The sequence below is a fragment of the Seriola aureovittata genome, chromosome 5, assembly GCF_021018895.1.
Source record: "Seriola aureovittata isolate HTS-2021-v1 ecotype China chromosome 5, ASM2101889v1, whole genome shotgun sequence".
NCBI classification, from domain to species: domain Eukaryota; kingdom Metazoa; phylum Chordata; class Actinopteri; order Carangiformes; family Carangidae; genus Seriola; species Seriola aureovittata.
The window spans coordinates 27768656-28057013 of NC_079368.1; the positions used below are offsets into that span (position 1 = coordinate 27768656).

Genomic DNA, 288358 nt, shown 5'->3' on the forward strand with positions numbered 1-288358 from the left:
TTATAATTCAGTTCCATTGTGGCCAATATACGCTTATATATCCTCTCCACTTCATTGATGCATTCTCCCTTGGAGGGTTTGTAATATGGAGTTAAAAAAAAACACACTTGACACCGTCTACCAAGACTGTACAGCATATTTCACATCATAAGCTCAGTTATATATTTGAGACACTGTAAGGGAAACAGGACATTATATAAGTGACAGCAGATGATAAGTCAGCATTGATTAGCGCCCATGGTGACACCTGTTTCCCATTTACAGTTGAGAATAGTGAGAGCATCCCACTTTTAACCTGCTTATTTATATCCTCTTAAGCCCTCCATCTCTGCAAGTGTGACTTCACATGAAGTGACAGAAAAGTGCTTGTGGGGAGGGAATGATCAGTGAAAAGGCCTCTATAGATCTGATGATGACTAGCAAAGCTGTGCTAGAACTAGGGATGGGTATCATCAAGATTTCAAATGGTACTACTACTTTTATCAATACCACTTATCAATCCGGTACTTGAACGGTACCTTTTGTCATTTTGTAATAGAAAAAAAAAGAAATCAAGAACAGAATTAACAGTGATATTTTTCTCATATGCATGCGATTAACATTCACCCCCCCCCCCCACCCCCACCCCCACCACACAGGGTCTAAGAGAGAAAGAGAGGGAGAGGTCTCTCGTCTGGATTACAAACAGCGAAAATGCATCATTCATAGACGAATGTATTAATCAGAAACCGAGTTGGTGAGATAAAATGTCCGGGAGAACTTTTATGGTGCTTTAATAAACAGGAACTGTATTTTCTAAATTTTTCAAGTACTAAAAGCAGAACCGATAACATTGGAGCTTATTGATACTCCGGTCTTTAAAAATGTATCTCTGGGGTTCAATACCGGGTTTCAGTTCCCATCCCTACCTAGAACTGGAAATTATGCTTGTGTTGTCTTTATATAATCAGACAGCTAAAAAAGGTTTCTCAAAAACACTTACCTTACACAATTAAAATGTCTAATATAAAAAAAAAAAAAGTTTGGCCCAAATTGCAATATGATTTCTAACTGTCACTGAATTCTATGCATAAAAACAGTTAAAGTGGGTTTGCTCTCAGCTTTAGGATATAGGACTGACATTCACAGTATAGATGCTCTGTCTCTCTATATGGCATCATCTCTCCCATAAGCCTATTATTAGGCTCTAGAAGTTAACATCATGGGATATATCCAATATAGTGTTAAAACTGAGAAATGTTCACTCTGCAGTGTTGAAAAGTGGAACTTTTTTTTTTTTTTTTATCAGACTCTGACAGCCCACAGCATTGGAACATTCCTCTGTGGATGCTGTTGAAGTCAGGAGTGCTACATTTCATCCATTTAAACATATTACAAATGGTGCCCAGTGGGAATAACATACACAGAACAGCATCAGTGACTTGCTGTGCCTGTGGGGTTACTAGTACATGAAGGTTTTCTGCATGCTCTCTATCAAACTAAATGTCCATCAGATACTGTCAAGAATCTATCCAGTTCGTGCACACAATGTCAGAGAGAAGTTTGACTACTAACATTCAGCTTCAGTGTACTCAGTGAACTGATCAGCTTCTATTACACCATGTAATGGAAAATTTGGCAAGAGGAAGCTTTTGCAAAAAATATCCCAGTAGCCAGGGTAGGAAATTTAAAACCGCATTCAGAAAAACCGCATTGGGAGCTGTGCTCACTCAGTGGAGCTAAAATATGGTAATATAGGCCATTAACATGTGATATTTGGTGGATGCTTTTATGCTAAGCGGCTTACAGTTCCATGAGTGTGAATCTTTTCTAGCATGAGTGACCCCAGTGAGAGTTGAACCCTAAAACTAGAAATGCTATTCTGTAACCTTTAAGATACTAGATCTCCTTCTTTTAGTGTCCTGTTAAAACTCAGAATTTAAAGAAAAAATCTTTTCGAAATTCTTTTCGTAACTACGGTGCTGAAACAGGTAGTAAAATAAATTAGAAACGGACAAATTTGGTCACTTATTGAGTAAACCTAAATAAAAAATCTGAGCAACTTCACATTGTCACATGTGAGCATTTGCGTGTTCATTTTATGTCTTGGCAACTAAAAATTCTCAATTCTGATTGGCTGCACCTGCAACTGCAAACTGTTTGTTTGCAGTTCTAAATAAAGAGCTTGCAGCTAGAGATTTTTGAATCACCACAAAAAAATATTAAACAAATTTCATTGGGAAGCATGCAAATTTTAGTTCAAGTAGTGTTTAATATGAAACCAACAAACAAACTAATTAACCGTAGGAGAAAGAAAGAGATGACCTTTGAAGTAACTTTGTGAAGCTGCAGCCTGCCGGTGTGAGGGACAGCTGCAGCAGGAAGGAGAAAGGAAACCTGGCCAAAACCATACAGAAAATAATTGTAGGTAAGAGCCTGAGAGGGAGAGGCAGCAAAAGAGAGCTATCACATCTGTTTGTGTCTGTGGCAGAGGGAGGAGGAGAGAAATGTAGCCTGATCATGAGGGAGAGAGCAATACGTAATGTTCTTTCAACTAGAAAAACTATACACACAATAAATTTGTGTAGCAGGATGCAATGCTTTTCTTGTTTGAATATATTCAGGATTTGAGAACAATCAATTTTCCTCATTTGATCACATTTTTCCTCAAGATTTTGAAACTGATCAGAACTGCTAACTGTTCCAAAAGAGCATACTCTGTTGCCTTAAACACTAATAGTGAACAACATTACCCTCCTTTCCTGTATTTCTGCTCTTAATTTTCCTTTAAAAAGGTTTGTTCATTTTAATGTTTTAATGTTAACTTTGGCATTTCCAAAAACAAACTACTTTAAAGTGACAATAGGTAAATATTTAAGTTTGAAACATTCAAAAATGAACCAAGATAATCAACAGAATGTGAAGTAGTAACAGTTTTAATGTTCTGTCAAAGACATCTATGTCTTGTGTTGCAGAGATATCTATCCATGCAACAAGTATAAAGTTTACTTTCATGTTGTTGTTGTTTTGAATTTCATCATACATATACAGTACAACTATCAAAAACGTAAAATGTATTTTAAAATTCAAAATCATTGTGTCATGTGCAGGTTGCAGCACAAGGATCAGCAACAGCAGTGGTCATGCACTGCTCAAGTTTTGCTGCAAATGGAAGCATCTATACACTGCTCTATCTTCAAACAACTTCCACTATGAAACTGATTTGCGTCTTTAGTAAATAGACATGCTGTCTGATAAGCCATTTTATATCAGTACTCCTACACTCAGAAGCATTAAAACCCTCCTGCATTGCTCGCCGTCATCGCTCTATGGCAGTCCTTGGAGCTGTTGTGCAACACTATCCGATTGTTACATTAAAGCAGCTCATTGCACGGACAGATCCTATAGAGATAAAATACACTCTTTATCTGAAATCTCAGTGCATGCTCAGTCAGTATAACTACTATGTAACTGTGACGCACAGCATGGAATATACAGAAAATCCACATTTTATTATACAAGCAAAACAATACTGACACAACCTTGTTTTACCCTCTTTCCTATCATACCACATTATTGCAGTTATTTATTATGCTAACCTCCTGCAGTTAGCATTTTTCCACTGCCCGCCCTATTAAATATGGAAAGCACCATATTATCCTGGCACTGTGACTGCTCAAATTCAGTTCACTGAGAAAGCCAAGAGATCAGCAGGTACTGCAAGGTGTAGCGTGATTTTCAAAATGTCAAAACAGATCCAAGTACCACATATTAACAAATGCTCACTCATTGTGTCATGTGGAAAGAAGGTGTTAAACGTCTAAATGTATGTTGCTGTCCTACATGACCAAAAGCTTCACTTTCTGCCAGTAAAAAGCATTAGAGCCGCCCACTGTGGCTTGTGCAGAAGAACAGATTGCCCTGTTCTGTTCTGCTTAGTATGTGGAATGAACTGAAGCGCAGTGCTGTCTATCCTTATGCGTTTGTCATATTGAATTCAATTTCATTCAGTATTTCATTCGGTAGGTTTCCCCAAAGTATAAAGATACAAATGCCTGTCACAAACATGGGTAAAATTATTGTATTCAATTGTATTTTCATAGAATGTCCATTCTAAACATTATGTTATCGACCAAAAATAATTTCCTAACAGTTGCAGATATCCATCCAAAACCCCTCTAGGTTCCAGAACACTTCACAGAAGCTCTGTCTGCTTTATGCTGCTAAAAGTTGGATGTTATTCTCACCCCACTGTGTGAGCTTAAATCTACCATCTTCTCTCAAACAAACGTGCCAATGAAAGTTGTTCAGAAATTTCATTTTAGCTTAGAGCTGTCTGCTGTGTGTGTAAACAAGACAATCACCACATCAAGTGGTAATCGTGCACATGTTTTTCGACTGGGAGATTTCTCAGTCTTACTTATGCTTTCACCTCGATTATAATAAAAAGGTCCTTCTCCCTCTTTGTAAAAGTTACATGAAAGCAAGGGGCTACTCACTATGATTGGTGCTCAAGAGTCCAACCTGCTGTGTTTCTGTATTAAACAGAATCAGCAGTAAAGCATTTACATTGTGTAAACGATGCTACATATACAGTGTACTGTATGTGTAATGTGCTTCAAAACAAACATACAGATAATTCCTGTAAATGTCAAGCACACTGATCAACATCATGGCTGAAGTTTCATTATATTATATACAGGACACTGGATTCCAAATTCTTGTCATACAGGTGTAAATATAGTTTGATCACGTAGAAAACGGCTATGTCAAAATCAGGCTCCTTGTCTAAAGTTCAGTGACAGTTTAGACAGTATTCTGATTTGTATGTATTTATTCCAGTTGAATAGCCTGCTATTTCACCTTTCTGTCTGTGCACTCACTCTTTGCTACTAAAATGCCACTGCTTTCTCTGGTAAATGTAATCACAGCTGGAAACTGTCCCCTATGATGTTGATCAAAATGAGATTATCCAGTTTTAGAAACTAGCGGTATACATTTTCAACCTTTTCTCTAAACAATAGTAAAAATGTCCTAGTCTCTGTGGTGCTGAAAACCACTTTTTTCTGTATAATAAAGTCACAGTTAGGAACTGTTCTGCTCCGAGTGATGCTTAAATATGAATGTTAACCTCGGTTAAGCAACCCCAAAAAACACAAAAAAAAACCTGAACAAAAAAAAAAAAAAAAAAAAAAAAAAAGAGCGAGCTGATTTCCTGACTCTAAAGGCATCATTGATCTAGAAATATAAAGCCATAAGTAATCAAAGCACAAGGTGAATCATCGTTGAATAAAATACTTGGTCTTTAATATAGAATGGCAAATAGTTATATTAAGGTCTGTGTACCTCTAAAGCTTGTCGTTGCTAAGACATTTTTAAAAAGAACACTGTATACATCATCTTTGTCCAGTAAATCCAAATACAACCTCAGGGAATTCTTTCTATTTTCAACTGGCTTCTAACCCATTACAAGATTTCCACTTACTGCAACATTTAATGTGTTAGTGGAAGGGATTTCAGGAAGAACCCAGCTTGAGATCAGGATGCAAAACCAAATCCTGAAAAATTTTCCAAGTTTGCCTAAGGCACCACCTTGGCTACAGCCAGCACTGACATAGTGTCATCAAAATTCATTCAACAAGCAGAGGATGGAAATCAATTTTGAAAGACTGTTTACCTTAAAATACTAAATTTGGATATGAAGAAGTATATCCAAAGTATTTTCTGTTGTTAAACGTCAATGAGCGGAAAGTTTGCTTTAGAAGTGTGATCCATTCAAAATAATTTGCTTAACACCTGACCTGATCAAAGGTGCCATTAAAGCAAAGATAGTATGATATATATAGGGAATGATGAACACAGGTTGGCAGAGATCAGGACACACAGATTGAAGCACACTTTACAGTCCCTGCTTGGCACTTTTGCGCTCTGTTAATAGCAGGCAGCCCCAGCTTTAGCCCGGCTGTGGCCCACTTTCACTTTCATGTTGCTCAGCCACACACAGTCCTGCACTCCTTCCTTCCATCCTCCATCTCTCACCCTTTCAAAACTCTTATCTTTTACTCTTCTTTCCCCATCTTGCTCCCTCTATCTACCCCCTCTCCTTGCCCACTGACCAGAGGGGCCATTAGTTGATCCCAGGGTGGTTACGAGACAAGGTTGTCAGTAAGAGCTACAGAAGAAAAAAGGGCTATTGTATTGGAAATAGCTAATATGGCTGACATACGGATGCTTCAGAGACACAAGAACATAGACTTTGAACTCTTTTGCACAAATGTGTAACTACAGACTGGAACAAACATCCTTTGCTGTCTTTGGTTTATTACAAATGGCTAGGACTGAACTCGCTGATGTGATAGTGACCCATGCAAAAAGGAAATCATGCCTGTAATGACAATGTGCAGCTACACAAAACGGAACATGATATATGAGATGATAAATGATTCTCCTTTTAATATTACAGATGTCAGGGGAGAGCAAGCTGATATTAAACCGATATCAACAAAGAAATGTGGAGTGCTTTTGTAAAATACATAAAAAATTATACATATAATAAAAAATTTGAATAAATACTAAATGTCAATCTATGCACTAATTTCAAATGTGATATTTGTTTGAGCGGGGCTAAAAATGTAACTATATCGACAGGGGAAAGATCATTAATAATAATCTATATTCATATGTAAAATACATATATGAATTCTAAAACGCCCCATGTTGCAACCTCTTAGACTGAGGCAGAAAACAGAGGATGAAACAAGTAAAAACAGCTCACTGACTCATTGTGCTCTATCAGAGCTGCCAAGGAAAGAGGTAGGAGGGAGGGAATAAATGATCAAAGACCCTGTGTATTCACCTGCATTCAGTGCACAATTTGTTCAAATTTAACTACATGGGGTAGTGGGATGCTGTTGAAATTACGTATTCCCAATCTTTTCATCAAACAAAGAGAATGGACATATACATTGTCTCAGCACAGATGATCTAAAAACAACAAACAACAAACAAAAGAAAAAAAAAATATGACTAATGTTTGTATTTACATGTATTTACAGTTACAGATGTGATTTATTACATACTGAAGTATAAACTTACATAACTGTTTTTACATTCATAGCTAAGTCACAAAATTTACTGGGCTTAAAATGATGGCTGATTACTCTGAAGATGTAGTGGAGAAACAGGAACAGGTGACAGTTTATTACAGCAACTATTCATTTCAAATCCTGGTCTTGTTTGTAAACCTTCAACAGAGAATAATTATTATTTCTTGGAAGTCAGGGGAAAACAAAGCTGATGACTTCCTCAACTGAGTGAGAAAGATGTATCGCATGTTCCCTCTGCATTATCTTTCAAGGATTTATTGTCACCTTTGGAAACTTTCCAAGAACCTGTTCTAACAGAAAACACCTGTAGGAACAGGTGGTTGTCTCACTGATTTACTGTCTCTGTCTTCCTGTTTCAGCCTGTGAGATGTTGAGATTTTTCCCTCTGACATACATTTTTTTTTTTTTATCTATGACTAATTTACTTGAACTATCTAAACTAAATGATTGACCACTGACCCTTTCTATGAAAAGTCAATGTTCATCTTTGATCTGCTCATACTTAATTCCATCACGTCTAGAAATGATCCTTATGTAAACAGGTAAACTTGAAGTTTAATCAACATGCTGGTTGACATCTGATCTTATTGATCCTTATTGTAATCTTGACTTTAACATACCTGCTTGCCAGAAGCGCCAACTGTAAAGATGACATCTTATGTGTGTCTTTTGTTTCAGATCATATAGACTGACTAGAAATTGCCATTTTATCTAAACACTTTATTAGGATTCAGGATCCATTATATTTAGGCATGAAATCACCCGATCCCCCACACCCACCTGCACAAAGCATAATAGAATTAGCTACTGAGTCAGGGAGTATACAGGATATTTGTGCCAATGTCATGGATGCCGGTTGCATTGTCCCAATTTATACATGATCTGCAGTAACCTGTAGTACATTCAGCCAACAGCAGAGGACTCTGTTCCTGCTATGTGTCTGACTTATATCCTTGGTTCTGGTCATAAACACTATTTTAGTGTTGATTTATGCACATGATGGGGGGGGGGGGGGGGGCTTTGTAAAAATCTGTGAAGGACAATCCTTTTAGCTTTCACCTCAACATAACCTGTGATTCATGTGTTTTTCTCTTTACTCTGTAACTTGAAAGACAGCAGGAGGAAACCCATTTACCTGACTACTACCTCATCTGTTAAAACTGGACAAATTACTGCCTGCAAACATTTATGGAAAGAGCATTTAGGGCCAAAGGTAACAAACACTCAATTATCTCATCACAAGAGTAGTAAATAGAGGCCTTGCGATATTATCTAAACCTTTGGCCCATCTGTAAGCACGTCAGATGAATATAGCTGACAAAAGAGGGTGCCAAATGGTGTACCCTAAGGAGGGCAGGAAGTGTTAAGCCGCTTCAAAGCTAATATAAAGCCTACATGACAGTATTGTGCCCTCCATCCTTTCTTTGTTTGGGTTTGTGAGGATTAGAGACATCTAAAGAGATTTTTTCTAAAGGCCAGCAATGCTTCACTTTCAGTTTACAAGACTTGCATACAGAGCATTATAAACACATGAATGGCAAAACGCAGGTACTATAGAAAACCTATATAACGTAAACCAAATGCTTTATACTCATAGCTATAGTATATAACGCAGCATAACAAAAACAACACCTCTGTAGTAGTCATTCCCTATAACTTCATTTATGATGAGCTTTTTGCACTAAATATATGAAACACCTTGATCATAAGTCAAATCAAAAGCATTCATAAAAACAGCATCGAATTGAGTATCAGGTTTTCATCTAACAACATAAACATGAAGATGATAGGGAATTGTAAGCCTATATGTGCAAAACACCATTGTACGTAATTCATTTTTCCTATGTTTGTGCCACAGTGAGCTAGAAAATTGCTAAAAAAAATCCCTGCAATATGTGCCAGTACTTGACAGGAAGGCTGTTATGTTATGGGCTCAATCTATCTTGGCCACAAAAGTGGAGGGAGGAAAGGGAAGGACCGGGCTTTGCCAGTTTACTGTCATGGTCATATTGAAGACATAATATCAGAAAGGTGCACCCTCCTTTTGAAAAAAAAAACCTATTCAATGAAATCATCTGTGAGAACAAACTGCTTTATATACAGAGTAGTTTTATTTGTGTCATTGTTGATATAATTGGGATTAGAAAAAGTTTAGATCCTATACTAGGAATATTATTTTTATTTTTGACTGTATACTACACTGTATCTACACTGCTCAGAGTGCCGGGTCTATTACTACTACTATAGATAATTAATACACAGAAGTTGAAAATTGGAGGAGTGCTACTTTGCGCAACACCAACACAAATGTGTGTATGTTTCTTAACCTCCGTATCAAAGCCAACTGTAGGTTGCATTCCTCAGTGATGTCTTTAATCATTGTAAGTTTTGAAAACTGCTTAACCCATGGTATATTTGCAGTGGTGTCTAAGAATATTTTCCAAATCAAGTAAATTGGAAAATGGTCTCAGACCTTTGGACCCCACTTTCAACCTGTGTTGGTTTGACTTCTACTGTATAGTGTATGAGTCTCACTTCATGTACAGTACAAAGCCAGGACTTGTATAAATTACTACTGTGCTAAGCAGAAACAGACAGAAGTATAAAGGTCTTGAAAGACTTAAAAAGTGGTATTGTCCTTTCTTTCACCAGCTTTATCTAAAGATCTATGCATCCTCCTCTAACCTCCTCCAGCTCTACATGCCAATTTCAAAGCGGGACGGTCGGCGGTCCCATCCCCCAACTGTTGTTGAAAATCAGGTATGATGTGAACAAGGCACAGGTACAGTGCGAGAGACAGTAGTTTTCTAATAGTAGTGGGTATGGACAGCAGTTGGGGAAGGACAGAGCTGAGTGTTGAGCCATCAGGATGTGTTGATATTTATATCCCAGTTACCATGAATATAAGGACCACCAATGCATTGCCAAAGCCCAATTGACAAGTATGTCAGGTTACTGTCTGCATGTTCATTTTGCCAGTGTTAAGTGACTACTTATATAAACTACTATATTTCCATATTAAAACATCAAATCTTTATTTTCTGCTCACTGGTGGCCTCTTCACATCTTAGAGATAAATGAAATAAAGTCTTAACAAGAACCAAGGTGCTGGAGTTGTGAAAAGATTGTGTGAGGAGACTGCCCTGTCTGCTGCATGTATTCAGTACCCAACACACAGATTACAGATGTTCTGAGGAATGAATGAATGAAAGAAAGAACAATAGAGGTAATTCATTTCCTGAAATTTTGTTCAGTCATGGTTACAAGTGTTCTGGTCAATTCCATATGTCCATAGACACTTGACTAAATTGAAAAAAACAAATTACTTCCCCCCTAACTGAACCATGGCTGCTATCGCTACTTGTGAACAAAATATACAGAAATAAAAGATTGAACCTTCAGCATATAGTGAAATGCTACTTACATGGAAATTCACAGTATTTTGAGACATATGTACAGAACACATATGTACATCTAACAACTTGATGACATTTGCACTGTAGTCTATCTCTACTCTCATGTACTGGCAAAAAAAGAACATCTCTATTATTAGTATATGGCAAAAGGATACTTTAGAAGCAACATTATAGAGTGTCGGGATGAATGCTGAATGTAAATTATGATGTAAAATATTATAGAAGAGGCATCCTTAATATAGTCAATCACTTAATCAATCTGTGTTCTATTGCATGTAAAAAAAGAATGAATTGAGCAGCTTTTAAGCAACTGATGTGAACAAATAGTCTTACTTACAGGCAATAGCTAAGTTAGTGCAGTCCTTGCCAACAAAGAATGGGATTTCTACGATCACTCTCTTCTTCAGGCATCCCATTTATGTTGACGAGGTGTTTGCCCAAAATATTTCAAAAGGATTAGTTATATTAGATCCTGATTTCTGTTAAATAGCATACAAAATATGCCCTTATTATCTCAGAGACATTATTTGGAGACGTTACCTAACATACTGTAATTTACTTCTGAGACAAGTGAAAGTGCAATGAAAATAGTACAACGAGTGCTGATAAAAGAGCCTCTTATTGTTCCCTCTCTCTCAATTTTCCTTTTTTTCTATAATCTGTCAAAATCTATGAAAGCAAATTTAGTTTCAGGGAAAAAATATTAACTGCCCTTCAGCCTCTGGCAACATTGTCAAATCTACAAACTACATCCTAAATTGGGTGGCTGTGGCTAAAATTTTCCTTCTCTAGTATTTTTTATGCTTTTATTTCAGGGACATACATATTTAGGAAGCTACTTACTTTGTAAGTGCTGATACATCAGAGGCCGTCTCTCAAAGGAGCTCACTTTAAACCAGCATGCATGCAGGCAAACACACTCAATCATAGTCACAAACGCAATTGTCTGACCAAGCCAGGGGAAGGAACCTACTTCCTATTTAATGTTTCTATGCCTTCTGTCTCCTCATTGGCTTGGCGTGATAAATGAGGCCTCTCTACCTCACAATCACACAGCTGAGTATGGAATGACTGCATGGGCATGTCTATTTGAATGTATGTCTGTGATGTTCTTCCCAGCACTGATGCTCTACAGTATTAAATAGTAGATTGAGAAAAGAATAAGAAAAAGGGATCAACTGAATTACCATTTAATATTAAGCAACTGAGATGAAGGTGAGATGAGGGAAAGAGAGTAAACTTTGCAAATTTTTCCTACTTTATGTTTACCATCTTTTGAGACCCCTGATATCTGTGCATCCTAAAGGTTCATTGTTACTGTGAATCAAAATTGCTTTCCCATGACATAACAGACATGAACAGTGTAGATAATTCATAGCCTTTTCCACTCATAACTGTATTAATTTTCATGGCGTTTCTTGTCATTCGCTTTCTTGTTTTCTTCCTCCTCCCCTCTTTCCTTCATTACCCCCTGTGTCTTTTTGCCCCTGGTCAGAGAGGTGGCTTTGGAATTTGGCCCACCTTATTGATTGCAGAGAGGAAATGCAAGCCAGCCAAAACAAACCACATCACCAGCTACTGGCAGGAGGGAAGAAATTGTGTACCCATAATTTGCTTATGGTTTGCAAATTAAGGGCTGAATTTGCTCCTAGCTGTATTCTGCATCTGTCTCTTCCTCTCCCCCCATCTCATCCTCCCCCTCGACGCCTTTCTTCCTCTGTTTTCGAGAAGAATTGCAAGGAAAGTAGGCTATTAAATCCTTGGATATATGAGGCAGAGAGGGTGTCAAGCTCTCATGTAAATTATCCAAATATTTGCATCTGGGTTTCACTGCAAAAAGGTCCCCACCACTTCTACAACCCAATTCCAATTTCATCTGGCGCATAATTGTCAATTCAACCAGGAGTGTGAATTCTATCAATACCCCCCATCAATCCTCCTCCTCACATAAACGCTAATATTCTCTCTCCCTCGTTTGTTTGCCTGAATGACTTGTTTCAGAGGGAAAGAAGGGGGGTGATCTGTTTTCAAAATTTACTATTCTCATTGCGGTCCCCGATATTGTTCTTCTTACTTACAGATGAGATGAGCTTTGCTCTTCTGAGCTGATGGCTGAGGAGAGGAGTAAAGAGTGGAATACGCTGCTTAAATGTGTGTGTGCATGTGTACATAAAGTAACATTATCAAAAGGGCATGCAGCATATTAATAGCACAGCTATAGCCTATAGTCTGCTCTATTTAAAGTCTATGGAAGCCTGAAATGATGTCCCCTAGTGGCCTTATACTGCAGAGCGGTCACATTGACAATGAAACATACACACCCACACACACACATATGTACACAGTCCCAGTGTTCCTCAGGTGATCGAGCGGCAGCCTAATTGTATGTCTAGCCAGCTGACCCTCAAAGCTATAGAGAGAGTGAGAGGAGGGACAGGAGAAGGAGTGAGTGAGCAGAGAGATAAAATGAAGTCAGCTGTCTAATCTATTGGGCCTCTGTCAAATGGACACACAGGGATACGCAGAAGTCATGGAGAACTCAGTGACACACACCGACGAGATTCCCAACCAGTGATAAGGGCTGTGTCCTCTGTAGAGATTATTAGAGATGACGTGGCTGAAGATAAGATGAAGGAGGCATGTCAATTTCTGGGTTCGACAAAAGTGTTAGAGTATTGACTGAAAAGGGAAATCCTTTCTTAAATCATCGACCTCCACAGGAAGGTCAGAATAAATGCAGCGCATACAGAAACTGAACATAATTCAGAACATTGCTCATGGACATTGTAAATTTTTGTTACAGGTGCTTGAATCTTGATATGCTGATACCATAATATACTGAAGTGTTACATGAACAAGATAAACATTGTAGTTTTAAAGTAAAGGAAGTAACATTATACATAGGGCTGTACAATTAATCAAATTTTATTTTCAATTACAATTTTGGCCTCCAACGATTATAAAAATAACATAATTGAGCGAAAACGATTATTGTGCGGCGTTGTGTTTCACAACAAATTTCAGCCTCCCTACAAAAACCACCCGACGTTATCGGTTCCGCTCTCGGTACTGAAGGAATTAGGGAAATAGATTTTGTATTTGTTGTTGCAACATAAAAGTTCTTTCACATTTACCAACTCGGTTTCTGATGAAGACATTCATTTATGATGCATTTTCACTTTTCCCTACGCAGAAGTTCATCTGCATCTCTCTCTCTCTCTGACCCTGTGTATGAGGGGCGGTGCAGCATTCTCACAAACACTGTGCAACACACACACACACACACACACACACACAACACACACACACACACACACACACACACACACACACACCTTAGTGACAACTAAACATTTTGAGGTGTGGTGTGGTTTTCATGCAAGGACAGAAACATGAGCGACCTCGTGAAAGTCCGTCACATACAGACAGAGAAATGTACAGTTTTCTACCGACTAGCTCGTAGCTCATCCGTCGTTGCGTCAGGTGTGTTTTGTACGCTACAGCCTGGAGGCCACACACAGAGTTAACTACATTATACCAACATGGGTTAATGATGAAACTGACCATTATCTAGGTGATTGTTCTGGATGGGTTCTTAAATTCAGTCTGAAATGGACAGAGCATCATCTCATTTAGAAATTCAGTTTCACCGTGCTGGTGGTGGTGGTGTTATATCGTGTATAATGGGAATAACTACATAGACACAGCCCTTTTTGTTTTAAAATCATTTTTTTCCCCCCAAAGTCAGTCAGAAATGTGATCTCAATATTGATAAAAAATAATCGTGATTATGATTTTTGCCATAATCGAGCAGCCCTACATTTACTAGAGCTGGTCAACTCATCAAAAAACAAAATAACAGAAACCGACATTGACTCTAGCCAATGCATACATTGAATACATTCCTTCAGACAGGCTGCCACTTACCGTAAATGCACCTGAAAGTACAACAACAAACCAAACCTACTTACATATGAACACATCCAGTCAAAGTTTGCAGTACGGTTTAATTTCATGAGTCAAGTGGAACTGCTATGCATAACTCTAGTATAACTTGGATAAATTAAATGACTTCATACTGGAGAAATGCAGCTGGGACTAGGCACAGATGAGAAGCTAGTCACGCCTGTTTTTTTAAATAAAATAAAGAGAAAAGTTGGCACACTTCGGCTCCAGTCAAAGGAAGCTAAATGAAATCACTCAGTTAATATCAAAATAGTGCAGCTTCTTCCTCTGAGTTCAGTGTAGTGTGTGTGTGTCGACTGCGTGGGGGTGAGAGAGACAGTGTGGCAGTGCTCAGGCAGGTGTGCTGGATGTCATGGTGTCAGAGAAGCTGTTAACTGTAAATGTAATGGTGAATGTTCAGTATGACCTTCAGTTTCCCAGAAAATAAATACTGCCAAGCAGAGTTCCTCCAGAAGTCCCCCATGTGCTTCCTGAAGCTGAAGCAGATTCCTTTATACACAGTCTCACAATCATTTGTGAAAATAATATCACTCTATACTGTAAAAAAATCCTGCTGACACAACAAAATAATGTAAGTGTTATTCAAATCTATTTCTAATGATACTTATTTAATGTGAAATATAATCTATATCGAATATAATCTTTTAAGTGTTTTTAAGTAGCTAATATGGTACACAAATATAATATATACCAATAACATAACTTATAAACTTACATAATTTTATAACAATTATAATCCATGATTTTGTGTGTTTAAGTACAAATGATCAATAATAGGTGCACTGTGACCACAGAGAATCTTGTGCACAGGTGTATTTAATAAGATATATTATTTCAATCGTTACAGAGATAAATGTGACAATTGTTGTAATTTCAGCAGATATTGTCCAGCCCTAATGTAACCTACTATATATGTTAACAAGGCTATTTGTCAATGTGCTACTTTTCTGCTTATACTTAGGGCTTATTATATTCTATTGATCTACTCATTCATTTCAAGTCCAGGGATAATACTAATGATGCCACGATCCAGGTACAAATAGAAAATAAACAAACATGTAGCCATTTGTCACTTCACTTTTAGTCAAGTATCAATGTTTGCAGGAGGACCGTGTTTATTATGTACTCTAATGATTTGTTCCTGATTACCACAAAAAAACATTTATTAGCTGTTTGGCGATATCTGAGTAGTTGGTTTATACTGATATGGTCTCTTAAAAAAGTGTAACACCAATACAAAAGGGCAGATAATGAGTCTTATACTCTTGCTTTCTTGTATATAAACAGGATTTTCAACTATGTTTGAGTTACAGGTTGCTGAACAAAGGGAAAGAGAAATTGTTCCAGGTCCCAACATGATATTTTCTTAAATTTTAGTTGTTTAAAGAACTGCGTAATATTTATTGAAACTGCTGTTTTTTCAAATTACTTTGTCATGGGTGAAATAATAATGAACGCGAGTCTTATTCATTAAAACAGGTCCATTGCTATCTGATGTTATGTAAATAGAAGTGACTCCACACACTTGCACTCTTTGTTTGTATTTTTTATCCTAACATAAGTGACAAGTATTTGGGCCACATCAATCGCTTGCCAGGTAAAATCTTATTGTAATGATTAAGATTTAGGATTAAATCCCTGCCTGTTTCAATGCAAACTAAGCAATAAGTCCATCTTATTCCTTTGTTTATGGTGTTTAACATTAAATCAGATAGACTGGCCGTTACTACGTAATGGATTCATTACGACAATAAAATGAGTAGGACAAAACAGGGTATCTATGCATCTCAAAGATGTGAGGAGAGAAACTGACAGGTAGGAACAAATATTATCTTAACTATTGGGGACTTAAGCTTATGTCTAAATTAACTGTTGAATACAGTGCTGAATTGATTTGACTTAAGACACGTGCAGTTATCAATATAAATGTTGCTGTAATTCGATTTAAATTATGGTGTTAATGTTAATCATCTTCATGAAATTAGCCATTTTTGTCAGAGAAGTAAGCAAAAGCTCATCTCCGTTAAAAGCAGAGATGGAGTGGAATAAAGTTTTATAGACAGAAAATAAAGATACAAAAAGCTCCAAATAATTGCTAATAAGATACAGGTACATGAAGCTAAAACTTGTGAGGATATGCACTCAAGTAAGAGCACACCAAAGAGTTAAAATCACGGTCAATAACTAAATGATCTTCATATCCAGTATAATGCCGTTACCAAAATGTGTTTAATCTTTTCACACACCATCATGCTATCACACTTATGAATGTGTGCTCTGTTTACCTTGTCTGACTAATGCACTCTGGTTATGTCCATTTTCTTGTCCAAATTATAAAGCACATAATGGATATAATAAGGATAATGACGGGGGTGGGCACTCAGACCTTCAATGTGAAGCTATGCAAATGTTATCAAAGAAAAAAATAACTTTTCTTCTTACAGAAGAAAAGTTTGAATCATAAGACACACAACGCAACAAACCATGAACATTACCAAGGCAGTTTGTTTACCTGAGATCTATTCTGTACTGGTGACACGGGCTATCTTTTTTCAAGGTGCTCTATTGCCTACTGTTATGGTAAACCAAAAGCATGGGCAGTTTAAAAGTAAGAGGCAGTCAAAACCCTCACAAAGTGGCTGATCCAGTTCTGCAAAGTGTAGTGTAAAGTTAATATGACAATATTTATGGGATGACTATTAGCACTTTTAGGAGATTAATTTTGAGAAAGAAAAACAATTGATGATATGGCTATACATAATGACTAAGCAGCTTTCATAGGCCATCGCACTCAGATACTCAAATACAGTGGCTTCTGAAAATATTCAGACCTCAAATGTAAATAATATTTCCATTTCTGATTTTTAATAAATTCCACTTTGTCCCAATGGTTTATTCAGTCTGTGCTGATGGGGAAAAAAAAAACTATACTGGGACCACTGTACACATTCAGAAAACAGTGTCAGACCAAACCTATGATAACAACAACCCAAAATAATATTTAGAAAGCTTTTAAGACTAAAATTGTAAATAATTAAGGAAACACACAAGACGCTTCAGGTCCTAACTGGTGAATGCACAGAATCCCCTTTGATTTACTGTAATAACAACACAGGCTTTCCTCTGGAGAACAGAAAAGTTGGCTTTTCACATTTCATCCACTGAAGATATTGTTATGATGTTCTATGAGCATTAGACCAAGTGTGGCTATAGATTTTAAACTTTGTTCCTGAACTTAATGGTCAGACCAGAAAGAAAAAGATGAACCAAAAGTTTAATTTGGAGGTCAATGAAAGGCAACAAGTTTAAAAGAACAGGTTAACAAACCTGCAAGGTACAAATACATCAGCAGCAGGGCCTTGCAAGCACACAAAAACACACACGGTGACAGGCACACGCAGTTACACACACATAAATGCACATAGAGAGATACACAAACACTAATTCACTCACTCACACAGACACACATCAGATTAGTGGAGCCACAGGCTCTAAAGCCACAAACAGCAGGAACTTAATTGAAGCAGGCAGGAACCAAAGAATGTCCTGAGCGTGTCAAATGCTTTGCCTCGCTGCTGAGATTGTGACACACACTTCTGAACCAATGGGTCATCATTATCAAATAGATGCATGAGACACATGACTGCTCACAGCTGCAATGCATCAAGGGAGCCATAGAACAGGTAAAACTAAATATTCTCCAGACTCATGATTTAGACCCTGAATAAGAAAGCAGAAGCAGAGGAAAGAGTGAGTGAGTCTGACTAAAGACCAGGTAATTGGGGACAGCCTGTAAAAGAACAGACAGAACCCATGTCCTCAATTGGAAAAAATATATGATTTTGGGTCAGTGGTCAAGGTTAGGCAAGGAAGGTGTGTGTGTGTGTGTGTGTGTGTGTGTGTTTTCATGAAGGCAGGTGGAACTCCAATTTGTACCCAGGAGAGTTTTTCTACATTCTCATCATCACTGTTTGAGTGGATTCTTAGGTAGACATGTCGTCAAAGACAAACCTTTCTAATCACTGACGCCGGTGAAAAAATGGTCGGCAAGTACTCCGACAACTCAGTTTGCCAGGCCTATACAAAATACACATGCAGGGTTTTCAGGTCTTGGCTAATGATGTCACATCTCTTCTGTCCTCACTACTGTTGCGTAATTTCTGTTTAATTACAATAATGGGTAGCAACAATTACTACCTGAAAACCTGGACATCCCTCACTATAAAATGTAATATTTTGAAATACATTTGACCATGGCTATATTCAAATCTTGAAAACCACAAAAAATGTACATACAGATTGTTATAATTATAAGAATTTAGACATAAAAACATTCAGCAAACAGGCCAGTCAACAAGGGGGACATTAGCATTGCGTGCATTTTCAAGTCAAACAATTAGTGTTTCCACTGCAATGTGTGAAAAGCCACCGAGAGTAATGAGTGAAGTTTTCACTGACAGCTGTTTGTTGATGTGCCATACGCCTAAGACATAGCTGGTCCGGAAGAGATTCCACATTGAGAAGTCACCTAACCACAGGGGCAAACATAGGGGTGGTGAAGATGCACCTGCACCTCCAGGTGGCTAAGGTGTAGTATTATTATTGTTATTATTTTACTGTTGTGTTGCACCCTCACTCCTGGTACCTGTCACCCACAACAGGCCAATCCTTGTTACATTTTATTTTATTGTGAGCAACAAGTCCAGCAAGTTTCCAAGTGTTTTCCTATATTCTCTGCAGTAGATTGTGTGTAGGCCTATTGATCTATTATGTGAAAAGGTTTGGATTCAGAGTGCTTCTCCAGTACGGACAAAACAAAATTGAAATACAGCTTTCAACAAAAAGCAGCACTTAAAAAGTGGGGTTTTGTTATGCCTGACGACTCTGTTGTCAGTGTAGATATCTTGATTTCTTCCTAGCTGTGCCGTTTTTATACCGTCATTTGTTGAACTGATATGTCCCTGTTGAAATGTGATTTAGTATACTATGTTGCAAGGGCTTTATGAAAGTATCAATGTAACTGTAATGCTGTGATTTTATTAGGTGTTATATTGTATGCAATGGTTTAGAAAAAAATCCCATCGAAAAATGTGAGAAATATAAGGATCATATTGCCACTGGTGTAGCAGCCCCACACAAAATATCTATCCCTGAATTTTTGAAATCTTAATTTCAATATTGTTGAAATAAAACGGAAATACCATAATAAATACCACAATAACAGTATTTATTGCAGTAGTATTGCATATGGTATTAATAGTTACTAATTCAACAGGCTGCAATGAATTCTCAATTTAAAATGTCCTGCTACAGTATATTAAATAATGTTTCAATTCATAATTGAAGCCCCTCTCTCTGTGGAGCCCATACATCGTCTGTGCCAACAGCCTATTATGACCCACAGTGACACTTTGTTCAGTTGACTGATAATGACAGGTTATACTAGTTAGATGTTACAAGTTGCATGTTAAGGGCTGCTAACCGGTGTTCATAAGCAAAAACACACATTGATATCAGCTACCCATTCAAGGTTGCAAACTTTCACCAGAAATATGTGGTGTACCGTGGTTTCTTTTTAATTACTGGGTCAGGAGAAGAAAATTATGGAGTTGTACTTTTTCCTGTGTGTGTTGTTTACCCAGACCAATAATGTGTGAGTGGGAGAAATCAACTGGGAAGCTGTCTGATAGAGTTATTTATGCAATGTATAATGACCAAGACTTTTTTTTTTTTTTATATATATATATAAATACATGCCATTACTTGCTTTATACTGTAAATAAATAAATAAATAAATAAATAAATGAATAAAAACTCTTTTTTGTTGGCGTTTGTGCTTCCCAAGGATGGTGTTAGCTAGTGAGACAAGGTTGTTTCTGGCATATACTGAACATCTGCACCAGCTGCAGTAATATATAATTGGATACCAGTAGATGAGATCAACAGAAGCAATACAAGCTCAACCTTGTACTTGTGAACCAATGCATGAATGGTTGTCTCTTTGATTATGACAAACACGAGACGCTAAAGCCAGTGAGACCAATAGAGGGTGGGAACAAAGTTGTTGAGCTGGTAACACAGCTTCAATCAAAGACACTAAATAATATCAAATAAATGGTAGGTTTTGGTTTTTACTGGAATCATTCAGACTTAATGAACTGGACTCTTTGATTAATCTCCTACTCAAACATGATACACAAGGAGCTTATCATAAATTAATCAATCCTCAACTGCAACCACAAGCAACAAAACAGTGCAAATATTCCTGCGTAAACTTATTGAACATAAACATTTAATATCTGTGCCCTCTTTGGTCAATGGTGGCCTTCATAAACTCATTATTGCACAAAATAACCAACAATATCCTGTTGATGCCCTGTAACTGATGAGAGTTTGTAGCTAACACAGCATAAACACAATGTCTGCACAACTGGATGTGACAGCAGGATAACATTAATTTTGCTGTGTATTTCTGAATTGACTGCATGCTATTAGACCGCTCTACACAATATTTTGGTTCTCATGGTTGTTGCAGCAAAACTACAACACATCTACAAACACGTCGACTGAAGAGAAACTGTCATGTTAATATATCAAGATTATACTGTTGACATCAGTTTCCTGCAAGCTTCAACTTTTATTAATGCGTCTTTTGATTGGTTAATTGACTCAACCCAACTACTATCAACATCTACATGTACCAGACAATCAAAAAACAAACCCATAAGTTGTCAGACATTTTACTGTGGAGGTCTATTCTCAAGTGCTATTAACCACTGCAAGTAATGACTCAGTAAAGCCATGTAAAAGCCCTGCTTTAAAGGTTTGGAACTAAACCATAGCTACTTCAAGCTGGAAATACTGATATAAATTGCAGTAAAACCACATAGCCAGTTTATTTCAGGATGTGAAGTGATCAGTGAATAATACAAGCATTAAATATACTGAAGTTACAGAGAACAAGATCATTATAAAGAACAGAATAATGTCTACTTTAGTTCACAATTCAGCAACTAAAACACAGAAGCAAATCAGAACATATCGACTGCCACACCATTACCAAGCAGCAGATTTATTAATCATCATAAAGTAATTATGGTTACTTTACATAGAAGTATAGGCACTGAAGTGATTGCAGCAGAAGCAGCAGCAAAGCGACATTAACTCTCATCATTTGGCAACAAGTGAGCCTTCACTAGGGGTAGGGACAATTTTAGGTCGTTAGAAAAGTGGCAGGTAAATGTCCATACCAGAGCTACCTAAAATTACACTGCTGATTGCAGCCAGTGCCAGTGGGGTAAGTGAAGCAAATGGAGGGCGGTGGAGAGTAGTAAAAAAATGTGTGGCAAAATTCACCTTTTTTCAGCTTTTACCATTTTTCCCATAGAACGCTACTAAATGCACAAAAACAGAATGACTGTTTCAGTAAATGCACCGGTCTCTACTCTCTGAAGTTGAAACTCAAAAAGAGCAGAAATTATTCATAAGTAGCAGCTCTTTGGCATGCTGTCACTTGACAATACAGTTTTGTCTGGGTGTTGTTTTGTACCAGAAGCTGCTGATGTTCAGGTTCTGACCACAAAATATTCCAGCGGTTCATAGAAGCAAAACAATGTCTACATTTGAACCACACAGTTTGTGGGGATTGAAGTGACAGTGATTGATCTAGTCTGCTGCTCCGAGACCAGCAGCTAGCTCTATCAGGGGGGTTTTAGAATGAGAGTAAACAAAAAGATCACAAATAAATAATTAAAATCAGTTTAATACCAAATGACAATAAGACTAGCACTAATCACTATATTATATTATATAAATGTATAAATAAATATCCCTGCTCTGTAGATTAGGGATGGGCATTTTCAGTAATTTCAATATTATAGTACTCTCCTTACCTTATGAACGAGTACTCGCAAATTATATAAATATATTTACCGTAAAAAAAAAAAAAGGAAATACGGGGCATCCGTGAAACAGATCTCCTGGACCAAGCCTACTGTTGGGCTGTCAGAAAATATGATATGCAAGTTTAACACCACGTATCTTGCACTGCACATTATTACATCACTTTTCCTGGTCACAGCTGCCATGGTGCACCTAACACCAACTGAGTTGAACTATTGTAGCCAAAAACAAGTGCACAGCTGCGCAAGTAGTGAAATACTACTCAAATAATGACTGAATGACTGAATGAGTACACGTACCCATCCCTACTGTAGATGTCATTTTAAACTGATTTATGAAACATCAGCTAGTTGACAACAGAATATAGAAACTGAAAGGCACTGTACATAACTGAACAGAACCCTTAAGGTCACAAACTACTATAGACGGCATATATCTGAAATATACCGTGACACATCTCAGTATGTATAATAAACCCGGGCAGCACAAACAAAATTCTTGCTGATGTAGTACATGTTTGGCCAATTTTAACATTGAGGTGACAAGGTAAACATGCAGCAGTGCATTTCATCTTTTGTTGCATTGAGTTTTTTTTTTTGAGTTGAAGAGGCAAGGCAGTCAGGGACCCTTTGGTAATGCCCAAGTACCCAAACCTATTACTCACCTTGCCTCATCCAGCTCCACCATGTCATGGGTGAAGCATACCTGAACAGGTCAAAACTATTATGCATACTCAATATCCAATGGTGAGAATTGTTGAGTTGTCACATAGAGACAACGTTATGTTTACTGTATTTTTTCTGTTTTCATCGCAGGGAATCCTGTTACATTGAAATCAAAACCTCATTCTTCATAAGGAGGACAAAGGCCCAACAGTAGCTTATCAATCAAAAGATTAAGGGGAGAAGATAGATAAAGACAGAAGTATGTGTCCTGATTATTTTTAGTCTCTTATGTAACATTTTGGCTTGTAAAATTGAGATGAGTGGGATGCCATACATGGGATTGTGATACTGTATCCAGCCAATAGTCCATCTTCACAAGGCTGCATATTACTCGTCTTAAATTTATCTTCAACAACTTCAGCCATGCATACAATAATCCATTATATAACCTATTATCTTCACCTTAACCTGCAAACATTTCACTTCTCACATTTATAAATTATAACAGCTCAGTGTGTGGTATGTTTCTGCATGATGTTTTGCACTGTAGTGGAAAAGTGTGTGTGTGTGTGTGCTAGTGTGTAGGGGGTACTTTCTTGCATGATCTTGCCTAGAGCACAAACATTACCAGGACCACAACATGGAAGGAGGTACAGGAAGTGCTTTTTTGTGGCTGTGTCTGGTGTGGTTTTATCTTGCTCCAGTTTTTTGCAGTTCAGGCTCTGACAGCCTGTGTAGGGAAGGACCAGACACTTTTCCAAAAAATCCACTGTACATAAGTTCTGTTCAGATAGATACTGTGCCATATCATTCTTTGTATTGTGACACTGTATTGTTGTATTACTGCCAGTTTCAAACTAGTTGTTTTACGTTAATGTCTGATACACAGACTGCTGGATGTCTTAATTTTAACACTTTAAGTATTATTTGCTGTCTCGTTATATATCCCTGTCTGTCTTGGTCTACGGAAACAGATGTGTACAAGATGTATTAGCATTTTTCTTTGCTATTTTGTGGCACAATGAAGAAGTTTTGACTCATACTCGGATTCAGATAAAGACTCATTATCATCATCCAAAATCACAGACATCTGATCTCATGTCTCACCATGTTTCACTTGCTTGATTTCGCTTGTTGTGCAGTCTGGAGATGGAGGCTGGTTGCAAGAATTGGAGGTTGTCACAATGGTTGCATTTTTCAAACTAGGGTAACTGTATAGATACACAGTTCATCTGTAAATAGTGCAGAATCAACCATGATTGAGTGGATGAGTACACTACTCTAATAAGCATCAAATTCAATTAACCCAGATCATGTGTTTCAGCCCCATCACACGAGACATTTCTGTGCTATAGCATCTGCAATGCTAGTTTAGCTGGTCTGTCACTGCATCTCTTACAATCAAATTCTTTTGAGTTAGAGTTTTCAACTTAAGAAAGGTTCCTACTTTATTTTCACACACAGTGAATGATTTGTGTCTCCTGTTTCTCAACACTAGGCAGCACTAAGCAGTTGTATATTTTCAGTATTTTTTTATTTATTTAGTTTTTTTATAAATGTCAACATACTGCAATTCATGAACTCATGGATTTCAATTGACAGGGTGGTTTATATGGACTCTTCTCAAACATAATTGAAAACTTGATATATTGAGTTTGAAAAGACTGTAAGAAAGACATAGTGTGGAGTAAAGGAGCTAGTGGATAAGAGGTACTATGTCACAGTACACAAAGGAGGAGACATTGAAGACAAATAAGCAATATTCAGCCCCGACATCTTTGCCTTAATAAACATAATACATTTGGATTCAAACTGATTATTGATATACTGTCACTATCTGTGTTATGTGTCAATTTGACATTATGACAATTTATTAATTAAAAGGTATAATATGATGATTAAATGTATACATTCATTAATATATATTTTTTTATAATGTAGATCCCGGTGGCAACTGCTCATTGCCTTTGAAACATTAACCTGTTTCTTTGAGAGGAATAGAGACATGATCAGTCTTCAATCAGACACACATGCTTTTTCAGTGGCTGTCATAAAATCTAAAAAACAAAGATTATCTTGGAGTTGCATAGCCAACCCTAATCCCACTATACCATGTGCATTAGTATGTGAGCTTTTCTTTTCTTTCTGTGTGTGTGTGTGTGTGTGTGTGTGTGTGTGTGTGTGTGTGTGTGTGTGTGTGTGTGTGTGTGTGTAAAAAAAATAGGTTTTAGCAGGTGTGGGGGATTTTCTCATTTCAGTGGTCTTCTAAAGCCGGAGGCTGGATACTCTTTTCAGCAGTTTAAAAAAAAAAAAAAAAGAAGTGGGCAGTCCATCATCTTTAAGAATTTCATGGATTTTCCTTAGTTCCCAGAGGATATATATTTAATAGCCCAAAAGAACACATTATGCATAATCATTGTATCAAAATAGGGATGGCTGTGTAATACAATTGATTTGGATTTATTACATTTGATGAAATAAAGACATTGAATCCATATTGTTTCAAATTCAGCAATCTAATTAAAAAATATATGCTTTTAATTTACTAAGCAATACTTTAAACAAAAAACTCATGTATTGTAGAAGTTTTTTTTTGTTTTTTTTTTAAACTCCATATTCTTTTTTGAACAAATGATTGATGCATCCACAATTCTCAGCTCTCTCTGTCAACAAAATCGCCAAAGTTTCAGTAAACAGTGCAACAGTGTCCCCCTGTGACTTTCCAGCAACACTGTGAACTCTCTAATCCATTAATCCATAGTGGATTACTGTGGTGGTAGCACTGATATCATTACCTTAGACTGAAAGCAAGGTATTCTACTCAGGCCCTTCTGCTGATTCTGTGTTTGTCCATAAGCATCTGTCTGTCTGCCTGCAAGAATATCTTTTTCACATCCAACCAAGATAAATGCCTCTCCACTGGATGATCAGATTACAGATCATGAAATAGAAATTCATCGAACATAATTTATAAATAAATAAATAAACATATCTTTGATTCATCTTGAACATGTTTCTCAGACAGTTGCATAGATCTTGCTGGACTGTTAGTACTGATTAAGATTTCTTTTTCTTTGTTATCTGCTCTGTAGCTTCAGGCTCAATCTGACTTTGTTATAATGACACCATCCATACACACACACACACACACACACACACACACACACACACACACACACACACACACACACACACACAAATACAGATTCTGAACTAGCAGAAGCCATATGGCAGGTTACTGGCCTGCATAATTGGCTTAAACAAGAAACAGTGTGTGGAGTGTCTGTGTGCGAGTTAAAGTGTATGGCTGTGTATGTTGGCGGCCTTTCCTCTCAGTCGCAACAACCCTGTCGATAATAATGCAGCAAATGAGCCTGCTGTCACTGCTGTGGCCCCTTGACAAAACTGCTGCAGCCGCAGAGCACCCTGCACACGCACTACACACAAACATACGCATAACATGACAACAAGCACCAGACACACTTCCACAAAGCTGAACTGCAATAGATGTTCATCCAAACAGCACATGCAGCACTGACGGAAATCTACAAAACAGTGGATTTGGCATCAAAGAATAACCTATCCCTAACGATAAGTCATTATGCATTATCATCCTGAAATTATTTTCCCTCAAAGTTATCATGGAATGTAATGTTTGCTTTCTTTACCATTTTCGTTTTTCTTCCTCAAATACTTTCCTCCTATCGTCTCCTAACTAAGTGCATATTTGTCACGATCACCTAAACTACCATCTTCTCTCAGTGCCATCTCTCACTCTCTCTGACGAGCACAAGCCAAATTTAACTAAGTAATTTGTAGCCTGAATAGACTGCACTTTATCAATAGGAAATAAACTGTTTAAAAATCTGAGTGCATAAAATTAGAAATATATTTCAACTTCCATTTTAAGACTGCTGGTCTTAACTATTCACGGAAAAGTGCCACGTCACCTATTTACATCAAATTCAGTCTTTACATGACAGACTTCAGCTCATGTAATGGTATGATTTGATGATTTAATTTGAAACTAGGGATAGAGGAAGTGGAGCAGAACCCAGCCAATGTGAGAGAGAGAGAGAGAAAATAAGAAAGAGAGAAAGGTAACTGGCATTACATTACAAAGATTTTTATTCCCTATTGATATTCACTCCAACCGCCGGCATACTACATGTACGCACCACCACAGTACAAAACCCTTCAGAGTCTGACTGACAGGGCCAGTTTATATCGACCCTCGGTCAATCTCTTTATGGGCCCTTTCTGCGCGCCTGTCATTCTGGGTGTGCATGAGAGCTGCTTTGACTTTACCAACTGGGCAGAAATTGCCTAAGGGCATGTGTCCATGTAGCACTTTTTTACTGAGTGCCTGCGTCTTTTTTCAGTTGCTCCCAAAGAGGAGACAGCATATGCAGCCGCCTGGAGAAAAAGCACTGCAACAAGCATCTTTTTTCAGAGCGCTCTGCCTTTTTTGTGTGGCTGCTCTGAGCGCTGAGTTGAAAATCTCTGAACTTTTCAGAAAGGCGCTGGTGTCATCACTGCAGCTTCTTTTCAGGCAACCAATCAGATGGGGCAGGAGACGTCGCCCTCGTAACCAAGAAAATGGAGGAGAAGCATGGTTTGGCCACATCTGTCTATCGGGAGTGTTATGATATGTCAGATAGAAATCACCACTACAGAGACAGAAAAGCCCAATTGTGGGAGTTCGGCTGGACAGTGAATATTGCCAAGATATTGTTGCCATAGAAACAAAACCCACACGCAACACGTTTTTGATGAATAGTTCTTCATTGGCCTGCCAGCACTTTTTTTTCTACAGTGCCTCAAAGAAAAAAAAAAATCCCGACATGCAATATTTATTTAGTAAATAAAATTCTACGCAATTTGTTTTATGTATTCAGTTATTAATTTACAAATTTTTCAATAAGACTGGATATGACCATTTAGTGGGTACAAACTTACAGTTGCTATCCTTATCCATAAAATCCACATATACATGGCATGAAGTTGCTGGTTTATCCCCCCCCCCCCCCAAGTTCTCTTTAGAGTTCCTGACAGAAGGGTTTTTGATATATCCAGAAATTCACTTCAGAGTCTGTTAATTAAATAACAAAAATTATATGGGCTAGAAGACATGAGTGATGTGTAACTGCCTTGAATAATGATGTCTGTTCTGATGTCATGTACTGAAAGGTGGACCTTTACACTCAATCTGGAGATTTGTTCTGGGCATGGGCGAACATGACTTATGACTTCAATATTTCCAAAATGCCATCTACAGAAGGAAAAGAAGAAAAGACAGAGATGATGTTGACCTGAGTTCCACCGTGGTTATTCTCAAGTCAACTGTCCCATTTCCTTTTCTATCTAAAACATATTTGGTTGTTTACAGAAAGTTCCTGCCAATGGAAATTGTACAATTGTGGCAGTAAAAGTAAGGTCGCTTGGACTATACATTGATGAGTTCATATTATATCAGCCGGAGATGCAAGAGAGAGCTTGGAGGCTGGGGGAGGAGAAGGCGAGAGGAAGAAATGGAAAGAGAATGTAGAGAAATTAAGCTCTTCAGTGTGCCAGTTTCCTCTTACAAGCCAAAAATGGCCCATTATGTTTAATATTTTGAGTCTCAGTGGAGGAGGAAAAAGCAGAGATGCCGAGTGGGCCGAACGGAAGAGTCAACAGTGGCTAACAGTATCGTCAACATAATATCCTACCATCTGCTTCCTGTAAAAGCCCAGGCTAAATTTTTCTTGTGTTGTACACATGGTAGTCCAGTGGCAAAGCGCAGATAGACACTGAGTGGGCAACATGAGAGCTGTAGAGTACGTTCACATAAAACTATGCCAACTGTTATGCCAACTGCCTAGTCCAAACACAAAAAAGCCATTCTAAAAATGTCAGGCGAAATCTGTTATGTGTTCCTCTGTATTTGGGAGGACAGCAGAGCAGCAGAGAGTCAAATGATGCCTCTGTGTTAAGAAGATGACCCATATCAGGAAAATCTCTGGTTTCACACACACACACACACACACACACACACACACACAGCTATAGAGGGAGAGTGGAAGAATACACTGCAGGCTGACAGGGCCAACAAATGTGAATCACCATGAAGAGGATGATGCAAACAAACATACTGAACTGAGTTCTGAGGGTTATAGAGGATTAGTGAGGAGGCCACACTGCTGGTGAGTGCTCTTGAGCAAGGCATAAAGCCTACAGCAGTATAATTTTGTAGATAGCAGTTAAATCGGTTATGCATATTATCTGTGTTATAGCATAATAAGTGTACATGTGGTCATTAATATCCAGCCAATATCAATAAAATATCACTATTGGGAAGCTCAGGAATAGGGCTGAACGATTAATCGCATTTGCGATAATATCGCGATATAATAAAACACAATTTTATAACAGCAAAGGCTGTGATTACACTCTGGTCACAAGACATGCAAGTGAGAGTAGGGCAGTCAGCTAAAAGACGGAGCAATAACTTGGCATGCTGCACTTTGACCTGTTATACGATGGCCTCAGGCTCGACAGAACCGAAGCCATGTATGATAGTTGCACGGTTAAAATGCCGACCACCAGCGTGTCAAGTAGGCCAAATACCACCCGACAAGGATCACTGACCGAAATGTTTGAAAGCATAACTCCAATTGAACGCAATTCAAAACGGCAGGGGAAATTACTCAGGCAATAACAGAGTTCATAGGAAAAGATATGCCTCTCAGCACGGTGACCAAGCCTGGGTTTTACAGCTTTGATAAATACACTGGATAAGCGGTACAGCATGCCCTTCCGCACATATTTTAGCCAGGTTGCCATATTGGAGTTATACAAAAAAATGCAAGCTGAGAGTAGCAGCGGAGCTGAAAACAGCTGAGTTTTTCGCTACTACAACTGACATGTGGTCAAGCCATACAGCGGCGCCCTATAAGAATCTTACGGTGCATTTCATTAATGAAGATTTCGACCTTCAACCCTGAAGAGAATCTTGTCTGCATAACGACGGACAATTTTACAGGCTTACAAGGCTGTAAGTTAAACAAATCAGTCAATATACTACTGTGATTGAAGTAGTTAAAAAAAAATATATATATATAATATATATATATATATATATATATTATATATATATATATATATATATACACATGTCTTCATATCAATTCATGCATCATCTAATTTCAACATGACATACTATAGACCTTGCCTACAGGAAAGAAGAGTTTATGTTCAATCTAATATTGTGTTAGGCATAATATGGAATGATTTATTGCTTGTGTTTGTTGAATAATACAGAAGATAAGGAAAATAATTGCATATTAAATCGCAATATTGGTGTAAAAAAAATTTAAAAAAGATTTAATCGCAAGTAGATTATTAAGGAGCAAAGCACTCACCCAAAATGCAGACACCCAGGTTCAGTTCTCAGCAGTTGTGCCTCCAGCTTGGTCATGTGTTCCAATAAATAGTAGTAGTGTTGTGTAATAGCGTTCAAGGACGGAAGGCCAATAAGTGATCAGGTTCCTCAGACTACGAGTCACCACTGACTCCTATGTGAGAAGGATAGCATGAACTTCCCCACTGCAAGGTGAAAAGAAGCAGCTGGCAACTCTATGTGCATCCTTCTCCAGGCCAATGGGGAGTTAAATGATGTATAATGGGACAGTAAGTGGAATCGGCTATTTAAAGTTAGGGAAAAGGGGTAAAACATCTGCAAACATTCAACACTTATATTTACTGTTATTAGATTTATACTTGATGAGCTGAAAATGTTCTGCTGGTAACAAAATCAATCTAACATGTTGTGAGGAAGGCAAGTCAGAAAAAATGAGAAAAACCCACTATATGTTACAAAACGAGAAACAAGTAACCTGGTAAACCCTGATTGGCAATGACATGGAAACCAGGAAACTATGAATGGTTTCACACTTACATGACCCGATGAAAATATTAATCTAAAACATCCGTTTCCCAGAACCACACGATGGGTGAGAAGTGCTTTTTTTTTTTTTTTAAAATCATCATTTTAATAAACCCAACTATATTGCTCACTAGGAACGGAGAAAAGAGGACACGATATGAAAGCTATTGTCACTGAACAGAAAATGGGCACATACTGACCAAGATAAACTATTTAGTAGGGTTGTGCCGATGGACCATGGTCTCGGTAATGGAAAATCTTCAGAGCGATCACACTAGCTTACGCCTTAAACTATGTCAAGACGATATGTGGCTTGTTTTCCCATTGATGTATCAATTTATTATTATTAAATTACTCGTCATATTAAATTAATGTCACATTTAAATTTGCCCTGGCATAGTGTCAATTTAGCATCCCCCACATATAAGCGATGCTTGCAACATGACGCACGTGCACACACACACTCCGACCAGTCATTGAAACGCTGTTTCTGTTGTGCGGAGGTGGCGTGCTGTGATTAAAAAGAGTGGAGGAGATTGATAGACAGACAGAACACGTCACTTACTTCCATTTCTTAACCTGCTGCTTTTCATGGTTTCAAACAGAACTTTGGGCCAGTCAACAATAGAAAGGGAGAGAACTGAAAGCCATTAACAGCTATTTCTACATGCCTTCCCCGGAGGATTTTAAGTGAATGCTGATTATTAAAAGTAAATAATTAATGCTTTGTTGGTGATGACAATTAAGTTTAGTTTTAACATAGCCATAAAATGTATTTGCCATCCTACTGTCATTATGCAAGGTTTCTGAGAAAAAGCAAGAGAGAGAATGACAAGCAAAATTCGACAGTCTGTTGCTCGCTCTTTAATCGCTTTCTCTCTTGCTTATCTCTCACTAAAGGCCGATAACCAGTCATATCAACTATTGGCAATTTTACACGGTGACGAAAGCATGATCTGACTATGAATAAGATTGTGCAACGCCACTATCTAGTGCACTTTTGGTTAAAGACTCTTCATCTTTTAAAGAGAACTAGTTTTACTGGGCCACAGAAATGTTGAGGCTGGGTGTCAAAGAAATACTGTAAACTAAGACACACACTTTACTTGCCCACCACAGCTACCTATTACATCATCTAGCCAGCAGTGATGTGCCTTTGTTGTTTAATAAAGTTTACTGATTGATACACTGTTTGAGTCCTGCTTTGAGTTATAAAGTAGTATGAGTGCCAAATGCAGGACTACAAAGAAGGCCAGCGACTGATCTTGTTCCTGTTAAGCCGCTGGTGGTAAATTAGAGGCTTGTCAGTAGCACTTCGGCTGGTAACTCAAATACCTACTGTAGTTTAGCAACCCACCCATGTGACTTGGCTTCTCACTAGTTTGATGCTTCTTAGAGGAGATGAGACTATTTGATGCAGGCAGAGATGGGTAGTACATTTGATAACCAATTTAGAGCATAATGTTGACTCGTTACATACATAATCAATGTTTATGGATTTCCTGCCAATAAAAAGGCACAAAAACCTGGCAATTCCAGAAAATATGTAAACGATTGGTGTCATTTATCCCACGGTGTCCAACATCTGCCACCACGTCCCTGATGGACTGGAGAATGCCATTAACCATTCAACATTCTAGAGATAATCTTATTACATGTTGTTGATCTGCACATCTGTTTCAAAACAGACTCACGAAAGCCAAATCCTGTGTGTGACACATCTACTAATAATGTGCAGTGTTCCCCTAATATTATCTCATGTTTGACTTTGTTGGATGAAACCTGTCTGACCTAAATGGATGAGCTCTGGTGGAATATTTTCTCTTCTTCTGGACAGTATGGATGTGAACATTTTATAGTCCACATTTAATACACTAATGGGATGATAATTACCACAATCTACTTTGTCTTTCCAGTCCTTTAGTATGACAGAAATTATCGTATTCCTCCATGAGGACAAAAATTCCCTTTTCTGTAGCACCCAATTAAAGGCTTTAAATGTTGGACCCAAACATTCTTGCACTGATTTATACCACTCAGAAATGAAACCATCTGTGACTAGGGAATTATTTGCTTTTAGTTTCCCTATTCCAGAGTATACTTCCTCTTCTATTACTTCAGCTATCAATTTTTCATTTGGTTCGTTAGAAATATAAGGTAAAATCAATGAGGCTAAAAATGACTCAATGTGAAGATCGTTATTAATTTGTGGTTGGGAGTAAAGTAAAATATTTTATAATAAACTCTTAGATTCTTTCTAGACTCGTCTAAATCTCTCCTGGGTCAGGATTTATTATCTTTTATATACTATGTACTGCTTGTTGTTTGTGTAGTCTGCAAGAAAGAAATTTGAAAAAAGATTTCCCATCAACCTCATAGTAATGCTGTTTTGTAAATAACTTTTGTATATCTTGTGTATTTATTTCATCTATTTATTTGTTTGATTTAGCCTCTTCATATATAGTGTCTACGTGGTCTCTCTGTATCTGCTTTAATTCACCATTCACATTCGGAAGCCTTTGCTTTCGAAGTTTATTATCATGAGACGTGACAGCTATAATTTTGGCCCTCATTACAGCTTTAAGTGCATCCATGCAGTTTTCATTTCTCTTCATGAAAGACTGATAGATTTTCTCAATTCAGTTTGGATGAGCTACTCTGCACAGTTAAAGGTCCCATATTGTATAAAGTGAGATTTCCATGTCTTCTTTGATTACAAAGCAGTCTAGGTTCTACGTTAATACTGTGAAAGTATCAAAGCACTCAGTTCACAGAGGAATGCACACAGCCCGTATTCATAAATTGTGCCTTAAAACGAGCCGCCAGGACTTCCATAACTTTGTGATGTCACAACAAAGAGGTCATCACTCTCAGCCATGCCCCAAGCCCAGCCCACCTGGACCCACCATCCAATCTTGCAGCATTTGGTTTCTCTGAGTGTTTACTGAAAATGTGCTATTTTTTTAGTTGATCATTCAGAAAAGCTCAGAGCCTCCTCTCTTCTGATTGGCTTACCGACCTGTTGTTACTAGAGCTCAAGAGACAAGCCTAAGAGAGGAGACGTAAAACCACATTGAGATGATTTTTGGTACTTAAAATGAAAAATATATCTTCTTATGGATGTCAAAACTTCAAATAAAACATTGGAAAAGTGTAATATATGGGACTTTAAGTGTTGATATGCTCGACTGACTCAGCTGCCTGAAGAGAGAAAAAAAAAAATCACTTGTTCATTGAGCAGCTTAAAAGATGTTCTGTCCCTTCTATACATAACCAACTTTACACTGATGAAATTGCTTCGCATGGTGGGAACAGCTTCTATGTGGCGATTATCTAATTAGAAGAATCAATTAGCTAACAATCCGTAGATAAAACATTTTTTGATTTACAAATTTAAGCTATAAAACGTATTTATGTAATTAAATTTGTAAAGAAATAATTTCCAGTGTAAAACCTCATCTACTTTTGCTAAAGGTCCTGTTGGATTCTCTCCATATCCGTAGATCTGAGCAGTGTAATTTGTGAAGAAAATGTCAAAAGGAATTCTCGCCACAACTACAAAACCACAACCCATTTTTTTTTTCTTGGACACCGAGTTATAACTGAAACGGAAGAGAAACAGTTCTAATGATCACCTTTATATTTAGATAGCTGTCATCTATGAATCATAATCATGCACATCAGTGAGATCCTGGCTCAGTATAGCATACCTTTATCTGTCTTGCAGGGTTGATTGACTGCTTTGAGTCGCACGTGTAAAACAGCCAAGATTACCCATGGTCTGCAATCATCACACAGTCTATCATAGGCATGTTGAGGGGAAATGATCATTCTTGCGTCTTGTTCACACCCCCCTTGAAAAACAGGAAAGCAAACTTAGCCAAGAGCATACATATGGGTGTCTCCTTCTGACTGACAGAAAGAAGACAGCTCACAAACCAAATGCTTAATAAATGAAAATGTTTAGTGAATGAAACTTTGTGGCAAAGCTGAAATGTCCACAGAAGCCAAATAATATAAACTGTAATGTCAACTGATATCTCTTAAAATAGCATAAAATATATTTTCAAGTGATATACTTAATATACATTCAACATATCATACATTAACTTCACATTAAAGAAAAAGTAAGCTCACTGTTTCAGACAATTTTGTTTCTTCAAATTGCATGTGCTATTCTGAGTGCTAGTCTAACTGTATTTAGACTGAACTTTATAATTAAATGTAAGAAACTACACTTTATATTATCAAGTATCTGAGATTGAGAAGAGGAGAAATTTATGACAGAAGGCTTGGAGGTTATTCTCCAACCTTGTTGAACTGATATTAAACCAAATGCAGGTTGGATACTGCAGGCTAAGCTATTCACACTCAGGGAAAACGCAGATTTTTAGAGGTGCTCGTTTTCAAAACGTACACCTCCCAAAGGACATTGCTGCCGGACGCTTTAAACCACCACTGACATTTCTAATTCTATAATTCCATTTTATCCATTTATATTCCTCCTCTCCCTACAATTGTATTTTGCAGCACAGCAACTACTGAATGATCATAGAAATATTCAAGGAATACTACAGGCAACAGTGTGCCTCTATGATCCTCTTGCACTTCCGCGACTACACATTGCTACTTTGCACTTTGATCATGAAGATGACACTACTCTATAGAGTATGTAGGCTACAATTTAATATAGAATTTGTATATAATATAGTTTAAATAATATTACAGATCAAAGACAAAACTGGCAAAAGGGACAAATAAAAAAAGTACAGATCTGTCTGCTACTTCAGCACCATGGACAGCACCATGGATTTATCAATATATAGCATAGTTAGGCTACTGATATTTCAGAGCGTTGGTCGGCGGCCATAGATTCTAACTTGCATAAACCTTTGTCAGATAAAGGCCCAATGAGTCAGGCAGAATGTGCTTACATATTCCATTAAACCACCACTTTGCCCCTGCATTCTCTCTGCTACTACGGGATGGGAGAGCATTTATGTGTGCCAATGTGTGTGTGTTATCTCAGTAACTTCAGGCAAGGGGGAATTTTTTCAACTTTTAACCCAAGCTGCATGCTGCGCTGAGTGCAAGTGTGTCTGCCTTTGGCACAGAGTGTGCAATTAAATAGCCTTTTGGCCATGCAATACAATAATAAGGTTTTATTTGGACTGTTAGGAGCGAAACCAAGACTGATTTGCTCAGAGAGACAAAGAAAGAGAGCAGGAGAGAGGGAGAATGACAAAGAGACGGATATGGAGGAAGGAAGAGCAGATGGGAGACAAAGCTAAATGGATCCAACACATCCACACTGATTTTGACAAATAGCACAGTGACAGAGAGCGATGACTATGATACACAGTCACACACACACACACAGGCAACGGAACTGGAGGCATCAATGATCGGGTGTCACAGTGACAAAAATGGTTTAAATTCAAACTTAAAATTCAGCCAGAATAGTAAAGCAGATTCAAGTAGCAAATAATTAAGAGCACTCTAAGGCATAAACAAACAAACAAACACACACACCTCCTTCACCCTTTCACCCAAGGCTTGCAGACATAAGGGAAGCGTGCCTGTCACAGCACACTAAGCCAACAGCCAGAAGCGACAGTCTGACTGAGTGGTCTGGCAGTGCATCAGAAACTTGTATTGATCTATTTAGAAGTTGTAGTGAGAAAAGTACAAGACTTGACTAGTTAACGTCACATGTTACTGCAAAGCTCATGGGGCTACTGTCCTGTTTTATCACTTGTGACACATGGAGCCAAATTCACAAAAATGTAAAGTTCTTCAGACATTTGTACTTTGTTGACAGCAGTGATCACACTTCAGTCTCCAGCACTGTCCTTTTTCTTTTATCCCACAATAAAATATGCATTGAAATGTAAGCTTAGCACAGGTAGTTGTGCAAATCAGGCTAAATAACATGCAATCCCAACACAAAATGTGCAATAACAGGTTCTAAATAAAAGACATAGGATATGGGTATATGCAAAAAATGAAAAAATGTCATCAAGCAACCACCACCATCTGCACAGACTTCTAACAATCTCACACACACGCAAACTTTTTCACAGCAGACATCTTGTCATAGGATAGATGCCACAAGTGTAATCCATAATAATAATAAATGACAGCTCTTTTCCATTAATCATGTATGCTGTCTCACTGGCTTATACCTTAACGAAAAGGAGCCATCATTGACTATATTAATTACCACCTGCGCTTTTTCCTGCAATGACAAGTCAAAATATTTGCAGTGGAAAAGGTCTGCAAATGACCCAGCAGCTGATACATGAAACAGACATGTGAACACAAAGTGTTCAGATGCCCTCAATTATTTTTTTCACATTTTTCTACTTTAGGCTTAAATTAAAAAAAAAAAAAAATTAAAAGTGAATTTTAAAAATTCCCTCATCAATCTACACTCAGTATCCCATGATGACAAAGCGAAAATAGGATTTTAGAAATTTTTGCAATTTAATTAAAAAGGAAAAACTGAAATATCACATTGACATGAGTATTCAGACACTTTGCTATGACACTTGAAATTCAACTCAGGGGTCTCCCATTTCTCTTGAGCATCTTTGGGATGTTTCTACACCTTCACTGGAGCCCACCTGTGATACATGTAATTGATTGGACATGATTTGGAAAGGCACACACCTGTTAATATAAGGTCTCAGGGCTGACAATGCATAAACCAAACCATGAGGTGGAAGGAACTGCCTGCAAAGCTCAAGACTGTGTTGAGGCACAGATCTACATATAGACAGGTGTGTGCCTTGGACTCCAATCAAGGTGTGGAAAAATTTCAAAGATGATTAAGAGAAATTGGAGGCACCTGAGCTGAATTTGAAGTGTCATAGTAAATGGTCTGAATACTCATGTCGATGTGGTATTTCAGTTGTCGTAAGACTGCAATGAAACAAAATATGAAAATAAGTTGAAAGGGTCTGAGCATTTTCCAAATGCAATGTATATTCATTTTGACGGCCAGCGTTGGCGGGAAAACAGGGATATAAAGAAAGAAGGGATTGTGCTTGTCTTACCCGGTATCTGAAGAGCATAGCTGTGTCCAGATCGAGATCCTTCAGCACAGAAGACTCCACACACATTTAGGCCAAGAGCACAGGTTGAGTTTCGTGGTAAAGGGAGCTAACGTTAAGCTTCCCAACACTATTTTCAGTCACTGCATTTGGTTTTCACGTAGCCTCCTTCCAGTAATGTTGCTGCTACTTCTGCGACAAAAGTTCAGTGACTTCTCTTCAAACATGTTCCCGAACTCCTGAACACAAACAGTTCCGTGAAGTGAGCAATGAAGGCCAGGTGCACATGGGCCTCCAATCCAAACAGCGCAGTTAGGCCACCGCGAATTATCGGGCCGATAATTTACTCCACTTTACAACCCAAAGGACGCTGTTTCACTCATTTGAACCCAAATGTAAAGTGGGAAAGAGCAGCAACGCGGCACATATACATTACATGCTATATATTGAAGAAAATGGCTCACTGGTTCAACGTGGTTCGAGGTTGTGAGGTGGTTTACTTCAATCACTTCTAATGGGAACTATTTCTTCAGTAGAAAGTAGTTCCAATGAAAACTATGCAAATTGTGTCCCGCGGATGTAGATAGTAACAATGGCACTATTTCCGGAAAGAGATTCTAATTTAAAATGCTGCATCACAAACTAAATGCCATTCATTTCTGATATATTTCTTCATTTTTATTACATTTTATTCGTTTATTGTTAATTTGGATTAAGCCACATTTTTAAATGAATTAAAGGACTGAATAAAATAGGCCCAAACCAAACCCTGGCCCATGCACTGAGCAACTATATACAGTGGCTTAGCTTGAAACGCAAGAGAAAAAATTAGTCAAAAGAATATTTTGACTTTTGCTGAAAATAAAAATTGATGGTGCTGGACTCATTAGAGGGCTGTTTTGTTTCCCGTGATTTCACTGTATAAGCTGTGAATCTGTGCGCAGAAGCAATCACCTCTTTGCTGTGCTGAAAGGCATATAGGTTAATAAGGCTACCATATGGTCACAATACCACATCAGAGGATTTAAATAATTAACTAACTTACTGCTGCTGTGCCATGTGCGCCAAATGCACATAGGTATTGACCCTGATCCTGCTGCTGTGTGATGATGACCACAGCTATTTAACAAAGTCAGAGAAAATGAGCCCACATTATACATTAGTTTGATCAGCATGAGACTGATCAAAGCAGATGTTAAAAGCAAGTGTGTGAGTTGGCAACGCTGTGATACTAAAGGAGCTGAGGGTGCAACTTGGATGTTAGGAGGGTGGACTCCAGCTTAATTGACCCCCTGTTTTAAACCTGTTTTGGTCAAACTTGTTTGAAAATTAATATAATCATTTCTTTGTCTACTAAATGTCAGCAAGTACATCATCAATCCACCATCAATCCAAAACTCCAAGATAATGAATTTCTAATGGAATAAATAGCAAAGAAACCGGCCTGACGGTTAACTTTCTGCAGGTCAACATTGATTATTTAACATTTTAGCCATAGACTTTTTGGACTACATGCCAAAAATCAGAAAAGCTCACTTTACAGCCTGTACCTTTACATGTCCTGTCTATTACTTGATTCCTTGGACTTCAAAGCTCTGATGATAAGTAGTGCATTTACTGAGGCGCTCATATCAAATATAGAAAGTTAGTATCAAAACTGCTGTCCTATAATCCCCATTGTGTATGTGGGTGTGTGTGTGTGTGTGTGCGTGTGTGTGTGTGTGTGCATGCACTAGTCAGCCAGTCATAACATCACCAACACTAATTGAGTGAGTCCAGAAATGAGAAGTGTGCACAGGTCCCCCCTAAGGGGTAAACAGTCAACAGCCAACATCTACTGCCCCCCCCCAAACACACACACACACACAAACTCATATTATAACATAATTGATTTTCTAAACACTGCCATACTTGATGGTCACTGCCAAATGAAAACTCACTCAAATAGGTTGGAGGCTAATGTCAAATGAGGTAAAATTACTTCTGTCTGCACCTACTGTGTACAACCTTAAAAGTACACTCAAATTTTGCAACTGTAAAAAGTTTTTCTCAATCTTTTAGAGAGACGGCCCCGAAGATTCTTTATTCAGTGCTTTATTGTACGTTCTCCTTAAGGTCTTTGATTTTATTCATGCTTTTCTTTAGAGATTTGTACAGCCAAATCTACCCACCCTGGGCAATGGAGCCTCGGTCCCATATATTCAGCTCTTCTTTTTTTTCTCTGCTTCAATACGTCCCAGTCATTTAACAGACACACCTTATTTTATGATGAAAAGCCTGATATAAGTAATGGAAAAATAAAAAATCAAATCACAATCTCCACTAAATATTTTTCATCTATTTTATTTGTATTAAATATTAACAATAAGCAGACAGTGGACAGAAGTCTTTTGATAGAACATTTATCATGTGAACAGACAACTGTGAGCGTGACAAAAACCATCTTGGAGAGAAACCGAAGAGAAATACTTTGTGTAAACACACCAAAAGGATTTTTGACCATAAATAAGCCCATCAAACAGTTCTTATCAAACAGATAAAGTTTAAAAACCGTTTAGTAGGACCATAGAAAGTGAAAAACTGACTCTGTGAAGAGAGATTTCTTTGTTTTGGACAGATTATCCCTAATGAATTAATGAGCTAACTGGTCAGAGGCTCACAGTCTCAGTCTACTCAATAGATTTATATACTTACACTTCATCCTGAACTGAAAAAAGCAGCTTTAATAGATTACCATCATCCACTTTTCTGACAGTTAGGTAAAACTTTGCAAAGTCATGTGTTTCAAAGTCATCTCAAGCAGAATTAGTCATAGTGCAAAGGCTGGATTTCAAGGGGGGTGGGGTCAACTGGCCTTTACATGTAACATTCAACATGGGGCCAAACTTTACTGAGTTTGATTTGTTTGTAAGTGTTGTGTAACTATAGCCTGAAATGCTTTGGTAATAGCTCTGACCTCCGACTGCATTTGACATTTATCACTGAAACGGAATTGTTTTTTTGTTGTGTTTTAATCTTGTGTGCCAACAACCAAAGTATGCAAACCCTATTATTCAGTGTCATTTAAGTGAGCACAAACTGTTCATATTCATGAACAGTCAACATCAACAGTTTTATGTACAATTATACAATTCAATTTCTTTATTACAGCAATTCAAAAAGAAAAAAAATATTACAGTAAGCACATTAAAAAGCTAGGACAGCATAATATCTTTGATTTGTTAAAATTATAATAATAATAATAATAATAATATGATTATTGTTATTGTCATTTCCATCATGATTATTTTTTGTGACTAGTATCTTTATTTGTTAGTGCCAAGATGCTTTTAGGAAAGTGTTTCTATGACAATAAATATAAATAAGGCAGAAACAATAAATAACATCCAAACAAATGAAATCTAATAAATGTACAACATGCTGCTATGTAAAATGAAGAACTGAGGTTTGTGAGGTGTATCCACTTCATGATTGTAGACCCTTGTTTCCCAGTGAAATTCAATATCATTTCATTGTTACAAGTGGACAGGGAAAAATGAAAATGTGCCATTTAAGAAGTGGCTTTTTCCTTTTATGATATGTGACATGGCCGGCAGCCTGCCTCTTGAATACAGCTGAAGCAACAACAGCTGTTTCAAACGTGGTCGAAAAAAATGTATCTGAGTGGGCAGCTCACACAGGGCAAAATATTCCCTCATGACATTTCAGATGATACATGCATTGATGAGGGATGCAAATAGCATTTCTTAAGAGCTCAGCCAGTGACAAAGCATTGCTACCTACCACCTGTAAACAAACCTAGCAGGGAATGTTTAGTTCACATTACAGCTGTGGTTCTGAGTCCAGATCCTCAGGAGCCACATTACTGCTGTCCATTCACCGGGTGTAAAATTACTCCCTGATTAGAAAGCTGGAACGAGAATCAGCATCGTTGCAGGTCCCAATGCCCAGGACTGAGTGCGGCTGCAGCAGAGTCTGTGATAGATACACTACATGACAATACAAGCTCTGGGTAAGTAGGCTAAGCGGGGGAGAGAGATGGAGGGAAGGAGAGACCTGGGACATGATAGAGGGGGAGGGAGGATAACAGACTCCAAAAAGAGGAGAACAGAAAGAAATGGATGCTGAGGGAAACAACAGAGGGAAATGTATAGGGAGATATTGAAGGGGAATAAGGGGAGTGGATAAACTGGCAGGGAGAAAATAAGCTGGGGAAAAAAATTTTGGATAGAAAGAGAAGAGATGATGGAAAAAAGGGGGACGAAAAAGTGAATAGCGTGCAAATGAAGCAGACCAGAGGGAGAATCGTAGCTTCCACCAGTGGGAACAGAGCTGTCTTCCTTCAGGCTTTTCTTCACCTCTACCGGGTCCATGCCTCATGAAGTGTGCATTACAAAACACACTCACACAATTTATACAGCTTCCCTAAAGCCAAGTGCCGTTTAGACACAGATAAGGTCAACAACTTCTCCAGAATCTAACATTTTTTGTAGATGCCGGGAGCTCTGAACTTCTGGCCTGTGCTCAGGTTCCCATTTCCCGGTTGACATTATAAGATTTGCCCCAAATCCTATGGTGAAAGAAAAGGTTGTTCAACGGTGTCGTCAGTTCAACAGAGCAAATTAATCAGCCAATCATGTGGCAGCAGTGCAGTGCATAAAATCTTGCAGATATAGGTTAGGATCTTCTAATGGCTACTTCAAGCATGATAATACACCATGTTGGGGTGTCATAGAGCAGGCCGATCGCAGCATGAATGTGCAGCTGACAAATCTCAGTGAGGCTGTTTTGAGAGCAATGGGAGGCCCTGACAAGTATTTGCATGGTGTTCCTATTAAAGTAAAAGGTGAGTGTATATTCAGCAGTAGCAGACTGAACATGTACTGTAGTTATACAGTCCAGTTGTTCACAGAAGTCAAAAAAGGTGGGTTTCTCACTTATTAAATTGTGACACATTTCGTACCCAAAGTGTGAATAATGTTGTATGACTCAGCAGGTCATGGCAGTTCCAGTGTATGTAAATTTCACTCAAAAAATACGTGTCCCACTGTCCAAAACAACATAATTGCTAGTCTTATTATACCAAATGCCATCTCATTAGGTCTGTTTTAAAATGATAACCAACACATCTGAGATTAGGAAGATAAAAAAGGCTAACATAAAAGGACTGGGTATCACTGGAAAAACACTTTGCTGATGCTTTTACAAATGGAATAGACTGTAAAACATTTTTCAGTTTCATTTCTTTTCATTATATATAGTAAACTATTTTCTGTCAATTAATTTTCTATGAACAATCCAAGAAAACCAACTCTTCTCAAATGATTCCCATAGTAAAATGACCATAGAAAATGTGTCAGTGAACTGCAATCCCATTATTTTTTTCCTTTGGATTCCTAAAAATTAATACTGACACTATCATTTAGCAAAGCACCAGTAGGTATCCCTCTTTAATACCCAGCCCTAAAGGAGATTTGAAAGGCTTCATTCCAAAATCTGACACCCATTCTGGAAAAAATACCCAATGCTGGTTGTGGCGAATCTAAAAATTTTGTTCAGTTCAATTGTTCAAATGACAGACATCTCACTTTAGAATGAAACTCTTCCTTTCAGCTTGTGTACTGTACTAATCTAACATTGCAGATACACGTTGATTCTTCTACATAATGTGGGTAATATTGCAACATTGTATTTCTACAATTTCTACAAAAACAGTGGTCCAGTATTAAGCTGAAAGAACATGTAATGCCTTATTTATGAGAGTAGAAGGATAGACAATTAGTTTTCAAAACACTCTTCAAACAGATTCATGTCTTATAGGTCATTGCATGTTTGATTCCCTTCTTAAAACACTGAGGTGACAGTTGATACTGAAACATTATCAAAAGACTTTAAAAGTCACCTCGACCCCACTTTTGTTGCAGTACAAAATGCTCACCTGTATTTTCCTTAAGTTTTAAAAAGCATGCAGTATATGGGTAATGGATGTAGATATTCACCTAGACATGTCTCTTATTCTGGACTTCTGTAAGTGGACATCAAGGAATGAGGAGTTGATCTGATGTAGGGTTTGGCAATGTGAGAGTATATTCTTACAAGCACAAAGTATGGTCACTCCCTTAGTTCCTTAAGCAGCACATGGTTTTAACTGGTAAAAATAATAAAATAAATTGTTAAAAATAAATCTTATAAACAAAAACACAATCAAACACACACCTCATGTCTTTGTCCTGGTTTAAAACCCTGTTATTTGTACAGATTGTGAGGCAGAGATATCACAGATGATGTCTCTGTGTGAGAGTATGTAAGTGTGTGTGAATAGACCTCTGTGAGTGCGTGCGTGCGCGAGTGTGTGTGTGTGTGTGTGTGTGTGTGTGTGTGTGTGCGTGTGTGTGTGTGCATGCATGGATATGAGGTTGTGAGTCTGTGTGCACTTCGTGTGTCTGTGGGCGTAAGCACATCTAAACTGTCAGCATGACACAACGTGGGAGTTCTGATAGACGGGTGAGTGCCTTTTTCATACTCACAGCCAGTGTGTGTGTGTGTGTGTGTGTGTGTGCACTTGCATATGAGTGTATGTTTAAGCGAACAAATCTACGAACAAAATGTCAGAAAATGGTTGGTCTATGTTGTGAAGAGAGACAAGTGTGATTGTAAGCGCATGTAGTTCGTGATTCAGGGAATAGAGACTGTGAAAACACAAGCAACTTGTACTGAAGGAGCAGCAGTTTTTCTATAAAGTCACACATTTTGTCACTTAAGTCAGTGATATGGCTGCTTATGGTTGGGATGGTGTAAATGTTTGTGTGCCCTCAACTGTCTCTCTGCGTCAGAGCTTGCAGTTCGGCAGTATGTAGGGAATGTTGGAGGAAGACATTTTTACGACTGTAGCTATGCAGAGACAGAGGGCCTCTAGGTGGCTGTCCTAAACGACCCGTAAATGTGGTGGATGAGGAGGAAGAAGAGGAGGAGGCTGAGGATGGAGTCGGAGGTGGAGGGGAGGCTTGGTCGGACGATGAGACGCTTGGAGAAGGGCTTCCTCTGCTTGCAAGACTGTGGAGGCTTGAGGAGGCGCTGGCCCCAACTGCACGAGGGATATGGCTAAGAGGATGGTGCTCTCCTCCTCCTCCTCCTCCTCCTCCTCTCCTTACTCCACTTGACAGACTCACTCCACCTCCTCCTCCTAAAGTTATGGACTCAGAAGAGGAGGACACCGCCTCTGGCTGCCTGGAGGACAGAGATGGAATTACGGTGTGATTAGCAGCCGCCAAACCGGAGCCTGGGCATTGATTTGGACTCGGGCCTGGGTGTGACACTTGAAGCTGGGCTGGAGTAGTAGGTGAGGCTTGGGCTGACATTGCAGAAATGACAGAGGACAGATTGGAGGAGCCTGGAGCCAGATTTGGAGCTGGATTACGGGCAGTGGACTGTGCCAAAACCCCCTGGCAGTGGCGCTCCTCCCTGGCAGTGTGTCGCTCAGAAGCAGAGGGCTGGCCATGCAGAGGTGGATAATGATAGGGGAGGTGCTGGTTAGAGGGGTCCCCTCCGAGTGCTGCCCGCACTACCCTTCGCTCCCTTGGAGGCAGGATGCTGCTGCTGCCTAGTCCTGACCACCGGCCTGGATGACTGGTCTGAGAGAGAGAAAGAGAAAAAAGATAAAGACAGATATTAAAAAAAACTGCTGTTTATTCTGCTTTCTGTCATCGTCTGTCTCTGTGTATACCTGCCATTTTTCAAGAATAATTCACTGGATATATCCTAGGGGAATAAATAGGAGAGAGACAGAAAGACGCAGACAAGCAGAGACAAATGGAGAGACAGGCAGCATGAGAAAGAGCGCTGTTGTGTGTTTTAGTATAGATTGTTAATTGGGTGACATTTGGAGAACGATCTCTCTGGGCTCCTGCAGCTTGTTCTAATTGTTTCTAAACCAACCGGAACCCTGCTCACTAAAGAATAGTCAGACAGACAGACAGACAGAAAGACAGACACACACACACACACACACACACACACACAGTCACACACGAGGAGACAAACCAACAAGGTAACATGCATGTATTGTTCAAGGTAAAGGCAAATCCCCACCCACAAAGCAATGGGATCTTATTCTCTCTGTCACTCACACTCTCACACACACACACGCACGCTCGCACGCAAACACACGCACGCAAAGACACACAAACACACACACACACACAAAGACAGAATGGGGAGGATGGCACATAAAGCTAGATGGCAGAAACGAGAGCCACCTGTTCTCTTTCACACTCCACTGCACCCCCTTATGCAACATATCTCATCACAGTCCCCCCTTCATTCTCTCTCCCCCAGCTCCCTTTCACACACACACACACACACACACACACACACACACACACACACACACACCATGACTTCCATGACAGACGACATTACATTAATTTACATTCATTTCCCCATAACCTTAAGCTAAACTCTACCCTTAAAACACTTCTACACCTTAAAATTTAATGATTTAGTTATGGGGACTTGATTTTTCTCCACATAATGAAGACAAGTCCCCATAATGTGACTGTGTAAACAGATATAGGACATGAGTAACACCTGGACCACACACAGAAAGAAACACACAAAACGGTTGCAGTGGGACCAAGTGCATATTGTTCACTAAAGTAATACGATCTCATCCGACACTGAACCTCATGAGAAAATAAGCCAAGTTGACATTTGCCAACACAAAGGCTTTGGGTGTTTGCTGCGAGTTGTTTGCATATGGATGAGCATGTGTCTCTGTAATTGTGCATGCGCACATACTGTATGTCTGCAACACGTGTGTTAATATGCATCTTTGTGTGAGCATGCATGCATTCATTTAGATGCCCATGTGCTATCATGTGTATGAAGGTGATCAAGTTTCTGAGCGCTTGTGCATGCAAATTAATATTAAACGTAATGTAATCACTGTGTTAAGGCTGTTGACAGGAATTCGGTGTGAGAGGTAGAAACTTAATTAGCCAGAACACGGCTAACCAAATAAGTACAGTATAACAGTGGAAATGCTAATTAGATGAAACAGCTTCTTTTCATGAGATAATGCTGTCAACCTGAAATCAAATTAAAGAAGCGAAGGGGGAGCGAAAGTGGGGGATCACAAAGAATCTGGAAGTGAGACAGTGTGTATTACAAATGATGCTTATTGGACAGAGAAACTTTAGCTGTGACATATCATTGGCCTGTCTATATAACAAGTCCAATGTTTGCTATGGGTGTCAATTTACGCTCATCAAATGATGTAACATGGCCTGTGAGATTCGCTTCAGAACACCTTCTTGTGTTTTGTAGTGTACATACAGATGTAATCGGTTTCACGCTGGTGATTTGAATGAATGTTTTCTCGGACAAATTGAAGTATCAGTTTTAATTAAAGTATATATGGGGTCAGCAGATAAAAACTCAAACCCCTTTTCTACCTGGACACTTTCAATAAGTAAGTGGTCTGAACAGATTACACTACAAATTATATCTAAGGTAGTCCTCTTCATGCAGTAAAAAGAAAGTAGTGCTAATTATACACTGTGGATGGAAAACTCTGTGGGTGCAATGACTTGTGAAAGTTTCCAGCCCCTGAACACCACCAGACTTTTAATATCTTACTGTGAGGTGCTATTTCTAGCTTTTTTTGCATTTCAAAGTATGGGAGGATTCTATAAGGATTTAGCTGTGACTGTACTGGGCTCTAATTTAGTCTGAGGCAGTGCGGACTACAGGGTGGGGTAAATATGATAAGTAAACAAGGTCCTGAGAAAAAAAAAGTGAAGAAGCTTGCTCTGAACCTTTCTGTCCTTGATACTGATCTTTATGACGAGCAAATACAAAGATTTTCTTTCTCATCTAATTCAAAGAAAGAGAAAATTTCAGAATTTTTAAATTTTTTTTTTTACTTTAATGGTTTACACAATCATGTGTAAGACAGCTCATTACGAAATGTTGACAACAAAAGACTGTTACACTTGTTAATGAAATCTTAATCTGTCCATACTGCATGTCTCTGATGCTTGTAATCCCCCACCTACAGTACACAGAAACATGGAAACTGTTTCTGATATGCTCATTTGATATGGCTTTTAAAAAAATCCGAATTGCAGCCAAACAGTCTGCACTTTAAAATCGCAGCCGTTGTGTCCTTTCATGTCCAACTGTAAAAAAAAAAAACCAAAAAAAAAAAAACCCAAGCATAACAGCGCTCTGCCAAAACATCAAACAGTGTGTCGTCTATACAGCTTACTTAAAGAGCTCGGGGAGTGTGTCTCTGCTTTCTAATGGGCTCTAATGGGTGGATAAACACTACAAGACTTCTTGCAGAATCCTTGATCTAATTAAGAGGAGTGAGAATTTCCATTCCAGCCAAATTCTCTACATAGGGGCGCTGTGAAAAAACATGAGGGAATTGCCACAGTGCTGAATATCCACTGTGGTCGTGCAGGTTTATGTGGGACGGCTTAATTAGGGCTAAATTGCTAATCTTACGAAAAAATATCGGTAGTGTTTTTCCACCCTCAGATACTTGAGAAAACAACAGAAGGTAAGGCGAGAATGCAAGATACAAATTGGCAGACAAGTTTGAAAGAAATAATTACCAGGCACAGTACAAGAGCTGGTTGTACAGACATATGCTATGTATCAAAGGGACATTTTTTGATCCAAGTTTGGGAGAAAGAAATTAAAAAAAAATTAATTAAATACAGTGCATCAAATACACCTAAAACTGGGGTAAAACTAGGGTGGCATATGTGTTAGTGCACAAGGAAGGCAGAAAAAAAGGTCAATCACAATGAGGAGTAAAGGAAAAGAGCAAAATAGGTGAGGACAGGAATAAATGAATGAGAGAGAAGTGAGAATGTGATCAAAAGAGATAAAGGGGCATAAATTGAGAGCAAGAAGAACAGACAAGCAAGGCACAGAAAAAAAAAGAGAGCAGGACTACAAACTCAGGTGTCCTTTCTCAAGTACATGCTCTGCGGCAAGCAGGTTGCCTCATCGCCAGTGACAGAGCGGCCTGTGTGTGTGCAAACACTCTGGAGAGTCTCTCTTACACACACAGTCCTATAAATACACACACACACACACACACACACACACACACACACACACACACACACAACACACACACACACACACACACACACACGTGGACCTGGGTAAATCAGAGTGATTTAAGGGGGCCCTTTCCTGCAGCCTTAGTTTTTATTGGGCAGTGAAGAACAAAGCAATGTGGTAATGGCCAAGTTTGCATAAAAGAGCTCTTTAAAACACTAAAACATCCCTATACAGCATTTGCCTGTCTTAGTCATTTTCATAATAGAGAGGGATTGGGAGATTTATTTTGTGACTTTTGCTCCCCTCAAACAAACTACAGCTAAGTAATTATAGAAAACAACACAGACTATAGCTAGGTGTAACACCAGCCTAAACAAAGCACTCCAACTGCCATCAGTCGCACACCATGGCTCTGTATTCCTGCACCCACACACCTAATTCTAATGAAGGCCATGGGGCTGAAATGCATTGGACCCAAAAAGTTTCCAACTCTTCACAGTGAGATTAGAGAGGTAAAAGTTTGTAAATGTGAATTCTTTATATTCTGTGACACCCACATACTCTGTGTGTGAACAAAGTAATCCTGTGGTTCTTTGAAAGTGTGAAATGCTGGGGTGTTCAGCGCAGATACAATAACAGTACAGTACACCCACACGGATGGTACTCTAAATCCTATTTAGATGATAACCAAATACATTTTACAGCCTTGATGCTGCGTGAGCCCAAACCATGCTACCTCATCCTGTCTACCTTTATCTCAACAGACAGTCTCATTCATATTTGTTTGCTCATTTATTCTCCGTGTGACAGAAAGTTGTCAAGGTGCAAAAAACCCAGGAAGTGTAAATTTGATCTCGTCTCTTTAACCATAATTAACGACACTGTTGTTATGTGAGAACTGAAAAGACAAACAATCCCTTTTGAGTTCTGAGGCAGTACATCACGAGTGCTACGCACTGGTTTGTATTAGTTTTTGATGAGCCAAAACAGGCTGAGAAACATGGCGTCCACACTCAGAAACAACCCACAAAGCTCTAACTATTATTTCCTGTGCTGTTGCCCAGAAAGCATCATTGAATATTCACAGACAAGGTGAGTACAGCAGAGTCTCCCACATCAACAAAAGGCACTTTGCTGGGTAAATCGACAACAAACAATCAAACAAGGGGTGAAACTGCAGCCTGGGCCTGGTGTCTCAAGGCCGTAGCATACCTTTACTTTGAACTTGCTGGTTTTGATCAATATACAATCCCCTTAGGAAGTCAGTTTCTTGTTCAGCCTGAAGCAGCTTCCTTGCTCTCCCCTTCCTCTCTTCATCCCTCTTTGTTGTAATCTTCAATCTTTAGCTTCCCTCTCCTCCCTGCCTCTGCATTTCCCTATACAACTCTCCCAATTTTTAACTGCTGTCTCACTCCACATCTCACCTGTCTCTCTGATTTTTATGTGAAACTTAACTTATATGGTGCAGAAAAGCACATTAAAATGTGAAAATACAGTAGTAGTAAATCTCCTATAAGTCAGGCTAGTGATTCCACCAAAGTAAGAACTAGAGAGGAGAGGACAAAACAAGTAAACAACCTCAGAGATCAAAACTAATTCTGTGAATTACCAGACTTGGCAGAAATTGTGGGAAAGGGCACAAAAACTGGCCCGAGCCATAAAAGCGCATTGTCCATTACAGTAAATTAGTAGATTGTTGAAATTGAATTATGAAAGCAACGAAGGAACTGCAAAATTGCAAAGAATGAGACGGGGTTCAGTTCTCGAAATGGACACTGTCTTTTAGTTGAGCTATAAGCTATTGTGTACATTCAGTAGGTTTAGTCAGTGTTTTACTGTATTGTTGTTTCTTTCAATGAATGCTAATGCTACCCAGATAACTGCTGTGGGGGTATTTGAGTTTAACAGTTGGCAGGCTGATCTTTGACAGAACGAAGCATGAGCATAGTCACCAAGCCTGCTCCTTTCCTTGACTCTCACCTTCTTTCCTCCCTCGTGACCTTCCTTCTCTCATCTCTCACCTTCTCCACTGTCCTTTATTTTGTCCCTTCTTTTCTCTTTCCTCATTATGTAACTTGGTGCTTAAGAATGCCAGCGGCAAGCAGGGCTGAATAGGCCCTGACAGCCGGAGGATTGATGGTACGCTACTGCAGTCTGGAGACCACACAGAGAGAAAGAGAAAGAGGGGGAGGAAGGGGATTTTTTTTTTCTTTTTTTCAGTGGTGACAGTTGGGGTGGGGTTGAGCCTGAGATGATGAAGAAAGATGGAGTATAAGAGAAGACAAAAGTTGAGCTTATGTCGCTCTTGCTGTCAATCCGGCCCACACTGCAGCAAAATGCCAACCAGCTGGCTGGATGTCACATCCTGGACCTTCCTGCTGGAGGCACACACTGCGAGGCAGGACACTAATGTGATGCACTGCACAGCTAATCGGCTCACAGTGCTACCAATCTTCAATCCTGTCACTGAACTACTGGAAAATTATCTACATTAGGCCGTTGTTATATTGAGCAACAGCAGCCAAACACAAGAACCTGCTGCAACCCACAAGTATTAAACAGGGTTGTGTGTGTCTATAACTCGATAAATATTTAGACTTACAATTTCCCAGACAGGGCGACTCCACTGCATATCAATGTGGCTGAAGGCCTGAATATATTACAGTGTCTGAGACTGAGTCATCTCTTGCCTTTTTCACTACAAAGAAATTGGGAACAGAAAACAAATTTATTTACAGCAATAGCCTTGAGGAAAAATGGCGAACCTTAACATCAAATATGGCACATAAACCATAACGTGCACATGTTCAAACGCACATATGGGAGCTGAGTGTAGACTCTTCTCAAACCGGTGAATATTTGAGGGACACATTAACCATTGTTGCTAACTTGATGCCTCTGTTGACAGCACTTCATATACACAGTGTAGCCCCATCCTCTTCTCAGCACCTGGGGAGAGCAGGACCAGTGTGGCAAATACTGTATAATCATAATGCAAATTAGTCCACAATGTCCTTTGATGACTTCTAGTGACTTTCTAAGCAGCCAGTAACTACTGTTCCTTTTAAAGACAATTGAACATTATTGAGAGAGAGCCTGACATTTTCTCTTCATAAATGAACCAGAGGAATAAGTGTCAGCTGCAGTTTAGATTTGTTTGTTACTACTTTTGTTGATTGCCTGAATTCAGCTGCTGTTGAGTTACTGCGTGTACCTTTTAGACACATGAGTGATTGACAGCTGATGACATATTGCCTAGCAACAGCAAGATTCCTCTCACTGGATCACAGCTGCAGGGGGTGATAGCATCGTGGTTCACTTTGGTTTTCAGGCGTCCAGTGAGCTCGCCTCCTGATTTTGGAGTTGCTGAACTTCTCATCAGTGATTCAAAGTCACTACTTATGATTGTCGATGTTGAGAAGTGTATAGCCCCAGGACTTCAAATTCTTCCTACAGTGAAAAAGGCAGGCTGGCAAGTATTGAAGCCAGTGCCATGCTGTGGCCAGGAGGCCTAATGAGGTTTCTTGAGCAGCTCTGATGGGCATGGATGCTGAGAGCCTGGCATTGCTCATCAACCACCATCCCCAACAGGTCTGTGTGTGCATGCACATACACGTGTGTGTGTGTGTGTGTGTGTGTAATCATGGCGAAACTCACCCACCAGCCTGTGACAATATGCTTAGTGAACACTGCCCAGAACCACAAGCAAAAGCAAGGAAAAACCAGAGTGAGTGAATGAGTAAAGACAACATTAGGTAATGAGATAGGATGAAGGGAGGGAGGTTTGTGGAGCAGAGGGTGAAGTAGAATAAAGGAACAGGAGCAGGAGTAGAAGCATAAGAAAAGGACAAAGATGTGAGAGGAGGAAACAGTGAAAGAAAGTGGGATATAAGACAGAGATAGGACAAAAAACATAACAAAGAGAAAAGAGCGGGTCAAAGAAATAAGAGGAGGGGGTGACACAGGTAATAGTGAGGTAAAACAACAAAGGAAGAGACGGGAGGAGGAGAGGATAGCAAGAGGGTAGATAGTCAGACGAGTGCGAGGAACAACAGTGGACAAAGTGAGAGTAAAAGGTGACAGCACAGACCCAGAGTAACAGCAGATGAAAGAGAGAGATAATAAGAAAGGTAGAGACGGGGATAAAGAGAAACACAGAGAGATGATGAGTGTAAGAGAAGTAGCATCAATATAAGGAAGGAGAGAGAAAGTCACTTTGATGGAAAGCTACATGGTTGAGAGGCTGGGACACCGTTGCTACTGCAGGAACAACTAATGTGCCAAGGCCATCAATTTCAAGGGTTGCATTGGTATCCAAAGAAAGTCTTAATTTTCCACTGAAATCATAATCCTGTTTAAATATCAGCCATGAAGTATATTTTATTCTGTCTACTTATTAAACATTGACTTTGCCATAATCTCCACTCAGCTCAGTAGATGGAAACTGTATGTACAGTACACCGACATCTCTGTAGGTATAACCCTAATGCATGTGGTGACTTTTTTTTTTTTCTTTTACCAATGGCACAACTTCTATTTTTAAAGGATTGCTGGGAATTATATGCTTGTCATGTGCTGTTGCTCATTTTGGCTGAACGGGATTGGCCTGATTTAATGCCCAATTTAAGTCATAAAAACTCAATTTTCCACAACCCAATTACCCATTAGGCTTCAAACAGCCATGTATCCATGTCACCCTGAACATAAAAGCTACTAAATGCAATCCAATATTCACCTTTGCAGTTGAATTAAATCAACAAAACTGGACAAGCATCTCCTTGCTTGGATCTTAATCTATGTCTAGTTACAGTATATCATTTTGCCCTGCCTCTGCTCTTTTTTTGTTTTCTTTTTATTATTCTCATAAAAAGAATGGGCAGTAGAAAAATAGGTCTAAGATTAAAATGATACTTGCTCACATAATCATATGAGAGCTACAGTAGTCCAAATTGAAATGGCACTACTGTGTTTTACAGTGAGAAAATGTTATATTTGGGTTTTCTTCTGTGCTGCCATGCTCATTTTGTCACATCTGATTTTTTATCCAAGCACATGCCGGTCAGGTGAATTGGAAACTCTACGTGGCCTGTAGGTGTGAATGTGTTTCCATGTCAATGTGTGTTAACCCTGTGGTAGAATGGCAACCAGTCCACGTGTAACCTACAGTACATCTACCCCTATGTGTACTAGACAATTATCCAGCCCCTCCCAGGACCCTGTACATGTGTAATGGTTTAGTTAATGAGTAGATTGATGTTTTACCTGCTCTGCCACAAACAACATCTCCATATCCACCTGATTTGAGCTCCGCACCAGCACATAAAGCTAACTACCCTTTCTTGTGCGCTTCAGCTGTAACTGGACTGATTGCTGCACCTGGCAGCTCCCCCAGGTGTCAACATGGTCCCTGCTGGTGCTGTCTAATTATCGCAGAATATGTGATCTATGCTCAGCATTACTCTCTGCCTAATATGTTCCTGTAAGATGTCACCACTGCTCACCATGTGCATATAACTATTCCTCTGGATTACAATGCGTTGCTTCATTTGTGCGAATTTACCGTAGCGTCCCCATACTACATTTCAAAAATGTCCCCAATGTTCACCGAATACCCGCTGTAACACCTTTCTAGTCCTCAAATTCTGTTGACAACATTGCTTTACCAAGGGTTATCCTCACAATGATGAAGCCTGGCCACACCTAGTGTTGGACTCTTGTCAGAGTACATTCCCTTGGCTTGACCTCCCTTGTCTAACTGAGAACTGGCAGTGGACCTGGGATTATTCCACCTTTAATCAGGCTACCACTGTTGGCTTCTCCTTTTTCCATCGGTCTCACCCTCCAGGCTCCAGGGGCAGGAAAGCTGTGCCCAAGGCTTCCACCATATCCCTCACGTTGCCTGCATGCATGCCCATTAATGACTGACACTCAAACACCCAAACATTTTACTGGACTTCTCTGTAACTTTTAAGCTTAGGCTGTACCACATCTGTCCCCATCTGTAGTCATAAACATGTCTTGTTTTGGCTCCCTGTTAAGCAATGATGAAAAAAATCTAAATATATTATTTTACTTAAACTCACTTTGCCCGTCACACAGTGCACTATCCTTGCAGTTCCACATGAGAAGCGTCTCGAGGGCTGCAAGTTTATACTCTCAAAACATCTTCTGGCTCAAATACTTAAATTGCATCCTCTCTGGACTTCTGGAAAAAACTCTATAGGAAATGTCCAACTCTTCCAAAACTCTGCTGCTTGAATTTTCACTTGTGTCATCTCCCAGGGACACTTGACACTTGACAATGCTTCAAAAGTACAGAAACCTTAGGATTCTCCTACTCACATACACCTCACATAAACTGCACCCCTGTAATTTTGTCCTTCAACCCAATCTACTATTTTGCAAGGTTGCAGTTTAGCATAAAAAAAAACATAATTTCTTTCCTCCATCTCTCTAATAACATAAATTATGTATTTCAAGTCTAGGAATTATGATGCTGAGTCTAACAGTGGGCAAACTAAAGTGTTGCTATACTGTTTCAAGGTAATGAAGTTTTTGTGGATTTACATATCACTTATCGGCTTTCTTAAATAAAATATCTTCAGATGGGGATAAATACCCTGATTCTCTCATCCAAACCATACAGAACACCTTTTCCGAGAAATATAACAACAGGCTCATTGGGTGCTGACATTTGTAGAAGGGGGGGGGCGAGAGATGTTCGTGTGATCAAAACAATGCTGATAATGTGTGATTTTTTTTGTCACTCCGTGCTATAGTTAACTTTTTTGGTGTGATAAACAACATTGTGTTGGGCATGGAATGGATGTGGACCAACATAAATAAGTAACACTTTAACAATAAAGTATAGGGGCTTGACAGCTGGAGTTTGGTAGGATAGACTGACAGACTGACAGTAAGGAAAACAATGAAGACTGTCGTTATGACAGTGTGGTAAGGACTGTCAGAGTGATATATCTCTGATACATCTCATGTGGGAGGCCTCAGGAATTGCAGCAGGAGTGGTGCCTCGGTGCCTGTGTGTGAGTGTAAGCATCTTCACACAGATGTGTACATTTACATATGGCTGTGTGTGTGTGTGTGTGTCTGTGTCTGTGTGTGCGTTTCCTGTGTATGTCCGTGTGTGAGAGAGCAGTGGGGCTTGTAACGCAATGGTGAGCACTGATGGAGCATGAACCTGATGGGAGCCGAGACTCTTTTTCACTGTCTGTGTATATCAAAGACTCCCCCACCACATCAGTGCACCGACTGATTACAAATACTCATACACACTCATGCAGTTATGTGCTCACACTGCGGCAAGTACACACACACACACACACAAAGCACACAGAGGTTTGTACCAAGCCTTATTACCAACACATACAGTCTCACTAACACAAACGCACACACACAACGATCCTCCTGTCAGTTGGCGCAGCTGATAAGCTGCTTCCCCGGTTTCTCATCTTGTTCTGTGTGACAGCCCAGGAGAGCTGAAACAATACAGGAAATCTAAAAGGTGGGGGTGGGGGAGAAAAAGAGAGATTGAAAAATGAAGTATGAAGAGGAAAGCAGAGGAGAAGAGAAGTTGAGTCGAAGGAAGAATCAGAAATAAGAAGACTTTTCCATCAGATGTCTGGGAGGCCTGATGATAATGTTGCAGCTGCCACTTTTGTCATCACACTGAAAAAACATCTGACTGCCCAGCTGCAACCTAACTTCACTCAACAAGACGGAGAGAAGAGGAGAAAGATTGAGAGTTCTCCTTTGATACAGGATTATTATCAACAGCTACTCTGGTGGATCAACATGGTGCTATGGGGACATCGCTAAAAATGGGAAAATGTGTTTGATATGCAAGCAGTTATTGGAGTTGCTGAGTAATTCAGTCACTGTGCAGGAAAGCTAAATGTTAAGTTGTGCCAAGTTGCGACCTTGCAGTGGCACAGTGTCTTTCTTCCTTTCTTTCTTTCTGTGACCTCCTGCACAAAACATTGGTTTTCCTCCTGGTTGAAGTTGGCCTGGATTCAGTCAGTGTACCATGATGCACTGCTGTTAAAGAAAATAAGATTAACTGATTTGATTGGCTACGACTGTTGCCAATTCGTAACACACCTACAATTAATTCTTCCTATTTCAACCCATTTCCCAACCACCCCCCCAACCCCCCGCTGCACCTCTGCTGCTTCAGCACCTCGGGTCATGAAATTGCCAAGTACCTGTTTGTCACAGCTAAACAAGCCTGTCCTGTGGGCTCGCATTGTGGGATGGTGCAACAGAATGGGCCTGCACCTTGATTCACAAACACAAACCCCATTTAGGCCTTATTTGGTCAGTTAGCTCCAGACAAGTGAGTATTTGTGGAGGCAATAAATACAGAAGACAGTGTCAACAGTTTTTATAGAGACCATTCCTCACATAGAAAATAGTTTCAATGAAAACTGTTCACAGTGAGGTCTGTGGAAATCCACTTACAGGGACATTCTGGTAAGACATGTTGCTACTGAATGTTTTTAATATCATTTTTTCATTCTGTGTGGGCCAATAATGAAATTGTATTTACCTCCACTATAGCTGAGTGGCAGCAGAAACAGATGTCACGAACCCATTTGCAAAAAATCCCAGAGTATCTGCGTAGATACCACTATAGGAAAGATCACAGCTGTGCAGGGAAAATTATGATGAATTCATGTGTGAAAGCCATTCTGTGTTGTAGTAACAGAAAAGGCTCGAGTTAGAGTACCAGTCAAAAGTTTGGACACACTTCCCCATTCAAGTGAATATGCATTTAATCTTTACTGACTTTAGTTCGATACAGCCTTCTGTGTAGTCACACTCAGAGGTAGTCCTTGGTTTTCAGGAATTCCTACATCATCCTTTTCATGTGAGAAATTGGTACATTTTTCATTTCTTGAATTGAATTCTTTATTAGTTGAACTGTATATTTGACATCGAAGCCTGATATTGATGCATCCCACTGTACTGAGCTCTCCCAACAAAGATACTGACACTTTCACTGTGCTAGCAATTAAGTAAACATGCCCATTAGAAACACCTATCGATGTATGGCACTTAGACAAAGTGCAACTGTCTGAGCATACTGTGTGAAATACAATGACAAATTTAACTACTGATTGACGTGGACACAGTCTAAACACAGGTCTGAAGTCCATTTGTGGATGCTTGTCAAGCTGTTGCCTTTAAGGAACAAAAAGCTTGGGTTTATATTGGACATGAATAAAAAAGCACTAATAGTGCAACCTCATTGTTTGGGCAGTCCATCACATTATCTGTGTGAATACAAATCCCAGAGCAGTTAAAACAACTGACAGGTGATCCAGCTGTGCAGCCGTCATTAGTAACTGTTGTTGGTTGATGCTTGATTAGGAGGGACGTCTCAATTAAAACACAGTTTCTCTTTGCTTGTATTTTCCTCTCTTAAGTGCAAGAAGATCTGGAAAAATTTACACCTTATGAAAGACCACATGGGCTTTATTACTTTGAATTTAACACATCCATATACACACATAGTCCATGAGGTGTTGTTAAAACAGATGCTACAGATTGGCATACTGTGTCAGATTATCAAGAGCAGCCCAATACTGGCACAAAACCAAAAACTGATTCACTAAAGAAAGAAAGACTGCAGCCACTATATCATAGGAATAAATTATTAAATGCAACCATCCTTTTGAGCAAAGATTCATGGTAGAATTTTGTGCCTATAAACACATACTCTACAAGTATGAGCTGAGCAGAATTGTTGGTGCACAGCTCCTGGAAAGAATCCAGAAAGACATAATTTTTTCCAAATGAGACACATTTTCTAAATGAGGTTGGACATGGAAAATTAGTTTGCAAAAGTTATTTTGTTCTAATTATGTTTTAATGAACTATTTTTGTTCTGAATAATTGAATCTTTTCTCATATAAAAGCCACAGAGATCATTAGCCTACATTCTACATTGGTATTGTCATTGTTTCTGCACTGTGTCCCATTTTTAGCCTTGTTATCGGCAGATACATTAAAATGCAGTATTTAAATCACTGCCCATTGCGTAGCAGTTACGGTGGCCCCAGACCAACCGACCTCACTGGAAAGATTATCTCAGAGTGCAGCAGCTGCAAATACAAATCTGAGCAAAACAGGAGCTGAATAATTTTTCAGTGCCTGGAAAACACAAATTGTTCTCTATTCATCCGAATGTGGAAAGAGTAAAACTTGGACTTGTTATCTGCTGTGCCAAAACAAGTTGAGGCACATCTGGTTCAGAAATATAACACAACCTTATATGAGCAGAAATCAGAAGTCAAGCAGTTAGACGAGAGTATTTAACAAATACCTGTGATGCTAAATTTAAAAAAAAAAAAGAAGAAATATCAGCAAATTAGTTGATTGATTAGTTAATCCCTGTGTTATATGTACAATAAATTACAACTCATGTTATTTTACTGGATGCCTCACAGATAAGATGAAGTAGGTAAAAGATGAATCTCAGACAGGAATAAATTTAAACATGTACAAAGAGAGAGGAGGGGGTCGAGGAATGAACGGAAATCTCTGTCCTTCACTTCCCTTTGGAGTCAATCTGTCAACGGCAACTCCTGGTATTCATGATGAATATGCTGCATATGACTGTTTGTGTGTATATGTACGTGTGCACACACAGGTTCATGTGCCTTATCAGTGAGTGTAGGTGCATGCAGCGCAAAGTGTCATGTGTCATGTGTCATATCTCCGACTTCCTGAGGGCCTTGAATGTCTCTCCCCTTACTTATTAAACATGAGGAGAAACAGCAAAGAGAACACAGAATGAGGAAAGAGGCTGACGGACAACACAAAGAGAGGAATAAGAATAAGAATAGTTCTATGTCTGTATAACAGTATTGATGTAAGAGAAATGATGAGATAAGGATGGAAAGACAGAAATACAAAGAAAAGGTTAATTATGTGATTAATTATCCTCATCGTATCCTCAAAAAGCGCTGAGGAAAGAGAACTATAGATACAAAGATACTGATTCACATTCACATACACATACATTACATACACGATCAAGCAAAGCCAGAAAGGTTTATGAAAGTTTGAGCAGCAGTATTTCTGAAGGTTCATTAAATTCCCTTAAAGTTGTGAGGACACAGCCAAAATAACAGATAAATCACAGCTAGCATTTCAACTGAGGTGGACCAACTCTCATTTTATCAAGTTATTCAATACACACTGTGTGTTTAGACATTTTTACTTGGCACAGTCTGAGTTTTGTTATCTTTCATGAAAACAAATTAGGCCCACATTTGATTTCTGATGAGACTGCCCTGGAGTTTAAAAGAAAGCTTTAAAAATTTGGTACGTGAAGGCAAAAATTGCCCCTAGCACAGAAAGACAATTTCTCATACTGACAGCTCCACTCAGAGAGGCACACAAACGCGGAAAACACTCAGTCACACATGCACACTTCTCTAATAAACTATAGGAGTGTCCCTCTGCCTGATTATTTCTGTGAACAGTACCAAATTAACTATGCAACGGAAACTGTTCCAACATGGAGGGTGACCCACGTGTCCGCATGGACAAAGACAAAGGGTAACAGGATGGTCATACACTGGGCAGAAGACTTAAACTGTTAAGATTAGAGGAACAATTAAAAATTTGGGGTATTTTGTGCTTATATGTGTTAAATGAAAAGGTACATGAGAGTCTTCAATGGTTGCCTGGCAACATCATGGTGATGACAAGACTACAAGGTGTTACTTCTCCCAGCCCCAAAAGAATAGTCCGGCACATAACCACCATAAAGCCACGGCATGTGGTTTTTACACTTCACTTTTTGCTCAGATTGCACACACACATTAAAATATGTTAATAAATGAGCTGTTGAGGTGCTGGAAGCAGGTTTTGTTACCTTTGGACAAAGCCAAACTAGCTGTTTCCAGTCTTGTACTAAGCTAAACGGCTGCTGGCGCTAACTTCATATTTAGCATAGGGACATGAAAGTGGTATTGATCTTCACATCTAACTCCAAGCAAGAAAGCCAATATGCGCAATTCCCAAAATATCTAACTATCTGTGTGAATAATTAAACGAGAATGAAATTATGAATCAAGGGTTTTCTGACTTTCTAACTTACTGCAAATCAAATATAACCACCCACACATGGACACACACACACACACACACACACACACACACACACACACACACAACATGAGACATTAGCACTTACTAGCAAGACTTATGACACAAAAACTTATCCACAGATGTATTCACACATGAAAAATAAGATTCTTCATGCAAACTTTTTTCTCTTTAGCATGTGAAATCAACACGAGGAAACAAACACCACAACCAAAGCATATGAGTAAGTGTGTGTGTGTGTGTGTGTGTGTGTGTGTGTGTGTGTGTGTGTGTGTGTATGCGTGTGTGTGTGTTTAAGTGGGCTGAGTTGCCTTGCTCAAAGGGGGAAAACATGAGAAACCCTAACAATTTCAGATTTCATGTTGTCACTGAATATTCATTTGCAATATTTGTCGGTGAAATATTCCATCTTTGTCTGTGTTGTGTGTGTGTGTGTGTGTGTGTGTGTGTGTGTGTGTGTGTGTGTGTGTGTGTGCGCGCGCGCAAGGGCGTGCGAATGCATGTGTGTGCGTGCATGTATGTGTCTTACAATTTTGCCTCCCGGCCATCCGGAATCTGCAGATTCCAAAAGAATAGCTCATCAATATTCATGTGAGTTTATGCTTTCATTAATGTTGCAGCAAATTGTCTCAGATCAAACTCACAGCTTGTATCTGCGTCCACACTAGTGTATCACACAGACAGAGAGAAGGAAAGTGAGTGAGAGTGAGAGAAAGGGAGAGAGGAAGAGTTATCAGAAGGGGATAGAGATGGAGAGAACAAAGAGAGGGCTAGAACTGCTACAGATGGCCCTATGTTTCCAACAGATGAAAAGGAGACTTTGAAAAAAGAAGGGAAAAGATCATACACATCGAGGGAGAACGAGACGAATAAAGGAGGAGGTCAAGAGAAGAAAGGGAAAAGAGAGAACATGATAAAAGAGAGGAAGAGAGGCTAAGTAGGAGGGAGAAGAAGAGAAGAGAAGAGAAGAGAAGAGTTAAGTTCTAAAGGTATCTGTCCTACTTTGGTTTGACTAATGAACCCAAAGTGTCCTGAATCTGTCCTGAATCACGGAGGCCCAGTTAGACCACCCTGCGCTCTGAGTGTGCATGTGTCTGTGTTTCCTCTGGCATGTGTGTAAGCTTGTGCCGCGTCTTGATGCATGTCTGAGGGAGTGTTATACTGGGAGCGTGCTTGATTTAACATGCTCTCCACTGTATATTGAATTTGTGTGTTTTGTGATCTCAATGCCCTGCATGTGTTTAATGAACCAGTGTTCCTTCTAGTCATCTGGCTTCATACCAACATGTGTTAGTGAGACACACACACACACACACGCACACGCACACACACACACACACACACACAACCAAAAAAGCAGGGTCATTCATCTGATGCTTCTCAAGTCAAATCTCACATCAGTGTTTATGTGTCCACAGTTTAAATAAACAATGTGTGTGTGTGTGTTCAGGCCTCCTAATCTCTATCCTCTCGGCACTCCAAGCATGATTAACCATGTTCAAAGGGGACGACTATGAGTTAATGAGAGTCATGTAATTGGCTTTCATGTGCTCAATGGGGATATGTAGCTGAGAGAAAGAATGAACCATTGCATTTCATGTTTGAAACAGGATGCAAAACTTATACCAGTGGATGAAACTAGTAGTATTGGCCTGGTTTTCAAAGTTAATACAGTGACTACAGTCAACATAATAAATTGATGTTATCTTTGACATGGTTTCTCCATATTTTCTTCCAGCTCTGGTCATTATTTATTCAGGAAAAGGGTAAATTCTGTGTATAATTTGTAGAAAATGGGTTTGTAAGTTATGCATTGTCATAAAGTTTGATTGATGACAAATAAATACATGAAAAAAGTATTACTCCACAAGATGTATGCCCTGTGACAAAACAAACGTATATTTGTTGGTTTAATCAGCAAAGTGTTTGGAGAGAAAAGGTTTTTCTCATGTACAGTAACAACAATGAAACAACTTCTTGAAAGCATCCTAACTATAAACTTTGAAAATGAATAAATAAATAAATACAATAAATGTAAGGATTTTATAGTGGGTTTCATTTTGTACTCATCCCAATTTCAACTGCATGCACATATACAGAGAGAGACAGCTCAGCAGACAGAAAAGAAATAATTTAGTATTTGTTCATTTACTATTTAAGTTACTTAATTTTCAATTAATTGAATTCAATCCTCTCTGAGGCTGACCAGCATCTCAACTTTCTATCAAACACAATCTTTAACATATAAGCATCTCCATATTGTACTTTGGGCACCAAAGTGTAACAAAAGGAAGACATTAAATCTCAATTATAGGCTGTATCTTAACTGTAATTAACAGAGCGAGCGGCAATGAAAAAGATTATTTTCTATTTTTTCTTTTTCAATTCAAACGCTGGAGGCAAACCAGCTTTGGCTGGTTTTTGCAATAACAGGCAATTTGTCCTCTTCTGTGTCTGAGTGCTGTATTTTTCATGTGGATTAAATATATGTCTTGCATCTCATGCGTTGCCTCTGTTGGCGTCCCACCAGTTCTTTCCACCAACTCAAGCACACCTGTTTTGATCATCTCCCTCTGCTGCTTTCCACATACACAGACATAACAGCATAGTCTTCCCAATTCAAATGCATGGAGCTTATTTTTACCCCTCTCTCCTTTCCTTTCCTCCTCCATGCTTCTCTTTCCAATGCTAATATGTAACTCCCATGGCTTTTTCTCCAAATCTTGCTTCTTATGAAGCTCAAGCTAATTGCTTTTTTAATAGCTTGGAACATGGTTTATTGTGTGCGAGTGTGTGTCCCCATGTGTATTTGACTGTATGGGCGTGCACATGTGCAGCTATAGAATAGATTACAGTAACTTGTGTAAGAGGCTATTGGAGTTGAATGTTTTCTCAATTTGTTTTTTCAGTCAACATGCTATTTGATGTTGTTCTAAAGCTTCATTGTGATATTTGCTAGATTTATTTAGCTGCTTGCCACAGAGTGAAGAGGGGAAATATAATTTTTGTTTCCCACTTTTAATTTTTTCAAAATTATTGAATGTAACTCTTGGGGATGTCTGTGTGGTAGAGAGGAATGGGGAGGATAATAACATGAATAGTTCTTCAGTTTCTTACAAGTCTTTAGGGCAATATAAAATCTGTTACTAGTCTTAATGGACCTGCCTACAGAAACTGAAACAATAAAAAACTCAGAAACTCAAACCTTAGCACAGACATTTCAGACTAAGCCATGAAGTATTAATGTGGAAAATATAATCATGGAAGAAAAAAGCCAGAAGAGACAGAGGCAACGTGTGGCAAGACAATGAAACATGACATCATGTCACTCTAAAAAAGGATAAAAATTATAAATAAAATAAAGCCAAGTTTCAAAATAAATTTTTAAAATGACAAAAAAAGGATTGTGGTTTCTAGCAGTATGTAGAGCAGTGCAGAGCTCTGATACAGGCCTCTCTTCAAAGGCAAATGGCCTTTCATCTCAGCCTGCAGAAAGCACTTGTACACACACATATGCAGTGCCTATAAAAAGTATTCATCCCCTTTGGACTTTTTCCTCTGTTATTGTTTACAAAATTGTATCACAGACGATGTAATTACCGTAGGCTTTTTTGACACTGATTTAAAAAAAATAAATAAAAAAAAAAGGATAATTCATGTGGCGAAAACAAATCTATACAAATTCATCTAAATGAGAAAAAAATATAAAACACAAGATAACTCATCACATAAGTATTTTCTCTTTTTATTAAAGTACAAAACACCTTTTCCATCACATTTCAAGGCCCCACAGGTTCCTTATGCTGGCTGATTAAACCTCAGTTCATGTTGCTTTTTACAAATACAAATAATATGGGTGTTTTCCACACCTCGTGCAACACAGCTAGAAGATATCAGTTATCTATAGTCTGAACACATTCACACAGTCCTCAAAAGGGCATCAAATAATTAAATAATTGTGTGTGTGTGTGTGTGTGTGTGTGTGTGTGTGTAAATGTGACTTTTGACTGTTTCGAACACGCCTGTGACAGCGCAAAGCTAAAAGATTTTGCCAGCAGATACTCACAGTAACACAGAAATATGCCAATATGATACACAGCCATACACTCTCATTCATAGATGTCGACATGTGAACGATCATTCAAAGCTCCTTGAAGTGGGAATGTCCTGATCGAGCATTTTTGCTCCAATCATGATCCAAGTGATTTAATATCAGTAACTGCTGATAAAAGCCTCCAATTCACAGATGTTTGACAGCTGAACAGCTCAGTGTTAAGAAAAATAAAGCTTAGATCTCAGCGTTCTTTTAATGCTTTGTGGCAGCATTTAGTTTCCTGCAGTGTTTTGTATAGTGGCCCTACTGAGAAAATTTTCAGTTGTTTCACTGTCATTGGTGAAATTTTTGAATTGATCAGCCTCAGTTCCAGGATGAACAAATGCTGCACAAAAATGTGCTTTTAAGCAGCCCATCAGAGGCGTGGTAAAGATTTAAAATGTTAAAATTACTGAGTAACTAGAAGGCCTGGTTCCGCTCAACCTCACAATTGTGGATAAAAGCTCACTGCTGTGTATTTGTTTGTCCAGTTCTGCGGTTCACTTGTTCACAGAGGTGTGATACAGCTGACAGTAATCAGTGACAACATGCTGTTGCTGGCTCTGACACTGTTACTGACACACTCTGAAAGTCTATTCACAGGACATGTCCGTCTCAAAACATTACTTAAACACTCTCAGTGTACTCACTTGCTGAATATGCTGCCTCCATCTGTCACGAGCTAAAATCTCCACAGCACACAGATGAATGGATTCAAGCAACTTCCATTCATGCTCCTTCCTGTTTAAGGTCAGGGCTGAGGCCAGAGAAACCCTGGACAGTGGCTAACACACATTCATTCTTCTGCTGCTGCATGATATGGAGCCTCAAATTCAACAACCAGATCTTTGGACTATGGGAGGAAACCTACATGAGCACAGAGGAAAGTATCAGAGCTAACATTTCAAGTGATATGAACACATCCAATTAACACAGAATCCTTTAGGGAACTGCAGAGTAATGTAATAGTACATCCTGTAGCTTCTACCATTATCCGTATTGTTGTAAGCCTTGCACAAAAATAGTGCCTTCCAGTGCCTGCTAGAGAAAGTCTCTCTGAGGGCCTTCAGGTTAAATGCCTTAGAGAATTTTACAAGCAGTGTATGCTTACACTGAAGGGACTCCAGTTTCCTTTCTGTTGGTGCCCATGGCAACTCTGAGATTTTCTATGTCTGTCCCAATTCTCCTGCTCCTTCTAAATATGTGTCCTAAATTCTCTTCCTTCCTGACAAACTGTGTGTCCTAAATTACCTACACTGCTCTTATTTTATTTCGAACAAATGCACCCTTGTACTATTCTTCTCTGTGGAAGAGTTAGTAAATGTGCCTGACAGGTGTAAACTCCTTGCAGTCTTATGACTTTTTCAGCTTTTTATACACCGTGAATAAAGACCTAAAAAGAATCGGATAGTGTCATGACAATGACATAACCAGCTGTCCACTTTGTCCATCATTATTTATTTTTTAAATGTCTATTATTGTTAGAAGTCTATTTAAATTCAATCCCCTATTTTGTGTTTCCTTGAGTATTTGGTTATTGCTCTGTTTATTTATACAGAAAAGTCTGATGCCTTAGAAGCTAAAGCAGTTTGTACGTGTGAATGTGTCTCTGTGTGTAACTTCGGCTCCCAATAAAACTTTTCCTGACTTCTGTGCTATATACAGGGAGTCAGTTCTAAATAAGGGTCAAAAAAGACTGATTGATGTCTGGAAGAAAGAGACTGTCTCTCACTTGCTCTTGTTGCTCTTCTCTCTCAGTTACTGACTGATAACCACAAAAAACCGTGGGAGTAACTAATCACTAAATTAAGCCTATTTTCTTCTTCTTCTGCTCCTTTCCAGCTTTATCTCTGTTACACGAGTCTTTCCAACTGCTGACTGCAGCCCTTTTCCATTTAGACACGGGGAACCGAGATTTTATCAGCTAAACCTTAAACTTTATTCAGGATGCACACATACATACATACGTATTTTTAACTCAGCATAATAACAAGTTTACCATCCATGCCTGAGCTTTAAAAAGAATAAAATGCATTCATAACTGAAAACGGTGCTTGCTATATCCATCCTTAATTATAGAAGAAATAATTTTCATTCATGATATCAAAGTGGGAATTTCAGGTTTTTTTTTTTTAAACTTAGTTGTTATTAATTAAGGCAGAGAGTGATGATAATAGCGCACAAAATATACCTTTTAAAAGGGCAGTTATCCAGGGGTCATGATTTTTTTTTTTCTAAAGATATCAATGATGATCTGACCTTCTGAATAATTTCTCATCCATTATGGAACAACGAAAAACCCATTACAGCTGTTGAGGCCCATTTAGTAGAGAGCTTAATCGGCTTGCCTGAAAAACCAAGCAGCCAATGCAAACCAAAAAGGATGGCACCGACTCATTGTCGTACAAATCATTTAGAGTCACATGAAACAAACCAAGCATATGGAAACTTGAAGATAGCACTAAGTGGGGAGTCATTAATACTTCCCCATGCCATTACCAAAAAGTGATCTAAGAATGAAGCAGTACTGACAAAGCAAAAGTAGTGATCCAGGGCTGTATTTACAACTATTCCTTGTGGGACAGATTGAGGCATATTAGGCTTAACCTTTAACACAAAATTGTCTTATCCTGTCGATTTTAGATGACAAAGATTTACCTTAAGTTCCTACATGTAATTTTGTGTTCTGTGGGGTCCCATATAAGCACCCTGTTGTCAGCAGATTTGAAATCTTGTTGCTACATCAAAGTTGTGGCATGAAAAGAAAACAGACTCCAAAATTAGTGAGGTTAGCCAGGGTCACACCTAGCAGAACTTAAATGGGCGAACAATGAGAGGATTCGGGCAGAGCAACATGACTCTCAGCGCGCTAACACAGGCTTCTTCATGCTTGGGCAGGCTTGTAATCAAACAACCGTGGAGAGATGAAGAGAAAGGGAATCAATCCATTTGTCCATGATTTATTGATTTCTTCAAACTTTTATTTTGCTACAGCCATAACTAGGTTTAGATCAACATTTTGAAATGTACATGATAAGCCGAGAAAGAAAGGGTCAAGGTGGTGTCCTATTATATCTCACTTATCGTACACAGAGTTGCACCAGTATCACGTCCATACGCCCACCTACTGCCTACTCTTAAACCTGACACGGAGAAAGAGTTCAAAAAGAGCAAGACAGAATTACTAGCAGACCTCATGTTTCATTTTCAGAGAGAGAGGCAAAGCAGCTCCGTGCAGATCAGTTCTTTAACCAGAGCAACGGCCTGTTTCAGGATCAGTTTACAACTGTTCGTTTTACCCCCATTCTAAATTTGAGCAGCGGAAGAAGGGAAAGGAGGATGTTGTCAGTATGCAGTAGCCTACCATATTGTGAGTATGTGTGTGTGTGTGTGTGTGTGTGGCATTTTTGTGTGTAGATGTACGTGAATTATCTGTAGGCACGTTCCACATAGGGACAAAAATATATTTGCATCAACTTAGCTCAACCATATTATCACCAGCTCCTACAGAACATGTGATATTTTATCTGCTCTGGAACCATTTTAAGTCCATGTCAGATCCACTTCTACCACACTATCCATGAAAGGCCTTTACCTCTTTAAATACACACACATATGCCCTTATATGCTCTTATATATAGGCCTGATGGTGCACTCTGCTGCACCTGACATTTACTATGTGATGTATAATCCTGCGTAAAAAATTACATCTCTTACCATCTCTCACTCTTGCACTCTATTTCACAATTCTTTTTATTCCCACATTTCTTCTCCCCTGAGTGTATGTCAGTCTTTCACTCACATGTCAAAGTCTTTCATGTCCTCTGCTTCGAAGACATTTAACTCCATATGAAGTGAGTGTGTGGGTGAGTGGTTCAGTGCGTGGGTGAGTATGTGGCCAAATGAGGTGCTGAGCTGGTACAGATATGGCTTTAGGGTACACACACACCGAAATCGCCATTAAGACATTGTTGTTTGATGGTAGATTCACGTCAGAAATGTTGCAACTTCTTTACTTCTTTTACTTCAAACTAAAAGCAACGTTGTGCAGTAAACTAGACTGAAAGGCAAATAAAACTTACACACTGTTGATCTGGAAGGATGTTTCAAGCAAGTTTAAAGTCTCTTCCATTAGATTTACATACTATCCTGGCATAAACTGAAAACACTGTGTCTTGGGCAGTAAGTCAGTCACACATGTGAATTAGCCAAAAGCGTTATGGTATTACATACATCACACACACAAACAGTATTTTCAGTGAGTGTGTTGGTACGTACCAAAGCAAAAGTAACTGCTCAACAGGCTCTTGAAGACTGACAGATTAAAGGTGTCTAACAACTCACCTACCTGGGTCTTTTATCCACACCTCTCACCTTTCTCTCCACATGACCCTGCTAATAAATGCTTGCCTTTCTATCTTTCACTCTCCTGCTCTCACACTAATTCATCCATCATTCCCTTTAGCCTTACCCTAATTAATACCCTTTGCCTACCTGCTTTGCACTCACTCTCTCATCCATCTCCCATCCATCACCCTTGCTGGCTTGCCCAGGTCATTACCCACTGTGATGATGGTTTTGTTGCTTTAATTAGCCTAATTACTGCTGTCAGTTATAACCTGGTCCTCTGCAGGGACCTTGTGATCGTACTGTGACACTATCTGACCTTGGCCACTGAGTTTGCATGTGTGTGATACCTCTGTGTCCACGACTGACCTCAACCCTGCACTACACTCACACGGTCTCTTTCCCCACTTTAGCTTTACTTTATTTCTTTGTATTTCAGTTTATTTCTATATGTCTCCTCTTTAAACCACCTCCACTCTTTTTAACACTGCTCCTTTTCTTCTTTCTCAGTTCTACTTTGTTCTACGTCACAGTTGTTTCAAATTTTATATGCAGTTTAATTCTTTCTACCTTAAGGACCATAGTGAATGTAAGTTGTGAATGTCTCGCTCAATTCTATTTAATTTCATTCTATAAAGGACTGTCAGGAAAATGTAACACATCCTCTGCCAGGTATAGCGGAGGCCATCAGCTCTTGAGTCACAACAGGTGTTAACAACTTATCACATTTAGTCGAGTACAAATTCGCAAAACAAATGGATGTTGTTAATTCTGGTCATTAAATCGTTCTGTTCTTATTGTTTACGTGTCTGTTTAGGACACCAGCTGACATATGAGCAAATGTGTGAGGCTAGGTGTTAAGGTAAAAACAGGACAAGGTAGTGTGTCAAAGTATCATCACATGTTGGCATTTTCATGACCGATAAGAAAGAGAGGAGAAGAGTTCACGCAAATGAGACAGCACAGGGCAGAACGAGGCTGTTGTTGATACGGTAAAAACTGGGTCTTTGACTTTATGCTGACAACACCTACCTCTTCACCTGGTCTGTTCTGTGACCCAAATTTGCAGCAATTATATAATAAGGCTGAATGAGAATAAATATTTTAATTAAACATTCTCTAATTTGCAGACATAATTAGATTACAGTATCATGCAATTATAGAAAGAATGACAGTAATTCAGTCTTCTAGTCTTTTAGACTGTATGAAAGCCTTATTTTTCAGTCATACTGCCAGGTCACAGTCGCAGGCTAGATATACGTGTTGTATAAGCAGCCTCATTATTTTATCACTTTACATATTTTTTTGGAGACAATTCGTATTTTGCTATCATCACTACTGTCTTTGGCACAGCTATTTGCTATTTAAAAGGTATGAGATGAGTAGTGTGTCTGGCTGAGAGGATAATGACTTCACATCACCCCTTATTTACAGTAATTGCTAAAAATGCACAAAAGCACAGGGTACTGTATCTGTGTGTACAAAAATAATACTCAGATACACCCTCATCATCCTTGTGCACATGACCAACAGCTTTGACGGTTCTTTGCGGATGAGACCCTCTAATATATTTAACACTTAAACAGGGTTTTACAGACATGTTTTTCACATTGTCTGGATTTTAAACCCTGAATTTCAGGCAATTTCAAACTGGTCTTCAATTCTGCTCTATTCTATTCTATTCTGTGTGGTTTAAAGTGGCCATTTGCTGGCAGTTTTTTCACTAATCGTTCGTGCTACATGCAGTAATTATGACTGATGAAATGTTTTACTACTTCATACTGGCTCAGAGTCGTGTGTGTTTGTGAGGGAATTTATTCTGCGGTAATCTTTTATGATGATAAATGTGATGTGTATATGCGATTTGTAGATCTAACTGTATACATGTGAGACCAGGGCCCATTTCTACACTGTATCAATCTTTATGAGGAGCTTCCTGTCTAAATGTCTGGCATCGCTCCCTTTTCTTTTCTTTTCTTTTTTTGCATGTCTATCCTCTTTCATTTGGCCTTTTATTTTCTTTCACTCAGCTTCAAACCCCCTGCAACCACCCACCAACTCTCTGGCCCTCCCTCACTCTTGCTCTTTGCATGTGCGTCTTTAGACCCCCTCCATCCCTATCTCTCCCAGGCATCTTTCTGCTTTAATGAAACAGATGTCCCTTCATTAATAAAGACCTGGTCTACCACAGTAATGAAGGAATGAACAGCGTGCACAAAAGAGAGCGGGAGAGGAAGACTTCACAAAGATAATATTTGACATGTATGTGTGTGTGGTATGCAACGAACCAGAACATATTGCACTACACCACTAACCCACTCCGCCATTTCTCCCCTTAAGCAAACACACCAACATGCAGACACATTGACTAGTGAGATGGAAAAAAATCACTTCATTACCTGAAACTCTATTCTATTCTCTGTTGTATAAAGTGTCTGGCTGTTACTGAATCTTGCCAAAGCATTTAAAAGAACCTGTAAATTAAAGAAATAAATAAACTGGGGAATATTAATCTAAAATGAGAATATTGAGCAATATTGTTCGATGAATGTCAAATGAAATGCCTGAAATGATTTTAACTGCCCGGCTAAACAAGAATATCCAGAATTGTTATAAATAAGCAAATAGTAGAGCGTATACTTGAGGCTGAAGCATGACGTGAATCCCCCATGCATGTGTGCTGTAGCTAAAGGAGGTGCTTGGTTTGTTTCAAGGAGAGTTTAAGTAGTTTCCTGTTGCGCTCTAAGGATAATCTCATGTCTCTTCCCCTTGAGATGCCCACTCGCTGAGGCATACCACCTGTTCTCCCCCTCTCACACACCATCACAGATTCTTCTCAAGTATGGACACCTATACACACTGGCAAATGCAGTGCAATGATGTTTGGTAACACGTGCACACACCGATGACACACGACACACATAAAGCATGACGGCTCACATGCGCACTCTGGCACATACCTGTCAATAACTGCCAATGAAATGATCTGCTTGAAGCTCCGTGCTCCGTCAATCAATAGACCAATCGGTATTTCGAAAAACACTTCAGTAACTGATGTATCATCATTTGGCCAGAGCAATTGAATCAACCCGTGAACAAAGCACAAGGGTCAGGTGGAGGTGGGGAGTCTAAGGGCTTTGAAGGTCACTGTTCTCAGTTTTTTTATCGTTTTTTTATCGCTCCCTGATCTACTCTAGTTGTAATGAAGAGAAGCGAATGCTCCCACTCTCATTTCAAAAAGCGACTTACTGGCTTTGTTGTTGTCTGAAAGCTGACTACCACTGTCTGTGTGTTTGCTGCCTCGCATTGTTCTGTTGGTTTCTTTTTTTGATTTGTCACATTCAGTCAGCAGCACATCTTTTATCTAATCATCACCAATGCAAAAAAAACATGCCATAATTTGAGGACAAATCAGTTTTTTCTTTGTTAACATCCATCCTGCCAAACACGCTGGAGACAAACTGAGTGACATGGCCTTCCTCTCAGTGGTGAAATATTTCCATCAGAGGCAGATTCACACAGCTCCAAACCGATTACGCTAACAATCCTCCATGCTCTCTCTTTATAAGATCATTTGCGCAGCATTGTTCTGTGTCTTGACTGGCCAATTTAAATACAAAATCAGACTCACTCGGACAATTTCCTCCAATAAAGTGTAATGTACAGAGAGGACGCTGTTATCTGTCTGGGCTCATTGTCAAACACTGTCTCGTTCAGCTGATGAAATGGTTGTGGTTTCAAATCCACAAATCTATGACAAACAGATACTTAGCTGAGGCAACCTTTCAGTGAGCTGAAACTTCTACTTTATACACAACTCACACAATGACCTTTAAATTGTACCTCTGTTACTTGTGTGATCGTCATTACAAACATTGTGTCTTCAGCCCGTACAACAGTAAACAGATATAGATGTATAAATATCATAGCTGAGTCACACTGAAAAGGAAAACAAAGAGATCTATGTCCACTCCTCGAGGAGCAAAACATAATTCTTTTCATTAATTCATGTCTTGAGATAAACCTGATGAACATGTTAATGCAGCATAATATGTAAAGTGCAGTTCAGCAAAAGATTTTGATTTCGATCTAGTGACAAATTTAACTTGAAATGAGATATGACACCCAACTCTGCCAACAGGGCAATGTAATCACAACTATGCAAATCAGCTGCCATCACTCAAAATGGCCAACCTGTGGCTTCACTCAGTATGAATTACCTGCAGACAGGTAGTTAGGGCATGCAAATCACTGCCGAGTCGAATGATTTTTATAAATCAAAAGAGAATCATGTACAACAGACAACAAATAACAAATGCTGATTAGAAATGAACAGGAAATGACGAATAATGATTATTATGGTTGTTTTGAGTACATCAAACTTGTCGTAATAGGATTATAAAACACTATGGCTCACATGGCTCTAGGAGAGACAGGCGATAAGGCTGGTGTCTAAGTTAATAAGTCAGTAAATATTTTGAGTCAGAAAAGGACATTTCAATGTATTTGTATAGACCTAGTCATAGAGAAAGTCAGACTAGAAATCAGCGTCTCCCATCCCATCTTTGGGAGAGGAGAGGAGAGGAGAGGAGAGGAGAGGAGAGGAGAGGAGAGGAGAGGAGATGAGATGAGAGGAGAGGAGAGGAGAGGAGAGGAGAGGAGAGGAGAGGAGAGGAGAGGAGAGGAGAGGAGAGGAGAGGAGATGAGAGGAGAGGAGATGAGAGGAGAGGAGGCTTGGCAGGGATGAGAGAGCCACTTGAGAGCACTGAGACCTACATAGACTGAGATTGCTTTGGAAAGCACCCATGAGGTCACATTTACCATAACGAAGGTAAATCAAATGTTCAGCTGTCTTGATTGGAGAGAGAAACAGGCTAAGCAATGAACGGTTAGATAAATGATGGATAGATGGCAGATGGCACATACAAACCTGGGCCAGTTGTGAGCTTATCCCTGCCTAGAGGGCGAATAGACCATTACATAGTCTATGGTCTGCCAGACTAGATCAATCAATTACAAAAAAAAAATAATGGAAGGCTAAAAAAAGCAAGACATTCATGTGGATTTCACACAGTATCTTTGTTTCTTTGATGGCTCCCTTCATAATAGAGCTCATATACAATATTGAATATATAACTGGAATGCAATAAACAAACAAATACCACTGGGAGAAAGCAATTTTCAGACCCAGGTTTGTAGTGTGACCCAACCCAGACACCCATACCTGTTTCATTCCTCCGTCATACCGTGCTGCTTACTGCTTCCAGACAAATGGAGGTGGACATGTATGGATGGAAACAACATAAGAGAAGACACAAAAGAGATGGTGTAGTGAGATGAGTAGGTGGAACATGAGTAATGGAAAACACACATATGAATATAACCACATGGATGAACATAAATGGGGAAGCGCACACAAAGGAGTACGGAGACGTGTTTGAGTGGAAAGGAAACAATACAGGTAAATGTAGTCACAAACGTGCACAAAATTAAACACCACAATCGTCTACATGGACTGAAGCATAAAATCAACTATAATAGAACAGGAGGGAGAGGAATGCGTCTGTAAATTAACTCTTAAAGCAAGAGTGTACCAAAAGGAAAATGAGAAGTCATGACAAAATGCTTTGATGGGTAGACAATCATTTTAGATTTATATGGTGCTAGACAGTAATGACACACCCAGGATATGTACAGTTCAAAAATAAATCCAGCTGTATGCACACTACTGTTCATAAAACAGCACTAACACAGACAAAAGCCAGCCACAAAGAAGCTAAAAGTTTATCAATACAGCTCCATAGAGCGTGGTGAATTTCAGAGGAGTGTTCGAGAGACCAAGTGTGCTTGAACTTGTTTATGATGTGCAGTCAATACCATGAAGAGATTACATGTGACAGTAAGAGAGCCATTAGAGACCTGTGCAATTGCCTGTTTGTGCCTGGGTGCATATGTGCATGTGCGCTATATGCATACAGATATATAGCACCAATAGAAAATGGCCTATTTGAGGGTTTAAACTGGATATACCATGCAGCAACACTTCTTTCGATGGTGGCGAAGTCTATCTCAATTAGTGCAAATGCGTGATCTTATGCTAAAACTCACGGGAGACAAACACATGTGCACTCAGAAGAACATTCCTGCATATAGTATATGCACACAACAAAGACACATAAAAAATGTATCAGTAGGCCTAGTGATTGTAGAAGGAAGAAGGACAAGAAAACTGAAGAGTTTCAGTAATAGTGATCTGAAAAGGCAAGTGCGGAGGGAGAGTTAAGACAGACAGATAGAGAGATAGAGAAAGAGAGAGAGGGAGAGCGAGAGAGAGAGAGGGAGAGAGACAGACATGAAGCCTTGGAGAGGGTGCCAAGACAGTAGGGGGTCTGGAAAAGGGACAGAATGGAAGCAGATGAGAGGAGGATCAAAGACCAGGAGGACAGGATAAGGAGTGAAGATGCCAGTTCAATTTAGGATTTCTGGAAATGGCCTTATACCCTTCCTAAAGGTGACGAGACGTACTCAGTATTTAAAAATTTTCAAGCTACAGTAGACAATGCTGTGTTCAGCAATAATGATATACTTATAGTGGCTGGAGTAGAAATATATAACACATACTGCCAATTATGATGTTCAAAAGAGGTGAAACGTAAAATGAAAAATCTGAATCTGTCAGCTTCAGATGGTTGCCAACGACAAACGATGTTAGTGACAAACACTGTGAATTTTGGCATTTTGGCAGTGTTTGGACATTTAGATATCTGTTGTCGCTGTGAAACTGGGTTGTGCTGGAATCCACTGCAACTCTTGTAAAGCCAATCAGCCTGCAGCCACCATCCTCCAAAAAAGGAGCAAGCTATAATCTCCTCAGAGCGATTTTCAACTTTAAAAGGTCGATACACAAAACACAGGTTTGCTGTGGACAAGAGTACATCCTATGACATTTGAAATTGAGTAGTCTTCATCAGGGATACAACCTTTCTCTTATTTGTCAATCTCTATTCCTCAGGCATTACTTCTTCTGGGAGAGAAGGTAAACTGTGCTTCCTTTCAGTCTTACACACCATTTGCAAATTAAATTATACTTTTTTTTTGGTTTACAATATAAACAGGAGTGATATATTTCAGTGATTTCCTTTTCGATTTTGGCACCTTGCTCTTGCTAAAAATACATATTAATCTGGTCAATAATATAGAATCTTTTATAGAATAAAAACGCCTGGCCCATTATCGCTTTTTCTCATGAAACTGTATTTCTCATAATAAACCTTGAAGGTGCTTGTAGTCAGAAATGTGATCGGGCTTTGACATATACTGATGATCTATAATTCTAACCCTTAGTGTGTGAGGTTTATGATACACAATAGAAAACAAATGCACACCTTGGAAAGAATGCTGACTACTCAGACTATTTCAGAGTTGTATTCTTTGATAGGTTTAGAGCTGTAGAATATCTAGTGAGGATTGGAGCCATTATGTATTCATCATTCAAGGTGAAAGCAAGGAAGGTTGCACCGAAGGAAGCATAGTAAAGACAAAATATGGCATACAATTATCTTGCAACACAGTGATGAACACAGTGTGACTTTAGCATCAAACAGAGAGGAAACACTATAGAGCGAAATATGACTTCCTGTGGCAAAAAAAGTACGGGGAGTAAAAATGCGAAAGGAGCGAAGAAGTGGGGGATGGACTCGAGATAAAATGTTAATCTAGTCTCGACCTTTTACAACATATCTAAAGGGGCTGAGAGCCAGCAGGCGCACACACAGATACACACTCACGCCTGCTCCAGTCAAACTTGGCCCCCTAATTATGTTAACCCGCTACTCAAATAAATTAATATGTGACCACAAACATAGTGCTTGGTACTGAAATCTGGGGTGTTGGGAGGAGCGAGAGGGAGAGAGAAAATGATGGAGAGAAAAAAGGACTGAGGGGAAAAAGAGAAACAGGTGGCGGATTAAAAAAAAAGAGGGACAGAGGGTGAAGGTAGAGTTTGAGAAGGAGAGGAGAAGGAGCCAAGAGGCAGAGAGGACCTCTCTTCATTCATTACTGATAAGTGCAGTTATAGGTCAGCAACATGACACACACACTTGTGCAGGAATGCATGTGTGCTGTGGTGCACACAGTGCGTGTACACTTGGAAGCACAGTTAGCAAGAAATGCACACGCACACATGCACACGCACACACACGCACACACTCTGGGTGCCTCATCCTCCTAAAGTCATTGAACAGAATTTTGCTTTCATCTGCCTTTCGCCTCTCCTTTCCATGTACATTAAACTTCCTCTTTTCTCCTCTGTCATGTTTTCCTCAATTTCCACCGCGCCTCATTTGTACCTTCTCCCCTCTCTTAGTGAATTTCTATCCTTCACCTTGACTCTTTTTTCTGAACGAGTCCCTTCCCTCTGCTCTCTTTACCTTCTTTCCTTTTCATACTTTCCGGTTGATCCTTACATTTTATCTATCAGTGTAACACTGCCCAGTCCTCTAAACTCTTTTATAGGAGCTACAGACGCAAAACTAAAACAGCAGGTGTGTTTGAGGTTGTATCTCCTGAACTTTGGTGCTCAAACTGCTATTAGGCTTAAGATCTGTGGACAGTGAACTCTTTAAAATAGCAGCTCAACATCCCCTATTTTAGTCTGTACAGTCTTTTATAGTATTTTATCTACAATCTCCTTTGAAAGTTTTTATTCATCCTTCATTTCCTTTGTCCTTGACTGCTTCTCCTATAGTTTTTCTTTAGTTCTCTCCTCACATCTTCCCCTTCCCATCCTCCCATCCTGTCCTGTCCCTTTACCCTCTCTGTCACTCTTTCTCCTGGCCTTCTCAAATCCTCTTCTCATCTTTCCGTTTTCCCTCATGTCCTCCCTCCCGGTCTCCTTCTCCCATCCTGTCCTCCTCCCGCCTACTCCGGTCCGGTGTACCCAGTGTCATTGTTCAGATAATTATTTATTAACGTGTTTATGTCGCCAATGTCCCTGTCTGTCTGTCGCTGCCATCTGTACTCAGTTAGGTGCCCGCCTCCCTGCGCCGTTCTGCCCTGCCCGTAGGGGAGAGAGCCATACATGGGGGCGCAGATCAGAAACTCCCACACAAAAACACACGCTCTTTCTTTCTCTGTTCTTATTTCTTTAGACACACGAACCCACACACGCACACACACCTTCTGCTGACAGCCCCCTCTCTCCCCTGTGTTGCCCCTGGGGCTAGGTGGGGTTCGGTGGGATGAGAGGCACGCAGCAGTAGCCACCACAGTCCCTTCTGTCCTGTCCTGCTCTGTTCTGTTTGCTTTGTTCTCTTCTGTCAGCTGTACATATAGAGGAAGGTGCTAGCAGGAGTGTTACCTTGATAAAGTTATTTAGAGGACACAGAAAGAAGGAATAGTTAAGGCACATGAGATGGGGAATCGGAATATTTCATCGAGCTTTGAAGGCTGTATAAGGGAAGTTAAATGCACTGCATTGTTGTTTCTCTTTTACTATTTTGAGTATTTGAAAATAAAAATGTGTTCCTCAATGCAAAACTGATTCATTGAGCACACACAAAGCTGTAAATACCTAGTTAATGTGTGGACTATGTGTTCACATCAGAAGACATGTTGCCTTCAGTTAAACAAATCCAGACTTGGGCTTAAAGCAGTAAGTTATTCAGTGTAATGCGAAAGGATGTTTTTATTGAATACAACGTATTGCACTGCGATGTACAACATGCTAATGCAACCTGAACCTAATCCTGAAGGATTTAAGCACTTGACTGAGTGCCATCCTCACCATGTTGTGATATGACAGAGGGAGGATGAGGAGGGGGGAGGACAAAGCGAGAGGAAAAGAAACACAGAGAGCGATAAAGGAGGAAACAAGGAGAGGGAGGGAGACAGAAAGATAGACAGAGGCAAAGAGAGAGCCTGTGGGACTGCGGGGGGATAGTGATCATGCATCCTGGATCTCAATAAGTAAACAGAACAAATATTCTCCCATCTCTTCTCCTCCTTCTCTGCTCTTCTCACAAGCCATTCCAAAACCCCCTGCCGTCCATTCCCTCATCATGATCTCTATCTGTTGGCTTCTTCACTTCTTGGCAGTCTGTCTCTCTCATCTCCTCTGCTCCCCACGGCAATTTTCTTTCAACCCCTCTTTTTTGCTCCATTTCTCACTGCATTTCTTCAGCTCTCACTCTTCTCTCAGCATAATTTTTTTTCTTTACATTCCTACTTCTATCTAACTAATCTTCTCTCTATTGGTTGTGGTGTCTGTACATATGCATGAGTGTAACTTTCACTCTCTGAGTAGAAGACTAGGATGACGACTGGGAGTGGAAGTGGTCCTGGTGGCCTCTATCAAGGAGCGAAAAAGAGTGCGGGTACTTCCTAGGAGAGAGTGCCTCATTAGTGTGAATGGTACACAGGAGAGCATGTACAGAGTGTGCGTATATGTGTAGCAAGAAGTACTCAGAGTTAGATAAGTGCTCTGGCAGCTAGCCAGCACAGGAGCTAACCTCATGCATGCACACAGACACACAGACACACACACACACACACACACACACACACACACACACACACACACACACACACACACACACACACACACACACACACACACACACACACACACACACACACACACACACACACACACACACACACACACAGAGCTCCCTCCTCTGTGGTTCTTGTGTGGCAGTGTGGTGTGGATGTTGGGGATGATTTGGCTTCCGCCTCCTCTGAAAATAACCACCTGCAGATGGCGGGGGCCAGTTGGATGTATTCAGTTTTACCTTGACAAAATCTGTTTCCAGCTGGAAACCACATCCACAGATGCGCACACCCACACACCTGTACTTCCTCATCCGCCTGTCTGTGGCAGGCAACAAGGGAACCACAATGGGTACCCAAAATAGAGGATCAAAGACGTGACACAGCCACACATGCCAGCACACAGACTGAAACACTCAAAATAGGGAATCATTCTTGCCCTCATTAAACCCCCAGAAGGGACAACTCACACACATGTGCAAAACACAGACACGCACACACGCACACAGAATTCCTCTGGCATTCGACCTCCACCTGAGTAAAGGAATCTTTCATCTCAGCGTGACTGCCAGGCTTGCATATCCATGCACACAGACAGACAGACAGACAGACACACACACACACACACACACACACACACACACACACACACACACACACACACACACACAGACAGATAGACAGACAGACAGACAGACACACACACACACAGACAGACAGACACACACACACACACACACACACACACACACACACACACACTCACACACTCACTCTCTCCCTCTCTCTCTCTCTCTCTCTCTCCACCTGCTACCCCTTCCCAGTATGTTGATGTCAGGGGAGCAACCCCCACCACACACGCATACACAAACACAAATACTGACTTTGCTTGTCAACCAACAAATGCAGATGTATGTTTACAAGGCACTTAATCACAAAGAGTCAATGTATTTACAATTCAAATGAATCCACAAGACTTCAGAACGCTCTGGTCTACCTGGAGTCTCTTCTGTCAGCCCTTTATGGGACACTGCACAACACTTCATCCTAATGTAACTGTTCACAACTTCACCAGAACAATTTGGTGGAGCCTGAATGGAGCTTAGCTTTGGTTAACCAGAGGAAACTACTGAAGAAGATTATGACTGCCTGAGACACATGGCCCCGAACATGCACCTGTACAAACCTAATAACTTTTTGATTGAGCTATAATTTAAAATGCAATATCATAATTGAAGATACACATAAAAAGAGGTGCAATTAGCAGTTGTTATGGAAACTACTGGCTTTGAATGGTTATTTCAGAAGGTTATCTTCCATTGGTTTACAGTACATGCAATCTGTGACTTTTTTGACACAAGCATCTGGTGGACATTATAAGAAATGCATCCGAGGCTTTTCTGGCTTCAGCACTCAGCCACCCTACTCGCCACTTGGTTTCACCTTGCTCAATAAATGAGGTTTAGCTCATTAATGTTGTTTGCCCTGAAACAGGTCCAGAAGTGACTAATAATTCAACAGCACAGCACTACTGTCAGTCCTCGAGGAGTTTAATGAGCAAAAAGAATCGCCAACACACACATACGCAAGCACACACAAACACACACACAAAGACGATGAGGGATTTCTTGCAGCAAATCTGGATGTTTGTGTAAAAATAACTCAACTACACACACCCAGACAGACAAACATACACTCATACTCATGCATAGAAGCGCGTAGGTGCCCTTGCGCAAATGGAGCAAACCCAATGAAGCTCTAATGGCTCTTATTGTCTCTTTATGCTTTAACCTCCAAACAAAGATGTTATTTCCCTAAGAGGCGCATATGCGCACACACTTACACACACACACAGATCTGGGCAAACCACCGAAATAGGTCCTTTGCAACTTTATGGTTAACATTAGTTGTTACCTTATTTAGAGTGGAGTTTGGTGTTTGTTTGTATGTACTGTATGAATGTCTGTGTCTGTAAATGTGGCTGAGTTGAGATTGGAGGGGGGAGGGTAGGGGGTCAAGCCTGTCTTGGTAAGGTCACAGGTCACATGGGTGAATAAAAGGTTTTACAGTACTGTGACAGGTGGGGTTATAGTTCATAGTGCAACGACAGGCAGGGTCAAAGTTCACACATGAACAGAAAAAAGGTGGGCTGGGACACTGCATTCACATGTCGGTGCTCTGAATCCTAAAGCATGCTCGACTTCACAATCCAGCACAAAGCGGGTACGTAGGCAGGGAATAGAAATGAAGAAAAAGGTGCACTTTGTTGCTTTCTCCCCACAGGCGTTTTCACTTTGGGAAATTCCTGTACTCCCCTGCACCATGACATTTTCTGTGTTTCAAATTATAGTGTTTAAAATGCAAACTTTTCATACAGTTTGCAGCCTTATATCATGGACTCTCCTTTGTTTTAATAACTTGACTGTAAAATTACAACACCCTGTTTTCTTTTGTTGCCGTTTTTTTTCTTTCTTTTTCTTTTGTCTTGCCAGGCAGTTGATAAAGTTCCATAAGTGAAAACATTTCATAAAAAAGAGGGGAAAAATAAAGTGCACCTTTGAAACCATGGTGACCACATACTATACTTTATAAATCTCTGATTGGTTGGTCAGTTGTTAGGATCCCACATACCATTCTTCTTTATAAGACTGTACACTATAAATAGCATCTTGTAAATAAAATGGACAATACTAGGGCAAAATATAAATTTTGGTCATTTCAAATGAGCTAAAATGAGAATATGCAGACTGGACTGTACTTCACATTATATCTGAAACCATGTCATCAGTCAAGATCATTGGCTTATAACAGAAATGATTTGCACTATCAAATTGCAATATAAAAGATATTATCTTTATCACTGACTCATGCTTGAACACAGATTTTTTTCCACTCTGACTTAAACCACAGAGAATATTACACTGGGCTTTACATCGACAGACAGAGATGTTCTGTTACACTGACTTAAAACTGGGAAGAGCTAAGATCCTTTCGGGTCACCATCCCTTTGGGTAGGATTCGTTCAAATAGGTACAAAAGGCAGCATTCTTGTCTACATTACAGGACAAGGCAGTGCAGGTGGCATTCCTCACACAGAAGGTCTCCATACTAGGACTTGATTTATGCTTAAAACTGGCTCATCTTAACCCATCCACCATCATTTTACTTCACATGACCAGCAGTGAAACTATCCATTTTAACTCTAATTCAGTCTAACACATTCAGTAGGACTCAATGATATAACTGTAGTTTTTTGTCAACACATTTTACATCAGCAGATTAGTTTTGAGTATATTCCTCTTAAACTAGTCATTAATTAATATTGAACTCAAGCGTGTAAAACCAATATATTACTTTACTAATGGTCTCAGAAACATCAGCCAAATTCTCATTGAGGAAAACAAGTGGTAAAAGGACTGTATGAGCTGATTTGTGAAGTAACACAATTGCAGATCAGAGTTTAATCAACCCGTGGAGCCATGTGGATTAATCAAGCCTCAGTACTAAGACCCCCTGTTCTCCCATCTAGTACGGTACATTAAGGTAGATCACTACATGACACAGTCACGTCTAATCAGGTGGTATCAGAACAGAGACACTCACTCAGTGGTCTCCTTGACGACAAAGTGGCGCTCCCATGCGCCTTGATGCCCTGGAAACATAAGACATGTTGACACAAAGAGCAACCAATAAAAAAAACAAAAAGAGAGAGGGGGACGGAGACAAAGAGGGATTGTTGTTAGAGCAGAAGAAAGAAGCAATATTTTACTCTGGTTTATTTCACAGTAATCAATCAACCTCCAACACTGCCTGCCGCCCTAATATCCTCTAATATGCATTTATTAGTGGCAGACTGTAATTTCTCATTATTGTAAATAACTGAAAACAGGTCTTTGCAAACTGAACAAATACACAGAATGTCAATGATGCATAGCACCAGAAAGTTTAATGCTGGTCCATTGTGTTGTCTGTAGACACTGCCATGCTTTCACAAGTACAGTTTTCATGTCACTCACTCACATGGTTAGCTCATTCATTCATTGTTGCACTATAGTGTATGTCTGCTAGTGTCTATTAAAAGACCTGGCGATGTGCACTGACAACACACTGCCCTCCTTTCTGTAATACTAATGAACTACGTAAGATGCTTTGCGTCAATGACACTGGTTCTGATGAACAGAAGAAAAAATAGGGCTAGTGGGTGACACCACAGCAAAGTACAAGGTTTATAAATACTGGCGATGTGTTCCTCAGGTTCCCACACAGAGTTATTCTTCACGTACCCACACAACGATTAGCTTGCCAAAAACTACAAATGTTACACTGACTCCGCAACAATGTGCTCAGAGGCCATGAGACAAGGACACAACGTTTGGGCAACTGTGCAGACATGAAGGCAAAATGCCCAACTATCAGCATTTCTATTTCATTTTTCTCCACATAGTTACCTGTGTTATCCATCTTAATGTTGTACCAGCTGGCAATGCTCTATTCCTGCCACTAATAATTTACTTTCTAAACTGTGAATCAAACTGCATGAGGAAATAGTAGTAAACACTGCATCATCTTTTAAGATATCAGAGAAAAACACTGTTTGTATATAAATTTGCATTTAAATGATAATTTGTTATCATGCTACTGCAACAGTAATTCATTTTGAGGAATCCAATGTGGTTTCTGCATTTTGCTGACGGCATGTTAATGTACCAGTCATATTACTTGTCCTTCAGCATCAATATAAATGTCTGCTCAGGAGCTGCTAAGTGGGCATTGTTTTATAAATCTTATTAGCCTGGATGGATTGTTATTGTAAACCAATGTTAGTCAATGTTAATCTTGTGTTAACAATACTTTTGACTGCTAAATGGCCCTTAATGGAGTCAGTAATGTGTTACTCTCATAATAACTGATTTTAATAATTGTTTTTACGTCCTTTTATTTTACAGTATTTTAAAATATTATCAAGATAAATTATACATTTTGGAAAATATGGGTATTTGCTTTCTTGCCAACAGTTAGACTCTAACTGCAGCTAGGGCCAGTAGCCGGTTAGCTTAGCTCACCCCAACGTACCAGAGTCTGCTTCCAGCACCTCTGAAGCTCACTAATATTATATACAGGAAGACAACGTACTTTAGTGTTATACAAATGTTTGCTTAATAATTTATGTCAACTCTTATTAGCTATTATTGAAAACTGTGTTTCATTGAAAAGCTTATTATAAAGAGGTAACAGTGGGTCCTGTGAACAGTTTAAGATAATTGATAGTTGAACAGACATTAACATTAACTATTATTCTCATGGTTCTGAGACGGCAGGTGTTGGGAGCTGTAGTCTCTTTCCTTTTATTGTCTAGACTAGCCCAGATGAGGAAAACACTAAGTTTCAGTGAAGGAAAGGCTTTGTATTCACAAAGTAAACGCTCTTCTCCAGGAGTGCATTCAGATAAGATGTTTGTATAACACAGTGGAGCTTGCTAATGATACATGCAGAGAAAAGCTGTACAGACACAGATAAAGGAGGAGAAACATTAAAATGTGGAACAAAAGTGTACAATAATAACCTCAAGTGGAAAAAATAAAAGTAAAAAGATGGGAATTAATAATGATATGAATACAAAAATTAAAGTAAAGAGAATCATAAGGTTTGTCCTGGCAACATGAAAGTAGTGTTCCCCATCATTTATTATTTGTTACTATGATTTTGACATGTGGTTAAACTTTGCAAAGACATAAAAGGATGTCTCGGAGCATAAATGTTCAAGTGCTTTGGTATTTTTGCGTAATGCAGAGGTGGCACCCAAGGCCAAGGTTTGCCCTTCACTGGATGGGCATTGTTGGAAGCCTCAACCTACAATGATGCAGGGGTTCCTAAAACAAGTGGCGCCTCTGGTGTGACCAGCAGCTAAGAACTGCCTACATCCTGTTTTACAACAGAGGACAACACTGTCTCATCAGCACTGAGGTAAAACACATCATGGATGATGTGGCAGAGACAGAGGCACAACACAAACTCTACATTTCCCGAGGTAGCATGTGTGATTCTATTCTCAGGACTAGATGGTGGGACACTCCTTAAGGGCTTTGGATGGAATCAGCAGGAGCCGGGCCCTGAACTCAGCAAATGATGTGCCAGGCTCCCTGACGTGATGGAGTCCAGAGGATGAACCACAGGCTGTGAAAAGCTAAGTGCCGTCTCACTGCAAAGTGAGGGTGGACATGGAGGTTTGATACACACACTTCCAGCACATACCAACACTACCCCCAGAGCCAGGTTGCTCCCAGGGTTTCTCCCTCTCACAGGGAGTTCTTCCTTGCCACAGTCTCCAAAAATCAGAAGCCACAGCTCTTGGGAGCATTGTAGCACAATAAAAATTCTACCTGGAGCTGTCATTCTGTACAGATGGTTTGGTCTGTTCTGCACCCACCTGCAGCTCGCTCACTGGGGAACACTGTAAACTGAAAGTAAATAAATACTTTACCAGTTTATAGTTCCTTGTTCAGATTTAAGAAAATCCAGACGGTAAATTATTTCAAATAAGATTGTTATTTTTATTTTTTTTGTATTTTATTACTTAGTCTCAGCATCAGTTTGAGTTTTTATGGTACCTGCAGAATCAATGTTACGGTGTAAAGGTGTGCAAAATGAACTGGTTAAAATGAAATGGAGAAATTAAGAGAAAACAAACAGAAGCAAATACAATGTGCTTGCTATCTTTTTATTTTCAGCTTTACCAGTGTAAATATATTAAAAGATGAGCTATTAACCATTTATTTCAGTCTATTTACTTTGGGTGTCAATTAAACACAAGTAAATGAAATGGTTTAAACTGACTGAGTTTTAGACAGTGCTAATGTTTTAAGATCTTTTTCACAATTACAATTACAATTATAATTTGAATGAAACGAGTGTTTACAACCGTTTTAGAGATAAAAGAAGGTTTCTTTATGTCTATGAGGCATATAAGGTGCATTTCCATTAAAAAACACCAACCCTCTTTTCTCCAGTTCAGAGCGGCTTGTTCTTGTGAAATTTCTTCACATCAAAAAGTTTGGTGAGACAGTGAGGAGCTGCTTTTACAGCACTTAAATAACATCTACTGACAAATCCATCCAAAGTCGAGACAATGGTTCAGGTAGATATATCATTTTTTGATTTTGAAAGAGCAGTTGACAAAACAGTCTCCTCACACACACATTTCTAATCCAAGCAGACAGATGGAAAGAGGTCTTGAACAGTAAAAGCTGATGGTCACATAAAACTGTTCCCCTGAACACAGCCATTATATAATTTCCAGAGAGAGAGAGAGAGGCAGATAGATAGCAATTACAATTATGGTTGTGACACATGTACACCAAAACCCACATGTGAACAAGTCAATGCTGGAACACGACACTCAAGATAAGAGTTAGACAGGAACTGTAATAGAAGATGAGCAGTGACAGGGAGGGGAAAGGCCGGGTGGAAGAGTAACAGTAATAAAGGAGATGAGGGAGATGAGGGAGGGAGGGAACGTGAGCTGAGAGGGACACAGGTGAAAGGCTGATCATAAAGATGAGAATGCAGGAAAGCAGAGTGAAAGGATATCAAGGAAGGGATGAGAAACATTAGAAAAAGACAGATGATGAGGGAAAGGAGAAAGATAGTAAAAGCAAATAAAAAAGTAAATGACTGAGAAAAAGAACATGCAGTATAAAAGCAAGACGGATGATAGAAAAAAAGGGGGAGATGAGGATACACAGAGGACAGATGGAAAAAGGTGGTAAGGGGCAGGGACAGAGAAAGGAGAAGCAATATGAAGATGGAGATGGAGAGAGAGAGATCCGAGTGCGCAGGGAGAAAGAAAAATCAAGGGCATTTTTGATGGAAGGGCACAAAAGAGGAAAAGGGATTAAGGAAATCATAAAATTTAGAGAAGAAAGGAAAGAAAGATGGACAGACTAGAGGAACTGATGTACATAAAAAGAAGAATGTATAAAATCTCTAACTAGGGCAGAAAACTGCTCAGCCTCTATCTCCTCCTTTTCCTCTCTATCTTTCTTTGTTATTTCTGTCCCTAGCAGCACCATTACTCAGTAAGGACTACGGCGGTACAAAATGATCTAGTTTACAGGAATAGGCGTTGGAGACCTACATAGTCACAATCAGCACTGGACCCTCCATCCTCCTGCTTAAATTGGCAGAGACGTGGAAAGCACTGATGACGCAGGTCCATGTGATCTATGTCATCGTACATATTGATTCAGGGTTCCCCTGCTCCAGGATGATACTTAAAGACCAACCCGTGGCATTCATTAGGAGTGTGCTCTCAACTGCTGAACATGATCTGTGTCACCACCATACACAGCAACAGCAGGTTGACATGAGTAAAAGCAACCTAGACCAAAGTCTTCTTTTTGCCTTGACCCTGTGGATCAATATTTTGGGATAAAAAAACATCCCCAGAACAAAGGCAAAGAAAAAGAATCAATGGCTGCTTTAGCCTGTACAAGAGTTGGGACAGTCATTTCCACCGGGCTGAGAGGTGACACCAGTTAGAAAGTGACATTACTACTCCTGACAGGGAAAGCTTTTGTAAGAGGTTCACTGTTATAGAGCATTCATGCAAATATAACGGGGCTGAACTCTGATTTTATCCACCTTTAAAGCCTGAAAAGTTGTGGATCTACTACTCATGATCATTGGCAAATAAAGACGACAAGTAGTTACTGATGCTGATACTGATGTTGATACTGAGGTGTCACATCTATTAGTGTTGCACTTCAATTCTAAGATAAAGGACCACAAGGTTGAGGAACAGATAAAACGTGCCTGCCAGGTGAGGACATATCAGACTATGATCTAACCAGAAAAACTGACTGGAAAGATCCAAGCACAAGAATAAGTGTCCTGCTCATCTATGGCACAGAGCTAGTTGTATCAGCTGAAATGATAAGTTGTTTTTCAACTGATATTGGGCACACAGTCAATTTTCAACTGTAAGAAAGTCTCTATGTGCTGGTTTTCTTGATAACTTTGCTTTCTACAAGAAAAGGTTTCTATGAGAGGAGGTGTTGGCAAAGTAAATTTTGCTTAAAGATTTCCACCTAAACCTCATGCATTATGTAGGGTCACATAGGCACATATATGAACATCTCTCTCTATTTTTTGCTGCCCTGTCTCAGTGCTGTTTCTGACTCTATCTAATAAATCTAATTATAACTAAATATCCATCTGCCAAAACTGTGTGCAGTCTCTGAAATCATAGAAACGGATAAATCTGCTTACCCCATCAATGTACCAATTATATTAACGAGTTTTTGCATCCGAGTGAAAAGATTTTTAGTCTTATTTTGAATAATTGCTGAATTCATTTCAAACAGTAGTAACAGGAGTAATTCAATGTCAAATGTTTGTCATGCTAATTTTTTACAAAAATCTGATGCCCCATCCACAATATCTCTATCAACTTACTTACTAATATACATTTTTATACCCACTTTATATTTTATAATAATAGATGGTCAGGGACAAGCTGTCGGATATGACGAGGCATTCATTTTTCCCACACAAACAAAGACTCATTTTGTCATTCTTCATATGAAATTACCTATCTTACCCCAAAAGATGATTCCTCTGTACATAAAATAGTCACTCAGTATATTGCTTTTGAGATGAAGAGGAGAAAAACAGAATGAGAGACAAAGAGGGAAGAATCTGCATGATCGACTTAAATGTTTCTCCATTCAAACATAATAGCCCACAAACAGACGATAAACGATCCACAACTATCCCTCCGCTCCGCTCATTCTTTTCAGAAGCTGCTAAGGAGCGAGGGGATGAGGAGAGGGGTGGGTATGGAGCAAAGGGAGAAAAAGGGAAAGAAAAGGGAGGTGAAAAAAAAAAAGTAAAGTTGCACAAATCTGCAGAGAATAGAAAACGACAGAGGAAGAGAGTGAGAAAGACAGAGCGAGAAAGGGAACAAGAGCGGGCTAACCATCAAGAGCTTTTGATTCCCCCCATAAAATGTTCCTTTTAAGAATGGCCATGAAATTAGCTTGGTGAAAGAAAGCAATCTCAATCGATTCAATCCCCTCTAAAAAACTTTCAAACAGCCACCATACCTTCAGCTCTTAAGAGTCTCTGCGGGACATAAAATAGCTTCTTGCCTTTTTCCTCTCTAACCCTCGTTTGTTTTCCTATCTTACTCTTTCTGAGTTTCCCTTTCACCTTACCCGCCATCTCTATACTTGGCACACTGACAGAGGGAGAAGAAATCTTTAACAGCAGAATTGAAAAATTGGGGTCGGTCCACATGTTTCAGTTTGTGTTAGCTCTCTCGCGGCGCTGCCACTTGTCAGCTTCAGGTGGATATCTGGATCTTCCTTAGCAGGATTCTTTACCAGATCCCGGACCGGAGAATTACTACAAAAATAATCCTCCGATGTGCACAATGTGTTCTAAGGAAGCCAGTGATGGCAAGTTATTGTATCTGCTGATAGATGATTTATTTACATTTGAAGATTTTAAGTCAAATTCACAGAGACTAATGCAGTTAGGCTTTGCAGAAGTCCTACTTCTCATTAATTTACTCTACATTTACAGCTGAAGAAGTTCTCAAGGGCTTGACAAGGTAGACTGACTGGCCCTTTGTTTTTTTGCTACACTGCATATTAAATTAGTTTAACTATGCAGAAATCAAGAAATGACTGTAGTAGGAAGGGAGAATGCAGTTGTGTAATAAATGGAAAATGGTCCGTCACTGATGACAGCTTTGATAAAATGGTCAATTTCATTTTCCCAACTATAGCTGTGAAAACTAACAAGATGAACTTCTAAGATTAGAGTAATTTAATCTGAAGTCAGCATTAATGCAAACAATCTTTTGAGAGCACAACATGAATTGTGAGAGTGTGGCATGCGGTCCAGCAATCCAAGTTTTTCTTTTCTTTCTTCTTGACCTTCCTAGAACTCAGCAAGACACAAGTTAGCCCTGTTAAAGCAAAATAAAAGAGGAACTTTGATGCAAGTTGGCCTAAAGTTGTGTTTCTGTGGGACAGAGTGCAGGGACCAGGGACTATCCCTAGGACAGAGAGTCTGATGGTGGGGAAACCAGGACAGGAGAATCCCTGATGGATTCCAGGAGCCCTGGAAACCTGGGTGAGGAGGAGAGGAGAGGAGAGGAGAGGAGAGGAGAGGAGCTTCTGAAAACTAAAACTAAATTCTGCACTTTCAGAGAAGAGGGAAAGAAAGCAGGTAGAAAAGAAAGAGGAGGACAACAGAGTGAGGAAAAGTAGGAGGACGTTCCAGAAAAGAAGGAGAGTGGATGAGTGAGATGGTCGACCTCGTGAAGTGGCGGAGGCAGTAGAAATAGCTGCCCCACTTGTAGACACACTTTCTGTTGCTAGCTGACTGTCCTCGATGCACTGGGGTAGCTAACCTATATAGGCCTGCTCCATGCTGCAGCATCTCCCAAACACTTCCAAGCACGCATGACCCCCCCACCCCCTCCCCCTTCCTCTCCATCTCTTTCCTATACACACAGGCATGCACACATGGGAGGGGGGGTGCTAAAATCAGGCCGCACATGCTGTAAGCTACTGCTGAGTTAAGTCACCTGTGCTGCTAGCCTAGCTTGCTAGCGGGCAGCCAGCTGCTCCTCTAATTAAGAGCCCATCTACTCAAGGGGCCTGAGCATATGGAGGACTCTATAGCTCTGTACTGGTCTTTTAATAGATAGCAATGCCATACGGTTAGGTACTGGCCAGACTTTCAATAGCTGGTCACACTCTATTAGGAATATAAAGTCACTGTAGCCCTGACATACAGTAAAGGAGTTTGGGATAACTACCATCCCTCTGACATATCCCCATCTCTCTACTGCCCTACTCCATATGAAAGGATTAGTACTGTATATGGAATGCTAATATGAGTTTTCCCACCTGCTGATAAGATGAGACACTTAGCGGCACTACTTGAATTCAAATGCCAATTAATCAAACCACTTCACCTCAGAGGTGATCTAATTGAAAGAATCTTGAATGATGAAATCTCACCCCACAATCTACTACGGGAGCAAAGACTTTCTATTTTTCGCTCTACCCTCTTGGTGAGGCAAATCAAGGTGATTGTTTGAAATTATCCACCCATCTATCCATCCGTCCATCCATCAAGTAAAGCAGTCAGGACGTCCCTTTCCCCAGCAACATTTTTCTAGCTCTTCCTGCCAGATCCCAAGGCGTTCCCATGCCAGATCAGATATATAATCTCTCCAGCGTGTTCTAGGTCTCCCCCAAGGCCTCCTACCAGTTGGACATGTCTGAAAAGACCTCCAAAGGAAGGCAGCCTGCAGGGGGTATCCTAACCAGATGCCCGAACCAGCTCGACTGGCTCCTTTCACCTCACACTCCACTACGGGAACAAAGACTAATCATCTTTCTCTCAACCCTCTTGATGAAGCAAATCAAGGTGATTGTCTGAAATTAGTTTTAATGAAATTAAGTGACATTACTCAGAATGAAAACAAAATACCAGAGCTGAGGGTATGAAACAACTTAAAAATATGTAATCTCTCAACACACAGTCACACATTTTTTCTGCGGGTGTTTTGTCCAGAGAAAAATGTCTGGACAAACAATTAGTAAGTAAACAAAGTAGCTCAGCAAAGTCCATGCTCTGTTAAGGGCATCACCACACTAATGTGCAAATTATGCAACGTGAGGCATGACGACACATAAAAACACATTAACAATCACAGTAATGAGTGAATTATACTGTCTGAAGCATAAATGCAACCTATGCAACCTAAATTACTTTGACACTTTCAACAGCATTTTTATTGACTTTGCTGTCCAAGGCCAGGACTAATGGCTGCTTCACAAACCAAACACACACACACACACACACACTTGCATAAGCAGACACTTAGGCAATGACAAACACATGGGCATGCATACAAATTTGCACACTAACACACACCGCACACACAAACCCACACCTTTGTTTGTTTTAGCCTCCAGTACCAACAAACATACAATTATGTGAGGCCATTTCAGGCTATATTATGAGAAATGCATTAGTCAGTGATGGCAAATGGAGCACAGCGCAGCGCAGTCATATCTAAGGCTGTGTGTGTGTGTGTGTGTGTGTGTGTGTGTGTGAGGAGAGAAAGTGAAAGCAAGAAAGAAGCAGAGAGGAAGGAGAGTTTGAACATAGTTAAAGGAAAGACTGATGAAGGAAAAATTATGACAGTTATGTTAAAATGGAAAGATTCAGGGCTGTAACTTCATATGGACGCAGTCAGCAAAGTGCCACTTTTCGGAGGCAGAGTAAGGTTTTTTCCTTGCTTGCACCTGTTTTGGTGACTCGGTGTGCACCACTGAAGAAACATAATCAAAGCAGAGGAAGTGCCACTAACAATCTGGGGCTGCGCTGCAATTTTCTTGTCAATTCACTGATTTTTTTTCACAGTCTACAGACGCGTAGGCCTGGACAGGTTTGCACTGTGATCTGTGTAATTTGTAAGACTTTAGTTGCTGGACACACAATGTACATATAACTTATTTTAATTCATAACCAAAATTGAATTTTATTTCTACATTAAAGTAACTTATATTAAGGCATATCCATTCAGCTGATTAACTCCCTTTATTGTTATATCAGGGCGGCAGGTGTGTGTTCCATCTGTAGTCTCCAATTTGAGTGGCACACATTGTTAAAGCATAGATAAACACAGCAGATCCACTGTGAATACCTTAATCAGATCAGGATGGTGCAGAATAACCACACAAACTCCAAACATCAAACTGGTCTGTTATAGTTTGATATTCTGCACAGACTGCAAGATTATGGAGTAAAATCCATGACAGGTTTTGGAGGAAATGGCACTTTCAAGATGAACTGGACAAGCAAAGTTTGCTTACCTCCATGAAAAAAATTTGAGGATAATAAAACCCTCTTTTTTCTCTCTAAATCAGAGAACACACTCAGGACTATTTTTCATCTCTTTGTTTCCAAGTGCATCTAGCAAATGTACCAACCTCAAGTGGCAATAGACCCGTGGTTACACCGGACAACATGTGGACGAGCAGAATCACAACTACTCATTGAACTGTATTTATTTCAGTTCATCACAGTACTCTCCACTCCTTTGCAAAACCATTGGCACCTGTTTAAGGGAAAAATAGGTGCCAATGTGATTGGTCATGATTGAAACAGGTTCTAATACATGCGCTAATAACACATGCACCCATAGGTCTGGACACCAAGTGTGGATCATTTTGAGGAATGGAGCACATGTCTGCTCTTTGTACCCTATCATGATTTACAAAGCTAGCATACTCAGCTTCTCTCTCTCTCTCTCTCTCTCTCTCTCTCTCTCTGACAATTGGTCGTAAATGACAGTTGAACTTGAATATACATCACGACAAAAATAACCAAATAAAGGTGGACATCAGTGTAAAATATGGTATCAGAATCCTCATATTACGCATTTTAGTGCTCTAAAGCAAATTGCATCATTCTTTGTCTAAATCTCTGCATGAAAGTAAAAGAATATAAAGCAAGCGCTCTGTGTAGCCTGCAACTAAAGTTAAGTTCAGAGTATTGGAAAAGTTATTTGGTGTTCTGCAGCATATACATGTAAATCGTCAGAGAGAAAGTTTTATTTCTGTTATGTGCAAATAATGCATTCATTTGGCAGCTGACATTGTATGAGTTAAGTCAAACCTTATCTGTTGTGTAGTGTGAGTTTGTGTGTGTTTTTATGTGTTAGTGTGGGTATTGTGCACCTGCTCGCTCACACAATGACACAGCTTTCCCCCTTTTAACAATATTTCTTGCCGACTTTATACGCGGCAGGATTAAAAGGTATAAAAGAACCTCTGGAGCAGGAAGAGGAGATGAAAAAGGCGTTTTAAAAGAAAGAAAAGAGAGACAAAGAAACAGACCACGAAACTCTGCTCCTGTTTCAGTTACAGGCAGCCATTTTTAGACAGTCATCCATTAAGTCTGCTGCGTTCCCATACTGTCAGCCCCTAGTGAAGCCAAAGAGGCCATGTCAACTGAAGGTGTTAGGCAGGCAGGCAGGTAGGAAGCAGCACAACACTGGAAAGGAGGAAGGAAGGAGCAAGTAGTGGACTATGATATGAATGTCACTGCAGTACAACATCTTTAGAAAGAATAAGATGGATTAGAGTTTTAGCTCATTGTGAAAAGAATGCTCTTCAAGAGAGGCAAAAGAAAGGAAGGAAGAACCGAGAGATGGCTGCTGCGGCTCAGCATAAAATGTATTATCACAAATAGGATAACAAAGCGAGAGGATAGAGAAGGAAGAGGCTCAGAGTGAAGATTTTTGTTAAAACTGAGCCTCATCTTGTGATATTCAATCTCATAGTCAGGCATCCTTACATTAAGCACATTTCACTGCTAAAAATGTAGTGCGCAGTGCATTGTTTGTGTGTTTGTGTCTGAGAGAGCAAAGGAAAGACCGAGTGGTCTGTGTGTATCTCACCTCTGGCCCCATGTGTTCTGTCTGTGTTACGCGGTCAATCATTTGGCAGTCTTTCATCTTCAGGGCAGCTTTGGCACTCTCCTGCATACAAAACAAACACACCCCCATCAACCGTGTCCAAAATCACACCAAAAAAGAACATCAAACACAAATAAATGAGAACAACTAAATACTCTCCCAGCAGACTTATGCCTCCACTTGTAACACTTAGTGCAGTTGGTTTCCATGCTTAGGTAGCCATCAAGAGAAAAAAAAAATAATAACTGCAACTCTAAACAACTTCAACAAACCCAAATCTGTTTTTCCCCTTCGTCTGTCTCTCCTGGAAATCCAAGAGGTCATAAAACGGGGCTGAATTGCAGGAGAACTTTTCTACAGCCAAATACTGGAGCAGAGGCCATCCTCAAAGTGCACCAGTAGAGAAGAATTCATAAAAAGTGACAGCTAGTGCTGGCCAGCCCGCTAGAAAGGTCCTTCTAGGAGATAATTAATAGGTTTCCTCTGGCAGATTTACAGAGGGAAGTGTAGAGAGAAAAGCATAGGCCCTTTCCTTCCAAATACAGCACTTTTACTTTTACCAGGAACCTGCCGGCTCCTGTGGTCTCCCTCTGTGTGACTATATTGAAACGGCAGGTTGAAAGTCCTCTGAATGAGAAGGACCGAGTACTATTTCCACCTGAAGCATTTTATGACGATGTCACCAATCATTCTGTCGTGCTTGCCCTACACTGCTCATGGGTCGGGGAACAGAACGGGCTGAAAGTTGCAGTGGCCATGAAATATTGAGAAATTCATTAACCTTGATTAAAATTAATCAAGCAAATTAGGACAAGATGTAAGGAAGGTTTATGAGAATGAAAGAGATAATTTATGATACAGCTAGAAACTCAAATATATACTGTCCTGTTCAAATCCAGCACACGTGAGCTGACAGATTGAGTTAAAAATCTGTTTTCATTAGTCATGCCCATGACTACACGAAAAAGCAAGGGAGGCTTGCCGCAGTTAAATGTTGCAGTTGGAGCACGGTCCTTCAACAAAAATGCAGCAGCAGAGAGACGAGAAATCTCATAAAAAGTGACAGCTAGTGATGGCCAGCCAGCTAGCAGGTCCTTCTAGGAGATAATTAATAGGTTTTCACTGGCAGATTTACAGAAGGAGGAAGAGCAAGGGGAGCATTGGCTATGAGCTGCCCTTTCCTTCAAAATGCTGCACTTTAACTTAGCTGCAGCAGGCAAGGTTTCCCTTTGAGACACACAGACACGTATACATGCTCATCAGTGTTTATAAGCACAACACGGCCCCCACAATGCACAACTTCAGAAATTTGACAGAATGACCTTTATTTCAAGGGCATATAGTGCAGATAAAATGAAGGCTTGTCTGTGGCTGCAGCAAGGATACAGCCTAGTATTAGACAATTATTATTATTATACAAACAAGTAGATATGCAGACTTTTGCTAAAAACACATACAAGTGGTATATGTATGGAAATTAGATCCAGCTGGCGGCAGGAACCAGAACAGCACTGTCAGAAAGAAGTGCCAAACAGATGAATACACACACACACACACACACACACACACACACACACACACACATAGATGAGGCTGATCAGCTTCTGTGTGTATGTTTGTGCATGTGCAAGCAATTGCACGCCCTAAAGACAGATTGATGGAAAGAACACACTCAGTCACTTGGTGGCTTCACCATGTCACCATATGGGAGAAAGGGAGAGATAAAAAGAGACAAAAACGTGGGTGATGAGAGAAAAGAAAGAAAAGAAGTGAAAAGAATGAAACAAAGTAAACAGAGGAGGATATCAATCATCCAGGATAAGTCCAGAGATGGTTTATATTTTTGTTATTATCAACAAATCCTATAATAACCAAACACCAACAATAATTTGATTCTACTAACAACTACTGGTTATGTATCCAAAGCCTGATAGAGTTTAGCTTATTCCTCTATATCATGGACCAAAATCCATTAAAAACACATCAGTGAGCCACGCTGTGTTACATGTCTCTTCATTATCATAAACATAAGCACTGTAGTTTATTTGAGTCAATGCCACACATACCACCCTGCTGCCATAAATACTCACAATACTCAACAGTCTACTATCAAACTCACTAAAACTCCTGTTTTAGTGATGTTTGATAAAAACAGTAGGTTCTTGCTATTTTAGAAAACGTCTAATCCTGTCTAAAAAAATAATGAAACTATACATTTCTGACCTACTTTTAAAAAGGTACATGTTCAGTGGGAGTCACTGGGCTCATGGTTCAGAATCTCAGGCTGGGGAAGTGGTAAAGTACTGAGGGACGGACTTCCACATTGCTGGTTTTGGTCTTTTTGTGGGATGTACAAAGAAAATCTAACATGGAATATTCCAAACCTTATCCTTTAAGTTTGCTGCTTAAGGTCAAATGTTAAATCAAAAGCTATGGGAGGAAAGTTAGCAGTGTCCAGTATGATGTGCTGTGCATGCAGTATGATTCACTTGATTTCTGTGCAGCACATTAAAATTACTGACATCAAGTCCACAACACTGTGAGGCTCTCAGGTTTGTCCTACTACTACTACTTGATGTTTATAGTTTTGAGATACATTCAGTGCCTACCTCATTAGCTAAACATTGTTAAATTTGATGCAATCCAATACAACTGCTCAGCAATTAATTCTACCTCTACAAACACAATAATGATCAGTTTTGACTAACACTGTCAGAGATATTAATCTAAGTATGTTTATTAATGAGGTTGCTGTTACTACACTATATTGAAATGTGGCAAAACATTATGTCACATTAGATTTTACAGCTGTAATGATCAAATAAAGTGGGCATCGAGTGCAGATTCCCATTAATAGTTGTCTCATTGATGGTCTTGTTAATTTGCTCTACGGTTTCCAATGTGAAAACAGAGAGAGGTTAGAAGATACCAAGAGCTTCAAAGAGACAGTCAGCGAGTGTGTGTGCCCACCTTGGAGCTATTTTTTGACAGTCCTTGGATCAGGCCAATGAAGAAATATTACTATGACACTGCTAGTGCTGTGTGTGTTTTTAATCAGTAATTTACTGCACCAGCCCAACCACATATCAAAGTTCCTGACACAGTTAGGTGAAACAAATTCTGCTTAATAACCTTCTTGATCACAACACTATAATCTTTTGACAATCTTGAACCATTATGACAGCTAAAAAAAAAAAGCTTTAGCAGTCTCCAGACAAATCAATCAACCCTGGCCACTGAAGACTGCCACAGTGAAATACTATCATCTTTAAAACAAAAATGATCTGAACTCTTCTATAACTTCTACTTGGCTCATTTGGAGTAGTTCATTTCAAGTGTTTTAAATAATGAATTCCATTTCCTTGTGAAATGAAATGATAATTAAATGTAAAATTCATTACAGATTATTAGAAGCTGCTGTGTGTATTTAGTAAAAATAGAACTAACTACAGGAAATGAGTTATTGTGATTAAAAAAAACACAGAAATTATTGTTACATGAACTGTTTAACGTTGGCACTAGATTTAATAGAGCTCCCTTCTGGAGTGGCTATTGGATGAGAAAAAAGCTCCAGGTCTGAATAGTAGGTAACTCTAGGCCCACCTACGTTTTGGGGGAAATGTTCCTGTGCATGTAGCTGTCTAAGTGGCCATTTAAGTCCTGAATACAAATACAAATGTGCTCAGCTTTGGTATCAGCTCCACATCGGGTGCACACAGTGCTGAATACAGCCCACAGAGACAGAGAAGTGGGGGGGTGGGGGTGGGGGTGGGGGTGGGGTGCTGCTGACAGGAAGACAGAGAAAGAGAGAGAGGACAAGAGAGGAGAGGAAAGAGGAAGAGCGAGAAAAATGAGACGCGAGTGCCAGAAAGTGATCAAACAAACAGATGCCAAATGAGACTCAAGTCAGTGGGTTAGACTGGCATCTCCCATAATAAAACCATAACACTGGCACATTATCCTGCTAAGGCCTGGCATAATGTCTGCATTACATTGCTTTGATAGAACAGGTGACAAATTACAGACATGTTGATGACAAACTATGAAAAATGTTGCCGCATGGAGCATTTTTGCAGACGATCCAACAATCAAGCTTCCAAAACGGTGGAAAAAAACACAATATACTTTGCATTTAAATCTCTACATTTAATGATGACAGTTCCGTTATTCCAAATATCCAAACATGGAAATGATCTCATGGTTCCCATCCTGGTCTACAGAGGCAATTTTCGAAAAAATTATACATCTCTCTTGGCTGGACTGGAGTCCCAATAATTTTGCTATTACATTAGGCTGGCGGGAACAAACTGTTTACATTAATGGAAAAGATGGAAAAGATGGGCTTCCTGGTGCCACGCCATGTGATATAGATGGTGTGACTTCAAGCCAACTATAAAAACATTCTCACATTTATTTCTTCTCTCTTTCTGTGGTCAGTCTTTACTGTCACTCCACCCTCTGCAGTATGTAGCCTCACATAGCTGAAGATCATCAGAGAAGAGAAAACTGACAAAGCTACTTTAACACAAGTAAAACTTTCCACTTCTTTGATATGTTTTTTAACCTTTCTAAAAAGAAGGATTTTAATGCTTGAAAGGGAATGAAAAGATTTGTGCTTCAAAGGCAATTAGTCTTTAATTTATATCCATAAAACAAATAATTTAAAGACATTCAAGTTGCTTTAATTATTCATTTCAAAGTTTAGAAAAACAGAGACCAAGAAAAAGAAACTGTGACAGAGATAAAATTAGATGAGCAGACCCTCCATTTCTCAACGCCTGGTATGAACTGCATCTCTGATGAGGTGCAGACATTTCCAACATTTTGCTTTACTGGATACTTCCCACAACAACACATCCTTATGGCACGCAAAGAGGCAATGGCAACTGCTACATAGTACCATTTTATTATGACAGGGAGGTACAAGGGAGCTGTCGTTATCCACTTTATTGAAAAAATCTGTTGTTTTTTGGCTCGACTGGCCAAACACGATATCTATGAATGCCTGTGACTGAGTGACGAAGTTATACAATTGATCGACTGAGTGTTGGACTCTTCCCATTGGCCGTTGTCAAAATGATTTGGTGCGAATGGTTTACATTAAATCAGCAGGGGGCATTTATTATTCATTATTATTATCCATTAATACAAACTCAACACTTCTTGTACCAGTTTCAAATTAAAAGCCCTCTAACATTTCAGTGCACAGAAAGCCTGAACTTCTTTACAGGGCTTTTATTGCTGTGCGGATGTGCTGCAGTAAACATATGTCATTTCTGGTTGCTGGTGTTTCTGTTGTTGCTATTCAGAAGTGCTAGTTTCTTTAGCTTAGCAGTTACCTCAGACACTTGGACCGCACTGTATCCCTGCCCCTGCTGAATTATTGTTATCCTTGGGGGGAACAAAATTGATCCTCCTCACAAAGTGATAATGACAGCTGCAGCCCAGGTCACGTCGATGAGGGTTTGATTACATATGTGAGCCCAGTCCCTGAACTTGCACGCAGCTCGCTCTGAATGAATGAATGACAGCCTCACAGAGGCCACACAGGGCCGGTAAAAACTTTATTGATTGGCCCACCAGTATTTCTCCCCATGCTCCCAATGACCAGTCCAACTCTGGAAAAGTCTATAGTGCAAATACACAATAGCCTCTTTATTTTTGTGTTGACAGCATGTTGCGCTATTGCATTTTGAGATTATTTTCTATTAAATATTGAAGTGCTATGGCACGCCTGGCTGAGTGGAAAGAAATTCTGCCCTGAACTCAGGGACAACAACTTGTTCTCTCCTGTAAGATGTTTAATGCTTCCACACAGAGAGGTCAATATTTTCACTGTCCAGTGATTATTGTTTATTCCTACAGAACAATAACTAAAACTCAAAACACCAGCTCTGACAAAAGTGGATTTAATGTTTTGTTCTACATTCATATTATAACCCAAACCTGCCTGTTATTATATATGTTTAGTAAGTGGATCTTACCAGTTCATTCTGGAGTCTGAGAATCAGCTCGTCTTTCTCCCTCAGTTGCTGCAGCAAGGTCTCCTCTCTGCCAGGATCCTAAACACAAGCAACAAGACACCATGTCACACATTACTCAGGATACTGCAGGCAGCAGTGATTTATCTCAGGGACCACATTCCCACAAAAGCAATACGTAGAACCTGTGTGTGTGTGTGTGTGTGTGTGTGAGAATCTCTGGCTGTTTCCATAAATGTTTATGTGTGTTTGCAAGTGTTTTATGTGCATTTATGAGTGTATTTGTTGCTGGTGTTGCTGATGTGTGTGTGTACGTGTAATAAAGTTGTCATATGGGGCATGCTGCAGGACCGTGATCTCCTCCTCTCTCTATGTCTGTGTGATAAACTTGGTGTGTCCTATGGTGGCACCCCAGAGCACACAGCACTTTAATATGACCTTGTGCTGTCAGGGGACATTACCATGGGGAAGAAGGAGAGGAGCAGCAGAGACAGGAGACGGATGAGGTAGCAGAATAACGATACTAATAAAAACAACTTTATTCTTATTGCACCTTTTGAAACAACAGTTACAGAGTGTTTCTCAGCAAAAGAAGAGAAATTCTAAATGGTTCTAAAAATGTCTTTCATTAAAATTTGTTTGATGTTCGTAATGTATGCATTCTTAAGACTATAATTATTCTGAAATTGTTATTTAACTTGTCACATTTATCCACCACACTTAAATAAGTTTCTAAAGTAAATTTATTTGACAGGAAATCCTGTTTATACAATTAAGTGTAAACTGTAGAGAATGTAGTCAGCCAAGCTGATTTTGACTGTCAGGGTTTTCGTCTTCAGACCTCAGCTGGACTGTGGAACAGTGAAGCTGCCAGAGGATCTCAGGCTACACACTGTCTCACCTGAAAATGATAAATGTAGCTGGGCACCAGAACTAGCAGTTCTATTAAAAAATTCAACTTCATACTGAATCGGACAGATGGCTAAGACGTGGAGAGCGAGTGACACATTGAGAAGGAGAGACGAAAAGGAAGGGAATTGGAGGGTGAGAGAGAAGGAGCGATATGATGGAGTGAATGAAATGATGGACATACAGATGGTCATTACCTCTTCAAGGACATAAAAGCCAGAGAGGGAAAGAGGGGCAAGATAACAGGAGGAAAATGAGGGGGAAATGTGAGGAAAGGGGGACAGTGATAGAGAGAGGGAGAGGACAGAGAGGGCCCGAGGCTGAGCATGATGGTCTGGAACTGTGGGGAGCCATCTAGCTAAAGGACAGACAGAGTCAGGAGGAGACCACAGGGAACCATATAGTTACGGCACCGTCCTTTAAATGACCTCTCTGATGCAAACACAGGCAAATAACCTGACACAAAACTGACGCTCTTCCTTAAAAGTGTGTTTGTGTGTACGTCAACTGGAGCATAACCTAATACTACCTAATACTTTGTGTTTCAGAGAAAATGTGGTCTATTTTCCTCACAGTTATGCCAAGCACTTTCCATCCTAACTTGACAGCTACAGAGGTGGTGACCATGTGTCACAATTTCCAAAAATTATAAAGGTCAATGTACCCAAGATCTGTGCTGTGTCTAAAGATGTTATGATGGGTTTTGTTTTCTGGCTTCCGCATTTTACAGGTCTAATTGACGCTGAGGTCTGTGTTAGGGCTTTACCTCGGTGCAAGATAATGGTCAAGGAGGACAAAGCTAAAAGCTTTGCTAAGTGCTTCCATGGTGATAAAACCTGCAAAAGAATATCATTCCCACTAGGAAATACAAAAACAATTAACAAAAACAAAACCCAGCGGTGTTGAATCAGAATGGACTCCGTTTACTTTGCTTTACAGGGGGAGATACTTGTATTCATAGATAATAAGGATATTTTTCCTACTGCCAGAACACACATACACAAGAGACAGCACAAAAATTACTAACACGAGATTTGAATGGGACTGAAAAAAAACTAACATGCTGTGACAATTACTACATTAGTCAGTCGCTAAAATTAATCTCACCCGAAAAGGACTGAACCTCACAGCGTGCGTGCTTCTGTGCCCTGTGTGTGCGTGTATGACACTGCATGTAGTTGTGTCTCAAATGTTAAGAACAGGCTTATGACTAAATCCATGCACTTTATTGACTTGTGGGGTTTGTTTATAAGTTCAGTGTAAACAGAAAAAAAAAGAGAAATGAAGGAAGCGGTTATAAGCTATCAGAGAAACACAGAGGGATGAGAAAAGAGACAATGTACTTTAACTAGGACATGCAGAGTTCAATGCCAAGGGGCTGGATATGGTCATATGACCTCAATGTGACGCCTAACAATTTAAAAAAGTGTGTTCTGGCCTAACTTCATTGTCAGTTGGGTTGTACTTCCATTGCTGAGCAGCTCTACCACGTACTGCCTTATACAAACCATTCAAAAAGAGGGAAACAACAACATACCTAAAAACTAAAATGCGAAATTATTCTGGTCGCTGAAAGAAGCACAACAATATGCATTAAGTCGCCCATCAGGTTGCATTCCAACCAATTTTTCAAGGCGGAATTGAATGGAAAGGGCTGAGGAAGAAAAGTGGGGCATGTGAATTTATTTGTAATGTGATTAGAATGGCCTCAGTGGGGATAAATCTGATCAAAATTATTGGAGTGCATCCACTTTATGTGATTTTGTATAGAGGTTGAGCCCACTCTATGCTTGCAATCTGTGGCCAGTTGAAGAGGGTATGGAGATGAATTACATTCCCGTTGTTAACAGAAATTATTCAATTTGTTAACTATTTTGAGAAACACACATTTGAGAAAATGTGAGGGTTGTTTATCAATTATTTCACTAACCCTCTCCCATCTCTCTTTAAATTGGGGAAAGGGCTATGAAAAATAACAGCATAATCAAATGCACTCTCCTTGTTATCTTTATACCAGTGTAACCAATATCTATCTGTGATTTTTCACTTGTTAAAGTGAATTTAAAGGGATGTGAAAGGGTCGAACATCCTCAACAGTACTATACATTCCTGGTGTGTCACTGCATTTTAGGCTACCAGCATATCCTATGTGGCCATGACAGAGCCTCCTCAATAACTTCACTCTGCTCATAACCACTCTTTGATATGTCAATTAATATAAAACGCTGCTATGACAGAGTCACGAAGTGTGTTTGAAGCAATAATAATAAAAAATCTTTTTAAAAATGTATAAGCAAAGCAAAAACAAACCTCAAAACAATGAAGGCTGATCTGGAAAGATGAATTTTAAGCTTCTTTTTAAAGGTCTCTCAGCAGTATCCACAAATCTATAGCCCAAAGGGAGGCAGCTCCAGTGTTGCGGGCAGCTATTTCAAATGCTCAGTCACCTTTAGTTTTTAATGTAGCCTGATTAACAGCCAAAAATCCTTGGTCAGAAGATCTAAAAGAGAACCAATTCTATTAGCAGTGAAGAGACCGAGCAAATCACACATGCAATATATGCAGAGCTCCATATGTGATCACAGGACTCACAGGATCACTAGGTGAGATATGAGATCTCCAGTTAGACCTGGACTAAACAGGAGTTGATAAGAGTATTCTGAATATTAAGTAGAACGCATAGAGAGAAATAACCATTTCTCAGGCCATCTTCATCAATATTACACACATGCATCTCCATACTGTATATAAACGGAATTTCCACGAATCATTCCTTATGTACAAACTGTAAATATGTTGTGTATATAATATGGTCACAGATAAAAAAAAAAATGCCAGCATGAATGGTAAAAATTGCTTGATTTTCAGTGCGGCGCTGATGCACACTATTTTCCCAAACTGCAATGCAGACGAGGCATGGAGGAGCACAGCTTGAAAAACAGGAGAAAAAAAAAAAAAACTGTGAAAACATGTTGGTCCCCCCCCCCCTCCAAAAAAAGGAATGAATCCCATTGTCTGATTTATGTCCATTAGCACATTTCCTGTTGGTGCAAAATGCTAAAGCAAATAAGCCAAAAGCCTCAAGTACAAAGTGGTGTACTTAATATCATGTATGAAACTAGAGCATGAAAACTGAGTACAGAAAGTGGCACAATATCGGCTACTCAAGCCAAATGAACACTGGGTGTAAGTGACATAAATCTAAACTTAATATGTCAGTCTTTGGTTATATGTTGTCTCATATGTCTACTTGGACACCCTCTTGCAAAGCACTTAACTCTTAATACTGGATTAAAAAACATAGGCAATCTCAAAGACACACACAAACCTGTGGACACTGACTGACTGACTATGATTATGACTTTAATAGCACACTATTTATGCACACTGACAGAAGAGGGCAAGGAAAGCAGCTTAAGTGTGAAAAAAGAGAGGAGGTGATGAAAAATGTGTCATTTGTTCTTACAGATACAGTATCATGCCTCCAAGAATGTACAATAAAAAACTGTGACCTCTGTCACCTGTCTTTATGAATTAACTGAGCCGTCAGCAGAATCTAAAGAGCAGGTCAAAATTACCTCCTCAAGTCAGCTATGATTCAACAGCTTTGAAAATAAACTTCTCTGTGCATCTGGACTTATGCTATACATGATAAAGCGATACTGTAATGCACCTACATAAACTTAAGGACATGGTGTGTCTTGTCAACAGTCATGCAGGCAGAAGTCATGGATGCTATAGGTGCTGTATCTGTCCCAAGTACCTCAAAAGGCAGTAGAGCTGACAGGTCACACAGAGACAGTTAGGTAACCTGTCAAACCAGTTCTGTAATATTTACGCTGTTTGAAATAGAAGAGAGATGTCACCTGCCTACACATCCCTGAAATGTAGCAAGAGCCACTGAGTTGCCTCACGTCTGCAGCTATCACTGAGAGATTTTAGAGAGATTTTATATATAGTACAGTATAGTTATAAAAATGAGTCTAATTAAATGCTATGAAATATTGTACTTCAGCTGTATTTCATGTTGCAGAGACTGGAACCCACACACACATCGATGATAATGTAAGAGATTAAATATTAAGGGACCAGAGGCTGGTCGCAAAGACAGGCTTTAACTATGGCTTAGATCTAACAAATAGCCAAGCTTCAGATATAATTCTTGAGTAGGTTTAATTATCTGTGTTCTCTGAGTGAAGTAAGAATCTCTTGAAAATAAAAAGCACAGCTGACCAAGCCTTTCAAGATGCTCAGCTGCATCTGAAGCAGCAGAAAACATATGCCTTCTGGAGCAATTTAAATGGTTATCAAACTGTTTTACTGTGAATATTCAATATTATATGAATATTCAAAGCTGAATGTGCAAATAACACACGCACACACACACACACACACACACATACACACACACATACATACATTTATAATTAATTTGTATTAGCAAACCACAAATCATGAGTCATGTTCCTCTTATCAGCTGGTGTCATGGTTTGTTATTTCAAAAACACAGCTGTTTCGTGTTGCCGTAGCCTGGGGGAGGGGAGTTAACTTGAAACATGTTGGTCTTCCCTTTTAAACAACTGTTGCAAAGTAGCATTTGACAAGACTAAGAAAAAAAAAGATGATTGACCTAATGCAAGAGATCAGTCTGAAATGCCTTTGTGCCCCAAAATGAACTGACTTTCCAAGATGTTGGTGTAATGAATAATTGAAAAATTTTACTATTAAAGGGGACCTATTATGTTAATTTCTATATTTTTATTCAGGGACTCCACTTGAGTAGCTTTGCATGATTTAAAATTCTTACTTATCTCATCCTGTCTGTTATGCAGCCTCTCAGTTGAGCCGCCGACTGAAAGAGGCAGTATTGGCTCCGGGCTCCTTAAGGCCCCCCCCCCCCCCCCCCCCTCCTCTCCTCCCCCCCCCTCCCAAAGGCCCACTTTCTTCTGATTGGCCAACTTCCAGAAGTTTGCTGAGCTGCTGCACCGAGCGCTTGTGAGCACCGCCTCATCCTCTTACAGGTGTGGAGGTTCGGAAAGCAAACTGTAAAACTACCAAGTAACGCAACATAACTGATTAGAAATGGCAACTTCTCAAATCCATCTGTACACGTTCGAGCACGAATTTCGATCCGAAATATGAGAGTGGACAGCAAGCAACGGAGATTACAACAGGACCACTTTGTTTATAATGAAATCTGTAATGAGCTGACATCAGCATGTTACGAAAGTAGAAAAAAGCTGCTGGAAACTTGATGTTCAGAGCAACTGACACCTGAGCTTTTGTGTGTGTATATATATATATATATATATATATATATATACACATATATACATATATATATATATGTGTGTGTGTGTGTGTGTGTGTGTGTGTGTGACGAAATTCACAAAAAAACATTCCTGACATGTCTTTTGATCACCTCTCTCCCTCTTTCACACATGAATACACTTCAGATTGTGACAGTGTGCGTGAGAAACTGGCCATCCCAGTTGTTAGTGTGAGGCTCAGACAAGAGACAGAAACAGTGTTTGGGGAAAAGGTTATCTGAGAGATGAGAGAGCCAAAAAAAGAGACAAAGTGGAGAGAAAGATAGAGAGATGAGTCTGGCTGCCTGTTTTGTGTTACTGCTTTATTCCAAATGACATTTTGTAAATGTCTATATTTGGTGCTGCGTATGATGATATGTGATGTAACTGACTGTTTATTTTGATTGTTTGTTTATTGAAACATGAAACTCGTATCTTGATGCATATTCTTGCACATGTATTCTTTTAACCCTCTCATACTGTAGCCGTGGTGTGGAGAACGACCTATAATAATAAATTTGCAGTCATTATAATTATACATTATTAATTTCTAATTATGCAGCATCTGACACAATGATAAATGCTTCACTATAAAAAGAAGTTCTTCATGTCTGCTGAAACAAAGGTGAATGTACACAAATGTCAATTAATTAGGTGCAAAAGTTGCTGTCCTAGACTTTTTTTAAACACATTGTTGCTCTGAATACACCTCTGGCAACAACTGTAGAGTGAGATTTTTTTTACTTCAGTCTACTGAAATACAGTAGAACACTTTAACTGGGACAAAATCTGGTAAAAAATCATGTCACATGCATCGGGTCTAAATTAAACTAGGGCGCACTGTGACACTGCAGCCTCTCAGGTGGCTACCGTAGATTATTTTTATACCCACAGAGTCATTTTCTGGAGTGCCAGGACAAATTCTCTTCTTCTCGCCCCTCCCTCACTCACTCTTTTTCTTCTTTCCCTCCCTTCCCCCTTTCTCTACCACCCTCCACCTCAGATTCTTCCCTCTTTTTTGCTCTCTCACCTCCATCTCTTGCACACCTGTATTCATTCTCTCCTCTTTTACTGAGTTATCTATAACTTAACGTCCTCAAACTATTGCAATTCTTTTGTATGCACCTCATCTATAGATTCCACACTTTCCCCCACCGCCTTTCTCCCTCATCCCCTCTCTCCTCAATCTATCGTACAGTCAAGTAGAACAATGTCCTATTCTCAGCACTGCACATATTTCCTCATATTCATCTTCTCCTCATGCAATACGGCCTCTCTATCTTTATGTTGTTTCTTTCCCGTGCCTCCAGCTCAGTCAAAAGGTTAGCCTTTGCCTCCTACCTTCTTACTCATTCTCTTCTCTGTCTCTCTCTCTCTCTCTCTCTATATATATATATATATATATATATACACACACACATACACACACACACACACAGCAATCTTATACCTGTTTTGTTCTCCAGTCTAACCTCAACTCCTCCAACTCTGCCTTCTCCCTGCTCTTCATATCAGTCTCTATGCCACTTCCACTCCCTCAGTCTCTCCCTTAGAGAAACCATAAACCTCTCCTGGTTAGGTGTGGAGATGTTCAGGATATTAAGCATTGATGCTTCCAAACAGGAAAAAACAATACTTTCAAAAAGGTTGCATACATACATTTTGAATAGAAGCCTAGAGATTTGCTTTCAATCAATGTTTATGAGCAATGATTTTGTCCAGTTTGTCTTAACACTTGGATGTCAGCTGGTGCCTGGTCCTCAAAACAGCCTGCCATACAAAATTTTAATAAACTGGTGCATAACTTCCTTAATATTACACAATGAAGTGAGAAAATCGAAGAGCTCAAATGTTCACATTTTCTTCCAACACAACCTTTCCTGCCAAGGAAGTGAGATGAGACTTGCTTTTTCAGTATCTGATACAGCATGTTCTTCCAATGTCAAGAATGAATCCTGTTCTTTTCAAACCAATTTCTGTATTGCTGCAAAACTTTGTAGGACAAAAGATGGTCAACCTTTAATAAATGGATTTATGATGGCAGCACTGTCAGCTTTATCCACAGAGAGATGTTTCAACCTTTAGATCCACCTGTATTACTGGATATTTTAGTTTGAATTATTTATCGGTTACGGGTTGAGTCTTTATATTTTTGATGTGGACCATTTTCTCTCTCTTTTTCCAAACGAAACCACCACTTCAGGTCCCACTTTCCCAGTTGTCTCAATGAGAGAGCTTCAGCCAGAGTTGCTGTTTTCCTGCTGTGTCCCACCCCACATCTTTAATTTTTCCTTATCATCCAACTGCCACTGATACTCCATGTAGGTCAATAAAGAGGGCACACATTCACACAAACACCCTCTTTTTCTCTCTCTCTCTCTCTCTTCCTCACACACACAGACACACACCCACACACAAACGCACATACGCACACACACAAATAAATGCACATAAACTAAGACACATTGATAAATTGCACCGACTTACAGTATTTATATGTAAAACACACACTGGAACACAGATGTAAGTGCATCCACACACTCACACACGTACACTTAGCACAGCAGTACACTGCTGGTACTGTGTCAGATATCCGGGCCTTGGTTTGTGGTTGTGTTTTACTGGGCTATATTTTAGGGGGCTTTTATAATCTGTACATCCACGTGAAGGAAAGGCGGAAGGCAAAATACTCTCAATACAATGCACTTCAATAAAACACCATCAGAGGCATTAACTAGAATTACCACCTCACGGTTTTATGCCTCAGCCAACCAGTCAAGTTGGAGTTTACATCGATGTCTTTCCAGACTCATATAATATATGTAGTGAAGGCTTTTCAACTCAGCATCACAGAACATCTCTACAGTCACCACAGTTTTAAGACAGGCACCCAAGATTAGTGTCATCAATTCAGTATCTGACCAAATGTGATATATTGTCACAATCTCCCCTTCTGTTCCTGAATCAAATGCCGTATAATGGCCAGAAAAGAGTTTTTGCAGAACATTATATCACAGTGAAGTTGACTTTTCAGATATAAAAAGTCATGACTTCATCATTTTACCTTATTAGACATTTTTGTTAACTTGTGTCATAATTAGCGTATGAATTCTTGAGTTACAGCCAAAAATAAGTTTCGTGAGGTCACAATAACCTTGAACTTTGACCTTTTGCCCACCAAAATCTTATCAGTTCATCCTTGAGTCCAAGTGAGTGTCTGTACCAAATTTGAAGAACTTCCCTGCATGAGTGTATGAGGAGTCTCGTCCCCACTGCTCCCCTCTCCCCTAACGGTCTAACAAGAACTCCGCTGCCACCAAACTAAATCCCAAGGAAAAGCTTGATAAAAGCCTTCCCTTGGTAAACCTAAACCCTGCTCACACAGACACACACACACGCGTGAGCACTAGCTCTGACACACACACTCCCTGCAGAGAGTAATAAATCTCATCTAGATCGCACAGCTATGATGGACTAGGTTGACAGAGGGGGTCTGGGGCCTGTCAAGGCAAGCAAAGCACTTTGCCCCTTTCTCATTCGATTCATCCCCATCTCTCTTGCTTTTTATCACTCTTTTTGCTACTCTCTTTTTTATATTTCTCTTTTCTTCTCCCTCCCTTCCTGCCTTACCCCCTTGCTCTCTTTCTTTCTATTTGATCTCTTTATGATTCATTTGAAGCTGGTGTGGAAAAAAGGCTCATAATTGTCCTGTAAAACTGAAAGAGACACATGGATCAAAGGCAGATTCAGTTTTATATTTCTGATCACAGACAGACTGCTGTGTTCTTCTAATTGAACTGGGTGGCTCAGTGTATTTGAGGGTTGTGTGAGTAGATGTTGCCAAGTGTGTAGTTTGACTTGCAGCTACTTAAAAGCACAACAACTCTGCAAAAATACTGTATGCGTATAAATGATGGCATAAACTGTATTTTGTCATGACATTTTAAGCAGAACCGACTCAATTGCATCTTATGCATGACCAGAACCTTAAACTTATATGCTCAGACTGTTGATCAGACTGATCAATCAACTGGCCACAACATGGCAGCTCACATTGTGCATCCATATTATATATCCAAATCTAGTCTGTCTGCTCAATTTTATATCACAGCAGTGACTACAGAGACTACAGACTACAGTTTTACCTACAGTATGTAAAATACTACTCCAATTACATTAAACCAAGCTCACTGCACTTTACAGATCCTGTGATAGTAGCCATGAGGACAATCAGGCCATGGAACTGCTCAAAATTGTGGGCGTGTCAGAAATATCTAATATTTTGAGAGCCAGATCATTGATTGGTCCAGCAATTAATCAGTTGTTGTGAACCCATTAAACCGCATTTCAAAGGAAAACTGATCTGGCAGAAATCTCACCCAATTCTGAAATGAGTTGGGTGACCAATCAGGGCTAAAATTGATGACCCAAACAGTGTCTGGCCAGCTTTATAAGTCGATTTAAATATTCTCTTACTAAAGAGACACTAAGGTAAAATGTGGATGTTGCTTACACTTAAAACAGATGGCAGTGATATTCGGCCAGATGTTGGCCCAAGTGACTTACTAAACACCCAGTAAACATCTCTCTTTTTCTCTCACATTTCAGTATTGTGGAAATGCAGAAAGCAACATAAAATTGTATGTGATACGTTACCTTAAATGGAAGGGACTTCTCACTGCAAGGGCTGATGGGTAGAGACTGGAGGCTGCTGGCAGGACTCGTCTCTGTGCTCTGCAAAAGACAAAAAGATAAATATGAAAATAACATCAAGATTAGTCCGTGATATACATTGTAAGTGCTGATGGTAAGCTAGTGATGTGCACTGAATGAGTTTTACAGGATCAGTCTCAGTAAATACAACTTGCGCCTGCAAGTATTTTAGCTTTTAATTCTTCCAACTTTGTTTTGTTGTTAAGAAATACTGGCAAAAACATTACACACAGAACTCGTTCGATAGGAAAATAGAGGGAGGCGTAATAGTCTACTTCTGTCAAGATAGGTGCTAAACCTTAGCGTAATTGTATTCCTTTACAGAATATTTGCAGGGTGATAGTCTCTCAATCTAAACTGGAAGCCCCTTTGGTTCACAAAACATGTACAATGACTGGTTTCAGAGAACTTAGCTAAATTGCTGTATAAACACAACAAAATGTTGTTGTAAAGTAATTTTTGTCTTGGCTTCTCACATAATCTCTGACCGAGAGCAGGGCCAGCTACATGGGCTTCCAGAACACACACCCCCACACACACACACACACACACACACACACACACACACATACAAACACAAGCTGCATACAGTACAATGCATACATTAATGTGACACAGTGTGCATTGTGCTGACACATGCACCCACGCGGACACACACAGACATACACACTTCTTAAAAAGAGCAGAGGCTGATTTAAATGTCACCTGTGAGGGATTATGATAGGACAGATGGGAGAGCAGGAGAGGATAAAGTCCCGTCTTCAACCAGGACTGCTGATATTGATGTAATGCTGCATGGTAAGGACATGACAGCACACACAAGGAGGGTATGACACAAGACAAGACAAGACAAGACAAAGACATGACACGGAACAGGGAAAGGTAAATGAAATATGAACTACTTGTTCCCCACACTTGGTTTTCTGAAATGTCTTGCCATCTGCTGCCCTTTTGCAGATTTATATGCAAACCAACTCCTCTGTTGTTTGAGAGAGATGACGACACTTACAATCAAGATGTCCCAAAAAGGTGCTTTTCAGGCTAAAATCCTGATGGTTTTGGCACATTTTTGGCCAACTTTCAGGTTTTGAAGGTAGCTCAGGAAAAAACGACAGCCCAAATCTTTGCACAGCATAAACTTGATGTTTTATTGGTTTGGCTGACCTTTTAAAGAAGCATACCTCCCTATCAGAATTATAGGTGTGCTATGGCGTCAGGCCCTCAATGTGTCATTGGTGATCAATGCCTTTCCCAATGTAGAGAGAGGGAGGCGCACACTCACTGACACCCACACGCTCTCTGTCTCTCTCTCTTTCGCTCTCTAACGCTTACACGTTCTCTTTAAGGTCACCCCTGTCCCACAGGCCTTAACACACAACTGTCCCCACAATTAGATGTGGTTCAGTAAAAAGCCTTTCAGATTTAAGAATGGGGGGGGAAAGCTGGCTGGGAGCTCTGGATTTAATGACTTGCACTACCCAGAAGCTAAATGTCTAAAAGATGATGAATGGCCTAAGAAAAGAAAGCAGGTTTTGTAGCTTGATACACCCCTTTAATCACATTCACACATCAGTTAAATGAAGAAATGAAAACCTTCCAATAACTCAAGATGCATTCAAGGCCTCTCTCCTCTCATTGACATCTGGCTTTTTATCGGAAGGCAGCACCATTAAAAACACACTGTCATGCAATTTAGTTCGAGCTCTCTGGCAAACACAGGGTGAGGGCATTGAATTGGAAATACCTTGCATGGGTGTCTTTGATTAGTTTTTTTTTTTTTTTAAAGCTTAGGCTTCAAGATTTCTTATGTTAAACTAAAACTGCTAAGGAATGGTTTAGTGTTACATGTATCACCCAGACTTTTATAGATATTTATGGGTAGCAACAGTTGTATGAACAATGACTGCAGAGGTGAATGCCGCCTCCTGAAATGTAATGAACAACAGCATTTTCAAATACATTTGATCATATCCACAGCTATCCTCGTGACGATGTACCGGCAGCAAGAATGAGCTGCTGTCACAAGTCAAGCAGCTGCCTCGAGGGTAAGAGTCACTGGGACAGATGGACGGGCTGCAGAGGCACAAGCTAACAGGGTCTGGCAGTGCATTAGTGGATATTGCACAACCATGCCCACAAAGATTGTGAGTATATGCTTTAACAAATGGGTGCATCACAGTTTTGCTCGAATCCATGGCTGACATTGACGAATGGGGATCATTGTGCTGGGCAACATTAATGCACACATGGACAGTAGCGTTTTAGAAATGTTCCAACAGGATAAACTACTGAAAAAAAAAAAAAAAGAAATCAAGGGTAGGTGGAGCCTTCATAGCTGGGTAAAATATGCTAATTTGACAGATATGATGCACAATAAACAAGAGAAATTCTAAGGTGTGATGTATCATCTGGCCTGTTGGTCATGCATGACAGTGTAATGACAAACATCCCTCTGTGATTTCTGTAAGCGACTCCTTCGTCAACATTTTTTGACAGCAACTTAAAAAACTGGCATGTTTTGATACTTTTTATCTTTTGTTCACCTTTTTTTCTGTTTATTCTGTCATTACCTGTCTCAGTTGGCAAGATCACTTTTTACAAATTAGCCATATCCAATCAAGTGGGAAAAAAGTATAATGCTTAATGTAGCTGATAGCTTATATTATCTGCGTTATGTAAGAAGATGTCTCTCTTTCAACAGAAACTGCAGCACAGTCACGGCCGTTTATTTACTACATTTGTGGTATTTGAGTGAAACCTAACTGTAAAACAGTGGCAATGTCTGTTTTGGGTAACGTAAATTTCAACCTTCAAATTTATATTTTTTTTCTGTGTCTTTGGTTATTCGGGCATGCCAATATGTAAGCAGTATTTTCAGACAGTCTTTGAAACAATTTACTGAATGTGATACTGCTGTGACTGTTGGCAGAGTAGAACAGATGCAGAACATCTTGGAGATATCAGACTTTTAGACTTGATCGCCTAGATTACACTGCACGAGTCATTTAAGGTAACCTCTGAAATCATTCTCCAGTCTTTTTCAGTTGTTTTGAAGATGACTGATGCAGAACTGTGCTTTGTTATGTTATGGAGATGAGAGGAGAGGAGAGGAGAGGAGAGGAGAGGAGAGGAGAGGAGAGGAGAGGAGATGAGAGAAGAGGAGATGAGAGAAGAGGAGATGAGAGAAGAGAAGAGGAGAGGAGAGGAGAGGAGAGGAGAGGAGATGAGAGGAGAGGAGAGGAGAGGAGAAGAGAGGAGAGGAGAGGAGAGGAGAGGAGAGGAGAGGAGAGGAGAGGAGAGGAGAGGAGAGGAGGAGAGGAGAGGAGAGGAGATGAGAGGAGAGGAGGAGATGAGAGAAGAGAAGAGGAGAGGAGAGGAGAGGAGAGGAGAGGAGAGGAGAAGAGAGGAGAGGAGAGGAGAGGAGAGGAGAGGAGAGGAGAGGAGAGGAGAGGAGAGGAGATGAGAGAAGAGGAGATGAGAGAAGAGAAGAGGAGAGGAGAGGAGAGGAGAGGAGAGGAGAGGAGAAGAGAGGAGAGGAGAAGAGAGGAGATGAGAGAAGAGGAGATGAGAGAAGAGAAGAGGAGATGAGAGGAGAGGAGAGGAGAGGAGATGAGAGAAGATGAGATGAGAGAAGAGAAGAGGAGAGGAGAGGAGAGGAGAGGAGAGGAGATGAGAGAGATGAGATGAGAGAAGAGAAGAGGAGAGGAGAGGAGAGGAGAGGAGAGGAGAGAGAGGAGGAGAGGAGAGGAGATGAGAGAAGAGGAGAGGAGAGGAGAGAAGAGAAGATGAGAGAAGAGGAGAGGAGAGGAGATGAGAGAAGATGAGATGAGAGAAGAGGAGAGGAGAGGAGAGGAGAGGAGAGGAGAGAGAGAGGAGAGGAGGAGAGGAGAGGAGAGGAGAGGAGAGAGAGAGAGAGAGGAGATGAGAGAAGAGGAGATGAGAGGAGAGGAGAGAAGAGAAGAGGAGATGAGAGGAGAGGAGAGAGGAGAGGAGTGAGAGGAGAGGAGATGAGAAGAGGAGAGGAGAGGAGAGGAGATGAGAGAGGAGATGAGAGGAGAGGAGATGAGAGAAGAGGAGAGGAGAGGAGAGGAGAGAGATGAGAGAAGAGGAGATGAGAGGAGAGGAGATGAGAGAAGAGGAGAGGAGAGGAGAGGAGATGAGAGAAGAGGAGAGGAGAGGAGAGGAGATGAGAGAAGAGGAGAGGAGAGGAGAGGATGAGAGAAGAGGAGAGAAGAGAAGAGGAGAGAGAGAAGAGGAGAGAGGAGAGGAGAGGAGAGGAGGAGGAGAGGAGAGGAGAGGAGAGGAGAGAGAAGAGGAGATGAGAGAAGAGAGGAGAGGAGAGGAGAGGAGAGGAGAGGAGAGAGGAGAGGAGGAGAGAGGAGAGGAGAGGAGAGATGAGAGAAGAGGAGATGAGAGAAGAGGAGAGGAGATGAGGAGAGGAGAGGAGAGGAGATGAGAGAAGAGGAGAGGAGAGAAGAGGAGAGGAGAGGAGAGGAGATGAGAGGAGAGGAGAGGAGGAGATGAGAGGAGAGGAGAGAAGAGGAGATGAGAGGAGAGGAGTGAGAGGAGAGGAGATGAGAGAAGAGGAGAGGAGAGAGAGGAGAGGAGAGGAGATGAGAGGAGAGGAGATGAGAGGAGATGAGAGGAGAGGAGAGAAGAGGAGATGAGAGGAGAGGAGAGGAGAGAGGAGAGGAGAGGAGAGGAGAGGAGAGGAGAGGAGAGAGAGGAGAGGAGAGGAGAGGAGAGGAGAGAAGAGGAGATGAGAGAAGAGGAGATGAGAGGAGAGGAGATGAGAGAGAAGAGGAGATGAGAGGAGAGGAGATGAGAGAAGAGGAGAGGAGAGGAGAGGAGATGAGAGAGAGAGAGAGGAGGAGAGGAGAGGAGATGAGAGAAGAGGAGATGAGAGGAGAGGAGATGAGAGAAGAGGAGAGGAGAGGAGAGGAGATGAGAGAAGAGGAGGAGAGGAGAGGAGATGAGAGAAGAGGAGAGGAGAGGAGAGGAGAGGAGAGAAGAGGAGAGGAGAGGAGAGGAGAGGAGATGAGAGAAGAGGAGAGGAGAGGAGAGGAGATGAGCTACAAGTTAAGGCAAACAAAAGAAAAGAACAGACGATTAGGGCTTCAATACCAGAAGGTCAAGCAAATAAAATGCAAAGCATACAGACATGCCAAGTCGCCCTCCCCTAGCGATATAATGGATTACATCTGCTGATGGAAGTTAACAAAATTTGCAAGTTAATGACACAACAGCGTAAGCAAAGGGGGCAAAGTATCTCCTCTTTCATATTCATGTTCTGCTGCTTTGCACCCGCTCTCTCTCTCTCTCTTGTACCCCCCTTAGTCTCTCCATCACCACTTTCGTTTATGTCCCTCTCCACTAATTATTATTTTATCATTTTCATGTCTCATGTCTCTCTCTCACTGTGGTCTTTGGAGAAAAACAGAGAGATGAACAGTAAAGAGAAAGGGAAAAACCCATCCATATGCCTCTGCGGACTGTAATTCACAGATAGGTCCTCACAGCTAGCTTTGATCTTAGCTTAGAGGTACTAATGGTGGGGTGTTAGGGAAGGGCTGGTCAGCCTTTTATATGTCTTTTGTGTATTTGTATTTGTGTGTGTGTGTGTGGGTCTGAATAATATTGTTGTATTTGATAAGAGTCAGCCACCCATGTAGATTACAAGAAAACAACAGGCAGACATTGCTAATGGATATTCTTTCAGCTCAACTTCAAGAGCTTATGGTATTACTAATATCCCTCTTTGGTATGTAAATGTATTATACACTTTTAAAACATAACGACAAAGGGTATTAGTGAAAATATGAGCTTTAATTCTGAAACACAGCATTCGGGAGAAAATATATCAAGCACCACTAAACACCAACTTCCAAATGACTTGTTCTATTCAAGCTGCGCTTACAAAACTTTGAAAAACTACAATTGTTTAGGCCTGAGCCTTTTTCCAAGAGTTAGAAGAATTATCATTCTGACCTGACATTGACTATAAAACTGAAATTTACATTCAGTGGTCCATTGTGTGTTTTATCATCATGACTGAGAAAGTGCCCCAACTCAAGCTATCTGAAAATTACAATTACCCTAATTAAACCATCCAAATCACATTCATAAGAATTTTATGTTATAAAAATTTCTCAATGAATGATAGAATGTAAATGTTCTTCAAGTTTAAAAGCTAGAATATAATTATGTTCTATTTACATTCTAGTGTAAAAGCAGTCCCACTGTGAAAACAGACGGCATGACGGCACAGGATGTCCATCAATATGGTTCCCTGATTTTTACAGTTAAACCTTGTGCAGCTGTTCCAACGTGTCAATGCTTTGCTAAGTGACCATTACAGCTAATCACATCTATAATGGTGAGGATGTAATTTTACTGGTTTCCCGACATTCACATTGAAGGATGGCCTCATAGCCTGAGGTAAAACTTTAGCTTTAAGCGGGCAAAAGCATTTAAAGAACAGAGTGATACTCAAAAACAGGGGGATTAATGTGTGGAGTGTGTATGTGTGCATATAAAGAATATAATGGCAAATGCTCAAACAAGCCTCCCAGTTTCCTCCTCTAAATGTAGAATCTGATTAAATTAACAAGACAAAGTGATTACGGAGACCTTTTACAGGCGGAAAAGCATCCACTTTGAGATGATTTCATGGAGCTGAAATAGAGCTGATTAAAACATGGAGTGAAGAATTTGTCAGTGGAGCACTGCACTGTTTTGGTTCCAGATGAAATTGCTTCATATTATTTTCTAACCCCTTACCCTTACTGGTTTAAAACAATTTGATGCATTTATAACTTGATCAGAGAAGGGTCTGTCAGTGTGGCGCATGAGAAATAGTAAATGAATTTCACGTTCTAGTTGTGTTATTCATGTGCTTTGTGACAATCAAATGCACTAAGGGTCACTTAATATAAAAATGTTTTGTGATGTAATCTTGATCTTCAGAGTTAATGCCTTCATTTGTCTGTGTGTGTATGTGTGTGTATGTGTGTAACCCACCTCCTGCAGTGTCCGTCTCAGTCTTAAAAGCAGGGTTTTGACGGCAGTACAGTCCTGCTGCATCAGTCTGAGTGGAAGGGCTTCCAGCCCTGGGGGTAAGGACTCATCTTCCCTCCCCAAACCCAGCCCTGAGCTCCAGTCAGCGGGAAGCAGGCTGGTGGGACGGCTGGGCTCCCTGGAGGAGAGATAGAGTGAAAGGAAAAGAGAGAAATAAAGAGTTTTAATCTTAAAAGTATGAGTCAGTGTAAAAACTTGACCATTGACTTGTCTTCACTGTTCTCCCCTTCGCTTTCCACAGGGCAACCAGCGAAACCTCATCCATGCCTTTGGTGGTTACTGATTGTGTATATGATACATTACAGAGTAATATCAAGATATCAACTGCTTCTCATGAATATTCCAATAGTTCCCAGAATCCTTTGTGCTATCATGCGTGACTGACAAAACTGTACACACATGATCTAAACCAGAGATATTCCTTGTTTGAATCGCAAGTCTCTTTCGGCTCACCGAGCTTTAACTGGCGGCAGAAAATAATTATATGATAATGCAGCCAATACACATAATGCCTGAAATACTCCAAGTTAACATCTACACTATTCATACACAAGGTTGCAGTGCAGCCTACAAACTACAAATAAAGAAACAAGTTGGTGTGACACATGAAGAAAATTAAGCGATTAACTTTCCTCAAGAGTCCAACCCTTTGTTTTTAATATGCAACCAAAGTTTCCAGGTTCAAGTAAGTTGGACCATTTCCGAATCACACAGCAGAATTTCGTGGTTTTCGCTGTTCCATGGTATAAGTGGCTCTCCTATTGACTGTGTCCTGCCAGTGTGGCTCCCATAGAAAGAATTGTGAAACCCAACGGTCTAAACAACAACTTGTCAGCATGTGGAACAATAATGTGAACAATTAGATGCAACACAGAAAACGCCACCTTCTACAGAGCCATTGTAAAGATCTGTCTGCATCATACTGAGAGCAGTGGCAATACACACACACTAGTTTTATTAAAGCTGCCACATCTCATCTCATCTTCTACCTCCTGGAATTAAAAAAACATGATGCTGGTGAATAAAACAGAGTGAAAAGACAAAAAGACAGACAGAAGAGAGATTTCTACAATGGTCAGGATGGAGACCAAGAACTGCAACCCCCCCCCCCCCGGCCTCCATATTTATTAGCACTGATTTCTATAAGTCTGTCACAAAAAGACAAAATAAAAGCACATTCAAATGCTTGTATGTGTAGACACACACACACTGTTACATTCAAAGATCAAAGGGGCAAAAGCATGTGAGTCCATCTTCTAATCCTGTGTCTCACCATCATTATCAACTCAAAATGATACTTCATCGTCAAGAGCTCTGAATCATTACAGCCCATCACAGCTGTGTGGTCCTGTCTGTGTGTCCCTCTCATATCGTTTGTACATTCTTAATTTAGTGTTTTGTATTACTCCATGTTCTCAATTATTCTTCTACAAAAACAACCCTGTGTATGTGTTTGTGCATGCGGCTGACTGTATGACTGCTGGTGTGTAAGTGTGTGTGTGTGTGTGTGTGTGCAGACGATCTCTCAGTTGGAGCACTGCATATCAAACACCTTTTTAATTAACAAAGCTTTCGAAGTTAAGCGCAGCAGAGCTCCTGGCCACTTGACAGACTGAAGAGATGAAATCTCTCCAAAAAGACAAGACAAGTTCATAAGTCAATGTTTAAGACCTGGTTATTAACAAGCCTCTGAACTAATGTCACTCTCTATTCTTCTATGCTGCAATGACACTTTAGTGGTGGTGTGGGGTTGGATTTGAACACAAACAACATGGGGGAGATCAACCAGAGCACTGTTTTAATTATCTGTCCCATATAAGAACACAGTGGATTAAACAGTAAACAGGCCTCTGGAGCGTCTTTGGTCTCTGGTACATGGCCTCTGTTCTTTGTCTTACCTTCACCACCTATTTGGTAGAGCACAGGACATATATTGGGAGGAACTTTCAGCAGGAGTCAGGGTTGCTCACTGTCGCCACATTCTTCATCTTTTTTTTTTTTTGCCTTCCAGCCAACACTAAAGCTCAATCAAGGCAGCACAACTACAAACGCTGACCTTATCTATAAAACCTACGTGTTCATAGTCATTCATTGCTCGGGGCCACCTTTACTTCTTATGTCAGTTTTAGAGTTTAAGTTTCACCAGAAGCATATTTTCTAACTTATGATGTAAGACTACTTCATATTCCACCAGCCATGAAAACAGTCTCAAAGCAAAGATCAAGCTTTCCTTCTGTTGTGTAGTTTCAACTGAAGAATGATGTGACTGATGTTTTAATTCGGTCTGTTAAGTCTGGCCAACGTCAAATACATCACGGAAACAAATTCAACATTTTACTTTTTGACAGTTTTGTGCAATTATGAATGTAACTGCATGGGTGTATGACAGCTGTTGTGGTTTAGAATTTTGATGTTTTACTATTTGATAATTATGGTGTAAGAAAAGTTGCAGAGATTCTCATTTTAGGATTAACATTGACCCTATGGGTTAACAGATGACCATGGGTACACTTAGCAGTGTTTTTGCACAGCAATAAATAATAATTATTCTTAACCTAGCCTGGATATGCTCATGGGCATAATTACTGTGAAAAAGTTACTTGGCATAATTAGATGTCTGGTTAGCTAAGAATTCAAATTTAGAAAATCTAATGAAGAACACTGGTAAGAGTGCAATTTGAGATTTGCAATTCAAAAGCAATAATAAGCAAATAATCAGCAGTATTTGACTCTAAGTAAAAATACCCTCAATCCTGAGTTCAGTAAACGCTGGAAAGTGAACTTTTGAAAAGTCCTTTCTCAATTGACAACAATTAAAATCCAATTGCAGTCAGCCTTTCAATCAATAACAATGTGTATGATGAGTCTTACTTGGCCCAAAGAGATTTTCCAAATGTCAAAACTGGGAACATAACAAAAGCCAAATTAATCTTCAGCTCCAAGGCCAATGTGTTCTGAAAGAGTAAAACTATTAACGACAAACAGACTGTGTTGTTCCTTTCTCACAAGCACACAATGATAAAAATTTGACTTTCAGTTTTTTCATTGAGTGTTGATTGCTTGTGAGGTTTTCCTCCGACTTACAGTATCTAATCAAACACTCTGCAAGCACAATAGGATGATACAAACTATAGTACAGACATGAAAACAGGCAAACGTACCATACCATGCAGTTACAGCAGTTTCAGGTCATTACCATGTTGGACAATCTCAAGATGCTTTAAACACAGAAATGTTCCCCATCCCTAGTTGAGTGACAGTAAAGCTCAAATTCATGGTTATGAACAGTTCAGCCATTTCATGTAGTGAAATAAAAACTGGCACCAAGAAACTGGAAAAACAACTGCAATTTTCCAACACATTAATCGAAGGAGTTTGAATAAGCTAAATTCTTGCATTAACATTTCCCTGCCAAGTTGTGATATTTTGACAGAAGTGCATAAAGGGGGACTGTGTATCTCACCTTCGTTATGACATTTTCAAAAGGTGAGATGAGAAATACCAACCTCCTGTCTGAAAAACCACGAAGACAACCAGCGAGTTCACAGTCTGCATATCAAGAAAAGTAAGAAGGGGAGGGGTGGCAGTAAAGAGAGGCAGACATAATCGCAGAAATGAGGAGCTCTTTATCGTCGACAGACTGTGTTCACTTTGACTGATAGCCATTTAGAGCAGAGGTGAGAGGAAATTAGATGCCTTTTGTCCCATTCTCCCAGGAAAATAACCAAGTAAACAGTGGTGGGGTGCATTAAGTCAGACAGCAAATTCTCAAGGAAAAATGTTCTTTGAGTAAAACAAGGCCATATCACTAAAATATCAATCAACATAAGCCACTCCAAAGACTTCTCACCGGAGAGGTCATACCGAATTGCTCCGTCATTTGCCCTCATACTGAATTGTTCACAGGTTCACCATCCTGCCCTTCTTTTTTCTTTTCACTGTCATCCATTTGCCTTCTTCCACCACGCCTCTCTCTGTCTACGCCTCCTTCTCACTCTTTGTGTTCATCAATCTTTAACCCCGTCTCTTTCTTACTTTTCTTTGTTCATCTACACTTCCCTCATCTGCCCCCCGCCCTACCCTTCGCCCAGACCCTCGTCTCTCGTCTCTACAGCACTCCCCTTGCCCCTTCACCCCCCCCCCATCACTCTGACAACCTCTACACTGAACCGATGCAGTATCAAAGCCTAAGGTGTCCCCGCAGGGATCCTGCTGAGCACCTCAGACAAATGTCGATGAAGCCTGCTGTCTTTTGAGGACAGGTGAGCTCTGTCTGTCATGCAGCCATGGGTGCTTTTTTTCCCCCTCTCTTAAACTGCAGCTTTTGTTCCTGTTTGGCATCTGAAGTTAGAATGAACTTTCTCCATTTATTTTTTCTGTTGGTCCACCCTGCTATCTAGACGGGATGAATTGAGTGTGGATAAATTACAAATGATCAATCATGCACTCTTCTCTCTGACAGTTTGTGTCAAGTGGCAGTGCCATAAAAAAGTTTCTTTTATGTGTTGTCTGTTTTTCTTCTTCTCTGTGATTCTCTGAGCCTGACACTGCAGCCCTTTCTCTAGCTTTCACCAGGGTTCAAGTTTGGATTCTTCTTTTACCTGCATGGTGAACATCAAATCCACAGAGCTATAAGAAAATGAGTGGGAGAAGGGTTGAAACAACACTCACCTCCCCTGAAACAATAATCATAGAGGTGCCCTTATGGAAAGCATTTACTGTTTCAGGGGAATAGAAGTGGAATATTTCTGGTTAAACTAAGCAGCTGAGGGCTGTAAATGTTTTTTACTGTGGGCAACATTTTTACAAAATGGGAATACCAGTAAATCTCACAGTCATTTCTGGGTCCATTGCCAAGCTGTCTGTAGCAGTAGAAACGGCGCTTTGTGATGATTTTATTATTTCAACAAATTAGCCAGCTTTATCTCCAATGAAAAACTGCAACAATCTGCAAGTAACTTCCAACAGCATTTTGTATGTACTGACAATATTCAGCGCCAATGCAGCAAGTAGGTCAAGTAGTGCAAGGCAAAATTAAGGATGTGAATTTAATGTGAGACAGATATGCTGCACAAAATCCTTGACTTTGACAAGAGACACCAAAGTTCACATCGCAGCTCATTCTGTGACAGAAGTCAGTCTTTACATGTGCAATATTTAAACATGACCAAAATGTTACTCTAAACTTAGCAATGTGTTAATACCTTAATAAAGCAGATATTGTAGGAATAAAACTATCATATTTTGCAAATGTGAAGAATAACTTGATGAATTTTTAGGAGGATTGTACCAGCAATAGGCTATTTGCTACCACCGCAGTTGATGCCCACTTTGATTGTGATATTTTAGACCTGAAATCCAACTTCAGGAGTTTCAGAAGAATAAACTGTGCAGGATACTTGTTGAACTGAAAGAAATCCTGGTTTCACTGAGAGAGGAAAGAAAACTTCAGTGACAGCAGCACTGGCAAAGACTGCTGGGCTCCCATTGTTGTGTGTGCAGTATATGCAAGTGTGCGCATGTGTGTGTGCGTGCGTGTGTGTGTATGCACATGAGCATGTCGAAGCATATATTTTTGACTGCAGTTACAGAATCGACAAAGTTGTTTTCCAGCTAAGCACAAGTCTCATCTGCAGGTAATTACCCCACACATATACGCGCAAGAGCACGCACACACACACACACACACACACACACACACACACACACACACAGCAGGAAGTGCACAGCACAGTTGAAGACAAGTCTGTTCAGTGATGATAGATGTTATACAGGCAGGGAGGCCGTTCCTCTACTCAGGGTCATCTGTCTTCTCACTGTCATGAGCCGATAGCCCGACACTCTCACTCTATTTCTCTTTTTTACAGCTCGCTCGCTCACTCGCTCTGTCCTTCTCACACACACACACACACACACACACACACACACACACACACACACACACACACACACACACACACACACACACACACACACACACACACACACACTACTCCTCTGAACAGGTTATATGTATGTGAGTGCAGAGAATAAAACTCTGAGATAAGAGTCAATTAGAAGATTACATAAGTGGACAAAGTGCTAATTTGAATTCATAAAGATGTAGTATTACACCAGCTAGTGGCTAAAACTGGTACTGCATGAACATGTGAGTGTGGAGCTAATTACAACAGAATACATGGATTAAAGTACCATTTGATTTTCCCTTTACAGTCTTTTCAGACTAATTACACAAAGGCAGGAAAAGTAAAGAGGGGCAGAGTGCGAAAGATGCCCCCTTCCTTTGCATTGTTTGTCTTTTGCTCCTGTTCTTAAAATACATTTTTATCCCCCTCATTCCTTTTTATCCCACTTTCTTTTCCCCTGCTCCTGTCCTCTCCTTTTCTGTTTTCTCCTCTCCTTTCAATGTATAGTTTTTCACCTTTTGTCTTTCCCTCCCCTGCACTCTCCTCTCTATCCTTGTGACTCACTCCTCTTCCCTCAGCAGCCATTTCTCAACAGCAGCGTTAGAAGTGATCCATTTCACCAACCTGAAAAAGCCAATTATCTGCCTTTTTATGACTTTCATTATTTTACCACTCACACAGGGTTATATTACTCGGCCATTGGCTCCCAGCATTGACACACACCTGCACATGCACATGAGTAGGCACGTCCACACAGGCCATAAACGATACACACACACAGGGCCAACAATGAAGAGGCACACAGCCCTATATATGCGCACACCTCGAAGTCTGGGTTAACATAATGTTCAGTTTAGTGTGTGAAGTGACAAACAATGACGGCTCAGCAAATAAATTATGCGTGATTGAAGTGCATTATCTTTAGCAGCAGTAAGGAGCAGTGGGTCACACCCTTGTCTGTCAGCAATATTAAGACTGCATTGTTTCAGGAGTAATAATAATAAAGGACACTTTAACACTGAGACATGGCGAGAAAGACAGCCAGTCCCTTATGCCAACTTTTCCCTCATTAAATTTTTACTGACAATGAGGAACATATTTATGGGGACAATCCAATATACAGTGTGTGTGTGTGTGTGTGTGTGTGTCTGGCTGTGTAAATGTGTGTAATAATGTAGACATCTGTGCATCATATATGTGCTTGTGTGCATGCTCAAGTAAAGCGCAACATTATACCACAGCTATGGGAGAATGATTGTCCTCATTTGTCACTCCTTCTTTCCACCTGACAGACACAGTGTACTCATTTGCATTCAGCACCTGAGGCTACGGATGTTTAATGCTGCCATTAAACTCATCTCCGACATAAAGTGCATCTGTGACTAAAGAGTGAGCACAAGCCGAGCTCCGGGCAGTGAATCTAATGGTGAATTCAAGTCTTCAGACACAGAAAGGGAGGGAATATAAAACTAATGTAATATGGCAGGGGTAACTTTCTGATTAACCTAATTGTCCTTTCCTGCTTTCCTTTGCTCTCTGCACTCTGAATCTGTGCTTGTTTCCCAAGAAATCTCTGCTTCTTCTTAACCTTTACTATATTTTTCTCTCCCTGACTTGGTATCACTTAATTTATGAGACTCCCCACTATCTTGGCATCCGTGAGTATGGTGATGTTAATCCCATACAAAGAGGCTGAAAACCACAACTGTAGCTTTTTGTGGGGGGAGATTATCAGAACTTACCTGCACTAATTACTATCAAAACTTCTTGCTGCTTTGAGAGATCTATTTAATATTGGTCCCATGTATCACATTATATTTTCCTGTTTCAGAGAACATTGCTGAGCCAAATTGACCAAAATTTTATCCCGTATTAATGACTCAAAGCAATATTCCCCTAAAGTAGAACATTCTCACCAAAAAAACACTATGAGTTCTAAAGGTTCACTTCCAAGAATGTCTTCCCCATGAAATCTGAGACATGTTACTCTTTTGAGCGCTATAGGATATCTTCTACCGTGATATAGTGATCGCTCCTCTGCCTGTTTATAATTTTCAAAAATGAGAACTGAATAAAAAAGCATGAATGCCAAAGGTGACAACAGATCACAATAGCAACCACCAGCTGACTTTTATAAACTGAAATGAACAATTTCATGTTAAAAAATGGAAATTCCCCACCCAAAGGGAATTATTATTTGGAGGGCACATGAATGTTTATCTATTCTATTTATTACTTAAGGACATGATAATTGTTGCATTATTTATTCTAAAGCCCTGATAATAAAGGACTAATATTTCAATTACCTTATAATGTGTTTATCTTGTGTTTATTCAAGAAACCTCAGCCTTATTATACTTAACCTGACCCTGCAGCTATAAGAAGCTGAAAGTGCAAACGCTCAGGTGAGATTTGCAGAAGAAATATTACAGTAACACCATGAAAATCTACATTATGTAGCAAGTGTATGATAATTTATTCTCAGCCTAAGTTGGTAATATGTATCACAGTCGGGAGTAGATAAGATTATGCTGTCAATCCAACAGTGCTGTTTAACAGAGCAACAAGAGCTCACATTGTTAAAAGATGCATTAGAAATGTAGGTTTTTTGCTGTAGTACACGTGGAGAGAAAACATGGGGGTGGATCTGTACACTTAAGCTGCAAATTCCCATTCTAGGACATGTTCTCGGTAAGTGGACAAACACCGCGTGTAGCTAATGTTTTATGATCATTGTCTGTACCCACGTCAACAACACCGAAATAAATTAAAATGTTGTCTGTCTCTCTCTCTCTCTGTCTCTCTCTCTCATCTCATTTCCTCTAGTCATTGTCAGGCTGCCTAATTTCCTTTCACAGAACCAAATATATTATCTAAGACGTGTCATAGTTCCGATTTGTTGTTATTTTGACAGAATAGCAGCACTGATGAACAAAAGTTTCCATAGCGAGAGCGAATGATTTACATTACAGTCATCTTGCCTTCACTGTGACAAACTGCACTCAAGATCTGTGTTAAATAGTTTTCAAATGTTCACACATGATATTCTTAAATAAATGTTTACCAATATCCCCTTATCAATTCTGGATGTTTTAGTCTTCAGTTATTAGTCATCTTTTTTTTTTTTTGACTTGGTGCATACAGTTTTTTCCCCGTTACAATCACCTGCATAAGCTCTGATTCTGATTAAATGAAATGTAAATGTGCAAAGGCGCCAGGAATAAGCTTCTATAATCCAGGATACAGGAATGTATGCTCTTAATCCTCATTTCTTTAAATACTGTTTCCACTGCAATGCTGAAGTACGCCGTATATTTATGCATAGAGGGACAGTGAGTAAGATATAAAGATGCAAATGATTGTTTATTCAAAATAGCTGTGAGTTCCCTAATTAGGTATTATGCATATAGAAGGCTACAATGACAGCAAGTGGAATCTTGCTTTGATTGTGTACTCCACATATAATTTATTGCACACTTACACAAGTTAATAATAGGATCTATGAGAGCTGTCTGTATTACCAGTGCTGGGAAAACAGTCAAAGTTCAAATATACGCCTACTGACACCTCTAAAAGCTCACTAATTAAAACATTGGATTTCTTTTGTTTAATCCACACCCAAACAGAAATGTATAAGCAACACACTGTTTCTTTCTTCTTGAACAAAAGTTTAGCCGCCCGCCCAGCCCTTCTGTGCAGCATCTTCCAGCGATAGCACGGGTCGCCAGATATGGTCAGCGAACACGGGTTTTAGTTTTGGTCAGCGCACAGGGACAGTGGTACCAAACCTGACAACATTACTATGACAACAAGACTTCAGGATGCTGTACGTTGTCACTGCATCCAGCTACTGTTTGCCAAGAAACAGTCAGAACACCCACAATTTAGTGTTTTTACATTTCTGCTTTGAGCCAGGCTAGCTGTTCCCATCCTAAGCTTAGTATCTATACTAAGCTAGGATAAACATCTCTCCACTTGGCACACAGTCATTAGAATCATATTGATTTTATTATCTAACTTCTGGAAAGAAAGCAAAAAAAGTGTATATCCCAAGATGATGAACTATTCCTTTAAACTTTACATGACCTTAGCCAAACTTAAAAGCCTCTGACAACAAAAGCTGTAGTATAGTGATGACTGCTGTAAAGAGGCTTTTTGATGCTAGTTGCTACAGACATGAATGAGGGAAGTTTTATCAGCAAAAACTTCTTATGAGAAACAGTGCGTTCTAAGTATGTTTTTGGTCAGTGGTAGAGGGAATGTGTTTGAGAAATCAATAGGTTGAGAAACATCTCGATGTATCAATTAGCATTTTGCAGTACATTTTCTTAGAACCGTGCTCTATTCCCAGCATGTTGAATCAAAAATACCCTCACAATCGACATACAGTGTGCTGTAGTCCACAACAAAAAGAGACAAGATAAAGACACACGAGGCAGATAATGTATGAAGAACCAAAAACAAAAGAGCTCCACCTCTTTGTTTTTCAAATATCCTCCTGATGCTGCAAAACGACATTAAAGTACAGGAAAACAATCCCTCCTGTTATATGTCTTACATCTGTTCACAAAAGTGTAACAGTGAATACCACTTTCATAATTCCTTTCATTTCTGGAAAAGACCATAGGACAAAAAAAAAAACTAACGGAGCGAAGAAATGATTTATTCATTGCCAATCAAATATTTTTCTCTGCGTTACAAATCAGAACCACACGTTCTCACTCAAAGCAAGAGAAAAACTGAAAGCCAGCACTAATTAGTCTCCTTGTGTTGAACATTTAATAAACAGTAATAGAGTGTTGTAAATTAGAAGCTAAACAACAGCAATGCACAAAAGAAATATGCATGACGACAGATACACACTGCAGGATTTTGAACATGTTTAGCCTATTAGGCTGGTTTGAAAATTTAAAACGTCACAGCATATACCCCTTGTTTTTTCCTCTGAGGAGTGATGAGGGCGCCTCAGAGCGCCGTGAGGAGCATGATGCTCGGTTAACACCAGCAATCTGTGGGCACAGACTGTGTGAACAAAAAAACTATCCCCTTCAAAGGAATGCATCAGAAACACTGAAAAATAACTGACACATTTTCTTTGATGTATATGCACAATGTAAACTAGAATTACGACATTGCAGTTCTACGCCTCAAGTCAAGTTGCAGTTTACACCCAAGTCTGTCCAAATTCATATAATATACTGTATGTATATAATGTACACTGTATATTTAATAAAAGGTATTCAATGTATCTGTCATTATTAGTGTATTCATTCTTGAGTTACAGCCGAAAAAATTTTTGTGATGTCACGGTGACCTTGACCTTTGACCATGATGTAATCAGCTCATCCTTGAGTCCAAGTGCACGTTTGTGCCAGATTAGGGGTGTTGCCATATACTGGTACTGACGATAACCGTGATATTTAAAAAATGAAACACTGATATCATGTTAATAATACACATGATAATATCATGATGGCAGAATGGCAGATGCCTTTTCACTATCCATCCAAGTGTAATTGTTCTTTTTGTTCACTTTTGTAGAGATACAATGACAGACTCTCTCTCCTCCTCCCTACACTCATATTTGGGTCTAATGCCTTTGCCAAAAAAGAGACAAACCGCAGTAAACAAAGTTTAAGAAAAAACAGTTCATCCTTGAGCCCAAATGGACATTTGTGCCAAATTTTAAGACGTTCCCTCGAGGTGTTCCTGAGATATCGCCTGAATCCCGCGAATGGGATCGGTGGACGGACAACCCGAAAACATAATAACAACAGATTAATACAAGATAAAAGAGTTTCATCACCGCTTGTTGGAATAACAAATTTGGCATCATTTGGCATCACCTGCAAATTGAACAGAGAGAGGGAGGAGAGAATTTACTCTGTTCCTACCAACTCCCACTATATGCTGTGTTTGTCTATGTGTCTGAAAATCAGGCTGCAGTGCATTTTATCTGTCCCCAGCTCCACTCCAAGACTCAGTTGGATTTTTTATGCTTGTCTATTTTTATAAATATGCATGTGTGCATATGAGTGAATGTCTGTCAGCATATGACTTACTGTAGGAGGAGATGTGTGTTATTTTTGCTGACTGTATCAACTCAGGTGGGATTAGAAAACAACTTGGCTCAAATACTTTATGAATCATATTAACATTCAACAAATTTGTTCCTCTGTTTATGTGTGTATGTGAGTGAATTCTATATAATCATGCATTACATGACTCTGTGGGAGCCTACAGGGCCAATTGAAAGTGTATCACCATGCACCACACCAACCCAAATGGGAGAGGATGGTGTCTTTTCGTATCATAACACGCCTTCTCACTTTCTGTGTACGCTGGGTTTAGTTGACAAGCCCCGGCTGATTTTGTTTCACTTGCTCCATTTTTCTTATATTCAGCTGGGCACAAAATGAGTTAACGCAATAACAGTAACACATAAAAAGTACAAACTGAGAATGACGGACTGCTGAAGTGACCCTGTAGCTTGAAGCATGTAGTAGGACATTCATGTTTTAAAGTATATGTAGTATGTGTATTTGTTGATATAAGTCTTATCATGCCAATGGAAGACTGTGATTGTTTTAGATGCTTTAATCGTCAAATCAGAAGTGGAAATATGGGAATTGAGATTTTTATGAGATTTCACTGCATATTGACAGACAAGGACACCCCTGAGTGTTTGCATGTTGTCTCCTCAGACTACCTGTCTTCTGCATAATAATACACAGCAATGAAAAGAGATAAGGGAAAAGAAAAGAGTAAGGGAAGGGGAACACTCAACAGACAGACCGCCGTTACCATAGCAACAGAAAAGCTATATACCTACTGTCAAAATTGAATTTCCTGTGTCTTTTTCCTATAGGAGTGACGAGGGAGGAGTCTTAACAGAAAATAGATATTGAGGAAACATCACACAAGCAAATTTTCAGCATTCGCTTGTCTCAATACCCCCTGCATCCCCTTCTCCCGCCAACCAAAAGGCACTGACGCACACTCATTATTGTCCTGCAGTGGATATGGGCAATGTTATCCAAAGTAAGTACTGCAACTGGCAAAAGAGCATAGCACACTGAAGACGGCTTCATGAAACGAAATAGTCAATACCAAAAAAATATTTTTGCCGCTTCTACATTCTGTCAATATGTTTCCTGTATACAGCATTTAAATATGAAATGCAACCATGAAAGAGCAGCAAACATAGCTGCTGTGAGAAAAGGTCATTAGAGAGCAACACTACACTCTGCTAATATGAATCAGACCCAAATCTGATTTATTCTAAAAACTGTTTTTTACTATGAGGTTTTTGAAAAGTCATTGTAGCGGAAACAACTAAAGCTGCAACAATTGGTCAGATACTCAAATGAACTCGGTTGACAGAAAATTAATTGGTGACTATTGTGACACTTGTTTTTTTGGGTTTTTTATTTAAGCCAAAACACAAAACATTTGCTTTTCTAGATTCAAATTTATAAATTTTCAGCTATTTTAGATCTATAACGGTAAACCTTTGGGGTTCAAACTGTTGGTCTAACAAAATATGACATTTGCAAATGTCACCTTGGAGTCTGGGAAATTATAATGGGCATTTCACTTTCTCGACACATTTTATTTACAAAATGGTTCATCAATTAGTTGCAGCCCGAGAACATCTATCTAAGATGCATCTATTTGGTGTTTTCAGCATTTAAACTCTCTACTCTTCCTTTATTCTCACCCTTTCAGTTCTATCTAGAGGTGTCAATTATTACATGATTAAAAACTACTGTAGAGTACATTGTGTCTCTGTTGATCTCTGTTCACCAGCTACTTTGCAGCATGTATGAGATGATGAGGGACAATGTGACTCCATATTTCTTTGTCCTACATTCAAGTGAATATAGGACAAAGGACTCTGATATTTCCAGTCTCTCCTTTCTCCCTTCTCTCCTTACATCTCCCCCTCTCTGTCTGTCTCTCTTCCTCTACTCACCTCTGCAGCCACAAAACATGAAAACTAATATTTAGCACATGGCTGTTATTGCTGTAGCTTTGTTACTGTGGTGTTAATGTTTACAAAGTCATAAGCACAGAGAATTAAATGTCTGCCATCAAAATCATTCAACTGTCATACATCAAAGAGGAGGTATGCGTGCACAAGACTGTGCATGTGTGTGTGTGCAGCAGATGTTCTGTGCAGCCTGTCAGACAGCCAGCAGTATCCTGCAGCTGATACTCTCTCTGGACAGGCTGACTGACTGACAGGTGAATATGTGTGTGTGTGTGTGTGTGTGTGTGTGTGTGTGTGTGTGTGTGTGTGTGTGTGTGTGTGTGTATTTGTGTTTTCTTGTGTGTGAACAGAAGGGAGCTTGCTTTGCCTCCAGCAAATCAATGTCCCCTCGAGGGAATGTGGAACCTGAGACAAAGAGCAAGAGAGACAGAGAGAGAAAGAAAGACGGTGAGCAAGCCCTCGGCAAACACATTTTGCTCTCTTTCCCCTCTCCAATCTGAGCTCCTTCACTCACAGACTTAACACATTTTGCGGCAAAATTTGTGTGAAAATGTTCTGTGAGAAGAAATCAGAAACTGAGCTAACACAGTGGGAAATTAACACTTGCCAACAGCTACATGTTGATCATGGTAACAAACTTAGACCTGGCTCCATTATGTAACCTGCCCCCCGATTTCCAGAGTAAAAAACGATCAAAACATGTTTTACTGGTATGGATTATATGTTTTTTTTTTTTTTTTTAAATAAACCATAATGTTTAATTTCACTTCGAAATCCAAAAAGAGAATCAAAAGAGAGAATATCTATTCCTCAATGGTGTGATTTGTCTACTTTATTGAAGTGTAGCCACTCTCTCCATCCAGTCTTTATTTAATATTTACGAAGGTTACTCTGCTGCTCTGCACTTCAGCGATAAAAACTGCTCCCTTGCTGTGAAGAAATTAACTGAACACACACTTCTCCCTAAGCCCAGTATATCATGTCACTGTCTCGCTGTTGGAAGCACACGCACTGTCAAATTTCATGATGTGTCTACAATTCTGGAGGCTTGGAGTAAAACGTTAAGACTTAATGCAGACTACTGGGTTGTTATAAAGGTGGCATATGTAAGAGCTAATTAGGTCATCACTCAGGGATACCATGATTTAAATGTGAATTTAGTGAATAGATTTTGAGTGTAGTTACACTAGAAACATGGCTCTAGGGACAGAAATATCAGTCTGTTGGTCAGTCAGCCCGCCACTTGTATCCAGACTAAAATACTGTTTCTCAACAACTATTGGATGGATTTTTGGTCTACACATTCACGCCCTCCCTCAGGATGAATAATAACAACTTTGGTGATGCAACAACATTTTATCTAGTGCCATCATGAGGTCAAAATTGTAATTTGTCCAGTGCTGTGGTTTATGACCAAACACCTACAAAACTAATGACATTTTCACCAGACTCAGCTGTAGTCTGTGTTTAGTACCAACTACCAAATGTTAGCATGGTATCACGCTGAACTAAGATAGGAACATGGTTAACATAATGCTGTACCTGCTACACATCAGCATGTTAGAATAATGGCATCTGCATTCAGCCAAAGCACTGCTGTTTGTAAGTACAGGCTCATACAACTGCTAGCATGAATGTAGACTCTAATTCTTCGCCAATGGTCATTTCAGAGTTATACTTCAAAGATGAGGTTAAGGATATTTGTAGCTCCGCACCACAGCTCAGATCTTCGTTTATTCCCTGCCTCCTTGCTCTGCTAAAGGGTTACTATGGTAATGCAATGTTTCTAACTGAACTGAAAGGGGTGGAGCCACCTCCTCATACTATGACATTTCTAGCCTGAACTGTGATGCTGCAGTCCAGACAAACTCAACCAATCAGAAGAAAACTGGTTTCAAACAAATAACATTTTATCATTGACCTCGTAAACAGAGAGGAATAATGCAAATATTTGTGTGCAAGTGTATGTGTGGACATGAATGCTCCTCAGTGTTTTCAAAGACAAGAGGAAGTGGGACTTCAGTATAAATGAAACAACCAATGAACTGTCTGACAAAAACCTTGGATGGGTTGAAAAGGTTGGCTCCCGACTCGCATGATTCAGTGAAACAGTGTAGACGAAGAAAATGTCTCTCCATTCGGCGAAACATTCAAAGAGTGTTAGAAGCGTGATAAAAACCCTTCTCAGAAAAAGCCAAGGCCAAGGCCAGTGTCTCAACGGTGTAGTATGAATCCTTCAACCTCTACTTCAAAACCACTCACACAAGTTGACCTGCACTGTCTCTGTAAACAAAAAAGATCATAGGGTTTATTCAGGGGAAAATACGTATAGACCGATACATCTACTCTATGGGTGCAAGCACAAATAAAATAAATTCAACCAGGGAGTGGAGAGAGGAGCACTGAAAGGTAAAGTAATAATCATCTGGTGGTTTGTCAGACAGACCACCAGACGATACCACTGGTGATACAACCCCTTTATTACCCACTGGCTCCATAAAACCAAATAAGCCCTATCCACAGAGCTGCTATGTGTCTGTCTCTGTGTATGTGTGTGTGTGTGTGTTTGTGTGTGTGTGTGTGTGTATTTCTGTGCAAATGTGTGGGCGTGCATGCATTTCCGTGTGTGCCCAGCAAGACCTATCCTGATTCCTGAGCATCGGGAAGAAACAAGTTTCCAAATCAAATCAGATATGGAACCATCCTTGGCAGTGGTGCGCACACACACAAACAGAAAGTCTAAGTGTTCCCTTTCAGCTGTCGGCTACTGTGAGACAGAGGAGAACAGAAAGACAGCTAGCATATTTATTCCAACAGAATTTATTTATTTATTTACCCTCCATCTTTCTGTGCTAGAATCTCGTCTCATCTCCAAGGGAGGGAAAGACATAAAACATGTTATGCATTACAGGGAACATTCAAGATCAGCAATTCCTAGAATAGACAATAACCACCGTCTCTTTGTCTTTCACGTGGCAATGGAGTGTGGTGGGGGAAAAAAAGCTATATAGTTCTTGCTATAATGTAATGAGGATATACTGTAACAGGGATAAATGCCCCTGTGGCCAAATGGGTAAGGGCATCAAAACAGATCCCTCCATGTACCATGTACCATGCATGTGCTCCAATATATATTATACCCACTTGGCCCTTTGGTGACAATAAAACAAACTATCGATTCACTTTTCAAAAGGAAAGCTCATTCAGACCCTCCTGTGCCACTGCAGTCCCAAGTTTCTGATGAGGACGATACAGACGAGGAATCAGTGGCTGATCTTTCCATCGGGAGAGGCTCACGCAGTTAAAGTGGCTGAGATAGGACTGCCACGTTTTGTAGGTGCTTCTCTCGGTATGGTCCAACATTTGTGGGGAGAACTACAGTAAGTTTGCCAACTCGACCCAAATCTTTAAACATCAAACACTTGTAAAGCACAACAACAGCATGAAACATAGCATGAAGCACCATGAATGGCAGTGCCACATACCTTATGTTTGTTATGTCACAAAACATGTAATTAATTAGTTTAATCTTCCCTGTGGAAAATGGATAATGTAGAAATAGAATAAGGCTTCTGGCACGACTTCACCTACTTCCAAGGTGCATGGAGACAGGAAAATGGAAAAGGTAATAGCATAAATGAGTGCATTAAAACAAATATACATATTAATATACCTCTGATGGTTTTCTTTGCCTGGGATGCGATCTCCTGATGGGTCCATGGGGGAGGGGAGCAGGTTGAGACAGGAGGCCAGGGACTGGCTGGAGTCCTCTCTGGACACTGTGCACACACCAGAACACACATACAGTCATTACATCAAGTTGATTTTGTAATCACAGCTGACACTTAGACTTTGCCCAAGTAACTAACCTTACCACAACATATTTAGCCATGAAATATACAGTAATAACTTTCTCTTTCCATCTCCCAGTCATCAAAAACTGATTTAGAGCTGTAAAGCACCAGTCATGTCACCAAATAGCTTATTAAAATTCAGTAGTGATAGATTTGAGCAATTATGATACTATCAGTTTTTTTAATATATCTACTTTTAATTGCACATTTGACATAGCAGTGTTGAGGAACCTGGAATTACAAGGGGGGGGGGGACGACCAAAATTTGGCACTTCTTCATGTCTTTGTAAAGGTCCCGTGTCTTTCTTTCTGTCCCTGTCTGATTCCACAAGGCATGAGTCACAGCTGCAGAAGGAACACAGCCCTGCAGCTGAACACTGTTGGCCATAAATTGCTGTGAAATTGCTTGCTTTTTAATAAAGGCTTCAACAAGCCACCTGAGAGAGGTAAAAATGAGAAGAGCCAATGAGAGCGTGTAGCTGTGTGGGATAGGTGTGTGTCCATTCGTGTATACATCTCTATAAGAAGCTGTGCATGTATCTAAATCTGTCTGCTTTGTGCTTAATGCCTGAATGTGTGTGTGCAGGTGTGTGTGTCTTTAAATTAGTCCCTTTAATTTGAGTGTGTGGAGGAAGCTTACTTTTCCATTGCTAGAGTCTTAGTCCCTTGACTTTATGAGAACAATTTGTCAAACCTTTAATTTCATGCTACAGTCTGCAAACCATTAGGTCTAATGACTAAGCATTCACGCTTGTGTGTCAGAGTGTGTATTAAGGATGAGGCCTCCTTCAGCTCTTCATCAGCCAGTGTCTTTAGAGATGTTATAAATCTGTGTGTGTGTGTGTGTGTGTGTGTGTGTGTGTGTGTGTGTGTGGGCTGAAGCTCCTGTTGCAGACTTTACTCCACAGTGCTGCTGAGCATTATTCTTTATTTGACTGCAACTGTAATATTTTCAGTCCATTTGGGGTTAAAATGTCACCAAGGGATAAATGAACCTCACAGTTACATAGAATTCGACTGAGAGATGTGTTGAGTAAGAGTCCAAGCTAAGAGTGAACGTATCGTCATTTAGAGTCAAACATGTAGTCCCTATATTTGAATAACTTTTCAATGTCATGTTAACCCACTTTTCATTCATGTGTAATACTGAGCCGAACATCAACTGCCCAAGTCCATGTTTACAATTTGCATCTTTGCATTTTGATGTGTCTTAATACAGAGCGAACATTTGCAATCTGAGATCACCAGAAACATGACCAATACTGACAGGGTTTGCAAGAGCTTATTTTGGCCTTATTACCATAATGTTACTGCAAGCAATGATTAATAAGAATAGTGCTTTCAATTTAAAATAATCAATTTCACTTCTCTACTCACAATTGTAAAATAGGAAATTCCATCACAAAAGACACGAATGTGATAAGGATGAACATATGCATGTCCCTCTTAACACACTCACGTGTGGTGTGGTTACAGCCACTAACCACACCTGTTCAATACAATAGTTTCCTAATGTGTTTTTATGAAAGGAAGCTAGGGTTACTGTGTTTGGCACTCCATGCTGCAGCGTGGCAGAGCATGAGCAATAATTCTCCTCTGACAGTCACTTTTCAACCATGAGGCATTTCAGGAGGAGTGTGACTGAAATGCCAAAACAACAAAGGAGATAAATCGCTGTAAATGAGGCAGCTACATCAAAGTCATGGCACATGTTGAGAGAAACAGGGAGACTACTGGTTTTATGATTTAAGGTGATGGAATAGAGGTGGCCTAATGAGGAAAAAGAGACAGAGACAGAGAGTGAAGAGAGAAACAGGATAAGAGAGAGAAAGACAGCAAAGAGGGGGTGAAGAGAGGAAAAGCAAGAAAGGAGGGAAGAAAAGCTGTGACAATGAGAAAAATATGAGCAGACATTCACTTGAATAGAGGGAGGGATAGATAAAGGCAAGAGTTTGTATGTGACAGATTCTCTCTTTTCTCTCTGATGTGAATGCTTAGTTTCTAAAAACTCTTAAGTTTCTTTCCAGAGGAACAACAATACAATGACTTTGGGAATATAAACTTAAACTTTAAAAAGAATTGATAGTGCCCAATTCTGCACGTGACTTTAACCCTATACCTATAGTATGGTAGTAATAAGTTAGCACCAATACATAAGTTTTTAGACAGATCCAGAAAACCAGCTTGTGTGATACAGATAAGTGTGAAAAAGTGAGACGGTGTATCATCTGTATCTTCTCTCAGCCTGCTGTAGGCTTCACACACACACGTGCCATAAAGACCTCTGTGTAGAGATGCAGTAAGAGTTACCGTGTCGATGACGTTGATCGTCAGAGAGGTCCAGGTCTAACATAAGATCATCTTCATCCAGCTCTGAGGAGCCCAGGTTGTTTAATACATCCTGAAGAGTAAAAGCAAAAACACATACACTTAAAATGAACAGTTTAAAAATATATATCTGATAAAATAATAATGTCTAATTATTACATTCTTAACAATATGACTGATGTATGTCGTTCTGTATTCCTAATACGTTAGGACCTAAAACAAGGTCTAAACAAGTCATTATGATGAACAGTTTCAATACAGTTACTGCATAGCTAAACAGTCATTAATCCTATAGGTTCTGCAACCCCTGAGGAGGAAAAAACACAAATGCTAATGAATGATACGGTTACAATATGACAGCACTGCAGCAAATTATTAAATTATTCTCTTCAAAGCAATCCAGGTGGCTCATAACATTCTGATAGCGATTCTCCAACCAGAAAAACACAACATTTTAATAACGCTAGCAACAATCACATAGTTATTTTTATCAGGGCATGGGATTTTTTCCGCTTTGCCTGCACTTAATGATATATTTAGTCCCTCCCAATTGCATCCAAGCTTGTTATGTGGGAATCATTAGGGTTCGGTTTGCGAATGAGGCTGTAGTTTGTAACATCTGTCAGCGTTTCCTGTGTTTTACAAGCAAAAATAGCTGCTGAACAAACCAGAAACAACTTGCAAGTCTACAGAATTTATTCTCCATGATAAAGAGAGGTTATTGGATTTTCAAGATTGTATACTCTCAATTTTCAAGTCATTATTTTATATACCATGCAGCCAACTGGATGTCCTTCACCAGTATGACATAACTAACAGCATACATTTCCTTACTCAAATAAAAGACAAAAAGATAGATCAGAAAATATAATTTGCAGGAACACTCTAAGTATTGTCTAACTAAAATAATAAATTTCAACATAAAGTTTTCTAAAAGTAAACATAACATACAATAAAACGATATCAATTCTAGATTACAGTAAAATTAAATAAATAAATAACTACATACTAAATAGGAGATTGTATTTTCAGGAAACCTTATAATCAAAGATAAACGAACTACATTTAAAGTAAAAGAAAACCAAAATGAATTATATGCAAATACCACAAAATCACATTTAGGTTTCAGTACTGAGTACCAAGTTGACTTAATGACTGTGCTGACAACAAAAAAGACAGTGTGTGTGTGTGTGTGTCTGTGTGTGTGTGTGTGTGTGTGTGTGTGTGTGTAGTAAATTTTCTCTCATAACAGACTTTAAAATAGCTGTTTAAATAAACTCTGATATCAGTGACAATGTCCTCCAAAATCAATAATAATAATTCAAGAAAGACATGAAAATCTGTTTTACAAACCTTCATCCATCCTGCTTGGCCCTGAATTATCAACAGTATTCCCACAAACATTAAAGGTTTACTATTTCTTGAGAAGTCTTTATATTTTAGAAATAACTGATAACATGTTCCCATTTTCCCTTGCATTTCAAAAGTCAAGGCTGCCACCTGATGGTCATAAAAGGAAAATCCACTGCAGAAAAAAAAGTTACAAGAATAAAGGGTGGTAACTCTCAACAGCCAACATGAGCTTCACTGCAAGCATGTGCTCACCATCAGCAGGTTTCTTTACAATTAATACTATACTATAATACCTAAAACAAATACCAGTAGTACTGAATTGTACAGGTACAGGCAGCAAGTCTCATCAGTCTGATAACCCCACAAGGCCAAAAAAAAAGAAGAAAGAAAACGAATTATTTACTTTGAAAAGTACTTTGAACTGGTTCTGAATAAACTTTATTACCTGAAACAACCTTGTTCAACGTGAAAATAAGTGGGTGATGCTTTCTATTGGCTTTCACAACTCTTAATATTGGTTTAAAGATCTTGCCTGAACTTTTGTGCACAGAAAAATGAAAACCATGAATTGAAATATCAAGAGCCAGAAAATAATATGCGCCAGTCTCATGCAATATCTGCAGATGCAGATGGATCAAAAAATCCAATAACAAGCCCTGTTCAGCTTTCATCACTGTTGTTTGGACATAAAGAAGCTCACAGCCACACTCTGTATCGATCTCCTCCCATCTGAGAACAAGAGCCTCAATGCTTAGTGTCATGCCTGAGAACTGTGTGTGAGAGAGAGGGAGAGGAGAATATCCAAACAGTTATACCTGTGTTCTTTAAGGCCACACCTATGTGAAGCCACTGTGGTCTGTATATGAACATATAACATTACATTGCTGTTTTTTCCACTGTTTCATCAGCTGCTCGGTGTCGTAAACATCAGAAAAAAACAGAATGTATTTCAGAGTAATGGAATTGAACACAAGATCCCATTTCAGGCGTTAAAGCTAATAGCTAAAAGGTATTGGAAAAGAAATGAAGACCCATACCGTGTGATACTACTGCTCACAGACTTCATTTGAAGCTAAATTACCCATTTTAATGTGCCCCTCTAACCACAGAAATGTGTTCATATGATTTTACAACGCAGAGATGTCACCTTTTTACCTCGCTTGTGTGATTTGAGTGAGTATAATCCTTGAGTTAATAGAGATAATATCAGATTCAGGTCTCATTTAAAGATGGCTCCATCTCTTAACTGCCAAGCAGAAAGATATCCAAAACAGGGATAGAAGGGAAGCAAGAGGTTCTTTCTGTCCATTAAAAGCCACTGGTTTCTGTTCATGCCGTGAAAATCACATATACAGTCTATGAAAATTACATTTGTTCTGTGCTTGAGGGTGGTAAATGCATTAAGATCAAGAGAGAGGGATTTAGCTGTGCAGCCAGGTATTATGGCCTCAAGCAATGGAAAATATATGGACTAACAAATGACTTTCATTGTGTTTGAGCAGACACTTCACTTGTATTTACGATGTGCCTGAGGGAATAAGTGATTGAATGTCCAGTCAAATCAGAAAACTGTTTGCTGAATGAAAAGAAAGTGATTTTTAGCCAAGATGTGGCACTTACATAGCCTAACATTTGTTATTCTTTTTAACCACTGTCTATTCTTATCAATACAGAATAATCACTTATCCCAGAGCAAAGCAAACATCCTTTTAATATTCAACAAGCAATGTCATTTTAAATGACAAATATTATTTATATATATACATATTTGAGGTGCATGTACCTCAAATATGTATATTCTTGCACAGGAGTCCTCTCACATATTGAAAGGTCGACAACTTTAGGAGAATAACTGAGGCTGCTGAGGCAGAACATGTGTCTACAGTCCTAACTTAGAGTGAGATATCTACATTTCCTGCTTGTGCAATATGTAGTCTTGACATGAAAAGGATTTATCAAAGATTAAATACATATGTAATTAATAACACACCCACACTATTTGCTGTCCTGCCTGCTTTTTGCCACACAATGCCAGTAAATGCTTGGCGTAAAACACAGCCTGTAAGCACTTTCATGGGGACACATCATCATTTGTTATTTGTCATTAGTTACATCTGTGTCTTTCCTGCAATGAGTACTCTCAAAATCTACTAGAAGAAGGTAAGAAAAGAAGGAAAGTTGGTATGTAGCAGTACATTTCAAATCTCTGTAATAGTCTCGAGCACTAACAGAACAGAGCCTTAAATTTACCAGAAGAATTTCATTTAAGTTTCATCAGCTACCTAGCCAGCTTATGAGTTCGATAGTTATTTCAAAATAAGACAAAGAAAAAATTTACAACTCCTGGAATGAACCAACATAACCTAAAATATATTAAGGATAATCTTTGAATCCTTTAGCCACATAGCTGTGGGTGAAAAGGAGTTTCAGTGAATTAAAAGAAACATTCTTAAACCTTGTTTCTATAGCAGAGGCAGTCGATCCCATTCCTGGAGGGTATGAGTTCTGCAGACACTTGTTCCTCTCTGATAGCTAATGAGCCCCTAATTGACTATCAACTCCATTGTTCCCAGATACATTTACTATTTTATTAGCCTCTAAACTGTTCAATGTTTTAACAAATTTAGTTAATATGAAGTCTATATCTTACATTTTATTACTATTATTACTTGTAATATACAAATATGTAAATGCAGCATGACGATTACGCTTTATAAGAATATGCACAGACACAAAGATGGTTGTAAATCACTGTAATGGCGCGATTTACTGCATAACACTGCGTTTATCCTGTATTCTCTGGTCTTACATGAATATTTTACAACATAATAATAATATTGCTAGTGCTGTTTATTTTACAGCGTGTTCTGCTCATCTAGCCACCTGCGCTAATAGTAACCAGAAGGGCACTCAGAGAACACAGACTTCCGCAAAGGCCAATGTCAAACTACACCAGACTTCAGAGAAAAAAATTAAAACTCATAGTAAATGATCCAGATCTGCCTCAAAAGTTAATGGGCTCTCCGCTGGCCCATGCCCCATTCCTCCTGTTTCATTATTATTTGAGTAATCCTTCTGACAAATAAACAGATCACCAGTTTGCATTCGGAAACTAAGCCTCAGAGAAAATTATAAGATTTTGAAATGTGTATAATATTTTACTGCTCTTACATGATATATGTTGGCAAAGTGAGCGGTCAATACTCACATTTGCAAAAATCCTCATTGTTTTACATTCAAAAACCCAACTGTCAGGTTGTGGTTATTACGAATTCTGTCTGGGAGAGGAAGTGAAGCCTTATCAGCTGTTTGATTAATACAAGTGTCACTTATGATATCTAGCCTTTACAAGGAATCACTCAGACTGGAGGATATGAAAACAAGAGGCTCTCTGAATTACAACACTGTGTAGCAAGCTAGCTGCCAAGCAACTGTTGATATGCATAACTACCACAGTCAAAGTAAAGTGGATTGCAGTTGAACTATTCTGCCATGTATGTCAGTCAAACTACAAACAAAAACGCACAGTCTAAGTAGTTCAGCTTGTCTCTGAGATAAGAGAGAATTTCTCAAGAACATCTTAAGTAATTCTTTTTTGTCCGCTGGTGTTGAATGTAATCACTGTCAGCCTCAGCTGTCACTGAGAAACTTATGAACAAGCAACGCAGATTATGCTGGTAAAATAAATGTCTCACAGCCTCCCAAAGGGATATTTTAACAATAACAACGGGGATGAGAGCTCCAAACAGCTCAAGCAAACACAGCCTTGATTCACTTCACAGAGGTACGTCGAAGTTTCTCTCTGTGAATTTCAACAAATTAGCCATTTGTCTCTGCAAACCAATTCTTTAATTGCTTTATAATTATTTTCAAGGCTGTAACGGTGCCCTGCCACACCAGCCTCCTTCACACATAGACACCACAGTCAGCCACAGTGCATATACATAAAGAAGGAGCAGACCATTCTATTCCTTTTTCCTTACCCTCAATAGCTTTACTTATGTGTTCACGTAAATGATGTAAAGGTTTGCATACTGTGGGATTGCACGTGCTACAAGTGCCTTCTGCCAACCAAAAACTTCTATGAAGCTAAAAGAGTGTAGGCACATAATTTAAAATACACTCCAAGGCTGCTTCCTTTCCTCCATGACTCAGACCCCTGCAGGGTTCTGCGTAGGCCCGGCGCAGGAAAGGAAGAGTTTATTCTACGTTCGGTCAAGCGTATGTCCTGAAGCATGTGCAGTGACTAAAGTACATAGGAACGTGCTGTGTGCATCCTTGCCCTTTTTAATCTCTCAGTAATAGCCTATAGTCCACGATAAAACAAATGGGATTGACTCAAACCAGCTTTCCTCCCACTGAGCTACCTCGTGTGTGTTGTAAAAAAAAAAACCAGCCCATACACAATAGTAGCTATAGACTATCCCCAGAACCAAGAGAGCTACAGCATGCATTAACAAAGACAGGTGCAATGTTTGTTAGACAGCCTGAGTTAGCACCCAGGATATAATGCTAAAATTCCTACACATCACTGGAGAAGTTTTTCAGAGTGCTTAATCCATACACACTTGCACTGTACTTGTACTTTCATTTAAAAGCTTTGCCTTTAATAGCTTCAAATGTAAGAAACCAACAGTTGTAATGGGAAAGCATTAAAATGTGTTAATGTGTTGAGCATACGGGTAAAGTAGCCACGCACCCGCTAGGGGACGCTGTTGATACAGAGTTGACATGTTCATGAGTTTTCAAGGAGCGAGGAAGAGTACCTCAGGTGCCTGGCGCTCAGGTGTGTGTGTGAGCCAGGTTCGCCCTCTGCCCTGCAGCATGTTGGACGCTTACCTCCGTAAGTCGATGTATTAATCGTGCAGGTTTAATATAAAGGCGATTGAACGACAGTATGATTCGCCTGCTTCTTTTTCAAGGTACAAAATCAACTTTCATGACTTTTCATGTTTCATGACTTTTCAAATTCATTGTGATCACAAATACAGTCTTACTTATTTAAAGATTGTTATGCTTATCTTGAACTCCAGAGTACCTGTATCTGTGCTGAGTCAAACAGGAAGACTTGAGGTGTCACTTTGTTAGCACTGTATATCACATTTCTCACTCTTTACATTCCATTAAAAAACTTGTACGTCTAAAAATGAGTTTAAGAGATATCAGGATCCTAAATTTCAGCCAATTAATCAAAGTGAGTGGAAAAATAAAGACACATTTTTGAGAATGCAGCACTGTAATGCACTCATGGTATTTTCATGGCCAGAGGCTTGTGGTGTACCAGCACACTTGGGTACTTGGGTTAGATTAGGAAAGATCCCTTATCATACAGTATATAATAAGGGAGTGCATTAGCAGCTGGCTACACTTGAGCTCAATTAAATCCGCTCTTTTCATCCCCTTTAAAAGCAGGGCTCTTCCTGTGGTGATGCAATGGCCATCAAGTGGCGAGTTTTTCTATGAGGGAAACTATTATCCTCGTCCTGGATATAGAGAGTTGTATGTGTGAGTAAACAGCAACCCATTTAAACTGCTAAAAGACGATGGTGTCTCTTTTCAGGTTTTTGGACATATTAAATATCTGTGTGTGATTTTACACAATGCCTCATCTGCAGCTACTTATTCTCCACTCTTCCCATGTGCTATGTATGTGAGAGTGATTGTAAGACTGAAGAGGCTACATTTCTTTTTTTCCTTCCTTTCATTCTGCTCCACACTTCAGCTTATAGCGCACACTGTTTAGTACCATGTGTGTATAATTTTAAAGGCTTCTTTTAAGGGTAACTTTATGATCAAGAGTTAATCAAATTAACAGTGTGGTTTGAGCGATATTTCATGCAAGAGTTCTGGTGTCAGATTATGTTTTCTTAAATATTCAGGGCGCTATGAATGTCTGCAAAGCTAACATTGTACAAAAAAGCAACGTATCTTTTCACCTTGATACAAAAGACACATGTATGCATACATACTGTATGAAGTATAGCACAGACACATGCTTACACACACAAAGAAACAAACATGCCCTGTGTGTTTGAAAAGGTTTTGTCCACATAAAGGTATAGAGGAAGTGGCACATACTAAGCTAATTAGTCACACTAAATGCGTGTGTGTGTTTGTGGTTTCTCTTGAACACACAAACACACACACACACACACACACACACACACACACACACACACACACACACACACACACAGCTCAAGACCTACCAGACTCCCCAGTTTTGATGATGAGGAGTTGTTTCTGTGTTTGAGCAGACCACATCCCTCCATGCCCGGGGCATCTCTGTGGTTTCCATGGATACGAGGCCCACCTGCACCCTCAGACGATGAGCGCAAACGCCTTTCCATCCGCATCACCTCATGATAGGGACTGACACTGCTACACAGAGAGGCTGGAGGACAGAAAGAAATAAGGAAAGGCACGGAAGCCAGATAGACAAAGAGAAAGAATGAATTTAAGTTTTAACAGTTTAGTATCTCTCAGCCTGATGTGTAGCAATAAAACTAAATGGAGAATGATTTCAGGGACGGAAGTCTTCATCAGACAAACAGAGGATTACTATAATTGTCCTATTTTGATCCACTAACAGATAGCTGTAAAAACAGACACACAATACCATGTCCTCTCACTGGCTGACAGGCCATCAAACATTTTTAAAAATCGCCATGCCATGCCAACCACTTCCTCTCTAAGACACACACTCACACAAACTTAGTTTCCCCTATGTATATGTGCCTGTCTTCTTTCTTGCCTTTGTTCTTATAAAATCAATCTATAAAAAATTAGCTTGGATATTTGTAGTTTTGGCTTTGCACACCAGAGGCCTGTGACACTGTTTGTTAAAATGAATATGGTAAAATCATGTTGTTGTGGAGTCCAACAGACAAGCCTGTTATCACTGTAGCCTATAAAGTCTGTGGTTTCCATTGTCTGGAAGCTAGGAATTCACCAAGTATAATTAATATTCAGCTACTTTCCTGCAGGCATGTATTGCAACATAACGAGTGTGTGTGTTTGTGTGTGTGTGTGTGTGTGTGTGTGTGTGTGTGTGTGTTCACAATCCCACAATAAGCCATTAATACTGTAGTAAGTGTTTGCTGGCAGATGAAACTGTAATCATGCCAACTTTAAAAATACACAACAGCAGGCATTATGCAGTTATATCAGTCACATTTACAGTTTTTCCAGAGATTCTAATATAAAAATAATAACCTGTCAATGATAACTCCTACTCCTCCTATACTTCCTACAGCAGTATTTATGCTTTTGTTGAATACTTTGATTTACAGTATTTTGAGGGTTGATGGTAGTCAATAGTTTCCACATCTCTTAGAAATGCCTCCACAGTTTCAACTGCAAGCAAAGCCTTAATAAAGTGATATTTCATTATAGAAAATACGTATTTCAATCAGTTGCAGTAACTAAAACTCCTAATTCCTAATTACACGGTTGGTGAATTCTAGTGAAACTGTAACTTGACAACACTACATATGAGTTGGAATTATTTATCTCTTTTTCTTACAAGGTAATAAACTAAGCCAAAGTTTTTCAGTGTCTGTTCAGAGTCTGACATAAGGAAACAAAAACTGTTAGAAAACATAGAAATAGGCTGCAGATTTAGGGAGAATTATTTTGTTACTGAATAAGCCTTGGCTAAAAAACTAACTCCTCTTCAGTATGTCACAGCAACTGAAGCAGAAGTTTGGAGGGTGGTAACAAATAATCCTTGGCTAAGGAACAAATTTTCAGTATGAAACACACTGTTTCACTACTGTTAACCCATAACTGGCACTGATTTATTAGACTGGGGGTATTTTTTTCAATTTAACTGCCTGAGTCAGAAGTCTGCTGGAAGGAGTGGCAGCTGTAAGAGTTTCAAAACATTCTGAAGCTGTAAAATTGTAATATTTATTATGTTTGGAAACGTTTGAAACTTTTATCAACACTATGAATAATTAAAGAGTTTGGAAGTTGGAGAAAATTCTAGGTTGTATGCTGTACATGTAGTAGTTTTCAATCATCAAGCTGAGTGAGACATGACTATAATAATACTTTGATTCTCATTTAACTAGTTTGCAGCAGTTTCCTGAGGGGGACGTCTGTGAGTGGCTTGGTAATGAACACTCAAAGACTTGTTCATTCAGTCGTGCATAAGGAAGTAATGAAAACAAACACAACTGAAGGAGCAAGAGCATGGCATCACTTCAACCACCTGATCAATGTTTTCCTCCAAACTCAGGTTGGTAGAGATCATTGTGAACGTTTTGATGATAATATTGACTGTGTACTTAAGAATGTAAATCACCCAAAATTGACCTGTTGCCTTAAATGTTGTACAGGCCTACAGTAAGTCAGCTATACAGTATTTTTCCTTTCATTATCTGATACATTTATTACTTTAAATATGTCTTTATATACCTTAGATATACTGCTAACCTCCGGAAAAAAAACAACATGTCCTCTGTTCCTCTCTGAATCACAAAATGTGATTCATTATTATGGTAAATGTGCTCATGTTATTCCTTTCTAAGTGAGCAAGTAAAGCTATAGAGAGAATAGAATAAAAATCATATACATAGTCAACAAAGAAACTGTATGATGTAGTGTCTACTACTACTAGTGAGCAACAGGCGACATGTAGAGTGAACTTAACTGCTCTGCCTGCATGCACATCACCGCACAGCAAGAAGTCAATACTTGTGCTGCCTTTGAGAAAACATACCTGGTCAAGAATTTCAAGCAACCCTCATCGCCAAAGAACGTCAAACAAGTATGAAAGCCATGTTTGTGTCTGTCTGTGGCTGCGTGTCTCAGTTATTATGCAAGATCATCCTGGTTTTGTCACTCCCACTGTACACTATGAGTGTGGGTATGAGTGTGGCACTGGTTGTGGCTTTTGCATGTAAATCTGTGATTTATCTGTTAGTGTTTGCATGAGTTTCATACCTGCATGTGGTTTCCTCAAGTGAGATGACCTGGGTTCGTGGCAGCCGCAGAAGCTTCCTCTTTCTTGCACAGAGCGCGTGTTTCTCGCCCTCCTTTCCGATTGCTCTGGGTTTGAGTGACAGCCCTCGCTGCGTACCACACATGCCTCGCTCTCACTTGTGGTCTCTGTAAGGTAACCTGCCTTCCTCTCCTCCGGCAACTCCTTCCTCTCCTCTGCTGACACTTCTTCCCTCGCTTCCTCTCTCTCCTCCTCCCTCTCCTTCCTCTCTTCCAGTGATTGTTCTTGCAGGGGTGGGCAGGGAACAGCTGTCTCTGGCTCTGAGAGGGACACGGCAGTCTCATAGTCCGTGTTGTTGGCTGTGCTGGTGTCAGGGAGTAAGGGTTTCTCAGCGCTGGACTGAGCCGGGGTGAAAAAAACCTGAGGAGAGGATTTTATTGAGTAAGTGTTAGAACAAAACATTCCCCAAATGAATCAAAAAGCTAACAGTTTTAAGACAAGAGAACCCACTTTCTTTAGCAGGTGGAAATTTGTGACCTCAAGCAGCAACGTGTGTGTTTAGATAGCGCAGTCATGCTGTATTTGCTCTTCAATGGCCTAAGTAAAGAGCTTTGTCTTTGCAACTACTATACTGGGTAAATTATTTTCTTTCTGGAGCTTTACCTCTACTAGGAAATAAAATAAAATAAATTCTTTGAAGGAGGAAAAGTTGGGAGCATAAAGGTGTGAAATGTGGAGGGCAGTTTGCAGACATATGTAGGTTTTCTTTTTCATGCCTTTGCTCTTTCAATAAAAGGACTTTTCATGCCCAGTGCTCAATTTTTATGCTACATTTCACAGATTCCACACAGCAGTCATAAATATTCCTCCTCCGTTTTGTTCTTGAAATCCAAAGGCACCTGTGGTTGTTTCTTTTTCTATCCCTGAAGGAAAAACAATGGAATCTTTTCACAAATCAATTCCTGTTTGTTTGTTTGTGTACAAGCAGAAAGACTGATTGTTTGGATAACTTAGTATGCTTCTTAAATGTTGCATTTCTATTATGAAACTTGTTGCACTATGACTAAAATTAACTTCTTAATTTGAAATATATTGTGTCTATACTGATTAACCGATTTGTTTTTCTAAAGCACCTTAGATGATTCAGAAAGACAGAGTAAAGAGTGTAAAAGAGGGCACACTACCTGGGAGGTGGAGACAGCCACGCTGAAGTTCTCTGGAGCAGGTGGAGGGTCAGGCGGAGCTGTGTCAGCAGCCGGCCCAGGCACGGAGACAGGTCCAGGGGCTAAACCAGATGCGGGGCTGGGAGCTGGCAGAGCATCGACCTCGGATACAGAATCCTCCGTGATGGGGACGAACTCTGAAGGGGTGATGGCTGTGGTTCGGTCCTCTGATATCATTGGGGACTGGAGTGAGCTCTCACCACCGGCACCAACCAATTCGCCTGGCCATGACCCCGGGGTGAGCCCTCCTGCCCCTGGAGTGATGGAAGGATCGGTGGAGCTTGGAGGTTCCAGATTCACCTCCGGAGGTCGGTGGTGATCGGAGGTTCGGGAGAAGCGGTGGTGAGCTGAGAAAGATTTGGGCAGCAGCTGCTTCTTCTGACGTGATGATCGTTTGTTATTACTGCCGCCGCTGTAATCATCGAGGAACCCGGAGTCGTCACCCTCATTGGCCCCTGAGCCACTGATGCAGTTTATAAACACGTTTCGATTGGCTGTGGAGGATGAAGAGGATGCTTTGTCAAAATCCTCGGTCTGAGAACGTGTGATTTTCTTTTGCCTGTGGCTACCGAACCCAAATGAGTGTCGTGACTTGGGGCGACCACCACCATCACTGAACCCTGTTGACACTGACGATGTTATCGTCTGCTGGTTATTTCCATTTGCGTCAGTGCCCTGTGTCAGTGGAGGTGTGAGGTTTAGGTTGATCGGCTGGACACGGGGCTCACTGTTCCGTTTAGCTGTGAAACTAAGAGATGGAGTACGGAAAAGACTCCGGCGTTTCCCAGTACTGCCAGAGCTGGAGTTAGTGCTGGAGGGCGAAGAAGTGTGGACGCCATTTCCCACTCCGCCTGAAGAAGGAGAGGAGGGGAGAGACTCCTGCCTCTTACTGCTGCTACGGCGGAAGATTGGCAGGCGGGACACAAGTGTGGAACGGCGTGAGCCGGATTCACCCATTTAGAGGCGGAGGCAGTGGGGAACTCTGAGGGAACAAACAAACACAAAAAACACCTTTACTGGGAATCAAACCAGCTTCACTGTTAAAATATAGCCAAAGGAAAATCTGCAATATTATTATCATCAGGTTATAGACTTCATTACATTGAAACCTCTATCTTGTGTTACATATTAAATGTTTAATCGAGTAATTGTTTAGCCTTTGAATTGTCAAAAAATATTGAAAATAGTTCTAAGAGTCCAAGGTGAACACTTCAAGTGTCTTGTTTTCTCTGGCCAGTCAAAACTCAAAGATATAAAAGTTTCCAGTGACAAAAAACACTGAAAATGAAAAAATGCTTCGGCTGAAAACTGTGATGTTCTGAGATATGCATTTGTAAACATAGACAGTGCTGTTTACCCTGTTGCTGGTACACTGTCTCCCTGTGAACTTTGTATAATGAAAGCATTTCAAAATACAACTTCCAAAAAATGTATAAAGCCAAAACATAAACTCATTTACAATTTTTTCCATATAAAGTGGTTATCAAATCGGGAAATACCCAGCATAGTAAAGAGGCACAGTTCTGGTTCTGGTACATCCATACATGATAAGAATAAAGATAGGACTAATGCTATTAATGATGTGAGAGGTCACAGAAAGAGAAACTGAATTATTTTCATATTCAACTAGTATTTTAAACTCTTAAACCTCCCTGCAATCTGACCCTCCACTAAAATAGAGACATTACAGTTTTATGATGAGTCTATAGGGTGTACAGTATGATCTGTACCAAAACACAAAATTTAATCAGGCGCACACAGCCTATGCCCCAGAGATCGTATATTCTAGTACAGTATAGCTCTCATATAAAGTCTGTGCATGCATGTGATTACTGCAGGTATGAAACCTGCAGGGTTGACTTCTCTTTAACAGGTCACATCTTACAATTAACATTTATCTGACAGCTAAATCATGGAGAAACAGAACCGACCCAGAGGGAGAACAAGAGAGACACAGAGACAGGGAGTGAAAGAACATGAAATGTCTGTGGTGGACCATACAGTACAGTTATGCAGTAAGTACTGTACGGTGCTTGTTATCAACATATCTACCCTCTCACCTGTACCATCAGTCTTTGACGGTGTAGGGCGTCAGACAGCAGATTTGGGTTGCAGTCATTAAATATATGAAATCTGACTGTTCGCAAGCCTCTTAATAAACACTCTGAAAGCAGGGTTAATGTCTCACTGATTGCGTGAGCTGACCAAAGTACCACATGTTAAGTCATAGATTAAAAGGGGAGACATTCATTTGCATAAATACTCACGTTTTCATTGTTTTCTGCAGTTAGTGAATCTAACAGTGACTGTGTGGCCCCTCGTAATGTTGAAGAAGCTGCGTCTTTCAGAGCCACTGAAGTGTGTTTGCTTTCAATCTTTGTGTAATAAGCTTACATTAACACCCTTTACTGAAGTGGCTTATGAGAGTGTCACCTCCTTGAAAGTAAATTTGATCAAGTTCTAAATAAACAGTGATGTAGTTCGTATTTTCATACCAAGTTACCTCAGTGTAATACAAGGTACATAAATATTGGCAAAGACAGAGGAGGCCAATAACATTTACAGCAATGACATAGCAAACAAAGAGATGACATGCACACACGTAGCAAAATGCTGCTTTACTTTGCTCTGTCTGTCCTGGACCACTTCAAGCTGCAGGTTAGCAGCTTTCTCAAACACTTTGAAACACATATAAGATTTCCTTTTCAGTTGAGCCTGCAGTTCAGTAACATTTAGTTTTCACACTGCCACAGAGCCATTTGACCAGGTCATGAAACTCTGACCCTAGCTCATTAAGATGTGGCAAATATCCTCCAACTACTTCAAGAGAGATTAAAACAGATTGAGAACACCTCTTTTGTTTACCTTATCCATCAGCAGTTATAAGAAAACTCTTTTAAGGAATGGCTTCGAGCTGTCAGGCCTTCTGAGTCAAAAGAAATACGCTCGCATTAACTGGCCAACTGTTAATGGACATACATACAACTGTATCTGGCATTATGGTACTGTACATAGAGACCCAATGCAACTATGTCACTGGAACACTTCTCACCAGCATAATATACGTTAAATCACCAAGCTATAAAGCACAGACTACGTCACATGAACTCTGTCCAGACTTACGTTTCCACAAATAACAAAAGAAAAAGTAGCACTGCAGCAGGTGCTTACTTCCTCTCTGCTCAGCCAATGCAAAATAAGTAAGATTACCTTTGTTAGAGAAGCAAAACTCTACCTCATTTCAGTTCCTCTTCCCTTTGCTCTATACTGCAGCTGTATTGAATAACAGTGCAGAGCAAACACAGTTTGATTTTCTTCGAGTGTGACTGACTATCATTTGAATGTAGATTTAGAAACCCGATTGAAACAAATTAAGATCATTCAGATTAGACTAGACTAAGATTTCTGAGCTTTACAGACACCTGCTGGTTTCTAGAGTGCTTCATTTTCTGAATCCTGCAGTCGTTTCATTTTTGAGCCACCATCCTCATTCAGAATGAGCCAAATGCTACTAATATTGATTGGAAAACAAACACAATGACAATCAGTGCCACACTGGTGTAAAGGCCCTGGAGCATCAGAAACGCTCCAACAGGTTTTGGCTGTATAACAACCTAAAAAGAGTTGTTTTTATACCGTTATTGTTATTCTTAACAGCTGCAAAGATACAGCTGCTCATTGATCTTTCTCTGCAAAAAAGTCTGTGGTCTGTTCAATACCTTGTAAGACTTTCCTTAAATGACAGAAGAATAGTGCTGTGTTATTGTGCTCGGCTGTAGCACCATTTTTCAGTTTCAAAAACAAGACATTAATGGATATTCTCATAACATAAAAAACACAAGGCATGTTGGTAATGCACTGCTTTGAAATTAATAGCTGTAGGAGTTCAGGGGAGCCCCCTGCCATGCTCCTAATGATCACACCATATGCCAAATAAACCAGCTTAGCTTGAAGTCTTTTATTCCTCCACTACTGTGGCGTTCGCATTGTCTTATCAACACACACTAATGCCTGAGCCTACAATATTTATATAGAGTAGTATATCAGAAGGCTAATGTATGGGTCCAAACTCCAATCTCAGTGCAATTTTACACTCTCACGTGATTATCTGTCAGTTTGGAAGAAAACAAGGCGTGTATGGGGTGTGAATAACAGGGTGTTTCCTATACAGCAGGTTTATAATGGGATCTTTTTCACAACAGAAAACACTAACCATAGTCTTCTACTACAGGTAATGAAAGACATTTAAGGCAACACTGTAGGCTACTGCTTAGTGTGGACTGGAAGCTGAAAACAATATGCCTCTTGGTGACAGATACGGCCTCATCAGAAGACTCTTTTGCAATGGGAAAACATATTCTACATATTACAATAAGCAGATTCCCAGGTTGATTATTACTTCATTGGTGTTACATTGGCATATGACCTCGCTCATGTGCCTTGTCTGTTTGTGTGTTCATTGGATAAAATGTATTCAAGATATTTTTCCCTCATGGCAGGCATGACCTTAACAACAAACAGCACGCTATCTTGAGCAAGAGGTTGCCTTCTTAACCAGGGACTCAAATGACAAATGTAATCTCTAACATCTGGCTCAACAGAAACATTGCGATCCTAAACACATGAAAACCATCTAGTTTTGGGCCACTGAGGAAACCTTTTCTTATTCAGACTACAAGTCTTTAACAAAGAAAACTATGGTGACTGAGAGCTCAATATACCGCCACATAAGAAAAACGTATGCAAATAGACAAAACACAAGCAAAACACAAGCAAGCACTTTGACAACACCCCCTGTGTGTCATATTCAGAAAGCATGCTGGAAATTAAAACAAACTCAAGCAAACTGAGAAAATCATTTGCCAATTTGACAACACATGCATGGCACAGAGACATACGCTGCAAATAGGAGAAGCAAGCAACAAAGCAAAAAGACAACAGAAGAGCCAACTGGAAATACAAGATCCAAAACATTCACACAAATATTCTTATGAGGTGAGGCTAACATTAGTAATCAGAGGCTAAAGTCATAGCAGGCTACAAGTCATAGTATTGAACTGATGTAGGTTTTAAAAGGAATATGGCATGATGTCATGGTGGGGCTAACAGATAAATATTGATCACTATGATCATAGAATATTGTACTAAACCGAATAATGACTTCTCCATCTGCAAACACTGCACATCTGCGATTCTACTGGATGACCACACACATGTGGAGTTCACCTAAAATGAATGGAAGAGGGAGGGAATATTTGCAGGGCGCATATGGCCAAAAAATGGGTTTGTTATAAATCTTTGGTCTCCAAGCCTGAGCCTAGACACACCAGATGCAAGGCTGAGTTTCCAACTGGGCAGAGTCAAGTCATTAACACAGAAAAAACCTTGGGCATGGTGTTATTATTCAATCACAGGAGAGCTGTAAGGTCGCACCCAACAGTTACTTTCGTTATCACTTGGTCTGTCAGTTATTTCCTTTACTAATCAGGTGAGTGTTTAGTAGTTAAGTATGCCCATAATCATCCCCTGATGCCCAAGTTAACATATTCAAATGGCCTGGTTTTGTTTGACCGGCAGACAAAACTCCCAATGTTTGAGTCACTATCACAGAAAACCAGGGAACTAATATCTGAGAAGCTGGTACCAGTGAATTTTGTGGCATTTTTGCTTAAAAAAGTGATTTAGCAAGTAGAACATTTTTGCCCAGAGGCAGTTAATCCTCATCTTTAGGTGTAAAATCAGTAAGGCCAGGATCAATAATATCAGTACATTATCATATCAACTGATACTTTTTATTGTTAAAAGCAGCCATTGTACTATCATGTCAGAGAGAGAAATATGTCGTCATTTATGGGGTGAATGCATTATTAATACACTAATTCTAGAATATTTTAATTACAATCAAACAATTTGTCAAACATGAGGCATTTCTGTTCAATATCCACTGTTTATGATTTAATCACATTCATGTTTAAACAATTTCTAATGATAACAAATATTAATTTTGGGACTTCCCTGAACTCCAGATGTTGACACTGCGCATATACACAGCAGCAGCAGCACAGGTGCAACTATTCTGACTGGAAAGAAAGAATATTTGGCTTTTTTCCCGACTACCTTAACTGCTTTCCTGCTTTTCCGGCATTGATGTTTGCACGTTGCATGTTTTTACATATTTGTATTGCATGTATAGCTGTTGCTGATATAGTGGCACCTTGTCATGATAGTCACTGGGGGGGTTGCTGCACGTTTTACAGTGTGTCTACAACATCAAAATCACAACAATGAATGGGCCTTAGCATGTTGTCACTGTGTGCTTACAGTATCTCGGTTGGTTTTTTATTCCGTGTAGTTGGTTATCAGATAATACAGTTTGCATTAGATGAGATGTGGAGATGAACATCCATGTAACCAGCAGCAGCAGCAGCAGCAGGAAGCGGCGGGACCCCAACAACTGTCAAACCGAAACAACGCTGTGAAGCCTGCGGAGCTTAAATCCAGACAAGCTAGCTGTGTCAATACACTGACACTCAAGTCACTGCGAGTAAAACCCTGGCTCTAATAGTATCTACGACATTAGATCAGTAAAATGCACTATATCGTTTTCTGCAAAGGTCACCGGTGTCCAGAGGAAACGCGGTCCCGTGGCTGAGCTCCAGCCGGGGTTTGGCTATCAGGCAGCGGACAAACACACACAAGCGTCCAACACAACGTACGTTACCTTCAGCGGATTCCCAGTGTCTGTGCCGAGGCCGCTCAGTGCAGGAAACAGCCGGATGTCTCTTCGCTCTGTGGTCATACGTGTTATTACTGCCTACATGAGGATTTCTGTAATTGCACAATGGTATTGAAACCGTACTGAGGTAGCACCTTGTGTGGCACTGACGCCGATGTTACACCTCAGTGACGTGGAGCCTCTTTTCCTCCTTCGTCTCTTCCGCGTTGCAACGACAGGCCCCGAACGTGACGTCCCTCCTCCTCCTCCTCTTCCTCCTCCTCCTCCTCCTCCCACTCCTCCTCCTCTTCCTCCTCCTCTTCCCACAGCTCAGCATCCTTCAGCAGGTGGATGGTTGGACAATTCAATACATTGGTTATGCCCATCCTCATTAAAATCGACCCCTCTAATATTTAGCCCACTAAATATTTAGGATTCAAACTGCTGTTAGGCAATGTGTTTCTCTTTTGTATTTTAACACATGGGTTTATATTTTGCATATAAGATAAGATAGAATAAAAATAGAATACTGTATATATACATACTTAGCTTTAGGCACCACAAGTAAGTGAGGATGCTTTTAAAAAATAATGCCATGTTGGTTTTTATTTGTAAATTAACAATACAAAGTGCTGTGACCAACCTTTGTCTTTACAACATCTGTTCACTTGCAAATAGTTTTTCAAGGTACCTCGCAGGTAGAACCTGCCACATTTGTTCTCTGATTTTAGGCTGTCTAGGTGTTTTCTGTCTCTCTCTGTAATCCCAGACTGACTCCATGATGTTGAGATCAGCGCTCTGCGGGGGCCACATCTGTTGCCGAGGTAAAGGCTACTAAATACTAAATGCCAGCCATACACATTGTAAAAATGAAGCGTATTGAGATAAAAAAGTATGGAGGCAAAAGATTACAAAATTAAATTAAATATGTAAATGCAAAAATTGTACCTGAGGGAATTGAATTGGGCTGTGGAGAAGAGTCGCAAGTCTGCATATAGCAGATAGTAGCAATAGCAACAAGATCTTGCAAAGGAATATGCTCATAATTTGATGTATTTTCTTTCTTGAACATACCATGTAAAGACAGCTCTATTCTGTCCCTCTCATCTGTCAATGTTTTCTTATATGTGTGATGTACTCTAGGAAGCAAATATCCCACTGTAAGAACTATTACAAGACAAACATCCTAAACATACCTAAGAAGATGAACTATTTAAGAAATTAAACTTTAGCAAGTGATGCAATGATCTCAAATGTGTATTGCATGCAAAACAGCTTTTATAAAATATAAGCAATCTGCAAGGAATAATGGGGGACAAATATCTGAACATTACTAAAGAGACAAAATAGATTTAAAAACACACTAGTTTTATTTGATGAAATCCCCACACAGTAAATTATAAAGTGTAGCATTTCCAGGAATCAGAGCAAACAACGGTATTTCCACATCTTTACATACTACACATACAGAAATCCACCATTTACACACCACATTCAAATCCTCTGGAGGAAACACAAACAGACAAATGCACTGTCACTAATTTAGAGTTTGAGTGATACTCCAAGTCAGGTAGTGTTTAAAATTCACTTTGTATCAAGGAAAAGCGCATTTAAAACCACAAGGTAAAACTATAAACTATTAACAGTGCAAATTGTCTCGACAGGCTTATGTCCGTCTAAACTTTTCTCTTCTGTTCTACAGCCTGTTAAATATTGCACACACATTTATTATACACACCTGCACAGCCAAACTCTTGCTGACATGCTACAGATTTTTTTTTAAAGTGCTAGCTTGGAATTAGATTGACAGCCAGCAAAATATTTGGTTCTAAATTCATTACTGAAAAGCAGTTGAGATTACGAGCCTTTTCAAAGGTTTCTGTAACTACATACGACTGTGCTGTGACAAACCAATAGAAGGAAACCACCTTAAAAACACATTCAGCCATTTGTTCTGTATTTATCATGAATACATTCTGTGATGGAAATAAAACCTGTGAACCTGCTCTGCCAATTTATAAATGCACAGACATGTTTTAGAGACATTGAAACAGTCAGTTTTAAAATACAGGAATCACTGTTCAGGTCTGTGAAGACCGGAGTGAAAATAATAGACAGCAACACATGCAAGACAAAATATGCACAGTCACAGAAATCTAATATTTCTTTTTGATACATTTCTGTCCAGCTAAATGTAAGAACATGAATTTATTAAGTGTTTTCAAGCCAAAACAAAAACCCCTTATGTGCTCCATATGCTATAACCGAAACCTTTAAACTGACTAATTGAACCAACACCACAAAAAAAAGAGGAAGAAAAGGTTGTTAGTACCATTTCACACTCCCTTGACAAAGGCAGCTGAACAGGGTAACTGTAATTTCCATCAATAATGATGCACATGTCTTTCAAGTCCACAAGCAAACACCAACTAATAACATGAACATTTAAGATGTACTTTATTTCACTAAAAATAATATAATCTGGTTTAATATGTACATGGAAGTTAAAATCAAACATTTTGAAAGATCAGCTTATTATTTGACATTTAAAGAGAAGGCGGATATATTGAACTGTTATGGACAAATGCTGCAAATTAAACTAAACTTGTTTCTGTGGGGAAAGGTACAGTAGTTAAGGTTTTCCAGGCCTGACAGATAGAGGTAGGTAGCATTGGGCCCCAGTCAGGGCCAGAAACCTGAGAAAACACACAGACACACCAGTTACCCTAACCCTCCAGAAATCAAAATATACATGAATGTACAAACAAACCCATGTGCAGGCACATATACAATATAAGTCTATACAAAAACCAAGTGTGTTTGCCCAGCGAACTGTCTGTCCTGTGTGCTCTCTTAGACTTAAATATCTGAGCTGCTTTAATCAAAGCCAATCAACCACTTAGGTGCCCGATAGCCAAACTCACCAGCAAGATGCTAATATGCTACACGTCATGTGTCTGCACTGCAAGTAAACTGTGATCTTGGTAGCAAAGGTACAGAACAATGTGTTTTGTGATAGCACTTTGTAAAAACCTGAATTACTGTGGTGGGTTTTTTTTTTTTGTTGTTTATTTTTTTTTTTTTTAACTGTTTAAAGGCTGTGAGGCCACAAAGATGTGTGTTGCTTAAGTCAGCACCAGAACCAACAAGCTTTGGCTATTATTAAATGACTTTGCAACTGTCAAGATGATGTTGACTACAAGTACACAACATTCTGGTACCTGCTACTTCTATGATGGTGAAAGTCACATTCAGTGCAACAGATGTGAGAGTGCAAACAGTGAGAGGCTTTTAAATCCAAGTAATTGCTCCAGGATTCATGTTCGTTAGTAAGGGTGAACGCTTTTGAGCGTGTAACAGTCAATGTGAAACAAAACCATTACCCTAATGACGCCAACTAGGTAGTGATAAATGTGATGATTGTAAAGGTTATCATGTGCGAGGCTTCATTCATCATATTGTGCAAAAAACAGCTGAACATAACTGTGATAAAGGAGAAAAAGTAGTGTTTTTTTTTTTTTTGTGACAAAGAGTAAATAGGTAAACGACAAGTTAGAATGAGTACCATTAACTGTTATAACTTTTACACCAGTGTCTGTGATCAAACTATGCCTACAGTAAAAACTCACATACAGTATTTATGCTGATAATCATTTCCATAATGCTTGTGCAATGACACCGATATCTGCTTGCTAGAGCAAACTAAGTGACCCATTTTCTAAAGAAAAGAAAAGGCACAAAGGCACTAGCTTCAAAGTAGCTACAAGGCTCTTTCAGGTCCACTAAGATTACATCTAAACCTATGCTGCTACGGTTAGACAAACAGTTACAGAAAAGAGCCAAAGAAACAAAGATCACCCATTACTTAACGGACGCAAAATTATCTATAAACATAAACCTGGCAAAAAAGGAAGCGCAAGTGTAAGCTCGAAGGCGTTTCATATTAAAACAAAAATTTAAAGTGGCTGCAGACTAACTTTACAGCCAATTCCACCACATTAACAGCTGATCATAGCTGGCAACTAAAAACAGGTCAAATACAGTTAACAGAGACTTTGGTATGTAGAGAAGACCTTTCACATTTATACTGATATTCAGTGTCATCATTGTATGTGCCGGTCATACATTATACATGCCAAGTCTAAATAGGCCAGTCTATGGCAGAGATCCAATTTTCACATTTCAGACCAAAGGCCCTGACCACATCTGCCTCATCTAACCTTCGGAAAAATGGTTTGGGATTGTACTCCGTCACCCTGTCAATAAAACCTGCTCTTCCTCGAACATGCCAAAGATTAAATAGATTCAGGTCCTAATGCATCATCACACTCCATCCCTCCTCAGAAGGTCAGTCTCTTTGCAGTGATGAACTCTTCCAGTTGAACCTTGCCGCTGCCCATGAGGCCGAAGGCTGGATACATTGTTCCTGAACAATCCACCTGCCTCTCATAAAGGCACCTCATGGTGTCGGCATCGTAGAAATACACCCGGCATGCATCATAATCAAGGCATACCCCCAAGCGCTGTGGCATGGGAAGCATGCGATTACTAGGGTCACCGGACGATGCGTTTGCTGTGGAAACAGAGGAAGATGAGGAGGTCTTGGGGATGAAGAGTTTGCCCATGCCCAGGGTGAGGAGGGTGAAGGGCTGGGAAAGCTCATAGCATGTGTCTTCGCTACCGCTGTCATGGCCACTATCATGGTCGTACCTGGTGAATGGAGGAGGAGACGAGGGGGATAAATGGGCAAACGTTTTTAAAGTTATGGCAAAGCAAGAGTCATAATCATGTGTAAAACAGAAAGAGTGATAATCTGCCCCATTTCATTTCCAAGTGTGTAAAGAATGAGTTCTGGCTAACATCGCTCGTTAAGGCTACAACAAGTGATTATTTTCATTATCAGTTTGTCTGCTGATTATTTCCTCAACTGCTTCGTCAATTAAATAACAGAAAAATAGAGAAAAAAGCCCATCACATTTTCCAAATGCCTAAGATGATGTTTTCAAATAACTGGTTGTGTCTGACCAACAGGCCAAAACACACAAATACAGTCAATGTACAATCAAAGAAAGACAAAGAAAACTGAACAAATATTCACATTTTAAGATGTTTGAAACTGTGAATTCTGCACAATGAATCAATTATATACCTATTTGTTTTCTGTCAGTTAACTAATTGATTGATCATTTAATCTCTACTGTAAAATTTGAGAGCTACAGTCTCTGCTACAGTCATGTTAACCATTTCACAAGAGCATGCTTTTTCTGGCATTTTCTTACGAGGGAAAAATGCATACTCAGCCTTTCTAATGAATGGTTAAATGCTGCCTGATGTTTTTCACCATTTTACCATATACTTAAAATGTATTTGCATAAGGAATGTGTTCCTAAACATGCTTTTACATGAGCCGGTCCAGTGAGGCAGGCTTTGTCTGCGAGTAAGCTCTTAACCAGTTTATGCTGGTTCTCTTACATCACAGGATTAGGTGTGACTCAAACACTTATCGCTGTAATGAGATTGTGTGTGTCTGTGTGTGGTCAGGTATGTTAAGGTTGGGGAAAAAAAAAAAAAAAAAAAAAGACTTTGTACATTTTGGTTCGAGTTGCTGAAAATGTCTGTTCATTATGGACAAACTGTAAATGATAATCATGTGTTATAGACATGTGCTTGGATTTACCTGGGGCTGCTGGTATCTCTAGGATTGTGAAACCATTCAAGCAGCTTTGAGTCAGAGGCCACACCAACTTTAACCATGTAGGAGTATGGCTCCACCTTGAAGGCCCAGTAGTGTCTGCAAAACAAGCAGAGCAATTCCATTCTTTACACCAGGTTTTACTGGAAATTATAATAATGACCCATTCATTGCCTACTGAAACACTTATTTTCTAATGTGTCCTCCGATATCCTTGGTGTAAAATTCTCCTAAATAATTAGTGAATCTCGCTCTTTCTGAATGGAGCCTGATAAGAATCGTACAGAAATGACAATTTAATAGTGCTACCACCTTAATGAGCACATTGTGTGTTCCTTGTGTTTTGTCATTTTCCCCTAGATTTAACTATAAATGACTAACGTGCGTACAGCTCATTCCTGTTTTCCTTTCAAAGAAATCGTATAATTAATCACTTTGCAACAGTAGTTTGTTATTTAGCAAATAAAGCATGCTGCTGGACACAGCTTCTTTGTCTGTTTTTGGCATACCTTCCCTGAGAGATGCCCGTGTCCCCAATTATGTAGTCTAGTCCAATATAGCTGCCCGTCTGCACACGTTCTGCTGCAAGGAGGAAGCCCATGCCTGCTACGCTCTCCACGGTGTCCCGTCGCTTGTTTAGAATGAGTCGCTCCGTACTGAAGCCACACTTATCACTGAACAGGAAACCAAAAGCTGGATGTGAAGAGATGGGGGGGAAAGGTGGACAGGGAAGACAGTGGTAGAGGAGGGGACAGCAAGAGAAAGAATTCAGAAGAGGAGAAAAACAGATTAAGTTCAGGAGAAGTGATTTTGTTGAACACACACAGACACACACACAGTTTATTCCCTGTGTTTTCAGTTTGGGTAGGAAAGAGTAGGAGCCCAAGGCTGACACATGAGGGCGCTATAGCACAATCTTAAAAAGCCACACAAAGACCTACTTGCCATTATCATCACACTATGAAGAATAACAGCGCAATGACACTCAATCCTCATTTCTTATGTGTAGCTGCCATTTATATTTCTCATCTGGATGCAATTAAACACATTCTATAAATAGTTTATTGCCCAAAGGCCACAATTACCATAATCCAGCATACATGAAGGCTGACATGATTATGCCTGTTCACTCAACCATCCTATGCAATATGAGGTCTACACTGGGGAAGACCGGTTCATTTGCATGCATCTAGGGAAGTCCTTATACTAACTAGGGCATGATAATGATAATAGTATAAGCCTGCCTAAAGGGTGAACAGCCACCAATGCTGCAGCTTTATGTGCAGTTATGTAGTAGGGATGCACTGATACTGACAGCCATCCTGTCCGGCTGGACTGGAATCCTATCATGTAATGCAGTGCCATGTCAGAGACATCTGTAAACTGGCTTATTTTTATGCATTTTTGGCACATACAAGCTTCTATAATGATGAAATTTGGACTTGATTATTTTTGCTCACTGACACCGGTTGTGTCATCAAAAACCAGATCAGCTGATCTTATTCGTCTTATATTCGGAATCAGTTCATCTTTAATATGAAAATACCTACATCCATGTTGCAAAACAACCTGTGACATTTGCTTGGTACTGTAAAATGATGTTACCAGTCATTCAATGAAAATACAAAAAAATGGTGGCAAACAGTTGATGCAGCACTGAATTAGTCCCAAAGCAAATATATATTAAATTTCACATGCAGTTAACTAGACCTTGATATTTATTGAAGGGATCTTTTAACAGTCAGTCATTGATATCTGGGCGTTCTGTAGCCAGGGGGCCCGAAAACAAGGACATCATTTTAAGTGCGGGGATTTCTGAAGAAGCCCTTTGTTGTCTAAATCTCAACTGTGTCCCCCTCATATTCATCATGAGTAACGGGGTGCGTGCATGTGAGTGCATGCGCGCATGTTTTGTCATCCTGGCCTGAAATTCCACCTCATTACTGATGCACAGTGAATCCGGTCGCTCAGTCTTACACGAACCAGGGAGCACAGGAATGTGAAAGCACCAATCACAACACAAATGACAAGGACACAAATCAAAACAAAGCCATATCAGATCAGAGATTGACATGTCATGGATGCATGTGTGCAACAGATGCAGGCCTCTGCCGTGGAAGGTGAAAACGTGTAGTGATTTCTGGGAAGTGACACTGCTACAGAAAACACCTCAGCAAGGACTTTTACACCGAGAGTAGACAGGTATGTGTACAGGCAGTCTAAACGAAGAGAATGGGATGATTGCTAGGCAGAATAAAAACCAAAGTGATACAGTCCCCTACTGGGAAAATATGATTCAAATTCAAGTTCAGCAGATGGTTGGGGATGATGATCGTTTTTAATGAATTCCACCTTGCGTCTGTCAGGCAAGCTTAAAATGCCAGCAACAGATGCGACTGCAGGTTTCTTCGTCCAAGCTGTCACATTGCCTCCACCCCCACACACAGACAAAAGCTATATTGGTTTCAGCCATCTGAAACAAAAGCCATTACCATGGTGATAAACTAAAACACCATTGTGCTTCATTACCTCCTGCATGCTGGCGACAAGACAATTCAAAATTTCAAAAAAAAAAAAAAAAAAACAGTGAAGCATCTGCCATCTGATAATCTTCCTAAAATCAAGCCCAGTGCTAAACGCTAAACACTCACACGTGCTCAGGGAAGTAAAAAGGGACAGAAGAGCTTAGCCGTTGCCTTGGCCAAAAGAGGCCCAATAACAGGGGCTGGTTCTTCGACAGTCAGGAGCCTAATCCCGTGCATAATTAACATTGCACTTGGCATCAGCAATGACATAGATTGTATTGATTATATGCAACAAATTGTCAACTATATGGAAAACTTCCCCACATCCCCAGCTTACCAGGTGCAGGTGGTGAGTGGAAGGTGACTTCAGGGCTGTAGGGGCTGAACATGGAGTTCCTGCAGCTTCGCACCCTGAAGGAGTACAGGCTGTCAGGCTCCAGGTCACACACCACAGCGCTGGGACCATACACCCTGTCTGTAGCCCTCCAGACCCCACTGTCCTCACCGTCCTCCTGGGATGGGGAGTGACCTGGGCCACTGAGTCTGGAGAAAAAAGAAAATCAAAGTCAATAGCTTGTCTGTTGATCTTGCTGTTATTTCTTTGTGTGTTTGCGCCCACCTGCGGTACTCAACCACGTGGTGATCTGTTGGCAGATGATCATCAGACAGCCTCCAGCAGATTGAGGCCTCATTATAGACTCTGCTGTGGGACAGGTCAATCAGAGGAGGGTCTGGAACTGCATAAAGAGAAGAAAACCGTGATAACCAGTTAGCAAAATGAAGAGAATCTGAGTAATCGGAGAATCAAGACTCTCAACATAGGCCATCCTTCACCTAATTATGATTTGTGGTAAGCAAACAAGTAGACCTTGTGTTTTTTCAGTCTGTGACAGAGAAGGGCTCGAAAATATAACGTTTGACGTGTGAATGTGTTTGTGTGTGTGAGAGAGAGAGAGAGAGATATGCAGCCAACAAAAAATCTAATTTCAAAGCAATGCCAAAATTGAGCAATAAAATGCATTTTTGTCCAGGCTTAAACACATTGCACATGACAGGGGTTAATACTGAAACACTCATTTGTGGTGATTAGCAAGATGTAACGGACCTTATGCATAAATGGAAAAACGACTACAAACACAAGGGAATTCCAGTAAAATGTCTTAATCATGCTAAGTACAGTACTTCAGCTCAATAACTTGAGCTGAAGCAAATGAAGCTGTGTAAGTGCAGCAAAGATTAGGTTTGCTAGGATCAGAACTATCCACTCAGGACAATGGACAAGACCATCTTACATAATGGAGCCTGTTAAGAGGTTTTCACAGACTCAGTGTCAGGAAATGCACTTTGCAAAGCACCACCACCACCACCACCACCTCTCTTCCACTTTCCCTTTCATTCCACTTTCTCACATTTGTTATTTTTCCTCCTATTGGTGGTTGTAAGGATTTCCTACGAAGCATCAATCTGTCTAGCTCTGACTTTAGGTTTTCATACCAACAGCCCACTTCCCATCTGTCCTCTCATTTATGTCAGCCGCATCCACTGTGTAAGGATTGCTCTTACCTTATCATTTACAGTTCTCTCTCTACATTACTGTCACCATATATAGGTTGCCGTCTCTCTAAGATCAAGACATTTTTCTATACATCTAATACTCTCCCTGTGAGAATTCCCATTTTCTTCTTCTTTTGACATTTCCGATACCTCCCACTTCTAATGCTCTTTTCCCATAGAGACGGATTCCCCTCGCTGACCAGTGTCACTACCACTGCTGAGCTTTCTCCAAAGTCAATTGGCTAATCCTCAGTCTGCAAAGTGACACAGCTCTCCTTCATGAGCTTCTGTCCTTTTATAGCCCAACGCATTTTCATGTGCAATTACATGCCATGCTGGTAACATACTATACTGAGCAGATACATTATAGAGGGTACATTATTAGATAATGCAGGATTAAAAGAAGATGACATTTCTCATTCCTGGTGTCATGCCTGAACTTTGCAAAAAGCTAAAAGGCACCCTAAACATCAAATATGAATACAATCCTAAAGGCAAATGGATGGAAAACCATCTTACGGGCCAACTCTAGCTCCAACCTCTCATTTTCATCTGTTGACCACTTGAAACAATCCCTTTCAAATAAACTATAAAACTAAATATCCTGAGTCAAGACACTCAAGACTTTAATTCCTCCCATCTTAACCCCTGCAACAACAGAATTACACCTCAACCTCATATCAGATGAGCAGTAAAGCAAGGAAAGTAATGAGTTACAACTCCAGTGTATATCACAAATTACAAAAGAGATACATGTCTTATATATAATGTCTTATGAATCATGTCTTTTTTTTCTCCACCCATTTCCAACAGATGGACCAAGAGGCAAGGACCAAATGGGGCAGTGAGCCATCCAGCGCAGCAGGCAAAAAAAAAAAACAGCACTATTGATCACATACAGGACAGACTGCTGCCAGGCAGACAGCACCAAGGCCAAGTTACACTGCAGGGAGCTGCTTTCTGTTGTGTCCATTTTCATTCCACTGCTCTCTCTGAAAATGTGAGAGAATTTGACTTTCAACTTGTCACTCCCTTATAATCTGCTCAAATAAACTGTATCCTGTGCTGTAACATATTACGGCTGACTTAAAGTGGAAACTAGTTGAGAAAAACATTCTTCTCAGCCTGACATTTTTAAAGAAACTCCAAATTGAAATGGACCACAAATGGGCATTTATACTTGACATAATAGTCTTTCAAAGCCTCTTGAGAAGCAGAGCATGGGGTCAAAATCTGCAGCAAGGGCACAGCTGGGTTAACATGGGAGAGCACAAATACGCCGTTATCCAAGAGAGGAAGGGATGTCGTAAAAAAAAGCATGGATAAGCTATAGGCACTGAACAAAATCCAACACATACAACATTATACATCAAGAAGGCTGGCGATCGTATAAAAGACTTCACACTCAACTGATGTTTTTGCCACTTGAGCTGAGGACAAAACAAACTCATCAAGGACAATAATGGACAGCTTTCAGTTTCCTGTATAATGGATCTATGAGGGCTTAGGGGTATTATTCAGAGACACTGTAGTGGTTCTTCACTGCTGCCAAGACTTCAATTAAATTACTGCAGTATATAAATGCCCCCACTGCTTCTTTTCTCTCTCTCTAAGCTCAAACTAAGAGCACCATCAAGTCCCGCAGGCCACGTAGATTAAAAAGACACACATCAATATGACTGCCACCCAACTGCCGCATGCAGCACTGATTCGTTTAGGGAACCTTCTTACATGAAAAACTCCACTATAGGCATCATAAGAGAATTAATAACCAAATAAGCAAATTCAAGAACAACAATTTAGTCGATATTTATTGGTCAGGATGATCTCAGGTTATGGTTTAAACAAAAAGAAAACTGCAGAACAGACGAACTATAGAATAATTTGAGGATCGGAAGATGCAGGTTTATTTCCATTTAGAAATATCCTTATGTAGTAACACTGTTCATCTACAGTTTATGTCTCAAAGTGTTACTGACACAAATCACCTCCACAGAAGAATGATAGATACACAGCAATTTGAGAGATTTTTCTAGTTTTACCAGGTTAAAATTTCAATGAAGTTTAAGCTCCATTTATAGTACAAATCGCAATCAAACTTGATTTGTATGGAATTACATGTTAATTTTCTGCTAATTTGGTTTAAACACTATGAAAATATTCTAATAAAAACAGAAAATAACCAACTGTTACAAAAATTGTAAATAAAAACAACAACATTCATAGAAACATCAACACCAATTATTTGTAATAAGTAATAAGTTTTTGCATTTAGTCACAGATGGTGAAATCAGTTGCTATCAACAGCTAATAAATTGCCTGAATGCTTTAAACAATTCAAGTCATCTTTGCATACTATGTTGTGGTGATTGAATAGTTCACTGAGTTGTGTTTAATGTGACTTTTTCTTCCTTATTACATCCTACTGCTTTTTTCACTGTGTCCGTTGAATATCTGATGATTCAATGACAATTTGGCCAGAAAGATCTTAAAAGTTCACACCCAAAGAAATACTTCTGGAAAACCTGCATCACTTGTGACAGATACACTTTCTATCCATTTAGCAAAGTGGATTAAAGTGGTTCCTTTATCAAACCATCAACTCCACTGTAATTTGATAATTATCCGTTTCTTTTGATGATTCGTACAGAAAGAGCCAACTGCAGCCTCCGAGATGAATCTCACATCACTGATTTTAAACAAACTAACAGGGGGGCTCTCCAGTGATGCAACAAAGGCCCACAGCCACAAACTCATCCTAGTCCCAGCCACTGCGATAACTGTCAGTTGTTTAGTTTCATCCACTTGAGGAATAATGTCTCCGCACCAAGAGAGGCCTCAGGGTTGTCTACAATGTCAGCAACAAGTAATCCCTCTCTAATGACATTTTTTGAAGGCTAAGGTCTAGAAGCACAGCTGCCACTCAAAGCTTTGCCTCGTGTTGACACTGAACAGCGATGGATGCCCCAAACCTGCCCCAAACACCAGTCATCTGTTATTGACTTCCTATGACTGAATGTGTCACAACCTACTGTCTCTATCTGCAATGATATTCAACCCCGCGCTCCCTCCCAGACACTGACACACATGATGTTGTCACATTAGATACGAGCCACAGTAAAAAAGGCATTTGAAACGAGCCTCGGCCACACGCAGCCAAATGTCGACAACCATCACTCAACCGTAACAAGTCTGTTCCGATCTCCAATCCTATCATCCAATTTAAGGTATAAATGTTAGTACAGTAGATCCGATATAAATATCGTGCTCTGCTTACGTTAATGCAATAATGGGCGATTAGAATAAGCATAACTACAGTTTAGTACGTACAATTCTCCAGCTTTAGATAAGTATATAAGCTGAATTCTAGATATGGTAGCAAACAAATTAATCTGACAATGACTAAGTTTTGACCATATTTTGCAATATGCATATCTGTCCAGCTGCTTGATGAGTCAAGCCAAAGACTGTCACCTTTAGGTTGATGAAGATGTTACCTTTCAGTGACCCTCTGTGATTCCACTTCCTTATCGAGAAATTTTTGCAACCTGCTCGATTATCTACGGACTTTTGACCTTTGCTAATAGCAGCTTTTATTGATTATTTGTTATGTCTGATGTCTGTCTAAGTGGCTCGGCTATTAAAGCTCACAGATATTTATTCTCAAGATAAATTAAAATTTTCATCAACACTTTCAAGATTAAATTTATAGAATAAAAATGAATGGTTTACAAAGAAGGACACTGTTGTTTATCACCTGACAAACTTAAAATATCTCTAAGTTTGTTTAATATTTCAAGTTTGCATTGGAAAAATGATTGTACCTGGACTGACAGTGTGATGCATTATCATTGGCCACATGAATGGTCCTCTTGCTTGAGCATCAGTCAGCAACAATTTGCTCTTTTGCCTCATGGTCTCATAAAACTGAGTAAATCTAAAATGGAAAGACTTTGCCAGGGCAAATTAAAAAAAGTGTGTATCCATTCATCCCTGGGAAACTTCTACCTGATGTGTCCTTAATATAACAAGCCTTTGTAAACCAGCAGACCAGAACAAAGCTTCACAGAGGAGCAAAATCTGCTTTGACTATATCCAGGGTTCTTCTTCCTGTTTATCCAATTTAGCTGCCCACAGATGACCTCTGACCTTTTAGCACAGCACAGTTCACAGGGTCTTCATGTTCAGAGCTGAACAGAAGCAGAAAACATCACCATGTTTTCCTGATAAACTCATGATGTGTGAAAACCAAACATCACATCGATGGAAGAATATTAAAGCACAGAAGCCGCTGGAAAACAAGGTTCACAAAGTCTGTAAAACATGTTTGATGGATCAAAATTTCAAACCCAAACCCACATTCAATTCCTGAACCTTGCTTTTGGTAAAGATTTGATGCAAGAGTGTTCCTGAGAAGATGATGGCATGGAGCATAAAAATAATCGTGAGCAAAATAGCATGTTTATTTTTCACCTCACACAATTTAACTGAAATAAAATTGGTCATACCTCCACCAAAACACATCTCTTTCAACAGAGTTTCTTCTTTGGATGTTTCCAGCACAAACTCATCAAAGCAGGGGGTGGCTGCAGGGTGGAAGGTCCTCAGAGACTCTGTAGCTTTCTGGATCCTGAAGACACACAAGACAGATATAACGTGATGAAATCGCCATCACTGGAGGCCGATTCTGAGCAACTTAAACTCACTTTTGTAAGCTCAACATAACAAGGACACAGACTGCTATTCATAGCAGGAGGACTTTTCCTCTCAGTTATATTAAGTTCCAATCATATTATGTTGTTATGTAACATAATTTTAATAGTATAATAGTCAGCTGTATCTATATTTATATTATCTTTCTTAAGTGAAACAGCAGATTAAAAACCAAGAGTTTGTCAACTGGAGAAAACTGAAGGCCACAGTATCATGCTCTTGGGAGTGAAAAGTTTCCCTGATTATCCAAAGCTGTTAATGGAGATCAAGCTTAGAGCAGAAGACAGTGTCGACTGGACTTTCCTTAATTGCCCTTGAGTTTGGTAACCTCTGCACGTGGCTTTGTCTGCTCCTGACACACTCCAGTCCCTCAAACACATAATCAGATTGAACACTAAAATAAAACTGACCAAATCCCACTGGAAACAGGAAGGCGTCGCTAATGATGTATGTGAACAACACGAAAAGAGTCATAGCAGATTTCAGTCGGTGACTGTGGAACTTGTTAAACAATGTTTAGCTTCTGTAATCTGTAAAGAATTTATATCAGGCAATGAGTAGTAACCTGCTGAATTATTGATTTGACAGTTTACAGTCAGGATTTTAGTGGGTAAAAGCTATGAATAACCATTACTGTCCATCTTCAGTCAGGCTTCAGTGCACTGTTAATGTTGTTGATTATGTCACTCTAATTGACTGATGCTTAAGTTTTATGATAAAATTTTGTAGGTGATGACAATTCTATTTAATTCACATTCCCCATTTAAATGTTACTTTAAAACAACAACAATTTAAATACATCCTGTTGTTGTAAATCACTAACTGCTTTGTGAAAATGTATTTATTGATGCTAGCCTTTAGCTTATTTTGCAAACCTCTATGTACATCATTAATGGCACCAGACATGCTAATACATTGTAGGTATCATTAATATCAAAAAGTGAGTAGGATTTTCCTTATAATATTGTAATACTCCATACATGTTGTTTTCCTTGTCTGATTTGAGTAAATAAATGTATTGAGTCAAAGATGTTGTTATAAAAGGATTAAGCCAGTATCACCCAGCTGTACCTGACATGCAGCTGCTTTGCAGTCTGTACGAAGCAGGACTGGTCCGTCTCTTTCAGCACCTCCTGAGCGTAGCCCACTAGACCACTGTTCTCCAGCATGCCTTGGTACTCCTCCACCTGGGGAATATTAATAAACAGACATTGCATTTCATAATTGCAGTCATTCTAACAGCATCTTTAAAGATAGGCTTGTTTTCACCCCTTTCCACACAGATCTATGAAAGTAAAAAAAGTACTCTAACTGCCACAGCTAAGAATACAATAAGTAAAGAAGCATGCATACATGTAGAGGATAAACAACAGAAATGAAATTCAGTCCTAGTATTTTATACCTGGCCCTTGAGTTGGTTCAGGCGTCGGCTACGAGACTGTTCAATGGATCTCAGCATCTCTGACTTCCTCTCCTGCAGCGTCTCAAACAGACGCTCAAAGTGTTCGTTGGCTCGACGCTCTGCTAGCTGGCCATTTTCCTTTATGAAGGAGACAAGTTTGACATTAATTTGTGCAAACTAAATCAAATTCTCTTTTCATATTTCCCTCCCTAAATCAATATATAGGCTGTAGTATACATAAACACTCTTCAGAGTCACAAGACACAATCATCGGTACAATTTCAAACTATCTGATGGGTGATGATTGCTGTCATCTTTTCTACTCCTCACAAAACTATTGAGGAAACAGACAGTAAAAGGTACAGTTTTACTTGATTCAACTATAACCATTCAGCATTATGATGTTAATTGATGTATTTATACCTTCGTTTGACAGATGCTTAATATTTAAGTAGAAGCCTAAAGGTTTACCTCACACAGTGACACTTCCTTTTTCAGATGATTATCCCATTATCCTACCATCTATATTAGACACACACACTTTGCTCTTATAAACAATGAAAGTGTAGCTCATTTAAACACTATCCATTCAGAGAAGCATCAAAGAAAAGAGGGAAGAAGCTCACAGTCTGAAACCCAGACATGCACGAGGGAAACTCGTCAGCACATCCTGCGTTTCCTTGTTTGTGTGGTTTGCATACTGTTTGGTTAGTGACCTTCCTTATTCGTACACAGAGACATGTAATTGTTCCTCAACTTAACAGGCTGGTTTTGAGAAAGCTATATAAATATTTGTATTCTGTAAAACAAAAAAAAAAAAAGCTGTATATACAGGGACTAACACACATATTCATTATGTGAATATGTGTGTTACATTCAAGGGGGGATGAGAGTTGTGACACACAGGGTTAGAAAAGATTAAGAAATGTTAAGACAACTCTAAGAAGCAGGAGTGGAGGGGAAGTTGGAGACCTGAAAGGATAAGTCTAAAATAGGAAATTAATAAAAAATATTTAAATATAAAATATCTATTACATTATTCAGAAAATGGATTGAAGAAACTTTAAATCCAGTCATTTTGCCTGTTGATTAATGAGTTGTATGCTGTTGTTAAATACAAAAAGTTTGTAAAACAAAAACAATTTCATTCTTTAGTTAAAAAAATAAATAAATAAATAAATAAATACATAAAAAAATCAAGGACAATAAAAGGGGATAAAAAGGACAGTAAATGAAGGGAAAATTATTTTGATTTTGAAAATCAAGTAGGCTAAAAACTCTGCAGTGTATACTGTAACATTTTAGGCGTGGAGTGGGAAAAGGATGTTGGCGTTTGCAGCAGCATGAGTCAGCTCTCTTACCTCAGTCTGATTGATGAGCACCTCAAGCTCAGTAATCTGAGTCCTGACCTGGTCCTCTTTACTGATGAGGTAATGGATACTCTTGGCCAGCTTCTCCTGGTGAGGAAAAGGATAGGCAGAATTTGCAGCAGATTTCTTAAGGTCTTTAAATCTGAAACATGTACACATGGACGCAGCACCAAGACGAGACAATATGACTTACACAACTGTGATTTAAGGCATACATGCAAAACGTCATCGGAATACATGCTATTGTAAAGAATCGAGTGGGATTTTATCAGTTTCTACTAATGTCAGAGCTGAAGTTTGGGAATGCGAGCACAACATTTTCCTCTCATCTTACATTATTCATGACCGCAGCTGCAACCTGCAGCATTCCCAGATGCATATAAAGTTCTGGACACATGCAGAGTGTGATAGCCTTGTTTCAGTGGGTGCAGCCTGTTTCAGTGGGTGCAGCCTGTTTCAGTGGGTGCAGCCATGTCAAACAACATTCATGATATGACCAAACTACTTCCGGAATGACAAAGGTTTCCAGGACTGTTCAGGACATCTGATACGCCTTCCAACAATTTGAAGATACAGTTCACACGAAATCATGGAGAACAAATGGTCTCACAGAAGCGAAACCAAACACTCAGACTGATTGAAATTAATTCTACTGATGACCACATGCAAGGCCAATTAGTTTTAACCCACTTAGCCAGTCTGGGTTTTGGTTTCCAACAAAGAGAGATTTATATCTACAGTCCAGTGTCTGTGCATGCCAGCACAGGTACAGGTACAGGTACAGGCACAGGTACAGGTCAGGCATTAATATTACAGCAGCAGATGAGAGGGTTGAGAGATGAGAAGGTTTTGTTAAATAGATTAGCTATAGCCCAACTAATCCCACCGAATGGGAGGATGTTACTCATCAAAAGGCTTTTACTCAGTTTCAGGTTATTAAATACAGTTATGTACATCTAGTGACACTAGACTGAACTTCTGGGGGGGGGGGGGGGGGGGGGGGGGGGCGTGTAAATTGTACAATTGTAACCTACTAAGTAAGATCAGTTGTTATTGGCATTTTCAGTGTAAACACATGAATAAGCTGAAGTAGCAAAGCTGATTTGCTTGGCCATGACTATTTCAGGCCTTGACTAACAGTGGCATTGTATACAAGCTTCAATTTAATCCTTGTTATCATAAGCCAGTACTGTGTTAGCTATTGCAGATAACAAAACAATCACACACAGTTGCCAAACTATCTGTTCTCAAAGTGTAACAGATCTGATTGTGTCACCTTGAGGATCTTGTAGGCACTGCTCATGGATGTGACTTTGTGGTTGGCGTGGGATCCTCCCAGCTTGCAGAGGTGACACACAGGTCGTCTGCAGACCTCACAGTACATGTTCACCTTCTCCATCTCGTGCTCCGGGCACATGAGCACCTGGGATATTTAACAGAACAATGACTTAAAATTACACCAACAAATACATACACACACACATAACTGCAATGTTTGACAGTACAGGCTGATGCAGGTTTCTTTTACACGTCGGTGATCAAAAACTAGCTGAAGTGAAACAGGAAGATGACCCATATTTCGAAAAGCATCTAGACAGCTATCTGTGAGCCATTTCCTGAAGCGTCTTGAAATAGAATTTCTGCCAAAATCCCCATCAGAAGTTCATCTGAGAGTATTTTAAAGTATTCTAAGATCAGTGAATCAAATTGTCGGACGGCCACTCAATTAAGAGGCATTGCTGGCTAGCAATTAATGATCAATATAACCTGACAGTGACAGATTTCAAGCTGTTTACATTCACCAACATCTGAATCCTTAGTAAACATTTCTAATCCATTCAACCTTTTAAAAGGAAATCTATACTTGCTAATGTTTATGTTTGACTCATGTGACATCTTATCACCTCAGACTGTTCATAGTCCAACTGAATGAATAGTTTGTTTGGGTGTTTGGAAACCACAGAGAAATACAGAAAAAGATGACCAGTGATGACACTTGCCTTGGGTCTAAAGTTCGTTGTGGGACCAACATATTCGTGCTGAGCTTTGGGCGTGCCCCATGGGTGGTGCAGCTTGAAGCACTCGTTACAATAGCTAGCCTTGCAGTCCATGCAGCTCTTCGTGGCTTCCTGCTGCTGTGGAGGCTTGCAGATGTTACACATGATCGCCACGGCGGCACGGGCAGCCTGGCGGTAGCGCTCAACAATGCTCTCCAGGGTGAAGTTACGGAACAGCATGCTGATGCCGCGCTCGCCAAGGTCAATGTCATGCTGGCAACCTGGGCATGAGATGGTGGTGACTCTGGGAGTCACAGACCCTCTGCGCCATCCCGGGGACGAGATAGAGCCTGGAGGAGAGCGAAGGAGGAAAAGTCAGATAAGATCATGTGTAATAGATTCCTGGCCTTGGGTCACCCAGTTTCCAGTCTTGTCTGAGGCTCTATTTTGACATGTGAACAACAATGTTCTTTGACTTCAAATTACAGTGAAGGAATAGTTTCCAAGAGAATCAAAGAGGGGCTATGAAAAATGTGTGGCCCCATTTGTGTTCAACAGATTCTGGGCCGAGTTTCACAAAAGCTGCATTACATCATCGGCACTGACTTTCCAAGTATGATCTAAAGACAAAAATGCCTTTGATTATCCGTATGAAAATATCAAGCCTTCACAAATAGGGCCTCAGCATGTCTCCGTTTATGGTTTATTTCCACAATGACCACTACTCAATAGAGACGTGGATGTATGGAGCAAAACACCAGGCGATATAATCGAGCAGTCGTCATACAGAGAAATAAAGTCCAGGAAGAGAGACGGTGCAAGACTCCTGGGGCAGGTGGAAGAATGAGGAGATACAGGATAGTCATGGGGAGGATAGCATCCTTGGAGTTTATAAAGAATACATAGGTCTTTATGAGAAATCAGTTTTACACTGCAAGTCATTCAATGTTTACCACAGGAGGGAAGAGTAGTGTTCACAATGATCTGGACAAAAGGAAATAATTCCAGACAGAAAATAAAAGTAATGCAATGTGACAAAGCCCAGAATTTTTAAACCAAGCAATGCAACTGAATTACACTGAAATAGAACTTAAGTTTTAAATTAAAAAAAACTAAATTCTAGCAATTGAACTTTATTATCACATGTCCAGTTCAATGCAACAACACTTACTTCCACATGACAAAACTCCTCTTAAAGCAGAACTGCTTTCAAGAGTTTCTCACAATATTGTGCTTGTTACTGATGCAGCAGCATCGTAACAAAGCAGCAACACAGTAACATGAGGTGGAAACAAAAGGATCTGTTATACAAGGTCACATCACAGACACAAGCAGGGTCTGTAAAACACTGTTACCACACACTTAAAGCCAGCAAACTTAATTCAATACACGCAGAAATAAAAATATTGCTTCACGTTTGTGGGGGACAGGGGAAGCGAGGAGTGCTGGATTTATCTCAGTTTGCAAGCCAGTATGTCCACTCCGTTTCCGAGGACCTGAAATTTAAATCAAACACTCCTCAGGAAAGCGAAATACGGGGAAACTATTTCAAAACAGCACTTTGCAAAAAAGGTGCAGCTGAGGGAAAAGCAGAGGCAGAACAGCAAACATATAAATGATGTGATACAAGCAGCCGTGTGCATGCCGTGTGACATGAGCAGAACTGAAGACTGTGACAGTGTAGGGACAGTTTACTACCTAGAGGCAATATCTGCCTGATCTGACGGCAAACTGAACTACTGAGCTTTGTTTGCTACATATCGACTGCCCTTCCTACCTGAAACCATAAGACAAAGGTGAATTTAAAATTGCATTGTGATGTTATGATGAAAAACGTCTGTCTGATGAGGGTGATGAAGGTGACATGGTCTCGTTAAGACAAGTGAAGTCACTACATGAAAATAAACTCCAGCCAGTCTTTAACTCCCTGCAAAGACAGGAAGTACATCTACCGTATATACACAGATTTTTTTTTCGTGTGTGTCATGTTCGGATGCTGCACAGTGACTCAGCTTCTCTGGTCAGGACAGCAGGTGTGAGCCAATAAGAAGCAGACAGGAGTTGCCTGCAGCAAAGGGTGTACGTGTGTGTTGATCTACAGATGGAGGCAGAACGAAGGCAGAAACTGACGAGTCATTGCAGCGCTGCTACAATCTCGCTGTGCAAAAACAAGGGCTTGGCTTTTCTCCCCTGCACAAATCTCAGGACACTGTTTGATGCCTGAACTGATGTAGTAGTATTTTTACGTTCCAGTCAGTCTGTTCTGTTTAGGCTTGTTAAATGTTATTTTCCTATCCAAACATTAGTATTTGCATTTTGTTCTGTCAGTGACTGCAGAGGGGGATGTTTGACTAGAATTTGTATAAAAATTGAATAATAAAATGGGAAATCCAGGAAATGTTTCCTCATTTCTTACGCAAATAAAGTTTGATGCCATGTTAATCCATTCACTGAAAGGCTGAAGAAAAAATAAATAAATAAAATCACTTTACTTCTCATTTTCTCCTGCTTTTCTTTTTTAAAGATTATATTGTTATTGGTGACACCACCTGTTATTTTTTTACTGCTTTTTGGTTGAGTTTCCAGGTCTATTATTGTCCGGAGGGGATTCGTATTGAGAGGTTGTTTTTTGAGACAAAATTCTCCCCTGTGCTTTAAACAAAGAAGATAATGACATTTTTTCTTAAAAACATCCACTGAGCATGTCAAATTACTGCATTAGTTGGCCTCATCAAACTAAAAAGAAAATGGTATTCAGGATTGTTTTACTTGGACGGCAATCTGACACGTCCCAATTCATCATGCCCAAAATGATTAGAGGTAAGCTGAAACAGGTCTGTGTTCATACAATCTGTTTCTGAGACAGTTCTGATTGTCAAGTCAAGCATTAACAGCACCCTAAAGGCACAGATATCAGTCAGAAAAAAAGCCAGTTAAGAATCTTCGCAAGCCCGAACATATCGTAGGTTTTCCGTCAGTATGTGTGTGCGTTTAACTCGGAAACAACACAGACCTACAGTTCTCCAACGCAATAAAGCAGCTTTATTTGCCTCCATGTTTTTCCAAAATGAATGCAAAGCTTAGCTAGTGTACAGAGACACACACACACACACACACACACACCCCCACCAGGGCGTCAGGGCAGACACACACATTCCTGTCCCACTTCAACTCCCAGGCAACATCCTCACCCCTTTCTCACTAAATTTAGTCTTGGCTCCTTCTAATTTCGTTTTGCCACATGCCAACCTTCCTGTCGAGGAATCTACCTCGCTTCGATTCTCATCTCTCCTACTTCACACCACGCCACTTCTCCTCGTACGCTGACTCATCATCGCTTTAAGGTTTTTCCTAACCTACTTAGAGATTTAATTAAATACCAAGGTTAGAAAATGTTTTACCTGAAGAATTTTTACTCATCTTATTACCATCTTTACATGCTTTGTGAAACTGAATTAAATTAATAAATAAAACGCTTTTATGCTCAGTGGACATTTTTTAAAAAAGGTTTAGATTTTAATTATTATTACCTAGTATCTAACAATGAATTAATAGCATGCTTTTCAACATTAAATGCAGTAACTACAGTATAAATCTATTTTATATCTAATGAATGGTGTGAGTTTAGATGGTTGTGTTGAAAGAGCTAAAGTAGACTAAGTAGAGAAAAGGTAGAACCAAACTAGGGTTTCACAGGGGTTCTAGTAACACTGTACTCACTACAGCTACTCAAAACACGGAGCCCGCGTCTACCTCGACTTCCGAACGACCTTCGCACTGTGGCTGCAAGCAATGAACAGAGAAGTGAGGTGAGACCAACAAGAAAAATGAAACAATACATAATGTGAAGTGAGGTGTGAGACCAGTTAAATTTTTGACATTTGAGAAACAAAGCCAACTTAAAAGTAAAATAAAAAGAATTTAAAAAAAAAAAAAAAGAACTTGCAGTTAAAAAATAAAAAATGTGGTAATGCAGTTCAGAGTGAAATACAAAACAGTGCGTTTAAAATACATGTACAGGATGTGAACAGATATTAAAGTACAATTAACTCTTGATTTGTGCACCCATCAACATGCATGGTCTACATGCGAGTACAAAGCCATGCAACTTTAAACAGAATATAAGCTTTTCAGTACTGGAACTGTTTTGGAAAAATTACATTACTGGGATATAATTGTACTCGTCAGACATCTATGGTCTACAATTTATATTGAAAGAATAGTTTTGCACTTTGGCTGATGCGCTTATTTTGCTTTCTTGCTGAGTTAGATGAGAAAACCGATCATGTCTGTATGCTAAAAATGAAGCTCGACCACAGGGATAGATCGCTTTGTTCTAGTTCCACTTAATTAGCATTAAAACTGGAAACAGCTAGCTTGGTTCTTTTCAAAGGCGAAAACATCTTTTACAGTTCAGTTTTTGTACAGATTAAACAAACTAGATCCACCATTCACTAAACTCCTCACCTTGAACATGCAGCTATAGCCTCAGTCTTTAATCAAGATTTCCTAGATGTAGCCATCAAGAGCATATTTTAGGCTCTAGGTCCTGTTTTAAAACAAATTACCTAGAAACACAGTACACAGCATTTAACCAATTCACAGAACTACAGCTGATAAAAATCTACCAGTGATAGTTGTCATTTCAGCTAAAAGAAAAAGGAAATCGTCGACAGTTAAAGACGAAGCCTGGTTTTGTCATTTTAGATGGTAAATCTGCCACGGTTGTTAAGTAAATTGCATATGTGCTGCAAGAGAACAGAAAAACAGGCATAGCAACATTAACTACCCTGCTTCACGTTTAGCATACATACATACAAACATGAACCTTCTCAAACTGTTGGCAAGAGAAAAAATAAGCACATTTCCCCAATATGTCAAATTGTTCATTTATGAACACTTAGACCAACTTAGAAGTGCACTTGTCAAGAGTTAACTGAACATAAAGGCATTGTGCTCCGTTTGAGCCTGAATAACACAAAATAAGATGGAGTTGAGAAACTGATGGAGTTTTAGTAACTGCCTTCCCCTGGCCAAGCAGAGCAAGGCTTGTTCAAGCTGCACACTGATAAATATAGCCTTAAGTCTTTTCTGTCTTTCCCTTCACCTAATCCCTCATTCATTCCTTACAGGCAGGTTGTGTCACCATGACTACCAATGATCTGATCTCCCAGTATTGAAGGCGGTCTGCAGAATTACTCTGGTCTTCTGTTTTGGAGGTAAAGCTCATAACGTCCTTCAAGGTTTCTTAAATATTCCTAAACACACTGATTATTTGTGTTTTGTAATCTGCTGATTAACTGCACTTAAACACAAGAACAACCTGAATAATCCTCAAGCGAATTCCAGTTGTACATGATCCGTTAATAGCTCATGTTAACAGAATAATCTTAAAGTTTCTTCATATGAGAAACTTCTAAAAATAAGTGTATGTTCAACAAACTTTAAATGACAAATGGTGCATGAATTTACATTTCAAAATGAGAATATTGAAGTGGCACTGACACAAGAGTTGCCCTTGTGCACAAACTGCCATGAGATTTGTTTGCTCAAAAAGCAGGATTTGATTATTCCTGCGTCAACAGATGCAGTCCTGCCAGTGAAGAATGAACTCATTCAGGTTGAAGGAGGGGGTGAGTCTGAATGAGGGAGGCTGTGTTCGAGAGCCCAGACTCAGTGGTTCTGAACCATGGCTGAATAACTCCCAAAAAGCTGTTCGCCTCAGTGTACTCAGGATCTTTTTAGCCCTGGTCTTCTGGTTTAGATTCTCAGTGTTGCTCTGAGGTTACTTAGCACCTTGGTTAAATGGATAGGTAACACCAAATCACTTGATGTGTCCCAAATCCACTGTACAATAGTGTATGAACTATATTAGTTTTTGTTGTGTACCGTTTGTTCAGTAACTATACAAGATAACCCACTATTTTTTTTCACCTCCTCAGTTTCCTTTGTGCATTAGCCAACAACAATACACACTCAAATAGTACATATAGTAGAGTTTACATAAGTACACTTTATTTTGTCAGTTTCCCAGTATCAACACACCACAGAGTCAAACCCTGATTACAATAAGTATGTGGTGTGATTCGAGTCTCAGCTACTGAACATACAAGGTGTTTGTCGTCAGCACCAAACCTAAAAATGCATTCAAAGTGTGAGAGCAAAAGTAAAACATTTAATGTTGGTGTTATAGTAGCTATTTATGTCCACTCTGCCATATCCCGAGTTTCCAATTCCATACAACATACTAGTTTACTAATCCATATACTAACATAAAATGATGTATGTGCACTGGTGGACATTACCTCCATTAACTTCCACATAACAAAGAGAGCAACAAACTTATACTGTTGTTTTTCTAGATATGTTGTAGCTGTCTTTGCATCATAAAGTAGCACCTGTTCTGTTTGTGCATTGCACTGTGTGACACAAGTGTACACCAATGTTAAAAAGAAAATTGTTTTTAGTATGCGTACTGACTACTTTGACTACTTAATGTTGTCACTTTTCCAGTACATACTCAAAACCTTCTCAGAATTAGTATGTGGTACAGAAGTCGGACACAGCTCTGGTCTTGTCAAGACAAGTGGACGAAAGTACAAACGAGACAACATCTTTATGGAAATGGCCTAAAGCCCAGAATCCTCAGAAAGGCAGCCTTGTGTCCCACCATGCTGTTTCCCAGGTTTAGACATTGACCTACTCAAGCTCGGCTGCAGCAGTGCCACATGTTTAGCAGAAAACTTCAAAATGATGTGACAAATCCACAGCTTTCCCTCCCTCCAGCTCAGCTTGGATTTAAGAGTTTAAAATGCCGTAAAGGAGCTTACAGATGTGCTTTGTTCACTCATGTGTGCATAAAGACACACACACCTGTATATCTGATTAAAGGTGATAGCTACTCTTCTTTCTGTTCCTAAAACATTTGAATGAATGCATGAGTCTCTGCAGGATTGAAGGGGATGTTTGATGCCCCCGGGGCCATTGGAGGCAGACAGTGAAGACAATTAGGGCTTGAGAGAGCTTGTCAACATTTCTTTTCTCTTGGTAGACAAAACTACAGCTTGTCAAGTTCCTCTGCTGTCTCTTTAATGAAGCCTGTAAAAGCAGACAGGATTAAAACAAGATGTTGTGACTGACATTATCGTAGCTGAGAGGTAAAATTATCAAATCATTTTTATGTTTATTCTACTTTATCTAGGACAAGAGAGGGAGGAGGGGTGGCGTCTGCCCACATATCATACAATAATGCTTTTTGTCTTGCTCATAGTTTCCATGAAGCCTATTCACTGTCAACCTTAAATTTGCATTGGCTAAAGATTTGCTTATTGGTTCATGAAATCCTGTTCACGCCCATTTTACTTGCGAGGGAATCCAATATTTCCTTCAGTCTCTATTTAGACAATAGAAATATTTTAAAACCTTTTGTTCTTTTCTATAGAGGTATATCCCAGGATCCAGCCACCTGTGGAACGCAGCTGCAGAGACGACAGCAGAACTAAATACTGAAGTTGAGGGAATCGGGAGGAAGACAATGAAAGAGGAAGTCGGCTTTACCGACACAAAACTAGTATGGCCTTCCTTGGAAGCTAAAAGCAAATGGGCCGAAGATGCGTTTGATACTCGCATTTCCTGTGCAGTAATTACCTTATTATTAGCTTCCATCAGCTCACATAACAACAGATAATCGGGCTGACCGGCATGCCTCACAACAGCATGAGCACAGTTCCTTCTAATGCCTCAACACGCTGTTGTGAAATGCCTTTAACCTTGGAGAAATTCAAGATCCAATTCCCTGCACGTCTGTACACTGTAAAAGTCCTCCTGTAACGAACACATTTATTCACTCTACAGGGGAAAAATAAATGTTTCTGGTTCCTTACCCCGAGACCCACCTGATCTCACAAGCCTGTCTAACCGCTCCATGGAGGGGGAGGGCACCCTGGACCTGGGGCTGCCCGGTAGGGAACACTCTGAGCCGGCATCAAAAGAGTCCTCATGGTTCAGCATCAGCAGCTCTCGGACACACTTGTGGCAGACGCTGTGCTGGCAGGGCAGGATCAGCGGGTGGGTGAAAAGCTCTTTGCAGATCGGGCAGATCAGCTCCCTCTCGATGTTCTTGATAGGGACCTGGAGATGGAGACATGCTTACTGCACAGACACTAGGGGTTTTTTTTGTATGAGACACCAACACAACTGCTATCTTCCTTTGAAAAAGGTAGAATGAGGGAAAGAACAGAAGGTTAACACGAAGATGAAAATGACAACTTCAGTGTGTGTATGCGAGAATACAGCTTTCTTTGATTGTTAGAACAACAACCTATTATTAGGATATTTTAAATGCAGCTAAAATAGACCTATTGTCTTCACTTCAGGCTGTGAAAACACTTTTTGCTTTGTCATTGACAGGGAAACATTGAGCCTGTTGGGTGAGTAAATTCAGCTTCAACTTCACTTTGAAGGAACACAGATAGTGACAACAACAGCCATCCACAGTGTCTTTACCATGTTTCTCATACATTACATAAGACAGGATTAAGCCCGGCTAAATATAGACAAACTGTAAAACACACGATTCCAGCAGCTCACGTTTTAACATTTAAAAAGATGAGCAGAAAACAACCGTTCAAGCTGCAGACCGAAACTTTTCCTCCCACATTTAACGACTGATTAGTTAATGTCTTTCAGGTGGTGATAACAAAAGAAGGCTGGCCTCTCTGTGCTTCAACAAACAGTCATTTAAAAAGGGGACAAACGCCTCCACGCGTGTTAAAAGACAAAACCCAGAAGCACAGAGGAAGTTTACACAGCTCCGTTCCCAAGCCGGTTCAAAGCGTGAAACTGTGTCATATAAAAATCTAACAATTACTCGAAACAGTTCAGAGCAGACACAAACTAGCAGCAGGTAACAACTTTGCAAGGTAACTGTGGTTAACTTTTTTTTTTTTACAGAGCCTGGTCTCTTTACAAGCAGCGCGGAGGGAAGCTACAGGCTGTTAAACAATGACGAGTCCAAGACTTTATTGTTTAAATCATCTTCTCCCACTTACCGCAGTTGTGCTGCTACGCCGCATCTCTGCAGACATGATGATGAGGGAGAAAAAGTGTAACCTGTGCGCGTGAGAGAGTTAAAAAAAACACCTTAACCTCTTGGTTCGGCCTAACGACGAGTTTCTCCGAGGCGAGCGGAGGATGCCGACAGCGGACGGCTGCGGGAATTTAAATAGAGTGACGCTGCTGAGAGAGAGAGAGAGACAGAGCTGCGGTGAATCAGCAGCCAATTCACTGCTGCAGCGGGCGGACCGACACAGGGGGGGGTGGAGAGACACAGGAGGGGGGGGGGGGGGGGGGGGGGGAGGAGGGGGGAGGAGAGGGGAGGGGTCGAATCTCCATAGGAACGATCACTGCCGTCGTGTGCGCCACATAAACTTGAGTTAAGTCATTAATCCAGCTAGTTGTATTTATCAGTCGCAGGGGGAAAGTCTGCACCGTTTTACATGCAGTTAAATGTGCAATTACAGTGATGCATTGATCAAATAGCTCAACTTCATTCTACTTTATTGTGTAATTTGGGGGTAAATATTTAGTAAATAGAAAACACATCTGAGGGGTATGGGAATGTATTCATTTTGCAGGTATTTTGTTATAAACCAATGTATTGGACAAATAAAAAAATTGACCTGATGGTGGCGCTAGAGGAAACATTAGGGGATCAGCAAAGTTATTACCATTCATTCATTCATTCTGTGTGGTGGACAAATCAACGCTGCCATCCATAGTGCCGCACTCCTAGCCTGGGTAAAAACTACAATACTGTAAACATCATAAGCACCTGTTACACACAGAATAAAACACGAGTGCACTGAAACAAAAAACTGTTGCAAATAAAGTGAGGAGACGAGGGAGCTGTAATGAAAAACTGAGCTGTAATGAAAAACTGTAATTGCACTTGTGGCAGCAAAAATAAAATGTTAAGTGTGTTTTATAATGCGGAGACTGAAGTGCAAGACGTTGGCAGTTTGACTGACCTAAAGTCCATTTGTTATTCTGGTCTGCTGATAACAGTTGTGACTGAAGAGTCTGTAAGTACCTATAAAAAAAAGTTCCACACACACAATCTTGCTTAATATTTATATAAAAATAGGCTAACTAGATTTTCTGGTCTCTGGTCTGACAGTAAGCTACTGTGTCCGACTCTAACATAGGTTTCTGTACTTTATAAAAGGGGCCAATGAAAGCCATAATTTCTGTTCACTTTATAGTCTCCACAAATGTCAGAGTCCGTTCCATTATTTCAAGAAATTTATTATCTGCTAATCACTTGCTGCGGTGGCTACTGGTAAGGTCTGCAGTTCATCTCATAGTCCATCGGGGCCCCCGAGCAGGTCAAGTCAACAATGTTTTCATTCAAGAACCAAATGGACCATGAAACATCTTTTGTGAGTTTTGGGAGGGAACTGCAATTTATTAAGGAAATAAAGTGCAGCATAGACAGCTGTGTGCAGCAGCAGCACAGAATGAAGTGGATGAAGTATTTGAATTAATCAAGGCCTATTGGCCAAAATGTGCACAGTCACTGAGGGCACTGCAGGCATCTATTCACTTTCCCAACAGCATTTGTTGGCAGCAAACAATACAGGCAGTTTCAGCAACACAGGTCCCATCCATTTCTAGATTTCTATATCTATTCTTCTATATCTGCCACAGCTGTTCAACAGTAAAATAATTCCCTTGAATATTCTGTGGCTGCAGCCTGTAGACACCTATAGTTCCCATGGGAGTCTAAGATGTTACATTTCCACCACTGCCTGTATGTGCATTTTCTGGGGATACAACAAAACCTTACAAACAAGAACTTATTGTTCATTTGACAAATCAAACTTTAATACTTAACAAATCCGTTGAATATATATTTTACTGTTTCATGCAGCTATTAGAAATTTAGTGACACATATTCACATTTTATACTATCAACACAAACATACTTAAGGGTAAATTATGTCTGTACAGTCTCTTGCTGTGCTGTTAGTGTAACCTACAGACAGAAACCCAACAATGAAAAGCTCACAATAGGACCGCTGGTATACGTTGTGTTTATATATGTGCATATCAATTTATCTTATTCTCTGTGATGATTCTGACACTACAGAGTAAACCTTGTTGCCTATTGTCCGAGACAGGCCTAATTAAATTTTAAAATATCACTGAATTCAGCAACTGTAGCCGGCTAGTGAGTCAGTCGTGTGTATAATCTGATCTTTTTTTCATCAGACACATGAAACACAGACACTCACACACACACACACACACACACACACACACACACACACACACACACACAGCTCATGCATGCATGGATGAATGTCAGAGATGAGCATGGGGAGGTGCATTTCAACACATTCTGTCAGTATGAAATGGGTGAAAAGGGTAAAGACCCCCTCCCTATGCAGACACATATACACACCTCAGTAACCCGGTTCCCTGTCTCACCGTACAGCTGCTGCCAAGTGTCCCACATATTGACAAGAGTCTGTGATCTGCCTGCAGCACTATCTAACTACCAACACACTCAGCAACTGAAGCCTCTAATTAAACTCTTTATGTTCACGTTTTTTTTTTTCCTCCTAAGAATAGAAGAGAAGCCTTTGCCTTAAAGCCACAAAGCACTGACACAGAATAGAACAGAGAATGTGCGGAGCTATCTATAGGTTAAGCTATTCAATTTTTTATTAATCTATTCTTCCAATATCAGAACAGAGTTATGGTTATATATCAGTACTTAATAATATAATGTAAAATAATATAACAGGCTAAATTATAAGATTACACCAGAATAGAATAGAATGTGTGGAGAAAAAAAAAGTCTATCACTACTCAATACAACGTCTACTCAAAGTCTACGATATATGGAGGGATATAATTACTTCATATTACAACATGATATAATGTAATATATAAATGGTTTATGGAATTGAAATGAACTGAATAGGTTTTATATTGATATGATTACAATAGCAGAGGCAGACATTTGAAATCGTGTTACAGAAATAGAATAGAAAAGGTGTGGACCGAACCACAGGCAATTCAGATCATCTATTAATTCTGATCATGTCACAATATCAGAATAGAGGATAGATAGTAATATTATATGCTGTAAAAGGCCACATTATATCATATAAAATGTTGGTCTTAATAGAATAGAATAGAATAGAATAGAATAGAATAGGCAGAGGTCTGGGTTAGTCAGCATCCCTGTCCGTCCTCTGCCAGCCCTGCAGGCCGGCCCGGCGCTGCTGCTGTCGGGGCACGTTGACGGACAGACCGCTGCTGTCAGAAGAACCGTAAATCATCCGGGTGACACTCACCTCGCCCCGCTCGATCCGCTCCACGATGCTGGCGAACTCCGTCATGTCCTCAGAGTCCGACATGGTTACAGATGATGATGATGATGATGATGATGATGATGGATATACAATAAGCTATACAGATCGGTGAAGGAGCACGGAAATATGAAAATGTAGCAAGACACTGAAGCAGCAGCTGCGGATCAAAAAGCTTCACAGAAAGAGGTGAGATGACATGAAAAGAGCAGAGCCGCTATTCTGAGCGCATCCTCATCACCATCCTTTTCTCCTCCCTCCCTCTCTGTGCGAGGCTTATGTTGGTCCGTATAGAGTCTACAGTACATGCGCCGGCAGCCAGAAGCCAATTTTATTTTAGTTTGCCTGATCTTGGAGGGAAAACCCCGCCCTCGTCTCCTCAGAACCTACTGTACCATCTCCCTCCTTCTCTCTCCACATCATCCCTCAACGGCGACGTCTCGACTCACAGAGCCCTTTGTATACAACTGATCTGTCATTTATCAACCCGCAGAGCATCACTCCCGTTTATCCATCAGTCACTAGAAATAATCAGAATAATCTCAGTCTGGAGATTAAAGGGGCGGGGCAGGGCGGGGGGGGGGGGGGGGTCTTAAATCTATTAGTGCAGCATTCAGTCAAGTTGGGCATTTACGCATGGCTGGCAGCGCGCTCACGTGTGCATATGTTGCTTTACATGGGCTGGTTTCTGCTCACTGCGACCCAAATACTGCGGCTCTGTCATCTCACAGCGGTTTGTCTTCTGTTGTCTGGGGGGGGGGGGGGGGGGGGGGGGGGGTTTCTGCCCAACGTCAGTGTGACAGATTCAAACAGCCCTGTGTCATGCACGAGCCGGAATGTGAGGCGACTGTGTGAGGCCGGATTAAGTTCGTGTTTTTAATTTTTTTTGGCAATGCCACTTGTTCCGCGTCACCAGATGGCCTCATGGCTTCATGCAGATATATTCCACCCCATTGAGCATGTGGTGGTAGTGGTGATGGCGGGGGGGCAAGCTGGCAGACTGCCCCAACAGAGAAGACGGTGCTAATAATTTGTCTACCAACCAGCGCAGTGAGATGATCACTGTTCACTGACTGCAGCGGAACAACATGGTTTCATTTTTGGAAAAGCTGCATCTCTGTGGTGAAGCTCTCATCTCTAAATTTTAGCCCTCCATTTTAAACTGTCCTTACTTCACATGCATGGTCTTTTTTTTTTTTTTTTTTGGCTGACTTCTCATTTTGCCAATTTAACAAAGTAAAGCTGCCAGAACCAAACCTAGAATAAAAATGAAACAGGCTCCTGTAAAGATGTACAAATCTCTAGTGAAAATCATTCAAAATAATGTTATGGAACAGGTCATTTCACTATTCACACACACAATAAATACCAGTCAAATAAAAGAAATAAAACTAAAATACTGTCTATTCACATGTCAAGAATTTTTTTCCATCTGGGTTTCATTGACAATCTGCATATAACTATAAATCAGTGAAAATATAAAACTGAGTTTTCTTTCAAATGTTCTACAGACTTGGTGTCCACTGGTTTTCTCAGCTGGTTCTGGCTGTTATAAATAAACCTTCTTAGTGTATTCACTGATCAATAAACAGATCAAGGATTAAACATTGAACATTGTTGTTACTTTGAAACTGTCTGTCTATCAGTTCCTCTAATTAAGAGTTTAAACAAAAAAAAAAAAACACTTCTAACACAATCTATCAAGTCTTTAAATGTTAAGGTATAAATGGATGGTACAGCTGAACGGCCCATTGTACTGTCCACGCTTCATGATGAATTAAAGAGCTATAACCATAAAGCAAAGTCATACTGGGGAGTCTTTCCCACAACCTGGCAACCTGAAACTTTTCCTTCTGGCTGATCTATAAATATAAGTAAATTAACCATTTATAAAGGCATTGGTTACAACTTACATACCGTGTATAAAAGATGCCTCATTAGAGAGCTGCACCACTTTGGCTCACTGGTAACTGCAGCATGTGAAGTGGCTACAACCAGCGTTTCATGTCCATTTCAATCGACTCTTGGGGGCAAAGATGAGCCAAGTGCTCATGTGTATTATCTGTGGAGATGACACTTGACTGCCCCATAAAAAAGCCACATTACTGAGTCACAGTGCCCTCCACCTGACTGAATAATCAATCAAGTGTATTGATTAGTATGTTTTACTAAGTAGAATTCATTCAAGTTAAATAACTACATGGAATGCAGGTCACCCAAGGGCCTGTCGATCATTAAAAGTTAGTTATTCATGTCACATGGTGCCAACTGGTAAACACATTTGTATTTGTATACTTGTGTGGTAGCAACAATTTCCATTCAAGAAACATGAAACCAGCACAGAATGGAAACATCCAGGCCTGTGTCCTCTTGTGCTTGACAAATAAATACTGTAACTTGGCAATAATCTTAGCTTCAGTTTTTTTTTTTTTACTGCAAGAATGAAAGAAAATCTGAGTCATCAAAGTTGACCAAACCAGATTTAGACAAAGTTTTACTGCCAGTCAGCCTCTCCTAGCTGGTGGTAATATAAGGTTACGTGTCTCATAGAGAAGTCACAGGTGTAAGTTGTCTGTGGAACTTGGGACCAAACCACACCCAAACTACAGCTGTGGCTGGTTGTCAAGGAAACATCTCCAGACAGTTTCCGCCTGGGTTTGGCTCCATTCACAAGGAAAGAAAAAAAAAACAACAAAAAAAAACATTTAAAACCTTATTTTCATTTCTTTCTAAAGTTGAAAAATAGAATATGTGATCATGTGCAGTTTAAATTTGTATTACCTCTACATTCAGATTGGATAGCTAAGTGTCACCCAAACAAATTTGTCAGGATCGCATTTCCTAGTCAGCGCCAAGAGTGAAGTCTGTGACTGTGCTATGCAGCTCCCAGGTGGGACTCCCTCTCTCTCTCCCTCTCTCTCTCTCTATATATATATATATATATATATACATGTAGTGCGTTTGCATGTGAGCTAGTGAAATGCCCCTTCCCCCACGGCTTTTAATCACATCTTAGTCACTGACCTTGAAAAGAGCAGAAAAAAAATCATCATCATCACACAGTGTTAAGCACAACTCATCTACGTTGCACAAAAATTAAAGGCAATTGTGGCAAATTAGGAACAATGCTGAGCAGCTGTTATCTTTGAAGTTAAAAATGGAACAACAGTTTTGAGTCATCCAGCCACAGCCTTCTATGAGAGAGAAAAAGGACTCTGTCTTTTACGCAACAACCCAGCTGTTGTGGGTAATCATGCAATAGCAAAATGAATGATGACAAGATTTTTTTTCCTTAATGAAAGACATACTTCACATTTAGAGTACTGACATCTTAAATAGGCAGAGGAAAGGAAAACCCCACCTAAGCCTGAAAGAAATCAGGACATGATGCACAAAACAGATCCATGTTAAGAGATGGATCTTTTGATTGTAATTTGATTTGATTGTAATATCTAATTTCTGACTAGTTGTAGTAGCAATTCCTCCACCTCATTTTAATTCTATCTTTAATCGGAACATAAAACCATTTGCACTGAAGAGTAATTTCATAGTCAAGTCATTAGCAACGTTGCAGACTAATGGGTGATTTTATATGCGCTAAAAAATAAAGAGGGCCCAGTGATCCAGATCCTTTGGGTCAACAAAGTAATAAAGAAATTATTAATTTCTTCTATTCTTTTGATCTTAATACATTACCAGTGCAGAGATTTTGGCAGTTCTGTCCAGAGCAAAGCATCTGGAGATCTACTGGCCACATAGCTATTAAACATTTATAGAAATACTAACGGTCCAAGGAGGATTCTTTATTTTATATGCTGGAAAGATGTAGGCCAAAGAAGTAAAGTAAGAAAGTATTTTTCTTTTTGGTGGTGCAGATCTGGTGTTTTTGTGCAAGCCAGCTTTGCACACAAGACATCATAGAAACTAATAAGCGGATTGCCATGAAATCTGTTGAGCAAACAATTCATCCTCTCAAGGTGATAAAATGCCCCCAATTCAACGAACCCACAGCCTTCAACTTTTAGTCTTGATAACGGAAGCAAATTTGACATTTATGCACAAACAAATCGACAGAAACCGAAAACTACTGTAAAAGTTAGTATGTGTTTTTATTCACCATAAATACAGTATGCACTGCCAAGCTAGAATCAACATTACTGTCCTCAAATTCAAAGCTGAAGTACTATAATACATCACATATGAACATTTGCATATCCAGTTCCTGTCTGTCTCACTGATGTAGTTGTAAACATTTTTTTTTTCATCTTGAGCACTTGCACAATAGAAGTCACATATTTATATACATTTACATACTTATCTACACTCAATATTTCTACAAAGCATAGAAAAAATAAATTCAGTTACATTTATCGTTACATTATTTATTATTACATTATGTATATTAGTTGGTGATAGAGCAAGGGTTCATGATCGATCACATGTGGCATTTTTGACTGCATCTTACAAAGACTTAAAACAACCCTTTCACATCTGTGGACCGTTCAAACATCCTGCACTGCAGCTTTGTCTAAAGTGTAAAGCCTTGGTCGCCTCTTTCCACGCTGCGGGGCCGAGAGCATCGACTGCAGCTTGATGTGGCGGAAGAAGGAGATCGAATATAACAACTGCTGAGATGCAGCCTTCATCTGCAGGAAGTGGCAGATCCTTTTTAAAGTCGAGTAAGCATTTATCGGCCCTGCCACAACTAAGTCTTTCCACCTTCTGGAAATACATTATCGATCGGACAGGAAAGGGATAGCGAGATTCTGGTAAAACGACTTCTACCAGTCAGCTTTCAGTACATCTGACCGGATAAGTGAAGAGGGGAGTAGGTGTTCCACTTCCTCAATGTTCACACGGATTTAGGACACACCTTTTCTCTCCCCCCCCCCTTTAAACAACACTTATATTCAATGCCTTTCTTGAGAGAAACAGCCTAGCTAAGCCCAATTTAAGCATGCTGTGCACGTACTGAAATCAGAAGTTAGAGCATTCGGAGCGCAGTGACCCAGAACAATACTACGTGAGGCACATTTCAGAGACTAAGTGGTCTTGCCATGTGATTTTTGGCCTGCGTACGCTAAGGACAGAACCCAGCTGAGGGAGTTCAAGCAGTATAAAAGTCACTTCAGAAGATGCATGAGAGACACGATCATTCAGTTTGAACTGATCTGGCTCCACAGTCGTGGTGCAGCAGTAACCGTTTTCTATCAGTGCATTTTTGACCAACTTAGATTTAATTCAAGGATCTAGGACATTTCATAACGAAATAACAAAAAAAAAAAAAAAATGATACCATTATATTATATGGTGAATTAAAAAGCTAATTTTGTTGAGCTTGTATTATCATGATACTTGTGTCTGAGACTCAATTCAGCAGCAACAATGAAAGTCATATCTTACTTTTCACAAAGGTTAAAAAATATTTTGAGGTAACTAACAAAATGTTCGTGGAAAAAAAAAAAAAAAAAGCAGGAGTAATGTCGGCAACATCACTTAGAGCAACTGTAGCAAAGCCTATTGTCTTAGGCATAATATCAACAAAATAAATGAAATAAGACGCTAAAAAGCAATTGTTTTGCATTAAAACAAGGCTATATAACACTGGAGGTTTGGTCAGGGTTCAGAGAGGAGATTCCAGCCTCCGACAGTTTACTTTTAATAATAGATGGATCAAATTATTTATTTATTCACTTCTCCTCCTCTCTTCTCTCCTTTCCTCCGTCTGCCTGGTTTGGTTTCTAAGTCTGAACAAGAAGGCAACTTGGCGGGAAAGGAGACTGGGCCAGGTACAGGTTCATTTTAGGTGGATGGAAAGAAAAGCACTGGGCCAATATTATTTTCATATCCTTGCAGAAATGGGACAGTAGACTCCCGCAGGTAACGTGTTGGAGACAGGCCACTGCATTTCTGACCTGCTGTGATATTGTCTCCTCCTCGCTCGTCATGTCAGGGAGCAGGTGTTTACTGTGGCAACGGTTTTATAATGAAAGGGCGTGGCTTCAGCAGGGGGCTGGAGGAATCTGTGGAGCTGGTAATACTGCTAGCTGGGAATCAGAGCACTGATGTAATGAGAAGACAAGAGGAACCGGCTGTGCTCAGCTCAGAATTTTGTGTCACCATGTTAGGATCTCACTAGAAACAAACTCTATCATTTTCCAATTTGTAGCTCAGCTCAAGGGCAAGAAGGCTGGAAGGTCACTTTTATGAGCTGCAAGTGGCCGGGTAGTGATTCAGAGTCAAGTCACGGTAGACATCAACATTTCAGGACACAAAGGGATGTGACCAGTGAATAGTCACATCCCTTTGTGTCAAATTCAAGTGAATGGGAAAGTGGTCTCAGACTTTTGGACCCCACTGTTCTGCTCATGTTCACTGTTCTTTGTTTTGCCTGCATCCTTTTTTTTCTGAAAACGACATGTCGATTCCCACTGCTGCTCAAAAGAATACATTTCCCCAAGTTATGATGCCACTGTCTCATCTTTGTCCTATTGATTTCAGGCCAGCCCGAGCCCTGAAGGGAGCATGGAAGCTGCTGAAGGAGTGTAGCTCAGATCAGTTCAGGGTTCAGGAGTCTGGGGATGTCAGGATGTGATCTGCTGCTAAATTTGACTACTTTCCTTTCAGGAAAAGACGGGATTTCCCCCCCCATCTAAAGAAATTCCCTTAAGGTCCAATCTATGTTTCTGTTAGCTTGAGGAAAAAGGTTGGACAATAAATTAAACAAATCTGTTTTCTGTGATCTGGCATGATAAGGCCTGTAGCTAAATTTAATTTAATCTTCTTTTAAGGGGTTTTAGATTTTTTGACCCCAGAGGTGATTGTTGGCTCTTCGCTGCCTTTCCAGTGAATTTCCCCAGCAGTTGTATTATCATTTAAATGTCTCCCGATCACTGCCTGCAGTGGTGAAACTGGAGGATGCTGAAGTGAGAGGCTCAGGAGAGTAAACCTGCCAGGCTGGTATCAGCTTTGGGAGTGGAGAGCTTGAGGCTTTCAAAAGGTTCAAGAGCAAGGTAAGGATGGAGATGTTATGAAGGCAGAGAGGCAAAAAAAACACTGTATATACTGTCTGGAGGACGGGGCCTTGAATTGTTTTTTTGTTTTTCTTTTTGTCTGAGAATGTAGGAACGTTGATCTACAGGAAACAGGAATATTTGTCTCAACAGGTTCCACATTTCCCCCAAAAATTACCACTGGGCCCATATTGGTTTGTGAACAATAATGAAAATCAATCTCATTTATTTGTTTTATAGAAAATTGAGACATTGTTCAGCAAAAGCTTAGTTAGTCAATTCATTAGACCAGAACGCTCAAAAACTTTGAGCTACTGACGTTACTCCACAACCATTTAAAAACAAAAAAAGATAATTTAGATGTTCCCTAAGCTCTGCTCGGCATCCCTCCTAAGACTGCGAATAACCTTTACTTCGAGGAAGTTTCTTATGTGCATGTGAGAAGAGTCAGTAGTGTTCATTCATAGCAAAAGGTTTACAGCAACTATGATGATGAGGCTGGGGAGCAGAGAGCTTCCAAAATGTCATAATCTAAAAGGTTCGCAAAGGTGAGGCATCTGGAATTTCTTCAAGTCTCCAGTGACTCATACTGAACTTTCTGGCACATAATTCTATCCCCATAAACCACAATGCACAATGTTATTTACTACTGTCTACAAATAAAAAGGCAGCAAAAAAAGTGTGGCGGATATTGCTCAAAAGAAACGTTGCTTTAGGTGAATTTAAAACTAGTTCCTCAAAGTTACTACTGTGTAACTGGAGTCTTAAAAAGCCTTCTTAATTCCTGAAATGAGAAGGCCTCTCAGATGAGTTGCCAAACATCTTCAAGACACACAGCAAAAAGTCCAGTTGCCTTTGACTGACTACCGTTAGATGCTCCAGATCGAACGTGTTTAGAGGCAAACCTGTGGATCATCCTGCTGTCAGTGCTGTCTGCTGCAGCTGCCAGTGCTGTCCCTCCATGTCTGCTGCAGCTGCTGGAGGTGCTGAAAGGCTCTCTGGGTGATGTTAAGAGCTGGGTGGACCTTCCTCAGGCTGGGCTCTCCGATCAGAGACAGACCACACAGCCCTAAGTAGGCGTGGAGAGGGTCTGGTGGACCGGAAGTGGAGGGAAAAGAGGTAGAGAGGGAGGAATTGGGGAGCATAGTGAGGGATGAATGAGTGAGAGAAATTAGGGTAAAAGGGAGAAAGTAGGTCAGAGAGGGGAACTTGTCACAGCAGAAACACCTGCATGTGACAGGTCTGTAGCAATCAGAATAATCACATATAAGACAAACATGAGGGTTGTCACACCACTCTCCATTATTGAATCAAGGAAACCGTAACCTCATTGCACATAAAACCCATTGTTATGTAGAAGCACAGGTTTTGTTGTACTGTTCCTTTAAGTAGACATACATAATGCACATAGGTCGGCCCTATGGCCCCTTTGCTCCCCTGGGACCAGTGTAAAAGCTGTACAGGCCAGTAAATGGAGCAGTAATTGAATTACAATGAAATGACAGATGATTGGAAGCAGACATCAGAATCAATCAAAGCACCATTAGCTGCATCAATCAGGACTCATGAGGACTCAAACTCAAGGTTGTTCAGAAGAAAAGAAAAAAAAAAGTCTGAGGTGAGATTTAATCAATAATTATATTTTTGATAAAGATTTAAAATCACAAATTGTGATATATGGCAATTGTATACAAAATGAGACGTGAAGCAATGATTTGTTTGATAATAGCTTAATCAGAATAATTAATTTGAACAGAAACCAGCAGAACATTAACATGGTTAGATCAACATATAATTTCACTGAAAGTTGGTGAGTAATTACATGGAATTACTTATTATTGCCCAGCAGTACTTCAAACTACTGTCCATTTATCGTATGATTTTAATACTACATCTTACAGATGCTGCAGAAAGCTGCTGAAGGTATAATTATGGTATATATTTGCAATGTTTTTGATGATTATAATCCAACACGCCTTTTTCCTTTTTAAACCTGCAATTACTGACCGCAGGAACAAGCTGTGAATGCAACATTGATAACATGAAAACTTGTTAGCGAACCATTGCTTATTTACACATCCAGCAGTTAAGGAGCAACAAATATTCTTCATTTACAGTATTAGTTCTGGCCACTTGATGAATTCAAGTCCAATATTCACTCTCTTTTAGCTCCGTATTTGGTTTCTATCAACTCCAGAGGGATATATCTGTTTCTTTAGTTTCTAAATGCTCCACTTTGTTCACCAGCAAGCTGCCAACTGTGTCTGTCTGCCATTTGCTGCTGAGCAGGCAGTTAAACTGGCTGAACTATAAACTAAACAACGAAACTGAAAACTAACTACAAATCTCTGTAAAGCCGAGGGGAGCTGCAGATTCACTTAAAAGTTCTCTGTAAGTTCCTCACAATAAGTGAACCCTTTCACATCGTTTTCAATTTTCATTTGATACAATGCCAAACAAAAATATTGATCACAGCCTCTTAAAGACAGTCCCTTTCACATGTATCATTATCGGGCAGCTTTGCCGCCATCACATGAAATTGATTATGAGAACCTAGCTATGCTATTTTGATCACGTTAAAACTTTTCAAAGTAATAATTCATTACTTGATCTGCGTCCATCACTTGGGCATTTACTGTATTCAGCTTCTTTTTTTTACAGCCACGAAGACAGACACTGAAAAGAGCTGTGGTTCTGTTTCTTGGGATCATGTAAACAGATGCTTTCATTAAGATTCAATCAATTTGGCCTGAAAGTCTGACTACTCTGTCCCTATGCAATACCAGCTGTTCCTGTCAAAGTACATTTGGCTATATTTGGTCCGGATCTGCTTGACAAATACACACCACCTGCTTTTGTTCTTTGTTATTGTTACCTTCATATCTTCCCAGAGCAGTTCCTGTGCATCAGTAGCTGTGCATGACTGGACGGTTAAAGTACATGCAAGTTCAATGTTATCAGTACCCATAATGCTGCAGAGTTCCTTTCATTTCCTAAAACTCTTTTGTTCAGTAGTATTTACGCTGCTTTGTTGGTGCAGCGCCTGTTTTGCCTCATTGTATCTTCCCTGCCTTGTTCCCGTAATGTGAGGAGCTCGATCTCCTGTGTCCTCGGGCTACACATGCACATTCACCTCATCTATTACACATTACAAGGGCGAGCAAGAACACACGAACACACATACACACACAAGCATGTACACCATTGAAGTTTAGGGTTACAAGAGCTTTTCCATTGATCTCAAGTGAAATTGCCAACCAAAACTCCACCCTGTCCTCTCCGCACCTGTGGAGGGCAGGGTAAAAACTGTCCATCCCAAAGAATGAAAGCGGAAAAACAAAGACACTGAAACTACTTGGTTCCAGCGTCTTTTTGTCCATGATGTGAGATCTTTGAAGTTACTGAAGAATAAACAGCTAAATTATGTCAGGAACCTCAATGTAGTCCATTTGTGTTCTGTTTGTTTCCTCTATGCCAGTGAAACCCACCCTGCACACTCCTGTGGCCTTTACAGCAGTATAAAAAGGTTCACCACTCTCACTTTCACAGAAATCCCCCCACAAATACAGAAAACAGCAACACTGATACAAAACCTATATAAACAAGCATGGCAGCATTCTGTAATTTGCTTTCCAGTAGTGTCTTTTTCTTTGCACACCCTCTGATGACTGTGACCGTCTACCGAAAAATGGTCCTGAAATATCCATGTTTGCAAGTCAAATCATTTACCTGGATGGCTGTCCGGCCATTTGGCGAATCCCCCCACCAACCGATCCTGCGTGGACAAGATGAAGCTCCTGTTCTTGTCAGAGTTTGTATACTGGAACACGTCTAACAGCTGGGACAGGAGTGTGTGTGTGAGAGGAAAAGGAAGCGAACAAGGGATTTATTTTACCTCGACATGTGGGAGCAAACACACAAAAACAAAACATAAATATTCAATATAAATCAGAAAGTTTTTAATCATTTTCAACTGGTTGTTTCTATAATTTAAAAGAATATTTTCAACTTCAAAGATGCTGAGCACGTTATTTAATTTCACGTGGGTTACTGCCTTCAATGATCAAACATTTGATATTCCCCATTGATACCGATACCAGTGGAGACAACATCAAGCCTCAATGTTTGCCATTCTTTGCCACATACAACTATTTTTAAGTAAATGCATTTGTTCCTCTGGCACAGTTTTAACCCAGAAATTCAGCTTTCCTGAACTGTGGTTGTGTGTGTACGGCAAGTATATTTCTGTCCTATTTTTAAAAAATGCTGCTTATTATTCAGTGCAGGCTAGTGCACTCAAATTCTCCCTGCTATCTCTTCTCCCATGAGGAAATTGTACAAAAGTGCAGAAAATCAGGGGTAAAATACTTGAATGTACTTAACAAGTTAACACATGCAGGAGTGCGTACTGTTACACCACTCTGTACCTCTAGGGTAGCTCCCACCCAAAAGGAGTAGCATGTGTCTACAGGCTTGTTGGGGCGCCCGTGGAAGCCGCTCTGCTGCCTCATGACACACCAGCGCCGGATCCTGTCCAGCTCCCGCTGACTCAACGCCTCCTCCAGTCGACCCATCAGACACAGGGAGGCTATGGCGCAGTACGTCCAACCACCTGGACACACAGACAGGCAGGTGCGTGACACTCACTCACACTTATATGAGACTACTGATTTCTGACAAGTGTATTAAAATTGAAAAGGCAGTGGTTCCAGTGGTTCACCCTGACATGTTTTGATGACAGACAAGTAGATGATTACAATCCAGTAAAAACAGAGGGTGTGTCTGTGAGTGCCATTTTACTGCCAAATACTTGATAGCGAACCACAACTCTCACTTTCCACCTTTCCTTGGAAGTAATGACAATGTGGAGTTATCTTGTGTTTCTTATTATTTTACAGAAATGTGGGCCAGAGAGGAAAATGGAGGAAAATACTTTTCTGTACCACAATTGAAGACCTCCGAGTTGAATAAAGATGCTTTAGGCGGCCCTTCTGAGATCTGACTGGGGTTATGTTGTGAATTGTTCCACCAGAATTTTAACTTTAAGGTTAGGGACTGAAAGCAGAGCGTCTTTCCAGCGTTTGTCGATTGATGACAAGCTGTTATCAGTACAGCCACAAGCAGCAGCTATCCATCACCTTCTACAACCCAACTGACAACTGCTTTCTTTATCACCAAGCCAGCAACATTACCACCATACCTCACCGCTTATCTGTGTTCAAGTGTGAGAGAGAGAAACAAAGGAAAAGCTGGGTGAAGTGTGTGGGTCAGGGGTGTAAATATGCTGACGCGTCTCTAATCAACACTTGCCTCTATTCAACCATATCTAGCTCACTATCTGCTTGAGGCACAGGAAGATCAGAGGGGGGTAAATATAAATCAAATACAACTGTGGGAAATTCAAAACCAGTTACTCTAAAATTAGGGTCTGTATATATTTATATAAAAAGAATTGAATGTGACTATTTTTCCTCATAGGCCATGGTATGTTATTCATGGAGACAAGCAATTGGGAATTTATCAAGTGTATTTATTAGAAAAGGAAGCGCCCTGTCGTCAGAAAACAAGAGCACATAGCCTGAAGAAGAAGAAAATGCTGGAGATATAGAGGAAACAGTGAGGTAAAAGCCAACCACACTGAATGCATACACAGAGAGAAAGTTCATTTCTTACCTTGGCACACACTTTCTGTAATACCATGTTTCACATGTTGAAACCACACAGCAGCTCAAACACAATTATCCACAAAAAACACTGTAAGAATCTGTGAACATTTAAAAGCACACAGTGTGGGAGGTCTTGGTGCTCAACAAACACAAGCTTCAAGGCTGGATGGGTAATGGGCATCTACTGTATCTCTCTACTGATGTGCAATCAGCCAACAGACAGAGAGTTGGCTGGCTCGCAGTAGAGAAGCCTGTAATCACAGACGTTGAATTTATCGCAAGGAGGGGAATTACCAAGATGCACTGGGATCTGCCCCGGGATCTGCCCCGTCAAGCAGTTTTACTTCTATAGATTTAACATATGCGCTCAGTAAGTCACAAAGTTAACAATGCTTCCTTTACCATGTCAGAACGATGGCTGTGGATATGTTTCAAGCAGTGATTTTAAATGTGTGTGTGTGTGTGTGTGCTTATTTGTAGGATGATGTCTTTTGTATCAGAATAATAAGGTTTAATTTGAGTGGGGTAGGGATTAATGAGGACAATGTAGCTACAGAGATGGATTTTAATGGCTAATCCTTTAAACCAGTTACTCCCATCAGCCACTTTCATGCTCTCTACCACGACACCGCCAACGCACCGACAAACCTTCTGATCCGATATTAACCTTTTGCTTTAAAACCCAAATCGTTATTCATACATTCGACTTTTAAACCCAGGTGTGTTTGTTTTTAATCTTACAGCTGTAACTTAATGAGCATATAGGTTTCAAACTCGCATTTCTGATATCTGTATAAATCAGTATAAATCACTAGAGGCTGATCATACTCACCATGTGACTCCCGCCCTGCTCCCTGGCCAAACCCACTGTCGTATGACTGTAGAGACAACAAAGAAAAAAACAAACATTCAATTAAAAGAGAGGCTATAAGAAGAAAGGCAAAATTCATCTCGAGGAATCCCATTTGTTCTTACTGGTCAAGTCACAACTGAATGAATCATCAATTGGCGTGCTAACAAGATGTATTTCATGCTTCCCTCTTTCTTGCATTAATGACTGTGTTGCAATCAAGTGGCAGCTGCTCAAAATGACATAATCTCATTCAGGATACACAGACCAGCATAGCTCTGGGTTATTTTTTCTTTATTTGCTATTGTTAAGCCAAAATGCACATTACTCAATTAGGTTCAAATTTTATTTGTTATCCAGCGGCTACAAGACGCTTTTTGTTCAGGCATTACTCACACATATTGGCAACCTTTGAGTGTCACTGCTTCATTTTGCTAAAAAAAATGTTGTGAAAGAAGTAGTAATGGCCCCAGATGGAACAGCGCAGCTAAAAAGGAGTAGGCTCTTATTTTGGGACTACACATGGGGATGTGGTTATTTCTGCTCACAGAAAGAAAATGCATAAGGTTTCAAGAACCTGCAAAAGCTAAACACTTGATTTAGAACAACCTAATTTTCCCTGAAACTGTGACAAGTTTTGAAGCAATATTTGGAAAAACAACTGCCTATCATAAACAGTGGTTCCTACAAAATTACACAAGCTACACAACAGATGGCAGTCACTTGGGAAAAACTAACAGTGTTTAGTTCTTTTCTGTCTGTGTGTCTGGTTTGATCAGAACATAACAATAAGGTTAGTAAATGGATACCTGGCGCCATCCAAATGTAAGTGAAGCTTTGAGTGTGGCACATAACCACCCATCATCTGGTGCTTTCTGTATACTTACATTCACCAGCAACTAACTTGCTTTGCCAAAAACATTTTGGAATCCACCCACTAGTATGTGGCCAGTGGATAAATATACTTTTCAGTTATGATTTACGGGTATCTCTTAAGTAATTAACAGGCTTTTCCCTTTTTCCCCTGTCTTTCTTAGCGTGTGCGTGAAAAAGAGAGTGGGTATGTTGCATACACACCCATGTGCATAACAAAGAAACTCTGTAAGGAAACACTCTTGTATTAAATGTCAAGCTTAAAATAAGCTGAAGTTTTGGAGTGAATGGGACCATCTCTCTGTGCTGATGATCATGAAGACAATCCCTCATTCTGAGCGCTTTGATGTGTCTAACCCACGTCTGATGGAAAAACAAACACTGAGGATAAAGTAAGGGTTGAGTTAAACATCACTCAACAAACTAGCAAAAATATCATTCAAGTGCCACATCATAAACTTGGGGCTTGTTGTTTTTCTTCGGGTGGGGATGAAAAAACTCCGCTACAGCTTTAAGACCATGATGCACTGCTCAACCCTCTCCATATATTATAAATGAAGTATTTCTAGGCCGAGTACCGCCTACTAAAGGTGGGTGGCCTATTCTCCTCATTCAAGTGTAGAGGGACAGCTTTGAATGGTGCAGAAACAGTGTTTGTATGCTTAGGGGGAGTCCTGTTGGCTGGGAATGTGGGTCTCATTCATAGATTTAGGGTTGCAACCCAAACTTAACCCTCTCCCTATAGTTCAATACCTCATTCAAGGTTTTTAAAATCAACTCACCAAACTTCCTCTGATGTACTCAATAGCCTTCTGTATGTCCATGCCTGACCAGTCATCCAGCATGTAACAAATACTAGCTGCACAGTAGATAAAGCGTATATCATTTTCACTTCCTTCTGGCACTGCGTAGAAACTGGAAGCAAGAAGAAAAAAAAGCCAGACAAACACAACAGTTACACAAACAACTGGAAATTAGCAGACTTTAAATTTATAGCATTTAACTCACATCATACCAAATGTGATTTGTTTAACGTGATATATTTATGTCTGAGGATGTGTGCAGGTGTGTGTGTGCATGTCCACGTTAAAACTCCTAGTGTTCACATGACCTTGGGTATATTTGAGTCAGAGTGTAAGTGTAAATTTGTGTGTGTGTGTGTGTGTGTGTGTGTGTGTGTGTGTGTACCAACCTGCCATCCTCCAGCTGCAGTGCTCTGAGACCAGCCAGACAGGCCTGTTTGTTAACACGGCTCAGGTTGTCTCCCAGTATTAGCAGCGAGCACAGCCCAGTGTAGGTCATAGCTACATGGCCGCTGTCATATGGATGGAGCACACCTGGACCCTGAACAGTATATCAAAATTAGACTTTATTCATACAAATGCACTGTCTACAGACAGCTAAATAGACCTTTTTGTCTTGGCATTTCTGCTTTCCATAACTATGGCTCTACAGGGAGAGAGCAGTGATTCAAAATGTGAAAAAAAAACATGCACACAACATCACAATCACCGGTAATATTACAACTGATGGGATGAGTACCTTAGTGCTGTAAGGAATTCCAATGTGAGACGATCCTCGAAACCCACAACGACTTATGTTAGACTCTGGAAGAGAACAACATGACAAGGGCAAGAGTAGATGTGAGAAATACTCTGATTTATGTCATGGTGAACATCAAGACAAACTGGAACAAGAAAGCAGTACTCTGTTTTACTGCCTCGCAAACTAGGTCTAATACTGAGTGTATTGACCTTCAGCAAGGTGCTAGAAAGAAAGATGTACAACTTGATGACTGACTAGCTATAAATAAAGCGTGCTGCTGCCATCTAGTGGCCATCACAGGACCAGTGTTTAAAGCAGGACAGCATACAAAATGAAATCATACTACAAACTGCACAAAAACACCAACAGCATGCTTTAATACAATTTCAACATGTGACAAAACATTCTGAGGTCAATATTGTGGTCAGTGTCCTGAAATATATCATGACTGTGAGAGGCTGATGGTACACTGTTTGTGTTGCACTACTTGATGAAGCGTTACGCTCTTTTTGTCTTGTGCACTTTGCTAATTTGTATTCAGTCAAAACAGACAAGCGTCACAATATTCATGCATTTTTTTCAGTTTTCTAATGATGAAAACAAAACTGTTTACTATTTCTTTTTTTTTTTAAAGCCCTAGGGAGACAGGACAACTGGACACTTCGGTAAATAAGACATTTTAGTTTTTGGTTTTTAATGGATTTGCAAAAATTGACTGTAGATTGATCGATTGGCAATTTGATCCCTTTCAAATTAAATCTGCAACATAATAAAGTGTGCAAAAATTATAGGGATCTGAATACTTTCTGAAGCCACTGTGCACAAAGTCTGGCAGAGACACAAAATATATTTTGCATCGACTGAATTAATCTATAAACATTTTTATATTCAACACACCTGCACTCATTTGGAGAGCAACAACATATCCATCAACAACTGTTGAAAGTCTAAACAGCTTCAAACAAAAACAAAAAAAAAAGTATTTCCATACTGATAACACATTAGGAAATCTCAAGCGCCTCTGAAGCTGTATTTTCACATCTAATGACAAGAAACCAGCCAGACACCAAACATATGGCAGCAGCAAAAATGAGACCAATCAAGCACGGCTATCCTGACATGATTTCTGTTGCTGTCTTGAATAATTAACTAACTGGGCATCTAAACAGATGGCACAGAGTGGCTTGTTAGGAGACAGAAAAAAAAACAAGTAATTAAATATTTAGAGTCAAACTTTCCCCAATGAACAGAGGTGCTGTTGGAACAGGTTAGGTGCGGAGGACACCTTGAGGCCAATATCTGCTTCAAAGCCCAAAAAGTACTCAAATATTTCAAGGTTAACAATTTGATGAGACTTTCTTGAAATGTACGCTGAAAGAAAATCTCATATTTGACAGTATCCTAAACTGTCCCCATTCCAGCACTCCCCTTGTTGCCCTCCCTCTCTTGGACTCTATTGAAACCATTCATCTTTACATGGACACACTCCATTACATAAATAGATTCATTTACCCTCAAATGTTTCAGAAATTGTTGTTTCTTGATGTGACCATTCACACACTACAGCCCACCCCACTTAAGCTCCCCCGCCCTGGAAATTAGAAACCGTGTATGTAAGAGTGTTTACACCAAGTGTGCCCGTTACAGCAATAAACAGCATTGTGCTGCACCTTTTCTATGCTGGCTTCGTTACAACTAGTCTCCATTCCTCAAAAATATTTTCTGACTGATTCTTGACTGAAAGCTGAGACATTACTGGGTACTTTCCTGTCCATGCATAGTGTCCAAAAATCCAAATCCTTGCTATTTTGACAAAGACAAAACAATAATTATTCTGTTTGATGCAACTCCCTTGAGGCTTTGACAGCACTAATTTCTGAGTTAGGGGAATTCCATTGTTGTAGTTGTCAGGCTCAACTCTTTTCAATTTGTTTTCTTGTGTGGTTGAATTCATGTACTAACATGGTGAAAAAAATAATAGTGCAGCAGGTTAAAACAGGGAAACTGGACTGAGTTTACAACACCTGTTTTTGAAGCCCTGCGTGTCAGAGATAATAATGCTTCATTCACCTTAGTCTAGCTACAGTGTTACTGCGGTTAGCCAGAGGCGTATGTTCAGCCAGGCACTCTAAGTGACACGATTCCTCCCCTTTCTGCTCATCTCCATCAGTACTCTGTTGTACTGTTAATGTATTGCTAAGCCACATTACAATTTTATCCAGTTTACTTTTGCACATCACAGGTAATTTACAGTTAAATTACTGTTAATCTACTTTACATGTTTCCCATGCAGTGATTCTATCCTGCACATTACTTTTTCAAACAGTTGCAAATGTGTCTACTTACTTATTGTGTATCTATTATTATCATTACTGCTATATATTAATGTTTACTTTTTTTTTTTTTACTTATTTACTTTGTCTAACTGACTGGTGAGCAATTGTAATAAAGGAAATTTCCCTGGATCATTATAGTTTCTGTTTCTGATGTAGTTAGTTGGCCATGACATCAACCTTTTGATTTGCTCATTACTATTGGCAATGAATATTTGTAGTGCAAACCTTTCATAATGAACCTTAATAAACTTTATTCATTTTGGAGTCGGTTGTGAAAAGTAAGGGGATATCAGACTTACGATCCTCTGTGGGCAGAACCTGTAGTGAGTAGATCCATTCAATCATGGTGTTCCTATCAATAACATCAAGGGCATCCAGCACATCAAGACCAGACAGGGCAAAAAATATGATAGTTAACCTGGAAAGAAGACAGAGAATTTTTATTCATTTTTACTCATAATGGCAGTACAAGAACTATGAATGCATTCAGAGCTATGCAACAAATCAGTGCCAATATAAACAGTGACAGTGAAAGATCACGATAGATTACTGGATAATAAATCCCACTACAAAACAATGTTAAAACAGCATGTTTAGCTCATGCTTAGGCGTTGGTTAAGTTCTGCTGGGAAAAGCACATGATAAAAACTGGATGTGTAAGTTCACAAATGAAGAACTTGACCAACTATACAGTCCATTTTTGCTTGAAGCTCATTTTCATATGAGCCTTATTCCAATGATAATATAACCTACAAATGTTGACGAATAAGTTTCATAGGGCGTCGGGCCCCGCTGTACAGTTAGTTTCCTGTATTACACCAGTCAGTCTGTCATAACTTCACTACCCTGGTTGATGTTAGCATGCGCGCTAAGCTAAGTAGCATTAGCCTCCATTCTAAACGGCTGCTGAACCGCAGCTAGCTCGGATGCTAGTCAAGTTTCTCAAGAAAACATACAAACTAAAGCAGCCTTTTTCATTCCAGTAAACTGACCTGGTTGTTTCCAGCGAGGCGTATCTCTCAGGTAACACCTGGAGTGTTCTCTGGAAGAATCGTACATGTCGATCTCTTAAAAAGTCTATTTGCTCAAATTCTTCAAACTGGCTCTCCTCTTCCGCCATCTTTGCATCCGCACCTATGAGGAATCTTTTCCGGTAAGTTCGTTTTTCAAAATAAAACCTCACATTACAGAAGCAGTGGAGGAAGGGTTGAGATCGTTTACTTGGGTTAATGTGTTAATCTCACACTGTTAAAAATACTGCATTGGAAGTAAGAGCCCTGCATTACGTTACTGAAAAGTATGTAAGTATAATCAGGGACATGAATTTCAAGTAAAAAGTACTTAATGCTGAAAAATGGCCTGGAGTGTTATATTATCATACTAAAACATATAATATTCTATTATATATTACTGTTGTTGAGAGGGCTAGCACCATCATACAAGCAACTACTGATTTTCATCATGGATTAATCGGCTGATAAATTTCCCTGTCAATTAATTAATTCATTGATTGATTGGTTTGTAAAAATGTTTCTAAAAAGTGACCAGTGCCCCCCAGCAATACCCATAGCTTCCAATGACATCTTCACAAAACTTCACCATTTCTCAAAAAAATTCTAAATAAATTACAATAATTAAAAGGCACAGCACCAAATCCTCACGTTGAAGAAGCCGCTAGCATGACGTTTGACATTTTGACATGAAAGTGACTTAAATGATTATCAAAGTGGATCAATTAATCATTTCACCTCTACTAGTATATATTGAGTAAAAGCAAAGCATCAAATTTTATAAGCTGTTCATATGATTTGTAAGCAAAATAACGAGTAAATAAGTTAGTAAATATGAGTAAATGTTACATTCCACCACTGGATATCAGAAGTTGTAGAAAATTTACACAAAAGCTTTTATTTAAAATGAAACAGTTTTGTAAATACATAGACTGTACAAAACCATCAATCAGCTGCACACAGCACACACAAATAAAGCACAATCTGGTGATGGGGTCCATGTGAGTACATTTTCATTTAATCTAATTTCTGACACATTTCTGATTGTTCGGTTTGGCCTCCACTGTTGCTCCTCACAGGCCTTCTCTCCAAGTGGGAACAGCTCTGCAATCAAATAACAGATGATTTCAGTGATTCAGGAAGCAATCACCTAATATTACCCCCAAACAGTCCTTAATATAAAAGCCTGACCCTGTGACAATTCAAAAACAATGTCAATCAGACCTGTGAAACATCTGTAGAACGGGCCCTCCTCCTGAAGGACCAATGTATTTCATTCGCTCCTCCCATCCTTTAGTGGGACGGGTAAGCCTGGAAGGGTCTCTGCTGACGTGACCATCCACCTGAGTGACGAACAAATAAACATCAACCTTTTTCTTAAATCCACAACCCTGTTTATTAAAGATTTGAAAGACATTTTTGGAGACCTTGTCATGTGTGTCTTACTTGTTCGCTGTATAACTCTTACCTTCTCCTTCAATTTAGCAGCAATTCTTCTCTGTCTTTCCTCTTCCTCTTTTTCCCTCAGCTGTTTCTCCTGAAGCTTTGCCTCCACTTTGTGAAGATCCTGTAGAAAAGCAGAGACAAACTTTGTATTTTACACAGCATTCACATCCCTAAAATACATCACATCATATCCTCACATAACAAAAACCATGCTCTAACACCTGATGTCAGAGTGACGACAGCCCATGTGTAGACTTCCTGTTTAACAACTGCTATCTAGTCAAAAAGCCTGGCCCTTGAAGGTGGTGGCACCAGGCACTCTGGGATGATGCTTCTGTGACCCTCAGACTTCGTACCCTTTCATTAAAGTGTTTGATGCCCTTTGCGGCCTCCCTTCTCCTCTCATCCATCTCCCTCTGTTCCTCTTCTCTCCTCCTCTTCCCCTGTTCCTCCTCCTCCTCTCTCCTCAGTCGTAGCTGCTCCTCAATGGTCAGCTTCACTTCCAGCTGGCGCCGACGCTCTTCCTGATAAACAGAAATCATTTTGATTGGTAAAGTTAATATCTGTTGAGGACACAAGTAAGCATACAAGTAAGTACATACCAATACAGAGTAACTATCTCTGATGATAAATAACCACAGCTACATGACTTTTCACACACAAATGCAAAAGCACCTTTGCCCGCCTCCTCTTTTTTATCTCCTCAGCCAGTCTCTGCTCCTCTTCCTGTTCTTCTTTCCTTCTCTTCTCTTCCTTCCACTCATCCAGTCGCTGTGCCGCCTTTCTCCTCTCCTCCTCAGTCCTAAAACAGAAGAAGGTAGAACATAACAGCAAATGAAGTGCATTTAGCGATGGAATTAATGCATGCCCTACTTTGTCTTTCTGTCTTTTATTCTGTCCTGTTCAACTTCTGACTCACCTGTTTTGCTGGGCCTCGCTCTTGGCCTCCCTCTCCCTCCTTTCTGCCTCTTCTGCCTCCTCCTGACTCTGTATCCTGATCTGGAGTTCATGATGCTTGCTGGCCTTCCACCGCTGAATAGCCTGGATATGGTATCAAGACAAGTACCACAAAATAATATTTAGAAGACAGCGCCACAACCTCTTGAAAATAAAAGCTCTTTCTGATCTCTTGGCTATGTCATGTTTATATAGAATAAATACGGTTCTAATCAAGGTTAATGTGCCTAAGTTCTCTACCTCTCTCTTTCTATCCTGCAGATAGATCAGCTCCTGGTGCCAATCCTCATGTTGCTCTATCTCCTCCAGTGATTTACCAGGCAGGTAAAGTTTTGCCTCTTTCCTGTAGGCTGGTAGCCCACTGTGCTTTGTCCAGACCTGTTAATCAAACAGATTTAAGTAAGCCAGACAAGAATCTTGAAGCAGTCAACGTTTGGCCTGGCATCCGCTGAAGTCGCCTGAAGCAAAACATTGTGGAAGGCGACTGGAAAACAAGAATTTCCATTACAACACAAGTTATTGAGACAGAATGACAATATTATCTTACTTTAAGGAAGGCTTGGTGGTCATATTGGTCCCAGCCACCATAAGGGCCTCCTGTCTTCTGCAGGAAAGCCTCCAGTGCTCTGACCTCTGCAGGGAGGTCTCTGTCTGGGGGTTTGGTCTTATGGAAAAGATAACTCTATGAATGAAGTGCTGAGTAAATCAGAATTATAAACGAATTTAAAAAAAGTCACCAGGAACAAGATGAATCATTTTCTGATGACCTCTGCTGACTTCCATATTGTGAAAGACATTATTATGAAATATTAAGAAAGTGTTTGTGTTTTTGACATGTCTGAGCTAAAAAGCAACAACATCTTGTAATATTTATTTCTCACACCCTAATCATAGGATTCTACACATCCTCTTTTCATTGCATGAATGATGGACAACAGAGAAAATAAAGAGGAGGATAATAAAGAGACACTGACCCTAACAGTGGGAGTTGTGGGTAGTTTGGGGTCTGATTTGAGGCTCCAGTTTTCAATCTTCTTCTCATAAGCAGTGATCTCCTGTCTGCATGTCCTCTCCTCCTTCAGTAGTTCCTCAAAGCTGCGAGGAACAGAGAAACGCAAAGGACAATTATTCACAATATTTTTATTACAGTGCATGTAATTATTCCTTATATAGAGCATTGCCATAAACACAAGCTCTTGTTTGTTTATAGTCACCTGTAATTGCTTGGTTATAATAGCATGTGCACCATTGTACTTTTTTAACTTGTTGTTTATTTGTTAATATTATAAGGTAAAAATATTATTTATTGAAGGGCATTACACCACATTACATTTTTTTCCCTGATGAATAAGTTTAGCTTAGTTCTTATTTGTTTTAGTGTACCCTGTTACCATGAGTGCTGCGCCTCTTTTAGGGTGTTGATTGAGATTTCCACCTCTGACATTATTTCTTTCAGTCTTTCAATTACTGAAAACACAAGCAGAAATGCAAAAACAAATTATTAAAAAAAATCACAGCAGTTTGACTAAACAGTGCATTAAATTACAATAACAACTGGTATGTGCATAGAGGAGAATGGTGAAATTACTGTCAACAATAATATGCCTAATAAGATCTTCCCTGATATTACTTACACTCAGGAGTTGGTTTCACATCTTTTAGCTGTCTCTGAAACTTCCTCACGCCATTATGAATCTTCACCAGTTGATTCTGAAGAGTCATCTCTAAAGGCAGAAAAAACTCAGATTATTACTTCATTCATATTTATTTAAGGTTTGTCTCTATTTAATGACGCAACGTACATGTGAGATGGACAGGGAACATGATGTGTGTGACACAAATAAAGACTTACTGTCTACATTTCTCTCTTCCTCCAGCACTTTCTCGTACTCTTCAAGTTCTCCGCACACATCTGTCCAGCCATTCTTTCTGCAATGAACAGTCAGCGTCCTCTCCTTCTCCAACTTTTCAATCCTGTTAAGACGGGAGAAGAGCTAAATGGGTGTATTGCATCATTGACCAGTGAAGACATATTGATATTAAGGTCTGAAGTCTTCAGAAAGTTCAAGGATGGATTTTATATATCTACTATATAGTTTTCAACTTATTACTATATTAAACTGGAAGGTAGAAGTATAACATGGGTTTTGTTTGTCTCATCTACAGTAATAGTGACTCAGCAGCACCAGATCAGTGCTTGCTATTGTCCAGCCTATATGAGAGAATTATCTCACTCCTTATACAACAAAATGTTGGTGAAACAATTGCGATTGAAAATTACATACAAACACAGATGAAACACAGGGCTGGATGAAACACAAACACCATATAATGAATAGGATTACATATGATTATATCATATAATCATATGTATCTATTCATTAGTGCTGCAGTAAATACCTACATTTTTTGAAGCTGTGGTAATGTTGGATTTCATTTCGTATTATGTCAGGGTGTTCCTGTCATTTTGTCATCCCACTGTATCTCTGCAGTGAAACTTAAGTGACTGAAAATTCCTAGTTAAATGTGAAATAAGGAAGTCGTTTCACTTACTGCCTCCTGTTCTTCTCTGCTTCCCTGAGAAACTGTGCAGCTTCCTGTCTGACCAGCCTGAGGTCCACATTGTCACTGCTGACCGGGGATGATGTGCAAGGCTGCTGCACACTGCTGGAGTTTCTGGCATCTCCCTGCTCAGATTCATTTAGTGAAAGCAAAGCACAAAAGCTGACCAACCAAGCAATATATAACAACAACAACAACAACAACAACAACAACTGCGTGTGTCTATCATACAGCCCTCCGTCAATGGTCAATAACCCACAGCGCTATGGGTAACCAAGTAACACACAAGGTACCCATTATCGGACAGGTTGCTGGTGTGGGTAGCCTTATCAAATATCTTACAAAATAATTTCACTAATTGATAACGATTTGATTACATCGTGTCAGTGGCAGCAATGCGTATGCTAATCAAAACCATAAAGTTAGCAAAAGGCTTCACTCTGCTATAATTGTAAATAATAAGCTAACGAACGCAAGTTCGTCAGTTTATCCGACAATTTAAATCATTTATTGACAATTAAAATGTTGTCGACTGACTAATATAGACTATAATTTTTTTTTTATATCAAATGCAGTAAATTGTACCTACCGAACAGGTTGTATCAGCGCACCGTGCGGTTGCTAGGGACGCCATGTTTAAGTGAATCTGTAAACAAAATAAACTTTATTTAAACAGACAGAGCAGCAGTTGGTCATTCCCGCCAGCAGAGGGCGCTGGTATTACATACGCTCCTGTCAGGACCGGATGATCAGGCTTCATGATGGGAGACAAACCCCCTGTTTACCCACATTATTTTTTCTATGCCCTCAGAAAGAAAAACCAGCACTCTGGAGCTGGCTAGCTGATTTATCAATTAGATGACTGATAGAAGATCAATTGGCAACAGTTTGGTTTTAAAAGTATGAAATATTAAAATTCACTTCTTAAATGTTCTCACTATTTTCTGACATTTTATACAGAGTAATCAATCAATTATTAAAGACAATAATTATCAGATGTACTGATAATCATAATAATCATAATCAATAACTGATGGCTGCAGCCTTACATATCTCCTATGATGGAATAATATTATTTTGCCTTAGGTTCTCTGGGTGTGGATTACTTGACATATAGAAAAAATTTAATAAAGCACAACTTTACAACAAATGAGCTCAATATAACCTAAAAGTTAAAGTCTTAAAACTAGTGTCCCTCCAGACAAAGCCACAAAACTGAAGATGGAAGAGCTGTTAATTGTTGATATTGTACTTCAAGAGGTACAAATTTTAAACAAATATTAATTAATCAAATTATGTAGACCCAAATGATATGAAGTAAACCTGCAACTTTGTGTGAATTGCCAACTTTGATCAAGAAAAGTGCGACACTGAAGTAGGGTTTTAGGGTTATCTTCTTAACTTATAACTGATCTGTAAAGCTATAAGACAATGATTTACCAACCATTATTATACATCCTCTATAACTGGTGCTGCATCAGAAAGTGGAACACTTTTGATAAATGGTTTTGTGACAATGGGATTGATAGTACTGTATGATTTAAGACGTTTCTACTTGGAAACAATATTTGATATACTTTCTGTAACTGTGTGCCTGAGGTACAGAAACATTTGACTGTATCCTGCTTCAGCTAGATGGTTAGAGTTACCTACACATCTCGCTCTCTCAAATAACTGCCTATCTTGTCTACCGAGGCCTTGGTTATTTCTGTAACAGCCTTTTTATGATGCCCAGCAGCTATAATTATTATGAGAGCTGGCCAAGTGACAGTCAGAGAGAAAAAAGGGAGAGAGTAAAGAGACAGTGAGAGGGAGTATAAATAGAAACCTGAATCCATTATTGAGTGCAGATATTGGGGATGGTCTTTCCCATGGGTGCAGAGGCAGAGTTGTCATCGCAACATAAATAGCAACCGCTCTCTTTAATGAAGAGTGTTACAATTTCCTGTCTCCGTCCTCAGCCAAGGGACTCACTTAATTTGATAAATGAGACAATCATATGAACTATCAGCTGGTTGGCATAACAGATCAGAGAAACATGCTGCTACAAAGTACAGCATTTCCAGACCAGACGGGGTATATTTCAGTACAAAAATGTGAATGTCAAAGATCGGCGATGTTTTATTCTGGCTCTAAAACAGAATGAAATTCGCTCCATTGTTAAGGAAAATTCTTTTGAAATCCCTACGTCCTTGGGGATTGAAACACTTGACTTATGTCTTATGACATCTCGTTTGAGAGAGGTCGAAAAGGAAGAAAGCAAAAAAGCAAAGTATGTCCAAAAAAGAAAGAAAAATAAAGCGGTGGATAGAGTTTGCTCAGTTGTCATCATGTGACCTAAATGAACAGGTGGAATAAGTAAAAGACTGGATAACTACTTTATGTACTGCTGTGTAGCTCAGTGTATGATACATGATAATTTAGTTGTGGATTAGAATTTGTATGTGAACGTATTCTGTTACTTTTCCCCACACAATAAAATCTGAGCAAAATCTATCCCCTGAGGAAGATCTCAAGACACAGAATAAAGCTCTGTGAATAACTAACTTAGCCTTTTCTAATCTAATAATAGATGTAGGTCTTTTTTGACAATTTTCTCTCACACAGTGTTTCCCTCACAGTTTATTTCTGAACTGGCCTTTCATGCAGTTATTAAAAATTGAGTAGAATCAAGGCATCGTTGAACAGAGGAGTCTAATGTAGAAGATCCGATACAGGCAAGAGGGAAAGTATGAGAGAAAGAAACACATGACCTTTGACCTCTTCTTAGGAGCTAATAAGCTGTTTTGAAATGTTATGAGACATGATCCCAGTAAACTGAGAGGTCAGTTTTGCATTCATGGATGGTGGAAGACTGAGCTTCCTCCCATGCCGGTTCTTTGAATTAGACATGTTTATTTATGACATCTGCCACTGTGTTTATTTATGTATGTGTGTGAGTGTGTGTGTGTGTGTGTGTGTGTGTGTGTGTCAACCTGCGGGCTATTACTACATGGGAGTGTTTTCAGTAAACATGCCTGCTTTGATAAGGGTTAACTATGTGGACAAACACAAGCACACACAGACAACATGCACAGACGTAAATGCATACCTGCAGAGACACACAACACTCACACACTCACCCCAGACACTCACACACACTTTGTTCTGACACCTGACTAGTGCTGTAATTGCAGATGGTGTGACGAACACGATCTGGCTGTGCCCTGCACATGTCGCACATGTTGGACTCAGACAGCACAACTGCACATGTATTTGTGTGTGTGTGTGTGTGTGTGTGTGTGTGTGTGTGTGTGTACATATCAGTAAATTACTTGAGCAGTGTGTGGTAAAGAGCTTGGGAAAGTCTAATTGCTTTTCCTGCTGTTCTTCTGATTTGTGCTGCTCTCTTCACACACATCAACATTTCTCCAAATGTATCTTTACATGTCTGGTGTAACTCATATGTTTAGCTGATTTAATGTGTGTACTTATATGTTGTGGTGGGAAAGGGGTCTCGATTAGACTTTGCTTCTTTTTCATGGGTTGTCAGGCAGGAAAGGTTCGTACGGACTGAACTAGAAAGAAATTACAAAGTTTGAACAGACTGCCATGAATTTTTGGCACAGAGACCTCGATGGTCCCCAGAGTTTGAATCCTGATTACCTCTGTGATCCTCTGACCTTTCATCCAACACCACCGGCAGGTCACGGTTTCCACTTGTCCAGCACTTCAGCTCATAGAGGATAGTTTGAAATGAGTTGTAGTATTAATGTGCACATCTATTGCAACTATTCGGGAGTTTAAATGGATGTACCTTTCTTAAAATGTTGATTTTGTGGTACTTGTATGTTTGAGTTGCAGCCCTAGAAACCATTTTAAAATTTAAACACGAGTAGTTTTCAAACGTGTTTAATCATCAATGTAGAAAAAGCACAATAGTTTAAAATTTTAGGACTTTCTGAAAACACATTCACATTTGATAAAAAAAAAAAAAAAATGCTTATACAATTAACCAGCTGATGCTGAAGCTTTAATGTGAAACGTACTTTATTGCTTAAAAACTTCATCTAAAGTACAGATCATTGAATTATCGACCTAAAGAGAGAGCTATGACAGTGCTTCCAATATTTTGAACCTAAATTAGCAGATGCTTGAGAGGATCAACGGACCTGAATGTCACTCTTGTATGAGTGAGCTAAACTGAGAGCCGGTCACACCTCCAGTCATATGACACTGATTTGGTTGATTTGATCAGGAAGGCTATACATTCTGCTTATCATGGAAAACCCAACAAATCTGCCACCACTTTGTAGCTCAGCAGCTCTCTGTTTACTGTTATATCACTATATATTATATATATTATAATACATATATATATATATACTATTTATATTATCCTCCATTAAAGTGATGCTCTTATCTGGAGTGCCTCACATATCCGCTGTGACATAAGTTCTTATACTTTACCCCCACACTCACTCCACATGGTGATCTGCACCACCGTCCTCATATGACCTGCTGAGAGAGCGTCACGTGTTCTTACTCTGCTGCTTCGAAGCTGTGCTGGAGTTTTCCATCATATCACATTGTCTTTCTTCAGTCTTTGACTTTGCTCAGTTGTCAGAGAAGAGATGTTATACCAGGACAACTACTTTTACAGTGAATCAAGCCTCCTGAGTCTATTTCCTTCTCTCACAGTGAATGAACAGCCACAGGAATGTAACTGTCTCCAAATCAGCCTGAACAAATTCAGGAGGTGAAGCAATGTCATGTGAAAGTGTTTGTCAGCCCAAAATATCCCAGTACAGTACATCATCTTCACTGCCTTCCCGTTGGCATGATAAAACATATTACCGCAAAATGTGATGGCATCTGTTGAATAGTGATCAGCAGCTGTGGCCCTGGCTCCTTTGTGTGGGTTTTTCTACAGGTTGATTAAGCATTAACAAAAGGACAGTGAATGAAAGCGCACACAGAGCCTGGAGCTTCACAGCGACCACAGTTAACATTATGCCTTTCTTTGTATTTGTGTGTGTGTGTGTGTGTGTGTGTGTGTGGGTGAGAGAGAGAAAGTGCTAAAGTTACCGTCAGGATCTGTGGGGGCTAAGAGAGGAGTTGATCACAGATGTGAGACTCAGGGTTCACCCCACTGCTGGTGAGACAAAGTTCACCTCTTAATGACGCTTCTACACAGAGGGAAAGAAGGAGACTATGCCGTGACTTTTATCTTTACATTTTGAATTTAAAAACCCCATCGTCGCTTTTATGTGCCTTTGAACTCAACTACTGCCAGTGGCCTTTGGAAGTTTGTGCCGTTCCATGCCTAAAGGATTTTTCATGCCTTAAGGATTTATGAGGTGCCTACACATCAGCCACAGAGATACCAGGTTCAATATAAAAAGCATTGTGAAGTGCTCTGACTGACAGGAGCTTTGAACGGCAAACTGGGATTTGTACTTTCACTCTGGCATGTGGGCAGATCAGCTCTTGTTTATTCCCCTCCCTTTGCCACGCCAGTGATTTTCGCCCCGGCTCTCTGTTCCCTGTGAAGGAGCGACAGAAAACAAACTCAAGCAAACATACACAATGCTGTGATTAAGTGCACCGCCCTTGATAATTGTAAAAACGTGTGAGACGGAAGATTCAACACTGTGACCTATTTGTCGTCAAGCTTGATTCCTTCACGGACTGCAACTTTCTTTCTTCTCTTTTTCATTTCAAACAGGAGGGAAGCAGACGTAAAGACTCAATGACTGAGTACTGTGCACAGATTTACAAAATAAGTACAAAATAGTTCGGTTTTAACCCTAAATAATCTCAGAATCTAAAGACTGGGAGCATTTTTTACTCTTTACATAGATTGATAGATACTACCAGCACCTACTTAACCCACAATGCACAGCTGCTTGCCTCAAACAAGAATGAGGAGCGGCCGATAGAGGTGTGGTAACCTCACTTCTTTCTAACTCCACACCTCCAGAAAACCCTTATACAGCTTCTTCACATTTGTGATAATACTGACCTGTAAACAGACTGTGGCACAATATGTGTCCATCTGTGTTTGCATATAGGTAAAGAGCTAAATTAAGAAAAGAGAGAGGGAGAGATAAACAAATATTAGATACAGATGATACCTCACTGTAAAGGTTTAAAGTCAGGTATCATCCGTATCAGTGTGATCATGAGTAATGGACACCAGCAGGTTGGAGCATCTAGTTTATCCTGTGGACACTGGATCTGTCTCTGTCAGCTCAGGACCAGAACAAACACTGTCGTCGCTCGTTGTGTAAATTATCAGCTGCTGATAGGTGCCAGGACAGACAGAGAAACTGTGTGTCACTCAACACTCTCACTAAGGTTAGGGGTTAGGATGAATGTAAGTCTATAAAATGTCCTCTGAAGTGATGGAAACACACCTGTGTGGAAGCATAACACACAGGCAATACTAGATGATACTAGACAGGGCACAGAGAAAAGAAGAACCTGGTTTAATGAGTTATGAAATTTCAATAAGCTTTGACAAAAATCTGCATTATATATTCACACATTTGTTGCAGTGCTGCAGTTCTGGCCATAACTGCTCTTTTATCTGCAACACTTTGCGCCCACATACCCAGGTCTGTGTTTGATTCAGCGCTGCAGAGCCACAGTGAAACACTGATGAAGGTACAGTACATGGTGATTAGATGGAGAAGGAGGCACCTTGTGGAAATCATGCATTCTCAGAAGAACGCAGGCGGGCCTGATGAGTCAGTGTTGTTTTGTGGCAGATGGTTTGGCATTGGCAACAAATGTGGGCACAGCGAAACATTAAAAATGATCAAGAGGAATTGTTTGGTGTACAAGGCACATTTTAAACAAGAGAAAATGAAAGCATTTGTATCCTGGTCAAGTATGAAACATATTCCTCAAAACCTGAATGCATTTCATTAGAAAGAAAAGTAAAGCGTCTTAATTAAAGTAAGAAAATATCAAATACGAACAAATATGGACGATGACATTGTTTTGGCAACTCAAGATTTTATTATTTACCAGAGATAAAAACTTCAACGTGAGCTTTTAGTGCAGCTAAAGATAAGTCATCATGATAAGACACTAGCGCAGACTTTGATATTTATTTTATCACAGTTGCTGATTCATTCCTCTTACCAAACCTGCCAAACAGCAGTGATGTGCAGTAAAGAGTAATAAACCTGCTTCCTGTATGTGCAGTTTAATTGCAATGATTTTAAGTCTTTTGTCGCCATATCTCCACAACCTTGACCAGTCTTAACCCGTCTACAGAAACTACTGAAGTTAAACAGTTTACTGAGGAAGCGATCTCATTGCAATGACAGTCTATGTAAAATAACTTATGCAAACAAAATTATGATTTACAAACGAAACTCATGTTACATTTGTTACATGTTACACAAAGACTCTGCACAAAATTTAACACCAATAACCTGAAGCTTATTTCAGCATCTTGACAGAACTTCTTGGGACAGATTAAGATCACAGTTTACACAGTTTTTAGGAAATGTGCCTTATGTAAATTCTCAAGGCGTTAGCGAGGGAAAAAACACCCTTTAAATGGGACTTTCAGTAAGGCTCAGTTTACATAAAGCCTGAGCTTTCATAGCCATAGATACTAGCATTTGTGTGAGAGTGAGGATGTACAGTAGATGTACAGTAAAGTCAGAGACATGACATGATATGGGTGATAAAGATAGTTTGTGGTTTCCATCAACTTCGGTTCTCAATATCAAAGTGAAAGCATCGAGTTTCACACACTGTAAATGAGCAGTGCCTGGTTTCTGGATGGGAAAATTCCTGGTTAATCTGTGTGTAAAACGGACACTGTTGCTGCTGCCAACTGTCACCGACTTGCAGCGACACTTTAAGTTACAGGATGCCCACTCCTGCGTATGTTCGTGTCCTGACCGCCACTAGCATCAGCTGCCTCGGTTAGCCTAAGTGCCCCATGTAGCTACAGAGCATGAGAACAAGACAGAAACAGATCCATCCTTATTTATTATCTCCTGAGCAGACTGATGTATCTTTAGTAGACAGGTGGTGACGTGCTCTTGATTTGCGTTCATCAGTATGAAAACTATCCTGGCACCCTGACGCAGGGGAGGTGTTAACGATTGAGCTCTTTGTCTGTTGGTTTTCCAAGAAATTGTCTCAGCATAGGTTATAATATTGTTACATTTAACATTTTAAATACCCTGAAAACATATTTTCTCAAACAGATTCTTACTATGAGTGATGGGATCTTTATGAACACAAAGTGCCACAAAAAGTCAAAGTTTTTGTTTGTGAATCAGGACTTCTGTAAAATTAGGGCAACTGAGCAAACTCAAGTGCACTAGAACAATATATGGTGCTTTTACTGGAAACAGTTTAAGATAGAGCTTTAAAGGGACACCATGTGACAGCAACAACCCCGGTTTGATTCCAGTATCCCAACCATCTTTGTTGCTCCACAATTTCTGTCTGTGTCAGCTCTACAATAAAGTGATAAAAAAGAAAGAAAAGAATATGAAAAATGTTTTTTAAAAAAGGAGCAAGTTGTATAAACTTTGTATAAACTTTCTTCAAATGATTCCTCAAGTGTCTGAATCGTATTCCTACTGATTCTATACTGTAAAGTCATTAGCTTGAGTGGCTGTCAAATCCACAGTCAAGAGGATCTAACTGTGTGTGTGTGTGTGTGTGTGTGTGTGTGTTGTTGTTGTTTGCATATATGTGTGTTGAATTTGTGTATTTGTTGTTATAATCACTGCCATGCCAGTTAATTCTCTCTCTATTTTTGTGACTGTTGTTTCGACAGCTGACTCTAAGTGGAAAGTCTTGGTGCCAGTGTACATGGAGAGCAGCAATCCCTCTTTCTCTCTTGTGCGCACACACACACACACACACACACACACACACACACACACACACACACACACACAACTGATGAGTTATCTGTTGTGTGTGCTTGAGCGTGTGTGCTTGTGAGGCAGAGAGGGAGCGAGCGAGAGAGAGAGAGAGAGAGAGAGACTGCGGTGTCCAGTCCAGACCAGTATCAGATTCAGACCACAGTGATCCCCATGTTAATACCCTGCCTATCTATTTTAGCCGCGGGGGCTCTTATGTAATCGGTCACGTTCTCCAAACACCACTTTCTCAGTCGCCACCTTCTCATTTTACATTCAGCAGGTGCTTCTCTCATCCGTAGCGATGCTCCGTCAGAGTGTCAGAGTAAACAAGAAAACAAAGAGCGGCACTGTGGCGCATCAGTGCAGAGGACAAATCTATCTCCATTTAAAACTAAAAATGACAATGTTGATGTAGTTTTTACTGTCCCAGGGTTGAAGCAGTATCCAAAACAAAGCACAGACTATGAGTGCAGCACATATTCACAAGGAACTCGCAGAAATGTATTTGAACTCTGGAGTGTTGGACAAACTGGGTTTTCTTGTGGGTGGCAGAGTGGTTTGTTCGAAATAGGACAGTAGTCCACAGCAAACAGCGCCGAAATGTCTGGTTTTAAGGATATAAGGAGGCTCACAGGCTCTGTGATATATGGGATTCATTGTTTTGCCCAACCAATGGAAAGCCCAATTTTTTATTTTGCAGTTTTATAAAACTGAGAAAATCCTTGCATTGGAGAAGCTAGACCCAGATAATACACTACTATTTAAGCGTTTTTCTCCAATCAAAGATTTAACATCCAAAGGGGATTCATTTGTTTCATTGACAAATAATGTCAATGATAGTGTGTGAGAAATTGAATGATTGTATAAAAACACAAAATCAAGAATAAAATTTGTGGCCCCACATTTTGCAGCACTTGATGCTTTTAAAAATGTCAGTACTGGAAGACATACTGTTCTCTCTGACAAGAAAATTCATAATGAAAATTGGTGAAAGTAACTTGATCATGTATCTGGACAAATATACTGTATATAAGATCAAATATATCTTTATTTTCATATATCATTCAAAAATATTTTCATCAAATCTCTTATTTTCCCTATCGTGTTCTTGTAAAAGGGCACATTGAAAAATTCATCTTGTTTTGATTTGTTGCTCGTTGTAAAAGTGAAGATGGGTGTTAACAATCTGTTGAGTTGTGAGCTAATTAATTCATCCATAAAGAGAAGCAAAAAATCTGAATGTTTTATAGCAGACAGCAGTTTCTCCTGCTGCCGTGGTGACCAAGGACAGAGACAGAGGAAGACAGAGAAAAGGAGAAAAGATGGACAGTGAGGAGGTGCAGACAGATAAAGGTAGAGACAGGAAATAGACAAAGTAATAAAACATTACTGGAGACAATAGGCCTAATTTTCTTACTCATCATTTGTTACTGTGCTATTGGGAATGTGCCTCTGCATTATTCTACTTGTCTGTCACGTTAGTAAAAGCTCACTGAAGTCGAGTGACACGGATTGAGTGGCACATGGAGGCAGACGGAGGCACGGGGAAAGGAGAGGTGTCTGGTGACGGAGGCGAGTTCACCTGCAGGTATTCAGAGACGGAGGAGCTTGTTTAATGTAGGGCAGCTTTCCAACAGGGCATTATTCAGCCCTAAATATAGACAGGACAGAAGTAGGCTGAGCTAACAGCACTGCCAAAAGGCCACGAAAATAAGCCATAACATGAAGCCTTGTGTACAGTGGTGGAGGCTGTGTCAGATATGTTTTCATATATTGTTTAGAGACTCAGGTTTAAAGGAGCTATATGTAAGTTTTGCCATAGCTATATAGCCAAGGTTAGCAATAACTGTTGCTTACCTACCAGTCTAGAACAAATGTGACTTAATTTCTTTACTCACCAAGAGCTGCGTCCAGCGGTTGAAAGCAACCTCTTGTTTTGCTTCTATTTTCTTACACTTCTTTTCTTGTAGGTACTGAAGCTAGCATGCTAACCAGCTAGCCCCGGCTCCGTTGGACTGTCTCATTGCTTTCTGATACCGTATCACTGTAGCGTCCAGTCTGTCCTGAAGTAGCTGCTGCTGCTGCTGCTGCGTTTTATAATCTCTTGTCTTGTAAACGCAACACTGGCTGAAGCTTTTGGCAAGACTTGTGAGTAAACAGCTATTAAAGCTAACATTAGCTATATAGCAATAGCAAAACTTACAAATAGCTCCTTTAAGGCGTTCACTCATACACCCTCATGTTTTGTTAACTTTAGTTGCTCATTGTTTATGTACATAACCATTTTTTCTTTTAAATATTTTGTTTTTTCTATTTTCTGAACTCATAAAAACCCAGTCTGTAGAGAAGTAGCAAAGTGCCACAAACTGACCTTGTACACACAAACAAGCACTGTTATTGCACCAAATAAATAAATATTTCATATGATCTAACAAATATATATTCCTTAAGCATTCACAGACAAAAGGAATGCTCTGTATGTTTTCCTACACAGTGACCTTTCTTACATTTGGTTTGGGGATGGTGGTGCTGCATTAAAGATCAGTGCAAATCAAATCCGCTGTTGCTGGAGTCTCTGAGAAACATCATGTTATTTTCTGTAGTGGTCTGAAACACATCATCAGCTTAAAACCATATTTATAACAAATTCTATTCTATTCTGAAAATAGGAAATGTTTAATATTGTATTAATGTGATAAATGAAAATACATCTTAAATGATCACATTCTTTAAAAGTATATCTAAAAACAATACATCAAAAACACTGTAAGAGACGGGGGATCCACATAAGTCAAGCGGGTATCTTCCAAAGTTACAACAATTTTATTATGAAATTATCCCTTTTTGCTTTCACAGACAGCTACAGCAGGCAGATAGAAATAGAAAGAGGAAATTTAGAACTAAAATGAAGAACTTGAAGACATCCACTCGATCTGACAACTCAGGCTGTTGAAGCCTTGTGTTATACAGAACGAGGGCTGTGGATTTTGTCCCCCCATCACTTACACAGAAATTGCTATAAGAGAGGATCTCTTCATGGTCAGTATGGACATGATCAACAGCTATCATGACTATGTGTCTTTTTTAATGTATATAACAACATGTCAGTGTTGTTTTGAGACAGGCTTCAAAAACTGTAAATCTATCCTTTAAGTATGTTTCTAGGCTTTTTAAAAGGATCCATTACAGAACATTAGGGTTTATTAAAGCATGTACTTCTGTGTTTGCACTTCTGGCCTCAGTATGATGTCCAAGATATCCTGTCTATCTAATGGGAGTTGGTAGGGAGTCTGTATCTTGCTCAAAGACTTCAGCAAAGTGGATTCTCACCAACTTCATAGTTTGGACTTCACGGGCAACCCTCTGACTCACTGCACCCTCTCCCTGCTGGGCTGACAAAGGATTTTTTATGCTCACAGTCTTCCTCATGTGGCACAGAGCTCATTTCACCAGTCCTCCTTTCCCTCTCTGCACTCCTTTTAATCTCTCCCTCGTTCTGTCAACATCTAGTACGACACCGAGAGGAGGGCAATGTTAACCTAAGTGCCAGCTTAAGTGGGGCTGTGCCACATGAACAGTCACATTTTTTTTACACTGTTCTGTGACAAGCCTCGACTTGTTCCAGGTAGTGAGACCCAGAAACACCTATAGCATATACCAAACCACCTTCAATGAGAGATGTTAACATTCCTGCCTGATGAGATCCGGGTTAACCGAGCTTACAGTAAGACAACAGAGATAAGAGGCTGGAAAGAAAGAAGTTATAGAAATGTGGCTGAAGTCAGATTGATTTTCTAACTGATATAGTTCCCAGTTGTATGTCAGTCCTCATGCTAGGTAAAAATAAATAACCATGTGTCCTCTTTGACTTCATAATATCTGAGCTATTTTTAGCACAGGGTGTGGTGGAGTTATGATAAAGCAAAATAGCACAGTTCAATGACACTCCTCAGAGTGGCCCTGCCAGTAAACCACATCAACTTGTTGTTGTTTATCTGTTTCCACCTTGTTTTCTCAGGTCAGATTAACCCTTGGTCCAGATCTAAGACCACTTTTAGTCCTGTTTCTGTTGTGTAAGAGCAACAGAGTACAGTACGGTTTCAAATGGCTGCATGTTGTAGATTCTTATTAGAGAGTGCTGGTTTGAGAAAATTTCCCAGAACTAACAGACTCCTTATTTTAAGATCTCAAAATGGACTGTGGATTGTGCTGTTGTGACACTTGTAAATGCTGAAAAACATCTACCCAAACCTGCTCAGTCCTGCCTCAGCTGCCCAGTGCACACACACACACACACACACACACATATACCTACAGTGATCGTGACTCATGGAGAAATTCCCACTCTCCACTTTGCTAGCGATCCTGGCAGTGACTCATCAGAGAACATTCAGGATAGGTGCGACATTCTGGGACTGACTGCTGCCACTGTTCGACCGGACGAAACAGGTGGCGAGAGCCTCACTGTGAGACAGGAAGTGGGAGTAAAGAACCTAAGTCATCTTTGCACTTGAATTTGTTTATGATCAAGACTTATTTCCATTGTCACTTTTATATAGTGTAATAAAAGTGTAATCAAGACTGTGTGTCTTGTGTTTTTAGCTAAGGTTACTTTTACAGGAGTAAAGAGAACATTTCATTGATAGACATTTGATGCAGTATTAGGTTTATGTGAGATTCGCTCAGCGTGGCTTGATGCGGTTTAAAGGTTCTTGGACAACAATGGAGGTCTATGGCACAGAGGAATGAGCCGCTGCTTTAGTGGCTTTAGGCACTTTAGGCAATATTTTTTAGTAGTTTCAATTAATTGTTGGCTTGCCTAATCCATGAATCATTTTATCTTTACTGTGTGTGATGCCAGATTTGACAAGAACATATTGATTATGTATCAGTTAATGTACCAAATGGAACGCTGGGATCTGTTCTTTCTTACAATACAGCCCAAAAGCAAACATATGGTTTATATATGGTTATTTCCTATGACTGAATGGGTAAATAATGCCAATCCATCTCTCAAGTCAAAAAACAGTCCAAGCTCTCTGCAGAGACCCCACTCAGCCACTGTTGTTTTCTTTTATTGCTTCAAGCAACAAGTATTGAACAAACAAGCCATAAATCAGCAGGTTTTAATTTGCGACAGTTCTCAGAAGCGACTGGATGCTCAACATTAGTGAGCCCTCTTGCAATGTCAAAGGTTTCTCTGGAGACATTCCAGTCCAGAGAGGTCCTCCGTGCACCCGCTCCCAGTTCAAGTATCTGGAATGTGTCCACCGCTCAGTGACTCTGCAGTAAAATCAGCAGGAGCATGGACTTCAGGGAATCGGCAAAACCAACTGGTTGAAAGTTAACGTTAATCTCATTTTTTGATACCTTTGTATTAATTTTAGTCAAGATTGAAAGCACCTTTTTTTCTCTATGAAATGCCATTTTCCTGGTGGGAAGGAGACATCATTTAGACCATGTGGAAATGGTCCAATTAAAACTGAAATGTAGACACCCACGTGCTGCCAAAGGACCTTACACAAAATTTCCATCAGCAAAGCTTGAAAAAAGACTTTTGGACAAGACAACAAGTGCAACATGGGTTTATTGTCAAACTGGTTATTAAGACATGAACTTGATTAATGCCATATCAAATCTTAAACTCCGCTGTAGTAAAGTGCAGATTCAAATCAAGTTGCCCTGGGAGTCCTCATACATTTTCTATGTCTGGTTTTCAACTGTCAGGTTAAATAGACTGCAATATGAAATCCTATGAATTATGAAAAGCCCTTTTTTTCAACCCACACATCTAAAGCTAATGTGCAAACAAGATAATTCACAAAGCTTTACTAAACATGTCCTCCCACTCATTTGTGTCTTAAGTTCTCATAGAATTGGACAACCGTTGTACAAATGAGCAGAACTATCCAAGCTCTAGTCTAGTTTGGTGTCTAGGAGTTGTCATGAAAGGTTTACTGCAGTGATTGGTTGGTCGATATGCTGCTGCTGCTGCACATGCACAGTGGGCCAATGTTGGTAACCTACCCAGACTTTTCTTTTTGATCAAGATTATTAAAACAACAATGGCATTTAAAGGTCGGCCATGTATGAACGTTAAGAGGTCACTTCTGTGTACAAGCCTGCACACTCCAGCGGTTGTAGACAGTTTGGCCGCGTGGTTTCTAGTGGCAGTCATGTGCATTATGGAATCTCCATGAGTGCCACTTCACCAAACCTCCTGTCCTCAAAAATTTGTGTAAGCTCAAAAACACTCTGCATACAAGAGACATATCATGTGGCACTCACAATCACTCTTTCACACATACAGACATACACAATCCAAATCATTCACCCTTGCAACAATCAGTTCAATGGTTTTGTACCCCCCCCTCCTTCTTTGAGTAAAGGACGGGGATACTGAAGGAAACGGCAGCAATGAGGTAAACACAAAAATTCATGAGAGATATTGCACAGACAAGTGCCGGCACAGAATACAACAGTCTCTCTTTCCAACAGCCTAGCCTGTGCATAGGAAGAATAAAGCACTTATGGTGTTTACACACATTTAACCCTTCTCATAAAGCTTTGTTATACACTGAAGTGGGAACGACAAATGATTCTAGAAGCCACAGCACTTGGCAGATATCCAGATTTGCATGACAATAACTAAATGTATTGTAAAAGTACAAAAAAAATTAACCCAATGATGACTGAGGAAGGGTCCATGACTGTTGGCAACAGTGATGGGACAAACTAAAAAAAAAAAACTAAAAAAAAACCTGAAGTCCCAGCATATGTAGAAACGCCTCAATCCTTGCTTTGAGAGGAGAGAAACAGGCAAAGTTGAGGCTGGGTTGGAGCCAGCATGGAGAAAAATCTCTCAAGTTTCATTCAATAAATAGCATTGTGGAATATGCAAAAAAAAGAAAAAAAAAAAATCCATGTTTTCTAAAGCAAAAATACGTAAACCCTTTTCTCAGTTCATCCACAAATACAACTGTGTTTGTCCATGTTGCAAACCACTCCAAATGCATCCCCAGAGATCGGGCTGGGACCAGTCAGAGCTCTGGCTTCATGAAATAGCAAACAGAGGAAGAAAACGTTCATTCATTCCTCCATTTACTCCAATCATTTTTCAGAACATCCTGGTAGAATAAGGACATTTTTGTGCACAAGACTCATCAAGTTCATACTCTCCACATAGTTTAAATTTGCAAACCTAACCCACAAAATTTTGTCTTTCAACACCTTGTGGGTCAGGTGTTGAATCATAATGCTTCTCCAGTCTGTCCAGTCCACTCAATGTAATCACAACCCCTTCTCTTTTCATCCATCCATTCCCCTCTACTACTTCACGATCATTATCTGTGGAGCAAGACAAAGGCCTCTAGTTTCTCAGGGATGTTTCCCCGGTAGTCGAGGCTGTGCTTGACGATAGCCCTGGCGGCTAGGCACTGCAGCGTTGTGTGGTTTATGGGCTGGATGACATTCCTGGCCAGCTCCTTCTCGTCCAGGAGGTCGCAGGCCGTTTGTTGGAAGGCGTTGGTGCTGTCAAAGTGAGTCCCGCAGGATATCAGCAGGTTCATGATGTCAGGGTGACCATTGGTTGCAGCTATGTGGAGGGGGCTGGAGGGGGGATTGATAATAGATGCTTAGAGTACACAGCATATGTCATTATAGACGGGTCTGGTCTGACATTTTCATTATAGCATGCATCCTTCCTTTTCATTTCCCTTCTCAGTATACAGCCAGCAGAAATACACTGATTCTTCAACTACTTTCTACTACTATGTTTCTTTATTATCATTTATGATAAATGCAAGTAAAAATGAAAAACCCAAAAAGTGAATGGAACAGAGCAGGTGAAACATGAACAGAATGAAAAACAATCAACAGACCTGTTGTCATCTTCATCTCGGCAGTTAACATCTGCTCCACACTCAAGAAGAATGGAAGCGACTATGAGGGAGGGGAACTTGCAGACGGGATAGCGACCCACACAGGTGGTGTTGCGGTCGACTGCCAGGTGTAGTGGACTGTAGCCGTTCTTGCCGCACGGCTGGAGCTTCAGGAATCTGAGGATGTGGAAAGATGTCAACTTATTAGTCACGAAATAGCAACAAGGTGACAATGAACCACAAACATCATGGTAACAGCATTGCGCGAATATGAGACAATTTGCAGGCTGAAAGTGACGAATTCATGTTTGGTTTAACTATGACACAGGTTATATGAGACAGTCTTCTTTATGTACATGATTCATTGACAAATTCACAAAAAGCCTGTGGTTGACATGAAATTGTTTAGTTCAACTGACACCCTCTTTTTTTGAGAGAGGACTGTAAATGTGAGACCCCAGCTCGTACAAGTTCACATTTCCAAAAACTCAAAAATCAGTCACAAAACATTTTCTCCATCATCACAACTTCCATACCTTGTACTGCACACATGCACACTTTCATAGATAGATGGTCTTCATGAACATATAAATATTACTGGAGGTCACATTCAATACATTTTTCTCACTAAAGACAAATTGTTGCCAATATAAGTACTTTACACAGTAACACACCTATAGATGGTTTCCTTCTTGAAGTGGTCCTGCTCTGCAGTACATGGCACCTTCTCTAAAAGGCAAATGAGGTGCAGGATGATTGACAGGGCCTTGCTGAGCTGGGCAGGGTCAGGAGGCATCGGTCCATTTTGTTTGACCGCCCGCTCAATCTCCAATACGCTCTTGGACAGGATCCCCATCAAGTCCTCAAATGACACCGATGTCCCCAGGAGCCCCTTGGCCCTATCTTGTAGCATGAAGGAGAAAAGCTCAGCAAACGACAGCAGGCTAGAGGCCGTCATAGGGCTGAGGGGGTCCAGGTTGCTCTGCTGCATGTCGAGTGCATACTTCCACAGATTGATGCAGCGCTCAAAGTTCCCAGAGTCAGCATAAACAGCACCTCGGTAACGGATGTAGTAAGATGTGTCTGGATGTTGTGGGCCGAGGATTCTCTCACGGATGAGCAAAGCCTGCATGCGCATCTCATCTGGGTCAGATATCAGCCCATCCAGCTCTTCTCCATTTGTTACCTTGGAACAAGATTTAAAGGAGACGTTTGAAATTTCCCATGCACATGCAATGAAGTCAAGCCAACAAAACATACATATGAATTGGGACTGCTGCAGTAAGTGCTCTGAGTAACATGATCATTTTCAGTTTTGTTAGTGCCTGAAAACCATTTTTGCAAAGTAAGCAGGCTCTTAAACGCCCATTTTTCTTTGTTCTATCCCATCACAGTAAATGCACAGTTTTGCAGCCTGTCTCTCCAATACTAAAGAGTGTGACTTTCAAGGTTTATCGCACAGTGAAATTAAATGCAGTCACTTTGCTAAAGTCTGTACTTTCTTCACCAAAATCTGACTAACTCAGCAATAATAAAACCTATTTCAAGAGCATTAAAATGCAGTATGGAACCACTTCAGGATGGTGCTAGATGAAAGGACAAACTCACCTCCCTGGCATAGTCGTATGCCATGATCAGCTGCTTGGGTTCCGGTTTATGGACAATGTTGTTACTGTCCGTGTACCTGAGGTCCATGGCTCTCTTCCAGTATTTTAAAGCTCCAAGCAGATCTCTCTTCTTGTCCACAAACGTGGCTCCCAAGAGCTCAAGGGCATCGATGCGTTCCATGTGGCTTGTCTGCAGAGGAAAAAAAAATTCATTTTTCCAAGTTAAATATTCTATCGATTCTAAACAACATAGCCATAGCTGACATGCATCTACGGAGACAAACTCATTTGTAAATGACAGTAAGCCTGACCTGCTGGTGCGTTGTCAGGTAGTCTACTATGTTAGTGTGGCCTGTGACGCTGGCAGAAAGAAGGGGTGTCATGCCGTAGCCATCCTGCTCCATGGACGCTCCATACTGAAGCAACATTCGCATGATCTCTAGACTTCCTGACTCTGCACAGTCATGAAGTGCTGTGTTGCCTGTGAACAGAGAGAACACGCATCTTATCACCAAGGGTACAGATTGTCAATTACATTTCATGAAAACACAAGGACAGTGTCACCACCCCGATGCTTAGCAGGGGTTGTACGTATATAATCAAGGAAAGTGTATTTGTACAATCTTTCTTTAATATAATTTGACAAAAATTTACTTTGTTAACAAGTTGATTCTTGACAATTTTTGACAACCTCTCTGCTACATGTGAACATATTCAAAATATAGATCAGCTGATACCAGGATTATTGTGGATGCTGCCACTGAGCCACTTGTCTGTTGCGCTCATTTCCACCCAATCTTTAGCCTTTCAGGTGAAAGGTGTCATGGTCACAGTGTGGCCTTGTAATTCCCACCACCGCTCTCATTCATACAGAAATCACAGGTCAGGCCATCTTTAGCGTTAGCATATCTTCTCGAGTAAGCCTTGTGAGGAGAAGCTTTCCAGCTCAGCTCCTGCAAACCAGGGGCCATGTAGTGCAAAAAAAAGATTGACAATCATTTCTAAATTGAAAAATCTGTTTCCTCCGCACACAGTCCGTGACTCGTTTGATTTTCACTTGATAGGTGTGTCACATAGGTGAAACAAGGCATGGCTTCACTTATGAAACCTAGCCAGGTGCCGCATTGATTTAAGACAATGAAGTATTTTTAGCAGCTATCAAAATATAAAAAGGAGTGCATTTTGAGTTGAAACATGTATTCATGTTCTGATAATTCCTGACTGAGAACTCTGTGCTGATGATGAATACAATCCTTGTCTGAGTGGAAAGACTGAAGGGATATTTTTTCAGCGAGCTCAAATTCACTATTACCATGTTTACTCAAGACTGAAACTTTTTTTTTTTTTTTTTTTTTTTAATTTAAATTTAAATACAGCACCTCCAAATATAACTCCAAATGCTAGATTTGTGTAACAGGGTTCCTTTCACAGTGTGCATACATGTTTCCCACGATATCTTTTCAGTGTTAAAGCAACAACACTGTGCTTCCAGACAAAGCACTGTGAGTTACACTTTAGTATGTAGTATAACAACAAATAGCTAATGAACATGTGGAATTGTAAAGTGTGGTGTATCATTTGTAAAATGAATACAAACGTCTACAGATAAAATACTTTTACCAACTTGAAAGAAAGGTTTGCATGACAAGGATAGGCAAGACGAGCTTGGCCCTCAGTCCTTGGAAGCCAGAGTTAATTATCAACAAAAGCACTGTCCTGCTTTACCTGTCGATTTCTTTTTAATGCAACGCTTTTGTGTAATGCTGCTTCGCCTTCGCTTGCTTCTAACCTGACCACTCACTGTACACGGAGGCTAATCCATATTCAAGCAGACAAGACCAAACAGGGTTAGTCAGGGATTAACCATTATTTATACGCTTCGATTTCTACCAAAACTAACACCGGTCAGATTCCTTTTTATCATCCAAGCCAACTGTTGGGGCAGAAATTTCTGGGAGCAGTAGTGCTGCAGCTTTTCCACTAGTTAATTAAAGACAAACATTTTTTCTGCAATGTTAACCCATCTTGCCATTGATGTTATGGCTCTGGATAGCTAAATGCTTTCAAATTGATGATGTGATGTGATTGTGATTACACAGTCAGTTTTATGAGGTGTAAGAAATGTGTTTACTTTTGTTTATCTGGATGATACCTCCACTAAGAACTAAAAACGATAATCCAGGAATTTAAAAATCCTTCCCGGGGATTACTCTGAAGACTCATTATGTGCCTCCAAAACAGAATACAGATTTTGGGCTACTTTAAGCTCAAGAGAGGAGGGCACCTCAAAAATAGGTGTTGTACTGAAGGAATTTAATAAGTGACAAGTGTTGGTTCATCTAGGGAGGCAGACAGCTGGCCCCAGCTTTTTTAAGCTGTTCACTCAGCTGTGATTGTTTGCCTACCTCCATCAAAACAATGTCCATTGTTTCTGGAAATCTGCCACTTCTTGTCTAATATTACACACCTTGTCCTTCCTGTTGGTTCAGCTGTTATGAGAAAAGCAATATTATAAAAAGAAAAAAAAAGGGCTGGAAAGAGCTTTCCCTCTAAATTTTTACCCGTGATGCCGTCAAAATTGATTGCAGGCACATGCATTGGTTTGTGCACAAGAGAGCACCTGCCTCCTGCTCCTCTACTGGCCAAGAAAACCAGTTATCTGGACTTTATTGTGGATGTTGATGAATTAATTCTGCCAAAGGTGGGTTCATCAAGTGAGACAAGGATGAGCTACAACAGCACAGCCCTGACCAATGGAAGTGCAGGAGGGGAGCATGTAAATGTGTCCAAACCCAATACAAATGCATACTTGCATGTTGTTGACAGAGTCCTGCATGAGGATTAACACAAAAGCCACATATATAGCTATATTTTCACAGTATGATAAATTGGAACACACTGAGCCATGAAAAGTGGCCATTTAAAAAAAAAAAAAAAAACATAAATAAATAATCCACTGTATCAAACATGAAACATACAAATGTTCTATCTACAGTGCTCAACTAATATACTGATACAGAAAACTATTAATCGCAAGATATCACTTTGATACGCATCAGAGCTACTCTGTGGTCAGTCACCTCACAGTAGACAATACCCTAAACAAAACAGATGGACACTGCTTCATGGGGGGGGGGGGGGGGGATATGTCATCTTTCAGACACACCCACAGACGCGTCCAAGCTGACAGTCATCTTCACAGCTTTCCATTGCGAAACCAGAAGTTCACGTTCTTCTGTTGAGTCATCTCAGGTGGAAATATGCAAAGGGTTGAATTAACATCTAGGTATCTATATCATATACATCATTTCTGATGTATGAGGGCATCAGAGGGTGTTTAGCTGTTTACAATATAATCCTCATTTATTCTTTGACCCCCCCCAAAAAAAAGACTTACTATGAGATCTATAAAAAACCTTTATGATCTATCCATCTATCATTTCTCTCACAACACTGCTGAGTTACTGTGGGATAGGGAATTCTAATCATGTTAAACGCTGAAAAGTACAACTACAACAAATACAGTTTTATCTTATCTCCTGGTCAGAGATCATGTGGATAAAGGACGACACTGGGTGTTATTTGGTTGTAGCTGATTGTGTAGCTGAGTGTGTTACCGACTCACCTTTTACACTTTTCCTGTTAACATCTGCACCTTTCTCCAGCAGGTACTGCGCTATCTCCTTGTGTCCCTTGTAGCAGGAAATCATAAGACACGTGTGGCCATGTCTGTTGGCCACCTCCAGGTCAGCTTTGTGCTCCACCAGGTATTTCACAATGTCTAGGTGGCCGTCAAAGCAGGCCGCCCTCAAGGGTGTTGAGTTGGTCAGGGTTGTGCTGTTGACAGAAGCACCGTGGCCCAACAGGGACTGGACCACCTTCAGGTGACCCGCTGCCGAGGCGGCCCAGAGAGGGGGCGCTCCCTCGATGGTCTCTCCGTCAAAGTTCACCGACCCACCGACCTCAACAGGAGCGCTACAGCACTCCAGCAGATACTCTACCAAGTCCAGGTGGCCGTAACGGGAGGCCATCAGGAGCGGCGTGGCCCCATTTGTCTTTTCGCCCATTAACTTGGTCACCTCGTGTCCATCTTTGTTCTCCAACAGTTTCTGAAGAAGCCGGAGCTTACCGTCCCTGGCTGCGTTAAATACTGCCGTCTTTAGATCCATTTCTAAGAGTTCGTTTCACTGATAAATAAAAAAAAAAAAAAAAGGCAACGATGTCCGTGAAACAATGGGTGAGCGATAACTCGAGTGTGGACAGATGGAGCTCGGGACCCTTTGTTTACAAGCTCCGACTTTCTAGCTAACGGTAGCGTTTTGGTTAGGAGCACCACGGCAATTCGCGTCTTTCTTAAACTTTAGCTTTCAAAAACTGGCATCACCAGTTTATTTAACTCCATTTACTGGAATTACCAGTTTATTTTAACTGTATGAATAACTCGGGCGTTTGAGACGACCCTTGGTCCAGTAAGACATTTGTCGCCGAGCTAGCAAGGGGGCTAGTCAACTTCCTTGATCAATGCAGCTAACCGACTAGCTCCGCTTAGCTTAACCACTTAACACCTCTATTGACCGCTCAACCAATACTCATCCGCTGACATTTCTTCCCCTCCAAGAAGCTCTCCTCCATTACATCTGCTCCCTGCGCTTGTCATTGTTCCACAACATACTCCTGAGACGTTATTTATATTCGCTTCCCGAGGGCCGAAACGTAGAAATCCACCCCCACCCGTTACGCCGTGCTGCTGCTAGCTTAGCCTGGGAGAAACGACGTTCGGTCTCTCGGTTCTGGGGATATCCCCCGATATCCAGGGCCGTTTTTTTTTTTCTTTTTACACACACGTCGAGAAACAAACGACAGACGTTACCCCCGAAAACAGCGAATAACAGTCGTCCATGTAGCCACTCAGCGAGCTGGCACGACAATAATCTCGGCGAAGGGGAAGGTAAATAAGGGAGGGCTATCCACCCACGGCTCGACCAGATGATCACGACTCAGTTTCTGTCAAATAGTAAGCGCAACGCAGTCTTTTTTCTCGACTACAGCTAATGATTGACGTGCGACAGACCAATCACAGAGCTGGTAGACTGTGACGTAGCCAATTAAAGACAACAAAACCACATAAGAGTTCCCCCTCAAGCGCCTGGGACTTTTCTTTATGGAAAAATAACCTACCATGGAAAGAGGACTAATGTCACACGAAAGCTTAGAAAACTGCCTCTGTATCTTCCGGGTTGAGAGAGATATTGTGAGGTAATGTATAGCTACAAAGATGACTGTTATGGCCTTGATTATATCACTCCCTACAGGTTAAAAGGATGAAAAGCATGACCAAACGATTCATCCAGTAATTTCATTCCTCAATGAAAACAGTGTTTATTAATAATGGTTAAATAAATGCATACGCCAACATTTTAACAGAAAGTTTATTCAGCCATCCTTGTAAGTTCCCAGAATGCCTCAAAGCTGAATTTGTGTCCAAAAATTACTCTCTCTCCCCCCCCCCAACAAAAAAAGTACAAACCTAAAGGGAAAGCCAACACTGCACCACCTACAAGAACTGACACATATAACAGAAGGAAAGCATAACAAGGGAAGCAAAGCCAAACCAGAAACAGTAAATGAAAACACAAAACTGAAAAATATTGAGTGAATAATAATAATAATGATGATGTTAGTTGTTTTTAATCAGTTAACACAGAATCTCTGGAATCAGTTCTGACCATGTTACACAGATCAACAGGAGTTAACTATAAAGCCAAAAAAAAGTGTTATATTTTTGGTATCTTTCAGTGGATTAGGTGTAGAAAATTCCCACATCACAACAGTAAAGTCTTCTTGTCTTTCCCAGGTGACCGGATGTCATTCACATTCATTGATGTTGGATACTGTAAAAATACTAAAGGTGAACTTTAGTACATGGCTTCATTTAACTCATGTTTCAGCCATTCCTGTGTATAAGAGCTAAATCGATGAATAGTGAGACAGAATGTAGTGCTTCCTGCAGGCTTAAATGTTTAATGAAAATCCTTTAAAAATTTGCATGTTCAGATCTTTTCTTTAAGACTGCTAATTGAATCAGATGGTGATAAATTGACAAATAATAGTTTAAAAAGTAAGCCAGTCATTAGATATAGACATTACATTTACTTTGTCTAAATCTTTCTTCCTGTTTCTGTTGGAAATGTAGTAGCTGGTCAGGGGATATAATTTTTTTTCAAATTACAACTACAACTCAAAGTTACTAGAATTATCTTATATTTTCGCAAAACAACATGAATTTTACAACAGTGCTGTATAAAACCAAGAGGACAATATCAGCCAACAAGATAAATAAGTTGTTGCACTTTAAAAAGCAAAGGCAGCACTAGATATAGGGGACCAGTGAAAGACAAAGGTTTTATAACAAGTTGGTGCACACACAAAATGTGTCATTTTCAAACACAAGAATAATATTAGGGTTCCCCCCCCACACACACTTAGTCACCTACCTGTAATTTTACCATTTCAGGCGATAATTCACATAGGTGTGGTCAAACTGAAGCATTACGTTAACCTGTGTGTGTTTAACCTAAAATTCTTTTTGAAGAACTGCAGTCACTAAAGGAAGGCCATCAGTCAATCAACCCAAATGCAAGCTTTTGTTCAACTGCTTCAAGCTAATGTTAAATTAAAGGATGACTTCCTCTCTGTACAGAATACTCCCTTGAAATAACTCATCTAAAATGACAGCTGATAAAAGCAACCACAATAACTAGTCTTTCCCACTAAATACATTGAGGTTTAATTACAAAGAAAAAAAAAACAGATGTTTTTTCATAACCAAATGCAATCTTTGCCTTGCCAGTGTGTTTTTTGTGACCAAATGCTCTGCAGATAAGGAAGAAAATCCATACCATCCTTATATTATGAGTACATTTAGTTACAACTTCCACTCCCTTGGTTATTTCAGTGCACAATTGGGGCCAAAAAATGCATTAGATCTTGGAGAGAGGGGTATGGGATGATGGGGCCCGAGGACACAAATAAAATAAGAACACATTTAGAAATTATTTCAAATATTCAAAGTACATAGGGTTTGCTTTAACTATATGACCAGCTGCTTGAACTGCCTCAAACACAGATAGTTCCAAGCAACACCATCAAGCCTTTCTTCAGGTTTTTTCTTTAACCCCCCCAAAAACATTTTATACACACACAACCTTTTTGCTCAAGACTCAGTTGCATAAAGTTTATAAGAACAGCAGTGCTGAATGGGGATGACATGTCAGATTGTATGACCTGGCAGTTTGATATGATCGAATTTCAGATCTGCACTGCTGTTCTAAACAACTCTATGCACACAAGCCCAGGTAAAAATAAAGAAAGTGATGAATCAGATCCTAGAGCTCAGAGACTGTTATGATCCGACACGTGTTGTAGTGGTTTTCTTGTCAGAAAAGAAGCTTCTCAGCAGGACCACTTGGCTAATGCTGACCACCAGAAGGATAATGGCTTCTCCAATGGACCAGAACGCAACACGGGTGTTGAGGTCCTCTGCCCGACTGCGTCCCTGAGCCTCACGGAGGCGGAAATGTGTCTGGTAGTCGATGACTGATTTCAGGGCCTCATGGATGGACACACAAGCTGATTCCATCTGGAAATGGTAATAGAAAAAAAATTTAAAAAAGGAAGTCAAGACCAATGTAAGATATTTAGACTGTGGCTAGAAATTAATGACTGAACAACTAACAAGACAATTTTAGAGATCACTTTGATTCATAAATTAGAGGGCACCTGGGGAGCAAAAGACCTCCAATGTTAAAAAATCTTCCAACTTGTAAAATGAAGCAATGTAAATTTAAGTTGGGAATCAAGTGTCTAATTAGTTTAAGGTCAAAGTTGGGCAGAGCTAAGCAGGGTCACAAAACAACATGGACAGAACAGGAACTGCAAAGATGTGAGTTGTCCTGCCTGCGAAATGAGCCTGTAGTTTCTCCATTAAGTAAAAAAAACAAATTTGTGTCAGTATTACATAAGGTGTTACATTTCCTCCCTCAAACACAAACATGCAAACACATGAAAATGCATGCCTACACACAAACTCACCTGGGTGAGAGCAGTGACTCTGTTCTCATTGGGGAAGAGTGGAGGATCATCACCGACCTGAAAGTCAAAATAAACCGTCTTGTGCGTGAAAGTGGAGAACTCATTACTGAAGCAGAACTTGTAGGTGCCATTCTTGGATGCTGTGAAGGTAAAGCTGTCATATTGCTTCTTCATCTCCTTGTAGAGTGTATTTCCATCTGGGTCCTCCAAACGACAGTCAACATCATAATGGCCACCGGTCACCACCTGGGAAACCATAATGAAAGAGACCATTTATTCAGTGACACAATGACACTATTTTTACATTATACACTCTGTCAAGCAGTACACAGACAATCAAGAGGGTGGACAATATGGACAAAACCTGTGTCATGACTACTACATTCAAGTAGCTGAAATGTAAAATGTCAAATTGGATCATATCATCAAGAATCATGGTCTTGAGTATGTCATATCACCAACTGTGATATGACATACATATGATTTTTGTCATAATTAATCATGAAAACTGTAGATAATATATGAATATAATGATGTCACAATGCAATTGATGAAGAGACTATAAACAATAAAATTAATAATGAATTATAATTCAGTGATAGGGAAAGACAACACAGTGGCCTGTGGCTGTCTGCTGGTATCTAGTTTCAATTAGGACAAATCTAATGAAAGCTTAAGGTTTAGACAGTTTTAATATTTGCCTTGAAATAATTGTTTGGCATCATCAGCTCATTACAGAAAATAAAAAATGGGTGGGAAACTGTACAACTGTGCTGTAAGAACACTGGCAGGCCTATAGGCAGCAGGTTATCTTTAAGAAAACAATGAACTCAATAAAAAACACACTTGCACTGCACATGCACGCTCACAGATTTATATGAAAATATGTGTAAATCATATAGTTTAGGTTATGATAAAATATAAATAAACTTACTTAGTCGTGCAGCATTCAGATTTAGATTATGTTGCCCATAGAGAGAAATTTTACCAACAGCCGTTTATACATTGAGCCTTAAGCTTGTAGTTATAGTAGTAATAATATGTACCCCATGCACTTATCAATGCAGTATGACCATCAATAAATGCAATAAGAAAAACGTACCAAACTCCTGTGTGTGTAAAGGATATATAGCTATTTCTAGCATTCGGGTGTTAATCTTTGAAGGTTGATATTGTTTCCAAGAGAACAGCTTGGACTCTATTCAACACTTTGAAAATGACCACTTGACGATTACTTAGGCTGAAAAGAAGACCACGCACCTGAAACTCCAGTGTGCACTTAGTGCCGATGATGATGTCCTCGTAGAAACACTGCTTGGCGTTGTCTGGCAGCTCAAAAGTTAGCTCTGAGCCCAGCACCCACCCACAGAGCAGCTGGGCCCACAGCACCTGCAGCAGCACCCGAAAGGATCCGTACATCTTAAAGACCGAGAGCCAACACTTCCAGAGTAAAAACGTGAGCCGACCTGCCGAAAACGAGCAGACATGACACTGAAATGAAGACCGAGGGTGGTTAAAAGACAAAAATGGTGACAAAGCAAACCCGGACATTGATTTGAGCGAGAAGTTGTTAGCTTATAGCTAACTAGCTAGCTCGCTAGTCTTTCTATTTTAGAGACAAAGAGCCAGTTGGGATTTGGCACATTTTCTTATAGCTAGTGTATTCGTATGTTATGAGCGCATTGATGATCATACAAGTTAAAGTAAACTGAAACATTAACATTTCTTGATTCATTATTTTATCTCAGTCAGCATTAGCTACTCACCTCGAAACGTTCACCCGGATGCGACTAATTCTATGTAACGTATCAGAAACGTGACACGGCATTGGCGGTCATCTGTATAGGCCCGCCCCTTGCTTTATCTGTCATTGGTCAAAAAAAGAAGAGGCGGGGCGCTTGTGAGATCACGTGGGCCACGTCCACACAGGAAGCATATGTTCCCTTTTTCAATACACTCCAACGTGGCTGATACTTTAGGTGTAATACTACACTTGAAAATTATGTTGTGTTCGGCAGTTTGCACGATACAATACGCTTACCTAAAAGGCTGGAATATTGGAAACGCATTTGAATCACCAAAAATTAGTATACGTGTGGCTGTAACATGTACATAATTATAATCATCATCATTCATTATATAGCATCCAGTTATATTATAGTTATATTACAATTTCTGGCAATGCCCAAGATTATGTAAGGACCACTGCTTTTCTTGTACTAATGGCATCTATATAAAGACATGTGCTCCTAAAAATGATGGTTCTATTTGGTAGTTTTTTTTATCTTGAGACCCATGAGATATTTGTATATATGAGAAAAATGGTGTGTCTTCATACATTTAGTATATACTAATGAAATCTGTGTAGAGCATGAAGTGTATAGCACAATCAATGGCATAGCACATCAAGTTGCGCCCTGTACATATGCAGCCTCAGCAGGCTCTCCTTCCACTTCTAATACATCCATTGTCACAATTGAGCAAATAACTGAATCAGCAAATACACAAACAGTATTAGTGTAGTGAAAGTCTGATTAATCTGAATTTCTTGCATAATTCAAAGGTGCAGAGCCATTTAACTGTAGCTATACTACACTAAAGGAGGATTGCTGTGTTTCAAAAAAAAAAGACAACAATTAACCATTCTGAAACTCACTGCTACACCCCAGAGTACAGTAGCAAAATACCCAACATTAATCCTAATAAAGGGCCTGATTCACAGTACACTATGGGATTATTGTGAACAACTGAGAACAGTGCCTTCCAGCAGCAGTGATAAAAGACCTGCTGTAGTGGACAACCATCATTTTCCCTCTCTCATCTCTTCCTTGGAGTCTATTAAACAACCTAGGATAGCTGTCCTAAAATGCCACTAGTCCAGCAGACTACTGCATAGAAAATGGTTGCTGCCTCCACAGAGTCATTGAAAATATGAATAGTCAGACTTCTCCACGTTGTTGTTGGAGTTGGACAACCAGTTATTAGAGGAACAGCATCTTTGGACACTTCATATGGCCAGAGTATACACTGTAGTTGCTTAGAGGTCAAACTAATATGTGCCCTCAATTAAAGCTTACTTTTTCTGCCCTTTTTGTCTGAATATCTCTTAGTGCAACTCTGTGTACTGTTAATGCCACAATAGCTCTATTTTGAGGGTCAATGAATTTTCTTCCCTAGTGCAACAGGGGAAACCCTTGGCAGGAGGGCACCTACAGATGTATTAATATATTGTAATAAATTATTGTCATGATACACGCTGACTGTGTGCTCTTGACAATTGTGAAAGCAGAACTGACCCCAATACAAAGTCTCGCGTGAAAATGCAAAGCGAGATCACAGTGTAGGGAGGGCTGCATGGGGAGCTGGAGAGACAAAACAAAAGCCACACATTTCAGCCAACAGGCGCTGGTCGCTTTTTATTTTTTTGTAAACCAAAACAAATTTGATTCATTATTCATATCTATTTCTGTTTAACAGCAATATTATAAAAGTTCTGCATCATGCCCAGTAGCACGTCTTTGCTGGAGACCGACGAGGGAGAGTCCGAGGTCCCACCGCCGCTAGTGCACGCTTTCGCCGGTATGGGCCTTGACGAGCACCACGGCACCCAGAGCCAAACCCCCGAACAAGGAGATGAAAGCCTCTCCTTTCACCACCTCCACCAACTGCCCCCGGTTTCTCACTTCAGCCTCCTCGGTACGGTGCTAGACTTGAAGCCGCTGCCTCTGCATCGGCCGCCCTCTGGAGATGAAGTGAACACAACGACGGCGCCCGAGGACGAAGAGCCGGAGGTTGTTGTTGCCGCCGCCGTCGACTCCTCGGGTTGCACCGGCAGTTCGTTGCTAGCACAGGCCCACCGCCACCAACACCTCGCGTCGGGGCCGAGTGGCTCTGCGATGCCGTCCAGGATGGAGCCGCCGCCGCCGCACGTCGAGACGGTATTGTTGTACAACGGCGATGAGCAGGATGATACTGGAGTCGGCGGCAGCGCCCTACCGCCGGCTAGCAGCATGGCGATGCTGCCGTCCGGCGTGTACGGGGAGCCGGGCTACGAGGCCGAACCTTCGCTGTTGACTCGGCGAAAGAGCGTCAACACGACCGAGTGTGTGGCCGTGCCGAGCTCGGAGCACGTCGCGGAGATCGTGGGCAGACAGGGTGAGTCGTTGCCTGATGGATCTTTTTCGGTTGGATTCATAAAGCTAAAGTTGCTAATGGGAGTTGAGATGAAACTTGGTGGGAAGATAGCTCGGGCAGCAGTTAAAAGTAAGCAAGCTAAGATGTAAACGAGAGTAAAAAAAAAAAAAAAAACAGGGCAGTAAATATATCGAACTAATCAAATAATCATGACAATATGTTAGAGTATTAGCAAAACAAAAGTTTCGACAAAACATGTTGCTTAACTGTAGTTTATTTTGTTAGAAGTAACGTTAGCTAATTGGTAACTTATTGTTGTCAACCGCAGTAGCACTAACGAGTACCCGCTATTTTACATAGGATAATGGTTTTACTAAGTTTTAAAAAAAAAAACAAACATATTTTCATATAGGAGATCTAACTGGTTATGTATAGTTTGCGCATTAAATTATCTGTTATTAAACCAAACTTATCATTTAGCATCTTCAGCCACAATAGTTAACGTTAGCTTGAAACCAGCTAGCTTAGCACTCCTAACTGGGTCAACACCACCCTCGCCCAACACCCTCTACAAAAGTTTACATCACAAGTTTTTATATCAACCAGCAGACCCCTTCTGTTGTCTCTGTCGCTTTGAGAGCTCGTCTATATTACGGATGTTTTGTTCTGTGCTGACAGTGAGCATGTCCTCACTGAGCCGTGCCTTGTCGTGCTGAACCAGGCTCGGCTTTGTCTCGGAGGAGACCATGAAGAGCAGTGTGGTGGTCACCATTGCTTTGCCACATCAGCTGTAGGTTATAGTTAGCTCCGTGACATACCCAAGACGTCCGAGTTCAACCAAACGCGACTGGCTTTTCTCAAGATATATCCAACGGCTTTGTGTGATTTTTATACATGAACTTTATATAACTTAATGGTGTAGGGTTGGGAGAGTGTTATTATGTAGGGTTTCAGACCAGTTGGGGGAGGGTGCGAAGACTGCAGTGTTGACAACAACAGGAATGGCTCTGGTAATGATGTTGGACTCTCAACCACAGCTGAAAGGAATATTTAATTTATAAGCTATGCAACTTTTAAATGGCATTAGTGATTGGAAACTTAAACTCCATGTGCAATTATCTTTTATTAGTTCAATTTGATGATATTGAGTTTCAGAGTTTAATATTATGTGTATGTAATGTGGTCAATTTTAAATTGAAAATAATCAAACTTTTCCCCCTGTACGTCCATGTATCTCTTTAACTTTCCAGGCTGTAAGATTAAGGCACTCCGAGCCAAGACCAACACCTACATTAAGACACCAGTGAGGGGTGAGCAGCCTGTCTTTGTTGTGACAGGGCGCAAAGAAGACGTGGCCATGGCAAAGAGAGAGATCCTGTCTGCAGCAGAGCACTTCTCCCTCATCAGAGCATCTCGAAACAAGACGGGCCCTCTGGCCGCTGTAACTGGTCCAGGGACGCCCACTCTACCTGGACAGACGACCATTCAGGTCAGCAAGCCTGTGATTATGAGTCACAGTGTCGTTCGGTGTAAAGACACGACACAGACATTCTCATGAAGTGAATCACATAAAGAGTAGTGTATATTACCATCCGGGCACATTGGTTTTTTTATAAAGGACAGCGCTCAGTTTTTTTGTTCTTGATTGTGTTTATCATTATTATCATTATCAAGTATGTATAGTTACCCCGTGTCGTTTCAACCCTACAGGTGCGGGTACCCTATCGTGTTGTTGGGCTGGTTGTGGGTCCCAAAGGTGGGTCTTTAATTCATTCTATATTCAGATAAATGTTTGCTCCAGTTGTGGGACTTCCTGTGATAAAGAGTATTCATAAGATTTTTGCTTTGGAATTTGTTATAATATTGATTGTGCAATGTTAGCAAAGACAAGTATGGAGAGGTGTATACCAACATACACCAGAGCAGCCAAATTCTAATTTAAGACAAATGATGTGTTTCATAACAGCAGAACAAGTTTCACACTGATAATTAAGGTGGTGGTGAAATCAGGCTCAACATGCAGAGTGACACTGTATTTTGGAACTTATATTAAGTTTTATTAAGTTATTATATTTGTTTTACATGGAAGGAAGGAAGCAACATGATGAGTATTTACAATAAGACTATATTTTAAATGTCAGGTGTAGGGGCAGGGAAAGTCAACTCCCGAAAAGTAATTTTGTTTGTAATTTTTTATTTTGAAAGTAATACTCTGCTTTGTTTCTGATTAACGAAACACATACTGTAATATAGTCTAATGGATTCCCTACAGTGTCCAGTGTTGCTTATAGCTTCTAAGAGAGTTTTAATATGTTCAGCTCTTACTATAAGGTTACATTTAGCTCTCACTGAGTCTTTAACCCATTGCCCTGTTGACATTACCACCTCGGTGTCAGAAAGCCTTGTGGTTGATTTGTAAATTGAACTGCAGCGGTTCTCGACCATGTGCTATCAGGCTGGATGGGGGGAGGTGACGATTCCAAATCACAACAAATCTGAAAATGGTGAGGAAACGCTGTGCCACACACAGAAGCCAGAGGCAGTGTGGAATTTTAATATTCTGTATTCATTGTTTACAAGCATTGAAATAAAATGTGTCTGATAATTGTGGCACATTAATTGCTTTTGTTTCAATGCTTTTATTAATCAAATGGTTACCATATGTCAAAGGGAAATGTAACGCATCTATTCTTCTAATATAAAGCGTTGACTTTCGAAAGGATTCCTACTGTAGATGGAAACACAGTGTTATGGTTGGGTAGTATGTGCTTTAGCCAGCTGAGTCACCAGGATAGCCCGCAGTTTAGTACTATAATTATTGCACAGCTGTGTTTCTTCTGATTTCAATGTCAGATTTTACTGTTAGAAGAACAACTGTTTTGTCAGCTTGTACTTGACAAAATAGCCCAAACTGCTCCAGCTAATGTATTAAGCTCTGTTAACACTTAACTGTTCTTTTCCTTTTGACGCTTATATCCTTTCTCTTCCATGTGCTCACATGTATATTTTTCAGGAATGGTCACATATATAAAACAAATTTTAATGGTGCACTCTTAACACTGATGTAACTGTGTGACTAGAACAGTTATTTAAACTCTTAAACTTGTTGTTTATTAGTGGATCTTGGTCTGGTCATATCTTTCAGGTGCAACCATCAAACGCATTCAGCAACAGACTCACACCTACATTGTGACGCCAAGTCGAGACAAAGAGCCCGTGTTCGAGGTCACCGGGATGCCGGAGAATGTGGACCGGGCGAGGGAGGAGATAGAGGCACACATCGCCCTCCGCACTGGAACCTGTGGGGGTATTGAGGCTCCAGGTGTAGACAACAATGACTTTCAATTCAACGGGACAGACGTCAGCTTTGAGAGTTCTGCAACACCTCTTGGGTTGGGGAAGGCCGGGTGGCTTCATGCAGGTGCATCATCACCAGGTGGTAGTGGCGGTTTGCTGCCAATGAGCATCAACGGTACTAAGCGAATCAATAGCAATATTAACAATGGTGTCAGGATGTCTTCCACCTACCGCAACGACAGCTCCAGTTCCCTTGGCAGCGGCTCCAGCTCAGCTGATTCTTTCTACGGCAGCGGGAATGGTAACCGGATGGCAGATTTCAGCCCGACCTGTCCGTTCAATGCCAATGCTAACAACAACAACAACATTAATGCTGGCAGTACAACTTTATGGTTTGGTGAAAATCTTCTTCCTGTGGGGTCCGAGGAGCTGGTCAGCCTGGGAGGTGGAGGCTCCTCCTCAGGATTTGACCCACTAACCATCTCCACTGCCCAAGCCTCGCACCCTGCTGCACAGCCACACATCTGGAGCCCCTTTGTGGACCACCAACCCCTCCAGGCTCTCGATGTTCTTCAGTCTCAGGTAGGTGAAATTCAACAGGAGTATACAGTTTTATGGCCTCCTGTGCAGACATTAAAGGATGATCCAATAGTTAAAAAAATATTTTTTTTTTATCCTTTATCGTAGACGGTATGCTTTGGATGTTTGGTATGAAATTCAAACATACTACACCAATAGATTGTCTCATATATAAACAATGTGTTAATTGTTTTAATAATAGATTGTGTAATCTGAGAATCAGCAGAACACTACCTGATTGGCATGTGCTTCTGTGTCACAGTTACTTATACACAGAAAAAAACTTAAGTCTTTTAAATATTCGTTGTAACAAGAAACATTTGTTTAGAGTCAAACGAGATGTTTTAAGATGCTACGTTTCTTATGCTCGTAGTCAAAGTCTAATGACTATTGTCATCAATTTTTCCAGACTAGTCAGCCTGGGACTCCCCGGCTCTCTCCAACCTTCCCTGGGACAGAAGCCTTGGAGCACCCTCAGGCCCAGCGTGTTCACCGAGGGCCTTTTGGCTCAGCTGGGACCCTTGATGCCCACAGGTTCCCCTCCTATGGCTCGGCCTTCTCCTCTTCCAGTGAAAGCACCGCCTCCTCCTCTTCCCCTCCTGAATCCTCCCTCTCCTATCGACCAGGGCTCGGATCAGCAGCAGGGAGAGGACAGGAGATATGTATCCACTGTATGGATAACCAGGTGATCGCTGCCTTGGTTCCCTGTGGCCATAACCTCTTCTGTCTAGATTGTGCCACTCAGATCTGCCAGGGTCCAGAAGCTGTGTGCCCTGTGTGCCTGTCCCAGGTCACACAGGCCATTCAGCTCCGTAACATGTGATTTTAATCCATTTACCTTGACGCCAGGTGAGGGATCGGCCTCCCCAACACTTCCAACTCATAATATGTGTGGGGAAATTACAAAACTGACCCCGAATCAGTGTCTCACCCAGTTGTGTCCTCACCCAGATTTGTCCAAGCTGGTGTTGACAAAAGTGAGGAAGAATAGGTGAATAAGGAATGATCTGTATTTAGGGTATGGGTTAGGGTCTTCAGCCCATTCACATGCCTGCTATTGTGAAGTCTTCTTCCTTGATTGATTGATAGATCAATGGGAGGGTAAAAAGCCCTCTATGTAGCATCAGGTGGGGTGGGATATATATATATATATATATATTTTTTTTTTCTCATCATGATTTTTGATTTACATTTCCTTCTCCCTGAAACATCTAATTATCAGTTTTTGCCTACCTATATTTTATTTCATTTTTTAAATGTTCTTGAACTCTACTAGAACTCTATGTTGAACTCCATTAGATTCATAATATTGGCTTTTAGGGTCAAAGTTTTTTTTTTTGTTTGTTTGTTTGTTTGTTTGTTTTTTTTTGTCTACATCTCAAAAGTTTTTTTTTTAAACTTTTGCTGCTACAGTTGTTTTTATGTGCTGAAATATGGCCCAGCCCCATTGCCTCTCAATTATTGTGCTCATGACAGGAAACTGAGGAAAAAGGATAGAGGTGAGCATGTTTACAAATAGTGAGTCCAACATATGAATATTTATACATTAATAGTATTCTCCTTGTTACCACAGCATTTGAATGCCTATCACAGTAAACTGGATATGAACACATGCTACATTATCCTGGCAAATGCCACTCTGTCCCAGACAATTTGCATAATATAACTACTTTAAACAGGATACAATGTTTACATGCTCATAAATCAGAATTTTTATTATTACTGATTACTGATATCAACAGTATATTGATACGCATGCAAACACAACCACAGAGGGTTTTTGAACCAAGTGGGTCGAACCCACACCTGCAAAGTTGTCACTCCCCAGTGGCAACCTCTTGTTGCCACAGGTTTCTTTCTCTCCAGACTGGAACCAGCAAGTGGGTAACTCCTTTTTGTAGAAGAATACCAGGATGTTGCACCACTTCAGTACCGCCACGTTGCTTTCAATTTCTACTTAAAAAAAAAAAAAATGTTTACTGTAAACTTGTGCCTAATTCCGTTCTGAGTAAACAAAAAGAAACAACTGGTTCAGCGGACACACGGTGTTGCTCTGTCTTAAAACAAACTTGTGGCCTTTTTTAGAAAGCCTGTAATTAACTGACAACACTATCTACAAATCCAGATCTTGGCTCGAAAGAACACAAGCTGACAGACTGAAGTCTTAATGTATTTCTTCAATCTCTTAAATGCATCTTGGTGGAACAAAGATTATATCACAGGGATGCTTTCTTTTGCTTCCTATTTTGTTGAGCCTTTCACAAGTATTTAACACCTACTGCTTTATCTTTTTAACACTGAACACTCCCATTTTCATACTTTTTCCCTCTTATTGTTTTTTCATTTTTGCCTTTTTTTGTTTAAATCTATTTACGACATGGTTTGGGAAACCATGTGCTGGGTTTCAGCCAGAACGATATGCACAGCCTGTACCTTTGGTAACATTCCTCCTCCCCTGTATTGCAGTCACTTTTGTAGATGGTATAAGATAAATTAATACTTGATCCTCACCTGGGAGCCAAAAGAGCTGATATTCTATTAAATGATACTATGAAAAGACAGATGTAATCTGGAGCAAATCCCCGTACTGTACAGACAGACAGCTGACATTTCAGCCATCTCAATAGTATCCTTTTTTTCTTTCACTTGAATGTTCTTTCACTTGGACTGCTCCACCCTGTGGCCGTCTCGTCACAGCCATTTTGTGTCCTTGTTGGTAAGCAGTCGGCAAAATAATTCCATTGGGATGCACAATTGAGATGGCGCCACCTCAATCACTTAACTCGTTATTTAGTCCCACATCTCATTTACCAGGCCTATGCAAAAATCGTCTCAGTATGGTAACTACTAGAGGAAGCACTAGATAAATTAAACTCCTCGGGTTTTATTTACAGAGCTCAAACAATCTTGGACTTAAACTTGTAGAGAGATATATATCCCTTCAGTTTTTTCTACTACATTTCAGTCGGGGGTTAACCTTCGTTACCTGCTTTAATGCACTGATGAGACGTTTGGTACAGTTTGCTTCTTGTGTTTCATCAGTTCTTTTGCTTTTGTCCTGTGCCCAAATAAGCACAGCCTTCCCCACTTCTTATCACACTATTGACTGGCTGGGACTCCAAACACATTTGGATTTTGGTTTTTCTTTCCTTTAAACGTGTGCATCTGTCCACTCCTCTTCCTGAAAAGTGAAGAAAAAGGTACAAATTGGTGGAAATCATCTCAAATCTTTAGCTTTAAACACCAGTGTTTCTCTAGACTTTGTTTTACAGGATTGACTGAGTTAATGGACATTTCAAAGGGGAAGCAGCTGGAATGATTTAATCTTGGACTGTGCTGACACTACATAAGGTCAATACTATTGCTTTACCGTGTGGACTTTGGACCACAGTCCTTCTAGCATTCCAGCTGTAAACAGTATTTGGGAGTTATTTCATCGCTTAGCTCTGTTTCTTAAATATCTTCTCTTACATGGATGATTGAGCTTTCTTGGGGAAATGGAACCAAATGAGTCCCAAAAGTGCAAAAAACCCATCTGCTTCTGCTCCCTCGGGTCTTCTATCCGTCCTTTTATTTTACTTCTCTTAGCTCTACAAAGGGTCGATCTCTCTTTTTGCTCTCTTTCTCTTTAAGGGAATGCAATACCCTGTCGGCCCTGAGTTTGACATGAATCTATTGACATTTTTGTGTATGTATTATATAATATTACTGTTAATGACTGATAAATATACAGAACTTATTTTTATTTTGTTACATTTCATATATATACATAAATATATCTATATTAAAATGTTTACAGTAAGATTTTTTAATTTTTTTTTTACTTTTCTCTGAGTGATTAAGTGAAGAGTTGGAAACCCAGAAATGTTGCAGGAGAGTGTCAATGCTATCTGCTTGTAGTCTAGTTATTAGTTTACAGTATTGATGATAATAGTATTGATAGCTGCAGTTTAACCTAGTGGAAAATGGAATGTGCATCGCGAGCATGTCTTCATAATGTACCGCCAATGTAAAACGTCACACTGCAACTGTAAAAAGGCCAAGGATTCAAGCTGCCTGTCACGTCTGTACGCCACCAAATTAAGAACGGTATACTGTAAAATGTATCTTAGTTTATCTATGTATAAATACATATATTGTTAAGCTGTACCAACAGTTCAAAGTATTTGCTAATTTTACTACACTTTTGTTATGTATATGTGGGGGGAGTCTTATGGCATATAAATTCTTCAAATTGAGTCAGGAGTTTAAAAGCAGACTATATTTTATAATGGCCTTTTAAGTTATTGCGGCCAAAGCACTGATATTATATATTTGCTGTAAAGAGAATTTAAGAGTTTTATTTTTCTGATATTAAAGTTACTTAATAAAGACTTTCATTTAAAGCCATGTCTGACTACTGTTATTGATTATGTAGTGCTTTAAGCTCTGTACATTAACAACATTCAGAATATATCAAGATGTAATTTACAACATGAGAATATTTCCTCTCACTTGTTTTGACATGTTTGACTAATAAAAACCAACTGCATACGTAGGACCCACGCATGAGCCTCTGAGAGCCCTGTAGGACAGGTATTACTAATAATGGCTCCACTGTAATCCATGACAGGGAACCAGGACCCTCAAACTGAAGCAGCTAAAAGTTGACTGAAGAGATTCGTAACTATTTTATAAAACGTGCATCGCTGCAGAGTAAGCTACTCTGCCGTACATAAAGCAGTTACGTTTAGTGCAACCTTGAACAACATTTTTTTTTCTGCATAATGAGTAGTTTCACTTTAAGAGTATTTTAATTACATCTTCCACCACTGGCTGTTACTTGTTCTTAATTCAGTGTGATATTATTAAAACTGGGGGATTGTTCGGCTCTCATTGTACAGAGAAAAGCATCAGGTCAAAGACTGCTCAGATGGACTGATAAGCACCCGCCCACACAGGTGATTAGACCTCGTCAGGCCAGTGTGAGCATGTATTATTCATATAGACCTTTTTCACAGCAGACATTTTAACGTGTCATAGCAGGAAAAGAAAAGATTTATGGCTCAGTTGCCAGTAAACTATTCCAGTGAGCCAGCAGTAAAATCTGGGTTTCTGCCATGCTCACAAGGTTTAAATTTAAAGGGGACATATTATGCAAAATGCACTTTTCCATGGTTTTCTATCAGTAGTATGTGTCCCTGGCATGTCTACGAACCCCCCAAACTTTTAAATACCTTCCTAATACCAGACTGAAATTTAACACCTGTTCTGGGTGACAGGCAGAAAAATGATGGATTAATTAATTAATCTTTGACATGTCTATTATGAGTACATGGGCTTATTAGCTACTGCAGCTTGCAGTAGTGATAGTGTTTGCTGCAGGAGAATCACTTTACAGCAAACCAGAATAAAAATATTCAAGACGTTTGTAACCAACTTTTTGAAGGAACTCATTTTAATGTTTTAAGACTTTTGAAGACCTGCAGCTACCTGATAATACCATGACCTTCACCAAGCGGAACGCAGACATCATTTTATTATTAAATACACCTGTGTTTCTCCTGCTACGACACGAATGTCCGCTGTGAAACAGGCCTGCTTATAGAGCAGAGGAGCAATCAGAATAACTGAAAACACATTTGTGTGACTTATTTCACCTTTGCAAACATGTTACCTTGATGAGAAAATTAACACCACATAGAGAATATCAGGCCATGTTTAATTATAGACTCTCACATAAGAAATACAGGTAAAATTTTATATCTGCAATCTGTCATAGTAGTCAACATCAACTCATTCGAGCTGTGTCTTTAGGCTCCTATAATAACTGCACGTAATATAAAAACATCTGTCCACCTTAGAGCATAACAGATTATTTCTCCAGACAGAATTCAGCATCAGTTCTTTCAGTAACATAATTAGAAAATATCCTGTTTCCTGCCTTTCAATCAATCCAATGCATAAGTATGTGAATAATCCCAATGTTTGATTCTTAATCCCTGATGTAGGACAAAACCTTTTTGACAGTGCTTTCAAATTATATTGAAATAATCAAAGATGGGACAGAGAGGAGACAAAGCAACCCTCTGCCTAGTTTTGCTTAGTCAACTGGACACCAAAGTGGATCATTTCCTTTGACTAAAAGACCCCTTGAACAAAATCCAATTATAATTTTGACGTTTCATCTATTTTACCAGAACAGCTTTGTGAAAAAAAAAAACCCCAAAAAAACCTGTATAGGGACAAAAGCACAAACTGATTAAAAAAGGCGTGAACAGATGTTTGTGAGTCTCAACACGAGAATAAATGAAATTCATATTCCTAAAGCAATGAGTCTAATCTATAAGAAAAGCCTTTGCAAACAGTGTAACAGAGGGTATCACATGCAGCGTAGGGAGGAGGAGGAGAAGAGGGCACTCATGCTGAAATCAAATCACATTACCTTCACCTGTTTCCAATACCAGCAAAAGAGAAAATATCATGCTTGTACTCATTTTACTTTTGAAGAGGCTGATCACTATTAACTGAAGGAGTTTCTGTATTTGTCTTGGGAGACAATTTTTTTTTATTTTTTAGGAGCTTGGCTGCTTAAAAATTGAGATTATATAATTAAATTGGAGCATTTACATCAATTATGACTTTGTAGCTTCCCTGCGTGTGTTTAATGCTGTTCTCATAAAACACTGTATACAGCTAACAGCTAACAGCTAACTCACCAGTATACAGCAGGTGCTACTTTCTGCTCTCTTCATAGTCCAGTTTCCCTGTGTAATGCAGGGGAAGTGAAGTACTCAATTTCAAATAGGGGGGCAGGAATAAAAAAAGTCTATTTGCCAATAAAATTCATGCAAACATTGACATGCATTTCAAAAACAAAGTTATTTACATGGATTAAAAAGAGAATAAACTGCAAATGAAAAAAGAAAAAGGTAACTCAGAACAGCCAAAAGAATCCCTACAGATGTGTGTAAATGTCTATAGAGTGAAAGGGCAAAAAACAGATTTTTAAAAAGGTGTCTTAGTGTTACAGACGTTTTCAAAACAAATGCATCACAATGTTGCCTCTGCTCACAATCCTACATAAAATATACACCAACCTATTCACTCCCTTATTATTCATATCAACCAGGACAACCACCTCAAAAAAATAAGGGTTATTTAATTAAAATCAAGAGAAAAAGTAAAGTGCTAAAAATATAATACAATTAATAAAGGTAACAAAAATAAAACCAAGAAAATATATTGATATTGATGGGAAACTGTCTTAAATTCTCTCATCTTTGTCAGTAAACTATACACAAGAGACCTGGATCAAATAATACAAAAGTGGGCTGCAAGTCAAGTATAACGATTCTCAACTAGTGTGTGGAGACTGTCGGGTGTGCTTGAAGATAAAACCCAATAAAACTGAAATGAATACAAAGAAAAATAATAACCATTAACATTCAATTAAAGAAACCTCCATATTAACGTAAATGGGGCAAAGTCCAGCAGCTGACTGGACTTCTCGCTCTCATGATCACACTAGACTAAAAAGTATGTTTTTGGTTTGCCAAAACACTGATAAACCCTGTGAGTGAACCTCAGACCAACTGTCTGCCCCTTCTCTGCTGTTTCTCCTCTCAGCGGGAAAGTAAGAAAGGCAAGAGGGAGCTCACAGAGGGCGTTTGAGATTCATCCTTAGTGGCAGCATAAAAGAGGGCCTTTTCCAAAACAGTAACCATACCTGAAACAGACGGTGGAAAAGTGACGAATGATCGCTTAAATGAGGATCTTGTCATCACTTGTTTTTTTTTGAGTGAGTAATAATAAAAACACAGTAAGTCAGGAAAGACAGTTATATTGTATCACCAACTTTGTATGTCATGATGTTATAACACCCCCCAAAAAAAATCTGCTTTAGTGTAGCTATGATTTGTAGAGAAGAACGAGTGCTTTGCTCCACATCCTGTCTAAGGAGGGGGTAAAAAAAAAAGATTGGTTAATGGACACCCACCAGGCACAGACCTGCAACTATCTTTTAAAGTTCAAACCCGTAGTTTGACAATACCTGACCTAGAAAAGTCCCTAGACTTTACCTCTTTCAGTTCAGAGGCTGAGTCGGCTTTAGGCATGGTGTGTGTCATTTCATTTTCTGTCAATGTCTGGTACGACCTAATCCAGTTGGGTGGTCCCCAACACTGTTTAGCTGCTGAGAGGGAGTGATCAGCATGACGTCGAGCAGTCGTCCTTGCAGTTCAGAGTGCTGCTGCTTTTCTATTCAGCCTGACAGTCAACTGAACTTGCTCATCATCAGAAGTGTCGAGCAAAGAAGACTGACAACAGAAAACCAGCAGTACTCTGGAGCCCAGACACTTGATATGAGAGACTCTGTGTACAGCAACTCATCCTGCAGCTGCAACAACACTCAGATGTTCATCTATTTGTTCAGTGAATGTGATGCCTGTCAGTAGTCGGTGGCTGTGGACTCTGGGATGCTGAGTAATATCAGTGTACATTCCAGTTTCATGGGCTCTGCAGGTCATCTATGTGCATGTTGTGGTGCTATATAATTGAAGTTACTTGTGACATCTTTTTCTAGTCCTACAGTTCACTGTCCATCACAAATCAAAGCCATCGATCAAAAATATAGACCAATATATCTTTAATATATGGCTTTGGCGTTACTGGGTTTAGTGTTACTCTTGCTTAAAAAAAGCAAAAGCAGGGGCCACAGTGCACAAAGGTGCCTCAAACACACCTGAAAGTATTTTTTCATGTGCGACAGCTTCAGTGTCACATTCATTCTCCACCCAAAACAGTTCACTGAGGAAGACTATCCATTGCCACTGTATGTTGCAGTTGTAATAATCTCAGTCCAGAGGTTGTGGGTCTGCTATAGGCATAGTGTGCAGGACCTCATCCAGTAACTGTAGAGCTCTGTGCAGGTGGATCTCGATCCAGCATGGGGTCTCCTTGATGCTCTGACGGGGGTAGTCGGGCCCCCAGCCCTTCACAAAACTCATCCTGAGGATACACAGCCTCCGGAGGTCATCTACCCCGATACCGGCGGCTGCTGACAGACCTGAGAGGACGGGAGGAGAGGGAACCACAACTACGTCAGTGTGATGCTGCATACAACACGCCTGAAAACTCAACACTGGCTGTGTAAAGTACCAAAGTAAGTGTGATTTCAAGTGATTCCTATTGACTAGAATTGAAACAATTAGATTATTTGATTAGATGATTGATTAACAGTTAATTGGCAACATTTGTTTGGTAATTAATTAATAGTTTAAATAATTTTTTAGGTGAACATTGACTGGTTTTTTTAGACTTTAATGAGAGTGAACTGAACATTATTGGGTTTTGGACTGTTGGTCTGACAAAGCAATCTGAATATGTTAAATTGAGTATTAGGAAATTGTGATTAGGCGCTGGTACACCCAGGACAGACTCTAATTAAAACATAGTCTGTGTGAAAGTAACATGTTTGGATCAATGAACCCAGCAAATATTAATCATCCGATAATAATCACTATAATCTTGAACTGCTGGAATATCAGATTTGTTTTAACAGAGCAGATTTTTGTTTAATTTCTTATTTGAATGCAAATTAGGTTGACCATCTGTCCGAGCAGTTCTCTGCTCTCTTCATCACTAAGTACATAGCTCACAGTCACTGCTCATTCACAGGAAGATTTACATCAAACCTGCCACGCTGCCTCTCCTTCTTGCTGTTTTCTATGTGAATAAGCATCTGTATTTGCAGTTACTGTATCTTACTAATAGCTGGAGCGATCCCTCCTACTGATCCAGGTCCAGGTATATTTCCAGCTACAGCTGCTGCTTGGGCTGCGGCTGCTGCTTGAGCTGTAGCAGCCTGCTGTTGCATCTGTCTGTGGCACTGACGAAGATCAAACACCTAGCAGGAGAGAAGAGACTTTAAATACTATACATTCAGCGGCAATTAGCCGCCTGCACAGGAGAAATATAAATATCACCACAGGCTGTCTATCAGGGAGGAACTCAGCAAGAGCAGGGCGGTGTGAGGGTGTATGCACATGATTAGTCCTAATGAGAGACATGAGTGGAAAAGATGTTAAACTCTGGCAGGATGGGAAACATTTTTGTGTTAAACAACTATAGTAAAAGTATGATGTCAAGGAGGGGGAGAATGGATAAAGAGATGGGACAAACATTATATGGACTGTCAGCCTTGAGCCGCCACCTCTTTTTATAGTCCAGTGAGTTCTGCACAGAATGAATGTTATAAGTGAAACCCACATCCTTACCTTGATGTAAGCACTGGGGTAGATTTTGTGAACAGCGTCTCCGGGGGCTCGGCCCGCCTCTCTGTCCAGGTAGTAACTCTGGACAAACACTGCGTGGTCACTGAGACATCGCACCCACACATCTCCCTCACCTTTACACTCCAGCTGGACCCCTTTACCAATGTGAAGCCTGGGAGAAAAGTAAGGAATAAAGGGAAACGGAAAACATTTAAGTGATAACAGTTGCCCTAAATGTTTGCATCCTCCCTGTCTTTATTGCGTGCATGTCAATTATTGAGAAGATGCTGAAGGAATCAGAGATATAAACAATATGGGAGGGAGTGATATCCATGGAACATTGTAATAAATGGAACTAAAACACCGCAATAAAAGGAACTGAGTGTAAAGGAGTTGTTGTGCGATTCTTCTGTGTGCTAAGTGTTACTGCACAAAGTAAGCTGCTAGTAGGAGCAAACTTATTGGTATTTGCGTCACCTACCTTGCTCTCTCGATAGCCTCAGTGCGATGTACGTTACTGAGCTGGCCCAGACAGAACCTGTCTCCTCCTGAGGGGTCGACGTAGCCGTCCACGGTCACGATGGGGCAAGAAGAGGGCACTTTAAATGTCTCCCCGACTTGAACGTCCATCTCAAAATAGGCGATGGAACACCAGTAGTCAGGAGCTTAAACAGAGGGAAGAAACGGATGTCAGTGGTTTTAAATAATAAAAGGAAACAAGCAGCAGTGCTGCCCCTTGCTCTTCATCAAGGTAGTATTAAACTTTTGTGAATTTTGTCTTCAAGTTACACACATGAAATGAAGAAAAACCAAGCAGCATTTCACATTTATGAAAGTGTGATGTCTAGATGTTTGATATCTTCATTTGATGATGAAATGAAGAAACCACATTAATCAACAACAATATTTTGAATCAATTTGTTTAAGTAATTTCCTCATGAAAACTACACTACTAAAAACTAACAAATATTTTAGCTTAACTGAGAAGCTGTTTCAACACTACATGTTATAACATAAAAATAACTTGTAAAATTTGCCATCATGTCAATATAAAGGTGAATAAGAAGCAATCATATTAAGTCATGTGTTCTCACCAGGATGATTGGATATGGGAGGCTGAAAGGCGAGCTCATTATGCACTGGCCCTGAGAGAAACAGAGTAATGGCAGCCATCATCCACATTGCAGACAAATAAGTATGTGATTTTTAAAAAAAAATGTGGATTAGCCTCCAGCTGTGGACTTACAGTAGTGTGTCGGATGTGGCATAGGAGGGTGGTGCTGTAGATGACCGTTGGTGTGGTGGGGTATGTTTGGGGTGAAACTGCTGTTTCTGGACCAGGTGGAGCTGGCACCTGTGGGGAAAAGAACAAGAGGTCGGAGATTGACATATGGATGATTTAAGTGTATAAAACTCATAAAATATTCTGCTCTTGCCTTCACAAACACTCACAGCAACAATTCACAACACAGAAGCAGAAAATGTCTTAGATATTAATGATTTCGAGCGCACATATCTATAACTATTCTCTTTATCACTGCAACAGTTTAAATGAGACTTTTCATATCTCCAGTTATTCTCTTCATCAAATCAAACATTTAAAATGACACAAGTCTTTCATCTTACTGCCTGATCCAGTAGCAATGGCAGGGAAGGACGACGTTGAGGCGGAGGTGGAGGCCTCAGCAGGTGGGAGCAGGTTTGGGGTGGCAAATGATTCAGAGGGGGCCGGGCGACTGCCTGATGGGGGGTGCTGGATGGTCTGGATGGAGTGCCCTCCCTCGATGGAAGGCAGACTCTGCTGTCCGTCAAAATCGTACTCATCCTTAACCATCAGTGCTGAGCTGGGTCCAGAACTGGTCAGGGTCAGTCCCGATAAGTCTGTGGGTCAAGGAAAAGGATAAAAGGTGTGAAACAGGTTACTGACGATCCGAACTTCTTATCTGCATTGTTAAAAGCACATCCGAGGTGGGTCGGACAAATCTAACAAGAAGAGCAACTCAGCAAGCAGATGCACAATGAACACCTCTTTAACTTCAAGGAAAGCCACTGTAAATTCAAGCTCATGTCACATTAGCTGTATAACTTTCCAGTAACTACTGCACGTTTCAGCCCTTAAAACTACAAACTGTGTAGCCGACAATTTGCTAAAAACTGGGGTTTACATCAATTTCCTCCTTTCAAAGCAGCTTTTTGTGTCAGTTCTCTTCAGCACACAATGACAAACAGAGAACTGAAACTCTGACACTATAACTTTAGAGTTTCTTATAGTTCTGTTTAGTTTCAGTGGGTTTTGTACATTTTAACAGATTTTAAAAATAAAAAACCTTGCCCTGTTAACTCACCTATGCCCGGAGACACCACTCTCTCATAGTGATAGGGGTTGACGCACACACTGTCACACTTGAGGTCGAAGGCAAATTGGCAGTATTTAACGTGCTTCAGTTCATTCTTATGCAGGTCAGGCCACCGCCACAGCCGGGCGTAGATTACATGAGGGAACCCTTTACGTCCTGCCACCTGGGAACAACAACAACAACACAGAGAAACAGATACAGGGAAACAAAGTTAATTCATTTGTAAATTCACTCACTGTCCTTACAGCCGAGGTCATACGTGGTGTTAAGTCAATTACTGGAAGACAGAGGATACAGCTTGTTTTCCACGATGGAGGTGAACACCATATTCCAACAACACAAATATAAACCGGTCATAATATTTTTAAAACAACAATGGTCTTTCACATAACTTAATCAAGTTATTTTGTTGAGTGTTGTTGAAGCTGAAATAAAATAAAGCAAGATAAATATTTTAATAATTGTTTCTGTTGTTTTGCAAACAAAAATGACAAACATTTCCTGGTTGTAGTTCCTCAAATGTGAGGATTTGATGCTTTGCTTTGCCATGCTGTATATGATAGTAAACTGAATATCGTTGTGTTTTGGACTGTTAGTTGGATAAATCTATCTATATGAAAGTGTCTCTGTGAGCTTTTGGGAATAATAATGGGCACATGTCACTATTTTATGAGATTTTATGACAATAAATTATGCAGATTGCTGTCTACGGAAAACAATAATTAGTTGCAGGCTTGGATGTATGTTGAATTACTGACTCATGGGTTCTATTTTAATTCATGAAACAAAAAGATTTCTAATGAGGCTAAATGGTGCTTGATATTTTTACTTAAATGTAACCTAAATGATAAACTATTGGATGTACAGTTTACTGTTGGTAAGAAAGACAACAAAAAAATAATCTCCAAGCAGTAACAGATGTATTAATTACCTAAGCTTTTCAAAACTAATATTAAAACTAATACTAATGTACCTGAGTGTGTTAAATGAATGATCCATACAGGTGTATTGTCCTACCTGCAGCCGTCCATCAAGTGTCCTCTGAATGGTCACACACTTGCTGGGATGGGCCCCATTGGTGGTGATAGCTGTGATGAGGGAGTCCAGCTCGTCTTTTTTCTCCTTCAGCTTTTTCACCAGGCTCTCGATCGCCCGCTTGGCGAACGTCTCGCTCTCACCACCCTGCCTGTGACACATCAGGCTGTGCACAATGCTGAGGCAAGCATCGTTGCTGGTAGGTGTGTTGGTGATAGACATCTTGATTTCTTTCTCTGGCTGCACTTTCTGAGAGAATATGTATGTTGTTGACAGTTTCACATCATCAGGAATCTGAAGCAGAGATGATCTTCACAGGGCCGTTAAAAAATCAATTCAGCTGTACTTCAGTGAGATCACAAACCTCTCAGCATCAGAGCGACCTGGAAGGAGAGGATAACATGCAAGCTTTTGATGAAACTGTTATACTGAGAGGTCTTTCTGATATTCTGTTCACCACTAAGACATTTATTAACTGAATATTAAAGCCTATATTAAAGATTGCAGGGATTTATGCATTTATTACAGGGCTGTTGTAGGAGATAATATAAGTTGTACATAGGTTTATCCAATAAAGTGACAACTGAGTGTAGAGCTGACAAAGCAGCTCATTCAATAATAGGCTGTATGCTACTTCTTTGTTGTCATAGAGGCTGTCAGTTACTGTCACATTACTATTGTGCTGTAATGTTGAACAAACCCAGATGACAGATTAGCTTTCCACAGTGGAGGAAAGTAACTACATACATTTACTCAACTACTTCTACTTGAGTATTTCAGTTTTATGCCACTTCCTGCTTCTACTCTTACAACATTTATTTAACAAGTTAGTTCCTAGTTACTTTACAAATTAAGAATTTGCATGCAAAACAAATGAAGCAATTATACAATATGATGTTTTAATATAAATAAATCTACACAACACTGTATACAAGCAGAGGTGAAATGATTAGTTTACTGGCAGAAAATTACCATGCGAAGATGCTCAACCTATCTTGGTTCCACCTTCTCAGATCTAAGGATTTGCTGCTTTTTATTAACTACTATTTGGATAAAAACAAAAATCATTGTGAAGGTGTAATTTTTAGACTCTGGGCAACTTACTAAATTATTACAAACGAAACAATCAATCAATTCATCCAGTAAATAATCAAGAGATTAATCCAAATGACAAGTAATTGTAGCCCCATACACAATATTTAAAACACACACATTCTTCAAATTTAACAGTAAAATGTTACTTATACATTAAAGCACGAGTAATAACAAAGTACTATATAATGGTATAACCCTCACAGGGGCCATTTTTCTGCAGTGAGTACTTTTTAACTTTGATACTTAAAGTACATGAGCCTGAGTATACCTGCATAATATTACATAATTAAGCTTTTGAACGCAGGGCTTTTACTTGTAATGAAATATATTTACAGTGTGGTATTCGTACTTTTACCGAAGTAAGAAATACTTCTTCCTCCACTGTTTTGAGTCTGGCTGGCAGACAGCATGAACCACAACCTGTAACGTTTTAACCAGGTTTTTCGCTGTATAATGATAACAATAGCTTACCAACGACCTCATGACATGAAGGAGCAGCAATTTTTAAATTTTCTGAAGAGTTTAGAAAAACACGGAAGTGGTTATACTACAGTAAAAAATAAAGTTGAAGTTGTCGGCTCTCCCTCGCTTTGCTAGCGGCGCCACTCTGGCTGCCGTCAGTTCAGAAAAGCGCATCAAGTTACTGCAAAACAGGCAAAACTAACCGGAAGTAAGCACGTATTCCCTTCAAAATGTAAGTAGAGTTTGTTTAGGCAAACCACCTATACAGTTAATTAAGGCAACGACAATTCAATTACCAATAAACAGAAAAATTAAATGGCAACTGTTTTGATAATTGATTTCAGTTTTTTTTTTTTTTTTAACGAAAACCCACCAAGGATTTCATGATTTCACCTTCTCAAATTCAAGCAATGGATTTCTTTACTCTGTCGTGCATGATTGTGAAGTGAATATTTTTTCTTATCTCTTTTTAACTGTTAGCTGGAGAAAACACGACATATAAAGGAATTCAATTTTGTTAATGACAAACCGTTTAACAGGTTAACAGGCAGATTTGGTTTTATTTTGAAGAGCCAAACGGAAATACCCGGTGTTATTAGAATGCCTTGACCCCAGTTTGGTTAGCTACCTGCTACTAAAACATCAGCTAGCACCGATGACTGTTGATAGCAAACTTGCTAACGTAGCATTGCTACTGTGATTAGCAGGTTGTTTATTTATTATGGCCAGTTCCGCAGCGCAAGAATGTCTGAACCACTTTCTTTGATAGCTAGCAGCAAAACAAATTCATGCAACTGTGAAAAACACTGGTCGTTAAGTGGCCGATTTTGTAGTTTAAAATTGCAGACCAATCAAAGCAACGTAAATGGCTAGCACTTTACGCTACCTGGAATTAGCTGGTGTGGCAGCTAGCGAGAGAGCCCTGCCTCTGTCCCAAGTTGCCGTGCCAGCGGTGGGGCCATGCAGATTCTCTGTGCCTCCTGGGTTATGCTGAGAAATCTGTCCAGCTGTTTACAAAGTACTGGTGTAAAAACAGTCCTTGTCTGCCCGCAACCGGAAGCTTTACATCCTCAGAAGTAAGGCGCGGATAAAACCAGAGTCAAATCTCAGATTTCATGTAAAGTCTCGACCCACTTCACTCACTTCCCAGCGTTTCCTCCAATGGCGCGTTGCGCATGCGCAACACGATAGAGGTTGTAAAATGTTCATACAGGTCATAATAATTAGATACATAAAGAAGACTTAATAATAATAATAATATTAATAATAACGTGACTCTGTCTTTGGTTTTCTGAAGACTCGTTCAGGAAGGGGTTAGGACGTTGCTCTCTGTTTCACTATTCTCATATCTTATTTGTGATCTACTCAGATATAAGGAAACACTAAGTCTTCAATGTCTTCCAGAGCTTTCCCATGCTACCAAAAAAAAAAAAAAAAAAGCAATGGGACAACCCCCAGCTCCCCTGACCACCATCTTGCTCCTCCAAGCAAAGATTGAGGGAGGTCGGCTCAGGTAAGCAGTGGCTTATGACTCAAGCTCATTTGATTTGGATGTCTGTTTCGTCCATGTTTGCATGACAGTTGTGTCTTGTGTGTTTTCAGACAAAAAAACAAATTTCTAACTTCTGTTCTCTGTTAAGGCAGGGAATTATCATTCTCAAGGTGAAGGTAGATGTCAACTCTTCACAAACAAGAAGAAACTCAGTGTTTGACAGACGATATGGTCAAAGGTAAGTAGGATTTATTATCAGTGCACGATTCAACACAAGGAGTCTACCTCAAACAATTTCAGTTTATCTTGAGCTTAAACATCCGCTGTAGAAGCAGATTTTTGAAGAAACTCTGGACCTGGAAATAGCCTATACTTAAAATCAGTCAGCTCTTGTCTCAATGGCTTATTTTTTTCTGAATGCTTTAAGTTCAGTGAGTATGTTGCTGTAATTCTTAAAGACGTTTTATGTAATTTATCAAATCCTGGTTGTGTTTCATCGAAGCCAAAGATGTACATGTACATAGGACACTAAAATGTGTCACAGTGGTCATGGTGTGCTATAAACAATAACTTTATCATTTTCACAGGCATGTCCTGTTCTGGTACCTGGTTTGAATTCAAGCGTTACTGCACATGAATAGTTTTTCCTCAGCTATGTTTCTTGATTATTTACTTCAGAGTTAATGTCACATGTTCAATATATACAGGAGGTGGGCATCAGCATGTGCACCATTAGAAATAAGTAACTTGAACTACTACACTGAATGACCTCTCTTGGTATTTGGTATTGAAGGTTATAATTCATTGGCCATCATGGTCTCAACAAAGGAGTTTTTCTCGCTGTTGGAGAGCATGCTACCTTTCCTGGGTTTGTTTCCATTCATTCTCTGGCGTCTGTCTCTGACGTGCTCGTATGATGAGGTTCGTCCTCTTGAAGGTCGACAGCCAATGGGAAAATGACAGCAGTGTGACAGAAACACCTGTGCTTTTGCCACCTTGACAAGACAAAATGCTGTGAAAAGGCCCATTGAGGCAACAGTGCTTCAAATTATAGTGCTACACTCACTAGTAATCTAGTAGTAGTAATCTGCTCCTGCTTAGGTGCTGGGATTGTTAACAAGGTTTGGGATGACTGTTTTCCTTAAAGATTTATGTTTTTACATGGTTGGGTTAATTCTTGACGCAGGAGCATTGAGTGAATTTGCTCTCTCTCTCTCTTTATCTCCTGCTTGCATGCTCTCTCTCTCTCTCTCTGTCTCTCTCTCTCTCTGTCACCATCCAACCTGTCGAGGCAGATGGCCGCCCGCCCTGAGTTCGGTTCTGCTTGAGGTTTTTCCTCGCCACTGTTGCCTGGTGCTTGCTCTTGGTGGGAATTGTTGGGTCTCTGTAAATAATATTATAAAGAGAAAGTCTAGACCTGCTCTATTTGAAAAGCGCCTTGAGAAAACTTCTGTTGGGAATTGGCGTTATAAAAATTGACTTGACTTGACGTCATAAGGTTGCTCCTGTCCTCCAGTGAACATTCAAAAGAAGACTGTTTCTAGCCAATGACAACTACATTTACATGGTGTTTTAATCTTACAATGTTATATTCTTGATTATCCCTCAAGAACAGATTTACAAACCAAATAATTGACTCAGCTGAAACCTCTCAGTAGTTAAAAACACAGAAATACGACTGTGTTGGTAACAAAAAAGATGACTAAATTTTAAGTATAATGACTGGTCTGTTTTACGGAAAGAAAATAGCAATGAGCCAACCCGTGTGAGCGCTGTGTGGGTGTCTGTCCTGAAGCACTGCCGTGAAGCGCTGCTTCATGTGTTTGAACACTCTGTCCCGCAGACCGGCTGTTCTCTGAGCAGAGAGCTCCGGGTGATCTGCGAGGACCCGGAGAACTGGAAAAGGAGAGAGCAAAAGGTCAGATGGTACAAACCTTCAAACCAGAATTTTTTTTTTTTAATGTATGGTAATCATTTTTCATGCACATATAGACTGCTCTAAAGCACAAGATAGAAACTTTGTTGTTGATACAACAAGTAAGATAGCAGTTTGTCACTTGTTGGTACCTACATTCAGCAGCAGATGTAACAGCTCCCAGTCTGTCCACACCGATCTCTGCCAGCTCCTCTAACAGCTGAGTCTGTCTGGACAGTTTGAGGAACAGACAACAACTACCAGTTCTGTGCTGCCCTCGTACAACATTATGTAGATTTTTTGTCCAATCGAGCGCTTAATATATCATTTTTAAAATGCTATATTTAGCCTGAGGTGTGTTTTTGTTGTAGTGAAACGCGCTGCAGTTCTGTTTTGCAAGAGTAAAACTCTCCATACTCTTGAGTTATGATTGCACACAACTAAAAACAATTGCCTTAATCAGTGAATAGCAGGACGTTAATTGAATTAAAACAAGGTATCAAAAGCTCAGAAACTCAAAAACTACCATACATACATTTTTAAATGAACTGCTACAAAATAAAATCCCGATGTAGAGCAGAGGATCTGATGATAATGTGTGTTACATTTTCCAAAATATGCCTCCAACTTTGTCAAACCATAACAGAGACTCAAACAGCTCAGATACTGTATACTAACATTTACCTTGTGTTTTTTCCAATTTTACAAACTTTGGAATAGTACAGTTTGTTCACAATGAGGGGTCCATTAGTTTATGGATTGATACACGAAATATGATTATGGACAGAAATGTTTAATACGGTTGCTCCTAACTGTCAAAAAGTACAGTTGATAAAATACAGCATCATACTTATCAGATCCCAATGACTGTTTTATTGCCCCGTTCGGAAGGATATAGTTCAAATACCCTGCAGCTACCACGAGCCTCAGTTATAGCACAGACAGTAATTTTGTTATAGTGTATAAAAGCTGTAAACGTGACCCTCAGCAGAGGGAAATACTTCTGTTTGCATTTACAGTATTTCTAATATAGTAAAACGTGACGGTCTTATTTTTAGCTGCGACACCACAGCTGCTCATTTCACAGATTATCTTCTCTGTGGTTAAAGAGGTGCTAATTAGTGAAGTGAAATCAGCTGCTGTGATGTTTAGCTGGAATGAAAAGTAGACACTGTTTATCCTCGATGGCATTTTCATTTTACCCTCTCTGCATTAATGAGAATACAAAAGCATGCTCATACACACACACACTGAAGTTTAAATGCCCCACTGGTTACCAATTTGTCCCAATTACAGATGTGAATATTACCCACTGACAAGCCGCACAATGATGATTAATTATCTGCTTTGGTAGCTAATCCGCTTGGCATGCTCCCATAATTTGACTTTAATTGTCTATTATCTCGCTTTCTCTTTGTTCCCCTTTCTTATCACTACCTTTCTTATATTTCTTTCTTTCTCTGTTTCTTTCTCTCACACTCTTTCGCTATCTCACTCTGTTATTGCATGAATACACTGATAGAGGACATTGTGGGACACATCCCCCTTCTCTAGGTACATACATACTCAACAATACTTTCTCACTCGGATGCATGTTTAATAATTCCCTATACTGACCAGCAGAGAGCAGTAACTGCTAGTCTATAAATCTTCTGAGCAGTGCTGGGGGAGAAATTCAGAGTGTAATCATTTTTTAATGATTTTCATGGTTAATTTGGTGAGAAAAATATGCAAATTAATGTGTTGTCTTCATCAAATTCAGGTTTTTAGTTGTTACATAAGAGAAATATCCCCTGACAAAGCGCACTAAATGACTTCAGTATACCCACATGGGTTTTAAGATTGCATTACATACAGAGGCAAAAGAAAAGAAAAAGACAGCCAGCAAACACATGCTAACATGTAACAATGCTCACATGCTTTGATGCTTGCTATGTCAAATAGCTTATTAAGTAAACGTGCATTGTAATTTACATTCATCTGTCATATTCAGGAAAACCTTAACTTGAAGGTCGTGATGAAATATAGTTTTGTTAAACATAAAACACTCTCATACTCAACCTCATCCAAATCACCCAGTTGACACTTTCTTACCTGTAGTAGTCTGTAGACAATATATTGATAACATTGCATCAGATAGCTCTGATTCTAATGCCAGTAAAATTAAATCATATGACCTTCAACATAAAAGAGGCAGATTTTTATACTGCTGACTTCTAGGTGATACTATACTAAGATTATTCATGTTAGTATTCAGTCATTTTAGAAACTCCCATATCGTTATACAATTTGAAACTGCAGAGATTTACTGTTGCAGTCTTTCCTTCAAACTAATGCTCTGGTGCTGCTGTTCCATTATATCCACATACCCAGTTAATGTTTTAACCCTGAGGTAGTATTAGATCCATGTAAAACTAGAATGAATGGCACCACTTTCTGTTAAGAGCCATACAAATTGAATTTCACTCATTTTAGCCCCTTGCATGCTTAATGAATGACAGTCATAGGAGCAGCCGTGGCATGTTTCACATTTTGGACGAAATGTAGACATCAGAGTTGCTGCAAAAATGTATTTAGCATGAAGTGATCATGAAGTGAAATGTGTCTGTTGTCCTCATGACTGCCATTCACTCTGCATTAGATGTGGAGGCCGTGATTCTGCAGATGTTTGTCTGGCAGTAGCCATAGCTTTCATTACCACCCAGGCCATCTGGATATCACATGAAACAAAACAGGGAATTACACTTTAAATGCGAAGTTTATCTCATACCTCACACAGCTGACAGAAATTAGAGTAAATATCAGCTGTTGCCAGGTTATTCAGACACTTTCCAAGCAGTTTATTGTGGTAATGCAGTTTTATGATTGTGGAGCAGCTGGCAGCTAATTGATTAGGACTTACCTACAACAGCACATATCTAAGGTTTTAAAGTATAACACCTATGTGCACACACAATATGCAAACAAGCGAAACAATGTGCTTGGTTGAAGCTAATTTTCTTCAGGGTCTTCGCAGTGATGACGGTGAGGTTGATCAGACCATTATATATCACCTTGACAACCATCCCTCAGAGGCAAGACACATGACTGCTCTGTGTGTGCGTTAATGAGAGTGTGGGCCTTTGCCCTGTACATCCATCAACAGACTCACAAATGTAAATACAACTGGACAAGCAAGAGAGGAGCGTAAGTGATGTGATGTGACACTCGTGCTGTCAGACTATGCTTTAGGTAAAGAACAAAACAAAAAGAAAAAACACATGATGAAGCACATGCACAGTTTACAATGATGAAAGTGGTAGTAATGTTTGAAACGCAGGGACCTTGGTCTCACACAGAGGTAGACAAAAGAATTTCTGCTGGTGACCATTGATTTTTTCCGGCTGAAATGACAACTGTCAACGGCACGTAAGCTTCATGACTTGGTTAAAGATGCTGCCTCTGGCTGACCTTTTAATGTTTCCAGCTGACTCGGTTTAAAATAAGATCTTTGTGGAAAAACAAAGCAAAACAACAAGTTGTTGGCTCCATGATATTGTACTAAAAGACTGAGCCTAAAGCTGCATTTCCAGGGCAAAGAGTTAGCATACTCACCAGATGATGATTGGAAAATAAAGAGAACAACAGTCCCTGAAGGATGAACCCTAGTCACTTTGACCAGTGCCCCAGTTAGCTGAATGCTACATACCACATAACTACCCCATGCACAGTCGAGCTGCAGTCTGGGACCTGTGTTGCATGTCACACCTAATTTTCTCTTCCCCTATTTCCTGTCTGCCTCTTCACTATGGACTATGCAATAAAGGTGAAAAAAGCCCTCTATCTCCAGTGATGTGGTTTATGACCAAATACCTGCAAAGCTAATGACGATCCCTCCGTTCTCAGCTGTAGTGTGTGTTTAGTGCTAATTAGCAAATGTTAGCATATACCAACATGCTTGCATTTAGCTCAAAGCACGGCTGCGCCTAAATACAGCCAGAGAGCTGCTAGCGTGGCTGTACGCTGTTAACTTATTTACCAGTATGTTTTACATTTATATTGCAAGAGAAAAGGCTTTTATGATGAAGACTAACTGATTTATTTGATCAACATAAGGCTACCTTGGGTAATGTTTCCATCCATCCATTCTTCTTAAAACTTTCCTCACACCTTCTACTCCTTCTCCTTCCTTCTTTCTCCTCCTTTGAACCCCTGAGCCCTTCCTCTGAAGCCTGAGCACATCACGAGCAGGGGATGTATTAAATCTGAAATCTTTCCACTTCAGTGGGATTCAGGAAATTGTCTACCCTGCGGGAAGTAAATGCAGATGGAGGGATGGAAACAGGGAGAGATGGATGGAGGAGTAAAATGGATGGAAGGAGAGATGGATTTTAGGAAGGGAGGGTTAGATTGAGAGAGGGAAGGTATTTTGGAAGATGGATGGATTGGTGGTGAGCATAAGAGAGACAGAGAGGGCACGGAGGGATAGATGGAAAAAAGGAGGTGTAGGAGAGGAGATGGGTGAGCTGTCTGTTTGAAGATAAATCAGAGAGGCAGTGTAGTGAGGAGGTCTATATCCATAAACACACACACACACACACACACATACACAAACAGATGTGTGTGTGCACTCACGCTTGAACTCACACACATGCAAACACACACAAACACAAATACAGTCACTTACTCACTTGCACACCCTCTGCCCCACGGCGAGGTGGTAAAAGGCCACGGCTGATTGGGTGCTGCAGGCTGATTTTGTCCCCGAGTGGCAGAGCAGTGCATGTTGGGATGTTTGGATACAAATGCAGTCATCCATGAAGGCATGAGGTAGGTCACTCCTCTCCTTTCTATCCCTTCTTTCTTTCCTTCCTCACATCATCCTTCTCTCATTTTTTCTCCCTCTCTGTTGTCTTTCTTTTTCAATCTTGGCTCTACACCAATAGACTATTTATAACTATTTCCCCACAGGGCTTTTCACTAATACACCTCCAAATCTGCCCTTCTCTATGTTCCTATCAATCCATCTTTCATACAGAAAATGTATTCTCTCTGGGTATTAACAGTAGCTCTCAGTTCTCCTCTCTTTCTCCCTCTCTTTCTCCCTTTTGTCTGGCTCCATTCAGTTCCATCTGTCTTCCATCTCTCTTTTTATCTTTTTCTAGCTTTACTCTCCCTCCATCTTTCCTCCCTGCCTGCAGCTCTCTTTTGCTAACACACACACACACACACACACAAACACACACACACACACACATACTGTGTCCCTACAGTGTAGTGTGCTAACAGAATAATTAGTCGTGCTTGATGTCTCTGACAGTTCTAATCCTTCTAAATGGCCACCACATGCCTTCCCTCATCAGCCCAGGGCTAAACACATGCACACACAAACCACACACACTCATGCTTGTACACGCACACACACACACACACACACACACATACACACACACACACACACACACACACACACACTAAAGCTCTGCACCACGTGGAGGCAGGCATAGTTTCAGAAGCGATGCTTCCATCTGTGTTTAGAGTAATTTTGAGATGCTTGAATGTTAATGCTTTAAACGTTAAAACCGATTCATAAGGAAACTGACCATGGCAACAGAAACCCTACATCCTTACCAGTCAGGTTTTCCTACATAATACTAAATTTAAAAATCCTTATTTTGTTTGAAAATATGAGTTTGAAAGAAAGGCTAAATAGCAGGTGAAACCCTTGTGCACAAAGTGGCACATAGAGCGCGCTGTGTGGAATAATAATAATCTTGTCTGAATGTGTTGCTTGCTTTGTTGTTTTAACCTTGCGGGGGACTTTGTAATCTCTGATTTTCATGAGTGCTATATGAATAAACTTTTATTATTTATTATTATTATTATTATTATTACACTAAAGGTCATCTCAATTTCTCAATAAATACACAGATATTTGTTATGTTTGGAACTTTTTGTAACGAGGTTTGATACAGTTTCTGTCTTTGGTTTTCCCCATTGGAAGTATTAAAAGAAATACACTATAACTGCAGACATAGAAATAAACGGCCTGAAAGCAACACGTAAGCCTCTGATATACTTGCTTGGCTCGCCTGTGTGTCCTGCGTTCCCTCTGGACTTTGATAGTATAAAGCCCATGAACAGTGGGAGCAGTATATCAGGACACTGCTCTTGCTTTTTCTGATGTGATCTCAACATTCACAGTATCAGCAGCCTCTGAGTGCTGCCTTGTGTAAAATCTGGAGGGAGCTAGTCCTTAAACTTTTCTTCCAGGAACACAGAAAGTCTGCAGCCATATACAGTATGTGAACAACTCGGGTTGAATCGCAGCTGCTTGTCTATGTACGCACTTTGGTCGAAAGCAAGACAAGTAATAGATTGCACCAATGTTCACTGGGTGTGTCTCATTTTCTTCTACAAACAAAAAAAAAAAACCCATTAGAATATTTGAAAGATACCACAGTCACATGAAAGACCGGGGGGGTGGGGGCAATGGCTCAGATGGTAGAGCAGGTTGGCCGCTGATCCCTGGGTTGGTGGTTTGATCCCCGGCTCCCCCAAACCCAAAATGCATCAGGACGGGCATCCGGCGTAAAACCAACGCCAAATCAAATATGTGGATGGTGAGCTACTGTGGCGACGCCTCACGGGAGCAGCCCAAAGACAATTACAAAAACAACACAACCTCATGACAACTCTAAACAAAGGGGCTTGTTAACTTGTACCTTACTATCCTAGAGATAGCATCCTCACTATTGACCCAAATTCAACTCAGAAATAGGTCTCAAATCTCACCTCATCTGTTCTGAGCAGATTTACCTGCATGTGGATTGAGGCCCACTGGATTTAACTCAGGACTGTTGAGCTTTATGCAAACAAAGATATGTACTGCATATGTGTGTTTGTTTGTTGGCTTGGACATGTGTGTTGGTTGGAGTAGCCAATTTCCCATATCTATTTTGTGTCTGCGAGTATATGTTTCTGTATCTCTGTATGTGGTTTTGACTCTGTGTGATTGTGTGTGTGTGTGTGTGTGTGTGTGTGTGTGTGTGTGTGTGTGTGTGTGTGTGTGACTAAGCTCATTTTCCCAGTGGAACATGACAAGCATCATTACAGTGTTGCTCAGAGTCAACATGGAATAAATACAAACAGATAGATGTGTTCTCTTTGTTTCGCTCTATTACACACACACAAACGCGCTGCTGTGATATAAGCCTTTGATACTATGTGTGTGTGTGTGTGTGTGTGTGTGTGTGTTATCTGTGTCTTTGTGTTATTGCATGGTTGCATGGTTGTGTACTGTGAGTGTGTGCTCTCTGTGCACAGTGAATCCTGTAAGACCGTGATAGGAAACAGAGACAGAGTCATGGGGGGTTTGCAGCTTTGTCCTGCTCTTCTGTGAGATTTCCCCTGAGAAAAAACTATCAGCGCAAGAGAACCACCAATAAGAAACAGAGAGAAAACATGAGAAGGAGGAGAGAGAGAGACTGGGAATGAGCGATATCTCAGGAGAGGGAGAGAAACAGGGAAGGGAAAGCTGCAAGAAGGGGCATGCCAGGTGAATTGTAAAAGAGGGAAAAAGAAGAAGGTGTGAGATAGAAGGAGAAAGCAAAATACAGAAAGTTCAAAAAATGGTGGAAAGAGAAGATGAGGTGAAGGAGGAAGAGTCCTTAAAGGGGCAGTTCAACATTTTGGTTAATATAATTTGCTTTCTTTTTCGAGAGTGAGACTGTAAGACTGAGACCAGTAGCATGTTTTTGTGTGACAGTAATTAAAGGAGTGGTTAGTTCATCTTAGCATAAAGCCTGGAGGCGAGGACAAACAGCTACCTTGTTCAAAGTGAAAGAAATACTCCAATCAACGCCTCGAACCCCAGATGTTCTGTGGTGTTGAAGTTCAGCTGGAAGCTCCACTAGAAGAGTTTCAGAAGTGGAGCTTACTCAAGGACTCTGTTCCAACATTTGGATGTTTTTACGAGCCTGTTGATCACGTTCGCATCTCATTTGTTACTGATGTTGCTGCAGTACTTGTTTTAATTGCTGTACTCGTCTTATCTTTATTTTCTATTTCTATTTCCAGTACAGTGTATATTAACAGAAAGACAACCGTAACAATTCTTCTAGTAAACAACCACTGAAGGTAATATTAAATATTCATTTCATGTTAACCGGAGTCTCCCTGACTGATTTCCTGTAGTGTGAACGGACCAGCGATGCTATATTGAACCGCAGTAGCCAATGAGAGCGAGTTGACCGGGAAGCGTCATCAACTGGAAGCTGCATACTTTGTGTGGAACAGAAACATGGCTGCTAACATTAGCTTGTAGCAGTAGCTTGCAGTTGCCCCATTACAACAAAACTTCATTTCCAAACCACCTCTAACTCGTGCTGCAAAACGTCCTCTCAGACATCACTTCATTCACAGTTTCTTTCCTCATGTTTTGTTTTTCGATGCACACACACAAGTCCGACCAGCTGACGACAACGATCCGCCTCTATGTTTGATTAAGCTCTGAAGTCATATTTGATCATGCAAGTTTCTCTGAGATCTTAAGTCCCTGGAACTGCCACTCAGAAATCTCTTAGTAGAAACGCCAAGTGTGTGGTCCTGCGTCTTGACTGAATCTTTTCGTGTGCATTCTTATGACTAAAATATAAAAAATTGGTTGAATCTGTTGTTATGTCTGTGGTCTCAAACATTTTCTTTTAATCGGTTAAGTGTGTGAGCATATAGCCATTTCCTGGATGCAATAACAGTGCAGACCCCATGAATTTTTCAAAAGTGTCAATAGAAAAGATTAGTTTGTTCATTTTTTGGCCAGCGCTGCTCAGAAAAAACAGAAGAAGACAGAAGGTTGAGCACATGGTTCACATGTGCAAAGTAAGTTAAAGAGTTTCAGATCAGAACAGTCCCATGGCTCAAATACGTGTGTTTCGTTTCGGACACAGAGACAGTCTCATGTCTCTAAAGTACGCTGTCCACTGTAAAACAAACCACCATCTTATTCATAATAATCTTCATCTTAATCATTGATGACAAAAACATTTCTCCACTGTTTGTTTAACTCAATATTACGGCTGCCTCAAAAGGTAACAGATTTATAAGTTTCCTAACTCCAGGGCAAATGAGCCTCATTCAGACAGACGTGAATATTTAAAATCCATGTGTGGGGACATCAATGTAGTCTTACTTCTTGATCTTGCACTCAATAAAGCACACAGGACTATTTGAGGGGTTGCAGTTCTTATTGTCATGTGAGAACTATTTTAACTATTAGAACTGGAAACAGATGGTAACGCTATCGACTAGTACCAATTAATTTTGGAAAGCAAAGTTTGTACTTTTTAGATCAATGTCTTGCGCAGTTGGCTGAAAGAGATGGTTCCTCATGTTGTATTCAGGCTTCAGAAGATCAACTCACACGTTAAATTAAACATACAGTATGCAAGGTATCGTAATTACACATCGCAATATTTGTTGAGATACATATAACAGCTTCTTCCACATAAAAAAGAGAAAGGGGAAAATTCCATGTTTTGTTATTGTTTTTGTTTGTCTTCTGGATTTCATTTTTGCAGCTCTGAGTTCATGAATTCAACTTTTTTCAACAGCTAATTCTCAAATTCTCAAACTTTAATGCACCAAACCAGATCAGTACAAAGAACAATACCCACCCACAGCCTGTTCACCCTGCTGCCGCCTGGCAAGTCATACACAAGTATCCGCTGCCGTACCACCAGACTTCAGAGCAGTTTCTTTCCTCAGGCTGTGACACTGGTGAATTCATCCTCCACGCTCCACCATGAAAATAGTTTCATTTTATGACTTGATTATTTATTGATTCATTTGTATAACTGCAAGTTTTTTTTGTGTGTGTGAGTAGCATAAAGGGACTGCATCTGTAATTTAGTTATACAATCTTCTGTTGCATATAGATAATTAAACTTTATCTTAAATCTCAATTCTGATTTTTACAATGTGGTGAAATGAAGAAACACTTCTGGAATAAAATATGCAAAAACAACAGATTTTGTCACTTTAGTTTCCATGTTATCAATTCAACTGCCCTTGGTTGGTAGTTGTATAGTAAAGATACTGTGTGTGTGTGTGTGTGCGCGCGCGAGTGTGTGTGTGTGTGTGTCTGCAACCATTAACCCATCACATGTGTAAAGTGAATGTGTGACCACACACACCGTGAGCCCCTCTGTGACTCAGAGAGCTTGTGGAGATCAAACACTGGTGCCGTCATATGGTTTGAATTAGGGTCAGTCTTCATGTTTCATCATAAAACTTCAATAAAGCAAGACTCTTACAATACACACACACACTCACACACACACACACACACACACACACACACACACGCGCGCGCGCTCACCATCTCGGGGTGTTTGGTTTATGTGAGCAATGTTTGTTATGATGTGTGTCACACGATCAGGGTGTTTTTTCAGTGTGTGTGTGTCTGTATATATATAGTTTGGCACGATGGTGTGGTTATGTGTGTTGTGGTTAGTCAGTGTGTGTGTGTGTGTGTGTGTGTGTGTGTGCGTGTGTGTGTGTGTAGTTGTGGTTCGGAACATTTTTTCCTAAACCACTGACCCATAAGCTATGAGAGGTTGTGGGCTAATGGGCCCACCCTCAATCAGGAAATATATTCATACACAGACTCACACACACACACACACACACACACACACACACACACACCTGCAAGAACATACACATCCAAAGATGTTTTGTAGAAAACCTACAAAGAGACGTTATTTTGTTAGTAATGGACAAACAGTGAGAATCATCTCCATGGATTTTGTGTCTTCGCAGCTTCGCTTTAGTGTTTAATCAGAAACATTTGGGTTTCTGCAATAAGAAAACCTGATGCTTAAGATGATCAAATACCTGGTTAAAGAAGGCAAGAAAAACCTCTGTTATAAATTAGAAATTGCTTTTTTTATTGTTTCTACAAAACTGGGTCATGCCCACAGTATAAAATGTTAATTTTTACCACATTGTTTTGTGAAGTTGAATTCTGTCTTAGGTTGTGTTTTCTGTGTTTAAAGGTCCGAGCTTCATAAAAACATCAGGCCCTCCTTGGCCTCCAATCTCGTTCTTTTCTTTCTTTGTTTATCATAAGACTCGTGATGTTCTTACATAGAGTATATTTGCATTGTCAAGTGGCTCCGATATGAGCAACATTGTTTGCATATTTACCCTTGTCCTTTGTACGTCCTTGTGGAATTAAAAAGTGTATGACACACTGATCAGGGCCACGTTATCCCAATTCATGCACAACATAAATGTAAATAAACATGGCAGTGACAACAGGCTCTGTTCATTGTTCTTCTTTCTGCCGTTGTTAATGTCATTGGTACAGTCTGCTGCGAACCTTATTTACATCCTAACTTCCTGCTGCTCAGGTATATATGCATCTTGCAGACGTGCAGCACAGATATCTGAGGAAATCCATGCAAAGCTTCAAAAGAACTACTGACATGCAGGCAGCCATTCTATCTCCAGCTTGTAGCTTAAACAAAGCGTTGCACTCCTGAACAGGCCTTCATCACAAACCTGAAGTTTCAACTGTATATCTCAGTTGTAATGTCTCTGCGTGCAAACATTTACCTTGTTTGTTTTTCCCCCCCCAGATATAAAATGCTTACTGGACCTGCTTGCTAGTGAAAAAAAGGACAAGTGGTTTCTTCTCATTATGAAAAGCGAGACTTAGAGGTAGAGCTCGTCATCAATATCATCAACTGCAAGTTGCTTTTTAGCAGCACTTAGAAAATAGAAAGCCATCGGTTTCTTGCTTGGCTCTTAACTTGGATGCATGTATTTAACTTTTTGCCATGGATGTTGTTCTTAGAAGCTCTGCTGTCAGATACATGATCACCTTGATCTAGACTTTGCAAGTATCGACTGATTGTTGACTATTGCAGGATTTTTTGATGAATAAAATAAATGCTACGAGGACAACTTTGCGAATAAGATTTTGGGTGCATTTATCTATATGCAAACACCACTTCCTCTTTTGCAACCGCAGACATTTGCTTACAGTTGCCTAAATGTATTTTTTTTTAATAGCTAACCAGTTTGAGTGTGAATGTTCATTCTTCTCTTCTATTCAGCCACATTTTGAATATGAGGGTTACATGAGTGCCAACATCTGCTGAGCTAGAAAGACTGTTTGCTTTGGGCCCTGTTACAAAATAAAATGTGTAATTGTATGAGTGCTTTGATATCATTTTGCTTTGAAAAAATACAACTGAGGTGCAGGCCTTGTTGACTTATAAAGGCAGATTTCACTTTATAAAAGTTTGGCCAGCTGGTGTGTCAAAATGTTGATTCTCAGTTCTCCACAGAAGCACCTCGAAACTTATAATTTTCAGCTCACAATTTGTCAGTGTTAGGATGGTAATTTCTGTCATGCTTGGACATTTGGTTGTCTGAGCAACAACTTTCCTTTTGGAAGGCTTTTGGTTGTGGAAAAGCAATTTCACTGATGTGGGGTTTAAACTCGGCACCGCTGGTGTCACATGCATCATTGCTAACCACTCGACCATTCAACCCCTCTAAAGTGCTTTCAGCTATCAGATTGTGGGTTGAGAATTGTGGGTTTTATTCCTCACAGTTTCATTGGGAGTTTTACAAAACAACAGTTGCTTCTTATATTTCTTCTGTGAAGTTCATGTGTTCATGTGAGTTCAGGATAAATCTTTAAAAAAATCTGCATTTTAAGGGCAACAAAAGTCATTAGCACGTTGTCACGCCACCTCACAGTCTGCCTGGGACTTTAGTCAGTCTGCCTTTCATTAGACCCTAATTCCCCCAGGAGTGTTTAACACACACACACACACACACACACACACACACACACACACACACACACACACACAAACACACAAAGCCCCGCTTAATGCGTCAGCAGTGTTTGCTGCCGTTCTCTCGGCCACTGTACTGCTTTGTTCTCAACATGGAAAATCTCCTTTTAACTACCGCAAGTGCAATGGTTTCACACACACATGCACACACACATGCACACACACATGCACACACACATGCACACCACTGTACATCCACTGCCCCAGCTGCTGCTTCAGAGGATGATTAGGCAGCAGCAGGGCACAAATAATAAGGCTGCGAACTGCAAAAAAGAAAAGTATGATATGCACATATGCTGCCTGCATACACATCAGCACACATGCATTTTATTAAACTTCTTATGACACTCATTTTGCCTCCAGTAATTCCCTAACCAGTAACTCTGACCAACAAAGGCCTATCACTATGTTCTCTATGCCCTGACTGTAACCAACCCGTCTTCAAAGCTGGGACTTTCCTTATTTTTTCTTTTTCCAATTTCTGTAATTTGAGCACGTCTCACCCTCAAAAGGAAAATATTTTAGTTAGCTATTATTTTTCACTGCTTGTTGAAGCAATCAAATATACAGCACTCTTATAAGGATAATGTGCATTCACCCTACAGACCCACCAGAGGGTCCACCATTGCAAACATATGGTGGGCAGCCAAACGTTGGTGCAATTTATTTGAAAAGTCTAAAAATGTACAAAAATATCACGTCACATCATTCTATACTCAACAACCCATTATCACAAACTGAAAACATGTTTTTAGAAAGTTTTGCAAATGTATTAAAATTCAAAAACCCAAACAGCGCTCTTATGATTTAAATTTGCCACAATTGGAGTGTAGATTGATGGGCAAAATATCAATGTTATCAATTTTAAATTAAATCTACAACACAATAATGTGTGCAAAGTCTACTACTCCTACTGACTACTTTCCAAAGCGTTACGTTTTGTTGTTGGGGGGGTTTCAGGCACAAAAACAACTTGGTCTGTGTTAGGAAAACAATGAAGTTTAGACTCAGATGACTATCTTGCCAAGGTTAATGGAGCATTGTTGTTATAGTTACAATAATAACCACATTGTTAAGGTTAGGGAATGATTGTTGTTATGGTGAAAAGAAACGAACGCTGGCTGTGGGCCAGAAACGACAGAACAAACAAGAGTCATTCTGTGTTAAAGGCTGTTGTTTAGTTGTTTTTGTTGCACCCTTACTTCCTCCCTGCATGGACTCGCCTCCTTATAACATCTCCTGATTTCCTCCTTCGCTCTCGTCATAGTTACTATGTCCACGAGAGGGCTTTGTCACTTGAATGTATACGTATGTGGTATTGGGGCTTTTGCCAAACTGACTGATGCTTCATCGTTCTTCGGACTTGTTAAGCAGTTGTATTTGGGAGAGTTTTAGATACGCAAACTCACAAACACACACTGAGTGCAGGGACACAGCTTCTTATCTGAAATACAAAGTCATCTCTCAGAGCAGATGTCTAAGATCTGTTTCCATGTGTTTGTGTTGACATGGTTGTTGAGCACTGGACAGTTTGGATGGACGGACTCCTTCAGACTGCATGCAGGAGACTTGATGGAGGGTTGATCCATGCATTGAGTCTTTGTTCACTGTGTCGATCCTCAGAAATAAAACCTGCACTCTCCTTTTAGTTATGAACTGAATCTGGGAGCCGAATCAAACTGCTTTGACTCGCCACTTAACAGCTGTACTTTGCCTTCAGCCACTGAGGACAAAGACTGTGTTTGTTGGTACGAGCATCTGATGCTTTTCCACGTCCTTGAAAATGGGTATTTGCAGTATTACTGGCAGCAGAAAATACCAAGTCATCAGTTAGTGATCAGTAACAGCAGACATACCGAGACCCTTTGTGTTCTTCTAATGTCATGCTGATAACGCAGCGTAAATAATCGTTGTTAGGCATGAATAATCGCCTTTTTGCACTTCCACGAGTCCATTCCCTGGTTTTTTCTTCATAGTGTTTTGCTGTTGTTTTCAGTGACAGCGTGTAAACATCAGGCCAGGAGGATATTTATTAGATTTAGTAGTACACTTGAGCCATGCTAATGAGTTAATACGAATTTAACATTGTTTATTAGAAGCTAATAAGGATAGTTTTCAAGTCATTTGAAATGTTAAAGTTATCTGTTATGTTACCTGTCCTGTGTTGCAGCTGTGTCTCTTCTGTATCCCTTGAAGCTTGATCACACTTAAGGATTTTTACGCTGATTTCGAGCCTGAATCAACCATTCCAGCCGATCAATTCGATTATATAGCGTAAACAGCTTAAGATCTGATATATTTGCCTGATACGACTACGTCCTGAAGTCTGACGGGGCATTTGGGGTTGACATAAAACATTACATTAAATGTATTAAGTCATTTGGCATTTGGCCTGTGATGTTGTGACCGAAGTGAACAACATTATTTCACACACAAATAGATCGAGATGTTTGTCGCTTGATACTTGCCCGTACATCCTGTGCTTGGTAGTGTGACAAATAAAGCAATGCTTGATTCCTTGAAGAAGATCTTGTGGTTGAGTGTCTTGCTGAAGGAGACCTCAACATGTGAACAGGAGGAGATCGAACCACTACCTTGTGACTGTGACGATAAAGCAATAAACCCTTGGTCAGAATAACATTTGTTTGCGAGACAAGATAAAATTCAGGTGGAAATCAGTTTAGACTGATTTGATTGTTTCTCCGCCTTTGTTTAGCATGTTAGCATGCTAAAATATGCTAAGTTTAGACCAAATGCTGGTACAAAATGACATGGCAGTTCATCCGATAGTCGTTGAAACATTTCATTCAAAACCACAAATGTGAACTTCTTGGAGATGCTACAAGAACAGTTTGGGAGAAACCGAACTGTTTAGAACCGTGAACGTCTGTAGTAAATGTGGTCCTGATCCACCTTGTAAATGCAGAGATATTTCACTGGAACTGGATAAATTAAAACTCTGACCTGCTAGTGGGGCAAGAGGGAGTGTTGGGGATCACCACAGTCTTTAGGATTCATACATCTGCCCCTAGATTTTATGGCAATCAAAGCTGGTGTTGGAGACATTTTAATCTGGACCAAAGTGGTGGACCTGCCAACATCGGCGTCCCCCAGAACCACACTGCAAGTCTGGCTAAAAACACTGAATTAACCAAAACCTTCCTCCCAGGTTGTTTAACCTCATAATAAAGCCTCTTTTTCCTTTTCAAACTCTCTCTGTGGTTGTTACTGTAAATACAAATGTGCTGTCAGTTAACTGCGCTGGTTAGAAAAAAAGGGCTGAAACTTTGGATTGTGGTTTTCCATTCGAAACCACAAAAGCTGCTGAAGTCCCTCCTTCATCTCTTTTTCTTCCCCTCACGTCTCTTCTTCCCCGTCCATCTCTCAATCCTCCACATTAAAGACACGCTGCTAATTCAGAAAAGGCTTGTCTTTTGCTTTTAAGTCCTACAGTTCGATGGCTCAATATCCCTACTGAGAGAGAACAAGGCCGGGAGAAGAATCTCTCATCGGTCTGATTTCGTGTGTTCCTGTGCGCGTTACCTTTGACCCACATGTCATGTTTATTGTCCTGTTCGTTTCTCTCATCTCATTTACATTCTCACCCACATTGCCTTTGTCATGTGACCTTATCCAAGCCTCATAATTGACCCACATGTGCTGACCTTGTTAAAGCGACCTCGGTTTTATAATGGCTCTCAGCTCTGGGCCACGGCGGGTCTAAAGCCAATAGTGGTATTAGCACTAGTCTGTATTTACACCTGAGATCCCAATAGATACAGGGTTAGCCATTACACGCTGCCTTAATGCTAATCTGCTCGAATAGATTTAGCATTGATCTGTGGCAAAGTTCATGACAGGTCAAAGACAAGAGCTGCTGTGGTGACTAGGTGGTTGACTGTGGCCATTGTATAATAAAGATGAGCTCATCCTATACATATTCTCTGTGGATACCAGTGGCATGATGTGCTTTCATAAGAACAGACTGAAATATTACCCAATGTCTGGAGTTTTTCCTCATTTCCTGTTTCCTCTTCGGTGTTATGTCACTGAATATTTGTTGTTTAATCCCTTCCCTTGTTCTCTTGTGTTGTGACGCTCAGCGAAGAGCTCCGGTAAAGTGAATTTAAATATACGTCGATGTTTTAACTATCACTGAAGATGGACCAAAGGTGTCTAATCACTTGCTGTTTCATCCTTGTAACAGTCTGTGTGTTTGATAAAACAGAGCCACAAGTTTTACATACAATGCACAAACACATTTGAATGTATATTGCACTAACCCAAGCATGCAATTTTTAGAAGTTCTGCTCTTTTTACCAGTGGAAAGCAGCGGTGCGGCCCATTAATAAATGTGTACAAACACAATTTGTGCCTTGAAGTCATTAGAGAAAATATAAAGTTAAAGAAATGTCTGTAGCTGCAGTAAAACATTGAAATTCCCATAAAATTCCTTCATACAGCTAATGCAACATAATGCAAGTTTTATTGGCACAAAATTGTGGTTAAGATCCATCATTTTCCGCTAATGTCATATAATCCTTTTTCCTCGTTGTTGGCTTAATCTGTTTGCTATAGTAATGACCTTTTGTGATTCAGACATGGTTTTCCATTGCAGAAATCTTCTTTAAGGCCTTGACTCAGTCATGTTCGGAGTAATGTGAAAAGAACCAACATGCTTGCACATACATGGCACCTGGTACTCGCGAGGAAGTCGTCCCAAATGTGAAATAAAATCCTGCCATTCAAATCAGGCTTGTGCTGTGTTTGAAGTACTCGAGGTGACTTTAGCATACAGTAAATGCGACTGTGTGTTTTTCAGACATGAGGCAAGTTGCCATTGCATGTGCACAACTAAGTGCATGAAAGGAGGCCACTGTATGGGTGGAAGGAAAACTGTCTGCTGTTATCACAGAAGAGAAACATAGACTCACTGAGGCAGACCTAATCATCTTTCAGTTCCACATGTACTGGTTCATTGTTCCTGCAATCATGAAGGGCTTGATTGATCAGCTGCTTGCACAGGGATTTACTCGCAAGAGAAGCAGGGAATCTTCAGATCCTTCACCACTGGTTTCTCATATATGTTCAGTGTAAATGACAGAGCCTTCTTCTAGATTAATGTAATGCTGACTGCGTTTTTCACATGACTAGCAGGAAGATGATTAGATAATGATTGAATGGTATGTGCATCGCCCCTCCTAGCCTCTCCTTATTGTTAAATCAGAAATTAGTATGTTTGTGAAAACTTGAGATGCCTGCAGACACATGTGAGATTTATGGCAGAGGTTGAAAACCAAGAGAAACCATGTGTGTGTGTGTGTGTGTGTGTGTGTGTGTGTGTGTTGGTGGAAGTGATGCTGGAATCATAAGCCTCTTTAACATCAGTGTTGAATAACTCAGTTACAGTAAATCTTCTTAGTCTCCTCTCACCGACTGCCTCCATCTATCTTCATCATTTTATCTTTTTCTCTTGTACACTCTCCATCCCTCCCTTATCCCCCCCCCATCTTTGTCTTTCCCAGAGTCCACCCCCTTTTCTTTCTTCACATGAACTTGCACACACTCAACTTTGATACTCACAATCAACACAAGTGAAGCTCTTTTGTGGTTAGAAAGAATTGAGGGGAAAGAAAAATCAACCTGTTGATTCCTGGAGAAGAGGTGTTACTTTTAAGTCATAAAATACTGGAGGTGGATTTTGTTTTGGGTTGACAGGATTGTGGCTTTCGCCTGCATGAATCCACTGAAATGGATTCTTGATTATTAAGCAAATAAATTTGCGTATCCAGTTGAACAGTTTTGACTTGACCCCCCCTTGTGCTCGGGCTGATGTATTGGCTTTGGCATAGTATCAGTATTAATCCACATTTATTGAAAACACTTTTTTGATCTTTTAGGGGAATTAGCTTCCCGCCCAAATTATTTTCTGCTTCTTAATAATTGTGTTGCATTATATGCAGATAAAAATCAAAATCCAACCTGTGAAGGCTCCGTGTCTTGCTCAAAGACACGTAAGCAGGGTGGATACCAGTGTCATGAGGGCTCAAACCCTCTTTGTTCCTTCTGCACCACCTGATTGACCTTTGACGTAGAGGTCCTTTAAGTACACATGTTTGAAACCACCACTGCCACAACTGAAAGGCATTGTTTGCTATATGTGCAAGATGTAGGCTTGTACACTATATGTGCACGTGTATCTAAATACGTGTTTGCGTGTGTGTGTGTGTGTGTGTGTGTGTGAGGGAGAGTAGACACTGAAGTCTCTTCTATCTTTATCTGTTCTCTCAATGTGTGTAAGAGCTCAGTTGTGGTTTAACGATATTAGTGCTTACTTAAAGGGTCACAAGAGTCTCAGTGTCTAAGCCCGTCTCTTGGATTAGCACGACAGCCGAGGAGAGCCTGCGCACACACACACACACACACACACACACAGACACACACACACATACACACAGACACACACACTCTATTTGCATTTCTTTGTACGCAGAGATCATTGTCATACAAAAGGGTGTGCAAATGATTGAAACAAGCAAACTTTAACGTCAAAATGTATTTTAGAACTGTACAAGTGCTGGTTATGAAACTGCACACACCTTTACAACACACATACAGCATGCTTACACACACACACACACACACACACACACACACACACACTTCTATTTGCATTCCCATGACCATAACAAGCCTTTGATTATCACTCGTGGTGGGCATTTCCCCCCAGCCTGTTTGCATGGCTGTTAAACAAACTGGGTGTTGGTGTATCTAGAGAGGCATCTTTGTTCCTTCCACACACACAATAGTCTGATGGTGCTTGGTAAGAAAACACACACCTGATGACCATGAATACATTCCTGACACCTCCTTCCTGACACACACCTACAAGTTTGCAGCCTTGCATAAACAAAACACACAAAATGCAGAGGACACACACCACCAACAGTGACAGAGATAACAAAATGTATGTGAAAGTGCACGGACAGGGTCATGCAGGCACATGCTCAACACACACACACACACACACCACCACCACCACAACAAAGAGAATGCATTTAAACAGGCAATATTTTCTCAAATCCAGAGGCTGCAGAATAAGATCAACTTTATCTTTCATTCTACACTCAACATAAAAGACTTCATGTTTTCATGGCTGAGAGACTTGGCAGCTACAATTCTGCTTTCTGTTTTATCCTTGTTAAAGTGAGGAGGAAAACGAGAGGAGAGTGCTTCAAAAAGAATAGACAGATCAAACAGGCAGATCAAAAAGACAGTTCAAAATACCCGGTGGTATAAAGTTTGACTCTCTGCTTTAGACTTTGAACATTCCTAGCTGCTGTAAAACCATGAGATACTATACGGAATAAAATAAAATGAACATAGATGCGTAACATCCTATGAAGCATTCAAAGACCGTTTCGAGAGAACAGTAGAGCCTTGACTTTTGATCTCATATGTTCTCAAAATCATCCACAACGTAAAGTATTTGGTGGAGAAATCTTATCCTCTACCTCACAACACAGAAATTAATGTACAGATTTTAATCATGGGCTGTTCCTGTGTGATCTGATTTCTGAACTGCACTCCTGCACTAATAGAGCATGTGAAGAGTACAGCAACGTATATTTATGCAGACAGATGTTTGTCTAATGGGGCCAATGCTGGGGATACAAAGCAACTTCATTCCACATCAAGTTTCCCCTTCACCTTTGAGTATCTGAAGTGTTTAAGTGTTTAATAAATGTTTTTATTTTGTATATTAAAAGAAAATTTAAAAATCAGATCAAAAATCAATAACACCATGTTGTTTTTACTTGCTTAGATGGGGCATTTTCTCTCAACTTTTCTCTTCATGTTCAATACATAACCAGGAATACTTTCTCTTACCATAAAGGCTTAGTCCTTAGAAGCTGTGGGCCTTTTGCTGCATGTCCTCCCCTCGCTCTCCCTGACTTTCCAGTCTCTCTCTGTCACTGCAACTACCAGAATGAAGGCAAAAAAAAAATGCCAAGAAATATTTTCAATGCTGTCTCCGTCAATAAGAGGACCTCATTTTACTATTGTGGTCAGCATTTTCTTGGAGCAGGACAAGCATAATCTTTTGGGTGCACAAGCACAAGTACAATCTGGTGAAAACTAATATACTTCTTTTGTTTGTTTTGTCAGTAAAAAGGTGTAAAAACCCTAAAACCAATGAACCTTTTGAATCATTCAACTTAGTCAAACATGTTTATTTGTATCATAGATTATTATAATTCACTCTGAAATGCGATGTCATCCAGCAAGGTGCCACATCGTCCAGTCGAATGTCAACCATTTATCTGGCAGTTGTTGTGACTGAAGAAAAAATGATGGCAGCTGTGGTAATTTTACAGAGTAGTAAACTGTCTCATAGTATTATGAGCCATGCAGCACTTTGGCATCTGATAAGCCTTAAAACATGGATCAGTTACTCAAACCGACCTTCACATTTTGCATTTCATTGTCC

At 39.9% G+C, this 288358-nt stretch overlaps 8 protein-coding genes across 19 annotated transcripts; 1 reads left to right on the forward strand and 7 right to left on the reverse strand.

Moving 5' to 3' along the window:
- Positions 1-40343: 40343 nt before the first annotated feature.
- On the reverse strand, positions 40344-158288 carry ccser1 (coiled-coil serine-rich protein 1). 2 transcript variants are annotated; one of them, XM_056375872.1, is made up of 11 exons: positions 158044-158288; positions 151284-152304; positions 150102-150519; positions 147362-147546; positions 139782-139872; positions 137291-137396; positions 119662-119836; positions 112585-112662; positions 101714-101791; positions 95712-95792; positions 40344-45647 (listed from the first exon to the last, which is right to left on the reverse strand). In XM_056375872.1, the coding sequence occupies exons 2-11, from the start codon at positions 152277-152279 to the stop codon at positions 44829-44831; spliced, it is 3027 nt and encodes a 1008-aa protein (XP_056231847.1). In that variant the 5' UTR covers positions 152280-152304; positions 158044-158288; the 3' UTR covers positions 40344-44828. The 2 variants fall into 2 exon arrangements, with proteins under 2 accessions (XP_056231847.1, XP_056231848.1); XM_056375873.1 differs by lacking the exon at positions 158044-158288 and adding an exon at positions 153590-153679.
- A 1096-nt stretch (positions 158289-159384) lies between these two features.
- trim36 (tripartite motif containing 36) lies at positions 159385-190159 on the reverse strand. Of its 9 annotated transcripts, XM_056376839.1 has the most exons (15): positions 189656-190159; positions 185186-185420; positions 181002-181073; positions 178706-178786; positions 177294-177640; positions 176570-176716; positions 175285-175380; positions 173924-174061; positions 173593-173708; positions 172317-172438; positions 166874-166991; positions 166592-166797; positions 164239-164422; positions 163715-163828; positions 159385-162747 (listed from the first exon to the last, which is right to left on the reverse strand). In XM_056376839.1, exons 1-15 carry the CDS (start codon positions 189716-189718, stop codon positions 162378-162380), a joined length of 2409 nt encoding a protein of 802 aa, XP_056232814.1. In that variant the 5' UTR covers positions 189719-190159; the 3' UTR covers positions 159385-162377. The 9 variants fall into 9 exon arrangements, with proteins under 9 accessions (XP_056232814.1, XP_056232807.1, XP_056232806.1 ...); XM_056376832.1 differs by lacking the exon at positions 178706-178786 and having other exon boundaries at positions 181011-181073; positions 189656-190158; XM_056376831.1 differs by lacking the exon at positions 178706-178786 and having other exon boundaries at positions 181011-181073; positions 185174-185420; positions 189656-190158.
- Positions 190160-193760: 3601 nt separating this feature from the next.
- Positions 193761-209088, reverse strand: pggt1b (protein geranylgeranyltransferase type I, beta subunit). Its single transcript, XM_056377042.1, has 9 exons — positions 208946-209088; positions 208253-208371; positions 205615-205679; positions 205265-205416; positions 204855-204987; positions 203182-203227; positions 201111-201295; positions 200413-200521; positions 193761-197773 (listed from the first exon to the last, which is right to left on the reverse strand). Exons 1-9 carry the CDS (start codon positions 209071-209073, stop codon positions 197607-197609), a joined length of 1104 nt encoding a protein of 367 aa, XP_056233017.1. The 5' UTR covers positions 209074-209088; the 3' UTR covers positions 193761-197606.
- A 757-nt stretch (positions 209089-209845) lies between these two features.
- On the reverse strand, positions 209846-214568 carry LOC130169791 (coiled-coil domain-containing protein 112). Of its 2 annotated transcripts, XM_056376760.1 has the most exons (14): positions 214518-214568; positions 213920-214053; positions 213219-213340; positions 213001-213090; positions 212758-212833; positions 212341-212461; positions 211914-212030; positions 211607-211744; positions 211329-211450; positions 211085-211211; positions 210766-210933; positions 210432-210530; positions 210188-210306; positions 209846-210067 (listed from the first exon to the last, which is right to left on the reverse strand). In XM_056376760.1, exons 1-14 carry the CDS (start codon positions 214560-214562, stop codon positions 210037-210039), a joined length of 1509 nt encoding a protein of 502 aa, XP_056232735.1. In that variant the 5' UTR covers positions 214563-214568; the 3' UTR covers positions 209846-210036. The 2 variants fall into 2 exon arrangements, with proteins under 2 accessions (XP_056232735.1, XP_056232736.1); XM_056376761.1 differs by lacking the exon at positions 213001-213090.
- A 13817-nt stretch (positions 214569-228385) lies between these two features.
- Positions 228386-237326, reverse strand: fem1c (fem-1 homolog c). The gene is made up of 6 exons (XM_056375605.1): positions 235929-237326; positions 232615-232784; positions 232305-232493; positions 231371-231882; positions 230697-230873; positions 228386-230424 (listed from the first exon to the last, which is right to left on the reverse strand). Exons 1-6 carry the CDS (start codon positions 236470-236472, stop codon positions 230160-230162), a joined length of 1857 nt encoding a protein of 618 aa, XP_056231580.1. The 5' UTR covers positions 236473-237326; the 3' UTR covers positions 228386-230159.
- Positions 237327-237975: 649 nt separating this feature from the next.
- Positions 237976-242213, reverse strand: tmed7 (transmembrane p24 trafficking protein 7). The gene is made up of 4 exons (XM_056375606.1): positions 242161-242213; positions 241655-241860; positions 240395-240640; positions 237976-239942 (listed from the first exon to the last, which is right to left on the reverse strand). Exons 2-4 carry the CDS (start codon positions 241811-241813, stop codon positions 239706-239708), a joined length of 642 nt encoding a protein of 213 aa, XP_056231581.1. The 5' UTR covers positions 241814-241860; positions 242161-242213; the 3' UTR covers positions 237976-239705.
- A 1540-nt stretch (positions 242214-243753) lies between these two features.
- Positions 243754-252793, forward strand: LOC130169123 (RNA-binding protein MEX3B-like). Its single transcript, XM_056375567.1, has 5 exons — positions 243754-244549; positions 245779-246017; positions 246239-246284; positions 247674-248407; positions 248814-252793. Exons 1-5 carry the CDS (start codon positions 243895-243897, stop codon positions 249225-249227), a joined length of 2088 nt encoding a protein of 695 aa, XP_056231542.1. The 5' UTR covers positions 243754-243894; the 3' UTR covers positions 249228-252793.
- A 1291-nt stretch (positions 252794-254084) lies between these two features.
- Positions 254085-264773, reverse strand: LOC130169124 (mothers against decapentaplegic homolog 4). 2 transcript variants are annotated; one of them, XM_056375569.1, is made up of 10 exons: positions 264493-264773; positions 262032-262432; positions 261003-261177; positions 260284-260538; positions 259904-260011; positions 259752-259802; positions 259139-259322; positions 258661-258829; positions 258152-258290; positions 254085-257450 (listed from the first exon to the last, which is right to left on the reverse strand). In XM_056375569.1, exons 2-10 carry the CDS (start codon positions 262269-262271, stop codon positions 257239-257241), a joined length of 1533 nt encoding a protein of 510 aa, XP_056231544.1. In that variant the 5' UTR covers positions 262272-262432; positions 264493-264773; the 3' UTR covers positions 254085-257238. The 2 variants fall into 2 exon arrangements, with proteins under 2 accessions (XP_056231544.1, XP_056231545.1); XM_056375570.1 differs by lacking the exon at positions 264493-264773 and adding an exon at positions 263616-263939.
- Between the last annotated feature and the right edge of the window lie 23585 nt (positions 264774-288358).

What these genes read in the sequence shown, in the direction of transcription:
- LOC130169791 (XM_056376760.1), bottom strand. Translation starts at nt 214,562, where the DNA reads ATGGCGTCCCTAGCAACCGCACGGTGCGCTGATACAACCTGTTCG. An exon ending in GCAGAGAAGAACAGGAGGCA is followed by an intron (nt 213,341 to 213,919) that starts GTAAGTGAAACG and finishes CCGTCTTAACAG; the next exon opens with GATTGAAAAGTTGGAGAAGG. An exon ending in TGCAGGATAGAAAGAGAGAG is followed by an intron (nt 211,451 to 211,606) that starts GTAGAGAACTTA and finishes TACCATATCCAG; the next exon opens with GCTATTCAGCGGTGGAAGGC.
- trim36 (XM_056376839.1), bottom strand. Translation starts at nt 189,718, where the DNA reads ATGTCGGACTCTGAGGACATGACGGAGTTCGCCAGCATCGTGGAGCGG. An exon ending in TTCCCCTGTCCCCCACAAAC is followed by an intron (nt 177,641 to 178,705) that starts GTGAAGCAATAT and finishes GCTCTCCTCCAG; the next exon opens with GCTCTATCTCGTCCCCGGGA. An exon ending in GTGCCTACAAGATCCTCAAG is followed by an intron (nt 175,381 to 176,569) that starts GTGACACAATCA and finishes TTTCCTCACCAG; the next exon opens with GAGAAGCTGGCCAAGAGTAT.
- LOC130169124 (XM_056375569.1), bottom strand. Translation starts at nt 262,271, where the DNA reads ATGTCTATCACCAACACACCTACCAGCAACGATGCTTGCCTCAGCATT. An exon ending in CATTGCTACTGGATCAGGCA is followed by an intron (nt 260,012 to 260,283) that starts GTAAGATGAAAG and finishes TTTTCCCCACAG; the next exon opens with GTGCCAGCTCCACCTGGTCC. An exon ending in GCCACATCCGACACACTACT is followed by an intron (nt 259,803 to 259,903) that starts GTAAGTCCACAG and finishes TGTTTCTCTCAG; the next exon opens with GGCCAGTGCATAATGAGCTC.
- fem1c (XM_056375605.1), bottom strand. Translation starts at nt 236,472, where the DNA reads ATGGATCTAAAGACGGCAGTATTTAACGCAGCCAGGGACGGTAAGCTC. An exon ending in CATACGACTATGCCAGGGAG is followed by an intron (nt 231,883 to 232,304) that starts GTGAGTTTGTCC and finishes TCTTGTTCCAAG; the next exon opens with GTAACAAATGGAGAAGAGCT. An exon ending in AAGAAGGAAACCATCTATAG is followed by an intron (nt 230,874 to 231,370) that starts GTGTGTTACTGT and finishes CCACATCCTCAG; the next exon opens with ATTCCTGAAGCTCCAGCCGT.
- LOC130169123 (XM_056375567.1), top strand. Translation starts at nt 243,895, where the DNA reads ATGCCCAGTAGCACGTCTTTGCTGGAGACCGACGAGGGAGAGTCCGAG. An exon ending in CTGGACAGACGACCATTCAG is followed by an intron (nt 246,018 to 246,238) that starts GTCAGCAAGCCT and finishes TCAACCCTACAG; the next exon opens with GTGCGGGTACCCTATCGTGT. An exon ending in GCTGGTTGTGGGTCCCAAAG is followed by an intron (nt 246,285 to 247,673) that starts GTGGGTCTTTAA and finishes CATATCTTTCAG; the next exon opens with GTGCAACCATCAAACGCATT.
- tmed7 (XM_056375606.1), bottom strand. Translation starts at nt 241,813, where the DNA reads ATGTACGGATCCTTTCGGGTGCTGCTGCAGGTGCTGTGGGCCCAGCTG. An exon ending in AGTGCACACTGGAGTTTCAG is followed by an intron (nt 240,641 to 241,654) that starts GTGCGTGGTCTT and finishes ATGGTTTCCCAG; the next exon opens with GTGGTGACCGGTGGCCATTA. An exon ending in GAGTCACTGCTCTCACCCAG is followed by an intron (nt 239,943 to 240,394) that starts GTGAGTTTGTGT and finishes TACCATTTCCAG; the next exon opens with ATGGAATCAGCTTGTGTGTC.
- ccser1 (XM_056375872.1), bottom strand. Translation starts at nt 152,279, where the DNA reads ATGGGTGAATCCGGCTCACGCCGTTCCACACTTGTGTCCCGCCTGCCA. An exon ending in CATCAAAACTGGGGAGTCTG is followed by an intron (nt 139,873 to 147,361) that starts GTAGGTCTTGAG and finishes TTTACTCTTCAG; the next exon opens with GATGTATTAAACAACCTGGG. An exon ending in CGATCAACGTCATCGACACG is followed by an intron (nt 137,397 to 139,781) that starts GTAACTCTTACT and finishes GTGTGTGCACAG; the next exon opens with TGTCCAGAGAGGACTCCAGC.
- pggt1b (XM_056377042.1), bottom strand. Translation starts at nt 209,073, where the DNA reads ATGGCGGAAGAGGAGAGCCAGTTTGAAGAATTTGAGCAAATAGACTTT. An exon ending in AGTACATCAGAGGAAGTTTG is followed by an intron (nt 203,228 to 204,854) that starts GTGAGTTGATTT and finishes TTGTCTCTACAG; the next exon opens with TCATACGACAGTGGGTTTGG. An exon ending in ATGGCCGGACAGCCATCCAG is followed by an intron (nt 197,774 to 200,412) that starts GTAAATGATTTG and finishes CCGGTCCACCAG; the next exon opens with ACCCTCTCCACGCCTACTTA.